At 35.8% G+C, this 288,358-nt stretch overlaps 6 protein-coding genes and 1 pseudogene across 8 annotated transcripts; 6 read left to right on the top strand and 1 right to left on the bottom strand.

Moving 5' to 3' along the window:
- The first annotated feature begins 29,422 nt into the window (after positions 1-29,422).
- Positions 29,423-31,633, top strand: LOC128863331 (neprilysin-4). Its single transcript, XM_054102450.1, has one exon. The coding sequence runs from the start codon at positions 29,423-29,425 to the stop codon at positions 31,487-31,489; it is 2,067 nt and encodes a 688-aa protein (XP_053958425.1). The 3' UTR covers positions 31,490-31,633.
- A 54,249-nt stretch (positions 31,634-85,882) lies between these two features.
- Positions 85,883-104,812, top strand: LOC128864004 (AF4/FMR2 family member lilli). 3 transcript variants are annotated; one of them, XM_054103462.1, is made up of 12 exons: positions 85,883-85,945; positions 95,035-95,725; positions 95,789-96,276; positions 96,344-96,397; positions 96,649-97,255; positions 97,320-100,850; positions 100,917-101,212; positions 101,285-101,479; positions 101,601-101,687; positions 101,750-101,915; positions 101,997-102,147; positions 102,226-104,812. In XM_054103462.1, exons 1-12 carry the CDS (start codon positions 85,914-85,916, stop codon positions 102,504-102,506), a joined length of 6,579 nt encoding a protein of 2,192 aa, XP_053959437.1. In that variant the 5' UTR covers positions 85,883-85,913; the 3' UTR covers positions 102,507-104,812. The 3 variants fall into 3 exon arrangements, with proteins under 3 accessions (XP_053959437.1, XP_053959436.1, XP_053959439.1); XM_054103461.1 differs by having other exon boundaries at positions 100,914-101,212; XM_054103464.1 differs by lacking the exon at positions 85,883-85,945 and adding an exon at positions 94,740-94,816 and having other exon boundaries at positions 100,914-101,212.
- Positions 104,813-119,423: 14,611 nt separating this feature from the next.
- On the top strand, positions 119,424-127,084 carry LOC128863819 (ELAV-like protein 2). Its single transcript, XM_054103183.1, has 8 exons — positions 119,424-119,712; positions 123,882-124,148; positions 124,321-124,956; positions 125,036-125,139; positions 125,213-125,366; positions 126,314-126,587; positions 126,663-126,840; positions 126,923-127,084. Exons 3-8 carry the CDS (start codon positions 124,638-124,640, stop codon positions 127,082-127,084), a joined length of 1,191 nt encoding a protein of 396 aa, XP_053959158.1. The 5' UTR covers positions 119,424-119,712; positions 123,882-124,148; positions 124,321-124,637.
- Positions 127,085-127,108: 24 nt separating this feature from the next.
- LOC128863820 (homeobox protein 5-like) lies at positions 127,109-130,724 on the top strand. The gene has a single exon (XM_054103184.1). The coding sequence runs from the start codon at positions 127,109-127,111 to the stop codon at positions 128,000-128,002; it is 894 nt and encodes a 297-aa protein (XP_053959159.1). The 3' UTR covers positions 128,003-130,724.
- A 20,801-nt stretch (positions 130,725-151,525) lies between these two features.
- Positions 151,526-154,777, top strand: LOC128863817 (odorant receptor 49a-like). The gene is made up of 4 exons (XM_054103182.1): positions 151,526-152,347; positions 152,747-152,948; positions 154,117-154,272; positions 154,362-154,777. Exons 1-4 carry the CDS (start codon positions 151,566-151,568, stop codon positions 154,413-154,415), a joined length of 1,194 nt encoding a protein of 397 aa, XP_053959157.1. The 5' UTR covers positions 151,526-151,565; the 3' UTR covers positions 154,416-154,777.
- A 12,209-nt stretch (positions 154,778-166,986) lies between these two features.
- Positions 166,987-288,128, top strand: LOC128863816 (guanine nucleotide-binding protein subunit gamma-e). Its single transcript, XM_054103181.1, has 3 exons — positions 166,987-167,668; positions 209,312-209,453; positions 279,443-288,128. Exons 2-3 carry the CDS (start codon positions 209,341-209,343, stop codon positions 279,546-279,548), a joined length of 219 nt encoding a protein of 72 aa, XP_053959156.1. The 5' UTR covers positions 166,987-167,668; positions 209,312-209,340; the 3' UTR covers positions 279,549-288,128.
- Positions 196,173-196,334, bottom strand: LOC128865490 (U2 spliceosomal RNA; annotated as a pseudogene).
- Positions 288,129-288,358: the final 230 nt, after the last annotated feature.

Genomic DNA, 288,358 nt, shown 5'->3' with positions numbered 1-288,358 from the left:
GGCCATGCTTCAACATCGACGTCGGCGCAGAATATTCATGGCCTGAAGGTTATGCTGTGTATCTGGTGGGACCAGCTGGGTGTTGTGTATTATGAGCTACTGAAACCGAACGAAACGATTACGGGGGATGTCTACCGACGACAATTGATGCGTTTGAGCCGAGCACTGCGAGAAAAACGGCCGCAATACGCCGATAGACACGACAAAGTTATTTTGCAACATGACAATGCTCGGCCACATGTTGCACAAGTGGTCAAAACATACTTAGAAACGCTCAAATGGGATGTCCTACCCCACCCGCCGTATAGTCCAGACCTTGCGCCATCCGATTACTATCTCTTCCGATCGATGCAACATGGCCTGGCTGACCAGCACTTCCGTAATTACGATGAAGTCAAAAAATCGATCGATTCGTGGATTGCGGCAAAACCGACCGAATTTTTCACAAAGGGAATCCGTGAATTGCCAGAAAGATGGGAAAAAGTAGTAGTAAGCGATGGACAATATTTTGAATATTAAATTTGTAACCATTTTACGTCAATAAAGTTTCAAATTTCGAAAAAAAACCGCACGAACTATATTCATTATTAGTATAGATTTCTCGTTTATTAAAGTTAATTGTTCGATATTTGTATACAGGTATCCCTTGTATAACGCGGTCTTATACAACGCGGTCTTATACAACGCGGTTTCGATATAACGCGATTTGGAAAAATTAGGGTTCAGTACAACGGGAAATTTAGGCTTATATAATGCGAAGGGGAAAATACGTAATTATAAAATCTGGTAACACTAATTTGCGTACCACATATTTATAATATGTAATGTATTTTTAATGTAAACCGGGAATTACCCTTTTTTGCCTTAGATAGATAGAATAGATATTAATCTAGCACCTTATTACGAAATTGAAAAGGAGCTTAAAAAAACCACCCACCAAAAACTGATAACAGATTTTGCAATTATAAAACCAGTAGAAGAACCACAAGGTCCCAGAACGAGTTCCTTATCCAATAGCGAAAACTATGTTGAAGAAATATCTTCTGATGAAGCTATTGCTCCCCCAAAACGCCCACGTGCAAATATCTTTGAAGACAGTGAAACAGATTAATTACCATATGAAGTTTGAAGAATAACAATAAAGTTTTTAATAAACCTTTAATTTGTTTTAGTTTGTTTTCAAATTTTTTGTTTTGTGTTTTTAATTGTATTATAAAGTCTGAACTTTAGTATTGAGTTGAAATATATGTGCATCTGTTATTTTGTATGTATTTTATTTAAAAAAAAACCTATTGGAACATAACCCCCAAATTTATATGAAAACTATGTTTTAGATAACGCGGAATTACATAACGCGCAATTCTTCTGGAACGTAACTATCGCGTTATACGAGGGATACCTGTATTTTATGGTTTGCTTCTCTATCTTGCTAAAGGCGGAGTGACAACTTCGTGTAGATTTGCGTAATCTTTCATCTGTGATATGGCAGGGTATGAGGGTGTTGCTACCGGGCCTAAAAGTCTCCAAATTGAGGGTCAGCTCTTTTAGCGGATGAAGTCCAACCAAGTTGTCCCTCTAATCAGGCTCCAAAATGCAAATACGGTTAAGTGTGTGCATTTGGTTTGCGTTGTTAGTGCATTAGGCACTAACACTGGTAGGACATTTTCATAGCGCGAAGGGAGTGTACAGATGGGTACAGCTTTTACTGCATATTTGAGTTTTTCGTTTAAAATCACAAATCCGCTCCAACTGTAAAATGGTAACCTCCAACGTCGCAATGTACAGGGTCCAGCACTCGCGAAGTGTAACCAATTAAAAAGACCATAGATTTAGTTTGGAAAATTACTTTTTTTCAATTCAAAGTAAAAAATGTGTGAAAATAATACAAAATTATAATATGACCGCCTTGTCTATGGCCTTGAGACGGTTCAGAAAGTAATCGCAAGCTGCCCGAATGTGACTTGCCGGTATTTTGGCTCACTCGCGGACAATGGCTTTTTTCAGCGCCTCGAGACTGGTGAATCGTTTAGTTCGGACCTCGCTCTCCAAAATGGCTCAAAGAGAATAATCCATCGGATTCGCGTTTGGTGAATTTGAGAGCTGTTGTGTGGACGTTATGAAGTTCGGAACGTTGTTTCTTAGACATTCTTGGTTCACTCGAGCTTTGTGAAACGGTTTCGAGTACTGTTGAAAAGTCCATGGTCTTGCCACCGAAATGTTTGTCTGCCTATGGCACTACGTATCATTTATCTTGACACCAGGCTCGATGTAAGCAATTGGAGAGCGCCCATCTGCAGTTAAAGCGGTCCAAACCATTACCTGTGGCGGGTGCTGCCTCCTGGTAGCCAATCGATGACTCAAATTATGGTATGAACAGTCGGTCAAATAAACCCTATCGTTTTGAAAATTTACGAATTGCTCAATTTGAAAATTTTTCTCGTCAGAAAACACAATGTTCGAAAATTGCCAACTTTCGCCCAACCGAAACAATTCCTTCGCTCTCTCAAGTCTGACTTGTTCCTGCTTTGGTGTGAGATCATGCGCCTTTTGGATCTTGTGAGGCTTGACTTTGAAATAATTTTTCAGTATGCGGCGGATGCTACGGTCAGATATTTTCAGTTCGTTTGTTATTTGATTGGCACTTCCTCGAGGATTTCGCTCAAGTCGCTTCTTCACTTTTCGAACCATTTTACGTGACGTTGCAAACTTTATTTACTTTAAGGTGCTCGAGCTCACGAACAATCGCTGGTTGTGATTTTCCAGCCAAATATATTGCAATCACACTATTGCGTTTGAAATCCATTACTGATTTTCTTTTTTCGCAAAATGCTTCCGCGCGCTTGTAAACAATACTCTGGACTGTCATTTAGCCAACTAACAGACAGCTGAGCACGGGCATCACTTCGAATGCCGGACCCTGTATGCCCACTTCAACTGTTGCAAAACAAAAACTAAAATGAAATATGGCGTGCAATATCAAAACAAATAGAGCGCGAAAGTATAAACAGCAGCACCGAGTAGAAAAATAAACGATTCGAGCACAAAAAGTTAAAAGGAGGAAAAGAAAACGCTGAAGTTGCAATCAAGTAGCCGCGAAATTTACTGAACCGCAAAGCAAAAATGTCTAGCAGAGATTTTGTATTTTTTCCGCGTTTACCTTCTATACGTATTTCATATTCAATCTTTCTCTGTGCCGTTAAATTTCATACGCAAATATGAAGAGAAAATAAAGAAAAAAATAATAATTTGCACTCTGGCACATGTTTGCTGAACCCTGTTCGCCTTTTGCTTTCATTCGGTTTATGTTTGTTTACTTGTAGGCTATGGGTTGGTATGACAGGCGGAGCCTCTTTAGTGCAAACATCTGACAGTAGCAGTAAGGCTCATCCCAAAAGTAACTGGCACTTGTCTACACAATCGGCCGCTGACTGGCTCACGGCAGTTCAGAATGTCTTTCCAACGACTCTTTGGCTTGTGCCTGCTTTAGCAAGGCTGATAGGCTTCCGCAATTTTTTTGTCGTTTAAGCTTTTGGCTGCTTGTATGTCTAAGTGACCACAAAGTCTTTCCATTTAGTACCTTCCCCCTTCTTTACAATCTTTCCGCTTCATTCTATTTTTTCATCGTTGCCGCCTTGGCATCGGAAAATTTCAAAGTAATCGAAAACTGCCTCCTCACTAGGTGCATTGAAAAATCTGAACTTAGTTGTTTTTTGTAATACATCTCGTTTACAAACTTACTTACCATCATATTTCCTCGTATTTATGTCTGTCCCCGCCTCGATGTTGATGGAGGATCTTTCAAATTCCAGTTTTTTCGGCAATGTTTCGTTTTGATAGTTTAAAATTGAAATAGTTTAAATTTATAATTTACTGAAATAAGTTCAATTTTGTTCGAGTACCGTTTAAAAGTAATTAAAATCCACTACGAAAATGGTGGATTTGTGAAAGCTTTATATGGCAAAATTGTGGATATTGTCGGACCAATTCTTCAGAGGATATTTATGATATGTTCCTTCAGCAATCCCGTACGACATGCTTCATGCAATTTATTCATGATATTCTGCAGCATTTGTCCGGTTCGAAGCTTTTGGGATATTTTCTTGCTCTCTTTATTTTCCATAAACTTTTGATCCTCTACTACATTTGTCAATAAATACATGTTTCCTATTGAAAGTAGATAATTTTTACGTTCCCTTAACTTTAATGTTAAAAATATGCTTGAGCTTGAAATGCCCTATTTTACAGAGCACTTCCACGAATGTTTCTTTGTTATTGTTTTAGCTTCCCAAAACATGTTTATTTTGACATAACTCGAGGGCATACAAGCTTTGATTGCTTATTTTCGCCCTTCTTATTCGCAATTTCGTAAACTGAAATTTGCTACGTTGGTTGGAAATGTGTCCATGTCCTTGCAGATCAACAAGAATTCAAATTATTCACTTTTACACAAAAAACTCGGTCGTTTGGCTTAAAGTGCAATGTAACGGTAACACGTTGAAAATAATTCTCGATTATTAATTTCGTTCTGATAATCGCAGTCAAAATATGAAAGTTTCCGTTTTGAAATTGAGTACCGAAAAGTCGAAAAGATATTTCTCTTGGTTGCTTACTCGTATAAAGATAATTCTTTTGACAGCAAAAGGAGCTGGCAAAACTATTTACTACCTTAAGGGGTTATATACCTTGTGTTTTTCAAAAAAATCAAAATAAATTTTATTTCTTTATCGTAAAGTACAATCCCTTGAGAACATTTTCCAAAAATTTCATAGAGATCTGAGCAATAGATCGAAAGTTACAGCGTTTTAAATTGTGCGTCGTCACGTCCTGAGCGTACGGCCTCATGCGGCGCTTGAAACTTTAAACGCGATTATCTCAAAAACGTGTTTTTCCAAAAATGCTTTTGCGGTGGACGCGATTGCAAAAAAAGTATTCAACCGATTTTTATAATTTTTTTTTTAAATTGTTCGTAATTGATGTCGCCTCTTAGTGAACGATCAACTTTTTATGTATAAATTTTTATTTTGCAGATATGAATTTTTTAATGCCAATTTTAGGACTGTAGAAGTGGAGTTTTTTAAAAACATGTTCCTATTTTCACAAAAATCAAAATATTTAATATATTGATCGTTCACTAAGAAGATATAACCCTATACTAATGAAATCTTTTCGATTTTTTGATTTCAGTTGACTTGGTGGACTTGAATCGCGTCCACCGCAAGCCTCTTCCAAAAAAAGGGTCTTGGGGGAAAACGCCATAACTCCGCCATTTTTAAATATTTTTACACAAACAAAGCCTTTTTTTTTCTTTAAACATTGTAATATCCAATAATAAAAACTTTTATACAATAAAATTATTGCTACATATCTTTAAAAAAAACCCAACTTTCGCTAATTTCACCGGACCACAAGGTATATAACCCCTTAACTGACCGCACATTAACTGGCTAACTGGTGAACACTGACGATTTATCTGTTTACTTGTACTTCTGATATTCTGGTTGAGTTGACATCAATGACTTTAAAATTTAGTACTATCTTTACAATAGGCCACTTCTCTGCTTGCTATGCGCTCTGCTCGCTTGACGAAAAATATGCCTGTGAGAGCAACAACAAAGTTAGCGAACAAGGTCGAGAAGTCTCGCTGATATAATTCACTGTTTTCAATGCGTTGGACCGCGATCATACTGACAGACCTTTGTTGCTTAACTTTTGCGATTTCTCTTTTCTTGTTGGTTTTAGCTTACAGCGATCAGCAACCTTAAGAAGAATCGCTCGGTGACATGTATAAAAGTACTTTGTATAAATATACATTTTTTTTTATTTATTTGGAAGTTTCTTCCTTAGGTGTGACGTGCATCCCTCTATGAAGGTCACACACACACCAACGCCGTATCGCCGTGGACTCAATAAATCTTTGATTACCCTTTGACTCTGTTATTGCATTGCTTTGACAGAAGCGAGTTAAATACATAGTTAAATATGCATACTCGCATAACCAGTGTAGTGAAATCCATTCACATAAACGAATAGGCATACGCAAAGGGCCAACGATGGAGAATCCAGTGCACACTCACTCAGAATCAACTGCAGATAGGTAGTCTAAGCACAAGTTCACCGTTGCAACATTGCGCATAATAGATGTAGGTGTCTACGTTTGAGCTTACCTACGTAGTTGCAGTAAACTTCTGACTCCACCCACCCACACATAAGCTGGCTCCCGAAGTGCTACAAACACCACTGTGGCGTGCATAAAAGTGATCCTCTTCAGCAAAAGTATCCAGATAGTTGTCGAGTGTGTACTTAACGACTGGGTGCGAAGTAGAGCGGCTCCTTCGTTGTCTGGGTAGGTACAGCGGTTTAGCCTGGCGACTTGACAACGCCTCGTTGGCGAGAGAATAGTAACAGCACAATTGTAAACATATTGAGATACGCAGGCATACGGCGCAGCACGAGACCGGACGAAGTGAGGCAACTTGCCACAGCGGAACTTACATGCATCACAGCTCGTGGCTCGAATGGCTCATGTGTGGAAATATATTTAGTCATATGGGTACTACATTTATGTGCTATTAAATATAGATATTTTTGCATGCGCAGTGGCATATCCACCCACTTGTTTTAGTTACTTTACTTGCGCCGCATCACCGAGACGCAGCTGCCAGCCACTCAGTTTGGGTTGCTGAGCCGTGCGGTAAACTTCCAACACAACCGGCTTTTGGCTGGATGACATGCAGAATCTGTGACGCGTATTCACTGTTTGCTGCCGGTTGACTGTTTGTGACGTCCGTCTGCTTGTGTCTGACTGTCGCGATAAGCGCACAATGACAGTAATGATTATTATATATACGAGTACACGCACATATAAATACGAGTAGTGAATGTCATAGTGATTTTTGTATTTACAATATGTATGTCAGCACGTATGTAGGTATAGAAGCAGCTGCCGGTCGTGCTTTTTTCCAATAGATGTAAAAAATGAGAAAAATATGCAGAGATGATAAGAATAATAATGATGAAGATGAAGTGCGCTGACGCAGTTTGTTGACGATGGGCAGCTCAATACTGAACTTATTTCTCTTACTCGGCACTCTTGGCGTTTCCACCTTCCACTGATGCCTCCATTGTTTCTGTAGCTTTGTGTACTTTGCTGTGCTTCAATGGATGTCCCGCACGTTTCTATGCTGAGTCTCCAGGTTCACGTTATATAGATAAGTTTTGCCACTTTTTAGCTCTATGCATTTTATTAATTTTCTGTTCATAAGCCAGATGCGTCCTGGTGCGGCTATTCTTCCACAGCTGCCCTAGATATTCACTGTGTTGTGTTTATATCAGTTCGCTAATGATTTTCTACTCCACCTTTCAATATTTTAATGAAAATTATAGGCATGTGCCAGTAAATTTGTTTGGATGATGAGACCTACCAGGGATTTGTTACTTTCGCGGGCTGGAAGATCAGCTATAGAATCCATACTTGGCCGCAAGTTAATAAAGGATTCAGTTATAAAATATATGCGTATGTACATCCTGTCAAAAAAATATTGGGAATTGTTCATTTAAAAAGCGCGCGTTACATATAGTCTACATTTTTTTGCTCTCTATAGTGTCGCAGAGTTTGAGCGTGAGCGTTAGCTTGTTTTTGGCATTTAATTATATCAGTCAAACGCAGGTGTGCTCTACGATTGTCACTATGCGTAGAAATATCGAACAAAGAATTTGTTTTAAATTTTGTGTTTTGAAAAAGTGGTTTTGAGATAATTGAGTTTAAAGTTTTGGGAGTGGATAGAGTGCGTCCATTAATGCCGCCGCGTGACGATACAGGCTCTAACTGCTAAAACGGCTGTAGAATCGAAAATACTGAGAATATTCTTCCAAATTCTAACAGTATATTCTTAAGGGGGGAGCCTGGTTTATAAGGTCAAAAAAATCAATTTTTTTTTCGTTTTAAGCGATTCCTAATATATTTCAGAATATTCACACAAAGTTACAGAGCCTAATTCTCAATATTTCCGTAGATACAAAGCCAAAGGTAGGCGAGCGTTAGGTAGTTACGCTGTGACCGGACAGCTATAGTACAAACTTTATCTTTTCTCGACTTTTCATTTTTATGATTTCTTTGAATTGGCGTACATGAATGAAAAAAAAAACTAATGAGCCTTTTGAAATGAATCATAGCTTGTTCCCTTCAGTATTAAATTCTCTTCTATTTGAACTAACAAAATAGATAAAAAAAAAATTTTTCAAGATTTTTATACCAAGTTGAAGTGCATTTGTTTTTTTTTATAGAAAGGCATTTTTTTCTTTAAAACCTCCAAAAAGTTGAAATTTTGGAATTTCTCTCAATTTTCTTAGTTCATCTAGAATAAAAAATCATGATAATTAGAAATCCATTTGAATTTTTTGCTTTAGATAATAATTACGAGATGTATCTTGTACGCCAGTTGGAAACTCCAGCGTTGCAGCAGTCTACTAATTTCTATGTTAAACATTTTTTTCAACTTATTTTAACCAGTACAAAAATTTTTTATACTTTTTAAATGTTCATTAAAAGATAGAAAAAACTTTGCAGTGCTACATTAATTTTTTCCTTAAAAAAAAACAAAAAATCGCAAAGAGATGCAATTTTTAGACCTCATAAACCAGGCTCTCCCCTTAAAAGCCTATACTTTCGAGATATCTTGGTTGGAAGTAACCGGACCTAATGCGTATTAATATATGAAAATTGATTTTTAAATGATCAACACTTTTGCTGTTTTGCTTTATTTAAGGTGCCAGATATAAACAGATGCGGCTCAAAACTGTGGCAAACTATACCGCAACGAGCGCAATTGACCGTTCGCTATGAGTGACTTTTCATTGTAGAATTGCATCCCCTTACTAAAAATGTTATGATTCGTCATCTGAGCTTGAGAACTCTCTCACATCTGTTTGACGGCACACTTAAAAGTCTACTGCTTTGCAAATATTGTGGCATTATTAAATGCATACTAGGTTGTTCAATAAGTTTTGCGGTTCGATAAGGGAGGGCGCTGCTAGAAAAAATGCAGGGTGTCGTACTCGAAAATCTTCAAGTGACTGAAAGAGATTTAGTGGAAACTCTAGGCGTCTCATTGGGAAGTGAGAGCAATATTTTGACCTAGGTATTGGGTTTCAGAAAGCTGTGTGCACAATGGGTGCCGCTTTCGTTAACAATGGAACAAAAACCCATTCGCAGGCGACTTTCTCAGCAACATTAAGATTATTTTCGAAAGGATAAAGTGGGTTCTGTGCGTCGATTCATCCCTATGGATCAATAACATGCTCCTGAATCAAAGCAATAAGCTAAAGAGGGGTGGAGAACCTGGTTCTTCGGTTCCGAAACGAGTTCGTGTCCAGAAATCGGCCAAGGTGTTAGCTCCAGTTGTTTGGGATGGGAAAAGAATTTTGTTTGTGGATTACTTGAAAACTGTTACAACGATAAATTTTGAATATTATTGTAAACTTTTAGACCAGCTGAAGGAAAAAATTCGTGAGGATGATGCACCGTGTCACAGGAGAATTTTGACAATGGCTAAAATCCACGAATTGAACTTCGAATTGTTGGAGCAGCCACTGTATTAACGCGTGGAAAGCTTTTCTCAACAAATGATGAGGTCAAACAGCTGTGAAGCGTTTTTTGCAGCCCTTCCAAGTTCTCACGTCTGGGATGGAATTCATAAATTGTTGGAACAAGTGTATTAATGTTCAGGGAGCTTATACTGGACAATAGAGTGAATTGCAAACCATTAAATTGTGTTTTTCTTATCGAACCGTAAACTTATTGAACAACCTAGTAAGTGGATGGCATGAGAATTCTCTTTTCGGCAAAACGGCAGTTAACTGTGCAATGATTTGAGAAAAGAACTGAGCATATTTTCGTATATTAGCCGTGCGTGAACAAACGGGAACTCAACAGCAACTTTGCCGAACAAAATGCTTTAAAACAACACGTAAAGGTTTTAGTTAAAATTCCACATAGTTTGTCTGAGTGGAGCTAACGTTGAAACCAAATGTTTTCGCTTTATACTCGTAATACTTCGTTGTACTTGGACTTTGAATTGCATTGAGTTCTACTGGCACTACGCTTTGCATTCGCAGCACATAGCCTGGTTGGGGTAATACTAAAGGTTCCCTCTGCCACTCCTGCTTGTCGCGTTAGCTTTCAATCTCACTCGTTCGTTCTTTAGTTCGATAGAATTGCTGGCTGCTGCCAGTTGTTGAAATCAGTTACCGATGACTGCAAAAATAAAATCGCTCAGCAGCAGTTACATATATGTAACAAGAGCAACAACTATTTTCGTTTATTCGCACAAACATTCACCAATATCCATTCACAGCCATACGCATGCATGGGCATATGCTGGCATACATATCTGCTCGCAGTACCAGTATTGGTGTCTTTATTCGTATTGTATGATTTTGTAGGATCCTGGCGGCTGGCACGTGATGTGAATTGCGGCGTTTCGCTACAGCCAGCTGCTGCGTTTTTTGCCTGCTGCTATTGTTGTCACTGGAACTTGCAAAATTCTTCAACTTTTTGCACATTTTAATTTCGATTTTATCCCATTTTTACTTTGTATTTTATATGTTTCCTCTTTGTTTACTACTCTTTTCTTTTGTTTATTTTTTTCATTTATTTTACTGTTGCTGCCTTTTAAAGTCCTTGTTCTGGCTCCCTCGCTTTGTCCCCAGACCCCTTTCGATTTTGCGCTGTTAGCTGTCTATGCGCACAGCTTTTAGCGCAGTTACTTCTCTGCCCGTTCGTTCATCTGCCTATCATCTTGCGTATATATGTATGTAAGTATGAAAACGCATGTGTGTGTACGTGTGCATTTGAGCTTTTGTTGTCGACTGTCGGCATCCGTTGCCACTTTTTATTGCGCGCTGCGTACTTACGTGCATATTTAAATTTTTTTGTATGTCACTCATGTCGGTATGTGTACATATTTTTGTAGTTGTTTGACTGGATTCAGTGTACTATATTTGATCTGGCGGAGTGAATAGGTGATGCAGAGTATACTGCGGACAGGCAAATAGAGTTGCGCTGTGACTGTTTAAATGCCCGACTAAATGACTGGCCCGCTAACAGGCTGACTGACTACTTCTCTGTTACTAAATACATATGTATATATTTATATACACAGTGAATTTGAATGCATTACACTTACACTGCTATGTTTCTCCGTATTCTAATCGATTCCTGGGGTGAAAAAACAAATGTAAATTAATTCGAAATAAAAATCTGTTCATATGTGTGTTTAAACGAGTGGTTTCTAATATTCTACTTGTATGTAAGTATGCAGGAGGTTGCGCTTTTTGTTTGTCATTTCATTCGCTTAGCAAATTTCTCCACACCTCAGGTGGCTTATAAAATGGTAAATTGAAAGCGTACACTGCGCGCGTGATCGTTCTATAGCCATTCTGTTTGTATCCGCCCCTCCTCTTAAAAGAGCGACTCCTTACGTGATGCCGCCGTGCAGGCCAGGCTCAATACATTTGAAAAGTGGTATAGCTGCCGAATCGACATCTATTAACAGGCCTCCTGAGCTACAAAGCTCAAATAAATAAATCGATATCCAACATATCCTGTATTGGCGAAAAGAAACAGACTGTGCTGACCATGGCTGCTGATTCGCTACAAAAATCACGTCTGTTCCAAATATAGTTCGCAAGCAGCTTTCTCTGGCATATATAAGAAGGGACAATACTCGTTTGGTCAGAAGTTGGCTTAAAAACACAAGGGTCACCCCTGCTGGAAAATGTTACTGCAATGATTTGCAACTGATTGTATCCTGTAGCCATTCCATTTTAAAGTGAAATCAGCCTTATTTATGGTTTTCAGTAAGATCATTTCTAACCAATTTTGTCCAACTGCATCTTCAGCGCGCTTGGAAGTCTCAAGTTTCGAATGTGCCTATAAACCGAGAAAATTACTAGGAAATTTGTAGAATTATCAAGAAAAGTATGAAATTAAAGACATATTATTTTATTGCATGAGAAATACTTTTTATTGGCAATAAAAAAGCTTGAAATTTGATCGATGAGAAAACAATTGGAACCGTAGAAAGGCACACTACTTGCCCAATAATTTCACGGTATTTTACATTTTTTTATATTTTGTTTTTCAACTTCACTGTCAATGTTGCTTCAAGCGTGCCGTCATCACTTGTCCTTGTTATTCATTGCACGCCGAGTATCGATTACTACGTAGAAGCATAGTAAAAAGGTATTTGGTTAGAGCTCTTTTGTCTGTGACTGCATTATGTATACATATGTAGTAGTTGTTGTCGTGTGGCGCATTTTTGTGGTAGCAGTTGGTTTTGATTGCCTTCGATGTAGTATTTGTTGTTGCCGCTTCTGCTTTGTCTACGCCATTTACTCACTGCAAATACAAACGCTCGCTTTGTGCCAAATGAAGTTGGCGAACGATTTCATTAGGCAATTGCATTTTCTATTTATTATTTCTGTTGTTACAGTAGGAGGAGTATCACATCGATTGACACTGCCGCTCACATGCTCTCTTTCTCTTCAGACATCAATTTACAGTTGGCTGCCATATAGCCCACGGAGCCTTCAACAAAAAAGCAATACAACAATGCCTTAAGGGGGAAGTCTACTGTGAATTTTTCAAAAAATCGATTTTTTTTTTTATTAGCTTAAAAAATACTTTGAACCCTCTTAAATAAGGTACAATATGTGTTACAGCTGGCTAAATTTTTCTTCGTTGAAATTTCGACCTTTTCCCGAAGCGCTCCAAAGCGCGTACCTGCTATACTGAAACTTTAAACGCATTTTTCTCGAAACTAAGTTTTTGTATACGGTGTACACGATATCTCGAGTTCTGATAAATGAATCAGCTTAAAAATTTAATTATATATTCTCTGTAATAGTAGTGTCTCTCGTCTGACATAGGATTTTTTTGATATCGTTATTTGTTAAATTGTTATAAACAATAGTAACATCAATTTTAGGCAAAAAAAAGAAACAAATTTCAAGAATTTTTTTTTCAACGCCAAAATTTTTTATCGACATAATCCTACGTCAGACGAGAGTCAATACTATGTATATGATAACAATATTTTGTTTTTTTTTGTTTTAGATCACCGAAACGTAAGATTTCATGTACACCGTTTAGGCACCTAAGAAAAGCGGACCTGCGCTTGCAGAAGTGCCACAGCGGCCATTTTGAATATTTTGACTTAAAATTTTTTTTTCAAAAACTTAAGTATATAATAAAGATAAGAGTTTAAATAGATTTTATGTACGAGCAATATTTTGTTAGAAATAAAATCCGGAAAATAAGCCTGTTTTTTCCCTTGTCACAGTAGACTTCCCCCTTAAGCGAACCAACATCACTTGCCGTTTCTCAATTCTTTGATGGCTGCCATTTACTTGGTACTCATACGAGCGCATTGAGTGCTCCATTTTCTATTGAGCACTTCAAACGGCCGACGTTTAACGTGCTCTCGACAAGTGAAAAAGAGCGAAAACAAAAACTCTGGTAATTAAAAACACTAATTGCCAATGCCAACAAAAACTAGCAATTAACAACAACTTAGTTTGTGTTCGTTGAGTTACCCGATTTGTGCGTGTTTTTGTTTCTATTCTAGAATCGATTGCACGTCCAACTCTGGCTGTTTGCGCTTCGAACGCTCAACAAACAAACATTACCATTTAGTGGCACCAATCAAAAGTTGGAGGCGCTACTCAACCTCATAGTTAGCAGTCAAATCAATCAGGAATCTGGTCGTCGCAGCCTTTGATGACAGCGGCAGGCGACAAATTTCACTGCCGTGACACTGTTGACTGCATGCCATTTTTCACCAAGTTTTTTGAAGCAGCTTGCGAAACACTTTTGTTTGTTGCATCCATACTGAGTTTGCTTTTATTAGTACACCTGATCATTCACCGTTTCTAAGTTGTTCTGCTTGTACCTATTAGAAGGCATTATATTAGCTTCTATCTGTTTGCCACTAAAAACATAACTACTTACCAAGTTTATTTAAATTTTCTGTGTACAGGGTTACCGGGAAAGCCGTTCTAGGTACTGTAAATACGTTACCATGTTCACAAGCAGATACCAAATTCCTGCTCACTACCCAAGCCACACCTTCAGTTCACACGCAGTTCAAATACCCAAACCAAGTCATGTTTTTACAAATATTTTCCGTAAGCAGCCTAAAGAAAATAGGAACGATTAAATACAGTGAGGCATGCACACATAGACCCTCTAATAATAATCTTTAAACTAACGTAAAATATCGTTTTTTTTTAATTGAAGTAGGAGCAGTTAGTTAAACAGCGTAAGTTCAAAATGTTATCAACAGACCATTTTTCACTGTCAGGAGTTGATTAAAATTTTATTTATGATTTTTATTACTTCACATATCCTAAAACTAAAAATAGAAAAAAAATCGGACCAGAAACTAACATTTAAAACGAGACATTCATTACAATTTTTTTTAAATAAGCCTCAATATATCTAAAACTGTAAAGTTTTGACATCATGTTTTTTAACCAGTTTAATCAGAAATGACCTAAGTACGAACGACGACTTTTTTTGTTAATTTTTCTTTGCAACAAGCGGATTGTTTTACGCGCAAGTTGCTAAGTGTTTGGCCGAACCGACAGCAGCTGGTATTTAGTGGCCATTATTTGTAATGAAGGAATCAGCCAGACAAAATTTCAATACTCAAGCATTCTGCGAAAAACCTGGGGCAGTATTTATTATATTTCCGTTTAAAGAAATGATAAATGGTTCTCAGTATAGCGACTCATTGCCAATTTCCGTGGTATTATGACGGTTTTTACGAAACAACACTTCTTTTATGAAATTTCTAAACATATTGCCAAAATAAAGCCAAGAAATTGGTAAGGGGCAGAATTCGTTGCAGATTTAAGGAATTTTATACCGATTTTTTGCAAGCGCTAAGTTAATTTCTGTTTGAGTCTGTTTCTTTATTTTGATTGGTTCGCAAAAAAATTGGGTATGAGTAGCAAAAAATCCTTATTGCAGCGATGTCTTGAAACATGACAGATTCATTTTTATTACTCGTTTTTATGTTTATATTTAAGAAGGCAACAAGAGTCCGCTACTTCCAATTATTCCAAACCGAATACTATGCGCGCTTGTTTCTGGCTCATTGACTTTCACAGGTTAATATTAATAAATTCATTTTTACTTCGAGTTCACCCGCAAATCAATCATTACATTCGGATTTATGAGTCATGGCTTATGGACGAGTATGCAAGCATTGAAATATAATATTTCCCCCCAATTACATTTATTGAATCCTTAGTGCCACTTGTACACGTTCAATAGATGGATCGCACGATAGGCTGAGACCGACACACGACAGGCGGCTAGCCTCTACTGCTTGTACACTGGGCCACTCTACATATGTCAACATATTAGCTCATTCATGTTTGCAGCTGTGATAGCAACAGAACAGCAACAACTGCCTGTGAATTTTCCATCAATGCATTTTGCAAATATTTCATTTCAGCCGTTCGCTCGCTTGCTTTGCAGTGCCGGACTGTCTCTGCCTCTGCCGAATTATAGTATTTTCACTCAAGGGCTAGTGGAATTTTCAATATTTTGGCATGTGTTGCATGCCACACACCATTATGTGCTGCATGTGGTTTGTGTGCCAAATTTTGATGCATATCTTGTCTGAATGCACATACGATTGGATTTACATACATACATAGTAAGTGTGCAAATGGCAGCAGCACTCATTTATTTGTTAGTGTGTTGGCGCATTTCGAAAAGTGCCTTTATGCACTCGACCAAGGATTGATCTAATCACACACAAACTTCCGCATATGCTTATATTCACACAGATAAATAAGCATAAATGTACATACATACAAACGTATATGATTGGATCCTCCCCACCATTTGTCGACACTGCTTTTGAATCTAATTTTCTCTCGTCGCCGTTAATTCATTTGTTTCTTTTTGCGTTATGATTTAATAAATTTTGTTGAATTGGTAGCAAAATTGAATTAAAATTAATGACCGCTAATTAGCAATGCAAAACTAATTTCGAAAATTTGAAGCTAATTCATTACATATGAAAGCGCGCACACTAAGCGTAAGTGTACCCGTTGGCTTAAATGCATAAATGTGTGGTGTTGGTGTAAATGTGTAAAGTACGTTTAATGATTTCAAAAATACTTTTTCGAAATATGTGTTTAAATACACATAATTATTTGTCTAAACATATATACGAAAGCCGAGTTGCCCATTGCTTAGAAGAAAATTTTTCATTCATTGGGCCGGTACTTTCTTAAATAACTTTAAAAAAATGCTAATCATTTACATCAGTTCATTTCTCCATTTGTGAAAAAAACTTAGTTTTGAAAATACTTGTTCGAATCGACGATCATTAGCACCAACGTACGTAAAATACGGTTAGCAGTTTAAGGTTAAAATTCTAATTTTTTAGTGAAATGCTGGGTGACGAAGTCGATAGCGCTATTGAACAAATTTTATTTTTAAAATCGACTAAAATGTGCGCAATGGGGTTCAAAGCTAGATACAGGTGAGACCATTCGAGCATTTAACCCCTATTTTAGGATTACTATCCCGCATTAATATGTCTCCATGCCCACGTTCGTGTCCGAATATGCCCCGGAGTGTGCGGTATGAGTTCTACAGGATGGCCATATAATCTGTGGCATGCATGACACCGTACCATGCCATCTATTCTTTCTGTAGAACGAAAAACGACAATTAAAAGTCGATATGCCGGAAGCAATTCTTATCGCGTAATACAATTTGACATATTCGAGGGTAGAGTTCTACGATTTCTTGAAAACAAATCCGGAACCTTCCACTCATTACTCCAAAGGATTAATAATATTTCACCAAAAATCATATAAACGTTGAAGAATGTGACGATAAAGTCGACGAAAATAGAACCAGATTAGTTTACAGTTAATTTGTTGAGGTGAAAAAATTTATCACCTAAAAAGAGCCTCAAATTAATGTACCATTGTAATTCGTAAATTGTTAAAGAATAATTGCCAGATGATAGTGTGCAACCCCTAATAATGTTTTAACCCTTAAATACGTGTTGTTGCTCATACACAACGAACTGAAAACTTGCTCTTATAACCACTTGGTTTAGTTTTCTTTTGTGTGAACATACGAGTATTGAAAGTTTGAAGCATGAGGAACATATTGACAGTTGAAAATACTTTTAATTTCTTCTGGTGTTATCGCAAAGTGAAATTATATTGACAATAAAAAGTGAATAAATGTAAACCTCGATTTTCGCAAATCGTGGAAAAATAGTTTGTATTGCAAAAATAAACTAACCGTTGCGGTATTTTTCATTGTGGTCTTAATAATAGCCTAAAAGTGGTCCAATGACTTGTATTATTATTAGTATAGTACTAAATAGGTTCTATTTTTTATAACGAAAAAAAAATAAGAAATCGCACATTTAAGAGTTAACCACTTACTGCAGAAATCTTTTGGTTGACCTTTGTTATGTGGGTGAAATAATATGCAGATGCAAAATTGCATATATTCGTGAAAAGTTCTGTCCCTTACTGTAATTTACCGGCTTTAAAAATGTTGTTCCAGATGGGAAAATGGATGTATGTAAATAATTGCAAAATTTACTTCGTTGTTGTTTTTTTTGCCTCCCCATACCTTTTTCACTTTCATCCGGTTTCACTCAGACCAATCATCGTTAGTGAATTAACCCTTTTCTTGTTCTTTGATATTGTTTGAATGAAATCCAGCCCCAGCAGTTAAGCAGAAAGTGATGGCAGTATAACCGGCGTAAAGAAGCGAAAGAAATGCAGATTGCCATGAATGGAGCAAAATAAAATACAAAAAGAAACACAAGTCTGTGGTAAAATCAAAGTACTGTAATTGAATGGCAATAAGAATTAAAATGGAAAAGTCCAAAAAGATTATGTAAAACCGAAACCCCCACGAAAAACGGGCTTGGGATGTAAGAGGAGGCAAGAATTAGAAAAGAAAACGCAAAACTTGGGATATGCAATCATTTTTCGTTGCCACCTGAAAGTTGAAGAGATGTGAGGTTTCCTTTCAAACAAATGTAATAGAAAAAGAAAAACGAAAAATTAATTTTAGTTCATTTTGATTCCTTTTCCTCTATTCTATTTTCTTGTCTACAATTCGTGCCGTTGCACAATTTTTTCCGCCACTTAAGAAAAGAAAAAATTAAAATGAGTACAGGACATTGCTGCAAAAATGTAGGGTTGCATTTTGCTTTTAGCTCCAATTTGCAACAAGAAACAAAAATTTGCAATTTATCCGGAGCATACAGTTACACAAACTTTAGCTACATTAAATGTGTATGGGACTCCTGGTTGAGACTATTTGCGCACAAGTATAAAATGTATATATGTATGTAGGTATATGACTGTATGCGAATAAACTCATGTGTATGTATATGTATGTATGTGTGCATTCAAAGCCGCCTGTATATGCAACTTTGAATATTCCTGCAACTTTGTTTAAATACCTTATACTTGTAGATGCTCTTTATTATGCCAAAAACACAACTCCCTAGAGTTGACCCTCTGTATCAGCACACATATGCATATGTAAATATATCTATTCGTTACTGAAAATCGCAATAGTAAATATCATCAGTCCTTTTCATAATTCCACCACCTTGGCTTTGCAGAAACGTGCCATATACTCGCATAGCAAATGAGGGAAGTCACAGCGTAAGATAGGAGGAAGTGCGGTTCGAGCAACTGGGGGAGCAGAGTACGTACATGTGCACGTCAACAAACTAGTAAAACTCAAATATGCAAATTTGTTTGCAGAAATATGAACTTCTTGTTTACTCACATTCTCTTTTAATATTCGAGTGCTTTATTGTTTCCCTTCCTTTAAACAGGGGATTTCTATTAAATTTCTGCATTAAAGTATAAGGCAATAAACTAAATGGAGAAAATGACAAATGCATCAGTTGATGAATCCCCTTACGCATTCCTTGTTATTGATTTACACTTATAAAATGGACAAACCTGAAAGCGTACTGTTTTTTCGAAGTGTCCTTTGTCTTGCATCGAACAGAAATTAGCAAACAAATTGAATATTTCAATTAATGTCCCGGAAGTGCAAGTTGGAAGTTTCTAAAAAATCCTAAAATTAATAAGTTATAAAATTGAGTGCCAAAGTTTGAAATTGCTTAAATTTTTTTGTTTTCTGCAGAGTTTGAGATTTTGTTATATAATGAGCTATGTATATTTTCATAAAAAAGTAATGAACACGGAACAAAAACTTTTAAAATTTGGTCAAAATGTTGAGGTACGCCAATTGCTGTCTTTTCTAAACATTTTTTGTATAATCGTTTAAAAAAAATTACCAATGAAGAAATAAAGACTAGATTTTCTCAAAACAATGCTAATCAATGCTGTCATTAAAAAGTTTTTATTATTGGGAGGTTGAATTAGTTTTGAAGGTTTTTTTCGAAGATTTGGGGCTTTATTGTGAAAAAACGGTACAAAATATTTTATTTGAAGTATTGGCCATCGCTAGCTACAACTTTCGCCCATCTTTCGGGCAATTTCCGGATGCCGTTTTTCCAAAATTCTGGCCGCTGCTTGGCTATCCATGACTCAACCCATATTTTGGTAGCCTCGTACGAGGAGAACCGCTGGTCCGCCAAATCGAGACTCATATGCCGGAACAAATGATAATCGGAGGGAGCTATGTCTGGACTATACGGCGGGTGGGGTAACACTTCCCAGCCAAGCGTTCCAAGGTATTTTTTGACGGGTTGAGCAACATGCGGCCGAGCGTTGTCATGTTGCAAAATAACCTTGTCGTGCCTTTTTACCGTTTCCGGCCGTTTTTCTTTCAATGTCCGGCTTAAACGCATCAATTGCAGTCGGTAACGATCCCCCGTGATTGTTTCGCCCGGTTGGAGCAGCTCAAAATTTACGACGCCGACCTGATCCCACCAAATGCAGAGCATGATTTTCTTGCCGTGAATATTCTGCTTGGCCGTCGACGTTGATGCGTGGCCGGGCAAACCCCATGATTTTTTGCGTTTTGGGTTATCGTAGTGGATCCAGTTTTCGTCGCCAGTCACCACCCGATGCAAAAAACCCTTCCGATTTTGTCGCTCGCTCAGCAATTCGCACGTAAAAAATCGCCGTTCGACGTCGCGCAGCTTCAACTCGTACGGGACCCAATGTCCTTGCTTTTGGATCATTCCCATCGGTTTTAGATGCTTGCAAACGGTTGATTTATCAACGCCCAATGATTCAGCAAGCTCTTCTTGGGTTTGGCACGAGTCCTCGTTTACCAATTCCCCCAATTCCGCGTCCTCGAACTTTTTGGGCTGGCCAAGACGCTCCTTGTCTTCGGTGTGAAAATCACCACTTTTGAATCGTCGAAACCAGTACTCACATGTTGAAATCGACGGAGTATGGTCTGGGTAGGCCTCCTGCAGCAATTCACGGGCTTGGGCTGTATTTTTTTTCAAATTGAAGCAGAAAAGCAAAGCTTCCCGCAAATTGCGTTTCGACGGCACGAAAGTTGACATACTCGGGGCACGAAAACACTGCGTTGTTTATACTTCAGCGAAATGACAGATACTGATAAACAAAGCTTAGGGATGAGGCTTTGTCATGAATATATATTCAGTATTGCCAACGCGATAAAATGATAAATAGCGCCATCTGTGTGTCACCTTTAAAACTAATTCAACCTCCCAATATTTTTTTGAAAAATTCTATTATTTAACTGAACACATATATAAATCAATTCTATAACGAAAAACCAATCTTTTTATATACAAAAGATAGAAATTCAGGGTTAGCATTAAAAAAGCAAGTTTGTAAAAAAATTAAAGAAAAACTGCATTGATACAAAGCTGTAATTAATACTTAGTTGAACTCCCCAAATTTTTTATTACGGCAGTACAACAGCGGATTGGATTCTTCAGCCACGGATCTTTAACAATTTCCCAAAGTTGTTGATTGTTATTCGGTTTGGCATTGTGTACAGCCCTTTTTAAGTTCCGCTACAGATTTTCATAGGATTGAGGTCGGTGACTGAGCTGGCCATTTCATAACCTCAATTTTATTTGCACGTACCCAATCCTTGTCCTTCCGAATTGTGTGTTTAGGGACATTATCCTGCTTTTGGACCCGTTTTATTGGCCTTTTCTCTCTACCATACGGCAACATAACATTCTGCATTATTTCCACATAAATATTGGTGGCCATTAAATCCATTTTGCTTATGAGGTCTGCTACATAATATGAGAAACATCCCCTCGTCATTATTTTTGAGCTTCCTTGTTTAATGGTTGTTAGAGTGTGTTGTGGCTTATTTTCGGTGCCAGGTGAATGCCTAACATATTCCCGTGAACCCAATGCTATGTTAGACTCGTCAGCCCACAAAATATTACGCCACATGTCAGCTGTCCAGCTAGCATGATTTCTTGCAAATTCGAAACGTTTCGCCTTATATTTGGGTGTCAAGAGTGACGCCAATAAAGAGTCGTCATATGCGTAGTTGACAGATTCATTCAAATAAACTTTACACATCTGAAATCCCTTAACCTTTCGTAGATATTTCGTATTGAAATTTTCTTTTGTATGGTTTATAGGAAAAGTAAATGACTTCAAAATAATTATTTAATTCTGATCCCAGGGACTCTCAATTAAACTTAACATTTAATTATTTCGTCAGAATATAATCATTTCATTATTTGTAGGCCATTTTGATGGACAAATATATTTTAGTTGGACCTTAGCATAATTCTCCAAGTCTTTTTACTTGAGACCAAAAATTTTACATTGGCAATTTTGAATCAAATTGACTACTGCCAATGATATTCAGCATATTCAGCCAATGAGATGGGAAGATATACAAGTCACTTCATATGTAGCGTCAGGCATTTGCGAAAGAAAGTAATATGAAAAACATGCATACATACATACAAACATTTAAAAACTGAAATTTGTAAGTGTCGTGTGGCGGCAGGGGGTCTACCACTTGTTTCGAGACGAATATGCAAATGAAGAACAAAGCAGCACTGAACAGCCCAAAGGGTTAAATCGATACCCGGAATGCTGTGGACAATAAAGGAAGCCTAGAGTTTGTTGAATGTTTAGAATAAGAAGCAAAAAGGAACTTGAAAGTAGAGAGAGCAAAATGTGCGCACTTCGATACGGCCAGGCAACATCGGAACTGGTAGCAACAATGCCAACAACACCACAATTGATGTAATTTCATAAAAAAAAAACAACAAACAAAAAAGCAGAAGGGTTGATTACATGGCTATGGAACGAGCGATTTAATAGTTCATTGCTTCTTGTTTGGGTTGTTTTTGTGGCTAACTGTAAAACTTCTACAGAGCATTTTTTTATTTTTTCATTGCTTGAAAAGTAAAGTGTGAATTAAAAACTTCGGTGTTCAATTAAAATATTCATGGATACATAGGGCGATCCTCAGCCACAACGGCGCCATTGCTACTTCTACCATGGGTATAGATGAAAAAAAAAAGAATTAAAAAAAAAAAATCCTTTTATGCAAATTAAACACTCGAAAATATATTATTGCGCAGCCCTTGCCTCAGAAGAAGTGTCGCCGCCGCCGCCGCAACAATTTCGATTATGAAAACGTGCGCTCATGCACAGCGCATAAAATGGATGAAAAGGATTGAATGTATGAACGTGAGCGTAAGAGGGAATATACCCAGTAGTAAAAGGTGATTACTAGGAAATAACTCGCTTATGGCAGTAGTGAGGAACTAAGTTGTTGTCCAAAGAAATTCATAAATTGCCACTTCGCATACTATCAGTTGTGTGGATTACCGATTCATATATGAATATACCCAGTAGTAAAAGGTGATTACTAGGAAATAACTCGCTTATGGCAGTAGTGAGGAACTAAGTTGTTGTCCAAAGAAATTCATAAATTGCCACTTCGCATACTATCAGTTGTGTGGATTACCGATTCATATATGTATAGGGTTTTTTAATAGGTGCGCTTCAACTTTTTTCCGATAGGGAGGGCGAACGACGCAATATTTTTTATTGTTCGCTTGTCATTTGTAAACTTCATTAGTATACATTTCATCATGGAACGCTACACACTTGAGCAACGATTGGAAATCGTGCAAATTTTTTATGAAAATAATCGTTCTGTTGCTGCTACTTTAAGAGCATTTTACGGTCCATTTAACAAGCCGTCCCGTTTTGGGGTTATGTGAAGTCATGGTCGGCCGATTTATGCAAAAGAGTGGTCGAAAATTGGGATCAACGATTGGACTTCGTAAAACGTGCATGCGGTGGTCATGCAAAAGAAATCGAATTTCATACTTAAATGTATATGTTCAAACTCGATAATAAAAAAAATTAGTTAAAAAAGTCAAACCGTTTGTGTTTTATTCAAAAAAGTTCAAAAGTTGAAGCGCTCTTACTGAAAAACCCTATACATTGTCGCTTATTTACTTCGATAGTGTCATAACAACAACAAAAAACCAAAACTATTTTTTAGATAAGTATGCATAAATGACCACAAGTTCTTCTCGATTTCTGTGTAAAATTCATCCAGGTGGAAATATGTCCGTACTTTTACTTATAGTAAATTGAAAACTTTGAATCCGTGTTTCTCGAAATTTTGAGTTTTTTGAGTTATGACACTGCCGCAGTAAATGAGCGGTATGTACCCAGAAATATAAGTTCATGTAAAGGGTAATCAGATTGGAGGTACATTTTCCAATAGACGGCGCTACTTGCCATATAAGCCGTGAAAGAATGGATTTACTGCGTCGTCGTTTCGGTGAGCAATTTATGTCTTGTCTCGGACCAATGGATTGGCCACCAAGATTGTGCGATATCATACCTTTGTGGATAAACCAGCTTCGATTAAGGCATTTGAAGCCAAAATGACTAAAGTTTTTCACGAGATACCGACCGAAGTTCTCCAGCGAGTCATTCAAAATTGGTCTCCACGGATGGCAAAGGGATTATCTTTATGGTTCTACAGAGAAATAATAAAGATGTTTTATTTCATTTTAAAATCCGATATCTCTAAATTGATCACCCTTTATAAAAAATGCAATGGCTTTTTGTGTAATTTCTTTTGTTAGATCTTGATCTTTTGTTCTATTTGCTGAGAATTTGTAATTTTGCAATAGGAATACTATGATGTTTTTAGAATATAATAAATCAACAGTTATTGGCACAACTCATAACGAAATTTCCTCGTTTGCTTTTTTCAGCGGTGAATCTTTTTACTGGTGGGTAATTACAACAATAATGAAAAATCACATGTGAAAGAAAGAATACGTTTTATGGGAAAACGTTTTTTGGGGTGCTTTCTTGATTTGTGTTTCATGAGAAATTCACCGTCTGAGGAAGGTGGTGGAAGAATTGGTGCTTGAGTGTGCGTGCAAGTAATTTATACTGCACTTATGAAAAAGAGTTCTATTTCGGATTTTTAAAATATTCAAAGCTTCAATGCGCTGCTTTTTTTGGAGAGTTCAGTAGTATTTTTATGCACAATCTTGTAATTTGTCATAATCAATCGTGTAAAATAACTTCAATATGTTTGGCGGCCGCCGTAGCCGAATGGGTTGGAGCGTGATTATCATTCGGAATTCACAGAGAGATCGTTGGTTCGAATCTCGGTGAAAGCAAAATTAATAAAAACATTTGCATAAAAACAACATAAAAACGGTTGCCCCTCGGCAGGCAATGGCAAACCTCCGAGTGTATTTCTGCCATGAAAAAGCTCCTCATAAAAATATCTGCCGTTCGGAGTCGGCTTAAAACTGTAGGTCCCTCCATTTGTGGAACAACATCAACACGCACACCACAAATAGGAGGAAGAGCTCGGCCAAGCACGTAACAGAAGCGTACGCGCCAATTATTTATTTATTTTTATGTTTAGGTTATAAAAGGGCGAACTTCTATTTGCAATTATTTTATTGCAATCTGAGCAACAACTTATATCCTTTTCTTATTCTCGATTACAATATTGCTTTTGTTCTGCCTGATGCATTACAAATCTAAATTGAAATTAAAAATCAATTTTAGTGGTTTTCCTTGAATTTCCTTAGTTGTTGTGTTCGATTTCGTACCTGATATTTATGCAAGTGAAAAATTGACAAACTCTTACGACATTTTTTCATTTCGACCTCCATGAAGATACTCTTCCACTACTTGCTGTTGACAAATCGTTGTATACAAATGATTTCTATAGATTCTTATGTATCTAACATGCGTACATAGGTATGTAGGCGTGTTTAAATGTATTCGTTTGTTAAGGTTGACTAGGACAATTTTGCCTTGAGCGCTGTCATCCACTCTTTCGATTACTTAACTTCAATCTGTATCTTTTTCTACTTCGTAATAATTTTTCCGTCGTGTTCTACTTTTTTCTCTGTGCACAATCTTAGAAACAGGAGAAATTGAAAACAGGCCTTTCTCTTTATTGTAGAAATTTTATGCATTTTGATAGTTCGCAGTTGAAATCTATAAAGACATTGCATAGGCTTCGATTGTGCTTTATTATTTGCATGAATTGAAGATGGCCGTGAGATGAGAACTACATAGTGACCTACTTACTACTCGTATTACAACATTATGCTTACCCCAATTTAGAATACGAATTGTGTAAGGGTTGGGGAAAGCAGTTTCTTTGTAGATTTGTTGTGTTTAAATAGTGGAATCTGTAAAAGTGCTTTCGTGCTTTTAAGTCAATATTTAATAATATTATAAAAGAAATTTTATTTTACATTTTAAATAATCTTGACATGCCTAGTTTTAATCTCTATCATTAAATCGGTACTTTCGTGGCTCTCTGAAGGGAGGAAAAAATCAATAGAGACCTGCAAAGTGCACTTGCACCAACTTTTCGACTTGATCAAAATGGCACATATAATATGAAATTGATTAAGAACAATACAATTTCGGTTATTTACTCAAGTTTATAACCGAACTTTTTATCTTATCAATTTCTTGCTAAGTTATGAAATTTAACTACCTGATCGGTAACAGTATACAGTATTTGTTATGCAATCTGGGTTTCACTCGTATTTAGCTTAATCTTATCTTATTCTCTGAAACTTATTTTTAATCGAATTTCAATGTCCACACGAATTTTTTCATTAATTTTGCACTCAACATGCTCCTTATACTTACAGAATTCCAAGTAACTCAAACGTGCCCGTTTTCTGTGAAGGGAAGTGTTCGATGGAGCTGTTCTAGTTTTAATGCCGCCTCTGAAATATTGGGACGATTTTTCATCGTCTAATCAGAGGCAATTTAGAAACGTTTTCCTTCAATTTCTTTCTCATTCGTAGCTGATAGTATTACTCACTCCACTACTAAACCAGTTCAGCGACTTAGTCGTAAGATTTATAACTTCTTGTTGTACTTTCTCAATCAGATCTTAAATATTTTAAATAAAACTACAAATATTTGTTAGATCGTTGGAAACTGCCCGCTGCTTATTTTGTGCAAATTATGCAAAAGTGCATTGTCTTCTTCGGAAGTAAGAGCTCTCATATTTTCTCAAGTCTCTAGGGTTATATACGGACAAAAGTGAGACTTTAAATAGAATTGTTCACCTCAGTAGTATGCAGTAGTATTCAATCTTTCCCTTGTACATACACACGTACATACATGTGTACGTAAAATAGTACGTTTTGTTAAAGTTTTATTAAAAGAGTTTGATTAAAAAGTTGCCTGCGTTCGTAATCAGTTTTGCTGCATTAACATAGCAGCTCGCACAAATATGTGAAGCCAAAATCAAAACGAAAGGAAAGGAAACGAAAAATATATCCAGAAGAATATTGTGTTGAAGAGAAAGAGCATTGAAAACCAAGTCCTGCCAGTTTCCGTTCCTTTAATAAGCATTTTTCTCCAACCTGATTTGATTCAAGCTTACTGCTTTTTAATGTGGTAAAATGTGCTTGTTTGTAGCCACAAAGCAATAAATCAGCAAACTGAATTCTTTGGAAAATTTTGCCCTAATCTCGTAATACTTAAAGCAAAACACAATCAGAAGATTAGAAATGCAAAAGCAATATCGCGTAGAATTGTCAAACGCAAAAAACGAAAAAGCAGAAAGCATCTTTGCTTTGCCTGCTTATTCTCGCTGAACTCAGCTCGGCATATCTGGCACACAGCGAACATACACACAAACTGCTTTTTTGCGGAAAAGTATCACATTTGTTTAAACATTTTGGTTATGCTAGAAAATTTTATTGATGTAGAACGAAAGTAAACATTTCAAAGATTAACTACAAAGAAGAATTATTTCATTCGATTGATTCGTTTTCGATGTGACTTTTAGTGGCTTTTTACCACATTTTTGTATATTGCCACGCTGCTATTCTGAAAAGAAGAGTAGGAGTAAGCGAAAGCAAGCGAAAAGCAGCGAAAAAAACTGCATTTTGAAGCTTATTATCATCCATGCTTTCACAATTTAAAACGCGGCACTTCATGTTTAGTGTTTTGTTTAATTTAAAAATCAAATTATTCACTGAGTGCTTCGCAAACAAGTAACTTTGCACACAAAGGTTTGTTTATTTCTTGTGCTGAGGCCACTCAAAGCGGCTGATTCTGTCAAATTCGCCGGGTACAACGTAGCAGTTGCAGGTTGGCGGATGTCGCCACCTTTGTGTTCCTTACCTCATGGCGTGCATTTTGTTGTTGATTGAACTCTCTAGAATGTCAAACTCGAATTGTCAAATTTGTCAGTTAAAGTGTGCATTTTGTTGTTGCGCGAATGTTCTAGGTAAGGTAAACAAAGTTTGGCAGTTTAGACAACACATAAAATTAAAAACAAAACAAAATCAGAAAACGGTTTCTGATTTGGGGCAAGTTAAAAATTATTGTTATCGATTTTTTAATACATTTTGGCTTATAGAAAGGCCCTTTTTCTAAGTTTAAGCACATTGCACAAAAAACAACTTCCCGGAATTTCAAATTCAAAAAAGAAAAAGAAAATCTGCAAATCGGCGCATTATTTGCGTTGTTATCCGCATGCGTACATATTTGCAAATTCATTTAAAAGATGTAAAGCGACTTTATAAATTGTATACTATACAGGTACATATTGCGATTAAAAAATTTATACGAAAACATCAAAAGTCAATTCAGGATGCCAAACTTAAAAATCAGTGACAAAAGCAATATTTTAAATGAAACAAAACGCGATACCACAAACAAATATCAACACAATTTACACACATATGCACATAAATCAAGACAAATATCAACACACTCACATGAACTTCCTATATTTGCAGCGCACAGAAATGTAAACACACATCCATATATGTGCACATGTATGTGTACACGCACGTATATGGGTATGCATGTATTATTTATTATGCAAATAAAGAATAAATGCCATACTGTAGAGCAAATTAAACGAAAAACAAAAACGTTGGCACTGGCTTACAATGACACGAATGGTATAAAAAACGGTATAAATAAATGCGGCTGTTTGTGAGTATGCGTATTGGTCTGCGCCATCCTGAAGTTTGGTTGTCAAAACAATAACACAACAGCAACAACCTTGCTTCGTCATAACGTGAATAATTCGCGTGCATCGAGAGCAGCAAGTGCGCGTTCCCGGATGGTTTCGTTCGCATTGTCAAACACCAAGACGGGTAACTGCGATTGGAAATGTGTGATCTGTGATTGCGAAGAAAGTCCAACATAAATTGATTGCTTTCATGTCATTATGTTAACTGTGTCTATCAACATTTCTTTTGTATAAAAATAAAATTTTACATGACTTGCACTGGAATGGTTCAGAAAGATACATTTTCAGAAAGATACACTTAGTCTTAATCATAATTTTATCGAAAATATAAAAGCTATAAAGAGCAAGTATGATATTTGGGTGTACTATAATGCGCTAAGGAACAAATTTTTAGCAAAATCTTTGCATTTTCGTGTTTTTCACCACTTTTTGTATGGAGCCGCAGCACGGTGCGACGGGCTAATTAAAATTATTCATAATTTGCAAAAACAATAACTCGCTATGATCAGGCCAGAAATATAGAAACAAGTTTTTAATATTGATATGACAACGCTCTTCCCGCACGACTAAAATCTCTTGTATTGCATTTGATTGCCTTTCTGAGTGGCTATTTCGATAAGCAGTATTTCTTCTACACAGAGAATATTTAAAAATAAAAATAAATTCTAGCGCTCATAATCTAGCTCCAAAAACCCACCGATGTCAGTAAACATGTGATTCTTAAAAAACAAAATTGGTGAAAAGCTGGATTGCTCGTTTTAGATTAGCTCTGCGCGAGCACATCAGTTGAGTGAGGACGTGCATGCGGTACAACAAGATCGGTGCTTATCAGCAGCTTGGCAATACATTGCAAATGTCATCGTAGGTATTTGCGCAATTTCGCAAATGTGTACCTTCAACTTGTTCAAAACCTTCGCAATTCTCACGCTCATCAGTCGATCCGAATGCGACCACGTGGCGTTGGTAAGTTGCGCGGAGGATGCGGACTGTCTATCGCGACTGGATGCTTCTATCGTGGATGTAATACGCGCGAATTTGCACAACGCAACCGACCCTTGCGAGAACTTTTGGGACTATGCTTGCGGCGAGTGGACTGCCGCGCCTTACTACAATCACGTGGATAATTTTGGGGCTGTGGGCAATTACTATGCACAAAAATTGCAAAAGTATCTACAGGACGCTAGCTTTAAAGGGCACGCAGACACGGAAATTATGTTTCTGCTCCGAAAGGTTGAACGCTACTACACAACTTGTACAGGAGTAAATACTTATTATCTAAAACTGGATAATTACTTTAAAGAGCTGATGAACAGAGAACCTCGTCTAAGATGGCTGGACGATCTGAGGATTTCTTTGAATGGCGATAAGTGGTCTACGGAGGATTTTGATTGGCTCTCCGCGATCGCTGATTTGCGTCGCTTTGGTTTCAATGGTGTTTTTCTGCATGAAACTGTAAACTGGGCCTACAATGATTCTGCGCGCTATGTGATTGAGTTGCGGTTGCCTTATGAAGGGGAATCCTTCAAAAATAAACAAGAAATACTAGGCGCTATCGTTGAACTTTGTCCAGATTGTGAACAAGAGGTAAAGAAATATGAGCAACTAGCTACGGTGGTCTATGCGTTTGAGACAGAAATACAGGCCTTGAGGAAAAAATATGAAAACCAGGTGGTACTAAGACGGAATTTAATGGGTGATGGTGTGACACAGTGTGAAGATGAGGCCATACTTACGCTAGGGGCATTACATGCAGTTATGCCGCACTTTGGCTGGTTTCAGTATTTCAGCAATCTCTTGAAACGTACACCGCTTCCAACACTCCCCATTCAGTTAGTTGGTTTATCCTACATGCACAACCTAGAAAAATTGCTATCGAAAACAGACGCAGAAACCATCGCCTGGTATATTTTGTTTCGTCTCACCCACCTGCTCCAACAAATGGCTCCTCAAATTACGCCGAAAAATTGCTTTGACCATATAGCCGCGCTTATGCCCCTAGGCGTGGACTACCTCTTCGATCGTTATCTCTACGAAACGCGTGTCGCCGATGAAATGACACTTGGGCGCATATTCACCAGATTAAAAGCGAGATTTTCGCGATACTTGGTAGCTAATAAATTTCCATTGTCTCCCTTGGAGCGCTCATATCTTCAAGACAAACTTTCAACCATGAACTTGCGGCTTGGAAATCTGCCAGCGCGCATGTCAGCCGCTCACTATAATGCGTACTATGCGGACGCCAACCTCAGCGCTACTAATTTTTATCACAACCACCTCGAAATGCTTCGTTTTCGCACACAACAACAACATGCCAATCTACTTATCGGTGATGGGCGGCTCTGTCCCGATACCTTCTACGTTTACGACGATATACAGACTGCTCGCAATGCGCCCTACTTTGTGCATCAACGCAACTTGCTTATCGTGCCAATGATTTTCCTTCATCTGCCCTTCTATGAGCATCGCTCACATCCGTTGTTACAATACAGCCTCGGCGGCTGGATACTCGCACATGAACTCAGTCACGCTTTCGATACATCGGGTATTACTTTCGATAGCTTGGGCAATGAAAATTCCGCTGGTGAGATGATTCTTGCGAATATTGGTGTTCAGCGTAGTCTTCGATGTTTCATGCGTACGCCCACCGCAGCACTCATCGAACGCATAGCAGATGTTAGCGGAATGCAGTTGGCATATGATGTATATTTTGGTGGGGAGGACGGAGTTGCGGAAAGAGCCAGACTTGCGCCGGAATTCAACTCGCAGCAGTTGTTCTTTTTAAATTTTGCTCAGTTCTTTTGTGGCTCACTGCCACATCCTATTGCGCATGATCGAGATGATGTGCGAGTCATAGAAACGATGGCGAATATGCCAGAGTTTGCGACGGCTTTTCGATGCGCTCCTGATACCAGAGAGCATCCGTTTCCGCAGTGTGCATTTTGGAGAGTGTGAGAAAGAAGGCCTGGCTTGACTAATAGAGAATATAAAAGGGACTACAAAAAAATGTTGGTATCCACATAATTCAAGACGTCCCCAATAAAAGATGGAAGGCGCGTGCAGGATTTTTTTATGAATAAGCTCAGTTGAGGAAGCGATTCTAGGAATTAATAATGATATGAATGCCTACATATAAGATCAGAAATATACATAATTTATTAAACTATAAAAGAAAAAGATTCGTGTTCTAAATCGTTCCGTTTCTACTTCAAAAATCACTGGTTCTTTGGCTAAAGGCAATTCAGTTATAAAAATTGTTAAAAGTTTGTTTCACGTAACACTCAAACTAGTCATTAAACTGATTTGCACCCGAAAGTGTCATTCCGAGAGCAGTGTGTACTTGGACGACGGTTGCGTGCCGCCCGGCACACAACACGTCATCCAGTCGTCAGATGATGTTATCAATCGGTGTTTCAAAAATTGAACACTTGTTGGAAATTTCAATCCATAAATGGCTGCAGGTGGCTGCCTGATTCCTCATTGTGATAAGAATTATCTTTAAGAAGGATTTGTAGCCTTGGACCAGTTCGACAAGGAACAGATTTCTGTTTTCGAATATCTGTCTGTCTGGAAGGTGACACGTGTTGCTGCGCGCATGTGTCTTTTGTTCTGTTTGCGCTTCGGTGTTTTTCCAACGCTCGCTATTTACCTCGTAATTATTTGCGAAGAATTATGGAATTTCCCACTCGCATTTTTCAGCAGTGCGTTTGTTAGCCTCATCTGTCTCTTCACATCTAGAGCTTGTGAAATGTATGGTCGTTTTTATGTACCTACATACATGCAAGTAGGTATAATTTTTCTAATCACAGTGGTAAAGTGTATGCCCCTTCGTCGCTTTCCGCCATTCGCGGTAGTTCCTATTGCCATTTGTGTGGCACCAATAAAATGTGTCATTCAACTACTCTACTTGCGCTCGGATGTGTGTGCATGCCTATGTATACATACATACATATGTTCCGCACACTGATTGCGTTTGCCCGTCGCATAATGCATTTTGCTCCTCAGCTGCTAGTTGTGTGTTTTTTAACAACAACTTACAAATGCCTGTGTCTGCTTGCGTTTTACCGATCTCGCTCCTCATTCAGTTCAAGCGATGAAATAAGCTAGAGTGCCGTAAAAGCTTTGCCCAACGACAAAAAATGCCTCATTTGTTCTTGCTTTCGGAAGTGGAAATATCTCGTATGGCATTCAGCAACTAACACCAACGTTGGCTTCGCAATCGAGAACCACACGGACCATAATAAAAATCGGGGTAATGGACGGAAAATGCGCGTATAGCAGGATTAGTGGCGAGATTTCTCTCTACAATTGCATTAAAAATGAAAATTGCAGACACAGCGTAAAATGCCGGCGAATTTGGGGAGAAAAAGTGTGCTGTAATAAACGAAAAAGAAATGGGAAAATACAACAGTCGCAGTTTTGCCCTGAAGCAAATTGAAAAATCGCTTTGGAATTGGAAAACGTGTAGATAAATGACGTATGTATGTATGTATGTACGTAGCGTAACCTAAGTGGGTATGTATTCGCATACAAACATATGTGTGTATGTATATGCTGTATGTTCCGTTTAACTTTCTGATAAAAGCCAGGCTATCGGTAGATGTGTGGATATTACGAACAAAGTAAACTTATTCGAACTTCACTATTTCGTTTACCGCAGTTTTTAATAAAAATATCTGTGAGAATTATAAAACTGAGATGAAAATAGCGTCATTCTGTAGCCTAAGCCAGAGGCTTGCTAATGATCCATCGCAGTGATTGGGTCAAATATGCGCATCGCAAAGAACGCACAAATATGTTAGTCTTTACAACAATCACAATGTTTTATTGAGGCCTGAAGTTCAGTGCAGCTACTAATACATACCTCGAATATCCAACCCACTGTACTGCAACTCCGAAGATTGTTTTTACCGTTTGCTATGTCGCCCCGGCTGCAATTCAAAATGCAGGTAACGAATCAATCTAGGGAAAGATATGAGAGCGGCTATTTAAAAATGTAAAGCCCGCAAATTGGGCTGCTATATTTTCTAATAATAATAAAAGTCGTATCGTTTTTAGCGCTGTTTACTGTGGAAAATCGAAAAATCCTTACGCTGTTTTTAATAACACTTCCTTTTTGTAAAAATCGATATATAAAAACACCTTAAGCAAATTAAAATAAATGAAATAAGCTCATCCAAAGCACAACGCAACTACTTCTGCAAAAAGAGCCGTGCCTATGACACGAAATAAATGTATCTTTCTTCGCAATGCTGGCGGGCGCTTTGTCCTTCTTGCCAAAAGAGTAGTCTTCCGACAAGAGTTTTATCTATTGTGATCCATATAATCAATATTAAATTTTCAACGCTTATTGATAATTGGATTTTTTATTTCTGTAGATTATTTTCAGAAATTTCGATAAAGTCTAAATCCAGAGCTTTATAAACATCCCAACAAAAGTTTATATTATTTCTATTCTATTAAAAAAATTCCAAACACATTTACATTTTCCCATTTTTTATATAATATTTACCGTAGGTTATGAATAATTTATGACTTTGGAAAAGGCTGCAAATAAATGTTTCATGTAATTATGAGCATAGATGTGCTTTCATTACACAAATTTACGCCACTGACCCAGTCGAAACGGAACAATCATTCCATTGCCCTTCCAAACTGCCATGGGCTTACTTGCTCGAGGCAGCAGTAGCAAATGTTCATTAATTCAATGCTACACATTTTTGTTAGCTATTGAATTTATTTGCAATAAATCAGAAAGGCAAGTCTAGCCAAATGTGGCCAGTGGAGGCACCCTGAATCTGTTGGCTGGTCTGTTAACTTCAGTATCAGACGCCAGAAAGCGGCGTATAAATTGCAACAATTCTTCAAATAAGTGCAGAAGCACAGAAGTGTGAGCGAGGTTGTACGCCTACCCACAGTTACCTCTGAAGTAGCTGGACATTTGCGGCGGACGTGATGTCTACCTGAATATGTGTACTATTTTCAACATGCGCAAATACAACGGTTGGACGGTCAAGAGGCATGCAAATAAATAATTAATTAGGGAAGAAAAACATAATGAACGTTTAAAATGTTCTTTATTTCTTTTGTTAACACGTTTCGTTTGTATTTTTGTTCACTCATTTCAAATCAAAGTGCTTTAAAGCTAAACATCAAGTAATAGGAAAATGTCGAAAAAATTTCAAAATAGTCAACAAGGCTGCTTTCTGGTTGATTCAAGGCTTCAGCGCTTCCAGGAGGGGAGGAACGTTTCACCGCCTCATAGACTAAAACGCCAACACTAAAACCAAAGGAACATAAAATTATCGGAATTGACACGCCGCACCACAAACGCCGCTTGCTATCGACTTCGCCAACAAGCACTCTCCTTCGGTGTTGTTGAAGCGTGCGGTGCACATACCTATGCATATACAATGTGCGGCTGAAAGTAGTGCACCCAGCCAGCCAGGAGTAGTGTAATAAATTGCAAACACATAAAACTAGATGGAGCTTGAGTTTGAGCGGCGCGGCGCGGCGAACGATGGGGCAAATGAAGACGAAAGATGCGTGTGCGCATATCTGTTCTGCTAGATGCTTTTTCTAGCATACATACATTTGCGTTCGCATTTATTTTATTGTTGTACGCGCGCCATGGTGAGTATTCCAAGTAATCGCGAAAATATCAAAATGACGCTGGTTCGGCGAAGTACATAGTTTCGTGTTTCCTTCCACCTTGATATTTAACACCGTTTTGTTGTTTTAGTTTTTGTTCTTTGTTGTTTTTTGTATTGTGGGGCATAGCAAGTGCACCATAAATTTAATCACAACGACTGATTTGAGGAATAAAGCAAAGCAAGAAAAAAATAAATTAACTAAGCAATCGAATCGTATAGCAAACCAAATAAAAGTGGGAGGAAGAGGAGGGCAAACGTTAGACTCTGCAAATATAGCTGCTCGAGCCGACCGAAGGTGAGGAGCAGATAACGAATTATTAAGCTGTTGGTTTTGCCTGCTTATTCGCTGCATAGCTCGACACTCTTTTCGCTTGTCGTCTCTACCGGCTGTCACTCAGTCCGCGTGTTGTGCACGTGCCATACCTTATCTCTTTTTGCCTTTTTTCGTTCTCTTCACAAATTTAATTTAAATTTTTCTCTTAAGTTTTTCCTGCGCGGTTCGCGTTATGTTTTCCCCTTCATATTTATTAAGAATTTATTTTTCCTTGCACTGGTTTTATTTATTTGCTAGAAACTTAAAACATTGGTTTGAATTTTATGTCCTCCGTTTCAACGATATAATATTTCTTGTGGGCTGGTGATGCTAGTTAAGTTGAAAATAAAGTAATTGGAAATTCGCGGGCTTAGTTTGTTTTAAAATTCTACTTATCTTAGTTTGTCTCAAATGTAATTAAAAAATGAGATTGCCGCTTGCTGCCCTATTGTTAACTAAACTTCGATTTTTGTTTTCTAAATATAGTTTGGTTAAAGAATTATGAAATCTACTTTTTTGCTTACAATGTTTGTACTAAACCATTAGAAATGAATTTACAGAAAAGCAGCACCTCCTTTCAAGATTTTCAAGTCACTCCAATTTACTTTTTCCCCCCTTTATACTGTAGTTTATGTCCTTTAATCATCCTATTCGTAATTTTCGCATGCGCAATTCGAAATTGAATAAATGAAAAATATCGTCAATATTGGGTGCTTGCTAAAATTATATTTGTTAATTATAATATGTTTAATATTATTAACATTTCCTCTCTTCATCATATATTAGTTTTTTTAAAAATGGATTTACTGAACTCACTTAGACTTTCCGCAATCTCATTAGGATTAGGAAAGGAAGGATGTTTACAATGAAAATGTTTTGGATTTTATTATTTATTATTTCAATTTATGTTACTATATCTACATAATTGGACTATTTTACTGATCAGTAATTTTTCTTTCTTTTTCAGGTAAGAAAATTATGATAGTATTTTCAACTTATCCTGTTCAATTTAAGGTAAATATGTGCGTATGTCGATGCATCGCTTTATTGTGTTCAGTACAATTAATTTCTCGTGTACACAACCATTTTTCTTTTGATGCTGTTTTTTCCGCATTAAGCAGTAGATGTATGCAGATATGCAAAAGGGTAAAATTAGACGCCCTGAACACAACTGACGTATGCTATTGGGAGGGTTGTGTAATGGCTGAATATTTTTGGGGATATTTTATTGCTCCAGCAACTCAAGTAATATAATATTGTATAATAATTCGTAACAATACTAATCACCAGTTCGTCGTTAATTGCTACACCAACTTTATATCTTACAGGTTGCAATTTTGTAGAAATTTTAATTGATAATTTTTATTTATCATCAACACCTCGGCCGCCATATGACTATCTGATGGGCCACAAATCAATCACAAAAAATCAAAGCGTTTTATGAGAAATTACTAGTAATGCGATACAAAAATAATTTTAGGACTTTATTGAGTACGAATATTTACTTAAAAAAGTGTCCAAATACAGGGCCAGTGGCGGTCCATTTTTTCGTTATTCGCACGAGTTTTTCTAAAGCGGTATACAATCGTGTGGTAAAGGAAGATATTAATTTTTCGCAAACAGGCAGCTTAGTCCGAAAAGCGAAAGTAAATTTTCACGAAAAAGAAAAATAAACTTTGATTTATTTTTAAAAAAAACTGGAGTTTCTTAGCCGATCATAAAAATCGTGTGCAGCGCTTTCTATAAGTTACCTAAAACCGTTGGTTTTAAAATTCATTCTTTACTTGCAATAATATTTGTTTACTTATTTCAGTGAAAACAAGAAGATGCTCTGCTAAGATTCTAATTCTCTCATAGTGGTGTTTGTTTCAAATTGATATATCAACAACGATAACTTTTTAATCGCTGATGATGTTTTTTTTTCAAATTTATCATATTAACAAACGCATTCACTTATTTAAATACTTTATAAAATGTTTCCTTAAATACCTTTCCGCTATCACTTTGTTGCTTGTATCGTTTCCACTTATCTGCGATTGAGATAACCACAATAATTTTAAAATGCATGTATGCATGTGTTTATGTATATTTGTTTTCATTGAAAAACTGACAGCTGCGTCATTTCATTGTTGTCGGAACAAATATAAATAAATTCACTATTATTTTATTTATTTATCTATTTGTTTTGTTTTCATGTACCTGTTTTACGCAATTAGGCAATTTTTCATAGCATCGTTTGAGCGCCACGCATTTGTTGCATGCCGACTTTTATTAGCTCAAAATACTTCCTCAGTGGAGTGTTTATCTTCCTTTAGCTGCCTCTTTTATTGCTAACTGCTTCCTGCCATTGCTTTATTACGCTTCTTTTCGCGTCCTTCCATCCAGTTCGTTTCTTCCATACTGATTACACTGTTGTATTTACAAAAGTTATTGAAACTCTTACTTTTCTACATATCGATTTTAACAGAGTTTTCTTCCTGTACTTTTTGTGTTTTTCTGTCAAAATTGATAATCCTCGACTTATCTACTCTCAACCTATTGCCAACCTCAATCCCTTTCACGTATTTCTTTGCATGCAAGTGTTGGCCTCTGTGGTTTCACTCTTTGTATCGACTAGGCGTATACGTTCCATCTGAGCGGATGTGCTACTTATACGCCAGAGAGGCGTTTGCTCTCGCATTTCTTTTCATACAGAGTAAAATATTTATTACCTTTCTGTGTGACCGCTTTAAAGTATTATTACTGGAAATTTCAACTAACGTTGCGTAATTTTTTTTTTATATATGTATATGAGTTGACCTTTGTGCTTTGAAAACAAACATAACTACATATCGTATACAGCTATGGGCAGGGAAATAGGGCACAAATAACATTTAACGAGGATTATTTTTACTGGACCTAGTAAAACAGTTGTATTATTCGTTACTATTCTATAATTTAAAATTATTAAAAAAAACGCTTAATAAATAGCTCTCAATACCCACGTTTATAAGGAGCTCGAAAAATCGGAATTTATCACGCTGAAATAGCGCACTTTTATCGATCTGCAAGAGAAATCGGAGTTAGTTATTCCAAATTGGTTAAATTTGTTCATGAATTTCTTACCTGATTAGTAGTTTGTTGAGTATTCATATTTTTTAAAACTTCTTCACACCTACGAGGTGAACTTTCCATTAACTTTTGGCCTCTCTCCAAAGGAATAGAGTTCAACGCTTCCTGCACTCCTTGCCATAGTTCATTGGCATTTTTTAATTGTTTTGCTCAAACTCAATCGTAATATCGTTCCACAGATTTCCGATGTGGTTAAAGTCAGGGTTTTGTGCTGGCCAATCCAGAACTTGCAGCTTTTTCTTTAGAAAGCCAATTTTTACCTTTCTTGCTGAACGCGTGGGGTCATTATCATGCATGAATAACCAGTTTAGGTTATGGACTTGAAGGAATATGACTCCATTGCATTTTTGAGAAAAAGCAAATTTATCCATATTGTCATTTATTCTCACTATTGGTGTAACTCCACTCCAAAAAAATTATCCCCGAAACTTTCAAATTACCCCCACCGCGTTTTACAGTCTTTGTTGTGTAGCCTTGAACTCAACCAGTCATGTTAATTTGTTTTTTGCCCGTAAAAAGGATAATTTTTCAAATTTGTACGTCTTTGCTTCAATGGACAATTGCGAAAGGCAAATGAGCGTTTATATAGTATTTTTTTTCTATACCCCTCATTTCTATTTATTTCCAGCGTTATCGCTCGAGAGGTCTTAATAGGGCCACGCTCACTTTTCTTTACAATGGCCTTGTCCTGCTGAATTGTAGTCTTTCGCGAAGGCATCTTTCGAACCGTATTTCTTTTAAGCATATTTTTGCCTGTACTAATACATTTGATGACATTGTTTACCACTTCACGAGAACAACTCATTATTTTTGAAATTTTAGTTTGTTTGTCCTTTTTTCGTAAAGGTCCGAAATAATGTTTTTCTTTTCAAGTGAGCAGCGAGGGTTACACATGGCAAAAATATTAGAGAGAAGCGATTCACAGCATAAGTATAAAATTGGCATAAAAATTTGTACGAATATCAGTTAATCTTCTAAGAAATGACAATTCATGTAGAGGACACTGTAGCGCACTTATACTATTTCTCTGGCCATAGCTGTAAATGTACATTTTCATTGTATAGAAAAACGTTTTTGCGCTTCGTATTTTTGTACCGTGTGGTTTTAGTTTCTTTGTCTTCTTTTGTTTGGTCTATTTTTGCAGATATATTTATAACCATTAGTTGGGCATTGCATTTATAATCTGCACGCTCAATCTGTTGCGGGAGCTCGGGTTCACCTGGCGTGCAAACTCGGTATTGTTGGCCATAAATAAATTTAATCTTCTACACGATTTTGATTTGTGTTGTTGCTATTTTTGACATTATTTTTGAAATTAGCAACAACTAGAAAAAGAAATATATTTAGAAAATAATCACAACACAAATTCGAACATTAATAAATGTGTGAATAAAATTGTTACAAAACAACGAAGCATTTATTTAGAAGTGCACAAGGACGCTTCACCTGCATAGTGCTTTGGTGCCACGTCTGGTGCTTGTCGCTCAATTACCGCCTTTCGAATTAATTGGCAAAAAATTTTGTTTGCATGAGTCGTTTTACTACAAATAGTTTAGAAAACGATTATTTTTAAAAACATACACTTTGCAAGTAGATTTATGGTTTTACTTTAGGTTACATTTTACAATGAGTCAGTAAACAACCACTTACACTCATTATACTGGGTATGTGTGTGTGGTATATGCACACTAATGTCGCATCTATTTCGATACTATTAAAAAATAAAATAATACGATAATCATTATTATTATTATTTATAGGGGATATATACAATGTAACCCAAACTTAATTAGCACACTGGAATTTAGTTTTGATCTAAGCTTTTACTGGAATAAATATTCTACTTTTGTGCTATTTTGTCAGAATGCTTTATTTATTTTCAGTTTAAGATTCCAGTTGGAATATAGACTTTACATGACTTATTTTTAATTTTCATATTAAATTGGTTAAATCAGTTTTGAAAATTCTAAGTTGTAACTTTTCAAGAAACGAAATTTGCAAGAGCGTTAAGGAAGAGCAACTAAATTATCAAATACTCAGTAGGTAGCAATATTTTACATGGTATTTACAGAATGGTAGTCATGCACCAAGCCATTCAGCTACGGCGGCCGCCTTCAGTAATTATTTACTATTATATATATTGGATAGATCCCCTCTGTGAGCCTAAAGGCAGCAAACGGTTTTCTTTTTTAGCTTTTTGATTTGATGTACTTCTGTTGTTCAACACTTCAGATTGTGTTTCGTCTAAATGTTCGCTACTGATACTTTGTAATTAAATTTAAATATTATGCGACTATACTGAAATAAACTAAACTCAGAATTTTTGCACAAAGTTTGTTACACTTTTTGCAACCATCTGATTTCATAGTATCCATTAAATTGTTTATGCGCTCACCTCTTCTTCCTATTTATCTATTACTTGGGGAGTGCTCGCGTAGTATATAAGTTGATGAAGGCATTGCTCACGAAATATTTCTTTCCCAAAACCACCTGCACAAATACTTTGCTGCACTTTAGCGCATGATGTGTAATGTACGCATGTGTGTGTATTAGCTCTAGCACGTGTATTTTTGAACACACATTTTTTTATAGCGGCCTTGACTCTGATTTTAAATAAGCAACTAGCTTTGCTCAGACGAGTGGAGAGATAAGAGAATGATTATTATTTCTAAAATACGTTTAATCAAAATTTGTGGACAAGAAATATTTTTTGCTAGTTATTTCATAAATTGCTGTTTTTTATTTGCTTTTCTAATTTATTTTTCTTTGTTTTGGTTTTCGCATGCCATGCTAATTTGATTTTTTATTTTTTTGCTCGTGCTCAACTCTGTATGGATGTGTTTCCTCTGAATTGTGGCCGCCAGCGTACGAGTCAGTGCAAAACTCGCGATTGCTGCCAACTTTGTATGTTCGCTCTTTCACTTTTATTTTGTTTTTGTTTGTGTTCATTTGCATGTTTGTGTTTTCGTAGCAGTTAGTCTGACGACCAGAGCTGCTGTCTCTTTTTGTTATGATTGCTATTTGTTCCTTTTTGTTATTCAATGTTTCTGCCAGTCCCCGCTGTTGCTACTATTCAAATTCTCATTTTCTCTGATTACTCACTGAAAATACGAAGCGACGCGACCGACCTCAATTTTAAAGTGTGGCAAAGTCATATAAAAAAATGTTTTTTTCGCTGTATGATGAAGCGAGGAAGTGAACAGAGTAAAACAACTAAAATAGAGATAAAAATTAAAGAATAAAAACGGTATAAACTGTTGCGTTGCTCTTGCTTTATCAGCCATGTAGCCATATACCGTAGCTTACCCTCCGCTTTGACAAACCCCGCCCTATCTCGCCTCAGCTTAGTTTTGCCCGCGTCGGAGCGGCTGCTCAACGTCAACTCACTTGTGTGGAGTATTGTTTATATGTACGAGTACTATGCCCATTAGGCGCTCCGAAGGTACTCACCTCGTTGCTGTGTCTGTTCGCTATGGCCAGCCACTCCATCCAGCCGAAGCAAATCAATTTCAGCTGTCATTCAGTTGGGCTATTCATGCTGCAATTCCTCTACCCAGTTGCCTGCTCCTTTGGATAAAGTTACTAAAGTTACTACAAACATATATGTACATACGTATACATATGTATGATTGTATATATTTTTGTCAGTACGCTACTCGTCTATTATGTTTTCATTCTTTTTTAATTTTCCATTTATTCATTTGCACAACCATTCCAGCAAGCTCTAGCTGTTTGTCAGTCAATTTATCCATCTGCTTGATGTACTTTTATGTGTATGTATGTATATGAAATGTATGTGTGTGTGTGTAGGCAAATTTGCAATTATTGTACAAGTAAGCGTCAGTGTAACGGTGTTTCAGACAGTCCACCATTCAGATCGCCAACCAGTCAGTCAGCCTGTGTGTTCGTCAAATAAGTTGATGAAATAATTACTAGCTCCATTGCTGCTTTTAGACATCGCCGCACCTATGCAACCTTCGACAGTCCATCTGTCTATGCCGTAGTCGGTGTGCATATACAAAAATACATCGACAGCCCAAATATATGTAAACAGCTATTCCTCTAACCGCTTTTCGAGAAAGAGCTAAAGTTCTTTGTATTGTGTATCCATGTTTGCAAACACCTCATAGCCCGCTGTTACTAATGCCTCGTGCCAGCATCGAAATTATGGCCATCTATACCTATCTGCGAACCGTATTTCACCCTCCTGCTCTCCTCTTTTCCCACCTAATTTTATCTCACATTTCAGTCCAGTCCAGCGGTAATAATCGTTGCTTGCTCACTGTTAGTAAATTTGATGTTCTTATTGTATTTAATTTTGGGTCTCGCGTTGCATAATATTTTTTCTTCTCCAAACCCTATCCACCTTCCACCTCTTGCCGTCACAACTGCTTTTGTTCTCGAGTTATATTTGCATTTCAAATACACATGCGGGCTTATATAAATTCACTCATTTACTCAATTATGTTCGGAAGAGGTGTGCCTGCCTATTGGCTGTAGGCAGCTAGAGTCTCTTGGCTGCGTCTCTGTCTTTTAGCTCTCATTTAGCTTAATATGCCAGTAATTGATTATTCTATTTGTGAACAAGCGTGGAAAAAGAGAAGTGAAATAACAACTAAATATTGCTCATTGCTGCAAAATTACAGGTTTTCGCTGGAGTTGAGGGTTTGCAATTATCGCCGTCACTGACGGTCACTATTTCCAAGTTTTCCCTTTTTTTTAATTTTCGTTTTGGATAAATATTTAAAGTAGTAGTTACCAATTAACTTGCGGGCTTATTTGAATACCGAAATGCGATGATTTTAAAATTAATTGAAATTAGATAGCCATTTGGCAGAAGCCGCCGCAAGCGAATATGCATTTGTGTATACCAAACCTGGAAATTGGGCTTAGGTTCGGTTCCCACTAGGCAAGAAATATCAAAATTATAGGAAATTATCCAAAAATTAGTAATTACTAAATTTTAAATACATAGATGAATTAATGAAAAGTTAATCAGTTAAATTGAATTATTGGTAAGAAAGTCTGACGGCCGCAGAAGCCGAATGGGTTTTTGCGTGACTACCACCCTTCGTTATGGGAATGGATTCGGGTGGGCATGAAACACTACAATTTTAGTAGTATTTTTCGGGAAAATAAACTTGTATACTTGTTTTAAATCCTTTATGATTAAAATTCTTAAAGCTTCACTATCTTATAGAAAAACAGGTTGATATGTTCTAAAAAAAAATTTAGTATAGAAAATATTTGCCGGTATGAAAGGAACTAAAAAATATAGAACATTTGTAAAGTCTGTGTAAAACCATGGAATGGACCAGTGTAGCCGGTTTCGAAAAAACCTGCCCACCAACTTAAAAAATATCCTGAGTGAATGAATTATTACCACTTTTTAGCCTAGCTTTAATATTCTGATAAAGGAGCGGCTTTAATTTCTTTTTTTTCAACAATTTTTCTGATGCAAATTTCTGCAAATAGTGCCTTTGTCACATTGAAGAAACTGTGAAAGAAGGAGAGTGCTATTATCAGCAAAGCTCGCGCACTGTCAGCTTTACGTGACTGCCATTTTTCGCCGCATTGCTTGCAATGGCGATACCCAACTGTATTGGCACAAATAAATTAAAAGAATTTGAACTAACATTGATTACTTCCGTATCGTACACTATTTGCATGCTCAAAAAGTGGAAAAAAAGTTGAAATCTCACCCGCTTTTTTCAGTTACAAAGTAATTAGAAATGTTGAACTGAGTGCTGAATTGCGCTGGGAGTTGTTGAAATAAAGTTCCTTTGCTGTTTGGCATTCGACATCCGGCTGGGCTTGAGTACATTGCATGTTTCACTGACTTTTGAAGAATATATGTATGTGTATGTTTGTAACTATAAATATAAAAAACCTTAAACACAAATGCATACCATTATATGAGTAAATAAAGCTGGATACGCAAGAGGGTGCCTGAATGGGTATTCTGATAATAAGAAACTAACGAGCAAAAGGTTAAATTACTAATTAGATTTTAAATAAATTGTTGTTTTGACGACTAAATTATAAATTTTGTGATTTTTATCTCTTGAGGATGAAGTGATTAATGGCATTAGTTGCGCCATAACATTAGAGGTTATAGGTAGGGGCGTTACAGGGATAGGACATTACCAATTGCCTAAGAAATTTTGAGTTCAAGGCATCAAAAAAGCGTTAAGACCATCGGAAAGCTTAATTATTTAGTTACAATTGTGTTACACATTGTTTTTGCTCTTTTGCTAAGAGTTATGTTGACTCTACCCTAATCCCTTTTCGAACATATAAGAGAAGGTGGGACAGAACCACTTGCTGTATACCGTTTCTGTAGCCATTCTCGATTGAATTTTGAATTTGACGTATGAATTACGTCACTCTCACACACCTGTTGTGTTTCTGTAAAAAAAGTAAGTCGAATTGATCGACAATCCACCCTGGTAGTCACCTGACGTTCATTCCATCCCAATCTGAATAACCGACTAAAAGTGTGTTGAAATGAAATGATATAATGGATTATTCGTCTCATTCGACCTTGAAGGGGTGATAACACACTAGTATATGGGTAAGGCTTTCTCAAGTGGGCATCAAAATTACCAAAGTGAATATTTTGCGATGAAATTCGGCCAGGACTGAGTTCTAGCATCCAGAAGCACACTCAGAAAATTTTGTTGTAAAATTCTAAATAGTTTTTTTTTTATTAACTATCGAAGTTTTTTGCAGCGCTTGAATAATTATCACATTTCTCGTAAAGTAAGTATCCGATTACAACGATTTTTCAACTGCAGACTGATAAAGGATGATATTTTCCAAAAACATTATTTTTGTTCCAAAACTTGATGTTTTGTTTTTGTAAATAATTTTTTTTAATAAACAATTAAAAATTTAACTGATTTCTGCGCCTCTGGGATGAACATTTTTTAAGGATATTAACGTAATAAACATCTGTGCATTTATGTATGGAAAAAAATGCGTGCAATTCGAAAAGGATTAATTACAATTAATTTTTTTGTGCCAGAATGCGCGCTTCGACTTACGCGGACGCGCACGAACACACAAACGGCGGCTCGCGGGCGGCTTGCGAAAAACCGTGTTTCGGACACATCTCAACGCGATATGCTTCCGTAAGATCAGTTTTGCCGACATTGTCATTAGTTGTGTCTAGTCTCCTTCCGACTTCTGTGGTGATGTGTTTCGGTGATAATAAAAACTGTGATATTATGTAAATCGCGTACGTAAATGTGTACAAAACTATATTAAGTATAAACTAATATAATGCCACATGCAAATCGTTGTTGTAACCCTTTCGGAAAATAAAACCATAGTCGTGTTTACACAAATCTAGTCCGAATAAGGGACCAAAATGCGAAAATTCTGTGCAATCAGAATACTGGAACACAACGCAGGCAACAATACATCCTTACGTTGTGCATTGCAAAGAAAACGGCGTAGAACAGCATAAGAATTTTGTGATAATTTCTGAAGCATTGGAACATGACAGTTCCGCAGTCAATTTGTTCAATTCTAAATTGATTCAATATTTGATTAAACAGTTTGGGAAACGAAATGTGAAGAAAATCTATTATTTTTCCGACGGGGCGGCCTCACAGTACAAAAACAAGTACAATTTTATAAATTTACTATTTCACAAAAAGGATTTTGGCATCGATGCCGAGTGGCACTTTTTTGCCTCTGCACATGGGAAAGGTGCCTGCGATGGTATTGGTGGTGCTATAAAGAGAGATGCGTACCATGCAAGCTTGCGAGATAAAATCCCGGTGAAAATTACGGGACCGAAACAGTTGTGTGATTGGGCAAAAGTCAATTCTAAAAAATTAATTTTGATTACTGTAATAAACAAGAACATGAAAATCACTCTAGTAAGTTGAAAAAGCGCTATTCCATAGCGCAAACTTTGAAAAATACGAGGCAGCTCCATTCTTTTATTCCAAAAGATAAAAATTCCATCGAGTGCAAAATATTTACAGCCCACGATCAATCTAAAATTATACCCATTATGTAAAATCAAACTACATGAAAAGTGTAAAAAGCGTGAATGATTTTCATTTTTTCTCGAAATAACAAATGAATATGCGTTATCTGTATAACTTTCTATATCTGTTTCACTTTTTGTGTCCGTCCGTGAATTGTTGTTGTTTTTCAGCCAGAAATTTTAAGGGCATTTACTGACTGAACTTACAATGTATGGATCTGATGTGTAAACATAAACGTTAGTAATAAAGAAGTATATATGAAACCTTGCATGACAGCTTATACATTCCTTTGAATACATTTGATTTAATTATCATTACGCATTTCCGCGACAGTCAAAGCGCAAATTCTGTTATACGTAAATTATTTATATGGCCAATTTTTAAAAACAAGTAAACACCAGTAATGGAAAAGTCGGCAAAACTGAACTTACGGAAGCATATCGCGTTGAGATGTGTCCGAAACACGGTTTTTCGCAAGCCGCCCGCGAGCCGCCGTTTGTGTGTTCGTGCGCGTCCGCGTAAGTCGAAGCGCGCATTCTGGCACAAAAAAATTAATTGTAATTAATCCTTTTCGAATTGCACGCATTTTTTTCCATACATAAATGCACAGATGTTTATTACGTTAATATCCTTAAAAAATTTTCATCCCAGAGGCGCAGAAATTAGTTAAATTTTTAATTGTTTATTAAAAAAAATTATTTACAAAAACAAAACATCAAGTTTTGGAACAAAAATAATGTTTTTGGAAAATATCATCCTTTATCAGTCTGCAGTTGAAAAATCGTTGTAATTGGATACTTACTTTACGAGAAATGTGATAATTATTCAAGCGCTGCAAAAACTTCGATAGTTACAATAATAAAAAAAAAAACTATTTAGAATTTTACAACAAAATTTTCTGAGTGTGCTTCTGGATGATAGAACTCAGTCCTGGCTGAATTTCATCGCAAATTATTCACTTTGGTAATTTTGATGCCCACTTGAGAAAGCCTTACCCATATACATAGTATATATCGAGCCCTAAAGCTGGAACTCCATACCAGTCTTTTCAGGTTTTCGAAGTTGCTCAGGCTTTACAAGCATTAGAAGTTGGCAGTAAATGAAAATTTTCAGACGTGACATTTCCGTTTATGTTAACATTTTGCTATGAAGATTTGTATATGTTGTCAGCACAATAGCTAACAATTTTTAGATATCCGAATGTTTGCCACTTTTTAATTATAATAAATAATAAATATGGATCAAGAATTGGAAGAACCAAAGGAATTCAATGATTTTATTAATTTCATTATGATAACTTTGTGTGCAAATCAGATTATTCCAGTCACTTAATGCAGGGGAAGAGAAGTTTTTGATACTCGAATTGTTTAAGCATCACTATTCCCAAGCATTACCTATACATAAATAAAATCATATCAAATCACCAGTAATACATCAGACAAAATTTAATTCGCAAACAAAGACACAAAATAATATCACTTAATTAAACTTTTGCAAAAGCAGTAGAAATAATGAAGCAATGATTTTTTCACGTACTACAATTTTTATTACATTCTGTAACGCATATTTATTGCCTCACTGTTTTTGCTTTAATCCTCACATAAAGATGATTTAGAATCGCTTTCTCATCGTCGATATCCTCAGCAGGCAACTTTGAAAATAAATCTACAGCAGTTCCAAAAAACCGTTTTTGCTCACTGTTCCGCAATGTGAGTTCTATTTTCTAGGAATTGCGAAAATTCGTCACAATGGGTCTTTCCACGTCTTTTCTGTCCTCCATTCATCACAGCAAAGAGTTGGACTCTGGAAAAGCAAATAGTTTCATTGAAACATGCGTACATACATATGTATATACATACCACAAATTATGCCTATGTTTAGCCATTTGTGTCAAGGATAGAACTGATGTTCACGACTGTGTACAGTTGTGCTCATATAATTAGGCCACTCGTATGACCAAACCAACGTGACATGGTAATTCATTGAAACAAGGCAAATAAAAACAACAATTACCATTTTAAGAAAGGAAATTAGTTTTATTTATTTGTTTTAACTTACAAATATGCAACCAAGTACGCATTAAAAAAATAAAATAAAAATATCTTCATGATGATGAAATTTCAGTGCTCATGTAATAATTAATTAAGCCACCTGTGAGAAAGTTGTTGTAGTTAAAGGAAATTCGATATTAACGTGTCAAAAACTAACCAAAGCTAGATTAGTATTTTGTTGGGAAACCCTTTTTCAAAATAACTTCCCTACAGCGACTGCTCATTGTTCGGACTAGTGTCTTGCATTGGTCCGGTGTAATTTTACCCCATTCCTCGTGTATCATTGCCCACAATGTTGCTTTATTACACGGTTCTCTAGCAGAAACTGACCTTTTAATAATGCTTCATAAATTTTCAATGGGGTTCAAGTCGGGGCTTTGAGCCGAACACTCCAAACAATTTATTTTCTTTGCCACAAACCAGTCCTTAACAACCCTGGAGCAGTGCTTGGGGTCGTTATCTTGCTGAAAAATCCAAGCTAATGGCAGATCATCAGCATAGTCGCCATCCAAATGTTCCGCAAGGATATCTTTGTACATAATACCTGTAATTTTTCCATCTATTTTAACAATTGGGCCTACGCCAGATGCGTTGAAACATCCCCACACCATTACAGAAGACCCCCCGTGTTTCTCAGTCTTCTTAGTATACCTTGGACTTAACTCAGTTAATGGGGGTCGCCTTACATAGGGTCTGCCATCGTTTCCAAATACATTGAATTTGGATTCATTGCTCCATATCACTAGATCCCAGAATTTTGCGTCTTTCTGTTGATGCTGCTTCTCAAAGCTAAGTCTTCTGGCAATGTTTTTTTTGGGCACGTTAGGTTTCCTTCGTGCGATTCGCCCATTTAAGGAATTTTCTTGTAAACGCCGCCGGATGGTTTGAGCTGAAACTTTTACGTTATGGTACTCCTCCATTCGAGTCCTTATTTCAGTAGAAGTCAAAAAAGAATCCACCTTACTCATGTGAAAAATTTTTCTGTCGTCGTAACACGTGGTCTTTTTTGGCTTTTTACGCGGAAAATTCTCAAAACTCTTCTTTGTTTTGAAATGTTTGAGTGCATTCTTAACTCTTCCTCTCGAAAAAGTCAGAAGCTCTGCTACTTTTGTAACGTTTTTATGCTTTTGAAAGCATTCCCATATAATTTTTCTTTCCTGAGGAGTTGAACTCTTATTTTTCCCCATACTGACGAAAAAATTATTTAAATTATCCGAAAACCAGTTCAAAATAACTTAAAAGTAACTACTTTGTGCTTTACTTTTATAACTTTTATAATAAATTATTATCTTCATTACTTAACCTGCACTGGCTTAATTCTGTGAGCACATGTGGCTTTACGTATTTTGATACTATTCTGAAATTTACCCAAATGCATTGTTAACTTTTGTTTTTGTTTGTCTCCTTATTTTCGTTCTTAATTTTATTACCGTTATGCAAAAGCTTGGTTTATATATGTTGTGTTTTTGTTAAACCCACATGCTCTATGTAGTGGCCTAATTGTATGAGCACAAGTGTATATGCGTGCTCCTTGGTGTAGCGTTTCCGAAGATTCTTCCATTGTCAGCTTGTGCGTATGGCAAGTCCAGAATCCCGCCGGGTCTTGCGCCGTGGACTTCTTTTTGTTTCGTAATTTCTTTTTAATTATTGTTTTGAAAATGCTTTGAAGGGAAGTCAAAAGAATATGTTTCCAAATTAAAAATTGAATACTTCCAAAGCGCATTCATTAAAGGTGGTGGCACTAGACCAACAACACTGTTCTGTACGTTTGATTGTCAAAGCAAAATATTCAGAAACTAGAAAACAAATAATGAATTCGCCTTTTGCATTCTGAGCTGACAGCCACATGGACACGGCGAAAGAAGAAAAACAACTCAGTTGATTTACCAACACCACCTTTAATAGATTCGCCTTGAATACTTCATGATCGATTTTAAAATTAAGATCATGCCTTACTTTCCGTTTTGCATATTTCTGTAAATTTACATCGAATAGATGATTTAGGGTAAGACTTGCAATAAGCGCTTAGTGGTGCTCACAAGCAGCCAAACTTTGGCCTGAATAGCTGAGCGAAATTGCGCCAAATTGAACCCAGGTGATTTGGCATGTACATCCAGCTTCGTTTATTGTCCACAATGATGATTCCAATAACAATTATGATTGTCTAACCTACTAAACATTGCGAGCTTCGCTCAAGGGTATGTGAAAATTCTGAGTTTTTTCTGCTTGTAGTCAACTGCCAGCGTTTTGCAATGTATTCACGTAAATTTATATACTCACATATCTATATTCTACCCAGTACTATAATAAGTCCATTTACGATTGTAACTACAACATAACAATGTATGCATGTATGTATTTATGTTCTTCAATCTATAGGTGAACGACCACACCACAGGGATTACATTGTATGAATGCGCTTAGATTTGGTCTACACAATTTCATTGCCTACTTTTGCAGTGTTTTCATAAGCGTGACATAGGTTTTTTTTATTGTTGATGTTGGTGTTGCTTATTTTTGTATACATTTCACTGCTCTTTGTTTGTCTCGGCAGTTTGTCCTGTAGAGCCAATTGGCTAGGTGCTATGTCATGATGTCCTAAAATCTTAAAAACAAATACATTCTATGTTTATACAGACCTCTTATGTCTCTATAGGAAATGGCTAAAATACTGGCAATTAAAGTTTGTACCAAAGTTATTTGGTTTTTTAAAAAATCTATAGTAGTAGCAAATAGATCTTTTATTAGCAAATAGGACTTGTATTAAATTGAGAATATTTGTTTAAAATTGTGGTGTCGAATATTTAAATTAAACTTCCTATATGTTTCCAACCTCACCTCTATTAAGGCCAAATGTGCATGTAAAAACTAGGCTAGACCTATGCATAGATATTCATGCCCACCTCTGATTGCTACCTGTAAATATTCGACACTGTTTTGCCACTGAATAGGTCTACGATGTTACTGATGTTGGTGACTGGCTGTATTCAAAGAGTTGGAATGCTTGCTTTACTTGTCGTTAGTGCCCCTTCTGTTTGTAAATGTGTTGGTAGTGCCACTGCCAGCTACGCATTGCAATAATCACTGACCCTGCCCAAGTCCTTTCCATGATTTTCATTTGTCTCTGCCGTCACTACAACATCGTAGCTGCTCATCAACACTATCCCAGAGTGCTCTTCTAAAACATTATCACTGTTTGGCTTCATTTTGTACGTATGTTTGCGTCAATGTTTCCCTGCCTGCCCACTTCCTATTTCATGTCATGTTCTTTGACCTCTTTTCATGTTGTCCAGCGTTTGCTTGTCATCGCCAATGCCAAAGCTCGTCCAAATAATCGGTTTGCCTTCTCTTTTACTGCCACTTCACTCGAAATAGCAGTAATCATGAGTAAATTATTTACTCATGTCGTCATTGTTGTTGCTAGTAATTTTAACACAAATGCATCGAAATGACTTTAAAATTGCTGTCGAAAATTGCAACTGGAATTTTGTAGAATTTCATTGAATGTCTGCTGGCATGCAAGATTAAACTGTCGAACGAGGACCTCGTTAAGAGCGGCAAAAGGCCGTTGATATGAAAGGAATGACATGCTCGCTCGTTCAGTTGGCAAAATTTGATTGCAAATTGCAGAGAAACTTATTTCTAACGCATTTGCATCGTGTGCCAGCATTTATGTGCTTCGGTTGATGAGAATGTTTGCAATCTATTATTTATTAATTTAGCATATCTGCCTTCATTCTTTCCACTCATTAGGTATTGATATATGTCAGGATTGTTTTCTCTACAATGGTAATTATTAAAATTAGTTAAGATATGAGTTTTGATATTTCAATTAGCATTGAACTCGGATTATTGCTTTAGTGTTTAAATATTAAATATAAAATAAATAAATGAAATAAAATAAAAATGTAGTAAGAGTTGTCTTAGATAACACGAGCAACTAGATTAGATACGCCAGTTGAAATTCTCGAACCACATCTCAGTTTACTAGTTTATTCTGCAAAACTGTTGCAAACGACAGCGTAGCTAAGGCCCAGAAGCGATCAAGGAATATATTGACAAATGACCTTAGAAAAAGATTCACAGCTAAAAGCATGATTTAAATCAGAAATTGGCTGGCACTGAAGTTTGTCTATGTTATCGATCGCTTGTATGTACACATTCGATAGTGTTGCCATATGTACCCTCTAGGTGGCCTTTTCTGAGATTTGGCGTGATGTGAATATTTGGTCGATTATTGACTTACGAGGTCTAGCAGAACACTGACAATGTCCAATCACTTCATTGACGGTGGGCATTAGTCTCGATAGAGCTATCCATGCGATATTAAGAAGACTGATCGCTCGTCCGCAGGATAACCCTTTTTGTGTATATATGTATGTGGGTGCTAAAGTTGTTTCTACTCAAACCACAACGGAATGCGGCTAATTACAGTTTACTTTAATCTCGATGTTGCCTTACTTATCTATGTATGTATGCGAGTGCACAAATTAGTGCTTAATTAGTTTTTGTTTTTAGTTCATATTTATAATAAAATAATAGAATAGAAATAAGCATTAATAGTTTGGAGCCGTGAAATACGAACATACATACAGACGAGTAGATTCGTTATAAGAACATAGCGAATTGGGACGCATTTGCCGAAATTTCACCGTACACTTGTGTAGTGGTTTTGGTTTCATATGCAAGGGAAATTTCGGCTGGACGTATGTATGTGTAGATTCGTATATACGAATTCATGCTTGAAACCATTTATCTTCTTGCAGCTTAACATTGTATGCGCTGCTCATTCCCATCACCGCGTTGTCCTCTTTTTCCACTTCTGTTGCTGCTTCACACCCCAGAAATGCCAATAAATTGTGTTTCTGGTGGCCTCGCACCCTTAGCAAATTGTGCTACACTCACACACACACACCAACAAAAGCTCGTGATGGAATGTGCCATGCAAAAGTAAAACAAACAAATACGAAACACGTGAGACCTACACAACAGGCATGCCAGTGCTCACAAAAACATCCATCTACACACGTACGTCAGTATGTATTTATCTAAGAGTATATCTCCTAACCTGCCCCGCAAAACCTTTAGCAACTACTAAGTCTGTGAGTGTAAAGGGATGGCGATAGGCAATACGGAAATACCACCATTTATCCTACACGCAACATGTACATTTTTTCCGGCCGCTTCTGTTATGCTCCTAAAAAATTGTGTTTTCAGATTTTCACTTTTTTGCTTCATGTGCCGCCGACATATTCGTTACACTTTTGGCGGAGCTTTTAAAGTTTTCTCTACACTTCTGCTGTGTCTGTTTTCATTTTTAATAATTTCGCTTTTTATATTGTTTTGTTCAATTTCCTGTGTGCCAGAATTTTTCGAATATAATATTTGTATGTATTTGTATTTTCTCCCCACCGCTCGAAACATTTTCTGCTTTTATTGCCCACTTCCCTCTGCCACGCTGTCGTATTACTCGTATGTGTACAATGAATAGTGCAGACTTCGTTGCTGGTTATATTGTTTAGGAAAAATCGTAAAAGCTTTACAATTCCTCAAACCATAAACCAGTTTACATTTCGTCCATTGCGATTTGCAGTTTGACAGCAATACCAGCCAAGGCTTATAAATTTAAGTACATACATACATACATCATATCTGTATACTTGAAAACAGCCGAAATGAAAGGCAAAACAATAAATTTATATGGAAACAAAGCTTTGCGAGTTTTTATTGTGCTTCTTATCCTATTCCTCATTTTCAATAATTGTGTTGTAAATTAATTTTCAGTAATACTTTACTACTTATAGTAGACACGTATGTATGTAAATTGAAATTTGAAAAAGGCGAACCAAAACGCATCGAGAGAATGGTAACTCCTAAGACACTCAGGCTAAAAAGCCATTGTTTTCGAAGTTCTGGAAAGTAAAAGGGTAGATAGTCAAGGAGGAAAGGAGAGAAGTGACAGATAGAAAGAGATAGGATAGAATAGAGACAGAGACAGACACAGAGAGAGATAGGTTAGAATAGAGACAGTGACGGGGAGAAAGGGATAGGATAGAATAGAGACAGAGAGAGCGAGTGAAAATTTTCCAGATTCTTTGGCATATCTAAAAATATTCTCCCGTTAGAGAAAACGAATTTTGCTCATTCTCATGACATCGGAACCCAAAATTCGTAGACTTGCTGTACCAAAGGCAGGACCCTCGCAGAGAAAATGCTTAGCGCTATCCGCCTGCTCTAAGCAAGATAGACAAATGGGGTCCTTAATAATTCCAATGGTGATCATGGTGCCCTGTAATAATACCGACTATCAACTGAACGTCTTTTCTTCCAAGTTTTAGAAGAAAGTTCGAGAGGTTTCTGTTCGTGAATGTCACAAAGCACTTTGCAGTTTTTCAGTGTTCTAGACTGAACCATCGCTCTGTGTGTAAATTGTATTCATAATCGCTGGTCCAATTCATGATTTCTGTAGAACTGATTCCGATTTCGAGTATGTATGTATATAGTATGTTTGCTTTATGGTCATCAATCCAAAAGAATACAGATTTTTTTGACTAATGGAGTGCATTCTATTGACACCGAGACAGTTATATGCCCTTATGGCAACGACTCAACACTTAGAAAGTGTAATATGGTAAAATTACTCCCGACTCTGCCCAAGTGCATGTGTACTTTTATCACCACTAATATTGTAGTTTTGCTGCCGAAACAACTGAAGATACTAATTTTCCGCCATATTTTTATAATTATGTCTGCTATTTTACTACTTTTATGGCTTTCATGATGCACCGCGAATAACTTAATTACACGCAAATTTAGCATAACGAGCAAAGCGAAGAATAAGTTTGCCACTGCATACTTGTGCGCCAGCTAGCAATTAGCGCCTTCTAGCTGCTGGTTGCCAATAACTGTATTTGAGGATCTTTCGGATATTTGCTTAAGAAGCTGACCAATCCATTTGTAATCTTAGAAGGACTAGTGAAATTTGTGATATATTTTATTGTCTTGTGCAGATGAATTAAACGAAGTTACTAAGACTATTGGGCACCACCTTTTTCGTTTCGTGTTATAGTTAAAGAAAAATGTTCGTGACCTTTGCTCAAAATGCTGTAGTTTAACCGGGAAAATTTCTAATTTTCAACCCTGTACCAAAAATGAGGGTGGGCGTTGACAAACGGATTTTAATTTATCTGGGTTTCTCTTCAAAATTGTTGTGCGAAAAGTTCAATTGTTACAAAAAATTAGAAATAAATCACTGAGTTTCATTTAACAGCATTTTTTCGTACTTAGAAATTTACACACATACATACATATGTATGTATATGTAGAAGAGAAAACAATTATCGGACAATTTAAAATTATGGCCATTCAAATGTAGATTCACCTGAATGAAATCCTCTGGCTTATCATTTAATCTAGAAGTTTTGTTTAGGACATTTTATCGATTACATTTTCGATGAGCTAAAAGCAACTTCAGCTCAGGCGCAGACACAAAACAAGCAATGAATTCGCAAAAATAAAAATGAGTTACAAAAAAGGATACATCAACCGCAATACATTAGAGATTTATGCCCACTGTCTGCAATGTTGCTGGCAACAGTTGCTTCACACTGGTTCACCACTGTGGTTGATGCCGTTATAATACAGCTGTGTTGTCAACGTCTGTTCTAAATGTCTAGTCGTTAGTAGTCAGTCGTCGTTGTTTGGTCGGCCATTTAGCTGCCATTTTCGGTTTTTCTCTCCGGCTTTGAGCTTTGTACATGTATTACCTACTTACATACAAATGTAAACAGTTCATATAGTATCCATGATACATTTTGAGTATATAACTTTGATATGCTACTGTTTGTGTTTGCCACAAATGTTGCTGGGGTTTGTTTTTAAATAGTTACTGTCTGCTTTGCTGTTTGAAAACTCACATGAATATTCGTGTTTATACTACGGTGTACGGTGTTGTTTTATGGTTACTTGGGGCTTTCCTAGCAAGAGGTCATTCTAAGGGAAAGCAGTCTAAAAACACAGTATAACAAAATAAGGTTTTTCGATTAGAATATTCAATCGACGATGTAGTCCTGAAAGTACATTCGAGTAGGTCATATTTGTAGAACAAAGTACTAGACCAGGGAAGCTAATATTTTTTACAGTGGATAAAACTTTCCAAATTTTGATCATAGAAATCTTTATATTTATTTATTTATTGGTTTTCTTATTGCTTATTCAATTTCTTTACTTCACTTTTGTAGAGTTTCAGCATAAATTCTGTATAACTGTTTAATGGCCCCTCTTGGAGTCAACATACTTGCCTTATTAATGGCAAGTCCAGCCAAAAAGAAAGCGTAAAATATCCAACTTTTCTCGAAAGAAAATAATAATAATTAAAAAAAAAAATAGCTCAAAGTTTTTATTGACAAGTTCAGTAGATCCAAACAAACCACAGAAAAATATTCATGTTTTGCTATTCATAAAGCTCTAAAAAGTATCAGTTCGGAAATTGACAACATATCAGAGCTAAGAGATGGGAATTTACTAAACACAATAGTTTAGTAAAGAACAACAATATAGTAAACACATTTGTATCGACCGAGTAACTTACTGATCTCAAGTTTAACTTTCACGATAACCTTAACTCACTGAAAGGCACAATTTACAGTCCATACCTTAACAACGTAAGTGACGAAGAAGACGTTAATAACCTCAAAAAACAAGGAGTGAGACCAGTATATAAGTTTTTGAAGTCCTTGATGGAAAGCAGGTAGCATGCGGTGGTTACTACTAATGCTTCTCCACACATGGCGAATAAAAGTAAATATAAAGTAAATGAAAACGTACAAAATATGAGCAATGGCATAACTATGATTGGCAGCTGATAACTCATCTTACTCACCTTATTTATCCCACTCAAATGACTTAGTCAATTATCCACCACACAAATTCACCTCTCCTACGTTAACAACTCTAATCGATAATTCACCTAAATCTACATTTAGCGGAGCCGTAGTCATAACGCCATAGCAGCAACATTACAGCATTTGTCGATTAGTCATGCCGTAACCATACACAGCTGATATTGAAGTAAAATTAAAGACAACATTTGCATTTTGTCATAGAAACATGGATAATTTTTCACTAAGTCAATTAATTCTTTGTCGTTCATTTCTAATATTGAAATAAAATTTAACAGCTCCTTACGGTTACGGGCAAAAACCAAAACTCAACAGATGCATACGGCTACGGTTATGGTTACGGCGTTATGGTACACAACAGCAGCTAACTACAGAAGCAGCCGCCATCAAACGATTTATTTCATACAGCTGCTCATTTGTCTATTCCACAATGTTGGCCCAGTAAGTTTTCTACCAAACTCACTTACTGAACCAACCAACTTTCTATGCTTAGAAGAAACCAGCAGAGCGCATAGGCAAAGTTAAAAAGTGAAACCAAGCAATCTGGATTTGTTTACAAAATCAGACTCCTTATTTAGATGAGAGCCCAAGTTTACAAAGGAAAAAGCATTTTAAGATCTTACATCCAAATTAGTAAAATTAATTTTCCATGTTTTTAGATACTCTTATGGAGAAAAAACGGAATGAAAGTACATGAAAGTATTTAGCAAAAAGTATAGCAATAGTTATAAGAGGAAGGAAAATTAATTTCCATATATAGGGCAAAGTACGGTTAAGAAAAGTCAAAAAATTAATTTGACTTAGAAGATAAAAGTAAGAAATAACATAGAAGTAGTAAAAAACGGTTACACAATTTAACTGTTTGATTATTTCCCGTTAAATTTACTGAATTCGCCTTTAATTTCTTTTACTTCTTTAAACTTTTTAAACCTCTAAAATCTATTAGTGCATTTAAAAAAGGCAGCGCGTTTCAAATTATGCACATTTTAAATTTACTTTTGTTCTTCCCATAACCTTCAAGCACATCCGGTCGACCCACCTTCGATTAATTTTCAACCACGTATTATCATTACAAAATGTTGCTTGCTCACCCGTGGCTTTTGCGGTATCATTTCAATTATCAACATGTGGTGCGCTCGTCTGACCTCCTATTTTTAACCCGTTTTGTGGTGGCAACGCAAATAGGACACGTACAAATTTACAGAACATAATCATGACATTGTTATTGTAATGTCTAATGCTCTTTCACACACTCAAGCAATCACAATGCTCGTGTATCATTCCCGTAGGAATAAGGTAAGTTGGCCCTCTAATAAAGTACTTAGGCGAGCAAACTTACAAAAGATTTTCCAAATTGTTTAAAAATGTAGAGATACACCATTTTGTACCTGGAGCGAGCTCGAATTTTGCATCACACCCAGCTACGGAAATATTAGTCTGATATTTATTGATTCATGCAATATTAAGAGTTTAAATAAATCTCCGCAGGATTTATTCAAAGAATAAAATCTGTCTTCTTGCCGTTACCACTTCTTTGTTTGCTTAACAGTCGATTGTCCAACTATCCGATTATTCAAACAGTCGAGCAGCAATTTTTGCATCGATCGAAAATTAAATAGCCAGTATTCCACCGTTCGATACGTGAAAGTTGTTTGAATTAAATTTTTTATCACGTCAAGCAACTAGGATTTTACTTGTATTCATTTAAAATTAGTTTTCGTAAGCAAAGCTGGGTGTATAATTTATTTTTCAATCAAAGAAGTCGAGTGATTATAGGTGGAAAATATATGGTCTGCAATAATTCCACTCCGTCTTTAGCAGCCCATTTGAAGAGCATTCATAATAGAGACAAAGAGCAGGAGCCAGAAAAGTAAGTGCATTTTAGAGAAGTTATACCTTTGCATAGTCTATTTTCTCCCAGGACGTCGTGGTAGCCAATAATGAATGTGTCGAACCAAGCCCAGAAGAAATTGTCAAGTATAGAGAGGAAAACGAAGATAGTGACACTATTTCAAACAAATATGTTACAAAATTCTCTTAATTGTTATAATGAGAAGAAGTTACCCTAACCCCTAAGCCTTTAAGGCGATTAGTGCCAAGTGTTATAAATAGTCAAGTTTGTCAATTAACCGAACAGTTATTTGAATCTATCTACTAGACAAATGTAAAAACAATTCGATTATTTAAGGTTAGCCCAGCATTAATCTACTCTTCCCCTCTGTTACTCCGTATTGCATGTTATATTTTTCGTTTGCCACGTGCGTTGAAATTAATTATTTCAATATTGCACTCTTACACTTTTCTAGTCTTAGTGTTGCTCGCCCCACTTCCGTTTTTGAAGTGGCCTGAACTGACTAAGCAACTTGCCTTAGTTCGGAATGGAAATGCGTCAAGCAGCTGATCAACATCCTCACATTTTTGTTTTACGTTTCACGGTATTCTTGCCTCATTAACATGCGGTGACCTCTAAAGTAGTAAATTAGTAATATATGTATACGAGTTTTTGTATGGAAAATATTAAAAACCGAAACAAGCAGTCTTCTCTTCGCATTTGGATCAGTACTAAATTTCTAAGGCAGTACTAAAATGTCTCAATCCAGTTTTAGACGCATATATTCTTTTATATAGCTAATCAAAGATGGATGAAAAAGAGAAAAAGATGTGTATTTTTCTAAACACCTTGTAATTAGCATTTTCTGTACGTCAATCAAAGAAGAGATTCTTTAAATTTTTGAAGAGGTTCATGCCAATTTATTTGTTTGTGTTAATTACAGGTTTCGTATATGTAGTTAAGTCCAAAAACATTAATTAATTTTCGTCTGGCTAAACGAAAAGCAAAAACAATTTCTGGGAAATTAATTTGCTATTGCTTTGTGAGTCTCTTGAATGCTCTTTTTAATAACAATATACTTCTATTTTTATTGGCTAATTTTATTTTTGTAACTAACTGTAATTCTCCTCATTAATTTCTTTTATACACATAAAATTGTCTTCATTTTTATTTTGTTCACTTTTTATTTAATTTTATGCTTGAAACTCATTTGGCCCATTTCGTTAATCACTGTTGTTATGCCTTATATTGTTTTGTTTTGGGCGTTTTTCTTAATTTTTTTTGTATTTCTTACATTACTATTACTATTCAACACACCTTTTATATACTCATTTGCTTTTTTCTCGCCATCATCTTCGCATATTCAGCTTGAAGGCCATTCAACGTGTTGCTGTTTTCAACCCAAGCTATGCATAAACGAAAACGTCAAACGTAAATACCTACTTACGAACTTATAAGTATCCATATACAAAGTTGTTATGCCACTCCGACATTTCTCGCATTAGGCTTGTCGTCACATCTGTATCGCCTAAGCCATTACACGTTTTTCTCTTGTTCTTTAATGAGGTCATGAAAATGTTCAACCACCTTCGTCGAGCACAAATACAAACGACAAAATGCATAACTATGCAAATGTATTTATAAGTTTGCATATAAAGTACTGTTCTGGATAGTTTAATGAAACGAAATATGCTATGAATCTATCGTATCCATAAATACATATTTCGATGTTTATTATTATTATATGAATGTGTGATTATTATACCTACGTATGCAATGTAATGTGTATGTGTAATGATGGAGTGATTAAACACAGCGGTTGATCAATTATTCGATGTGTTGAAATTTTGAGTGCTTGAGCTCAGTAGACGTAACCATTGAGTTAATCATATTAATTGCAGTTATTACTAATAAACAAAGAACCTGCTAATACTTATTTTTTCTTGTCATTGCAGGTGAGTTGAAGATTTGAACAACTGTCACTCTAATTCAGCCCAAAATGGTTGAACATTATCGGTAAATATGATTTGAAAACATACACAATCTTGCAATTTGAATTCTATGCTGGCGCTGCTGAGTTAGAAATCCATTAAAACCTGGGAGATAAAGTTACTTTTAATTTATGCAGTTTTATCTTGCCTCCGAACGGCAGATGGGGCGATCTCTACTAGAGTGGGTAAATCGACTGAGTCTATGCTATTAGAACGGAATTTTTTGTATTTCACCGAGTTGAGAAACCCTTTGTAGTACTGTGAGCTAATTGAAAGATGACGGTAGTATAAAAAATAATTTTCGTTTGTCATTTCTCCTCCTGGGTTTTTAAACAACTAATAAGCCAGTCACCCCAATACGGGAATGTTATTGGCTTCAAAACCATTCTTCTGTTTGCCTCGCCGTGAGTCATTGTCATGTCTATTGTGATATTCGACCGATACCATTCACTCTAATCTAATCCGATCAGCATTCGGATCACTTTTCTAGTTGTGTACTATTTCATCTACTTATAGGAATCTGCCAAAAATTGGTTCAATTGCGTTTCATTTAAATCATAATGAAACGGAAAGTAACACAGTAAAATCTTCCATAGGGCCTCATTTACTCACCTAGTAAAGAAAATTTCTCACGATTAGTAATTTTCGTAAAAAAAGCAATATAAAGCCGCAACCCGCTTTTATCGCTACTGCGTTTCGATTGCGGTTATTGGAATGCAGGTTATCTGCGAACTGTTTTATCCACTTCTAATACCAGAACAGACATGAGAATTCTGAAGAATTTCAACATAGTATGTTGCCATGATAGTGCGATGTAGTGGCTGGTGTCCCAACAATAATTTACGAAAATATTAAGTTGCCATTACCGGGATGGTATTTGTATTATACACTCCGCGAAATTCAATTTAGTTAAGCCAACTTTGTCGGAGCCACACAAACGCGCCAGACTAGAAATTGACAACAGCCATATAGACCGAAGAGTGAAAAAATGTGATCTCTACAGACGAAAAATATTCTATTTCGATGGTTCTGATTGTTTTAATTACTACTGGTAACTGTTTTTCTATCAAGCGAAATTATGGATGTTGTTCCTTGATGGTTTGGATTGGTTTATGTTACCATAGCAGAACTTTAGGTGCAAAATTTTCGGCCGTATAAACTCAGATGGCTACATAAACATCTTGAAAAAAGTCTTGAACAACTTTATGAAGGAGCTAAGGACATATTTCAGCCACACTTGCGTCACGTCCCACCCGAAGTTGACTTCAGAAGGAGAAGATTCAAGTATAAGAATGGCCATCACGATCCTCGAAAACATGTGGGGAAATCTTTCTCGTCGAATAGACGCTTGAAGACGTGATTTCCAGAAGAGCTACGCAAAGTCATTAAGAAAAAAATATGTTTTTTGGTTGTTTAACCAGGAGTGCCTTTGATCGAATTTCGCATTTAAGTTTGATTTTTTTGAATAAATATAGTACTGCAAATCTGTGTTACAACCCATAACAAAACACGTCTCATCTCTATCCTTTAATCATTATACATCATTGACGAAAAACATCCTTCATTTTGTACACATTTTCACAATCAATTAGACCTACAAATTACAAAGTTCACACTTTTTATGGGCAACATCCAGACAGTTTTTCTAAATTTTTCTATTATGAACTATTTGTTGTTTTAAAACATGCCCGGTATACAATTTGCAGCACGCCCAGCTCACGTGACTTGTTGATTTCATGGCTTCTACGTATAAGCTCATAACTCATGGCAATTACACATTAATACATACTAATGCACACATATTTACATTTTTATTTTGACATTTGCATTTTTCGAGAGACGTAGAGAAGAGAAATTAAGTGGTTTGTGTGTTCTAACCTCGTGCCCGCTGTTTATTACTCGAATTATTATATTCGAAGTAGTCGTATTTGTTTCTACACAGCGACGCCATTTGCTGTTTGCAAAAAAAAAAAGAAAAAACTTAAAACGAATATTCATTTGCTCGAGCGAAGTGCTTAACACAAAGCAGTGAAGTAAAAAATCATGAAATATTTATAAAGAGGCCGGGCATTGCCGTAGTTTGCTTGTCGTACTTACATACAGCTTCCACATAAATCTGTTTTGCTTTTTGCTTTTGTATTATGATCAGTCACTTAGCACTTCCACTTGAAATTTTTTGTGTCTTTTGTCTTTCTGTGATTTTCCCCTCTCTGCGAAATCCCACACTGAATCGACAAGTAACATTTGAAAAATTGCGCGCTATTATACGCTACGCTGACACAAATTATAGTGACAACTGAGACAGAGAATAATTGAGTGCGTGCTCGTGCAACTGCTGTAATATTTCTTCAAATTAAAAACAATGTACGGGTTAAAAAATCTTAAATTAACATCATAATATTATTAAATGGGTAAACAAAGAGAAGTTTTACAAATAAGAATTGTAACTGAATCCTTTATAACGACTCGACTAATCGAATAGCCACCATTGAATCTTCTCAGTGGCAAGACAATAAAAATAATATCAGAAATTCAAATTTTGTCCTGAAATGAAAAAACCTTCCTCAAGACGGGTTTTGAACTTTACTCTCAACTCTGGCTCTATGTGCATACTTGGATTTGTAATTTGAACAGTTTTTGTTCTCAATATGTAATTTTTAAATTCGGTGGACAAACAGACTACTCAAACGGCTTTCTAGAATATTTGATCTCAAATGTATTTCCATATTTCATGTACCAGCCCCCATCTCATAGCCCGCTAAATGGAATCGCCCCTATAATAGGCTATACATGCATATGGATGTTTGTCTCTGATCATTTACACTTAAACAAAGCCGAAGATAACAGCCGCATCATCATCATTAGATATTATCAGATATTTTGCAAATGGAATGATTAGAGCAAGCAACTGTCCGAATACAAAACACGACGCACAAAACGTGCGCGTACTCATTCGCCCCATTAGATGGGGGACTGACTGTTTGGCTGACGCTCTTTCCGCACTCATTCATGTATACGTGCTTTTCTCATCTGCTCCACAATTTCAGCCATTGCCGTGGATGCTCACGTATGTATTGTCGTTTGCTGCATTTGACCGGTTTTCTCTCTTTGTTTTCCTCAGTTGCTTCTGGTTTTGTTTTGTTTTCGTCATTATATCTCCCTCCATTTTGTGTGATGTATGTATGTATGTACTTATCCGGGGACATACAATTTTAGTGGGTTGAATTGTCGTCTATGCATCTCTCCGTAACTTACCGTGGTTACGGTACCTTTAGCCTTAATACAGTAGTTTTTCGATTTTATGAACGACTATTTTGCAATACTGATTTTTTTTAATATTTAGCATTATTTGTGTCTTTATTACAATTACTTTAGATTCCATCATCCTGATTAATACAAATAACTTCGTGCTCATTTGATTTTTGGTACAAAAATGCATCGAGAACTAAAGTCATTATACGGCGAGCAAACCTACAAAGTATAGGGTTTTTCAATAAGGGCGGGTAGACGTTGAAATGAAATAAAATGGAAGGGCTACCACGTCTCCCAAAAAATGGGCGCAATGCGTGCAACGTTTGCGTTAATGAACACTCATGTTGATAATAAAGTTTTATCATTTGAACGTGCTGTTCAATCGTGTAACTTGCCATGATGATTTGGCATAAACAACTGAATAATAAACAAAAGATTTGACAGATGTCACCAAAACAAAATGGCGGCCACAGGGCGTCAAAATCGACCCGCGCCAATTGAAAAACCCTATACTACGAGTATTATACAACTCCAATATGGTATTGTATACAGTTTTGTGGCACTAGTCGTATCCCCTACTACTGCTCTCTCACACACAATCAACAGAAGCGAGCGGGCTTAAAAGCACTTAAATTAGATTAAGATTTAAATCCTTACTGTTAGGCTTCACTTTACTTCTAAGAGATACAGTACGTAAAACGTAAAAGAATACGTCTTATTTCAGAAAACATTAATTTTGTATAGAGCTCTTGAAACTGTGAACAGCCAAAGTTTCTTTAGTCGTTATTTAAGGTATTCAACGAATGCTATTCATTGGTTCATTATTTGCAATTTTCGTTGAGCCAAATATTCGTAAAATCGGAGAATTACTGTGCATCGTCTGTAAATACTTCGTGCAGTAAATGGGCTAACATTCATCAACTCTCTTCCTATCCTGCCCTAGTCAATGAGTTACGCTCTTTTATTTACCATATTTTATTGCTTAGCGTTTATATGCTGTTCGCTCAGTATACTTAAGATCAAGAGTTAGTGTATAAGTGGATTTGTATAAATGTATTAATTTATTAATTATTTTGCTCTTTCCACTAAAAGCCATAAAATACAAATTAACTTAATTACTTTGAGCTACAAGCGAGCGGCAGCAAAGGAACGCTGTGGTTTCCGGAACAAGCAATAATAAAAACAATCGTTAAAAAAAATAAAAACAGTAAAAATGGATCTCACGACACTGACGTAGAACTTTTGCAATAGATTAATGGGTCCATACTCGCAACAGAGTGCCTTGCTTAGAAAACCTGCACGAGCGAACGAATTCCGAGCTGAGAATTTGTACGATTAGTCAAAGTTACCAAAGCGACGTTCTGTAATGGAAGGTAATAGAGTTAATTAAAAAATAAATAAATAATTGGCGCGTACACTTCTGTTAGGTGTTTGGCCGAGCTCCTCCTCCTATTTGTGGTGTGCGTCTTGATGTTGTTCCACAAATGGAGGGGCCTACAGTTTCAAGCCAACTCCGAACGGCAGATATTTTTATGAGGAGCTTTTTCATGGCAGAAATACACTCAGAGGTTTGCCATTGCCTGCCGAGGGGCGACCGCTATTAGAAAAATGTTTTTTATTAATTTTGCTTTCACCGAGATTCGAACTAACGACCTCTCTGTGAATTCCGAATGGTAATCAGGGACCAACCCATTCGGCTACGGCGGCCGTTAGGATTTAGTTAATTAGGATATAATAAAGACGCGTTATTGTGTCGCATTTAAATTATAGAAACATTTCAATGGTGGTATTTATATATTCAACGTAAGATCCGTAAGACGTATGCAACTGCTATACGACAGGGCCAGCAGCATTTTACGAGTAGCATTAAAATTTCCTACTATACGCCCTACTCAGCAGTTGATTATACGAAATTTGAAGAAAAGAAACAGTTGTGTAATAGTACACTTCCCTACAGAGCTCCTCCACTCCTTTACATTAGACATATTTCATGCGGCAAAAATTTCGATCAAAACGAAGGATCAGGATCAGGTATTCACAATTTGCCTTACATTCCCATGGGAATGGATTTCTTTGGAATTTTCGGGGAAAAGTGTATCATGTGCATGTCCTTATGGGTACAATTACCGGAACCGATCACAGCCTACATCGAAAATGAACTATAACAGATGCATCTGACGGCAAAATGTTGTTAATAAAAAACGATTTTCGGCTTTACCTATATGGTATTACAAATCAGAGTCGTAGTATGAAAGTTTTGAGTAATTATCCAGTGCCTCTGTGATTAACAAACCACTTAATGTAGGTGCAGAACACGGTGAGCACTTAAAATGAAATATTGGACGTCTTTCCGAGTTCACTAATTTCTTTTCTGTGTGTGACGTTAGTTACTTATTATTTTATTTCATTGCTCATTCGTCTGGCCATCCGCCGCTGCGGCCTCTGGAACACCACATTTAATAGTAGTCAAATAGTCGACCGCAACAAGCGACGACTAGCCGCTAAAACAAATAACAGCCAAGCTCTCGAACCATTCAGACATTGGACCGAACGGCAGACCGTTCAGCTGGCCGCCTGAACGCCATAAATCCAGCCAACCGGTTAGCCAGTGTGTTGTTGACCTGCTGTTGCTTGCGTTTTTGCTAATGTCGCTGCCAATGAATTTTTTCTCCGCCCAGCATTCACCCGCTTATTTGTTTGGTTGCTTGGTGGCTCATTTGCTGTTGTTGGTGTCTATTATATTTTTGTTATTATTGTTGGATTTTATTGCTGTAATATTCAGCAAAATAGTAATAATAATAATGAATCAACAAGAATGCTGGTATAGCTTTGGGAGACAGAGCTGAAAGAGAGGGTGGAATTACAGGGTGTTTTTAACCTCCGTCTGTGTTTGCTATTCGTTGTTGCTTGGTTGGTTGCTTTTGTTTTGTTTTTGCCATTGTCATGAGTTGTTAACAAGGCTTGAACGCGTGTGTCAACATGCCAGTCAGCTCGCAAAGCGCATACCAAAAAACCGTGAAAGGGCAAAATCTGTGTGTGGCAGGCAATATTAAATGATGGGCGAACGATAATAAAAATTATAAAAGAGAAGAGAAGAACAGTAACTATTTGCAACTAAAATTGTTGGTAGATTTTTGTTTTGCTTCTATCTTTTCGCATCGTCACTATGATATCTAAACAACAAAAAAGCTATATATGCACGTTAATATTCAGTTTTTCTGAGTTTTTGCTCTAAAAAACGATCAACTATAGCGGCACCAATAATAAAAACAACCATTGTATGAAATTTAAACAAAACAGTTCTCACTACCTATTGTTACGGCGCCAACCATATCGTCGCTGATGTGTCTACTACTGCGGCCATCAACTACAGAATAGGAATATGCAGCCTAAACGTTTTGTTGTTGCTATCATAGCTAGAGTGCTGATACCAGCGGCAGCAAGAAATTTGCTGTGCGGAGGGAGTGAAGGTCTGCTGGTGGCGTTGATAAGCAGAAAGTAAACACTGCCAAGCGTACACAATAATCAGGGCTTAAGAGAGGGGCAATATGTGAAAAATAAAGGCAAAGAGACAAGAGACTGCGCATGTGAGTAACTGCCAGCAGCGTATGTGGCATGAAAAGAGTGAAAGGCCGTTGGTTATTCGGTTGAGTAACAACACTCGGAAAAATGTTTTTGATACTGCTGTCGCGAGCATAGTATGTATGTAGCTGGCAATAGTGGAAATAAAATTGTGAATAAATAAATTACACAAAGCTCAGATTTGTTGCTCTAGTGGTAAAATCATTCATTACATCCTATAGCCGCATTAAATCAATTTGGTTTCAGATATTTATGGCCACAAAATGATTACACTCAAACACCTCTTGAAATTTTATAAGCCATTATAAATGGCATGTTTTGACTTTCTTCTTATTAATATTTTATTTTAATTTAAATTAAAAACCCATGGAAATCAAAGTTTCAAGATTTATAAAAACTCGACAACGACTCGACTTTCATAAAAGTGTCTAATTCTAATCCTCTTTGGTTGCCCATTAAATTTCAGTATAACAAAGTTTGTCGAATTGGGCTGTGAAGTTTCGGGAATTTTCCTAATTTTTGTATAGAATTTGAAATTTTTGTTCATATGGTTTTTGTTCGACAAGGAGTTATACATTGGGTTGGTACGTGACTACCATTCGGAAGTGCACCGGTTCGAAAGCCCGTGCCCGAAACACCAAATGATAGAAGATTTTTCTGATAGCGATCTTTCCTCGGGCAGGCAGTGTACTTTGTCCGATTTCTTTATTGAATCATGCAAGCATGCGAAATTAATAGAATTTGTTTCTGTTCATTGGCATGCATTCAATCTTAATTTTTGTGTAATTTATTTCCCTTATTCTTAATTTATTCGAATATAATTTTTAAAGTTAAATTTTTTCGTATTTATTACACTGACTTAGGAAATAAAATATTTAAGTCTCACTCTAGAGTGACCTCGAGGTCGGTTGCTGCCGTTGGCGAAGTGATCCACCTTGACGCTTAGCAATTTTCATCATCATTAACACTTCATAGTCAGTTTGACATTACGCCAGTCAAATTTATATGCTCTTGTTGTTTCTTACGCCATTCACTTGCAAATTAAAGTTGTTAATTATTCTTGCAGTAATTTAGTTCGCTGAAGTTTTGGAATTCTTTGAAGTTGCAGTGTTTTATTCGTATTGTTAAGACATTATTGCACATTCGCTTTTTTCTAATAAATGTTAAATTTAATTTTTTATAAAAATAAAATTCATTTTAAAAATAAACAAAAACATAAGAATGCTGAAAAATTTTTTATATGCCCGCCAGAAAAAAAACAAAGCCATTTTGCAGCCACTTCAAACTTGCGCTGTATTATTATACATATGCATATATGTATATATAATTGGCGCGTACACCCTTTCTGGGTGTTTGGCCGAGCTCCTCCTCCTATTTGTGGTGTGCGCCTTGATGATGTTCGACAAATGGAGGGTTCTACAGTTTCAAGCCTACTCCGAACGGCAGATATTTTTAATGGTAGAAATACTCTCGAAGGTTTGCCATTACCTGTCGAGAGGCGACCGCTATGGCTGTATTATACCAAAATTAAATGGGCGATAAAACTGTATCCCAGTGCACGACATTTCTCTAAAGATTCTGATACATAAGTTTGAATGAGAATTTGATTAATTCTTTAAAATTTTGTACACAGCCTGTCGCGCTGCTATTGCTGTGAACACAGGTGCACGCAAGTTCCGTCTTAACAACTTAAAAACTTTCCTTTGGTGATGACGCTGTAAGATGATAAGCGATTCCGGACGTGCTGCAGGATTGGAGGCAATGACATGCGAAGTAAGGTGTCAAAGGGCAAATATATGAAAGAAGGGGAATTAGTCACGGCTGTTTGTTGTAGTCTAAACACTAAATTATTTGTTATTACAATGAAAAGTCCCCGCAAACGAACTCGGTTTCTTCAAATGCTCAGCTTGTTTGCAAATTGTTGTTAAACTTACTTTCAGGTTGCATAGCAAAGTCAAACGAAGAAACGAGAACGCCGCAAACGAAATTAGCTTCTGCGATAAAGACAAAAAATTGCAGCACATACAACCAAAATAAAAAGAATTACTTGCATTGCAGCTTTTGGCGTTTATCAATATCTTCATCAACATCCGACACGCACAAAGTAAATGGATTTTCAACGATTCTGCATTCAGAAATTGCGGTCCTGACGATGTCAACCAGAAGAGTCAACTTAAGTCTTTACTCTCGCGTTTGCATTTTCCAACTCACTCATCCGTTTTTGTTGGAAATTTCATTCAAAGACCATATTATCACTTTAATCAAATAATTGTTCCAACCCCATGAACGAGCCGTGAAGCAGAATGGCGATTGATGGCAAAGGTAAGCCTACAAAAGGCTACAAGGAAACAAGACAGTGAGCCAAAGCGGATGTAGTCGGGCAGGTGTGCACTCTCTCACCTACTCATTGTTGATTCGCCAATCAGGAATGGAATTATTGAAGGACAATCCTTAATGTGGTGCGAACATTTTTGAAAGAAATTTTGATGGAAGGAATTTTTTAAATTTGCACCCAAATGCCCTCCATAACTTTTAAATTTTTTAAATTTCTAAGCGCAACCTCTACATCTTCCTTAATTTATTTTTATTTGTAATGTATTTAAGTATATGCTTGGAATATATTGAAATGACAAACCAGAACGAAGATCAATAAACAGAATGGAACACAGAACGCGGAGATGCGCCAGTGACGAACTCCTTGTGGGCATCCTCCATTCCAGGCTTAAAACTCAGCGAAGCATTAAAAGCGACAACGCCAACATTTTTGCTGAGGCGCCAATGGAATCGGACAAGGAATGCTAGCGCTGCGAATATGGCAAGGCGTGAAGCAAAAACAGCACTTTGCAACTTCAGTAGCATCAGCATTAACACCAACAAATTGCATTTTCAACGCAGGCAAGAAAAACGTACGCCAGAAAATGTAATGAAGTGTATCAGGAGACGGGCTCAAAGAATCCTGAAAAAATAAGAAAACGAGTAAACTTTACGTCGGAAAAAGGATTTCTTGCACGAGATACAGTGAATGAATAAGTGACAGCCTTTGGTATTACGTTGCGGTCAAAAAGTTGCAGCTGTGCAACTTGCCATGCGCCAGCAGGATGGCTGAGAAATTGAGAGAAAAGGCCAGGCAACAAAATTTAAAATTGATGGTAAATCGCGTAATACGCGGAATGCGTATGAGAGCAAATCTTGCACACACAGGCCATAAATTTATTTGCTTACATTTTTTTTGTAGAGGTTTATGAATTTAATTTAAGTGATAGAAGAAAAGTAGCGAGCTCTATGTTAGTTAAGCAGAACATTAAAATATTTTCCTCATAAAATTCCTTCTCATCACGAATGTTTTTAATTAAAGTTTTGGGTTTTAAGGAGTTATCAGTAATGTTACGCATTGCCGGACCGTTTTCTTTAGCACTTTTGTCTCAACAAATGAGGTAAATATCGTTCTAGACTCTGTTCTCAGCTTGGGCATAAGAAAAAAAGGGCATTCAGGTTCGCCAATGCTCGAACCAACCGGCAACATCGCTTTATTCCTTCGATGTGTATTCTTTTTACTCTCTCTTTTTTCTCGAAAGTAATCGCCATCACTTAATGAGCTTTACGACGTAGGCATAGTGATTAGAAACGAAAGTATTCGATACGATACCAGCTGGTGGTAGCAGAGGAAGAAGAAGACCTCCTCTGCGTTGGAAAGATCGTATTGGGTGGAGAAGGACTTGGTGTTTCATTTGGTCTTTCCAACTGGCGCCGGTTAGCACGAGAAAGCAAAGGCTGACTCGCTTTGTTAAACTCGGCCAAAATCGCGTCAAGAAAAAGGAGAATCGCAATCACTATCCCTTTCAAAGTGGCAGGTATAGGGTCTTTTAAGACCAAGATCCCTCTTTGAATTCAAATGAAACGCAAAGGAATGCATCGAATGAGAATTAAGTATTTGTGATTTGTAGTGCAGGGCATAAAATTGTTGAATGGTAATGGTGTAGATGTAGATTCGTTTGTATAATCTCTCGGTGTTATGGAGGCTTAAATTTTGTGATTTCCCCCCTGCGGGTTAGGGGTTTAGAATATACCCGCAGTAAGGCATGCTTGTCGTAAAAGGCGACTAAAATCCAAGCATCCACTCGCTTTACTCAAGAAGACCAAGGGCTTGGTTGTGGAATTCTTAGCCAGTCTCTGCCATCCTCTTTTGTGGAAGTCAGTGGAGGCAATACGCATCCTATCGCTACAGGTAGGGATGACCTGTTTTAGAGTTGCATGTCTGTTGGATGAAGCTTCTACTATTGCTGGCAACCGTTTTAGCCGAAGCGGACAACATTCATCTAATACTCTTTCAACTCGTCTATGCCAAGGACTTAAACCTAGCTCAAAGCAGTGATGACATGTTTTAGAGTTGCACGTCTGTTGGTTGAAGTTTCTACTATTGCTGACGACAGTTATAGTCGAGACGGACATCAGTCGTCCAATGATATTCTAACTCGTCGCTGCTAAGGGCGCTAAATAAGCTCTAAGCAGAGCTGCAATTTGGGAGTTGTGTGTCTGTTAGTCGAAGCCTCTAATATTGCTGGAATCAGTTTTGGCAGAGGCGGGCAGCAGTCGTTCAATGACCTCTAGGTAGTCTATGGCAATAGCTAGAACGTAGCTTAAGGCCAAGCTAAACGTGTTTTAGAGTTGCATGGCCGTTGGATGAAGCTTCCACTATTGCTGGCAACAGTTTTAGCCGAAGCGGACAACAGTCATCGAATATTCTTAACTCGTCTAAGCCAAGGACTTAAACCTAGCTCAAAGCAGTGATGACATGTTTTAGAGTTGCACGTCTGTTGGTTGAAGTTTCTACTATTGCTGACGACAGTTATAGTCGAGACGGACATCAGTCGTCCAATGATATTCTAACTCGTCGCTGCTAAGGGCGATAAATAAGTTCTAAGCAGAGCTGCAATTTGGGAGTTGTGCGTCTGTTAGTCGAATCCTCTAATATTGCTGGAATCAGTTTTGGCAGAGGCCGGCAGCAGTCGTTCAATGACCTCTAGGTAGTCTATGGCAATAGCTAGAACGTAGCTTAAGGCCAAGCTAAACGTGTTTTAGAGTTGCATGTCCGTTGGATGAAGCTTCTACTATTGCTGGCAACAGTTTTAGCCGAAGCAGACAACAGTCATCGAATGCTCTTAACTCGTCTATGCCAAGGACTTAAACCTAGCTCAAAGCAGTGATGACATGTTTTAGAGTTGCACGTCTGTTGGTTGAAGTTTCTACTATTGCTGACGACAGTTATAGTGGAGACTGACAACAGTCGTTCAATGATAATTCTAACTCGTCCGTGCCAAAGGCAAGTACTTGACTCTAGCAGAACTGAGAGTTGTGTGTCTGTAGGTTCAATCCTATTATTGCTGTTAATAGCTTTAGCCGAAGCGGTCAGCAGTTGTCCAATGCTCTTCTAACTCATCAATGCCGAGAGCTAGAGCGAGTGAATAGCTCAAGGCGAGATGACATGGTTCAGCATTGGGTTTATGCTGATTGAAGCCTCGAATATTGCAGGGAACAGTTTTAGTGGATATAACCAACAGTTGTTTCATACTCGTTTATGCTGAGAGTTACTACCATAGTCTTTATTACGGACGCAAAGGTGGGCTCGGGGTGTGGCACTTTTTAACAGACATTTACCATTCGCGAAATTTGTATTTGGCTTTTGAAGAGATTTCCATGGTCAAGCCAAGAAAGCCTCAATCTTGCTTATTTCAATATTTTGTGGGTAGATTTTTTGTTAATTAAGTTGCCCTCTTTCGGCCTATGCATGTACAGGCTGTATAGCCAGTAACTATAAGGGGCAACTGTAATTTTCCCGGCTTCTCGGATTCTAGTGCCACTAATTATTTAGTGAACTTAGTTGTTGAACTCTTTGGTTAGCGGCTTGAGTCCGTCCTTTGCTGGTGCTCCGAATGTTCTCGAGGTTCCTGGACTACGAGATCGTTTTAATTTTTTTATGTTGACGCAAACCAAACTTCGCCGCTTTTATATCCCGACATGATAGAATTGAGAGGAAGACATAAGTAAATGTGCTTTGTTGGCTCTTAACATTCTTAAATCGGTTGGAATATAAACGGTTTATAAGAGATAATAATTTTAAAGATATGCTTTTTATCTCAGAAATTGAAAACAAAAATATTCGCAATATATGTTTGTATGTATCTACGTGCAGATGTGTATTGTGAATTTGCATTCAATGCATAGAATAAAAAGGAAATGTGTTGTAAGCGCAAAAGACAAATTGTGTCTGCGGGCTTATACACACCTTCCAACAAAACCAACAAAAAAATATTCTTTACGTTTGTAATTTAACAAATATTGCATTAATAAAATATGTGATTTAATACAAATTTGGACGATTAAAAAATTTGATTACATGTTTTCTTGTAGTACTAATAAATATGTTAGTAAAAAATCCAAGCAAGTGAATTTAACTACTTTAATTAGTCTTAGTCTTTTAATATAAGACCTCACGTTCAAATAAATAATTCAACTACTGCTCAAATTCGTTAGCAATATTGAACATCAGACGCGTGAGCAAGTTGACCTTTAGCAAAGCGACGTTTAGCCAAATAGAAGTATGTGATTGTGTAAGTTTTGGCCAGCACTGTTTTATCTAAATCACCCTGTTATCGATGTTTTTTATTGTTCTCTTTTTCGCTATTTTATTACTTAAGCTAAATTAAATTGGACCAGTACCGCCCGCAATCGAAAATTCGACCACTAACAATTCCCATTGCAATTAGTCGTTTGTAATCTATTCCAGTTTTATCATTATGTTTGTCTCTATTCTCTGTCTATCGCTTACTTTGTCTCTTTTTCTATCCTGCTCTTTATCTTTACCTTTTTTATCTCTATCTCTATCTTTATTATTATTACATTTATTATCTACTTATTAATATACACCTTTGCCCTTATATGAAGTGAATAAATTTACCTTTGTTTTTATGTTTATGTATCTTTATTTTGATTTTTATCGTTGCCTTCATCATTTTCTTCATCTGCATATCTATTTTTACCTTTATCATTGTTCGTTTTCATATTAATCTAAATCTGATCCTTAATAGGTGTCTCAGAATCAATATTAAGCATAAATTGAGGTATATAAACACATTTTCTTTTGCATTTGGTTTAGTGTCTTTTTTATCTTTATGTTCAACTGATTTGAAATTGGACCAATTGTTTCCCTTAGGCAGGGGATTGATATATAATTATTTAATCCTTAGGTATTAGCCGTAAAAGGATGTAAATAAAACATGTTTCCCTATTTAATAATGGAAACGTGACTCCCATAACTTAAAAACTGTTTGTCCAATACGATTCTAACAAACTGCATTGTATGGGCTTATAATATTTACTATACGCAATATATTCAAAAAAATTTATAGTCACTACCAATAGATAATCGCTTCACATCTTCGAGTTATGCTTTGCCCTAAACATGAACCTTAACTGGATGCTTAACAGTTCGTTGAAGTTGTCGATTATCAGCAGTACACCAGAACTGAAGTATGCAACTATTCGCAAAAAAGGAAGATTAACCCGTGAAAATTATATTATCCATTATTATCCCGGTAGATGGCTGTAGTCATCGATATCTCGTAAAGTATTGATCGAACAATTTAAAGTTGATGCTCGTTTTCAAGGTGATATTTCACGCTAAAAAATTCGTAGCATTTTTAAACCATTTACGCAAAAATACTAGATTTCTTTTTCCGCATTAATATAATTTGTGAAAGCGTATCATTTTTCTTGTTCTTTTCTCATATGAAACATGCAATATTTTCCCGAGGCATATGACGATATTTTCGTAATGTTGCCTTGTAATGTGATAACACTTTTCTTCGAGAAAAGGAAACACCATCAGTAAACCCACATCCAAAAATAATTTCGTTGTCCGATTATTTGTTTGGTGCGGAAAATCGAATCTTTGTGATTACTGGTTGAACGAATTGTGATGAATATAAATTTCGTATATCTAATAAAATAACAAAAATTACCAATAAATTCAGAATAAATTTAATGCGATATCAATCAGGCGTAGTTTTGGAGGAATAGCAATTTGGAAAGCAGTGCTTTTGTCCGATTATGCGATTGGGGCACTGTACATATTTATGTTGGCACGTGTTTGTTGATATATGTATATTTATATTTACTGTTTGTATATCAGTTTTTTAAACACAAATATTGCAATCCCCATCTTAAAAAAACACCACTGGACTACACCGTCACCTTAATTTCTTCAATTCTCACCTCTCCAAATTTCCTAGTCCTTCACCTTTAGTATATCTACTTTTGCTTTATTTTTTCCCTTCTATAAGCGGATATTATAATTCTACAACCTTCAAACCCATTCCCGCATTTACATCTTTTCCACCGCGTTTCGCATTTTGCATAGGTTTGCTAGTGTTTATTCTTCCATTCATTTCAGCTTCTCTTCTCTTTCTTAATATCCTTTACTTTTCAAATTGGCCACTCAACCTCTTTATAACTGTTCACGTACGCTTGAGTGCATTTTATAGAAGAAATTATAACAAATACGTAGCTAAAATTGTACACTTAAGTTTGTTTGATACCTTCGCTAGTTTTTTCCATATGGTTGAAAACTTTCATTTGACGAGTTCGCAAAATAAGCTTCGAGTCAATGTAGGTATTGAAATGTCCTTGAAATAATTAGTTCTATCCATCCAGACTAAGCTGCTCCGCTTAACATTTCTATAGTTTTTCCCTTATCCAGTTTTCCCTAAGAATCAATGACTTTTTACTCACAGAAAGCCACACATAGTGGCACCTAAATGACTTTCAACACTGCATAAATTAAAGAAATGTGACTTTCCCAGCAGCAAATGGGCCATGCACTACACACACACACATACACACGACATTTGTTCGAAAAAGTTGCTCCAAATATCGCTGGCTATGTGCAGATGCACTTGCGATTCTCGATTGTTTTTTGTTTTGTTGTGTGTGTGGATCTGTGTTTTTAGCCAAAAAACAAATACGTTACAAAAAAGATTCCTTTATTTCGTGAATAAAGCTCTTAACTACATATGTATGTACGTCTCCTCATTAAACGCTTTTACGCTCCTACCAATTTTCATTCTTTACTCACATTTCAAGCTGGAGCTCTCTTATCGAATTGGTGTAAATCTAAATAAGTATGTATGAAAACTTTCCTTCGCTGTATTTGTGCATGGTACATATGTATGTATATATGTCCTTCGGGTCATTGCTGCCGCCGTCATTCTCAAAGCGATGCTTAATTTTCGTTTTATGTAATGTGCAACACATTTTAATTTATTTGCATGCAGCGGCCGGCAGCGGTAAGTTTTATGTGACTGTGTGTAACATGCTAAATTACTTTTATGGTCACTTGTTGTGCTACCACAATGCTTTCACGCCTGTGCAAAGGCAGAATGGCATGCCCAAGCACATACTGATCCAGTAATAAATTCGGTTTACTTGTAGACCTTTTCCTGCAGGGTGCATATGAATATGTCTATACTTCTCTCTGTATACTCATACATACATACGTAAGTGTTTCCCAACATAACACACATTTTTTGAACTATTTTCTTCTTATTTTTCCTTTTATTTTCCTTTACTGTCGCCGCTACATTGTTTAAGCCATTACGAGTGCTACCACCTCCCAGTAGACTCCTTCACTATTTTCTCACTGTTTGGGGGTTTTACTTAATTTCCATCCCTTTCTGCAAAACAAAGTCAACACTTGAGTTTTGCAGTTTTCGCTTTGCAATGTGTATAATAGCTTAAACGTTTCCAAATACGCATGCATTTCTCTGAATGTGTGTATGTATGTACAAATGTGTGTGCCCGGTCTGGTCTGCTTACCATTTTTGGTTTATTTTTCGGTTTCGTTTGGCAGTTTATTTTCTCGCAGCTTAGCTGAATTTTGTGTATTTGTATGCGTCTACGCATTTCCGGCGCCATTTAATTAAATTTGAACTGGTATTAAACTGTGGTGAACACACACATATACATATAGGAATCGAAGAAAGAAAGCAGTAAAATAAAATGGGAAAACGATCGCTACAAGGTGACACCCAAAGGACAGATTGCTTGAGTTGACTGTTGCTTCAGTGCGCCTTACGGGATAACCAGAATCAAATCGCTGAGCGGGCTTCGCCGGGCAAAACTTCGCTGTCGAAATTAAAAGAAACTGCACAACCGAAGCGATGGCGTTTTATTTATTTAGGCTTATTTTATTTGCGGGGGGTAGCGGCAAAATGAGCTCTCAGTGAAAAATGTAGAAAAATCTTCTCCGCAGACGTTTCCGTACTTGCAGAAATGCCTCTTGTACATTGTAAACAAGACATTTAAAACTTGACCATTTGAATTAATTGAAAGGAATTGGGGATTCTTCTTTTCACTTTTGATGCTAATTTCATTTTGCTCTATTTAACTGTTGTGATTAATATCACAGACGGCATCGCTCCGGCCGACGAAGTTCGCTTAGCGATTTGATTGTTAATTCATCGCATATATTTCAATGATCTCATAAAGTAGCATACATACATACATATGCAAATAAATATTTCCAACATGTATTTATCGCAGCGAATAATCACGAAAAGCATTAAATTATTTAAAGTAAAAGTCATCTGTATCCACACAATATGACATAGAGCAAAATTTAATCATTTCATCATATCAATAGCTCTGAACCAAATCTGTTTGATTTATAGTTTTTTCTTTCTCGAAATGTCACCTCATTATATGCTAACATTACGAGAGTATTGTTATTCTCCTTGTGAAAATGTTGGGTGCCATATTTCATTGAGAAAAGAACACGAAAAATTCAAGACTTCGCTTAAAATTTGTATGAAGCAATAAACGCACAGTTTGTTATGTAATTTTTATCGGCGTTTTGCAATCTGTTTTATTGACCGTAAATAATGAACGAAACATCAACGGAGAAGACGTACCTCGATATCGTTCAACACACTTTCAAAGTTCTGAAAAAATCAAGAAACACATTTTCACGACTTACATTTTTCAGTTCGTAATTTATTTATTTATTTATTTCAGTCTGCCGAGATGTCTTACAGACTAATACAATTAGTTAAATTTTACAAAAATGTTCGAGTTCGAAATCTTAGACAATTATCATTGAAATAAAATTAAAAGGAAATTAAATTGTTAAAATTGCGCGCTATATTTAATACAAACATATTTTTTTATAATTCTTCTACTGGCCGAATATTGTGGCCTTGTTTTAGTAAACTGCATATTCGGTTGTTTTTTCTAACAGCTTGAGAACTGGAAATGATACTAGAAAACAGAAATATTGATGAAATGAATTTTTTTTATTATAATCTGGTACATAATTTCATGTGACTTATATGTGCCGGATGATAGATGACTAGGTTTGGCCAATAACTATGGTGAAAAACAAAATTGTGAGGGGAAATTCCGCTGCCACGGCACGGGAGTGATTCGCCAGTCGAATTCTGCACTATAATTTCACACATAATCGCACACTCGTCCAATCAGTAGTTGTTCAGAGGGCAACGAAGTGACATTGTGTTAATTTAATTTCTTTATTGTATATCACGTAGAGCCGGCTAACGGTCTGATATTAGCCACACCATAAAAATCTTTTCACGATGTACCGTTAGTATTCATAGGAGTTTATATACACTTAATGGTTATACAATTGGACAAATGTTTTTTCTTCTACACCTTTGTCGCAATGTTTGATACCGCCAGGTGAATATAACTCATATGCGCAAGTTCAAGCATCCACATTTTTTATCATTACAAGTGAAGCCAATGCCGGAACATCGTTCTATCGGCTAATATTCGACGCCGCCAACGCGCAATGGTGAGTAAATCTGCTGTGGAATATTTTCTCTAACATTCCAAAAGTCGCCTTATTTGATGTTATCATAGTCCGTGATTTCGCGACATACAATAGGACCAAATAGGAAGAGGAACGTGGCCAAACACCCATTATATATATGTATTCATTTACATGGTCCCACTATTAAATTTCACTTTTTTTGCTTTTATGAACTCCACAAATTACTATTCTTCTCTTCATCAGAACTTTAAGTATAAACTTGCTTTACTTGCAAATACCCCATATGCCTTTGGTATTTGCATATTTGCAGGCCAAGAGTATGCACATATATTTTTCTTTCCTTACAGTCCAAAAACTACCAAAAAACTTAAAACATCTTGTGAAAGTAATTGAAAGTTTTGTGTATATCACTAGTACACTTGTGGTGCTCTTAAATGAGAACCTTTTCTGCTGCTGCGCCAAAAATTATGCTATTATTTATTTGCCGCTTGCACAACAACTACAACGTCATAATCATTCAGTTTCTCAATTAACCCTTTTGCAAGACTTTTTATACCAAAATGTTTATGTAAATGCGCGTATATATTTTCCTGCCATTTCTCGTTGTTTCATTTTCCTTACGGAATGCTTTATTATGTGTTTTGTTTTGTGTGGGTTGCGGAAGGGATGGAAGCAAAGTTATGCGGGTTCACCTTACCACAACAACAAAACACTTAACCCATATTTATGGAAAGTAATAGTAGTGGAAAAGCTATTGTTGAGTTTTTCTGCTGCGGCCACCGCCCTTTGGTTGATTTTATTGTTCGCAATGCGATTTCTGCTGCGCGCGTGTATTGTCTGTTTGTGACGATATCCTGCTATTTCTTGCTTTGACAAATCGGAAGATTTTCTTTTTAACTAGAATTTTGTTTTTTTTCTAATTCAATTATTTCTATTCCCATTTTTGCGTTGGGTGAAGCAAACGCCTAGATATATACAATTTATTCATCTGAAACCCCCTTTGGTTACTTGTAACTAACTTCTTTGTTTTCGTTATGTTTCATTTCCCTTGAATTGTGCTGTACGGTGATTTTGAACGAACACGTTATTAGAAACCTAATTATTATAAGAATATTTGGTAATTTTGTGCACTTTTTATTTAAATGTATTCGTTGAACTTGACTCATTTGCATTTTCTGTCACATAAGAAAAATAAGTGACTTACATATATTTATACTTATTAAAATTTAGCTTAAGGCCACAGTAGCCATAGCTATAAGCTTTTTTTTGTATTTTATAGTTAACTATAAATACAATTGTCAATAAAAAAAAAAAACGAAAAAAAAATTTATTTACATTCATATTTTCTTTCCTATTCCATTGGCTAATGTAGCAAGTACGTTGATAAAACGCCTGCAAGTATGCAACATTGTATATTCTTCGCTCACACCCCTATTTTTTTACTATAATTCTCAGTAGTTCGGTCGCACAACTGTAGCTCAAATTATCATGCTTACCGTAGTTTAGCGCTAAGTGGTTGTACCTCCTTGCCGCGTCGTTATTTTTTAATTCGCAACTATCTTGCCTTATTGCATCTGCTTAGTTTTGATATTGTCTTTGCTCGTAAAATGATTTTTTGGTTTGCTCTTTTCTTCATTGTTTTGAGACTTGCTTTCTACTTTTCATTCTCCTTCTCCTTGCTCCGCTAAATTTTACAACTTCCGACTATTTTTCGCAATCCTTTCTGGCTATGTACACAGGGCCCTGCCCCTCTCTATTCCTCCCCTTGCCCCTTAAAAAGTAAACCATAAAAATGTAAGTAAACGTAGTTGAATTTGAAAATTGCGCGCCGCCGCTCCAACTACAAGTTGTTGAAGAACAGTACGGACAAAAGCAAATGAAGAAAAAAAATAATAATTCGTCGCACACTATTTTCTACTCTCATTTTTGCCCGGCTGCAGCATTTCACTGCGCTTCCAACCCCTCGTCTACTTTTCACTTCCTTTACAATTTTCTTTTCTTTTGTGAAGTAAAATAAAAAGTTCTACAAATTAAAAACTTTTACTCAAGTTATTCGCTTTTGGCTTTAGCTTCAGCTAGCGAGCGCTTCCTTTTCCTGCCATTGCATTTTCTCTGGCGCTTCTTCTTTTGTGCTGCTGTTTTTGCTCTTTTTATCACGAAACTTTATTTTAGTTAGCAGCTTACTTTTATGCGCTCACTTGAAGTTTTTAACTCGGTAAAGTTTTTGACCGATTTCGCGCGCCTTCCCCCTCTCGATCTGTTGCTGCAGAAAAATTGTTCAGGTTAGGGTAATTTCTATCTACCTTTAACTAAAATTTATCCGATCTTTTCCTTTTTTAGTTTGGAATCTGCTTTCTTCAAGCCTATTTTTTTCGAATGGGATTTAGTAAAGCTTTTTGTAATATTGCTTGTATAAATATATTCGACAAAATTTTTTTCCAAAAAGTGCATTTTAAATAAAATAAAACGATGCCCCTTGTAAAAGGTAAAATATAGTAAATTTAATTAAATACAATAATTGAAAAGATGAAACTGATATTTTGTGTATCTGTCTTGTTTTTTAAAGTTTTATCTCAGATAAAAAACTCACCAGAATGGTTTCGAGAGAATATTGCTTTTTATACTTTGCAAGATTTTATCTAAGTATTTACTAGTTTTGAGGTAAAAGTATGCTAAAAAGCTTTATAAAAATCAGTCTGTGGAACAATTTCAGGTTAGCAAAAATTAGGTCCATTCTGAGAGTGGCGGGTGAAAATAGAGGCGAAATTAGAAGACCCGTATCGCGCCGTTTTTTTATGTTAGTTCGAATTTTTTTTTAATCGGCCTTCGAAGTTTGCAGTCAAATGCCGATTTTCAGTATATTGTTTCACTAGCAAGCCCGGCCCCCTTCGCTGGGCACACTAAAATAGAATAGATATGGTTTAGAACAGAAAATATATGATTTTCATATTATTTATTTCTTTATTCTTTATTCAAGCGCTTTGGCATAAACAATATTTTTTGTTTTTCTATTTGTTTTTGAGTAAATATAAAATATAAATTGAAAATCAGGAAAAAAGAAGATTGTTTTTAAATTTCAAATCAACGCATATGAATAAACAATCGTCTTTTTCCCTGATCATCAATAAATTTTTCGTTTCAATTTATATGTTTTATTAAGCATTGGAGCTTTTTTAACCATTATCCATTTATATTTTTCAAAAAAAAAAACGAAAAAAGTTTTTTTTTCACGAACACATAATTTCATTCGGATTTCACATTAAATTCTCAAATTTCGTAAGAAATTATTCACTGTTCCAAAATCCACTCCAAAAAAATTCACAAACAATTTTTACATGTTGCACTTACGTTTCTTCCTTATGGCATCCAAATCAGAAAGAAATATTGACACATTGTAACTCACACTGTCAATTTGACAGTTCAGTTCCGCCCCAAGCGTTAAAAAAGTAAGCGACATTATGGCTGGTTCAAATGAACGCTGTACCCGTTGCCAGTGCTCCGAATTACAACCAAACTTTACGAAACCCATTTTCAATACTTACTTAACAATGTGCGTAAGTTTGGTTTAATTCGGTGCAAAGACACGGCGGGTCCACGTTTTGGCATATATTTCGAGACCCTAGTCATCAATAGGTATGAAAATTACCCCGTATTAATGCACTTATCAACAGCTTTCATTTGATACCCATATTGTACACACACAACCAAAGGTTACCCGGGTCCACGTTTTGACCCCAGTCACGGAGCGGCATGAAAAATACTCTGTACTAAAGCATTCGCCAACAGCTTCAATTTGATATCCATATTGTACAAACACATTCTAGGGTCCACGTTTTGGTCTCTATCTCGAGACCCTAGTCACGGAGCGGATGGAAATACTCTGAACTAAAGCATTCACCAACAGCTTTCATTTGATACCCATATTGTACATACACATCCGAAAGTTACCCGGGTCCACGTTTTGACCTATGTCTCGAGACCCTATCTACCAATAGGTATCCAAACTATACGGAAACCATCTTCAATACCTCCTTAACAATGTGTGTAAGTTTGGTTTAATTCGGTGCAAAGACACGGCGGGTCCACGTTTTGGCATATATTTCGAGACCCTAGTCAACAATAGGTATGAAAATTACCCCGTATTGAAGCACTTATCAACAGCTTTCATTTGATACCCATATTGTACACACACAACCAAAGGTTACCCGGGTCCACGTTTTGACCCCAGTCACGGAGCGGCATGAAAAATACTCTGTACTAAAGCATTCGCCAACAGCTTCAATTTGATACCCATATTGTACAAACACATTCTAGGCTCCACGTTTTGGTCTCTATCTCGAGACCCTAGTCACGGAGTGGCATGAAAAATACTCTGAACTAAAGCATTCACCAACAGCTTCCATTTGATACCCATATTGCACATACACGTCCGAAGGTCACCCGGGTCCACGTTTTGACCTATATCTCGAGACCCTATCTACCAATAGGTATCCAAACTATACGGAAACCATCTTCAATACCTCCTTAACAATGTGTGTAAGTTTGGTTTAATTCGGTGCAAAGACACGGCGGGTCCACGTTTTGGCATGTATTTCCAGACCCGAGTCATCAATAGGTATGAAAATTACCCCGTATTAAAGCACTTATCAACAGCTTTCATTTGATACCAATACTGTACATACACAACCAAAGGTTACCCGGGTCCACGTTTTGACCTATATCTCGAGACCCCAGTCACGGAGCGGCATGAAAAATACTCTGTACTAAAGCATTCACCAACAGCTTCAATTTGATACCCATATTGTACATACACATCCGAAGGTTATCGGGTCCACGTTTTGATCTATATCTCGAGCCCTATCCACCAATAGGTATCCAAACTATACGGAAACCATCTTCAATACCTTCTTAACAATGTGTGTAAGTTTGGTTTAATTCGGTGCAGACACGGCCGGTTAGCGAACACACACAAAAAGTTGACTTTATTTTATATATAAGATTTTTTTGAGTTTGTGTCCGAAAAATCCAAATATCTTACGGAACCCTATTTTTTTCCAAAATAAAATGTAATCCATGTTACTCGTGGATGATGTAGCTTTCGAATGGTGAAAGAATTTTTAAAATCGGTCCAGTAGTTTTTGAGCCTATTCGTTACAAACAAACAAACAAACAAACAAACAAACAAAGTTTTCCTCTTTATAATATTAGTATATATAAACAAACAAACAAAGTTTTCCTCTTTATAATATTAGTATAGATAAGTACCACAAAAATTTTCGAAATCAATTTTTTCAAAAATTGTAATTGTTGCACAGGTCTCTAGCAATAATTTGGCTTTTACAGATTGAAAAAATATCAATTAGTCGACGAGTTATAGCCAAAAAACCATATAAACAATTTTGCTCCGATTTCGAACTTCGAAGGCCGATTAAAAAAAAATTCGAACTAACATAAAAAAACGGCGCGATACGGGTCTTCTAATTTCGCCTCTATTTTCACCCGCCACTCTCAGAATGGACCTAATTTTTGCTAACCTGAATTTGTTCCACAGTGTAATACGCGCGCTATTCTCATGCCCGAAATAAATACAAAGTTCGCCTTATAATCGAGAACTGGTTGAAAGAAATGTAAAGAATAGAGAAAAATTGGAAGGTACATTACACAAGTATGCTTTCATAGTTTCTCACAAAAAACTACCGATAAAATATGGTATATAAAGCAGGTGTCACATAAACATCAGCCCTAAATATTTTAAGGGAGCTTGAATAAGAAAACTTCATCTACATCTACATCTACTTTAATTTTTCCTTTTCTTGATTGCAGGTAAGCACAGCTCAAGTCTTCTAAAGCATGTTTCTTGGTAATCGAAATCTAAAACCACGGTAAATACATATATAAATGCTAATAAACTTGTATACATACAAAGTTAAATACTTGTCCAACGTCTAATTAAAACAAATTACCGTAAAGCTGTGCATCGAATTCTCTTCTTGTAATTGACTTGAAAGACTTTGAATCGTCTCACTAATTTCGATAAATTTTGCTGGCATCCTTCAACATTTGCTGTTAAATTTTAATTGTAAAAATCTCGGAACTTCAGTCTGGTAACAATATTTTCGATTTCACATGGGTTTAGCGATGCCAATTCCTTCGCCTTCGCAGCTAACTATAAAAGCACATGCGTGGGAGTTGCGGATGACGTTCTCTTCTACGATTTGTTTTGCCGCGTCTTTCACAGTGAATTGTCCGTTCACAGAGAATTAGTACAATATAGGCTGCAAAATTTGCTGTAAGAAATGAAATATATGACGTTTGAATGGTGGGAAACGCTCTTAAGGCGAATATAGAACAAGCCATTCATGAGTTAGAGCAAATTTCGTCACCAAGGTTATCTAAAACTGGGTTAACAAGAGGCGAAGTATGATTTTTATTCCTCAATATTCAAGGTGTTTGAAAGGCGAAAATTCTATACTTTACATTGTGAATAAACGAATCTAGGAATGGTATATGCAATGATGCTGATAATGAGCTTCAATTCCTGCTTAGAAGAAGAAGACGTGATTTTGTGATTGTGGACGAAAGCCAATTAGCGCAAAATATTTATAATGTGCGCTAAGAAAAAATAGCGAAAAAAAATTCAGGTATGTTGCTCTTCTACTTCGCGGCTAGTGACTTAAAGCACAGCGCGTGGCAATTCAACCCAAAACCAAAAAAAAAGAAGAGAATGGTGGAATGAGAGATAAAGAGAAAAACGAAAAGAAAGTTTGGCACTAAAGTCTAACGTTTCGTTTTTTTTTGTTTTTTTCTAAAACGCATTCGTTACAAACAACCATTAACAATAACTATGGCCAGGTAACATTTGGACAACTTATAATCAAACAATTACTGTGATGGTGAGAAAGCGTCAAGCGTCAAGCGCCAAGGAAAATGAAAAGAAAAGCTAATTTTTTCGAATTTAACCACAAAAGACACCAAAACAAGCCATTAAACCTTGTACAAGACAGTGGAATAACAACTACTGTCACACCATCAACTACAGAAATTACTCAACAAAAACAACAGCAGTGCAATCAGCGATACCAGAGGCATTACGAAGTTGTAGATGTTGCAATGCATGAAGAACACGTACATTATTACAACTAAAGCAAAAAACTATGGCTAAAAAATATTACAAAACAGGATTAAAACACTGAGCAGTGAATGTAAGAGTCCAGGCTGGCAATTATCATCTGCTGTCACGGTTGGCACATCTTAAAAAGTAACCAACCAGAATCCATAAAAAACCAATAAAAAACAATTTTTAAACCGTCTTATTTAAACTCTAATTGACCGCTATAGATATGCCCGGATTTCAATGTCCGCTACTGTATATACATATGCATGTTTAATAAAATCAATCATAATTTGGAAATGTATACTTATTTATGTGTTTACCACATGATGGTAATACAGTCCAGTGCGGCATAATGGCATAATTAAAATTTTATTCTAGGTAATTTCTAATAAAAAACAAAAACAAAATTCAAAAAAAAAAACGTCGATTGGAGACAGCTACTTAGTCTTGCAATAAATTCTATGACAAATTATTCAATGCATACGGCGAGAACAAATTCGCTGAAAAAAGTTGCGTTATTTTTTCTTTTATTCGTATGCATTGTCTCTCATAAAGTACTCAGTTTCGTGGCAAATTTCGCTTGCTAACAATGGAGTAGGGAACTAAGAAAGATCGCATTGCAGTGATTCCATTACTTAAACGTCGTAAGAGCGCTATCGAGATTTACGACCGTCTGAAGTGGCAGACAGAAACCAATGCAGCCTTAAAAGCCGTTCGAGAAAGAATTTGCAGAAATCCCCTTAGAAAGCATAAAATCATATTCAGGAGAATGAATGTATCGACCAGATCCATGTCAAGAGTAATTAAGCAAAACGACAAAATCTTTGTTAAAACCCCTCAAGAGCCAAAAAATGTTGTTCCAAGGGTTCAGCGTGGCCACCATCCAGCCTCCGTAATGGTTTGGTAAATACGTTACATCTCTTCATTTCTACGAAAAAGAGGTTAAGACCGGGCAAAAGTGTACCAGGAGGATGTTTTAGAATGCGTGATGAAGCAGTTCAGCAGTACTCTCTTTAATGGAGAGCGTTGGATCTTCCAAGCAACAGTGGCTAAAAATCAATATTCTTGGGTTCATAGGCGCAGAAGATTATCCGTCTGGAAGCCCAGATCTAAATCCATTGAACTATAGTTTGTGGTCAGATTTCTGTGTCGAAGACCTCACAGAAATTTGTTGAGTCTAAAATAATCTTTGGTTCGACCAGCAACTTCAACTAATAAAACTTATGGCAGAACTAAGTAATGTTGCGCTTCCACTGCAGCTTACTTTTTAGTTTGCTGCCGCTAGCCTGTTTAAGCGCAAACATCAGCCAAAACTCTTGCGAAATCCCACACAAATACATCCATCTTTCACAGCCTGTTTGTGTTGGATTTACACGCGTTTTAATATTACATGGTACCAAAGTGTTCAGAGAAAACCAAAAGAGAAAACTCTTTTGTTATTGTATTATTGCATTATAACCGAAACATGTTTGCAGGTTTTCAGCTCGTCAATATCGGGCTGGCTGCCTGGGTCTAAAGTTTAGATATACATACTCAAGAATGAGACAAACGAATTACAGTTTACACATAATTTCCAGCAAACACGCAGGGGAAACAGTTGACGATTCTCCCAAACCCGAAATCTACAAACTTTGGGCTTATCTTTGGGGTAACCTATCATATTATAACAGAAACAGTCTCTCATTATTCTCTGTATGCATTCTCAGTGTTGGAATTTAATTAAGTATTGGCTAACAAAGCTCCCAGATTCCTAAGTTATGTATTTTACGTAAATTGGGAGCCGTGAGAGAATCCTGCTGCCATATATTTTTTTTACAAATGGAAGCGTGTCAAAGCGAACATTAGCGATGCATAATATCGTTGGGGCAATCGTGATGACATGCTGTAAACCCAGGCTGAACTATGTCGGTACACATAATACCCTGATGCTAACATGGGTCCCAGGACGCGTGGGTATCGTGGGTAACGAGACCTCTGACTCCTTAGTTAAGATGGGCTCTGAGGCCAACTTCCTTGGCTCAGAGCCACGGTTAGCAAATGGGTAACTACAACCCACAAGCGAGCTTGACAGGCTGAGACAGGCTGCAGATGGACTGAACTGATGTTACCTGTCATATCTGATCGGCTGTCGCAAACCGCTGGTAGGACTGATGATGGGCCACTTTCTGTTAGCGAAGCACATGGAAAGGTTGATGAGGATGCGACGCGGACCACTTCTTGTGCGTCTGCCCCGCCTTCGCTCGAATCAGGTTAGAGGTCTTTGGCACTGATGTGTTAAGAAGTGACCATCTTGGCTCCTTGGCATCACAGGATCTACTTTAAATTTCTTCGGAGATCGTGTAGATTTAAAGAAAATTAAAAGGGAATGCAAGTGTAGTACAATGGACTTAATTATTGTCTGTGTGCTGCACTGGCTAGTTGTCCCGACAAAAAAAAACAGCCCCAACATTTACAATTTCTCTAAATCAATAACAAATACATGCAAAACTCTTTCTCTTGAAACCCCTGGCAAAATGTTTAGTTTTTATTACTTTAGCTTCTGATGCAACACCGATGGATTGCGCTATCGAGAGATTATTAACGATTTTTTATGGCCGGAATTGGATGGTATTGATCTGGACAACGTTTATTTTCAACCAGGCTGTGCTACGTGCCACACAAGCAACGAAACCATTGATATTTTACGGGAAAAGTTTCCGGACCGTGTTATCTTTCGAATTGGCCACCGAGATCTTGTGATTTAACACCTTGTGACTTTTTTCTTTGGGGCCACGTGAAAGAGAAGGTGTTTACCAATAGTGCAGGGTCGATTCAAGACCTCAAAGATGGAATTCGTGAGGCTCTCGAGGACATACGAAAACCATAATTATAGAGATATATAAAAATATTGCAATTTTTAAATATAACATCAATAGTGAATAACAAAATTGTAAAACAATAAACAAAATAAATCAAAACTATAATATTGAATAAGCAAAGATAACTTTACATGTTTCATAACTAAGACAAGAAAAAGAAAAAATAGAGTATTTAGGAGTCTCAAATTAAAGAGATCTAACTTCAATTTCAATTTACTTAGGAAGTCGAAAATTCTTTGTCTCCTGACGCCTGCTCGAACCCATTTATACTTTACTTTTGACATTTTCTACCTGAGAAAGCAGTATTTATTACAATCTAATTTATTATATCTATTGTAGCTTAAAATACAACCTTGAGTTAACTTTAATATTTGCCTTCTTCACTTTATTCCCGCCTCTTATTTGAATATAAATTCCTTCAAAATATGTAAGTCGCGACATTAACGCAAAAACGGTCTGTTTTCGTCAGTTATTTGAGGCGTCGCGAAGGGGCTATTTTTTCCAATGCGTGAACAATACGAGTGTAAACTTTAATTTAAAACCAAAGTTTAGAATTCCCGTTCGCTAATTTATAACAAAACCGGTTTATGCTCTTTTCTGCCTTAAAGCAGCCAGTTCATCCATTTCATGTTCACATCTACTTAAAACATTTACTATTTCTTATTACTTTTTATATTGGTTTAGTTTAAACTAATTAATATCAAATTTTTAAATAAAGTCGCTTTGAAAATCACCCTTCGCATATGCAAATTAATTGGAGGAGTTGAGCTGTCAAACTCGAAATATGTAGGCACGAAGAATAAGAGATAAATGAAAGCTAGCAAAATCCCAGTAAGCTTTATTGATATTAAACAGCGGCATTATTCGTTTATTTATATGTGTGGAATTTCTTATAACAAAATATATGTATTTATGCTATATCAAATGAAGGGTGCTAAAATGATCTTCTATTTAGCCATCGCGGAACAATTTAAATTTCACATTTAGATTGTAATAACTATAAATTTTGGAAAGTTTATCCGACAAATCAAGTAAAGTATATGCGAGTACATGAAATGGTTTTTGTTCGTTGGGTTTTTTGGTAACTTCACATTTTCTATGCCAAAATTCCATTTTCAAACGGCTTTCCAAGGGTCTGGAGATGCGTTAGTATGGAGAAGCTGTGAAAAGATATTGCGAATTGGAATAGTAAAAATATACAAGATAAAACATGAAAGTACAGGCAGACAACATAAATCTAAATTTATACTGTTATGGTTGCCCCCTTCGATAATTCAGTGGTTTTGAACCTTTTTCCATTTTTATGCAACTGCTACTCTAATTACCTCTATTTGTAAGCATTTCTTTAGGTTTTCCCAGTGTCGATAGCCTGTATTTTCAAGAGTTTCAATCCTTTGTTGTTTTAGCATTATCACTCGCCTACCTTTCAAATTTCATGCACTTGAATAATTTCGCAGGTAGCGCTTCGGCCGAGATTCGTTGTTGTTGTTGATGTAGCAGCATAAACATTCCCTTACATATACGGGGAATGCTGCTGAAGTAGCAGTCCTTGGCCGGATATAAATCCAGGTCGTTCCGGTTACGTAGAACCAAAGCGAAGAAGTAACGTCTATCTTCGTCTTCGGCTTCGCTTCCACTCTGAAACATAAAATTCACAAATGAAATTAAATAAAAGACAGGAGTGTTCAATTCTTCATATCAAAAGCGCAGCAAATATGTACAAGAAATTATACGCACACGCACACACTTTCTTGCCCCTGCGTCTTGCGCATAAAAGCATATATTTATCGATACTTTTACAATTTAACACGCGTCACTTCGTTTTCATTAGTTTGTGTAGTTTAAAACTCACAAATCACAACACTACTACTAAGCCTTTCACTGAATTTTCATAAACATGTAATTTCTTCTCCTCTTATTTGTTTTGTCCCTTTGCTTTGTATGGGTAAGGGACCCTACGTGAGGCTCGTCAAAATCGCCAAAAATAAAGTAACTGTGTAGTGTAGACGCCACCTTCCTTACTCAATTCGCCTTGGTAATTTCTGGTAGCTCTTTTCCAGCACTACCAACATATGTTTATACCAGTTGCTTCACCTATTTGCCACTTGTTAATGCTTGGAGAATCGAAGAGGCCTCAGGTAACTATAGCAAATCCAACAATGGGCTTGAAAATTTTCGCGATAAGCTCAGCTGTTGTGATTGATCGCGAGTAGACTACCTGCATCGTTTTCCTTATTTTTGAGTGGCGACATGGGCATTGTTGGAAAGTGGTGGCACTTGGGCAACAACAACAGTCAAGTCTTAATGTAAACATTTTCATGAGAATGTAAGCAAGACAACAAAGCAACAATCGCCAAATCAGCTGCTCTATTGCCATTACCTTGAATGAACTTCCAAATCGAAGCAGAATTACCGCCGAACACATACCAAAGGTTTAACAGCGAATGACGTACATATATATAGAGTGAGCCATCTAAGGCTAATTTTTTTGTCTTTTGTCTTTTGCTGGTCTTTGTCTTCCACTAACTAACTAACTTAGAAAGCAATTATCTAAATCGTGAAATATTAAGAAATAATATGTTTTGGGAATAGCTCTTTCGATAATTTAACGTAAAAATCTTTGACGCCCCTCAAGGTCAGGTAATTGTTGACGAGTCTGATTAGGGCGAATTACTACAAAGTGATATGAATTCTAAAACAACAATTAGGGGGCTATTGCCAAATTTCAGCTGAAGGTTGACGAGGGATGTAAGATACATATCAAGGCGAAATGCTCTGCTTCTTTGTTGTAGCCTCATTTGTTTGTGTATATCCTCATTTTGACATTCGAACGAATTACAAAAAACAATACTCGTATACATGGAAATGTTGTTGCCCTAGCAAACTCACCTTCCTTGAATTCAACTTGATATAAATACATATTCGTTGGCTGAACCTTTCGTACGATTTTGTTCAGTGAGCGAGACCCTGGACACGCCCTCCAGTACAAACATGTGTTCCTTTAAAGTTAATTTTTTCCTTTCAGGCTGGTTCTTTTGTAATATTTTTCTTCACCTTTCGGCTGTGAACTAATAATCCGATTTAATCACTTTTTAGGTAAATTGTTATGTCCCGCTTCATCAATTTAGAAAGCAATTATCTAAATCGTGAGCTTTTTTTTGCACATCAAGATTACTTGATATATTTTGGGAATAGCTCTTTCGATCATTTAAGGTAAAAATTTTTTGGCGAGCTATTTTTAGGCTAAAGCGAATCTATAGCACACCACCTTGTATTCGCCTTGTTCTTATTGAGATATACAGCCATGGACGGAGAAATAGCGCACTTCCCCACATTGATTTTTTTACTGGATGACCTAGTAAAACAGTTATTTTTGCACAAATTTATTCTTTTATTTAGTGTTAGCAAAAAAAAAAAAACAAAACCAAAGTAAATAACAATATATACAATTACCTATAAGGCGTTCGAAATTGGAATTTATCGCATTTTGACCTGGGCACTGAAATAACGTAACTTTTATCGATCAGCGAGAAAAATATTGTACAAATTATATTAGTTATTTCAAGCTGGTTAAGTTTGTTTATGAATTTCTTACCTGATTTGTTGAGTATTCATTATTTTTTTAAACTTCTTCACACCTACGAGGGGAACTTTCTATTAACTTTTGGCCTCTCTCCAAAGGAATAGAGTTCAACGCTTCCTGCACTCCTTGCCATAGTTCATTGGCATTCTTTAATTGTTTTACTCAAACTCAATCGTAATATCGTTCCACAGATTTCCGATGTGGTTAAGGTCAGGGTTTTGTTCTGGCCAATGCAGAACTTGAAATTTTTTCTTTGAAAATAGCAAGATAAACAAATTTATCCATATTGCCTTTTATTCTCACTATTGGTGCAACTCCATTCCAAGGAAAGGATCCCCCAACTTTTAAGTTACCCCCACGGCGATTTACGGTCTTGGTTGTGTATCGGGGATTGAACTCTTGATTATTTTCACGATGAACAAAAGTCGCCCGTAACAAGTGATATTTTTCAGATTTGTACGTCTTCGCTTCTATCGCTTTTGCGAAATGCAAACGAGCCTTTATAAAGTTTTTTTTTCGACAGTAACGGTTTTTGTTTTGCTAACACGCCCATATTTTTATTTTCACAAAGATGTATTCGCACAAGTCTGCTTGATTCATTCTATACCCCTCATTCCTATTCAGGCTATATTCCTCATTTTTTGCCAGCGCTGTCGCTCGAGAGGACTTAAAAGGGTCACGTTCACTTTTCTTAACGATGACCTTGTCCTGCTAAATTCTACTCTTTCTAACAAATCCGTTTATTTTAAAGCAACATCCACAGCTATGGCTTAAGAATACACCTTAAAATTAACTATTTTTACGAGACACACCTGAAAGTGGGGGAAGAGCTCGGCCGAATGCCCAACAACAAATTTACGCAAGATTACTGTATTTGTTTCGAGAATAGCTTGTCCGATCACTGAAGGTGAAAGTTTTTGTCGCCACTCAAGGTCAGTTAATTGTATACTAAGGCAGGTCTATAGCACACCACTTTGCGTGAAAGAGAAGGAATGAACATGCCAATACTCTTCCTTTGAAAAGCAGGCACCAATCACCACCTTGTATAAATGTTTGACGGCGAATTCATAAATTCGCCTTGGTATATATTCTGAGCCAAGGCTAATTTACCTTCAGTAGTTCCGTGGAGTGCTTACTATACATTACGTATGTTATAATACTTGTCAAAGTGTGTGTTGTGTTCTAAAATGATGTTTATGTACGTATTTTATTGGGTTTTTTATATCACGCAATTTAGTTAGCACATTTTTATGAAATCAACACGAGTATTTTTGTAAATATATGAAGAATTAAAATAATGCGATTTAATTTGATAAGTGCCAAGAAAACAGCCTAAATACTTATATTCCTCTGTAATTTATTTGTATTCTTTGTTTGGTTCTATTTCCGGGTTACTTCATCATTCACTACATACAGTATGGAAGATTTCGAACGCCGACAACAGAGGGAACGTGAGAAACATAAGCGTCAGCAAGTGCAAAGTGTCGGTCGTGAGTATGCCCTCTTCCCCGAACCGCGTCGTGTGAATCCCTCTGAGGTTGACGACGATATCAGCGCCAAACTGGGCGATCACTCCAAAGCCATTGAGTTTATGAATACGGACGCTGTCGGTGTACAGCCGTCCTCCAACAATGCCTTGCTCTCCAGTCATATACAAACAAGTGCCTCCTCTTTAGCTGGCGGCAATGGTGTCAACAGCGCCTCTATGCCTGCCAACGCGTCGTCTTCGTCTCAGCGATTATTGGCCGGCCCACCTGGTTCTCAACCGCCCCAGCAGTCATCGCAACAAACACATCACTACCAACAGCAATTGCGCCAACTCCCGTATCTAAAGCAGGCTGACAATAAGCCACCGTACAATGGACGCGGGGGCTATCCTGGCCAACCGGTAAAAAATGATTTTCGTTCCAGTAGTGGTATGGCGCCACCGAAGGGCCCACCACCAACTTCGACAATAACAACTGCCGTCGGCAGCGGAAATAACAATTGTAGCAGCAGTAGCTCAGGTGCAACGACGTCCTTGCCACCACCGCCTCCGAATGGGTACTTGGGTCCGCCCAAATCGACAGCACCATTACACAATGGCTGCTTCTCTAAACCTTTACCGGTGAGTTTGTGCTTTATTTGATTAGAAAGTAAAATCTCACTAATTGATGTTTTTTCCTTGAAGCCTTCTATAAACGATATCTTCACCAAAGTGGATCAGCAGTTTCGCGCTCCTGAACAAATTACAAAAATTGCCGCCACACCACGCACTACCATTGGTGAATATAATTTGAATGGGCCGAATCGGCATAAATACTCTGTTGGGCCGATACAGCCTATTTTGGGCTCTCCACCATCTGGAGCAGAATTGTTGCAGAGCGCGGTACCGCCACCCATAACACCAATCTCAGCTCTGCCTGCAACGCCCAATCCACAGGCTATTTCAAGCGCCATGGCTATAACGCCCATTGATAATGGCGGCACGTCTACAGCGTTGCCTACTGCTATGAAAACGACGGTAGCGGCAGTAACGACGGCGGTACCAACACTCAGCGCGTTAAATGCACCGCCGGTTACGTCAGCTGTCAGACCAGTATTGTCAATGCCTAAGGAGCCTTTGAAACCGCTACTGGCGGAAAAAATTGGGCCTACTTTGGAGAAGCAGAACTCCACGTAAGTGAAAGAAGTGGAATGTGATTGAATGGGAAATAAAAATAATAAAATATTGATGTTTTCTTAGTTTGGAAAATGACTTGGAGCTTTCAGAATCAGATGACGATCGCAAGAAGCAAAGGTAAGTTCATATAAAGCCAGAAGGCCGAAAAAATGAAAATAATTATAAAATCGTGTTGCATAACTATCTAAATGATAATAAAAACATACCCACAGTATTTGAATAGAAATTCTATGGAAATTTAAAAACACTCAATACTGCTTTCGATATTTTACTAAACATAGTTATGCACGGCGGTGAAATGAATTGTACTTGATGTTTTTGTTATTGTGTGTCATTAAACTGTAACATTTTTTCGTACTTGTTCACAGTGGCTCGTTACATAATTCAAGTGATAGCTCACCCTCAGATTCCAGTGAGTCTGGCAGCGAGGAGTCGTCAAAAAGTGAACAACAACCTACACAAATGTTGCATCAGCAACAATCTGCAGCACAACAGCAAAACTTGCACGCACATCACTCATTCCAAAATCAGCAACATGGGCAGCAGCAGCAACAGCTACTGCCACAACCAACACAATCCGTCGTACGTTCAGGAGTGAGTAAATCCGTTAATGATAAATCAAAGGTGATGGAACCACTTGTCAGCAGTCGCTCAAGCATTTATCTCAGCAGCAATGTTCTGGGCTCAGCAGGCTCTTCCAGTTCGGGCCCCAGCTCCACCTCATCCTCCTCCAATAAGACGCCATCACCTTCTGATTCGAGTAAATGGCACTTAAGCCGGTACTTCAATAAAAAGCCCACACAAACACAGAACGAAACCCCATCACTGCTGAATTCGCTAGTCGTAAATTCGATTAATGTGAGCATGGATGAACCTACTTTGCTACCTGGTGGTGCACAAATAATACCAGAAGCCACGCAGCCGCAACCTAATCCAGCGATCGTAAAGCATGAAACATCCAACTATGGAACAACGGTGATTTAAGTAGTAATTTTTAGCTAATACTCTATATATAACGGTTTTCTGTTTCCCTTTTTAGCAAAAAAAATTTTTAGTACGAAGTGATGACGACGATGAGGAGATTGGTGGTGTGCGAAGAAGTTGCGATGCGCGTACCGTTTCAACAAATGCTAATACCGCGAAATCGAGTGTATGTGGTGGCGTGCCAGCGTTGTTAAATGAAATCAAAAAGGAATCCGATGTGCTTTATCCTAGCTCCTTATTGAAGGCTAGCTCCGCAGTCAGCGCGCAGACTCATGCACATGCCGCATCTCAACAACAGCAATCACAGGTGCCGTTACTTAACGCTGCCGAGTTCGTTGCAATACCAACGAGTCAAATAAAACACGAAGCACCCGGCTTGTCGACAGCATCAACGACAACAACAACTGTTGCGCCAATGTCCCTTGCCGGTGGTACTACTACAGTCACACCTTACAACACGTCATGTGCTAATGCTAGTGGGAGTGGGAATGGGCGAAGGCGTACGCCCTCTGTCTCACCGCATGTGCGCAATAGTGTTACAACCGGCACAAAGGCTGGAGAATTTGGGCGTGTTACTCAATTGTCGGCGCCTTCCAGCGATGGGCCAAGCAGTGGAGACGAAGACGACATAACATCTGTAAGGCCAACCGTGCCAACGCTAGGCCCAGGTGGCACATTGAAGATACCTGGTGTACCCGCCGCCATCACCGCTTTACCGCCTTCGCCACCGCAACCATTGGTGCCAGCGCCTACACTTCGAAACTCAATAACAGTGGTGCCAATTGATCCACTCCCGACGACAGCGCCAACACGCAGACGAAAAAAGCCCCGAAACTTAGTACCCATAGTTACGACGCATCTAGATACGAGTGACGAAGAAGACATGGCACCGGCGAAGGCTGCCTTTAAAAGTGGTGGTGTTACAGTTAGTCCGGCAGCGCTGCGAGCAGCAGCTGGTCCAGGCGGAAAATTGTATGCAGAATCAACACCGCCAGTCGCGGCAAAAAAAGGTCCAGGCCGGCCACGTAAAACGGCAAGTAGCGGAACAGCCAGTAATACAACTACAACTGTCACCGTTGCAAAAGGACCGACACTGACGGCGAAGAAGGATGTGGCGAATAGTGGTGCTGTTGCAGCCAAGAAGCCGACTGCAAGGAGGAAAGGTTCAAAGCAGAATTTGAATTCGGCTGCGACGACATCGACGACGAAAATAGCAACACAATCGCAACAACCAGTCGTTTCAGCACTAACACGCGCTCCAAGCATTGATTCCTCCTCTGGCTCTTCTACGACCTATTCGACGTCCAGTTCTTCATCTTCTGATACAGAAGGCTCGTCATCCGATGATGAGGATGAAGAAGCGGTTGCGAGCGCTACATCGACCAAACGCAATCCAACGGCGCGCCCCACAGCGGCAGCAGCAGTAACTGCGGCAACGGCAGCGGCGCCTGTCGGCACTAGTCGAATTATAGTGCAATTGAATAAACGTAAATCCTCCCGTGACGATGCGCTACCTACAACAGCTACGACAGCAACAGCCAGTGGTGTATCAAAATCGTCAAACAATGGAAAGCGAAGACGAACAACACCACAGTTTGAAGATGCCGACAGCGATGATGACTCGTCGGAATCCGGCTCTGGTTCGGATGAAAGCTCTGTCAGCAACTTTATCACAGCGAACGCCAATACAAATGTGGTTGCACCGATAGGAGCTGGCAGTGCCAGTGGCGGCAGTTCACATCGATCACAGAATTTGCAATCACCATACAAAGTGCCGATTTCAACGGCGCCTGTGTCTAGTTCTTCGTCAAGCTCGAGCAACGGTTCATCTACGTCCTCGAGCAGCAGCAGCGGGGGTGAACACTCTGATAGAGAACGTAGCGCAGCATCCAACAACCGTGTTAAGGGCAAAAATGTGAAAACGGGCGCTAAGGGCGCAACTTGCCCCAGCACCGTTACTAGCAGTGCACGACTACGTCGTGATAAGCCAAAGGCGAGTGACAAAAACAAAAATGTAACTCTCACGCGCATTTTCAATCCGAAGGAAGGTGGTGCGAAGAAGCAGGGTCAGGTGTTGGTCATCGACCAGTCGAGTGGTGAGCTGAGTGGTGAGCAGCAACAACAAAAATTAATATCTCCTAATGCGGCCGGATATAGAACGACGGCGGCTGCAGTATCAGCATCATCAGCCACCCAAGAGAATCTCTCGGCAGTGGCCGCTACATCGCAATCACCACGACTCACACCGGGTCACATGAAATCGCCACGAGCTTTGCCACATCTAGCGGCGGCACATCGTACACCTGACCGTAGTAGTCGTAGCAGTGCTGAACGTAAAGTCCAACAACAGCGTATCAAGACGCCATCGTGTACACCAACACGCACTCCTCCTTCAACGCGAACGCCTACACCGACACCGTCACCAGCAGGTCTACTGTCGGCACCCACTGCCTCTCCAATGCGTACTGCAGCAACCATGGCGTCGAATATTCCATCCCTTATCTGTAAAGTGGATTTATCCCGATTGTATCGCATTTTGCCAGAATGGCGTGCAAATACTTATCGACTTTCTAACGCAGGCGCTAGCACGTCTGCTATGCCTCGTTGCGCGCAACACGAGGCAATATTGAACGCTGATCTGCAAGCAACAACTGTCCGCCTTGCAGCTGGTGGCAACGGCAGTGCCACACCACACACTATCGATATCCGAACCCCAACAACACCCCACGCACCACCCGATCGAGAGCTGTATCGTTCAAGGGAAAGTCTGGCTGGAGTTGGTGTTGGCGGGGGCGGGAGCGGAGGCAAACAGAGACTGAACACAGTGCATTCAAATGGGCGATTGAGCAGTCGCGGTGGCGGTAGCGGCGACACAACTCCCAAAGAGCATCCCCAACTCACACCAAATGGTTACACATCAGCGACGGCTACATCAGCAGTACTTACAGGCAATAACTCACCGCCAACTAAGCAATTGCTAAAACATGAGCAATTGATCAAGCATGAACCAGACGCCGAGCTTGAGAGTGCATCTATGGTACCTCTCAACAAAGCTGACCCTTACTGCAGCGAAACTAAGTTTAAAACAACCGGCTCAGTTAAGCAAGAAGTACTGCTGCTTAAACAGGACTTCAAGCCTGGACTGCCCCCGCCAAAAGACTATGTGGTTGGCGAGAAACAAGATCACCATGAAGAGGGGCGCAGTGCTTCGCCTACATCACACAATCTGCGAGTAAGCGGCATGACAGAGACAAAGTCCCAACGGCGCAAGCGTAGCGCCAGTTCCAGTCCGTATAAAGAGAAGAAGCGGAAAAAAGAGAGAACAGACAAATATGCCAAAGATAGTAAAGGGGTAAAAGAGGGAAAAGAGGGGAAAGAAAGTAGCGTGTTCACAACTTCAGACACAATGGCAGCATCGGGGAATGAGAAGGAAAAGGACGTTGACAAACTATTAACCGCTGTTGGTACTATAGAACGTGATATTGAAAATGGCGCCATCAACTGTCTTGGGGGTGCTAACGATACAAGTAATCGCGCGGCTGCTTTAATTTCTCCACAAGACATCACCAACAATGGACAAATGGAGGTATATGTGCCTAAACGTCTAACTGTTATATGTGTATTAAAGAGTATTTTTGTTTGAATTTAGAAGGACCATCAGCTCATAGAGAATCGGCAATTGCCTCACACGAATCACGACCGATTACTCGTGGAACGTCAAATGGGCCAGCAGCAACAGCTTGCCAGTGCCACCGCACCGAACTCCTCACACAGCCCTGCGCATTTACCAACAACTGGCAATCATTTAATTGCGCCGCCGATCGCGGAGACGATATCCGTCAACGCGCTGCCTTCGGGAAGTGGAGCTGCGCCCTCGGCACCGCCGCCGCAACTCATATATCGCTCATTCTTTGAACGAGACGATAACAGAATCCGTGATAACATTAGGTGAACTATTTTAACATAAGAATATTTCGAACTGTTATAAGGACTAATTGTTCTTTATTTTTTGTACCTTAGCGAAAACTCTAAATTTCTGCAGGAAGCCGTCCAACGCAAACATGCAGCAGATAAGGAGCAAAATCTATTCAACCAGGTGTCACTGTATTTGGAAGCGGTTATATATTTTCTCCTCTCCAGTGCTGGGTTGGAGGAGCATCGCAACTCCGAAGAATCCAGCTGGGTGATGTACAAGGATACGCTAAACTTAATTAAGTGAGTAAAGTGTGCGATTTCTAAGCAGCTCATACGTAAATAAATATTGCGATATTAAAAAAAGATTTTATTTCTTAAACTCTTTCCTCGTATAATAAAATGTATCTAATTTATATTTCAGATTTATCTCGTCAAAGATAAAGCATTTGCAAGTGGCCTCATCTAATAATGAAGTGCCCGAACCTCACAATAAAGTCGCGATCTTGAGGTGAGTGGTTAAAATTATAATAATCCGTAGCTTTTTATATTTTAGTTTATTTTCCTTTTTAGCCTACGTTGTCAGTCGTTAATCTCGCTTAAACTCTACAAAATGAAACGCCAGTATTGTCGCAGCATAATAAATCATTGCATTGAATTATTAAAGAGTAGTCGCTTGGAAATACTCAATGGGAATACACCTTCATCAAACTCGCCATCGAACTCAGTCTGCTCACAGGTAGGGCATAAAAAACATAAATTAAATGGAGATGTGTGAATGTGATGTATGGAATACATTTCTATCTTAATTGGTTTTTAGGGCTCTGACTCAAATACACCTCCTGGACGTATTGGGCGCCTAGATGTGCATACAACGCTCAGCCACCAAAATTTATATTTCAACTTTTTAGCCAATTGCCATGATTTGTGGGATCAGGCGGACCGCCTTGTTCGGCAGGGAAATCACACAGGTACGTTGTAAATATTCTTGGCTTTCGATCAAGGATTCCCACATTTTTAACACAACGCATTTTTAATTAATTTCGCAGATTTCTTCATTGCATTGGATCACGAGAATGGTCCTCTGACGCTGCACAGTTCTATGTATGACTTGTTTCGATATGTTCAGTCTGGCCTTAAGAAGCTGAAAAGCGCCAATACGATCGCCACCACGACAGCAACAGATACACCATGTGGCAGTAGCGGTAGCGGACCTGCTCCGGGCACTGCCCCTGTTTCTGCTGCTACCAGCACAGCCACATTGGCCAATAGCAACATCACCAATACTAATAACAAATGCAATTCGAACATGTCAAAATTGCACCAGTAGTGTAACAATTTTCGGCGGTTTTGCGTTTATGGACCTACACTTTGTTGGTGTTCAAGTGTTGCTCTTTTTGTTACACTGACTGCCCTGACAAATCCGCCAACGTCGCAGCGGGCTGCATTCGCTGTTGCATTTCTTCAATCGTTATAGCTTAGAAAGTAAAGAGAATTTCATTCAAAAAACAAAAAAACTATACATTGTATATATATATATATATGTATATATATATACAAAAACAAGCCCATAATCCAGTGCAAGTGTGTGTGCTTGAGATTGTTAGTAGGCGGCACATTTACTATTTTTTATAACTTCTACTAGCATGAGAGTTACTATTTGAAAAATCGTTGGACGAGAATGTATCAAGCAATTGTTTGCTTGTTGTTATAGAAAAACAAGTGTTACAGTTTATATTAATATTAATATTACCATTATTTCTATTACGTTTTTACTAATAATGTTTAATTGAAATTTATATACGTAACACATAAATTTAACAACTGAAAATATACTTTATAAACAAAAATTGCGAGAATTACGCAAACTTGTGAAATAAGTGAATTAGAAGACGCGAATGTATTTGTTTTTTAATTAGTTGCAAAGGAGAAGGATAAAATGTTTATTTGTTTTATTTTATTTTTTATTTTTCACGATTTTTCGCTTCTAAAAGCACAAAACTTTGTAAAAGAATAGGAAAAAAGAAGAGCAAATTCCTTGTTTTCAGAAGCATAAATTTTGTATATAATTTGCATATAAAATGCAGCAAGAAATATTTTAATGCTTTTTTATTATTAAATAATATTATTTAAATTTATTTATATAAAATCAATCATTGGGGTAAAAATAATAAAAGCGGGCGCGCTGATATAAAAAATTATTGCTAAAATGTAAATATCGATAAAATTATTATTTCGCTTCCGCAGGCACACACATGAACCACTACGAAGCATACACTAAACTTAGCCAGTTACTATGAGGAGTACTCGATTTTAGTTGAATTCTAGTACATTATTATTGAGTTCAAGTCGACTTTGTCGGAAAAGGAACTTAGCTAGTGAACTTTGTCTAACCCCTCGTGTTCCACCAAGAGATGTAAGAAAATGTTGAAAACTTAATTTACTGTTACTGTTCCAAAGCTGAAGTATCACATCGCAATTTTATTCAAATATAGCGTCGTTAAGTTTTAGAAAAAAAGAAGGAAGCAAATTCTTAGTAATTTTTGAAATTTTCTTGAAATAATCCAAATACTCGTAATAAATATATAATTTTTGGGTTTCGTATCCACTGCTTTTACTTTGTATTAATGTTTAAAGGCATTTTAGCTGTTTTGTTGGCACTCACTACTACATATTGTATATATATATATGTATATGTGCATGTAAGAACATTATATTTATCATATGATTATTATTTTTCCTATAATTTATAGGCAACTTAGTTAATTGTTTAAGGACCTTTGAACTAAATTATTTTTTTAGATACAATTATATTAGTTTTCTGCTTGTATTCAGTGCTACTTCGTCACAACTTCACTTGGTGCAAATTGACTGCTCTGTAAAAAGGCAAGGCCAACTTTAAAAGGTTTCAAAATTTACAATTCTTTGCTAGTACACATTTCCACTTAGAGAATAAGGGGGTCACCGTAGTCAAGTGCGGTTGTGCGAGACTACCATTCGGGCTGGTCCGCGTTCGATACCAACTGTGAAACATTTTCTTTTTTGATAACAGTCGCCCTCAACATGCAATATAAAACGTCTAAATGTATTTCTAGCTCGTAAAGATTCATATTAAAACCCTATCCATACGGAGCCGGCATACAACCACAGCGCCGTTTGTCTGTAGAACAAGATGATCGCGTGCTCAACACGTTTCAGTAGAAGACCGACCATAACCCCAACAAGCACCATACCTCATATATATTATAGATATAATTAAATATTCCTTTTGACGCTTTATTTTTACTAAACTGATATTTGGTCCCAGTATAAAAGCTGATGTTACCGGAGTCCTTTTCGCATTTTGTAATTTTTTTTATATTTAGATTTTTGTTTCTTGCGTTTCTCTTGTTCTTTTTGTAAAATACTTCCAAATAGTAAAGGGGTACAATTAACTTACAATTAATATAGTTTAAAATAAGAACGACATAAAAAATGTTAAATTATTTGTATACATAAGAAGTGTGAGCATATTAGAAGCGTGCGAAGCCGCCACAGCAATAATTAATGTGTATTTTCATTAAAAAATAACCTAACCTAGGGGCAGCAACTACAATGCATGAAATAAAAATACCAAAACAATTTTACATATTTTAATTTCATTTTGTGTTTTATTTTAATTTTTTTAATTCTGTATGGATGGTTTGCGGCACTTCAGATGTCTGGAGAGAAAGTCAGGAGATACCATATATCAGGGTTGATGTTAGCAAGTCGTTTTACTAATCGATTTATCCAAAATTTTCTATCGTTATTTATTATTTAAGTTGTTCTTATAAATTTAGGTTGAGTACGTAAATTCTGTACTTTATGCAGTCTTTCCACATTTCAAAATATTTCGTAACGAATAGTTTATAAACCTGGCTACCTTCACACTATGATTTTTTATTATACCTATCGGGTAATTGGTAAGGGGAATTCATATAAGGTGAAAGCAGTAGAAAAGTTGGTGCTGTCAAAAATTCGCCCCCTGTTGTGCGCAAAGTCCTTTAAACCGGCATCATACAAATTTTGCTTCGTTCTTTTCTTTGTCAATAGTAAATTACCGTCAATATCGAAACTGCAAAGAAAATATTTATGGAGAACACCATTTAACTTTATTTAAATATTCACCTTCCCCCTCTATGCAATGTAAGTGATGAATAACAGAAAAGAATCAACTTATCATTTGCAGCAGGGTGGATCAGGGTGGTCTGCAATACTGCCGCTTTTATTACGTGCCACGAAGTTCAAAGTTATCTGTTTTTTGTGTGTTTGTTTTCATTCTGATTGAAATTTTGGCATTCAAACCACCAAATTGTAAAAACAAAATGAATGCCAATATGAATACATGACTTGTAACAGGGTTTTGGATGCAAGGCTGAGGGAGAACTAAAATAAAAAGACTTGAAGGAAAGCGATTTTGCGAAATGAGGCAATAAGCGGATTCTGAAGTTCTTTTTTCTCTTAAAAATAATGAGTTAAAGAAAAATCAGAAAGATGTAAACTAATTTTTTCACAAAAGTTTTAATTTCTATTTGATTTCCCGCTATTATATGTATATTAGAAAAACAAAAGGAAAGCCAAATCATCAAGAAATGAAGAAATGAAAAAATCTTTGCGAGCATCAAAACAAGTAAGAAGTACCTCAAGGGCAGAAGAAATATAATGACAAAAACGTAAATTAAATAAAATCAGGATGAGTTTTGAAGAATTTTGCACAGCTACATGGCATGAAGTAAATAATAGGCCAAAGGAAGTACTGAGAATAAAGTAAATATAATGAACAAAAAATAAGAAATGCAACCAAATGAATTTAAAGAAAAATATAAAATATATTTTTAATATGCATATGTATGTATTGGACATAATATGATAATAAAAAGGCAAGTTTGGTTTGTGCCGTAAAATAATTCATTACATTTATAATAGATCAAAAACGGACAGCAAAAACTTGGGTAAACTTGCGGAAAGAATATTATCTCAACTTGATTAGCGAAAGGTATTCTTCTGTAAAAAAAATATATTTTTCGTAATATTGTTTGTGGATGAAGTCGAAAATTCATGACAATTTTACAATTGAAATAGAAAAAGCAAACGAAAATTCATGCGAGTAGGAAATAGTCGTGAAACGGAATCCAAAGCAAAGCAAAGTGAAAGTAAGTAACAACGTTTAATTAGCAAAACTTTACTTTAAACTTAGCGAATAATTCAATAGAATAAGCAATTATGTAAGTTACAACAACAACAACTCAAAAATATTCTTATGCAGCGTAGAAAATAGTGAAAGAAACACGAGCAAATTTTAATCAAATAAATTCTGCTCAACAAAGTAGAAAAACAAACAAACATGAATAATTGTATTTCTTTTTCCCACTGATTTGGCTACTGGCGAACGACTTCGACAGAATTTGGAGGACCAGGTTTTGAAGTTCAGAAGTAAAAGAAGAAAAAAGTCATATTTTCCGTCTCAGTTTGACGTTTTGATTATGCGAAATCATTTTAACACATGCTTTCGATATAGATAATTGGGCGGAATTGGGGATTCAGGGTCTGTCTATCGAAAATGATAAAGTGTGCAAATCAAGAGAAGAATAGTGCGAATTCCTGCATATGGGTATGCAGATACTCTTATGAGAAAATGTGAGTTTTCCTTTCCGTGATAGAACAAAAATTCAAATAAAACAAATTTAAATTTGAAAGTCATTTAAAACTCTTCTTCAAATATCTGAAATAATGTAATTATTATTTGAACGCCCCTTTTTACGCCATACCACTCAGTTAATACCCCACTGTAAATTGTCCGCCGTAGCCGAATGGGTTGGTGCGTGATTACCATTCGGAATTCACAGAGAGGTCGTTGGTTCGAATCTCGGTGAAAGCAAAATTTATAAAAACATTTTTCTAATAGCGGTCGCCCCTCGGCAGGCAATGGCAAACCTCCGAGAGTATTTCTACCATTAAAAATATCTGCCGTTCGGAGTCGGCTTGAAACTGTAGGTCCCTCCATTTGTGGAACAACATCAAAACGCACACCACAAATAGGAGGAGGAGCTCGGCCAAACACCTAACAGAAGTGAACGCGCCAATTATTTATATTTATTTTTTAAATTGTATATAAAAGATATGACTAGTTTTTTGCTCGTACCATATAACTAACATTATATTTTATGAAACGAAATAAGTGAAGTACCAACTATTTATTTATATCTTTTTGAAACGCAGTGTTGCCAGATAAGTATTATACAATTAAAACCACTTTTAATTGTTGTCTGCGCATGAGATAGACGCCGGGTTAATCATAAAAGAGGATCAGAGACAAACTGGCGAATAAAAATATGAACATGAACAGGAAACCCATTAGTCGTATTTAAAGCATTAAGCAAATCATTCTAAACCAATCTTTAACAAGCAACAGAAACAACAACAAGCAAAAGTAGTTTTATATATAAAAATATTTAAGAATATTCTAAAGTGCATACATACATACATTTAAATGGCAAGTCTTAAGGGAATAGATTTAGAGTAAAATCGAAATTAGTAAATAAAGAACCAAAACAGCGGCATTTGCAAGTACATATGTAAAGCATCAACAAAATGAGTATTTATTAAGTCACCCCGTTGAAATTTTGCAAACATCATACCAAACAAGTCAAAAAATGAAAGCGAAGCGATTCCTTGGAACAATTACTTCACTGTATCATAAGCAAATTAATATAAATATACTATATACTTAACATAGCGTTAGTGATGAATAACAAACTATATTTTTTGATAAACAAACAAATATCCATTGAGATGTAACATACAAAAAATATTCAATTATTAAATAATATTTTTTCAGTGCTGAATGTGACGATATAATTTTCTTTGAGTAGTACATTAGTTTATAAGTTGAGCGTTAAAAACATATGCATATTAATGCGTCAAAATTGTGGCTGAAAAGCTTCCTAGGATAGTTGTATACTAATTAAATGAAATATTTTTTATTATCACGTTGCATTTGTAAAGTTTTGTTTTAACTGAATTAACTTATTAAATATAATTAGAAACCGAAATTGCAATTGTCAAAACTAACATTTAATGATAATTATAAAATGCATTATAAAGTACATATTGCAATAATTAAATAATTATACATATGAATGATTAGTATCAAAATTGTTCGTAAGTAAATCGTATATTTTGTACAAATATAAAATCAACCAACCATGCAAACAGCGGAAACAAAATCAACAAACTACTCATGCAGTTATACATACTATTATATACAAAATATTGAAAATAATTATTATTGTATTGTATATTATTACTATTATTATTAAATAAATACTATTACCTATTATTATTTAAGTTTGTAAAATCTTTGAATTGTAAGAAAAATTGGATATGTTGGAATAATGAAAACAAACATTAAATTAGCATGCAACAACATCAATATGAGCATTCGTTCAATGCAGCTGTAGTTGATAAATCAAAAAATGGCAACTAATTAATACAAAATATTGAAATATTGAATAGAGTAAACAAAACACGAAGGGAAGCAAGGAAGCAAACTTCAACTCTCATAAATTTCAATAAAAAATTGAAAAGTTATTTAAAAACAGCAATTTTTTTCAATTAACTGGCTTAAATATTTTCTCACAGTCTGTTGAATCTGTTTTCTCTATTTGTTGTAATATAGTCATATCCTAAATTATGCAAAGGATACAATCATAAAAGCCCCTAACTCTTCGTACCTGAATTTTGCAATAATAATCCTTTACTTACGTGAAAACTATGCCCAACATTAAACACTGAATTCACTCGTGCAAGTAGATGATCGCATTATCATAGAAAAATTCGAAGATGGCATGCAAATGCTTGCTGTAAATGCAAGTTCACGTCAAAAATATTTGGAACCTGAACGTGTGAAATTTACTTACTTCATATGCCGAAGCAGTGTGAAAATATGAGTTCATGGTAAAGAATTGCAAATGTATCGAACACTTTGGACCTTCCCTTCCCTTGCCGTGTGGCTTGGGAGTAGTGAGTAAATATTTCTAAGTTCATAAAGTTTTATTCTGAAGTGCCCTGTTTCGAACGCAAGAAAGATGTGGTTGGCAACGCAATTCGCTGTCACGAAATATACAGTGTAAGTTGGCAGCACATGGTGAAAAATACGTTATACGGTCATAAAATCACCCACACAATTAATCAATTTCTGTTGAATTATTATATAACTTAGGCGCGAAAAGTCCTAAATAATTTGCTGACATTTCTAAAATTCAATAAAAGTTAAAGTATAGTGTCTGCAAGCAAAGGTAGTCCGTAGCTATGCACTGAAAGGCAGTAAGTAGATATGTAAGTAAAATAATTTTAAGTTTTTCTAAAATTTTCAAATTCGTATGAATATTTTTTTCTTTTACAGATAATTGTTGCGGTTTCGAGAAATATGAATGCAAAATGTGCTATCTTTGAACAACTAAACTATACCTTACAACCTATAGGGCATGTATTTCATCGCTGCCAGCAGTGACTAATTTTTGGAAAATTCAGAGTCAACAGCGTTTGCCAACTGTGCATTTTACGGATGCAGCAACAGTCGACCAACAGTGAAATTCATTGTAAAAACCTTTTATGTTGCAATCACCACTTTAACTTTAAACAAACGCAGCACCGTTGCATCAATACCCTTGATATAATAACAATATAAATTTCAGCAATCCCTTCGTACATCCGTTAAATTTGCTATTATCTGAAATACGACTCCATCCAGTGCCATTTGTTTTTTTCCTTGATTTTTAATACATACACTGTGCTATGGTCACATGTTCAACTGGACAATTGCATTTGTACGTAATTTCATGTGATTTTGTCGATGCAGGATATCCCCACTCCTTTGCAAAACTATATCCTGTGTTGAGCAAATTTCCAACAAATCTATAAAATATTTAATGCGTTTAAATATTTTGCTTGGATTGGCAGAATTATCAAACGACAATATTAATCCCAACGGTACATTTCCCAGTGACGTAGAGCTTAAAGTTTTGCTTATCATTTCCGGGTATGTAGCAGTACCTTCAGCATATCCGCTTGCAACCTCTTCACATCAATCAGTATATTTGGTAGGATTAAATTTGCTTGCATCTCGAGCATCGTTTTTCAAGACTTATATAATACTGGGACCAAGCGCTGTAGAGAACGCGAACAATCGAAATAAGTAACATTGCTCAATGCGTAATTTTAGTGCAGCTCATGTGTTGTCAGCAAGAGAAATGGAGAACAGCTATGGATGGAGCCCGTGGTGAGGTGAGTTAAACTAAGTGCATAAATGAAAATAATATGAACAATATTTTTATTTTTTGGGAGAAAAAATTCAGAATAATTTTAAGGTTAGCAAAATATCGAACAAATTTATTATATTTTTATAATTTTATTGGATTCTTGCTTAGAAAGGCTAAATTTATAAAAAATAATTTATTTAAGGGGTAACACTACTGTAGCAGTCTAATAAAGTTTTTTCTTTGACAATTTTTGCGGGTAGTAGGAAAGGTAAAATGTAATAGTACTTGGGATATTTATTGACCATATACGTACATATTTAACTACATATAAAAGTTTGTTAGAAAAGTTTACAAAATGGCAACACTGTAACAAGTGCATTAAATTACCTAATCGAAAATCCCCTTCGTGGTTCACTTTGGAACGTTATTTCAAAGTTGTGGTTAAATTTTCTACTAAAAAGATTGATATTATAGGAGGTTCGTTGTACGAGTCGTTTTAAAAAATGATATTCGAGAAAAGCAGATTTAAAATTTTGAAAAGTCTTATAGACGCAAAGAAGGCGCTAGGGTAGAAACTCTTAAGTATTTCCGTAAACAGATGTCAGAAACTAAACTTTTGGCGTCGTATTTTAAAAGCTTGAAAGCATATTTTAAGCCAAGAAAAAAAATTGATGGTTTGGAAAAACTACAATGGAAAATTGAAAAATCAAACCAAAAACCAAAACGAACGAAACTGTGATTCTCTGAAGATGCAATGGCTTCTCGACGAACACGTGCAAGTTTTACGATCTCCAGATGTAGCAATTTTCCTTGTTGACAAAGCTGCCGAGATGAAAATGGCTTTGGTCAGAAAATATGATTTTGACTACTTTTCAATGAACGCATTTATTGGGCTACACAACATTGGCTTTTAAAATAAGTTTTCAATACGCCCCAACGTTGTTCAAGCATAAACCAATTATTTTCGTTCCCGGGCGATACGATACTGGCTTGCTGCCACGATTTCCAGCGGGGAAGAGCTGCCACTGTCAAAATATCCAATGATAAAAAACACTATATGAACCACCCTGTATATGTACACGATACATATATATTATGTGTTCATACTTTATAGATTTATGTACGTATGTAGTCACTTGTTGTTGCTTGTGCCGCTTGTTTCTGTAGCTGCTGCTGTCGGTGTTTAGGAAAATGTGGGCGACGACTACAACACCAACGACAGAGTTCAATGGTCTTTTGACACAAATGATGTCAAGTTGAGTCAGGACCAAATGAATAAACAACCCACGAATCAACCAACGAATAAAAACGAAGCAAGACGCTAGTATTAGTACTCGCACCAACCAACCAGCATCGTCAGTTAACCAGACCTTCGTCTATTCCATCGACCGACCGACCGACTAAGTAAAACATGCGTTAGATTTCACATAAAATGTGCTTACTTACAAATATACATACGTACGTACATGTGTACGTACATGAATACAAAGCGAACCTCCGAATCGCCAAACTACATAGTGGCGGCAACAACAGCATTGTTGATTTTAGTTTTTAATGTTGGTGTCAATTTGCGCTCTCACAAAATCCGCCATACATCCTTACCACCCATAAATGTATATAAATATGTAAATATGTACAAATTGTGCGCACCACCACTAGCTCTCGCGAAACGCTTTCGTGTGTATAGATGCACCTACAAAACATTTGTTATTGCACAAAATATTCTCTGCTTCGTGCGGCTATGAACCTACCACAACAAAATTGCTCCTGCGCCTGCACCAGTAAGCAAGGAGCGACAATTGCATTTCTTTATTGTGCACGTTGTGTGTATGTGTGTATGTGTTGAATCCGTGCTGGAATTGGTGGTCTAGTCCCAATGTTGTTATCAACATACATCATTTGTGGTAGTTGTGAATGTAGAGCAATTTAAGGGTTGCATGGACATATGTACATACACACATATCTGCAAGTTGCACTGCTTTTGTTTTTCACTCTGCTTTGCAAACCGTGGGTATTATCATCTTAAAATTGGAAAAAGCCTGCAACTGCATGCCCGACTTCCAAAGGTATTAATAAACTTTACTTTCGACTGTCTGTTGATTGGGTGATTAAAAAAATTACAGATGCATAATAACCCAGCATTTTTCGTCCTACATGTGAATTGTATTTTAACTAACTTTACATAGATGAATGCCAAATGCATATGATTTGTTGCAAATTTTGCCGTTATATGTTTCAATAATTGTAACTAATTGTAATAGATTTCCATATGTCTCTGCATCAATGAGCAAATTTAAAGGGTATACACTACTCCGCAGAGATGATAACTAGAATCATATATTTGAAGAGAGGTTGAATTGAAGTGGGCATTAAAGCTAGCTGGAGTACCGCTGTTCTTGAAAGGGAACTTTAAGGTGTACCCTGCACGAGTAGATGACTGCATCTAAGGGCATAAGAAAACTGCTTTTATAGGGCAAATATTCATGGCGTCTCTCTTTTTGCAAAAATCTTATTAGCTACTCCGTGATGTAAGCATCAAAAAGCAAGATGTACAAATTCTACTTTCGGTTTTACAACTCTAGGGCAGGTAAGAGCCATGAAATCTTAGAATTCTTTGTTTATGTGATATTTTATTTAAGTCCACTATTTTCTTAATATTTTTGTATTTATTTTTGTCTCTTCATTCCACTGTCTGTATCTCAGAGTTGCAGTGCTTTGGTGATACAGCTTGTTTTTTTTATTTCCCTGTACTTTACCCGCCGACTCGTGTTTATGTGTCCTGCTGCTTCGTTGAGTTTCTTCCTCACCGCCCGCGTCTTTGTGTCGATGTTGGATCTATGTTCGGTACATGCAATTTTATCCTGCCAGCGGTAAACGTTCGCCTTTAATCATTTAGTTCTTGCACTCTCCAACAGCAAGTTGCGTTTTTCTGTGTACGCGATTTTGGTTCTATCAAACAAATATATGTGTATATGTGCATGTGAAAAATTTAAACTATACCTATAGCTTAAAGTGAATAATTGTCTTAAGGCGAAAAATTGATGTGCTTAAATAGTTTTCAACCAAAAACTAAGAAAAACTAGCGCCGAATGTGGAAGCATTTCATAAAAAAGTGAAAAATACATTAAAATAATTGTGTTTGGATTACAAATTTGTTAAATTTTTCACAACGAAAAGAGTAATTGATTCCAAATACCGATTGAGCAAAGCTTGTCGTTAAGTGAATTTAATTTTTAAAAATAGTTGACTATTATTTGTTAAAATAAATGGATATAATGCATTATCAGGGCGTTTTCACTTGGTTGAAAATCGGCGGTCGGAAGAGCAATTGATTTTCCGCAAAAATTTGAATTTTCCTGATTGCAAAATGCACACACCCAAACTGTGATATATATGCATTGGTGCATACATATGTATGTATGTATCTGAGAATGTATAGAGATGGATTTTACTCTGTTTTTTGCATTTGTGAATTCGTGAATTGGTTTCGTGAGCTGCTGCGTCTATTTCTGCCTTCCCGCAAGAATGTTCCTTGTGCTTATGATTTGCAGGGGGTGTTAATGTTGTTGATGTTGCTTCCCGTCCGTTGCACTGCCTCATTGCACTGTATGCGCTTCTATGTATACACATGTTTTACGAATAGAGTCGTCGGCGAGCTCGTTGTAAACTGGGTGGTGTAATGGTGCTTCCCATTATACCCATAATTCGTAACTTCAGGGAAAACACTAACACCTTTACGTACACATATACTCATTGAAGTGATGCTGCACGCAGCTGCATTCATCTGATGAGCATCTTTTATATTTTTTATTTTTCTTTGGACTTAATTTTGTAAAACGGCAGAGTTTCAGATTCAGTCACCAGTAATGAAATAAAAGTTTCATAAATTAGAAACTCCTGAAACCCGCTTTTGGCTATGTGGAAAATTACATTTCAATACACATTGCAGCGACGTTTAACGTCGCGTTGCCGCACAATGCTCCAAACAGTTTCATAAAACCTCATATTATTGTAGTATACATAAACCTGTATTTTCCTGAGCTTTTTACGTATACAAATAGTACATGCATAGTTATAGGCGTTGCAGCAGCCATGCCAGTAGCAGAGACAAGCCGAGCATTCGCACGAACAGCAAGAGCTACTAGTTTTACAGTTGGTTTTTATTTCGTTGTAATTTGAACGTTGCCGCACCCTAAAACTATTTTTGTAATCATCAGCGTAACAAAACATATTTACTTTTATTTGGGCAACGATGCTCTGCCCACTAATTGATGCGTCTCCCGTAGTCAATGTGCGAGTTTTTTTTATGAATTTGCAGTTGGTATACACTTTGATTGCATACACAACTCTTTGGTAATAGAATTTATGAATGAGTTGTAGTTGCACTAGTAAAAAAATATGTTTGTAAAGGAAATTAATTTAATTTAAAATTTTGAGCTTTTGGTAAGCTTGCATACTAATTTTTTTCAATGATATAAACCATGTTTTTTGGACTTTTACAATTTTTTGCAAATAACACAAGAAAATCTATAAAGTAGCGAATATTTTGGTTTAGTAGCTTGAAAAATTGTATATATTTACCTCAAATGCGGCTTAGGAAGACCATAAAAGACCATGAAAGTCACTCCAATTATTGGATTTCAAGTGATAAATTGATAGCTGACTTATCATAATAGACAAGGCTTGACGTAGCGCTAGGAATGAAATCACATGAGTGATTGGTGGTGGTCTGGGGCTAACTTTCAAACATGGGAGGTTTCCAATGGATCAAAAAATCAATCCTGTTCGTATTATTCCCCTATGCGCATTGATGAGTGAACTGTGGGAGCGTTCCGTTTCAAATACAACTATTTTTCTTCGGTCTTCGAATGAGATACATATTGGTAATTTTATTATCTCCTGATATTTTAGCCTATGTAAAATGCATGTATTATATATACATATGTATATATAATTGGCGCTAGCCCCTTTTTTAAGTGTTAGGCCGACCTCCTCCTCCCATGGGTTGCGTACGTCTTGTTGTTCTCCCACAACCTACAGTTTTAAGCCGACTCCGAACGGCATATATTTTTATTAGGAACTTTTTCATAGCAGAAAACTCGGAGGTTTTCCATTGCCTGTCGAAAGGCGACCGCTATAAGAAAATACTTCTCACTTCATTTTGGTGTTTCGCGGAAATTCGAACCTAAGTCTTCCGAAAGGGTAGTCACGCACCGACCCATTCGGCTAGGGCGGCCGCCCACGCATGTATTACTTATATATAATTTTTTTTCGCAATTCTATTCGAGATAAATTTTTTGTTTGTGAACCAGTGTTACTTTGGAGAATTTTGCTTTGATTCCAACAAAGAAGAATGAAGAATTTTCTCTATATGTACATTCATATTATATATCGAATCTCTGATTTTGGTTTTCTGTAAATATGTGTTGGCATCTCTGCTATGTAGCTCCAAACTCACATGTATGAACTTATAGTACTCATATATCAAAGTAAAGTAAATTGTAAAAGTAATTTAGACAAAATAGTAAAATTTTATACTTAAATACAAAATTAATAGTTGCTATGGCCTTTGACTCATATTGTAAAATAAACTCTCATTCATATGTACCATCTGAAGTCTGACAAATGCAATATTTTTACCTTTTAGCGACGTGTTAAATTGTTCGGTTCAAACGTTAGAGACGACTAATTGTTACTTCGAAAAGATATCCTAATGTGGATTTGAAAGCCCTAATCCAACACCTAGGAGTTTTTAACAACAGCAAACGTTATTTTGTATTTTTAGGAGCGGGCTGTTGTCCTCACCTCCTCGTCACACACTCTATTCTTAAGCTATACTCATTCTGTCTTTTCTCCCTCCGACTACTCTACGATGCCGGCTAGTACTCATTCAATGTGCTCTTGCTGCTCTGCTCAGTGATGTTTTGTTTACTTTTCGTACTTACAGAGCTCTGATGTTTTGTGTTGTTTACTTCTACTACCTATATTCATACTAGTAGGATAGGCATACCTATGTAAAGCGTAGGGTATGCACTCGTGCCGTACACATACATATGTATGTATGTACATACTCGTACATATGTTACGACTTATTACATATTTTCTCTTAACTTTTCCATATGATATGCATATGTATGTATGTTATCATCATATTAGTATCGATTATTACGATAATTTTTCAGGCAAAAGTCGCTGGCTTTTATGCATAAAACAGTACTGATTATTAAAGAGTGTACTTATAAGCATAATTATTATGAACGTTTTCTCTAGTTTACTCTACTGTTTCAAATATATTCCTTTGGTGAGAATTGCCCCCAGCTATTTGAAATATTTGTTATATTTGACAACGAAGAGACTTCGAGGCAACAGAGAACGTTCTCAGAAAAAGCATCTTCTGTTCGGTGGGTACCTCAATTATCCGACAGTATTCAGTCATGAATAAGAAATTAGGGGGAAGATCGGCCTCTTGACTGCTGATGCATATAACTACTGACATTTATTCCTGATTTTGTAATTATAAAGAGTATATTAATGGCCGCCGTAGCCGAATGGTTTTTGCATACCATTAAATGACAATGAAATATCAAATGATAAAAAACAGAGTTTTCTTATAGACACATTGGTAAACCTCTGATTGTATTTCTGCTATGAAAAAATCATCTCGTAAAAAACTATCCGCTGTGGCGGAATCATATCACAAATCGGAGGATAAACTCGAAGTAACTCATTCTTGTTTGTTCCCACAAGTAGATAAGTATTATAATAATATGAACTGAACTTCTTTTGGAATAAAAAGTCTACATTGAGTTTTTTTAAATTTATTTTCAAGTTAAGATTTAAGTTAACAGTTTACAGTTTGTTGCAGTATAGGGTTTCCATGGCTTATTTTTTCTAATATTAAATGTGACAGAGTAGCTTTGAAATATTAAGGCATACTTTTTTTCAGAAGCAGGTGTGACTGCCTTGGCTTTTATAACAGTCATTTTTAGGTTTCTAAATAGGAAATTAATAACAAAACACATGCAGTAAAATACGTCCAATACTTACAATTGTTATACTTATACTCCTGTGTATATCCTTGGAAGGAAGGGTAGGAAGGCAATGCTACTCCATGCCAGCTGTTTATTGTTATTTCTTTTAAGTTCGTACGCTTACATATTTTCATATAGAAATTTCTTTCTATTATACAAGTCTTAAAGAATCCCCCTTAAATAGTCCTTTACATATCGGATTCTCCAATCAATACAATGTGTACGAAAAAAGAGTCGAAATTAGGAATTTGTATGTTGAGAGCAAAAAAAAAAAAAAATCTATATGTTTGAGTCACTACAAAGATTAAAGTTAAATATTAAATTTCTCATTATGCATACACACTTCTCACATAATTCAGTCTCTTTTCAATATTTCGGGCATTTTTTTATATTTAATTTTCTTCTTTCAATTTGGATAAAAGTACAATTCATTGTATGACAAAAGCCTGCAAATCAAAGTTCATATAAAGCATAAAAATTGGTAACAACCAATGCAATTTTTGAACGACTTGAGTCATACACTAAAATTGAAAGGGCCATAAAACTGCATACCCCAGTCATATACTCGATTGAATAAATATTAAGAAAATAAAATGGAAACAAGTGGCTGCATGTGCTTTCATAATTAAGTAAAACTAAAATTATATTTTAGGACGTCCCTAACCTTAGTAACCAAAAACAGCTCTATAAGTATATTATTTATTTCAGAGATTTGAAATTATTTATTATTTATAATATAATTTTGTTTACGCATCATACTCTGAATATAGAATCAGTTATATGTATGCACTTATATGCAAATTATCAAAGCGTTACTACGAAACTCACCATTCCTTACGTCTTTGAAACTGTTTTGTAAATTCTAAAGGTATGAAAAGCGCAGAAAAAGGTTGCATATGTCTATTCAAATATACTTGAGAAGCCATGGAGAGGTGTATTTTCTCATTGATATTTAACATTAAGGAGTCCCGGTGGTCTAGAGCTCGAAAATTTAGGGTATTTTCAAGAATTTGTTTTTACAATAAAAAATCTGAAAAACGATTTTCAAAATTTTTAGGCTTTTTATTTAACTTCTTTTACATTCAAAAATGAAAAATTGGACCTTTGACGGTGTTGTCTATTTTGGCTCTTCTATTTATCTGAAACACAAAATTCAAAAAAATTATTCAGTATGACTGTAGCTATGTCCCGTACTGGAATGAGAAAAAATCTGACAAAATGGCGCGGTTTTGAATTTGACACTCTAAAAATCGGTTTTTTCTGCGGTAGCCATTGATGTTGTGAACAACATATTAAAATTTCAGACGATTCGGTTGCATAGTTTTTTTTTTTGACAACACCTGGCCGAAAAAAGTAGTTTTGATATAATTGAGCTTAAAGTTTTGAGAGTGGTCGCGTGACGAATTTGACTCTACCTGCTAAAACGGCTGTAGAATCGAAAATACTGGGAATATTCTTCCAAAAACTTTACAGTATATTCCTAAAAGCCTATTCTTTCGAAATATCAAAAACAAAAACCAATTTTTTGAAAATTCTTGACCACCGGGACCCCTTAAAGATAAAAGTTTTCATTTTGGATAGGATAACGTTTTGAAATCGCATGTGAAAATTAGATACACAACTCTTCATTTTGGCTTTAATTCTCCGTAAATTGTTAAACACTCCACAAGATGGCTCTCCCGATGCAGTTTCTTGCTTATCTCTTACTTCTCTTGATTTTTCACATTTCCTTTGAGCCTGCGCAGTAACAATAAATATATTTTCAGTAGTTCAATGACTCTCAGTCCACATTGATATTCGTTACATTTGTATATGAACGTCTAAAATGCCTCTCAAACTATTTTACTACAGCAAATGTGTTGAATTTCTCTGCAATATCCCCCATGTCAATACATAATTCTGTTTCAAAGTTTTCACTAGGGGCTTTTAGTTTATTTCCGTTCAGTTGAGTTGAAGGAAGGAACGCGTTCTTTTCTACTTTCAGTTGATTTTTTCCTTAATTTCATTTGGGTTTGCGTTCTGCATTTTAGTTTTGTTCGGTTTTTATCATATATACAAGAAAAACAAACCAGAAAAAAATTATAAATCAAAAAAAACTCTAAAAAAAATTCTAAAATTAATTTGTGTTCAGTTCTGATCCGGTTTTTTGTGTTCGCTTTTCAACAAAACCAACAAAAACATCAGCAAATACGGCGAATACGCATATACAGGAATAAAGTAAAAAGTAATTCTCTTCATTAAATACTTAATATCACAAATAGACACTGTGAACTCAACTGTTTCAATTAAAATAATATAGAGTAGATTGCGTCAGTCCAAAAACACTTTGGTATTCTATGTCCACCTCAAATGTGTTTCGTAACCGAAAAAAAATTTGCCGAATTCATCTTTTGAAAGTGGAAAATTGCGAAAATATTTTCTGCTATGCACCTTTGCTTAATTTGTCTGTTTTCCACCTACATAGATACATATGTATATGTATGTAGGTACTTATTTCAGATTTGTGCTCGTATGTGCGAAGAACTGCTTAAATTGGATTAAAAAAAAAATTAATGAGAGAAAATAAAAGATGTAGTAACCAGGCAATATATTATATCTACCTACATATTGGAAATTAAATTTTTGTTTATTTAATTATTGCAAGCAGACGTTGATACAAACCGAGAGGACGCAAAGCCAACAAAAGCCTCGGCCGAAGAGCGACATATATCAAATAAAAACCGAAAGCTATTTTGCGGCATAAATTCTTATACAATAAAAGTCCAAATAGTGCAAAAGTGCAATGCATGACACTGCATTTACGTGTGCAAGAGCCAAAAATCATATCGAAAAAATTCTCTGCGGCAACAACAAATCCATTTGTGTCGAAAACTTAAGGAAGTCATCTAAAAATATGCGCTTGTAGTCTATCCATAAATACACACCAGTCAGTCTATATTTTAACATATGTTCGGCAAGTCATGATATCTCCCGGTTGGGGGGAATGGTTTTACTAGCTGAGCAGCGCCGGTCGAGTCAAATGCTCTTGACGCTCACTTATCATAAGAAACACTATTGCCAACATCATTTAGCCTCCACTGCACCACCACATGCGCATCTATTTCCTTTATTTTTTATTTTTGCCAACGAGTTTTTTCTTTAGAAAATTTATTCTTGAAACATATAATTGAAAATAAACTAAATCAGCTGTTGTGTACTTTTTCTTGTGTTTTTTGAGTTTCCAACTTTGTTTCCGATCTTTCAATTCCTACCACATTAGCAAGGGGATGAATATTTATGTATGCTTGTACATATGTTGGGTGCGCTGGTATACCACGCGTGTTCTAAAAATACTTACTATATTTTTGTTATGTTTGGTGTGTTTATTATCGATGAATTGTGCTTAGGTTGCAGCCACTGTTTTTTATGTCATTTTCGACACTATAGACACTAAAATAGTTCTCTACTTTATATTTTTTCGCGGGTTTACTAGTATCATTCGATTAGTTGTTAGAGAAATATGCGTACATATATGTATATTAAACATCCATATGGACGGACGACAATGAAAAATTCCAAAGCGTAACCGAAATATTACTAAAATCAGTTGATAAACTAGAGAAGAAAATCTAGGTGAATAATACTTGGCAAAATTAACGAAACACTCAATTTCTTTGTTTACATAATTTTTTTAAGCTGCTGCAACTCTTGACCAGTTTTTTAAATTTTCTATTCGCAATCACTCCTGTTATTGAATAAAAATTGATGTACATATATACGAACCGAGATTTAATCTTTTTTGGCGGATTTGATTATTACCCCTTTGGTGTCTTAACGTCATTTCAAATCTGAAGCGAACATTATTTCCGCACTTACCCATTTTAAATTTATGTGCACGAGCTGGCGTGAATATTTAAGAATTTTATCATCCTCCGCAGATCATTGTTTTAAATTCTTTTAAAGTAAGCCGTCGAATATTTTGCTCACCTTGCGGTAGATCGCCACATGACCTACGATTAGTATTTTACGTAAAACGCAAAACAAAAAAAAAATTGTTTTAGTTTTTAAACACTTTATTTGTAAGGGGCAATGCAACAAGCGAAATCATGGCGATGTTATATATCCTTCCAATAATTTATGATAACTACAGAGACGCTCTCTCATCAAAACGTGGGAGTAGTCACTGTTACGATAGCTCCATCAGATTCATAGTCATATCAACATTTATGACGTCATTCGAACGAAATCTACAAGAACTAAAAATTGTGTAAAGTTATTCCTAAGTTGTTTAGGAGGGGGTTATATAAGCGTAGGGTTTGCTCGAGGCACGTAATAAAAGCGCCAGTAGTCCATCACTTTCACCCTGTTGCAAATACTAAACTGATACTTTTCTGAAGCGGCGGCCGCCGTAGCCGAATGGGTTGGTGCGTGACTATCATTCGGAATTCAGAGAGAACGTAGGTAGGTTCGGAAACACCAAAATTAAGAAACACATTTTTCTAATAGCGGTCGCCCCTCGGCAGGCAATGGCTAACCTCCGTCTGTCAAGAAAAAGCTCCTCATAAAAAATATCATATCTTGGCCAAACACCCCAAAAAGGGTTTAAGTACCAATTATATAGGTGAAGGTGAATACTTCTATAAATATTATATTTTCGTATATTATTTCGATATTGACGGTAATTTACTATTGAGAATGACAACGACAAGAATGAAGCAATCGTGCAAATAAAATTTTTATGTTGCTGATTTAGAAGACTTTAGAGCAGCAACGGGCGAATTGTTGACAGTTATAACGCTATACTTTTACCAAACCAGCCAGAATAGGCCAGTAAGAAATTGCTGAAGATCAGCAAAATATCTGCTATGAACGAGACGCTTTAAGCTTTAATAATATTTCGAAATATTGAAAACATGCTTCCAAACAGTTTATTTACTGAAAGAAGTGTCGGATATGATATATTTTCATCAAGCAGGCTATGTAAACAAACAAAATTGCTGTATTTTGTGATCGGGGAAAGTTGCACGTGATTGTCAAGAAGAATGCATCCGTAGAGTCCCAGTCTGATGACGATTTCGGAATGGTGGAATAATTACCTCTTTTTCGGAAATGCTTCTGTCAACGCCATTTCTATTACTGACACACAATTACCCATTTTTGGAGATGGAGTTTGCGTACGATGTTATAGATCTCTTCCATCAATCGTCCAATTGCTAAAATTGACTGCCTCGATACAGCGATTGGACTCTGCTGGCTGGACTCGTAAAGATTGATCTTCTGGGGATAATCCAAAACGACAAACTATTCATAAAATAGCCATTCATGAGATAGGACCCGAAACCGTTAACGTAGTCTTGCAAGTTTGGGATGAGTTATTGCAGGACCACTAGATTCAGTTGCATATATTCTACAATTAATGGAAAATATTAATTTTTATTATAAAGCAAAATTCAGAGATAATTGAACATGGTTTTTTTCAATAGGTTTGCAATTTGTTTGAAGGTATGTGGTGCAGTGAGGCAGAGATTTTTGTCAATGATCTTCGACATTTATACTTGTATAAACAATTGGCCGCCGTAGCCGAATGGGTTGGTGCGTGACTACCATTCGGAATTCACTGAGAAAACGTAGGTTCGAATCTCGGTGAAAACAGCAAACCTCCGATTGTATTTCTGCCATGAAAAAGCTCCTCATAAAAATATCTGCTGTTCGGAGTCGGCTTGAAACTGTAGGTCTCTCCTTTTGTGGAACAACATCAAGACGCACATCACAAATAGGAGGAGGAGCTCGGCCAAACACTCAAAAAGGGTGTACGCGCCAATTATATCTATATACAATATATATATATATAAATAATTGGTGTGGAATCCTTCGGTAGGTTTTGACCGGCCCACTATCTAATTTGTGATGTGCGCCTTTGTGCTGTTCTACAAATCGAAAGATCTACAGTTTCATTGCCAACACGGGGCAACCGAATATTAGTCACGTAAACCACTCGGCCAGGGAAGTTTTTAGTATTGAATTGAGTTTTGGGCTCGATGCATGTCTGTTCCATGACATATTGATACAGTTTTCTGGTAATGCTTTGTACTAATCTTGAGTTTCATGTCATTAGCAAAATCAAAAATGTTCTTATTTTAATAATTTTTTTTCAATTTTTCTATTGTAAGCTTCCACTCTTTGTCGGATTAAACATTTTCCAAAATTTATTTAAATTCTGAAGCTTTTCATAAATTCAACATTTAGCTACATTCAGCGATCGAATTCATTTCCTTAATATCTCAAATGTATTTGATGATTGAAAGAAGCACATTGCAGTCGCATCAACGTAAAATTTGATTTTATAAATTATTTTAAAGATGTTTAAGGTACTCATTTTTCAAACTTAATCCATATTTTACTTCTTACTTTCAGTTAAATCAACAAATGAACTGGTAGTGTATGACGTTGAAGATTTCGCGTGTGAAACAATAACTGCATGTAGGGATATTTGCATAAAAAAAGTAAAAAAAGAAGCCACGTATACTTAAGTAATATATAGTAATAACCAAATACTATTTACAAAGCAAAAGGGAAATACAACTTTTTTGTAAATTTAAAGTCTTGCTATACCCACCTTTGCAAATTTATAAAAAAAAAGTAGAAGTGTGAAGCAATGACTGTTTTTCGTGATTAAAACAGGTAAATAGCCCAAAAAGATTACACGAAATTGGTGTAACTAAAAGCAGTGTGAATGAATTGGTATTCGCTGAAACACATTTTAATGAAACTTTTGCGCTCTCTGTCTGTTTTTGGTTATGCGAATGCCCTATTATTGTTTTAACAATTCATCATAATTTTAATTTATTTTCAGCGCTGCACTTTTGCGTCTACAATCAATGTCAACTTATAAATCGTGAAAGGAATTAAGAAACTAACAAACAGTATTATACTCGAGCCAGTGAAAACAAACAAAACTAGAACATTTACTTTTTCAAAGACAATCATAGTTAAAAACTTAAATTTTAATATCACATATTTTTGACTTAAACGTTTTTGCTAGAAATATTCTCACGGAATTTTAATCCAACATAATTTGTTCAAATATCTTTTCTTCATTTCTGTGCTATCTTTTTGTATTCTGTTCGGAACGAAAACCACAATTTTCAAATAACTATTTTGTGTATCTAAATGATGACTACCAGCGCTAACAGTAATAACATGGTCGAAGGACAGCAGCAGCAAAACGGCAGCGGTGGCTCGGGAACTAGTGCTGGTAGTGGTAGCGCAACAGCTGCAGCAACAGCAGCTAATACAAATGTTAGCAGCAATAACAACAATAATAACAATACAAGTACTAACAACAATAACAACAATATGGAAAGTGACCCAAAAACAAACTTAATTGTTAATTACCTGCCACAAACTATGTCGCAAGAAGAGATACGCTCATTATTTGTTAGCTTCGGTGAAGTCGAGAGCTGCAAATTGATACGAGATAAGGTGACAGGTGCGCAAGGGCTAAAGCCAAATATCCATATGACTAGTATATGCTCAATAAATTTTGCATAATGAATTCCTTTGCTCAGGTCAAAGTCTCGGGTATGGATTCGTTAATTACGTAAAACAGGAAGATGCCGAGAAGGCAATCAGCTCGCTCAATGGTTTGCGTTTGCAAAATAAAACAATTAAAGCAAGTTGTCCAACATATATTTTTGTAAATCTTATACACCCATTTATTTTAAATATTATTTCAATATATGCAGGTCTCAATAGCCCGTCCTAGCTCAGAATCCATTAAGGGAGCAAACTTATATGTATCTGGTCTTCCCAAAAATATGACGCAACCCGATCTCGAAGTTCTATTCAGTCCATATGGCAAAATAATTACCTCAAGAATTTTATGCGACAATATCACAGGTGAGTGATTTTAATCATAATATAGCAATGCAAATGGCCGATTAAAAAAGAAAGAAGTGTAAGTAAAATATTTAGAACAATTTATTAGCTCGCGTGTTTTTTTCGTGTTTAGCCAAGCTCCTCCTCCTATTTGTGGCGTGCGTCTTGTTGTTCCACAAATGGAGGGACCTAGAGTTTCAAGCCGACTCCGAACGGCAGATATTTTTTATGAGGAGCTTTTTCATGGCGGAACAACACTCGGAGGTGTGCCATTGCCTGTTGTGGGACGAACGCTATTAGAAAGACTTTCTTCATTTTGGTGTTTCATGCACGGAGATTCGAACCTGTGCCCTTCCGATTGGTAGTCACGCACCAATCTATTCGGCTACGACGACCGCCATAAGTATAATGTTTAGTTTTATGCCATCTGGTTGATCACGAAGCGACCAACTAATATAAATCGACGAGTTTAATCCCTGGGCAATAGTTTTATTAAGCGAATAATGTGTCATTACTAGATTTTACTTAAATCGCAACTTGACATTCAAATCGATTACTTTTTTTTACAATTTTATGCGAATTGCGGGATAACTGATAGGTCCAATTAGAATCGAACTGTGACCGCATACCGTTAAGAAACCATTTCAAAGAGCTAAGTCAAAGCCAAGCCAAGTCTTAAATACATAAAAATCCGTATTTTTTTATTGAAAAATAAACCTGGATATTTATTAAAAGCTACCTACTAAACTTACTAAACATACGCTTAAGTAACTGTATACTAGTGTGTAATACTCATACACTTTTTCCCACATCATGTTTCTTTATCGCTACGCATAATAGAGTGCATAATAATTAAAGACAATGAATTGAGTAAAATTTTTCCTTGAACTGAATATTTCAACTGCAGCATGAAAAACGATATAAAATAATATAACTATTTGACCTTCGGCTATTTGTCTACTTCTCAGGTCTCTCGAAGGGTGTTGGTTTTATACGTTTCGATCAACGCCATGAAGCTGATCGCGCCATCAAGGAATTAAATGGAACGATACCGAAAAATGCCACCGATCCCATCATTGTGAAATTTGCCAATAACCCTAGTAATAACAAGTCATTGCAGCCCCTTGCCGCTTATTTAACACCACAAAATGCTCGGGCACGGGGCTTTCCAGCTGCTGCTGCGGCTGTTGGTGCAGCTGCCGCCGCTGCAGCCATACATCCTTCGGCAGCGAGTCGTTACAGGTAAGTGGTAGATGGATGACGTTTAAAATAAGCTGGACCCGCTAGCATTGTGTGTAAAAATTTTGTGTTCGACAGTTCAGTGATTTCGCGCTACTCGCCATTAGCTGGTGATCTTTTGGCCAACACTATGCTACCCGGTAATCCCATCAATGGCTCTGGCTGGTGCATTTTTGTTTACAATTTGGCGCCCGAAACTGAGGAAAATGTGTTATGGCAGCTTTTTGGCCCATTCGGTGCTGTACAGTCGGTAAAGGTGAGTTACAGTTCCATTGATTAGTTTCTATGCGGGTGTTTATAGAGTTGATTTGTTTTAATTGGTGCTTCCGGTACGGCAGGTAATACGCGATCTGCAGACAAATAAATGCAAAGGTTTCGGTTTTGTCACCATGACCAACTATGAGGAGGCTGTAGTCGCTATACAATCGCTCAATGGCTATACGCTGGGCAACCGTGTGCTTCAAGTCAGCTTTAAGACGAATAAAACAAAGCAAACGTAATTATTAACGAAACTAACTGCTGTTATGAATGCCACCGCCACCAATACAATAAACCTTACAACAACACCGACACCACCCTCCCTGTTCAATTCCAACACCACCAACAAGAACAAGAACACCACAACCACCACAACCACAACCACCACCAGTTTCAGTTTCAACTCCCATAACAGCACTGAATTGATGTTGATGCATTTGAATGGCGGTGGTAGTGGTAGCCGTAAACCGAACGACAACAACACTAACAATAACAACAAACATAACACCAACAGCAACAACAGCAGTCAGCGCAATAACGGTAACCGGCAACAGCAACAGCAGCAGCATCAGCAACAGGTCAATCGTAAAACACAGCTAGTACCAACAGCGACTGCAGCAGCTCGAGCAACCGACTTGCAATCCTTACTGAACTTACCACCACCTCAGACACAGCAACAGGCAGCGGCTGCCGCCGTTGCAGCAGCAACTTTAGCAAATGCAGCTGCTGCTGCATCACTTGGCGCATTCGGTAGCAGCGGCGGAAGTCAGCAAGCAGGTACTGCATCAGCGTCAGGTCGTAGCCCACTACCTACACAACCGCAAACACAGGCGCTGATCAAAACGGCCAGCAAATTTATTTACAACAAGCCGCGCAATCACTTCGAACTTCTGCAGCAGCGTTTGCAGATGCAACAGGAATTTGCACAATTGCTGACGAGCGTTGCGGCGAGCAGCGCAGCAGCTGCCGCAGTACAACAGCAAGCGCAGCAGCAACAACAACATCAGCGGGGACGCGGCGGTGGAGCAGGTAGTAGCAATTTTGGGAGTACGGCCAGCAGCAACACCCGCGCAGCCCAAGCAGCTGCGGCAGCAGCAGCAGCGGCAGCGGCAAAAAATTCATTATCTTCTCTCTTACCCTATTCGAATTGGTTCTTCTAAGTTATACTTCATTTGCTTTTTCAAGGTTTCTTTAATAGTTTTAAGTGCAAAATGCTAATCGATTATTAACAAAATTAAGTTTCTGAATTTTAAACATTTATGTTAATGTTTCTTTAATGATAAGTTATATTTATTGCGTGCAAGCAATATTTAGCGAGATAATAGAATTGCTTTGCTGAATTTGGGAATTAACGCTTAGATAAATTATTTCATTTAGATATCATCCGCAGCTCGCTCTTTTCAAGAGTACGTTCTATTTGGATGCCACGGGGCTATATTTACTGTTATACAATATTTATTGTTGAATGCCTAATTTACAGTTCTTATTACAAAAAGAAAGAATGTTTAATTGCCAGCATTATTACCCTTACGTAGTCTTAAGCTCCTCAAACGCGTTTGTTTGATATCTCTCACAACAGCTAAAATAATTTTCAGTTATTCGAAAAAAATTTTGTTACGTTTTTTGGTTGATGGTTAGTTTAAATTTAATTTGGAATGGCACTTTGGAATGCTGAAATTTTTTTTAATTGAACGTTAAACAGTCGGAATATGAATTTGATAAACACATTTTTTTAAGTATTTGCAGCTTTCAAGTTTTTTGAAAATTTTCATAATACTATCTTTTAAAAATTCAATATCAAACTCCATAATATTTTTTAGAAATATTCTGGAAGAAATAATGTACTTGTGCAAATTTTGTGGAGACAAAGCGCTAGCATAAGGGTCACTATCACAAAAGGTATATTAAAATTTAATATGCGTATAACTTTTTTATAAAATTCGGTGAAGCTCAAAACCGTTTTAAATAATTTCCAATATGCAGTTTTAAACAAAAGTTTTTAGCAAGTTTCTCGAGGGCTGTAAATTGGCAACGTTTTTTTTTTTTTAAAGATAATTACAAATGAATACGAATTCCGATACTGGGAAGTAAAGCGAAATCCAATAATAAACATTTTTAATTTTCAGCTGAGTTGTAGAATAGATATTAAGTTGAGCTAGGCAAGATTGTACATTTTTAATGTGAAATGCTTATTTCTCACAGAACCTAAAATAATGTTTAATGATAACGATTTCAGTGTTTCTTAGGTTTGGCAAGTTTCGAGAAACGTCTCGAAATTAAGGAAAAAGGACAGTATATTCCATTTTAACGATCGGAAGAGACAGAAAATAAGCGACTTCAAAATTTAATATTATTTTTAAAGTCGACTTCAATTAACTAATGACTCAGAAATGTTGTTTTGAGCTTTAAACAAATGCCCTACGTTATTTACGAGCTTTTGACCCGATATAGAAATACGCAGCAGATTTAAATGTGTCTTATTTCATATTCCTCATGCGTTTATATTAATTTTCGGCTATATCGAAAAAGTTTTATTTACTTTTTGCTGCATTCGTAAAGTTTCAATTATAAATTTTGGATATTGAGAATTCAGTTATGCCATTTAATATGTAATATTAAATTCAACAAATTGTATAATTTCACCTGATTTTCAAAGTGACATAAAGCGTATGAATAATATCAAGTGTTTCACATAAACAAATCTTTAGTAAAGTCTACAGGCCAGTTTTAAAATCGTGAGTATGTGAGCATTATTTATGAAACATACAACTTGGTTTTTTTTTCAATTGCTTTTTAACTCCCACGTAGCACTAAATAACTATGTATGAACGTCACTTTCAAAAATGTGCGCCATTGTACTTACGTAATAAGAAAAAGTATAGCTTAAAAATATTTAGCTTAATTTGCATATTTCGATGATCAAGTTGTGAACGAACAGCACTTTATATTTACATATATAGATATACTAATCAATCAATCAATCTTTCTCTAAACAGTTGAAGCTATTCGCAAACTTGACGTTCTTCGTTTTTATATAAGTATTTACACGTAATCTTAAATTGAAACAAGGATAATATAAAAACCAACATGTGTGTGTACGTAAGCTAAATAACTAATAAAGTAAAATTAAATTTTATACGCAACTAAATGTGAGACATAGGTATGTGTTTGAAAAGCAAAAGTAAAAACAGAAGCGAATTATGTGTGTGTACTCTTTGCAATGGGGTTTCCCTCATTTCTAAAATAAAAACAATAATTAAAGAAAATATGTGAATCTTACTTGAATTTTGATTTGAACTTTCTAATCATTGTTGCTAAGTAATTTATTTATTTCGAGAGGCTAACAAAAAGGGTACATCTACACATTTTTTGAAGATATCAATTGCAAAACTAAAACTCGATTCGTTAAAGTATATAAAAAGCTCCGTTAAGCAACTGGATTGTAAAAATTTTTCATGCAGAAAAATGAATTTCTGACCGAGAGCAGTCTTTACATGCCTCAATTTTGTATTTGTTATTGTTTTGAAAAACTCAACAAGAAAAAAAGTATATACAAACATATAAATGAGTATAAAATGCTTAGTACTTTAAATTACTACACAATTTTCGAATTTTTCACTAATTTCCTTATTTATATTTATGTTATAGTTTTTCTTGCTTTTCAAGTGCTCTGTTGGAAAATACAAAAAAAACAAAAGGAATGAATTTAAAAAAATGAATTATGTAGTAGCAAATGAGGAATAAATATACAATTAAATATACAAATCAGCGAGAATATGTAAACTACGTATATATAAAATAATAACGTATATATATTGTATAAAATTTACCCAGTTATATAATACATGTTTATAAAAATTTACAAACAGAAATTGCTATGTTTTAATTGATTAAATTTGAATTAAACTTAAATACTTTTTTGGTGTCAAAAGTAGCTAAGAGTAAAATTAGACTACGTTACAGTTACAATGCAAACGAACTTGGGTGCCGAATTATAGCATGTTTTAGAACTAGTTTATTCAAAGTAGCTGCATACTGGGGCGTGCTTGCATGCGCCCTATAGAAACGAGAAATGAAAAAAATTATACGGCGGTCCAAGTGGTTACACATTGTTTCTAACGTAGTGCCGATCATCACAAATACGCCTTTATTTAATACTTTACTTTTAATGGTTTAACAATCATCTTTTCACCATCTTGTTTATTTACTCTTCGTTGTCTTTTTAATAATTTTTCTTGATTTTATTTTCTTGTAGAACTAACATCTGTGCTCTTAAAAATTATTTTGTATTTCTCGTTCCGATTGTTATTTGTTGTTTCAATTGGTTTCTTGTATGCCGTTATTCATTTGGGTTCTTTTTTCTTCTTTTACAAAAAATAGCAAAATCTCTTTTCGTTTTTCCAATCGGTAGATTAGCTTTTTCATTACTTACGATTAGGAATTCCGAAAAAGAGAGCAGGCGTCTTTAACAGATATTGAAAAGCGATCACATAGCGTTAGGACTTTAGTAGTCATGCACATTGATAAATTCAAAATCACACAATACATAACAATCGATTGGAGCAAAGCACTGTAAGTACTTAAATATTCATAGTGTGTAATGGTTACTATTTGATAGTTTTTTTATTAAGAGCTATGGCTTAACGTGAGTTTAAATTTTTTTCGTACTGAATTTCGAAAATTATTTTTCAATTGAGCGCCCGTTTCTTTAATACTATATACTACAAATTGTAAATTCTCCTTCAATAATTTATATCAGATATGAATACTGGTAATAAAAATGGGGTGATTTAATCTGGCCCTATAGAGTTGAAAGTTAAGTGAGCAAAGAATGTTGTGCCGATATTTGTTTAGTTTTAATTTTAGTATTAATTTTTTTATTCATTTTTCGTCTATAAAAGCTATAACTGATGAAGAAATTAATTATTTTAGACACTATATTTAAATTGTTTATTTGTTTCGAAATGTTGTAGTTTCAAAAGTATTTTCCTAAGGTCATACACACCTTCAACACTGCATATTTACATAACTTACTTCAATATTTGAACTACTCACATTAATATATAAATCCAATAAATTCGGAAGCGATTAACGCTTGCGTCAAATAATTTTCGAATACAACGAATAAAATTGTAAGATTAAATCAGTCGTAATTGAGCAACTATCTAACTGACAGATTCCCCCAAGGCACCGAAATGTATTTAATAAACAAAAACACAATTTGAATGAGAAGAATCAGTTAAATTAAGAAATTTGCCAAAAAAAGTACACATCCATATATAAATATAGATAAAATAATACAAAGTCGTATATTAAAAAGTTTGTTACAAAGCGAAGTAATTTGGAAAACGTCAAAGAGCTCAAACTTGTTCTGGAGATTGTCCATCACAGATGAAGAAAATGATGGTGAGAATTGAGAGCTTCTGCACGCAGAAAAAGCGGTAGAAAATTTGACGCACAAATTGACTCATTGAAGAAGGAACTGCTGAAATGTTACAGGAAGTGCATCCAGTGCTTACAAAGTCTTCATCAGCACAGGTTGAACATAAATATGAACAATGAACTACCTTCTTAGCATAAAAAGATAAAAAACGGAAACTAGAATAACAACCAAGACCAAACTTTAATATTTAATCACACTAAATAGCTTATTTTAGAGAGGATAATAGTAACTTACAAATGAAGAAGTATTTTTTAAATGCAAATAAAAAAGATATTCAGTAAATTTGGCTAAATTTTTTCCACAAACAAGTGAATCTGGTGCTTCAATAAAAATATACGGAAAAAACTTCAATTGTCAAAATACAAAAGATAGATTAGACACGTGAATATAATTGAATCATGGATTAGACAGATCAAATGATTGAACTCGTAAATTAGCATACGCCTCAAGAATTATGCCTCATTAGCCACGAATTAGAGGAGAATACAAAAGGCCCCGTTATGTATCCCGCATGTGTATGCGTTGTACTTTCTTTAGTTAGATGTTCTTCCGATTATGTTGGGATTTTGAATAGAAAACAAGTTAACTTTAGTTCTATACTGGCATCTTTACTGGCTAGCAATACTGATTCACGCCTTAATCAATGTTATTTATTCACGCGTTCGACTGTGGTTGCGTATATATACATAAATAATACAATTTGCCGTGGGGGTAGAATCGTTGATTACGTTTTTATTTTATTTAAATTTCTTAAGGCATTTTAAATTACATAGCTGCCAAAGAAATATTGTATAGAGCAAACATGTTAAATTCCAATTAGAATTAGCAATTGATGCAATTGGTTTATATTCTCTAATTCATCAAACAATTAGAATGAGTTCAACTAATTCCCATTAGATAATTGAAATTTTTATTCCAATGGTAAAACTAATTGCAATTAGTTGCCATTAGCAAAAAAAATTGGTTTACCTTTACAATTAGAAATCTAATTGACTTCTGATAATGCAATTAGATATTTAATTAGCTCGAATTAGAATTAATTATTTTGAGAAAAATAAATTTTTTGCAAAGAATTATTAAAGTGTAACTTAGCAAGCTGAACCTTCCTACAACAAACGAAAATCATAAATGTGAGGGTTGGTATACTGAATCGACCTTTTATGATTTCAGTGATGGTGGTAAGTTCTGCATAAGTAAATCATATACATACGAGTATATGGTGTTTTTAGTAAATCTGATTACATTTTTGCAGAAGGAAGTACTGCTTCATTGTCAAAATTGACAGAGGAGGGTGAAAGCATGCATTTTATTTCGAATATGATGCATCAATATTTGAATGATGATAAAACTTGCAATATATGGTCCAAATATCCCAAATTAAAGGACATAGCACTGTTTTGCAACACGCCGCTTACGTCTTCAGGCCCTGTGGAGCGACTATTTTCCTTTGCGGGCATTATTAATAGTCCAAGGCGGAGTCGCTTGAATGAATTTTCTTTTGAAAAGCTCGTATTGCTGAAAGCGAATATACCCGGTCATTCTAGTTAATAAACAGTTAGTACATACGTTAAATAGATGTTCATGTATGTAATATACGTACTACATATTATGTACATAAGTAATATAATATATATATGTGTGAAATTCATATTATGAACATTTAATTTTTTTTTTGTTTTTCAAAATATCAAAATAATTGATTCTAATTCGACCTAATTGAATATCTAATTGCATTAGCAGAAGTCAATTAGATTTCTAATTGTAAAGATAAACCAATTTTTTTTGCTAATGGCAACTAATTGCAATTAGTTTTACCATTGGAATAAAAATTTCAATTATCTAATGGGAATTAGTTGAACTAATTCTAATTGTTTAATGAATTAGAGAATTTCACAGAAGAAGGTTAATTAGCAATCATTAGCATTATCTAATCATTATTTAACATCTCTGGTATAGAGTAAGTAAAATGATTTAAAAGTTTCGAAAACAAAAACGCACGAATTTCAACATGTCAAAGAGTTGCTATACAATTTCTTTTTGTCAGCTTTGCAGAACCGTTAAATTTGACGGCTGCTGTCAGTAAGTTAATAGTACGCAAGGCAATCAAAAATATATTTTAAAAACTCATTTTAAGCGCTTGAAATATTCCTAAATTCTAGAATAAATGCTCCGGAAATACTTGTAAAGTCCCTATGAGCCGCAAGTTATGAAGTTTATGCTCCTTCGAAAACCACACAAATCAAGCATCAAACTATTGAGATGAAAATAATGAAAATGCACGTCCATATAGTTTTAATGTTTATTCAAGCATAAGACAAATTTTCCAATGTATGTGGAAAATGTGTAATAGTGCTTCTTTTTTCGGTTTATTTGTGTTGTAAGGATTAGGCCAAATCCTATACGAACACTTTCAACACAAACTTTGCAAATTACAAAAAAAAAATGGAAATTTTCTTCAAAATTTCAAACTTTTTAATCAGAATATTTAGAAAAGTTCCGGGTAGGCAGGGTGGCAGCCTATTGAATTTTGGTATAATAAAGTGCAAGCTTGAAGTGGTTCAAAAATCGCATTGAATTTTCTTGCGCAGAATATGCCTGATAGGAATAAATTCGGAACAGTCTTACCAAATACCTGTAGTTATAATTTCAGAATTTTGTATTATTGTGTCGTAACCGTAGCAACGAAATATCCGTTTGTTGCAAGGTATGCTAAAAAATGATTTAAGAAATATAGATACAATTTTATATATTTTTGTAAAGCTTGTCACATTTCATCAGCTCGTTGCTGGCATGCGTGACAAAAGACTAACTGGAACATATTTTGGGTTGCCCAGGGAATTATCTAACAGGGGTAAGACGCTTGGCTCATACGAGTATAAGTTAGATGCAAGTTTTCAAATGAATTTTCTTGGTGGACTTTGTAAAAAGACTCTTGACATTTTGAAATTAGTGTATGTTTTGTTTTCGAAATTTATAAATAGTTCTTGCCATATCTGACTTTGTTTAGCCAAAAAAGTATGTATATAAGTTTAAAGTAAAATATGAATTTTTATTAAACTAACAATTTTTTACAAAAGAAAACGTAACAAACGACTTTTTTCTCTTGTAAGAAAACCGTGGGGTCTTAGAATGAGTTCTTGCACCGAATAAAGACTAAACTTTACATTCCTATATACGAATTTGCGCTCACATAAGTAAGTTTTTTTTCAGTATCCGCAATATTTGTCATGCTGAAATTGTTTTCGTTAATTTTTATAAAAATATATATGTATAGAAAGTTTCACACTTTGCACGAAATTGAACAAATTCAGAAATTCGTTATGAAAAGTTACAACTTTTTAATCAGAATCTTTAAAAAACTTTTGGGTAAGCAGTTTGGCAGCCCATTCAATTTTAGTATAATAAAGTGTGAGTTTGAAGTCGCTCCAAAATCGCGTTAATTTTTGAAATTTTTGCTTTTGCAAATTCTGATTAAATGTTGAAAAATTTGATGAGAAATTTCAGAAATTTTAGAAAAATTTTGTAAAGTACAAACCTCAGAACTTTGATTTATTAGATGATTTTTGCTTTTGCAAATTCTGATTAAATGTTGAAAAATTTGATGAGAAATTTCAGAAATTTTAGAAAAATTTTGTAAAGTACAAACCTCAGAACTTTGATTTATTAGATGTTTAGTATGCAGTGAACCATATTTTTATAAAAAATTAACGAAAGATTTACCATGAAAAAATTTGCGAATATTGTAAAAAGAAAAAGTGAATTATGTGAGCACATGCAACGTTTAAAAACCTAATTATTTAGCGTGAACGTGAACAATTATTTTATATGTGTGTTATCATGAGTTAATTAAATTTCGTTATCTTACGAAATTTTCAAATAAGAATTCATGATTCATTGCGCACGAGAGTATATGCCTTTCCCTTTTTGCCTTTTATCTGTTTGTTTACCTATTCGCAATCACACTCGTTTAAATTTCCTAAAATTGGTATTAAATTAAAAATAAAATCATTTTTTAAGCAGAACCAAATCCGTCTATTTTGAAATTAAAAACACAATAAAACTAGTCAAAACCGGATCGCATACCTGTTATTTTGACCATGGGTGTATATCTTAAAGCGTGCATGTTTTTTCCTGCTAGGTATTTGCTAACTCTAAAGGAAGCTAGATCTTCCCAACAGACAAATGTTTATGAATCTTTTCATAAGCATTTCCCAAAATGTCCATACAAATTAGCTGCACATGCTCACATCCAACTTGAAGCATTGAACAATTTTTCCACGTTTTTCAAAAGATTAATTTTTAGCCTATACTGCAATAAAAAAATATTTGACTTTAAAAAATTAAAGATAATTAAAAAAAATCTTAACGTAATAATTAAAATTTCTGCAAAAACTTAAGTAGTAAATTTTAGTGAAAGGGAAATTTGAACAAACAAATTAAAACAAAAGTGTCAACTACTGGAGTCTTTTTTGCTAGATCTCAGAATAGTCTAACCAATAGTTTACTCTTTCGTTTTACAACTTAAAGAATTTTACACTTACTCTCAATGTCTATAAGTAAATAAACGTAAATATTAATGGAAAATTTAGCTTGCACAGCAAATATGTATAAATAATATTTATAGAGTTTTTTTAAAAGTGACTTATTTAAATACTTACAAGCAATTTCCATCCTTCCACTCCACCAACCAAGCACAAAACGAGCAAAAATTAACACTACAAATACATTAAAAATACTAAAACCACATACGGCTTGACTGAATACATATTTTTTCTCTTAGTGGCAAGGAAGAGAAACGATAACGATTTTGAAAAGATTGAAGAGGAACACCAAAAATCAATTAATGGAACAATAGCAAAAAACTCTAATGTCTGCCCAAAGATAAAAATATGGAATAAAAAACTGAATCAGTAAACACAATCCACATTTTTAAATCACGCAAATAAGGACACAAAAATCTAACTAAAAACATTTTATGTGCATACACACGAGTACATTCTGTGTAAATCAGCACAAACTACTTTTAAAACCCAAATGTAAGGCGTAAATTATATAATAAAATTAATGAAGCAAAGAGTAACAAGAGTAACAACAAATCGCACAATAATCTACAATACGTAAGTATTGATTTTTCGACTTTGGTTTGCCAGTATTTTGTAGTGAATATAAAAAAGTTAAGCTACTAATATGAAAGAAGTAATCTGACATATATAAAAGGAGTATAATTTACATGAAATAGCTTAAATAAGACAAATATTTATGAATAGAGAAAAGCAACGTTAACATTGCAAAAAAGCGCATATCTTGAATTAATAAATAATGAATGGTCGATGCACTCGATCAGTGAGAAGTACTAATTTTAATAAAAAAGAAAAAATTAATGACATATTAAAGGCAGTGTGAACGATAAGAAATAAACCTAGTTTTACAAATGATAAAATAAAATACTAAGGTGATTAAGGTAAATTAATTAAAAACAATGTGACAGTTTGTTAATATGAATGTTCACTTTTGTACTTTTACACCGCATACAAAATCCGCAATTACAAAACAAGAATTAAATATTGAAACAAAATACTTCACTACATGCAACAACAAAAACACAATTAAAACTGATAACTTTATACAAAGTCAAGTAATAACGGGCTAATTCAAATTGAAATATTTGTAGCATTAAATGAGTTAATAAAGTATTAGTGTCTATTTATAAATAAATATATCGATATTATATTGTATTCCCTTTATAAATATGCAGCTGTGGATTTAAGTATGTCGTTCCAGTGTATCCTTACATAAGAAAACTTTATAATGCCAATCGCGCAGGCTGTTTCTCAATGGTTCGTTAATATGTATTTCCATTAACCGGCAGTAACTTAACCGAATGATGGCTTGAGATGGCAATTCTAGTTTCCCCAAGATCTGCTGAGCTGACATCGGGTTAGTTCGATCGTTGTGGATATTTAAGAAAATAAATCAGAAAACTCATTGTGAATCTACGAAAACTGCACATCAGTTTAAAGCCCAGTTAGTCTTAATACTTAGACTTAATTTTATTTAAATCAACTTAAGAAATTGGCTATGATTACTCAGCACGTCCACTTAATTCTTGGTACTTAATTTTTTTTGGTATTCCTCTTTGAATATCCTTGTTGACATTTTACCATTTTTGCGTGCTTGCACGTATTTGAAGTGATTTTGGTTAATTAACAAAAATTTCACTATATTTGGTCTCTAAATTGCAACATTTTTGTTAAAGCACTCTGAATGTGATACCATCATTGGCCAAACGCTCTGCCGACGCACAACTTCCTGATGGAGCATTGAGTTGTCGCATCTCTCTGGCATATCTTTGTCCCAATGCCAACCATCTTCGGGAACATTGTTGTTCTACAAGAGCGGAAAGCCTATAGCCGCACAACAACACATTTTGAGTCGATTCTGCTTATTTTTGCCGTTCATCTCCAACGCTAGAAGCCTCCATATATTAGCCTTTTGTTCCACCCAGTTATACTTATACCTACTGAACGGGAATAATCATAAGGCCCATTCAGGGTGCATAATTTAAGTTTCGAAATATTTGGTTTTATATCCTCTATTGCAGCTATTTGACAGTACGCTTCCTATGTGCTCTTAAGTTTCCTAAGTTACACTTAGAATAATTACATAATAATTACGTCGGCTGCGGTAGCCGAATGGTTTGTGCGTGACTACCATTCGGATTTCACAGAGAGAACGTTGGTTCGAATCTCGGTGAAACACCAGAATGATGAAAAACATTTTTCTAATAGCGGTCGCCCCTCGGCAGCCAATGGCAAACCTCCGAGTGTACTTCTGCCATGGAAAAGCTCCTCATAAAAATATTTGCCGCTCGGAGTCGGCTTGAAACTGTAGGTCCCTCCATTTCTGGAACAACATCAAGACGCACGCCACAAATAGGAGGAGGAGCTTGGCCAAACACCTAAAAAGGATGTACGCGCCATTTATATATATATATATATATAATTACGTCGAGAATAATTACACACAGCTCACAAAAAGCACTATTAAGTTAAATTGAGTTGTGTAAATCCAGTTACTTATGGACTAACTGAGCTTTTAGATTTGCTTATAATTACTGTATGCGTTGCATGCAGATTTGCGTGCTTATCTTTATCATCGAAGGTTAAGTTACTGGAGTAGCTGATTTATCTTTTTTTCTTGCGATTAGGTGATATGAGTGTCGAAGTGATATCTTTGTCTTCGTTATGTTTACAGTTTTGTTTTGTTTAAAACTTTGGCATTTATAAAACCAAATTGAAAAAACAAAACTCGTGCAAGTACCATTTACGAATTATCTTGCACGGATACGCTGTGTTAATTAATGTTAAATAATAAAAGAAGATATTAACAAAAGAATCGGTTATGAATTTTGTTGTTAAATGATAATACGAGTATTATTGATAGCAATGGATGATCGCTACGCCAATGCTATTAAAAATAAGAGTACGGACGCGGTTTCTCGAGAGGAAAAGCGAGAGGGCATTTTAATAAACTCTACAAGCGTTAATTTTTCAGTGCAAATCTAACACTGCTTTCCAGTTTAAATGCTCAATCTTGCAGGGTTAAACTCAGTTTAAAAATTCACTACCCCACAGAAAAACCGGCCCTAATAAGTCTTAGTTATTCACACTTATTCCACAGAAATTAGATATAACACTCAACAAATCCTTTGCTCTATATTTAATAAAAAATCTATGTAAACATGCGAATTAGATAGCAAAACAAAATTAGATGTATTAATTTTTTTACGACTATCAGCTGCTAGATTTTGTTTTGGTTAGCAGCTAACCGGCAGCTCATCTACTGAAAAATTTGATCGGAATTTAACCGCGAGGTATTATATTTGTTAAGCAGACAATGGGAAAACATTTTTTGTCCATCTACTTATTATGGACTTAAGTGCTTAATCAGACATTGATATAGGGGCCCTTAATCTAATCTATTTGAATTTGCAAATTCTTTGCTTAATTTAAAATTATTTTGGAATCATCGCATGATGGCTTAAAACATTTATGCATCCAGCTTATGACAAAATATCAACTGCATATTTGCTCTCATATATCTGCAACGAGATTACTTTAATTATTGTATGAGAAAAAAATTATCTGAAAAAAATCTAAATTCGAAAAAGGTTGTATATTTACAAAACAAAATGAAGCGTTGATAAATAAAAGTGAGTTTCATCATCTTTGAAATAATCAAATATAATATATCATTGGAAATGGTTATGTATAACACCGTGTCTGAAAACCTGGAACAATTTCATATGCACGTGAAACTACAGATTTTATGTAGTAATGCTACGTACTCAGTATTTCCTTTTCTCATAGATTAAATTTTTTGAAGAACTTTAAAATTTCATTAAGGAGGAAAATTCAACTATTAAAACAGCAACAGCTTCAAAGACATTTAGGGGAAAGTTTTTCAAAAGACTTTATGTGCCGTTCGTTTGATATCCTCGTTCGTTTGAAACTGAAACGTGCATATGAAATTTTTCTTTCAAAACTTTTACTGTCGCACGGTGTAATCTATTACGAAGTGGTGCTAAATCATGTACTTTATATTTCGACAAAAATATGTGCAAAGGAAAACGATAGCGTAATAATGAGATAAGTACTGACAAGTCCACTGGGAAAGCTATATTGAAAGAAGCAGCACTCAAAGTGTAAAATAGCCATTGGAAAAATGAGGGGAAGTCGAACTATTTATTAATTAGTTATTTGAAATTGCATCAAAGAACTATTATTTGCTGTATAAATATGGTAGACACCATATTTGTCGTTCATGTCTCAGATCAGTAAATTCTGAAACATTGGCGACTGCATCACTTTGGCACTTTGTGTTATTATCCCATTTCCAATAACTAAAAATCAATGAATTTAGTTATAAGAAAATAATTTATGTTTAGTATGACAAGATAAAAAACCTTAACACTAAATTCAATTTATATGTACGTGAACTACATGTTTTCATATGTTTAAAGATTTATAATATAATGGGTGTTTATATAAATATTTAATTGATATCCCATACAAATACGCGCATTTAAAATAAGCAAAAATATGTAGTTATATTTAATATCTACATATATTACTTGCAAGATATTACCATATTCCGGAATACTCTCTTAGTATGGATACGGAACACAAACATACATATATTTGGTATCTTATGGCTAAAAAAATTTAATTAATAATACGAGTAGCATTAGAAAAAATCGAAATAATTGCAAATTGTATTTGAGGCTAAATCAATTATTTGCAAATAGTATTCCGCTGCTATTTTATATATAGGAAAGTATTACTTCAATTCAACTAATTCAATTACTTCAATTCAATAAATTAAAAAAAATCTCAATATTAAAAAACCCTTTAGGTGAGCAAAAATATGCATAATATTAGTTTAATCTTCATCGACATGCCATTCAAGTAAGACCCACGCCATATTTGGGGGATGTTTGGTAGCTAGACGAATGTATTCGGTTTTTCTTGGGTAAAATGGAAAAGTTTATGTGTAAATGAAACGCAGTTTCAGTTACAATAAAATTCCTCAATAAATTTTTGTTATTTAGGAAATAAATAACTCTTGCGGTTAATAGGAATTCAATGGGCCTATTCGCATTGGCATATCAGCGGCGGAGTAACTAAACCAGTGCCTCTTTACGCTGGCAGAACTACGCTGGATGGTATTTCTTTAGCAGCGTTACTGTGAAATGTAATGTATAAAAATTAATGTTTGCTTGTCTGTTTGTCCGTTATAATTTCCTACACCTATATTTTGTTATTTATATCCTATAAAATTTGGTGTTTTGGATAAAATTTTTGTGTTTTGCTGCAGGTATGCCAGGGACGGCTTATAAGTTTGTTTGGTCTTGTTAGGTGGCTCGTTTTTATGGTAATGCATGCTATAAAAGCTGTTGCCCAACATTATTGAAGCCACAATTCTCAATGATAAATTCCCACCAAAATGCCATCTGAATTCAAGCGTTCAAAGTTTCCTATACGTTTTGCGTACTCCATAAGAGGAAACAAAGAGCAGGACAATCACTACAGTCACACAAATGCATATATGGACTAAAAGTAGAGAATTCGTACTTTAAGTATCTATACATTGTTGCGCGCTCTAGTGTATGGAATAAAATATTTTGTCTTAGAGAAAAGATTTTGCTTTCAGGTGATCATAAATGCATACATATTTATTTATAATAGGAGCGACATTCTTTTGTTGAGTGCTTGGCATCATAAGATGCAGGGACTTATAGATTTATATAAGAAGCTTCTCCATGGAAGAAACGCACCCGGATGGCGACCGTTTTTAGAAAATATCTTTTCTATTATTGGATGTTTTGTGCCCATAGGGGATTTCCAAACCGTACCCTAGTCATAAACCACTCGGCGGACTGTCAAAGTTATTTGAATTTACAGCTATGACGTAGGCTGCTTACAACTTGATAGGCAATTTTATTTTCTAGATGTCATTGAACTTCATGGCTTTTGTATGGCCACCTTCTACTTTGAATTGCAATAATTCACTATTTTTATGAATTTAATCCACTGTTTAATTGTGTTAAAATCTTTGCAAGGCGAAACACGAAATTCATTACAAGAATTGTGATCAGTAGCTTAACTTGACTGTCACGGTTATATTCAATTTTAGAAAAGAAATTGAAACGCAAATTTAATAAAACTTAGGCAAAAGCAGTGGTTAATATATTCTGCAGTATCTTTATAACACCAGCTGTACAGCAGGGGTGAAAAGGGTTGCGGAAACTAACGCCCTCCACTACCGTTTTGCGTGTAAGTTGCGTCAAAGTTGCCAATGTGAACAATCCCAATGGATTCACTAAAAATTATTTGTGAAATATTCTGCGTTTCGACTTTGCGTGGCTTTAAATAAATTCGTCATTAACAGTCCGAACTGAAACAAATCAATATGGGACTATAAATTTCTTAAGCCAGTTAATGATACAGGGATTATTTATTGTAGTAGATGGTAGCTATCAATCTATGAAGACATAATTATTTTATTTCAGTCAACATTTTTGTGTATCGAAATCGAAGCACTCGAATATATTAAGCATAATTATAAAAACGATTTATTGAAAAAGTTAAGTAAACACTCATAAATACATACAAAAATGTATATGACGGCTCAAACGCTCAATCGTATATGCCCACTGCTCAACTTTAAAAAAGAATTTCGGAATTGTAAATAAATTAATTTTCGAAAAAGGCATATTTCAAGATTTTTATACTGGGACATAAAAGAAATCAAAGAATTTATGTCCAAATGAATAGTCGCGGTCTATTCCCGCATTTAAATGTCTTGGAATCGATTCTACCAAATTTAACATATGTCTGTCTTCATTTTATTAAGTTCTACGGCTGGTACAAAGGGTGTTTTTTTTAACTTCGTTTAAAATAATGCGTTCTGAACGATCATGAAAATGACTAGGCGTCTTTTATTTGAAATATAGGAGTCACTTTTGTGTTCTCTAATTATGCACTGTGCTATAGAACGAGTCCTGCTCATTAATTTGCCAATTTCTCTAAAAGTTGTTCCTTCTTCATGCAATTTAACAATCAGCCGGCGTTTTTCTTCAGCTGCCAATTTTCATGATGGAGCCACTGTGGAAGAACTATGTTTATCACATCAAAACTTGTAGCAGACTAAAAACTGTAGCACTTTTTATGAAATTTGATGCCTATATCGATCGCGCGCATCCTTTTCAGTATGAAAATGTTGAATTGAAATAAAAGTTTTTATATTTGATTAAACTGAGAAGACTATAAATAAATGAAAAACGTGTTGTTTTCGAAGTAAAATTAATTTATCGTTTCGAAAATCTGTTTTAATGTTGAACGCTGAGTTGTACGATTAAGCGTTTGAGCCACAGTATAACTCGAAAAATCATATTTGAATACCTTGAATTCTTCATTTAAATACAATTCCATTCCATATTAGTGCAAGTGCTTTCGTATACCAATTAGATGAATTAGTAGTATATTATAATGGAATTAAGAAAATTAATGTAAATGTAATATCTAACTTCTTATGCGCAAGCAAGAAAAAAGGGTATTTTCAGATCAAACAAAAGTCAAGCTATCTATTAAACTATCTGTCACTCACTATCACTTGTGTTGTGTATAATATTTATTGATGCATAGAAAAATTATTAGAAATAGCGAAAAACTAACCCTTCTATTCACGAAAGCTGAAATACATTTTGAATACTCTATAAAACGAAAGTTCCATAACAACTTTCGATTTATAAACGATATTAAAAACAATTTCAGTTTTTATGAATGACGGTGTACATATTTATAAAACTACATAAAAATCACTAAAGAACCACTATACTTAAATTAGTTGAAGTTTCAACTGTACTGAAAATAAATTCAAAGTATCGCATTTATATATTATATATAATTAGAGAAAACGGACAAAAACGAATGTTTGATGTAGAGACGACGAAAGAGGCTCCTAAGAATAAGAATTAAGTCGTTGTGTATTTTTTCTTATCAGGGAGCTATATGATTTACGCATTTGAATTCGATATTCGCGAAAATTTATGAAAAGTAGAAAACCGCAAGTATTACCGAGTGAATTTGATTACTTACGTAAATATATTAAATATTATGCATTATTATACCAATTAGAAAATTCATTGAAAGTACTGACTAAAAAAAAATTCCAATGTCAACCTACAGACCACTAATACCAAAATTCCCATCCATAAATCAATGCAATTACTACAGAGAAATACATATACGATACCTAACTGCATAAATGGGCAGAGATTTTTAAGAGAAAGCTGCAAAAATATAAAATTTAGAAGTGGTTAAGTCGAGGAAGTACTTATGTAGGTATATAATATATTCATATATACTATATATACGAACCATGAATTATGTATGAGTATCCTGACAATTTAACAATTTATTCTATTGCTGAGAACACTGAAAACTCAATAAATAAAACCTAAAGTGTTTGAAGAAAAAATGAAGGATGTATTTTAATATATGTAGTGAATTGTGAAAATTAGTTCTGGCTAAAGGTTACTTCAACGAAATTTTAGTAGAGTATCTTGACAGAAAGACTTATCTGATCGAGAAGACGCCTTTTGAAGCTATTTTATTTAACCCTTTCGCTACATCTTTTTATTGCGCCATCCAAAAAATCCAAATTTTTGTCTGAGTATTTTTTTAGGACCAATAACAATACAAATAATTTTTTTTTATTTTTTTGGTAAGTGCTTTTTTTTAATGTTGCCATATGGCAACAAATGTTTTGTATTGGTTTCAATCGCCAATAAACTTCTTCTGCTATCTAATGCAAGTTAACACCTTACGAGAAATTTGTTGCCATGTGGCAACAAGCTTAGTTTTAAAAATTACCACAGCTTTTAAAGCGGCGAGCGAAAAAATATTTATATACCAAATGACAGATTGAACATATTTCTCTATATTTTATTCAAAAATTGTTGAAAACAATTGCCCAAAATGCCTCAAAAATCTAAAAATGCAAAATACAAATTTCAGAGTGAAGTGCTATATGCCTTTAAAAATGTTGTATTAACGATATATAATTGGCGGTTATTATTTATTTAATTTCTGTTTAACCATTAAACTTCAATTTTTGAAAATATGTAACAAAAAAGTTGATATTTTTTACAAGAGAGTGTTGACGGCCTTTTAAAGTTTACTGTTGCCATATGGCAACAATATCGCGAAAGGGTTAATCTTTTATCTAATACTTTACCAGCGGTTTCTTCAAGGTAATGAAGTGGCACCTTTCTCAGCAGTGTGACAAAATTTCTTTTTTAAAATTTGAAAAAAAGTTTTCGCTTAAACTTCTACTAAGAAATTATATAAAGTAACCGTACACCAGGTAAGTTTTAAATTCTCTGATGGAACCTCTGAATGAAAACTCACAGTCTATTAAGAAGAAAAACACTAATTTTGGTAGAAAAAGATCAAAACCAACAAGAGAAGAGAACAAAAAATTGTTAATGGAAAGAAAAAGCCGCAAACTGACTGTTAATTTTATTAAATACTACGGTTAAGCGGACATATTTTCGTTTTAAGTTTGCTCGGTTCGAGTCCAGTCAGATGGGAAATCTTATTTCTTAAATGGCTTTTTAATTTTTCAGTATTACAAGAATTTTAGTATCAATGGATGTCAGGGCACAATGAATCGTTTATGGTGATATGTTACTGCAACTGCGACAAACGAAGAAATACAAATTGAAAAAATTATTGTTATTTGCGCATATATTTAAGTTCTTCAGAGTTTTGATTATTTTTTTTGCGGCCGAAAGGGTTGGTGCGTAACGGAAGTGCACAGGTTCGAATAGCCGGGCATGAAACACCAATGACTGATTTTGCGGCTGCCCTCCATGCACACAGTGCGATAGCAACACTATGAGGGTTTATTTCCTCATGTTGATGATCATACGTTAGCCATTTGATGGAGAAGGGTCTTCTAAGAATATTTGAGTAAATTGCAACTCTACAACTCTGCATGAAGTATATTCGCGTAAGGTGGTAATAGTCCGTGGGATCGGGTTATACCTTTATCACCAGTTTTTATTTGGCTGGAGTTTGCGCTTAAACATCCCTTAATACAGGGATGTATTTATTCGAAATAAAAAGTAGTAGTACCCAGACATAAATTATTAATGCTAGTACTGCACGCCAAGTCTATCAACAAAGCGGAGTTAATATGAGAGACAGGTGAGTCTGATGGCGGAGCGAGCAGATACTGTGCGTTCTTGACATATTTTTCTTTACTAATATATGATACTTTAAGGGCGGCCGCCGTAGCCAAATGTGTTGGTGCGTGACTACCATTCGGAAGTCAGAGAGAGCACGTAGGTTCGAATCTCGGTGAACGACCAACATGAAGAAAAAAGTTTTTTCTTATAGCGGTCGCCCCTCGGCAGGCAATGACAAATCTCCGAATGTACTTCTGCCATGAAAAAGCTCTTCATAAAAAAAAAAAATATCTGGCGTTCGGAGTCGGCTTAGAAACTGTAGGCTCCTCCATCTGTGAAACAGCATCAAGACGCACGCCTCAAATAGGAGGAGGAGCTCGGCCAAACACCCAAAAAGGCAGTACGCGCCAATTATATATATACAGGTATCCCTGGTATAACGCGATAGTTACCGAAACCGCGTTGTATAAGACCGCGTTATACAAGGGATACCTGTATATAATGTACTTTAAGATGCAAAAAAACGAAATAAATGTAGATTATTATTATTTAATATTGTTTTCAGAGTAGAGGTGTTATGTGTAATAGTAGGAGATGTGAAGATTCTGTTAATGAGAGGACAGCGCGGTAGGGCTTTGAAAAATTAACGGGGGGTAATGTAATTTGCGTACGATTGATATCTCTTGCCGCCATTATGGAGTATTTATATTTTGCTGCATTCATTGTGGAGGTGAAGAATGTTGCTCTGACAGTTTGCACGCATAATACGAATGCAGTCGTTTAGTTAGTCAGTGGAAATAGTGAAAACCCAATACATATTGGCTGGTTCTTGTACCATTTTGTGGTGAGATAGTGGAATTTGGCATGGCATGGAGTTAGAGATTTACTCATTTATCTTTACGTAACGCAACAATTTGTAGGAATCAAAAATAGTATAATAACACCACTGGGAGTTAGCCTACCATTGACCATTTTATTAAATTTATATATATAAATAAATCTGTATAAATCATTTAAAAACAACGCCTTTAGCTAATCAAAAAGGAGAAAAGGATAACGGAATAGCTCTCACTGAATAGCACGACGATAGCGCACCTAAGGCGACCAAACACCTTGAATGCTAGACGCTGACTGTAATTCCGTTTCAAATGTCAATCAGTACATTTATGCCGGAAAACTATCACTGATGTCTGAATTGCATGGCGTGGTTACGTTCACACTAAAAAATATGCAGTCTCATGCTCCTATTATATGTACATACATACATAGCTTTATCTAGGCCCAGACCATATTTTCTGTACGCAAATGGACATACTACTACGAGTATATTAGTATTCAAAGAGTTGCTGGTAAGTTGATCACGTCAGTGCTTTTGTTGAAAGTGATTGCCACATCTGGAAAGGCACGTGAAAAGGAAACGGAAATTTCAATACCTTTCAATTTCAATTTATTTCAATAAATGCTTCCATGTACAGGGAGGTATAACAAAACATACTCTACACTTTTGTGGGGAAAATACATCCCGTTCACAAATTTATCAATATTTATGTGTATAAATATAAGTATGTGCATATAAGGCGTTTTTCAATAGGTGCGCTTCAACTTTTTTCCGATAGGGAGGGCGAACGACGCAATATTTTTTATTTTTCGCTTGTCATTTGTAAACTTCATTAGTATACATTTCATCATGGAACGCTACACACTTGAGCAACGATTGCAAATCGTGCAAATTTTCTATGAAAATAATCGTTCTGTTGCTGCTACTTTAAGAGCATGATTTTCCAAAAAATCATCTTCAGTGATGAAGCTCACTTTTGGCTCAATGGCTTTGTCAACAAGCAAAATATGCGTTACTGGGCAGAGAGCAATCCACACGTGATTCATGAGGCACCGTTGCATCCCGAAAAAATCACTGTTTGGTGCGGTTTACATGCCGGCGGCGTAATTGGCCCATATTTTTTCGTTGACGAGAACGATCGCCACGTTACTGTGAATGGAAATCGATACCGCGACATGATAAACGATTATTTTTGGCCGCAATTGAATGGTATGGACTTAGACGACATGTGGTTTCAACAGGACGGAGCCACAAGCCACACAGCACACGCTACAATTGATTTGTTGAAGAGTAAGTTCGATGAGCGCATTATTTCCAGAAATGGAGCGGTCGAATGGCCGCCGCGCTCGTGTGATTTGACGCCTCTAGACTATTTTCTTTGGGGTTATGTGAAGTCATTGATCTACAGTAACAAGCTGGCGACGATTTGTGAGCTCAGAGCCAATATTGAACGCGAAATTGCTGGAATTTCAGCCGATTTATGCAAAGGAGTGGTCGAAAATTGGGTTCAACGATTGGACTTCGTAAAACGTGCACGCGGTGGTCATGCAAAAGAAATCGAATTTTATACTTAAATGTATATGTTCAAACTCGATAATAAAAAAAACATTAGTTAAAAAAGTCAAACCGTTTGTGTTTTATTCAAAAAAGTTCAAAAGTTGAAGCGCTCTTACTGAAAAATGCTTTATATATAGTTTGATAGCACTAAAAATAGTAATCCTGAGGCCGTTAATATTAAATTTTATGTTTAAGACAATCATATTTCCGAAAAATATATGCACCTAACAATATTATTTAGAGCTAAATTTAATTTGGTTTGCTTCTCGAAAGGCTGATGAGTAGACCAGCGTAGTAATCTCCCTATAAATCAAAGAAACGGTAGGTTTCCCTTCGGCTACCTGCGGCCTACTCTCTGGAAGGTTTGTTTGTAGGCTATTCTAGGAAATTAAGTGATGAATTACTTAGGTTAAAAGATATCTGTTGAATAAATAAAGGACATGTGTTTTGGCCAGATTTCTATATTTTTTAGGTAATCATTCAATTTGAGGCATTTTGGTAAGAGTGCACAATGCCATTCATGAAAAAAGTCAACATTATATATTAGTTCCCAGGTATACCAAAAGAGATGGCGTTATCAAAATATTTTTATTCTAAGTTATTCGTTAAATACCCTATGATCAGAAAGTACAGGGAATGTTTAAATAAAACAAAACAGAGTTAAATTTCAGGCAAATTTATTTAATCTCCTTCAAAATATGACCCGTCTGAAGCAACACACATGTGCCAACGTTTAATCCAGTCCTCCATGCACCCCTGGTAGGCCGACGAAGGGATGACCTTTAGCTTCTTCGTCGCATTCTCTTTGATCTCCTCTATCGACGAAGTGGTAACTTCAACTTGGGAAACAAAAAGAAGTCGCACGGGGCCATATCAGGTGAATACGCTGCTTACACGGTGGTATTTACTTGATCAAATAATTCAGCACAATTTGGGCCCGGTGCGTTGGCCGTTTTCTTCATGCAAAATCCAAATCCTATAATTGTTTGCCCATATTTCCGGCCGTATGCGACATACAACAGCTCTCAAACGCTTCAAAACGGATAAATAATATTCTCTATTGACAGTCTGACCCGATGGAAGGTACTCATGGTGCACTACGCCTTGGCAATCGAAGAAAACAGTCAACATCACCTTCCCGGTACTTTTTGATCCTAGGCTACATTCTGTTTTTAACAACATTCCGTATAAACGCGAATAAAAATGTATGTATTTTCAACTAGATTTCGACCAAAGTTCAATAGCTCAATGCAATGGGTGTGCTGTGAACCTGTTTGTATCTGCTTTAGCGAGATTTAATTCACATCTATTGAATTTGCAACTTTAGTTTAGTTAAGCCGAGGTTTCGAAAAATGGGCTTGAGAGATTACCAGGGTGAAAATGATGCGTACCACAGTACCCGGGATTACCCGATATTTAGCCTCCCTCACGTCAAAGTCACAGTGAGGTAACCCTGTTCCTTATAGAACACTGCGGATCTAGACCCGGATTGTGTCGAATAGGACACAAGGTGCAGGGGAACATGAAATAAAGTTACATACATATATACTCACGAAAAATTTCAATTGAATTAAAAAAAAATCTTTATCAAATAAAAGTCGTAACTACTGCCGTACCTGCTATTGTCTTTCTTTCACATCAAAATATCCTTAGCGCGTTTATGGTAAAATATGACAAACTTTCTAACGCAATAATCAGATGACGCACAACCAGAAATATAAATAGCACCCCTCGTATTACCGATACGGATATATGTAAATAATATATATTCTGTAAATATTTGTTCGTTTTTTTCAATAGAATCATAGATAAAATCTTAGCGTTACAGTTATCGAAAATAAATATAAATGCGAGCCAAGTTTTTGTTCTTTATGCTAAAAATAGTTAACAAATGTTTCAAGGTCCTTCTGTGGTTACTATAAATGCCAAATATTGATTTAAAATTCTCTTTCTTCAGCATTTGTTATTTCACAAACCACAAAGGCAGTAACCGCAATGTCTTTATAAAACTTAATACGCTTCGATCTGGTCTTCATATACTTGTAAATGGGTATAAAAGTCGATTTTGTTCGGATACTACGAATTAATTTTTGGAATGCAAAAGAGCTACTTACTATCAGTATTTTAATAATGGGCATTAAAGAGTTTGTGCAAGTTTTCTGGGGCCCTAATACTTTATACCAACTTGTCGGTTACGATTTCCAACTATTGCCCCGCCCTTATTGGCGACAGGTACTAATGAACGCGTTCCTGATATTCACTACCATCAGCGGTATATGCACTCGCATCTACATGCTGATGCAACTGCGCGAGCTGATTATAAGTGGCGACATTCTGAATACTTTTCGTTTGGGAGTGTACATTTCATATGCCATCGATTCAAATGTGAAGTTTTTGGTGTTTCTTCTGAATGCACACAGTTTGCGTAAAATTTACGAATCTCTGGCTGCTGAGTATCCGCAAACATACAGCGACCGGAAGTTATACAAAGTTAATAAATATAGTTTTAGGCGTATGCGTCTAATGATTTGCGCCTATCTGTTGGTGTCTAATTCTATACTCCTCGGGCCGATGCTGCAGTCAATTTCCATGTATATTATTGATCTTTTTCGTTATGGCTACGCTAATGCAACATTTCCATATCTGCATCCAACTCCAATGCCTTACAATTTCGACTACTGTACTCCGCGTTATTACATTCCGATATATCTTTCGGAGTATTTAAACGGCCATTTCTGCACTACAACCAATTTAGGTACGGATTTATATGTAAGCACTTTTGCGGGACAATTTTGTATGCAACTGGAATATTTGGGTTACTCACTGGAAACTTACGAACCAAGTGTGGAGAACTCAAAAGCAGATTGTGAGTTTCTAATGAAGTGGATTAGAAAACATCAGCTAATGCTGAGGTAAGTGTGATTAATTTAATAGTAATTTTGTATTATATATATTTAAGTTGTTGAGTGAAAGGAAATGTTAAACGTTGAATTGGATCGAATAAGAATAGTTGGCCATATTTGGCTTTTTATTAGAAAAAACTTCACTGGATGTATTAAAGCTGCAAATTCGGATGTAAACTATATTAACCTGTAACCTACAAGTTGTATTAAAGTAAGAATCTTCGGTGGAGTATAACTTATAAATAAATCTCAAAAAGTACTAAAGGATAAGATTTAATATAATATAAGATTTCTTTCATTTTTGAAACCAGACTATATAAAGTTCGATTTCTATCAACGTAAGAACTAAATGAAATTGTTTTAAATGTATTTTTAAATCGCAATATATTTTTTTTAATTTCTTTTCAGTCTCTGTGCTGATCTAAATGAAGTCTTTGGCACAACTCTGCTGTTCAAACTAGTATCAAATTGTACTGTCTTTTGCATAATTGTCGTTCAGCTCAAGCTAGAAGGGTTTGGTTGGGGTTTCCTAAATTTCCTAAGCTTCTTTTTCGTTACTGTTGCACAATTCTTTATGGTATGCCAATACGGACAAAAACTGATTACCATCGTAAGTATCACAGCCCCTTTAAATCAACATTAAGTGCTTGGTTTTACTAAGTTTTTTTGAAAGATCGAGCCAAGAAGCACCAAGACATTTGGTAGCTCTTAAAACACTCATGCTTAAAAAGCCCATTGTTTTTAAAGCTCTGGAAAGGGAAAGGGTGAAAGTCAAGGAGGAAAGAAGAGAAGTGACAGAAGGAAAAAGACAAATCTGAACATCCTCCAGTTTAAGAGAACGAATTTCACTTGTTCTCATGACATCGGCACCTAAAATTCGTAGTCTTGCTCTAGCAAATGCGGGACACTCACAGAGAAAATACACAGTGCCATCCGCCTCCTCTAGGCAAGACGGGCAAATCGAGTCCTCATTTGAGGCCCTCATTGAGGTTGATTCAAAGTGTGTAGAATTAAGCATGCTAAATAATGATGGCATCCTTATTATGTCAAGACTGCAATGTTAAAAGCTGTTATTTACACAGAATTTTTGATGTAGTTTACATAATATTCTCGTTTGGGTCTACCGGACGTATGAGTAACTATTTTTAAGTGGATGCATTGCCTAACACATTGAAAGTCCTTCGCTTTTAACAGTTTCACCTTCTAAAAACGAACTGGCCCTTTTCTCTGAAGATTCGATAGCCCAAAAATATATATTGAGCCCACTAATCATTTCATATTAGTCACTTACGTCGCTCCAGAATTCTTCCACAAATTTGCGACTTTTCCTAGAGTAGGAAGATTTCTTGACATACCAACACAAACCCCTGACTGAGTTGTAGCTCTTAAGCACAGCTTTTTCAAAACTAAATGCTTTTCTACAAATTATGCCTCCCCACTTTTACTCAACATTTCTAGAGTTAGCAACCCAGTGTCTTGCTATGAGGGCCGAATTGTCAAGAGGAAACGAGAAAGCTACTTACTGCGTAAACCTTTTATTATTGAATCATGATTCGAATTCTTGAGTTGCCAGTTATTAGGGTACTTGTTTGAATACACTCATGACATCGAAATTAATCAACAATAAATTTTACATTAGGCTAAGCAAAAAAAAACGGCATATTTAAAGACTTTAAATATTTGTGTTTCCGCTTTCGTTTCGTTGAAAGGAAATACTTGTACGCAGTATAGAGGTATTCCGAAGTGGATAACAATACGTTTCTTTTTTTTAATTTTAGAGCGAAAATCTGGCCCTAAGCGTTTACAAAAACCGCTGGTATAATGGCTCGAAAGAGTACAAAAAATTGCTTTTTACTATATTTACGCGTGCGCAAAAACCCGCCAAGCTGACCGCGAGGGGATTTCAACCTATATCGCTAGTGACCTTTCAAATTGTGAGACGAACAAATGTTTTTACTTTAGAAAATATATTTTTAAGAAGTATTTTTAACTCGATTATCTTCCTTCCCCCCCCCCAATATAGGTGATGACTATGACCTACCGCGTATTCGCTGTGTTGCAGCGGGCTTTAGATTAATCTTCTGCGAACGATTACAATGAGTGTAAGACGTAGATGTAACATTTAACATTTAACTTAGCGAAATGAATTTACTTTTTAGTGCAAAACCATCTAAGCTGAAAGCCGAACACAAAACGCTACCTTTCTAGTACGCATATTTGCTTACATACACATACGCACTAAATCAGATGCGGTACAATGAAAACCTACAAAAATTTAGCAGCACAGAGCGCACTCTAAAGAAACTTACTTTACTATGAGGGAAATGTGAGTGTTTTAAAAGCAAATGCCGCTTTGGACAGTTTATATTTTCCAAAGTACTGCTTTTTGTTTTAATACGCTTGAGTGTTGCTTGCTTCGTTCCAGATGCAGTCGTATGCAGCATAAAAATTCATGTATAAGTAAAATCAAAAATTAAAAAAAACCGCCGCAGGGAAGGGAATAAAAAGCGAGTAAAAAAGAAGAACTTAAAACAGACGGAATAAAAAAAAGGCCAGTTGTGGTTGCAACAAACGCTAAAAAGCAAACGAACACGTTTATAGAAACAACAAGAAACAGTGAAATTAAAAAGCCTAAATGCACAGCGGAAATATTAAAAAATAAAAGTAATCTGCCGCTAGCGGATATATCAGACACTGTAGTAGGCTAAAAAATAAACAGAAAATGTAACTAGAATCAACACAATTGTGTTGCAAATATGCATAACTACATATATATGTGTACTATAAATATATATGCATACGTAAACATATACCCAGCGTCGAAATTCACTCATCCTTTGCCTACACTAACTAGCCAATTAACACAAGAAAGGGATAAATTTAGCACGGCGACAAATCGATAAATTTTCAATTGCTGTTCGTTCTGCAAGCATTTAACATTCATTGCCGGGAACTCACATACACATGTACACAACCAGGGCATAGACTTAAGTTGCTTTCTACTACTCCGCTAGTTTCTATTCAAGTTAAGTTCACAGGTTTCATAGCATTTATGATATTCAATAATTCATTTATATACACATTTCCACGTACTTGCTGGCATATAAAAATGTGCTTATTGTAATTAGGTATGCACAATTAACAAACGATCTTTATACTCGAAAAATTATTGTTAGTTACAGTTGATAACTCGCAGGTCAGTGGAAATTTCTCGATATAAGAAGTTCGGTCGGACTAAATTAGGCACCTGCTATTTTTACGATGACTTTATATTCACACTTGCGAATCGCGAACGGCCTGTTGTAAAGTTTCGCAAGCAGCTAATTTCATAATTAGCTAATATTTCTTTATTTTTTCAATGTTTATCTGCTTGCTAAATAAACTTTCGGAAAACTTACTTTCCATCGCGGTGTTGTTACAAAAAAATTCTGTGTTCAAAAGCTTATCGTGGCTTTATGTATAGGATCAATTTATTTAAAGTAGTTACAGTTGGTTCTAATACTCAATGTTGCATAATTACTATTGTCTATATTCGAAATATATACCAGTGCACACAAGTAAACACTAATTTACTGTTTTGTTAAAAATAAAAAATCGAGAATCCTGCTAAAAGGATGGGAGCTATTCAAAGTATCAAAGTATTCAAAGCCATCGACACATTTTTTTCATCTCTCTGGCAATAAGCGAATACTGCAATGACAGAACGACGCATCTTTCGAGGCAAAGTATTCAGGAGCTCATTCTTCGAAATTGGACAAGTGTTGCGCAGTCAAGTTATGCGCCCAAGTGGTAATCGGAAGGCGCTAAGCTTGGCGAGTACGATGGTCGTGGTAGCTGAGAAGTTCTGGGTTTTTGATGATGCTTTGAACAATGGGAGAATGATTCCTTGCAGTGCAATTGAATAAAAATATTATTGAATTAATTAATTGCTGTTTGCTGTGTATTGTAAGAGCATAAACATGCCCGCTTAAGGTTTGGGGAATGCTGCTGTAGTGACAGTCGTTGGTCGGATATAAATCCGGGTCGTTCTGATATCGTAGAATCGACAGTCGAAGGATCGAATTGTTATTTGTAGCATTGACCGTTAAGAGTTTCGAAGCTGTGGCAACTCATGGTACAGGATTTCTTTAAGGTCCCCGAAGCATCATAGATCCATTTTCAGCTATTTTTTTTTTTCAAAAGCTAATAATGAAGCACCTGGGGGCACCCCAGGATTTAATTAAATATTTAGTTATTATACAATACCCAAAATACATGACATTTCTTTAGTCCAGGACAATAACTAATTTTAAGTAAACACTAAACAATTTGGACTTAATTTTTTAGATATTTATTTAAACACATAAGCACACACATCACCCCATTGGTATATTAAGTTCCTGGTGGTGCTTAACGAAATTTCACCTAGAATTTGATTTCTGTCGACTCAATTTGCTTTGGAGAATTCGTGTAAATATCTGTTGAATAAATATTAGCATAAATTCTGTGAGCTTTATTTCGAGAGTACCTGTGAAAAACTATGTAAGTAATAAACTAAATTTAATTCAATAAGTCAATTGTAGTACATTTGCAGAGAAGATTCATAGATATGCATACCTATAAATTATTATAGGTAACACAAGCGTACATAATGGAATTTATAAACCAGAAACAAGTTTGTATAATATTGGCTCATATTTGCCTTTCTGAAGTTTCGGTTGTGCATAAGCACCTACATACATACATATTTAAGCACGTGCAATGCACAAGCTCACAAATTCTTTGGGGTGTAGGTGGTTGTTTACTTCCTGCTTAAATAGCCAAAGTAGCAATGAAAACAACACCAATTGCAAAAATACAAATATAAATACTTTTAACACTGAAAGCTATTAGTTGCAGCCGAAAGTTTGAGCAGAGAACGTCCAAATGACCAGCATCAAAAGCACTACTCCGCAGACTCAACTAGCAGGAACAGGAAATTTCTAAGCTGCTAAAAGGAAATTCAACATTGTGCTTCGAAGAAAGTGCGCTTCTCACATACATATGTTTATGTGCGTGTTTACAATTCGCTACAAAGTTTGTACGGCAAAAGCAGTTTGTGTTGCACTCGGCCATATAGCAAACTTTGAAAGGAAATGACGAATGTACTAAGTAGCTTAAAATTGGGTGTTGCACGCCTAAGAGTGAGTGAAATTTCCAAAGTATTTGTAAAAAATGTGTTTAATATATCCATATTGCATAGAATAAAATTAGAAAAGTATGCCTGGTGAAAATAAGTTACGCCATTCCTGCTTCTACTATACATTAAACTTTTGCATAACTAAATCGACAGCTGCTAGGTTCTGGCCCGGAATGGCAGTTATCAAAGAGGTTATACGTAATTGTATTTTTTTTAAGTTCATTTCTTAAGCATACGAGTATATTCAGCTGAAGTTGTGAAAGACAAACAGAATTCCCCATTTTGTGTAAGAGTATGAGTATGGCGGGCCAAAGCGGTTTGGTAGACAATCGTTGGACTTCGAGTGCGTTTCTAATATTAGGAATCTTCCTATTTACATTTCGGAAACTGCATAAAGTTATACAAATTGAAAAGAGGTTTCGTCTATGGTTGTCAGTATTCTACACAATATAAATATTATCAACAGCGAAAACTCTGGATTTTCGTTCTATAATGAATTTATTTAGTAAGACGAATTTATTTATTATTTTTCTGAGATGCCGAGAAATCCAATTGCGGTGAATAAACTGTAAATAAACAAAAAACAAATTAATGGGCATAATGGAGCATAGCGTCGAATAACCACTAGTCGTTAAATTTGCAATATATTCTGTAGCTCTAATGATGTTGGGAGTATGATACAGCGTTGCGCGAAGTGATTTTGGAAAATTTTGTTACTTGATGTGGTATACGGCTTATAATGGCCTTACTTATAGAGCAGACAATGGCCAAGTCTCTAGGGACGATGCTGTGGCATAGTAGTGGAGTGCTACGCAGAGCTTAATAACGTTTGGAATGAACGTATTTCTTCTCATTGCTGTATTCATAAAAGGCCCCATTTCCACAAGTTCCCGCGCTGCTCTACTCAAGTGAAATAATTCAGTGCTTCTGCAGTGCGCTGGATTGCATACAATTTCTCTCAATTCTCCACATTTTTTCAATTAGTGCTGACAGAAATACGTTTTCTCGACCAATCGAGCAATTTGGATCGAAACGATGTGTCGGCCTTATCATTGACAATTTTAATGATTTTTTACATAAGCGGACTCTCTGTAAAATATGTAAGCAAATTTTCTTCGCAAACGTTACCCCACTTGCAGAAATGCCTTTCATATCAAAAACATGACATTTAAAATTTTGGTACAGATATCCAGCCGATAACGAAAATATTCACATTCAGAAATATACTCGTCTCCAAGATATACTGGCTCCTGACTCATCAACACCTAATGGAAAATACCGATTCTTCTCCTTGCTTTCTTTGCCGCAATCAATCGATAACAATCAACCATCTCATCGAAAACTGCATCACATCCAGTAGACACAGCAACAATAACCTAAATAACTTATTAACGGCAGTCAGCAGCACGGATTTGAATTTTCTTATTTTAAGCCTAAGCATCTTGCTTAAGATTTTTTAAACAGAACGTTACAGAACGAAGCGTCTTGAATGTTTAGTATCTTCATATGTACGTACAGTTTCTCAAGAAAGTATTTTAGCTAGGCGGGGAAATTACTTTCTATATTTTTCTTTGTTGATGCTGGGTAAAGGGTTGGCTTCTTGAAATTAGTCTTTATTTTCAGGCAATAATCTAAAAATTAAAAGAAATTTGTTTTTATACCTTGTATCGTTGTTTTTGGCGCTGATATATATATCCTTGTAAATATAATTGGCGCTAACACCCTTGTTGGGTGTTTGCCCGAGATCCTCTCCCAATTTATGGTGTGCGTCTGATGCTGATACTCTTTGCTAAATGTGTGTCTTGACGTTGTTCTACGAATGGAAGGACGTACAATTTTTTCATTAGCCTTCCGAAAGAGTGGCACCACACTCGAGGACACTTTCTTCGATCTCATGATTGTTGTACAACAACTAGGCTCCGTCAAATAAAGTTCTGTTTGGCATGCGTATTAAGTTTTCAGGTACCCGACTATATATATCTATATATAAAAGTGCATTCTCAACATATCACCGGAATCTACAATGTCCATTGGCAGTAAAGTAATAGAAGTAATTCGACTAACACATAAGCTGAAATGGCATTATAGGAGTTGCAAGTTCGGCCAAAGGAAATTATAAAATCATTTTTTTTTTGCACGTAGAAAATAAGCAACTCTAAACACTAAAAGTAACTATGTATAATAAATTTGAAAAGGTAATAATTTGAATATATGTGGATTGTAGAAAGACATTATTTACAAACTGTACAATTTGTCCTACTGCATACGTACTTATACAGGCACACAAAACCTGTTCGTCCTAAGCTCTTCGAAAACTGTTACTAAGTGGGCTAAATGTTATTGAAAGCTGCATGGCGAAGCCAACATCTCATGTGGTTGCGCGGACAAACTTGCCGGAAGTACAAGACAAGTGTGTGCATTAGTGTGCGAAAAGACTACACGCAATGTTCGTGAAGCTGGCGTTGTGAAAGTTAGACTAAGATGACGGTTTAACGGCAGTCGTGCAGTTTGGCTTCAAAGACGGCGATTGAGGTGGCTGGAGTGAGATATACATGGCAAAAACATGCCGCACTAGCGTGCAAAAGTTGTTGTACTCGTACATGTAGGAGGTATCTTGCGTTCTATTATACGAGGAAAATTGCAGCAAAGAACGAAAAGCAGGGAAGTGAAGATAATTGCGGCTATCCAACTGGCGTTGTAATGAGCCACTCTTTACTTCAATACAATAATGTGGTAATATGTAATATGTTCAACCGGAAGCCCATGATGCAAGCACTGCGTTCTTCAGTTTGCATAATAATTGTGAACTTTAATGAAATAAACAAATTATACAGATATTGATATACATGTACATGTTGGTTAAACTAGTTGAAATAAAAAATAAAGAATGCGAGTTTATATGAAATTAGTATTTTTTATTCAATATAATCTGCGTGAGAAGAAAAACGCTTTCTATGAAGAAATGGATTCACATTCACCTCACATTCGAGTTGAAAATCCTTTGATCTGGTGGTTTGCTGCTTCAAGTACCACATGGGTTTAAGCATAGCGAATCATGATCTGACTTTCGTTATTCTTTATACAATTTGTAATCATTTATATCCAGCTCTATACTATGTATGATGCGGCAACCGGCCAAAAGCCTTCTCAAAGTCAACAAAGACAAAGTAGAGAGTTTCCTGCATTTCGACAATTTGTTTCGCAATGATCCTTAGGGTGGCAATTTCCTCCACACACGATTTTTGAGTGTTACGCATAATAGCATGATCCCCTTCCAATTACTTCATTCGTGGGATTTTCACCAATAATATCCTGCAGCCAGTCTAGCGGTAGGGTTTCACTTGCTGAAGCTTTTCATGGTTTTATCCACACAACTGGATTTTCCAAATTTCATACTACGAATAGCAATCTCGATTTCAGCCACAGTTGGGTGCTGTGAATACACACTTGCGATTCTTTGCGAGCGTCGCCCGGGAGTTGCCGTCATTGCCGAACGCTGATGAATTTGGTATTGGCAAAATCCACGTTAAGGCAAATTTAGATTTTCACAAGCAATATCATAATTTCCTCAATGATTTCTGGTCTTGTTGCTCGTTTTGGACGTCCACTGCGTGGTTTACCTTCAACGGCTAACCTTGTTTAAACTTTAGAACATATAGATATATTCTTTCCTCTCCATAGCGAAACTTGGGCCACAAAAACACATCGATACGCAGTTGGAAATTTTGGAGCAGATTTCAGGCTTTCACAATTTCTTTTGAATTTCGGTTGCTGATAAACCTGACCGTCAACTTCAATGGCTTCAACTGAAAGATAAAAACTAGGTATACATTTTAATTCCTCTACTGGTCAATAGGTGTCGATTCAGTATAACTCAACTGCATATATATGTTTTTGGTTGCAGACATATCGTCTATAGAATGGGCAGAAAGCGAAAGGCCTGTATTGTTTAGCAGTTTCTACATACAATTGTATAATTTTACGAGTGGTTTATTTAGCAAAGTAGCTTGAACAGAAAGAGTTATATAAATATTCTGCAAAATTTTTCTAGGTACAATGAAAAAAATTAACGCCTTCTTATTTAATATTGAACACCAAAGAGTTGATGGTAAAATTTTATTACATTCAATCTAATTGAATACTTTTGAAAACTTTTTCATTTATTGAAATGCATTTAAATTTAGATTCCTTACTTTAATTCTTCCTTTTCAATTTCGAATTTGAATATTACAGATCTGCTGTAAAAGTAATTCCGGCAGAACCATTTACATGACAAAGGTGAAATTTAAACTCTGCCGTTCATTTATTAAGAATGGAATAAATAACATTCACTTCTGAAAGGTCAATCTATGTGATGACTTCCAACATAACATAGTCAACATGTCAACATACATAAGTACATAAATATTTGAGATATTACAATGTGTCTCGCCGTAGTGGATATGGGTGTGTCGACATCAACAACTCGCTATTGTACAAGTTCTTGTTGACAACAACCACAATAAAAAATCATTTGCGGGAAGAATGTCATATGTCAAAATAAACCAAAGTATTAAGAAAGTTGGCTTTAAAGATTCAAGTTTACTATGCTTTTCTATGTAAAATAAGTAAACAATTTCCGTTAATGATTTACTGGTAATAGAGACACCTATAAGTTTTCTTCACAGCATTAAACAAAAGCTGGCAAAAATTCATGCATACTTTTTTAAATAAATTTTGTTTTGGATTATGGTTCTCTTTGGGTAAACGAGCGATTATATGACAGCCACCAATACGCATGTATCGGATGTTTTGTTAAGAGATTCAGAATTAAAAATGTTAATGCAGAACTTAAATATTGTTGGACAGCATTTTTTATTATAATCTGGTAAATTAACTACATTGACATTTACTTTTCCAATAAATATAAATAATAATCTAATTGAGCCCAATCAGCAAGAATGCGACGCAAATGATAGTTATTTGGCTTAAATTCTTGCAATTTTATGTTATAGGCACGTAAGCCACGACTCTTATGTAAACTTTTCTACGTAGTCGAAGGATAAAGCCCAACAAGTTGAGATCGACGACGATTCGACATTTCGGCGTCTTCTTCAACACTTCGCAATATGAATTTCTCTAATTTTCGCAACTCTGACGCGCTGTTCTGGCGTTGCCAAACTTTACTCAAGAAGACCCGGTGGACTTTGGTTTTTTTGTATTTTCGATATTTCGAAAGTATAGTATTTTAAGAATATACTGTGAAATTTTTATACGGGAATTCTCAATATTATAGTTTCTACAGCCCATTAACTAGGCAGAGAGCGGTCCGCGCGCTCCTGTACCTCAAACTTTAACTCATTTATCTCGAAACGACTTTTTTCGTCCTGGTGTAGTAAAACAAAAAACAACTATTCAACCGAAACGTCTAAAATTTTAATATGTTGTTCACAACATCAATGGCTATCCCCTGTACTAGAATCACATTATTATTTGAATTATTTCGTATTTTTTTTATTAAAAAACTGGAAAACCCGATTTTTAGAGTGTCAAATTCAAAACCGCGCAATTTTGCCAATTTATGATTATTTTTTATTCTAGTACGGGACATAGCTACAGTCATACTGATGAGTAATTTTTTTGGGTTTTTGTGTTTCAGATGCATAGAAGAAAGATAAAAATAATTTTAATTTTTTATGTAAAAGAAGTTAAATAAAAAGCCTAAAAAATTTAAATATCATTTTTCATTTTTTATTGTAAAAAACATCCTGAAAATACCATATATTTTTGAGCTCTACACCACCGGGATCCTTTAACAGAAATGTCAACACAGTTTGCTATTTGCCATTCTCAGCTGTCGAACCATAGTTATGGATATCGATAATTCTCATGCAGCTAAAAATACACCTTTTTTAAGTGTGTGCATAGTGTGTGGTGAAAATGAACTATTGCTATTAGATAGTCTGTCGATTATTGCTTTATTTCTCATTTTCTTTTACCCGACTCTTGTGAAATGTTGGTAAAACACTAAACTGGCCTCTCCCTGTAAATAAATTTTCCGGGGTAAACATTGAATCGTAGCGCTTTGTGATTGACAAAATTGTGTGGTGAGTGTTTTCAAGTAAGAAAATATTAAATTGAATAATAAAATAAAAAATAGTTTAAAAAAACTAAAAAACACGCTTTTATTGCTAATCGAACTAAAAGTAGAAAATAAATTTTAATGACAAAGGGACCTATAATGAAGTAATAGCAAATTGAACGATCAGTCATAGTCAACTACCTCAGAACAGAATTATAACAAAAATTAAGATGCAAATAAAAAAATTCAAATTAGAGTTAAAAGCGTGGGATGCTTGATATAGTAAATATTACAATCATTCTATTGGCAACTACCTATGTACAGAGGGTTATGAAAGTGAAGCAAAATGCATCCCATCTCTCTTTGTCATTAAAATTTATTTTATACTTTTTAGTTCGATTGGCAATAAAAGCGTGTGTTTTAGTTTTTTTAAACTATTTTTTATTTTCTACTTTTTAGATCGACTAGCAGAAAAGTGTGTTTTTTAGTTTTTTTTTTTTAACTATTTTTTATTATGAATGAAAATTATTATTATCATTGCTATTATTGCTGTTATATTTAATTCCTTTCTTATCGACTGTGAGTCTACAGCTATGCAGTTATCGGCCGTGATAAAGAAGTAATCGGGATGAAGAACTTATTTCGTGGAGGGAGCATGAGAAACTGATTTACAAGAATAAAAAAAGATTTTTCATTTTACAACCAAATTCACCTTACTTTTTGTCCACAGGTAAAAAAAGAAAATATTAATCCTGGCAATCCTAATAAGGATAATGGAAAACTTTTATCAAATTATTGCATTGTCATCGGTCCTTGATAGGTGTGCAAAATTTCAAGTCGATCAGATTTTTAGAAGCCAGTGAAAATTAAGCTCAAAGATTCCGTTACATGCATACATACATACATACATACATACATACATACATACATACATACATACAACCCGACCTAATAAAAGTGTGTTAAAAAGAAAAGGATTTATGTTTTAGTGTTATGGGAATCAATATGCTAATATATTATTAATAAAAATAGTAGCTAAATCGGATGCATTCATCGAAAAATATAAATATTTTCTTTGTTACGAAGTACAAATTTGGCTGTGGCAGGCCAGCGTGAAAATGCCTATTGTTTATTATAGCATGAGAGGATTAGTCTTCTTATTTCTTTGAAAATATTTGGCAATTCTTCAAAGTCCGATAGCTTATCTCTATAAATGCTGGCGTTTTTTATTATTGCTAGGTAATTATCACTATTATCAGTTACCGCTTAGAATGAACTCACCTACTATGAGTTCTCACTTATCACTTATCCCTAACACTCTACATTTATCACTTAGAATTGGTCCTTTTTACATGTTTTCTGTAACTACAATTACAACTATGCTATATAAAGTGTGTAAGTTCGTTGCATGAAAACGCTCACTTTATAACTGAAATAAATGGGTCTACTCGGTATTAAGTTGTCAAAGGACATTTAGTGTTTGTCTCTTGTAAGCTTTTGTTGACGCTGAGCAGAGTATCTAGGTATATCCAATATTAGCAAACAACATGCGTAGCAGCTAAATTTGTGTTAATGGCATTTTATAGTACCCATTGCAATCATGCAACTGCCGTACAATGCTAACAATAATAAGAGCAACTACAAGTATCTGCAACAGTACGCCAGATAAGGTAATTCAATGTTAAGCACTGTTGTTGGGTGAAAAGTATGTAATTGGTTGGGTATGCAGAAGCTCCAAATACCCACAGGGGTTATTCCTGCGATAACACCTAAACAGAAATTTCTGGCTGAGATTTTACCTGAGCTCCTTGACCGGGAGCTTGGAAACCCTATTGAGAAGGTGTTGCAGAAGAAATATCAGGAATCACCTATTAAGAGTTTCTGAGCCAACGTCCATTAATGAAGACCTCATAACTTTAGTGTTCGGATGATATGAGACGTTAATAATTGTGAAGTTAAATTATACTTAGTAAAATAAGTAGCGAATAATGACAATGTAAAGAATTAGAGTGCCAGTAGTTAAATGTGTTTAATTGGTACTTAATTACAAAAAGGTGAAGGATAAAAAATGTATGAAGCCAAATAAGTCAATTGCAAATGTTATTAGGCTGATGGCCAGTTATCTGTGGTCGGATACAAATATTAGAAGCAGGCAGAAGAAACAAAACAAACAGATTTGTGTAAAAAGATAACTAATCAGATACGGAAGAGTGACTGTGAACTGTCAATACACTTGGAGTAAAATTGTTCAGTTGTCTTAAATCGCTGTTCCCGTTTTTTAAGAACCAAGGTTCAAAAAATAGCAGTGAATGAGCCAAAGCAAAAACAATGTAACGTACAAAAGAGTGAGTGACGCGAAAGGAAAACAAGCATTTCCCATGTTACAATAGCTACTGTTGTAGATGACATTGCAATGAATTGCAGGTGGAAGCGACAAAAGTACAGAAAAAGGTCTATGCAAAAGCAACCACCCAAACCACTATGAACACAAAAATGCAGTTAAGTGGTGGCATTAAAGCGCTGTAAAAACAGCAGAAAATAGCAAGAGTAACGGAAATCCACGGCACAAGCGCCGCCGCTAAATCGAAGTCAAGGAAGAGGGCAGGAAGAATGAAGAGCTAAAAGGAAATGCCATGCGTGTTTGCACACTTTAACTGGCGCGTATAGCCAACAATTGTACAGGCGGCAGTTAGAACTCCAACAACAAATACTTACTAAATACGTTGAAGAAACACTTGCGCACTTACCACGACTATTTGAGGTCCATTTATGGCTTCACTAACATCGGCGGAGAACTGAACCGCCAAAAGATTTCTGGTAAATGTGGCGTGTGTGCACAATCGCACACTTACCCGAGTATGTTTATGTACCTTCATACAGGAGTGTCTATGTATATTTTTCTAGTGTGCACAATGAGGCGTAAGTGGTGAGAACACAACAATAAAAATTATGAAAAAGTGCTTTAAAAGTACCCACTGTGCTGAGCTTTGATTTGTTGTCGGTAGCAAACAAATACAGTTCGTCAATTCATACCTACGCTTATCAACCGTACACATACCTTCACATAAAACAACCTGCTTTTTCTTACTCGTTGCTCACTTTCAGGCGCCCACCACTACCACAATACCCCGACAATGTTTACTTTGTTAGTTGCTATTCCATTCTATGTCATCCCGTTTTTATAGTCAACGTTCCGCAACCGCCCTCTGATACAGCATTGCCATTTCGTTCCATCCGCGCTTGTTCCTGTCTCTTACATGCATTCTCCACTGATTAAACGAAAGGAACACGAACAAATATCTGGCCTAGCCGGAGCAGCAGGTATCGTTTGCCCGCAGCAAACAACGCAACCACTGCAACTATGTATATCAGGAGTGTGCTGCCGCCGATAGCACTTAGTTGCATTCATCGTGGCAGCAACATTGGCCATTAACAGTGGTACAGCAGTAATAGTTGTGGTGTTGTTGATAACACTGTGCAAGTGTTGGTGCGCAACAGTCGTCGCCAGTTAGCCATCTGGTAATCCAGCAACGGTCTGTGCTAGTGACACTTCTGCAGCAGCAGCACCAGCGTTAGAAGCAGCATCAGTGCAAGTGGCAGCAATGCAATTCTTCGTTTAAAACAGAAGCAGCAGCAATTCGTAATTCCGTTATTTACGACATTCGCCGTCGTCATCAGTACCGTCGTAGTTGGTGAAATGACAGTTTTCGTGGCTCGTCTTAATTTGTGTGTAATCAGTCGTTCGGTTATTCGGTTGTTCGGTCGGTATTAGTTGTGAGCCGCCAAGTGATGAGCTCGTGTTGCTAATTTAATTTTCATTTCGCTAAGCGTACTAAATTACATTTTTCCACATACTAATATGTTTTTATTAAATTAACTGTACATACCGCATCGACTCGTGTGTCATTTCGTGTGATTGGAAACAGTTTTCGGTTGGCCATATTACTGTTTGCTTAACGGTGTTTAACTGCTGCAAGATAACGGTGTTATTACATTCGGATTTCGGACAACAGCTGCTAGATCTCATATTTTTAGTATAGTAAGCAGAGAACGATTTTGGCGCGCTTTCTTTGTGGAAAGAACCACATAATATTTTAATTTGGATTGGTTGGTAAGTGACGAGTTGATATACATATACAGATGAATATACATACGGGTATATTTCTAGAATTATATATATATTTCATCATTGTTACAGATTGGTTGTAGTATCTACATATATGTACATATGTATATGTAAAATGTCAACATAAAATCATAATTAGAAAATATTTTTTAGTGCTCGAACATTTTCTTAATGCTTTTTATTCAAAAATCTTCAAAGCCAAATAAATATTCCAATAGAATAAAGTATTGTATATATGTTTAAATGAAGAATTAGCATTTAAATAATAAAATATTTTGGATTTTGATTCGTGTTTTAAATGCATATTAAATAGAAGGGAATATGTTATCACAAAATTGGGTCGATATAGGCATCCTGAAAAATTGCAGATTTACTTTTGCGCATAAGCTTATGCGTTTTCCAATAAAAAGTGTTATTCTCGTAAAAGATCAGTGGTTTCGTTGCCTGTGTGGCACGTAGCGCCGTCTTGTTGAAAATAAACGGTGTCCAGATCAATACCATCCAATTCCGGCCATAAAAAATTGTTAATCATCTCTCGATAGTGTAATCCATTCACCGTAACTGTTGCTTCAGCTTCATTTTCGAAAAAGTAAGGTCCAAAGACTCCGCCGGACCATAAACCACACCAAACAGTCACAGGTTGAGGATAGAGAGGCTTTTCAACAATAACTCTTGGATTTTTTGAGCCACATATCCGACAATTTTGCTTCTTGAAGAAGCCACCGACGTGGAAATGGGCCTCAATATGATTTTTCGATGCAATTCCGGATCATTTTCATGCATTTCAACGGCCCAATAATCAGCAAAGACACGACGTTGTTCTTGTGTTAACTGGACTGTATTAGCCTTAAGACCGAAATCTTTATGCAAAATACGGTGTAATGACGTTTGTGGAATGCCTAATTCCAAAGAACGACGAGGAATGGACAAATCTGGGTTTTCTTCAACACTTTCGGCTACAACAGCTTCAGCCGTTCTTGAGCGACGTGCACGGGTTTTATTCTTCACATCACTAACTTGTCCCAACACCTCGAATTTTTTCACCAATTTCTGTATTGTGGTCCGACAAGGTGCTTTACAATGACCCAAAAATGTTCGAGTTTTACGAACCGTCTCTGCAAAATTTTCACCATTTTTATAGTGAATTTTAATAATTTCAGTGCGTTGTTTAAGCGTGTATTGTTCCATTTTTATTAATGGCGTAGTTTCTACTTGTCAAATATCAAAAAATGGCAACTTCGAAAGTGACACCTGCCGAAATAGCGGGCTATTCAAAATACCACCTGTTATTGGAAAACCCTTTAGTTAACTTACTTAAGGAAAATTAAAACAAAATCTACTGGTAGTTTTTGGCAGAAAGTTATTGAATTGACGAAGCCAACACACATGTGGGAATTACTGGAACAGTCCCGCGAGGCACTATTAACAAAAATATAAAGAAAAAAGCACAAATAAAAGAGCAAATTATTCTTGTCACGGGAAGTATTTCACTTAATTACTGTTTCTATATACTGGTAATTTTTATAACTGATAAGAAGATATTGACTATTCAAAAATATATTTATTTTTAGGTTTTATTTCTAAAATTATAAAAATCCTCAAACCTATTATTCATGATACAAAATTATTTAAATTCAATATACAAGTAATATATTAAAGCAAAAATTTCAGTTCAAGTTTTTATTCATTTTGAACTTATGAATAAAAACTCATTTCATTTGTAAGGAACAGGAATTGTCATAAGTAGAAAACGATTGAAACTTGATTTCGGTTCGGATTTGGTTCGGCTTCGGAAAAAAAGGAAAGCAATTTTTTTTTTAGTTTTTTCTTCAAAAATTGCATAAACGTTTAGTCCCTTTAGTTGAAAAAAAAAATCCTTTGATAGGAATTTTGATTGTTTTGGTGTGATTCGTACAAGAACGGTAATTTCTTGCAAAAATTTGGTGGTGAAACGTGTTATTTCAAAATAGTGTAAAAAAAGTCCGTTTAAATAAGAATTGAGTGTATGAATATGTATGAACTGAATTTAATGAAATTGAATGTTTTGTAGGTTTTTGCTCTTTTCTTATAAAACTACTAAATTTTAAAAAAATCATTGCTTGTTTACTACTTGAGCCTTTGAAAATCTTCGGTTCGGCCGAAATTAGCCTTAAAAATCGATGTACGGCAGTTCCCTAATCTTAAGTAAGATATTGCATTGTTAATAAAAAGCAAATATCTCAGTCATTTAAATTTAGTCGATTGTAGTACACGCAGTATTTTAAAGAGATTTGTATTTGAAGAATAGAAAAATATGTTCAAATACAGAATCGAAATACTGTTAATAATGAAACGTCTGTATAATAAACACTTTTGGTTCATTTATTGGAAATTTAATTTAATTAGTTTCTTAAACCCAGTATTGTGCGCAATTCATATTTTTTAACAATGGTAAAGCTCCGAATGCATTACTGCATAAAGAAATCTCCTCATAACAAACCATCTGTCTTTCAGATAGCAGTCACAGATAACTTTCGTATTGCAAAATCGCAGCTGTGAATGAATGACGAATATCTATGCCTGTCCATACAAGTTGAAGGACCTATTGTCTTCACACTGAAAACAAAATTAAGGGCCAACTTGCCCAGAAATAGCAAGTGCAACTTAACAATGAATTTATTATTCAAACTAAACAGAATAAGGTTAACTTTCTATTAATCAGCTCTCCTTACCGAACTTGACAAACTGGTTCTTAGTCGCGCTGGCTATTTATAAGTTATTCCCCAGCAGCGGCGCAGTTCTTGATGATGAGATTAAAATATGATGGCACTGCAGAACGCATGGCGGCCAACCGTGGGTGAATGTTAACTTCCATATCTTCTTCTTAATTGGCGCGATAACCGCTTACGCGATTTTGGCCGAGATTAACAAAGCGCGCCAGTCGTTTCTCTCTCGTGCTAACCGGCGCCAATTGGACACACCAAGTGAAGCCAAGTCCTTCTCCACCTGATCTTTCCAACGCAGAGGAGGCCTTCCTCTTCCTCTGCTACCACCAGCTGGTACCGCATCGAATACTTTCAAAGCCGGAGCGTTTGTATCCATTCGGACGACATGACCCAGCCAACGAAGCCGCTGGATCTTTATTCGCTGCGCTATGTCTATGTCGTCGTAAAGCTCATACAGCTCATCGTTCCATCGTCTACGATATTCGCCATTGCCAACGTGCAAAGGTCCAAAAATCTTACGCAGAATCTTTCTCTCGAACACTCCAAGCGTCGCTTCATCGGATGTTGTCATCGTCCAAGCTTCTGCGCCATACGTTAGGACGGGCATGATGAGAGTCTTGTAGAGTGTTAGTTTTGTTCGTCGAGAGAGGACTTTACTGCTCAATTGCCTACTTAGTCCAAAGTAGCACTTGTTGGCAAGAGAGATTCTACGTTGGATTTCAAGGCTGACATTGTTATCGGTGTTAATGCTGGTTCCTAAATACACGAAGTCTTTTACAACCTCAAAATTATAACTGTCAACAGTGACGTGGGTGCCGATACGCGAGTGCGCCGACTGTTTGTTTGAAGACAGGAGGTACTTCGTTTTGTCCTCGTTCACCACCAAACCCATTCGCTTTGCCTCTTTATCCAGTTTGGAGAAGGCAGAACTAACAGCGCGGTTGTTAAGGCCGATGATGTCAATATCATCGGCATACGCCAGCAATTGTACGCTCTTATAAAAAATTGTGCCTGAGCGATTAAGTTCTGCGGCTCGTACGATGCTCTCCAACATCAGGTTAAAGAAGTCACACGACAGCGAGTCACCCTGTCTGAAACCTCGTTTGGTATCAAACGGCTCGGAGAGGTCCTTCCCAATTCTGACGGCGCTGCTGGTGTTGAGCAACGTCATCTTACATAGCCGTATTAGTTTTGCGGGGATACCAAATTCAGACATCGCGGCATACAGGTAACTCCTTTCCGTACTATCGAATGCAGCTTTGAAGTCGACGAAAAGGTGGTGTGTGTCGATTCTCCTTTCATGGGTCTTTTCCAAGATTTGGCGTATTGAGAATATTTGGTCAATGGTGGACTTTCCAGGTCTGAAGCCACACTGATAAGGTCCAATCAGTTGGTTGACGGTGGGCTTCAGCCTTTCACACAATACGCTCGCTAGAACCTTATAGGCGATATTTAGAAGACTAATCCCGCGGTAATTGGCACAAATTGCAGGATCGCCCTTCTTATGGATTGGGCAGAGCACACTTAAATTCCAATCGGCAGGCATGCTTTCATCCGACCATATTTTGCATAGGAGCTGATGCATGCACCTTACCAGCTCCTCGCCGCCATGTTTGAATAGCTCAGCCGGCAGTCCGTCGGCGCCCGCGGCTTTGTTGTTTTTTAGCCGTGATATTGCTATTCTCACCTCGTCATGGTCGGGTAACCGAACGACAATTCCGTCGTCAACGATTGGGGTATCGGGATCTTCACATTCTCTATGACATGCGCAGCTGTCACCGTTTAACAGGTTCGAGAAGTGTTCCCTCCATAATTTAAGATTGCTCTGTACGTCAGTCACCAGATCGCCGTCTTTGTTCTTACAGGAAAACGCCCCGGTCTTGAAACCTTCTGTAAGCCGCCGAACTTTCTGGTAAAATTTTCGGGCGTTGTTCCTATTGGCCAGCATCTCAAGCTCCTCGCACTCACGTATTTCGGCCTCTCGTTTCTTCTGTCGGATAATACGTCTCTCTTCCTTTTTCAGCTCTCTGTAGCGATCCCACATGGCTCGCGTTGCGCCCGATCGCAGCGTGGCTCTATAGGCGGCATCTTTTCTTTCTGCGGCAGCATGACATTCCTCGTCGTACCAATTGTTTTTTCGGGCTCGCCGGAATCCGATTTCTTCTTCGGCGGCGGTACGTAGTGAACGAGAAATGTTGCTCCATTGCTCGCGCATGCCGGTTTGTTGGGCAGTGCTCTCCGAGAGCAGGAGTGAGAGTCGAGTGGCGAATCTTCTGGCTGTCTGTTGTGATTGCAGCTTTTCGATGTCGAACATTCTTTGCGTAGGTAGATGTACGTTTTTTGCTGCACAGAGGCGGGTGCGCAGCTTGGCTGCAACAAGGTAATGATCCGAGTCGATGTTGGGCCCTCGGATCGTACGTACATCTAATACACTAGAAGCGTGTCTTCCATCTATCACAACATGATCGATCTGGTTTCGCGTTTTTCGATCAGGAGACAGCCAGGTAGCTTGGTGTATCTTTTTATGCTGGAATCTGGTGCTGCAGACTACCATGTTTCGGGCCCCGGCGAAGTCGATCAGCCTCTGTCCGTTACCGGATGTTTCGTTGTGCAGGCTGAATTTTCCGACTGTGGGACCAAAAATTCCCTCGTTGCCCACCCTGGCGTTGAAGTCGCCAAGCACGATTTTTATGTCGTGGCGGGGGCAGCGCTCATAGGAACGTTCCAAGCGCTCATAGAAGGAATCTTTGGTCGCATCGTCCTTCTCTTCCGTCGGGGCGTGGGCGCAAATTAGCGAGATGTTAAAAAATCGCGCTTTGATGCGGATTATTGCGAGACGCTCGTCCACCGGAGTGAACGACAGTACTTGGCGACGAAGTCTCTCTCCCACAACAAATCCGACACCGAATTTGCGCTCCTTTACATGGCAGCTGTAGTAGACGTCGCAAGGTCCTATGGTTTTCTTACCTTGCCCCGTCCATCGCATCTCTTGGATGGCAGTGATGTCAGCCTTTACTCTCACGAGGACCTCAACCAGCCGGGCAGAGGCACCTTCCCCATTAAGGGACCGGACATTCCAGGTGCATGCCCTCAAATCATATTCCTTATTTCGTTTGCAGGGGTCGTCATCAGTAAAGGCAGTTCTCATCCGAGGCTTTGTAATTATTTTCATTGGGGGGGATTTTTAAGTGGCGGGTCCCAAACCCAGCGCACAACCAGCTATCCTGGAATGCTTCGCCTTCTCACGTTAGCTCACTCCCGAACGGGTGTTCGGGAGCTACCCAGAGGATACGTGGGCTAATCCCGGCCGTTGTGAGCTGCTTGAACCATATGTAGAAGAATCGTCCTGGCCACTCCCAAGTGAATGGCGATCAGTAACTTTCCCCACTTGCGTGGACTTCTACACATGGAACCATCCTCCACCGTTGTTAACTTCCATATATAAATAGAAATATTTGATATGCTGGCTGACAGCACTTACCACAGGAACTATTTTCGCTCAACAATTATTATGACTCGCATTATTCTATTAAGAAAATATCTACTGGTTAATCATATTTACCTTTTTAAATTTTTAACATTTCATAATTTAAATTTTCACCATCTCGAATGCTTGCGCGAGCACTTGGACGAATTATATTCGCCTTTCTTGTGTTTTATGAGCTCGTACTCGTAAGTAGCTGATATTTCTTTGTTGGTGTTTTCTGCACAATCCAGAGTGTGTTTACGCAACCACACAATCAACAGGCGCATACGAGTATATATATATACATCCCAAAGTAAAGAAATATCAATTGGATTCAATTTCAATAGCCCTTGGATAAAAGAAGAAGCATAATTAAAAGCATTTTTAAATATGCTCTGCGAGGGACTGAAGGAAAAGAGTATTGTACTTGTTGCGCCGAATATAGGCAAAGAATTTACTTTCAGGGGGACCAAAAATTTCTTTGTACATATATATTATATAATATAATAATACCCGTTTTGTAAATCTGCGATATGCGAATAATAAAATATAACAAATAAGATTTTCTCTTGAAAACCATATCATTCCATCGCATTATACGAGTGACGCCTGATAAGATTGCTGTGTAAAGTATGATTTTATATTTTTTTTAGTTTTTAATCTAACTCCATACTTCACATCATGAGTATATTGCCTTTACGCCATTGGGAAAATATTCTTTAGATTTCTATTCAATGTGGCTTTCTACCACCGCCTCGCTGTCGTCCAAAAATTTTCGTTCCCGAGGGTGAGTTGTCAATTTCTGTGAATCTCCTAGTTATTAAATCATCGCTCCCAACACGACCGTTTCAAGCAACTAATAGTAACATCAAATATATACTATGGTTCTCTGGCAAATGCCGCCTGGTTGGTGTTTCCGTGTACAAATAATAATCCATAAAACTAAAGAAAACTTCTGGCTGTCCCTGAAATGGAAATTCTTACCACTTCAAATTCCAGACAAGTATCGTTAGTTCTTTGCTGAAAGGCCAGCAATCGGACTTACTCCGATAAATTCTACCAAAGGACTTTCGAGGGGCTTCTTTCACCAATATGGATGACAACTTGCGGTCACTTAACATGAAGAAAGCTACCTCTTTCAGTTTTTAGTGCCTGATTGCTAGAGAGCAGTAATGTAAGTTAGATTTGAGGCCTGCTGTAGGTGTATAAAACAACCTGTACTGTTTCTGTTATCTAATGAAATAATATTAAAGAGACGAAATGGAGCTGCGATTTGACGTCGATCTTTAAAATCTGTAAATAACTGATCTTTTAAATCGGTCGTGGTGTGACCATTCGGGGTACCTAACAAGCACTAGTTCTTCTGGAAAAATCTATCTTATCAGTCTTTGATGATTTGCAAATCCTTTCTTATCTGTGAAAATTTAAATCTTTGGTTGGTCAGTACTAATTTTTCGACTTTTTGGGGGTTTTCTTCGGTTACTTCCATTATGGGGGGACCCGGGTGGGGGTCGACTTCACAGAAAGATGTCCAAAATCCTCAAGTAGTGACGCCATTTATTTTTAATTTGAATTTTATTTTGTAACAATGAAAGAAATCACAGTGGGGTGGTCAAAATTGTGAGAACTCCCCGTTTTAGTTGGCAATGTCAACTTAACGTCGTGTTGTTGCTTGTTCCAGGGATAACATTTAATGAGGTAAATAGCATTTAACAGGGGCTGTTCGTAAACTAACAAAGAGTCACTTAAGGGGATCCTGTGGTCGGGAAATTTCGAAAAATCAATTGTTTGTTGTTTCAATATATAGAAAGTATAATATCTTAAGAATATACTGTAAAATTTTCATGCGGAAATTCTCAATATTATAGTTTCTTCAGCCCATTAAGTGAGTAGAGAGCGGTCCGCGCGCTCCCGTGAATCAAACTTTAATCTCATTTATCTCGAAACGACTTTTTTCGTCCTGGAATCGTCTGAAATTTTAATATGTTGTTCACAACATCAATGGCTATCCTCCGTACTAGAATCACATTATTATTTGAATTATTTCGTATTTTTTATTAAAAAAATGGAAAACCGATTTTTAGAGTGTCAAATTCAAAACCGCGCAATTTTGCCAATTTATGATTATTTTTTATTCTAGTACGGGACATAGCTACAGTCATACTGATAAATAATTTTTTTGGGTTTTTGTGTATCAGATAAATAGAAGAGCCAAAATGGACAACACCGTCCAAGTCCAATTTTTCGGGAGGGTCAACTTTAGCGCCATTTTTAAAATTATTAAAATTAAAAAAAAAATTCTTTTACATAAAAAATTAAAAACTTTTTTTAAATTTAATTTAATTTAACAACTTTTAGGCTGGGGTAAGAATTTGGTAAAAATGTTTGCATTTAAAAATGTGTTGAAATTTTTGTTCACCTGATGGAAAGAGAATAGAAAACTGGGCATTGTAAATTCTGCGAACAAAAATGAGAGTTCACAAATTTTGCGGTTTGTTTTATGCAGCATCAGTAAGCTAGCAGGTAGTATACCCAAGGATTTTTAGATGTACATATGAATGTACGTAGCATTTAACAAAGGTCGATTCTAGTGGTTTTTCGAAGCGTGTTAAATTGGTGACTGCGGTACTATGATAAATAGATTAATATTTGTACAATGAACTTTGGTGGTATTGGCGGTTTCACATTTATTTATAGTTAATACTCAAAGCTTTAGTTGGTTAATGTTTTATTCGCGGTTCGGATGCTGTGGCTAACTGCTGTCCCAGCCATACAACAATAAAATCACGCAACAATGGCTATGCAAACTTAAAATTTTGTTGAAATAAAATACTCGTATAACTGCATTTAATTTTTTGCCTTTACACGTATCACTTCTTGGGGTACTCCTTATGATATGCGTAGTTTACATTCACAAGCTGTGGATAACTACAATGGTAAGAAATTTGAATGCCTAAATATGTAAGTGTGCATCTACGATTTTGGCAAGTTTTTTGGGTGGAGCTTCTCTTGCGCTTTGTATGGTGGCCTATATATTTTCCTGCAAATAGTTAAAGGCGTCTCCAAACAAGCATTAAATATTTTTCAAAGCCATTTGAGGCTATCGACGGGTTGTTTCTGTAAATGGTGTGTGGATCGCTTTACGCTTGAACAGCAGAGCAAAATATTGAAAATTAAGTTCCAAAATGAATGTTGTACTGCCGAAAGGGTGCGAATTTTAAAAAGAAATTGTGGCATGTTGTAAAGAAAAATGTATGTATTTGGGGCTCAGTCTGTGTATACCTGGAATAGTTCATGTATACCGTGAGAGTGTTTTTTATTTTATTTTTTTCTTGAGTTCTTAAAATATATTCCTTCTTACGTAAATAATAAGAGAACCGAATATGAACGTATGATTTTGTGCCAAATTTGGGCCAAAACCAATTGATAAACTTTCGTGCTCACAACAACTTACTAAAATTTCATCATCAACTGACACAAATTCAGGCTTTGGTTTTACAAAAACACAAAGGTTTATATCTTCAGAAAATCAAATATTATTATGTCAGTTTCCAAGCACAATTGTGAAATCCTTATTTTAATAATTTGTTGATGTTGCTTCGTACATTTCAACAGATTTCTCTTTATCTCTGATTCCTTACCGCTCAATATACATTTAACAAAATGAAGTGACTTTACCTTCTTCTTAAAAAACTACGGCCCGACATCTAGGGCTGTCTGGTGTACCCTTGAACATAGATGTATTTCATTTTACCTCGCTGAGTGCCAATAGCATTCTTAGCCATCGCTCTGAGGTAGGTGCAACTGTGTGACAACATACACATCCTTTGCATACCTTAAGGCGTCCAACCCTGTGCTAGTAAAATAAATTGTTTGTTAATTGATTTGTCTGAATGCTCTGCTGCCATCAATTGCAGAGGTATCGCACACTAATTGCGCAATCAGCGGACATTCCCTTTGGGGAGTGAAATAATCTGTGTAACTTAATTACAGCAGAATTAAAATGCTGAGTACAGACATTTTAATGAATAAGTATTTAGTTTTGAATTTGTGTTTGAAAAGCAAAAGGAGTACACGTTTGCTTAACTAAAGCTTCTTAGTTTAATTGCTGGAAACTGAAAGTCTGGTAAAAATTACTAAATATATTTTGTGTTGGAAGTGACAAGCCCAAACATGTACAGTATGCCATTCATGTATCCGCGTCAATTTGTTTAATCAAAAGCTCAATTTAAAAGCTCATGAAAAATTTATTTAGTGACACCTTTGGGTTCAGACAAGGTCAAATATCTTTCTTCTGCATTATCGTTTTAATCAGTAAGAATTTGTGTAGTTTATTGACTTTTCTATAAAACAAACAAACCCTACGCCTAGTACTAAGCATCGGTCCAATTTACGATGTTCAAGAGCATCATAAAAGGGATGCTGTATTCGCGCAGCCGCCATGACGACATCCTTTTTCATCTTTAGAATAGAGTACTGATCGCCACCATCCACCGCTATTGTTGACTAATTCTACAACCCAATGAACTAAGTCTATTATTTTTTCGATCATCTTAAGTAAGAATGTTGTGGTACTTATGGGCCAAAAATTCTGGGCAACTGATTACTCAGCTTTCCCCGTTTGGTGACCAATAAAGAGGTACAGGGTGTGCGATGGCAGTATAAGGTTTTAAATTTAAAGTTTCTCAAGTGAAGATTTGACTGGTTCATGGGTGTGAAGATTCCGCGCAACAAATGCGGTGGCCGAAAGTCCACGGCCGGTACACAGCCGCAATACAAATAAAAATATAGAACTCGTTACTTGCACAATAGTGCTTGGTCCCACATCGCACACGCCCAGAGAGACCATGGCGATATTGCGTGACTTTTTGATAACATACTGATAAGTCATTTCGGTGACATATCACGACCACTCAGTTCGCCCGACCTTATCCCTATGGACTTATTTCTGTGGGGGCACGTCAAAAGTAAAGTAATGAAACGAACCCAGCGACCATCGCAGCACTAAAAGAAAATATATATAATATCATTCGCGAGGCCATCAGCATCTCGACAGATTTCAAGAGCTGACGAGCAAATAAATAAAGAAATGTTCACTTGTCTGCTTTTAATAGTTACTGAAACAAGCTTTTATTAGTAGTAATTGTAAGCTTTAAATTTCTAATTCTGCAACCGCACATACTGGATGTGTCTCTGGGTGAAACTTTTACCAGATACTCTTCAGGAACCTAGTGCAGACTTTAAGGAATACGATTATATTCACCTTTCATCTATCGAATTTGTGTTTCTTTACATAGCAGCTACTGTAAACTTCGGACCCAGCCTGTCACTTCGATTGGATGGGGGTTATGTTAGGCTAGAAGTACGAGTATAAAAGTAATAAATTCAATTTTCTGGTACATACAGCACTTGAAAAAGAGTATCTGTGCGTATGCTTCCCATTGGCCTCAAAACTTTGAGAAATCAATTTAAGTAAAGCCTTGTGAGAATATTATAAATTTGCTGCAACGGAATGTTTTTACGTGGCGCTGCATACGGAAATAACATGCATTCATTTTTATATTGTATGTAGATGCTTAACAAATAATATTTAAAATGCATTGGGGACACAAAAAAATCTGAATAAAAATAAGATTTTTGCTACAATTTTGATGTTTTTAACCTCTGCCCGACTATTTTCGAGAAAAATGAATTGCAACCAACTAACTTTTCAAACAGTTTAGTCAAGTGCAATGAACAGTTGGTATTGGTATTGGAATTTCCGTTGAACCTGAATAGAGAAAATGTGCGAAGTGGTGTAAGGTAGTGTTTCTACAGCGATAAGAAATTTAAAACCCTTCCGCCTGCATTTGCATCTGCCTGTCTGCCTTCGTTTGCATGCCATTTTTGAAAAGTTTTCGTTTTGAGTAATTGTCATGTATAGAGGAGTTTGGCAAATACCAATAAAGAAACATTTCTGCAAAGCCAATCAAGTGTAAATTGTGAGCCACTCAAGTGTGACTTATGTGATGCACATTTATAGACTATTCATCAGTCTCTGAATAAACGTTGGAGTTTTGATGATGTAGTTAATTCTGTCCAAATATAGAGAGAGAAAGCGCAAGGGAGAGGGAGAAAAATTTGATAAGTAATTTTTAATAGTTTCGTTAAGGTTATTTATAAGAATTTTTAATCATTTTAATTACAAATGAATTTCATGTAAAAACATCATAAAAAAATATCATCGAAGCCATCGGATTCACCCAAGCTGGTTCGTGTGAAACTACTACTCTGGCGCGCCAGTTTGAGAATGCTGAAGCCATAAAACAAATATTCAATGTTATCGTTGAAGGCGGAGCAGGGAACATTTCAGATAATTGAAAAAAACTTTGGCAAATGTGTAGTGCAACTGGGAATGGGATCTGAAGGCAAAGATAAATTTTAATGATTAATTGAAAATTATTTTATAATTTTTGGATTCAAGCAAACTCATAGACAAAGAAAGTTAGAGCCTGGAACCTCAGATGGGCGGAGGAAAACTTAGTCTCAACATATAAAAAAGTGGGCGTGCTTTTATCCGATCTCAATAATATTTATGGATGTTGGTTCTAAAGTTTTATTAAAAATTTTATTAAAAATTATTATTAATTTTTATTACCCCAAAATGGGCATGGTCTGGCGCATTTTTCAAAATTTTACTTATTGCTTTCTTCAAATTTACTGATAGATGGCAGGTGACGGATTCTCTACATTTTCCACACCAAACCACCTTGGATAAAGAATTATATAATATGTGTACCAAGTTTCAGTGAATTATATTTATTTCTGCTCGAGCAGATGATGACTAATTAGTAACATAATGACAGAATCCATATTATAACATAATAACTATAACTGATTAAAAACTCACTTTATGTTAACAGAATTTTTAATTTAAAGAATTTGGTAGAATTTTAGCTTAAAACAATATTTTTTTATATTTCTAATTGCGTAATTTGTTGAGCTTTGCGTAATTTGCTAAGCGATTTGAATAAGTGCATTTAGACCTTTTAACTACTAATCTCTCTTATTCACAAAATTTCAAATCTCCTATCTCAGAAATTCAATATGAAAGTTTTAGAAGTATGAACGATATTTCGTATTCTGCTCTTATTGTTGAAAAGTTAGCGAGTATAGTCCAAAACATTTAATTTCGTTTAAGCTGCACAGTTGTGTTGCTCCGATTCCAGTCAAAGCTTATCCGCCATGCCTACACATCCGTGACGCGTACTGATGCGAGCTGTTATCCTTTACCCGCAAATTGTTCTGTGCAGTTTATAAATTCTGACAAACAAAAAGTGGGAAAAAGTGCGGCAAAAAATAAAAAAAATGTCAAACTTTTGAGTGGCACAGGAAGGTGATAACAAACGATGGAAAATTTTTGAGCTGACAGATAAACACACTCCACACACTTACACTCGCTTAGGTCCCCTACAAGAATTGCATGATGGAAAATAATACTCGTACATACAAAAATTGTTTTTACTAATTCTTATGCAACTACTTTCACTGCCTCTTTTTACTTAAAAATGTATATGAAAGAGTGAACAAATAATGCCAGGGAAAACCCCTCTCATGAGGGAACAACTGAAAATTTTTTTATGCAGTTTAAAAGCGCGCACGTATCTTCCCCATTGAAATTTGATATAAGTATATGACACCCTTATGATTGTTCACTCTCTAGAAAGTTATTAAAAACTAAATTTTTCAGATCGCTGATGAGTCAGAAATAACGAAGCAGAACAATTAATACAAGGTGGCTCTTCGAAAAGTGGAGAGCTCAGCTTGTTGGATGACAGATAAAATTCGAGTTAGCACCCAAGATATCGCAATGCAAGAGTTTGAAAAGTAGTAAAAATATAAGATAACTTTTTATAAAATGTTAAGAAAGTAAACAGAAGAAAATGATTGTTCGATTTTCATTTACTTGTAATTGATATTTACATAAAATTTGATTGGTCAAACTGTCAAAACATTAGATCAATTGTGGTTTCTCATATGCCATGAGTATTACTTTATTGTTGACTACAAAGAAACATTAGAGTGAACGGTGCAGGTATATGTTTAATTTGTCGACAAAATCCATAACCAACTTTCAGACTTGTGACTAAGAATGCGGTAGAAACTTTGTTATGAGCATTTTTTAAAGTTTCCATCAGCGGTGACTATCACATGATCGGTAAAATGACTGCCTCTGTTCTTGCAGGGTAGCTGCTTGCAGTTGCGAGATATGGCACATCTGCGACACGTTTCACGCCTAGAACTGCGAGTTGAAAGTTTTTGGATGCACACATGCACAGACTTACCAAGTACGGAATGCTTAACACGATATGAACCGAACTTTATATACCCATGCACATTTTAGTAAAATTCGATTTGGGCTGTTAATTTGTGGATCAAACAAATTCATAGACAATGGGAGTTGTAGCTTGTAACACAATACGGACGGACGGAAATGTAGTCCTAACTAACTTATAAATAATGAGCCTGCTGGATCTAAATTAGGTGGAAAACAATACAGGGACTCAATTTAGGTGGGTTTTCTGAGTGGACGGTTTCCCAGAAGTGGACGTGGCGCTGCACATTTTTCAAAACTTTACTTCCGTCATATTTTTTTCTTGGGTTCATAATTTTTACCAAATTGGAGTAGTCCTGCTTCATTTATAACAGAGATATCACATAAAGGGGCTTCGTTATTGACCTATTTTACCCATTTACAATGCCAAACTACCCTGCATAAAAAGTGATATGTATACCAAGTTTCATTAAAACACATTAATTTTTGCGCGAGCTATTGTGCACATCGACGGACGGACAGACATGGTTAAATCGACTCCTATCTTCATTCTAAGCATCTTGGAGTATGTAAGTATGTGTACGTCTGTATCTAACTCGATTATTTTACGCTGTTACATACAGACGTTATGTGAAGAAATTTATAATACCTTTGGGCGCAAGTGCGTGGGTATAAAAATATACGAGGGTATGCATGTATGTATGTACGTACATAAGTACGAATATGTAGAACTGCATTTATGTACTTATGCAAGTGGGCCCTTGTTGTATCTGTTGTTTGCGGCGGCTGTGATGCAACGATGTACATAAATTAAAACAAATGCAGAAAGTTTCGCTAACCACCAATCAATGGTGACAATAACTACATACTTCCACAGAATTGAAAAAAGAAAACACATATGAGCATAATCATATTGTTAACAATAAAATAAAGTACGTAGAAGTATGCTAAGCTCGAGAATTGTATGCCAACAAACTACAACATTCGATGTGGATTCCAAGTGAGAGTCCCAATTGATAGTATTTTTAATCTTTTTATAATTTACTTATAGTACATTTTATTTGTATTTTCACTTTACGATATTTTTTTTTTCAGTATGATAAGAAAAAGCTCTGCGAACTCCTATGTAAACATATTTACTTGCACATAGCCATTTTGGCTGAAATTACATGTGTAGCAAATTAAGACCGAAAAAGTTTGTTGAAAACTGTGAAAGTTTGCTGCGCTTCTTGAGATTCTCCCAAACAAATTTGTTTGACAAAAATGCAAGGAAGTGCATCTATGCATGAAAACCTTCTACATATATTTATTGGTGGAGAAAAATGAATAGAAAATGTTGTTATTGTTATAATGTTGGTTATTTCGCATTTCGTAGCCATACCGTTAAATTAAGCTTGTTGCAGTCAATTTATTTTGTAGCCATGTGAGTAACATACGAAATGTGTGCACACGCAAGCGTATGTGTATACCTGTGCGTGGGCGGCAAAAGGCAGAGCACTTGTTCGCTTGCTCACTCCTTTCATAAGCTCGTTAGCTACATACTAACGAGCAAAATGTCGTGGCGGCAATGACGCGTGCACTGCCGTCAATATTCACAGGTTGCGGAGCGTGATTTTGGCTGCAATACGGTGGGCTGTGAAGTTTTTTTAATGCTGTTCACTGCTTTCATATGCCTTTGCTGTATGGCAGTTGAACTTTATTTAATTCTAAAGAAAAATGTTATCGGGATAGTTGGGAAGGAAATGATTTAAAAGCATTTTCTTTGTTAAATTCAAAACTTTTGGAATTAACTCAGCGCAAACCGTCTCACTAACTCATTGTATCCCAACATTAAACACTATTAATAGGTCAACTATATAAGTATGTATGCATGTATATAATGTTTAATTGTGGATATGAAACTCCGCTCAACTAGTAAACTTGCATTTAGAGCTACATTCAGCCAAAGTTATGAAAGTGCTAAAAATCTAGCAGATATAAATTAATAAAATATTTATTTTTTATGATTTTTCTAATAAGATACATATTTCCTAGAGCCAATCATTTAAAAAATTATATCGAAATATTTCTATTTAAAAAATTAAAGCAGCATATAATAAATCTTAATATTTATTTTTATTCCCGTAACTGTAGGTAGAAGTAAGTATCATTACTTATTTGGTAATCACGTCTACTGCGCACCTTTTTTTAGTTCTTCAAAAAAATAATAAAAGAAAAATCAAAACATATTTTTACAAATGCTTGTTTTCCAACGAAACACCCATTTCATGCTTGAAATATTGTTACCTTGAATGCCTTCCTTCCCGCAAACCTTTCCTCTACGCATTTGCCGCCGTATGTATTCATGTGTCCTGCTCATTTTTCCTCTTTCAATTGATTTCAATTTCGTATGTGACGCTCCACATAAAAACGTATATTTTATTTCTATGCATACACCATGTCGATAAAATATTGAGATCAACTATTGAATTGCAACCAATGAATTGCAAGTAGCCACATTCTTAAAAGTTTAGTTGAAAACAAAAAAATCATGCACAAAACGAAGAAAAAACAAAGAAGGAAGGAAAAATTACCGTTACATACCGGTTTCGTCCAATATCAATACCAAAACACCTTGAACAAAGAGTAATATGTGTCCTGTCTCGATTTACTAAAATATATTAAGTTTTGCTCAAGTTAAGTCAATATATGGTCTTATCTATCTCGATTTCTTTATGCTGTTATATACCACCTTAAAGTGAACAAAATTATAATACTCTTGGGAGCAAGAGCGCGAGCATATTAATACATTTTAAATAAGATTTGATAAGAATTGATTTTTATTTTTAAAAATAATTTTAATAATTTTGGCGGCCGCCATAGCCGAGTTTTTCTAATGGCGGTCGCTCCTTGACAGCCAATGGCAAACCTCTGAGTGTTGTCCTGCCATGAAAAAGCTCCTCATAAAAAACCATCCGACTGTTTGGAGGCGGCTAGAACTGCAAATTGCTTTGATAAATAAAACAAAATTCCATTTATTTTAAATTATCATTTTTAAACTGTCCATCACAACCCTTTTAATAAATTGCTTTTGCTAATTTTCAATGTTTTCCTTTTGTACTGGTATTAATAACTTTGAACCAATAAAGTCCCTTTGTGCATATGGAATGCAATCGTGAGTTTTTCCATATTGCGTAAAATTACAGGTAAAAATACTGAGCTCTTCAATTTCCTGTTTCACAATTTAATCCAATAATAGTTACAGTTTAGTTGTTCACAGTTGCGTTTCGGCAGCATGCAAATATAAAATTGCAGTAAATTCAAATTAAATAATTAATACATTAATCGCTCGATTGCAGAGCCTGTGTTACAATTTTTTACACGAAGCTATGTTAGGTTAATCCGTTACAAAATCAAACTGCGTTGGGAATTTTATTTATCTGTTCGTTAGCGCAGAGGCGTTAGGGTATAAAGTTTTGCGGGCTCGAGTTTAAATGCCCAACCTAGTGTTTCCTAATGCTAGTGCATGCAAATGTACACACATATGTGCTTGAAAACGTAAATATGTAAATACGTAAATATTTATATGTATGAATATGAAATTGGACTTCATGGTTTTCAAAACGTACATATGTACATACATTTCTATTCAAGCTCTATACTCGGTTGCGTACATTTCTTTATATGTTAAATGACATGGCCGTGCGAATAGGATACATCTAATTCAATTAAGTTGTTTTAGGTTACGCTTCATCTATCTAACATATTTTTTCTGTAGTTTCTGTTTTCTATGCATCATTCGCTTTGTTGTTCTTTTGACTACCCTTCACGTTGTGTGTTAACTTGTGTGTATTTCTGCACTTTGCATGTGCATGAGAATGGGCCTTTGTGTGTATGGATTGTCAAGCATTTCACCTCTCATTGATCGTTCGTTAGTTGGTATTTCGTTTGCTCGTTGCTTGCGCTTCTGAATAGTTATTCCACCGGCTATGCATAGTCTACTGGGTTGGCCTCATTCGTCAGAAGTTTTTTTTAACCGACATTCTGTGGAAATGGTACACATCACAGCCTAAAAGTATTGGTGATGTTGTTTTCCACCTTATTTTAGTTTGGGTCATTTGCCTTTTGTGGCTTCCTCTGTGATATACATATCTACATTCTACACTGTTTTTTAGTTAACTGCATATGCAGAGATATAACGGTATGTGCATGTATTCATTGGTGATGTTGAACAACAATTGGTGGGAGTAAGAGTTTTCAAATATTGGAGGAAATAAATATTTAACTTTTTTTAGCTTCCGTATTTTGAGATATCGTTTTTAAATTATTTTACGAATGTCTTGTGAGCCTAATTTTTTTAATTGATTTGTAATTTGTTGACATACACTTAGTCATAAAAAATATATTTAATATAATATATTTTCTAAGAAAGCTCAATTGGGCAGTTAAAACAAAAATTTCAAAATTGATCATCCAAATGATGTACCGAAACCTTCACAAATATTTGGACGTTCACGGTCAAAGCATCGCGTTTTTGTGCAGGTAAAAAAATAAGATAGATCTGAGAAAATACTATAAAATAAGAATACCCGGCAAAAGGATAGGCAGACCAGATTCATATCAGATGATAGTGGTCACCATATTTATACTGACGGCGCAAAGATGGGCAATGGCACTGGATCGCGAGTGTACTCGGAACAATTATCTTTAACTTGCTTCTTTAGACTTCCAAACCGGTGTAGCGTCTTTCAAGCTGAGATCTACGCTATAGCAAAAGCAGCAACAACGATAAAACTAATGTACTCACCGGGATCTTCGGGAAACCTTGCCATTTTTGTTGATAGTTGAGTTAAAGAATGTAGGAGGCCCCTCTCGCTTATCCAACAACACAACACCACACTTTGTTAGGTCCGCGGCTACTCTGGAGTGGAGGGAAATGAAAGAGTGGGTGAATGTGCAAGGAAAGGTTCGGCGCTTAACCTTGAACGAGTGGTAGAGAAAATAAACATTCCTCTAAATGAACTGTATACTGTGATTGACCTGAGCGTAATCGAGGAACCCAATAGAAGGTGGTCTCTGGCTACTAACTGTAGGGTATTCAAAGCGCACTGGCCAAAACTGAATATTAAAAGTACAAAATGTCTGCTCGGATTCAACAGATCAACCACCAGCATTCTCACAGGTGTTATAACGGGTCACTGCACTATTGGCACCTTAGCCAGTAGGATGCGTGTACCTTACAATGGCTTCTGCAAAAGTTGTGGAGATAAAGAAGAAATTGAGTCGGTACAACACCTCCTCTGTGAATACCCCTCACTTCAAAGAAGCCGTGCCAAATATTATTATTTGATTACTTTTTCGAAGGCCTGGGAAATTTGAAAAAACGTCTTACTGGATCCCTCCAGTTACCTTCTCAAGAAGGTCTAAGTGATTTAAGCAACTTAGTTAGGGGATGGAAATCAAATGCAAGTATGACAATAGGCCTTAGGGGCCCCGAATGTCTTTCTTGTCCACCTGGCTAACCTAACCTAACCTAAAGCGGGTGTTAAATTGAGATGATAATATACGAACCATTTTATTTGAGACTGACTGGTACATATTGGCGGCCGCCGTAGCCGAATGGATTGGTGCGTGACTACCATTCGCAATTCACAGAGAGAACGTCGGTTCGAATCTCGGTGAAACACCAAAATTAAGAAAAACATTTTTCTAATAGCGGTTGCCCCTCGGCAGGCAATGGCAAACCTCCGAGCGTACTTCTGCCATGAAAAAGCTCCTCATAAAAATATCTGCCGTTCGGAGTTGGCTTGAAACTGTAGGTCCCTCCATTTGTGGAACAACATCAAGACGCACACCACAAATAAGAGAAGGAGCTCGGCCAAACACCCAAAAAGGGTGTACGCGCCAACTTATAATGAATGAGTCCTGGAAAATATTACACTATCAATGCAAAATACTGCATATTAATATACTTGAGTGTATGCATGCATGCATAGAAGCTAACGTTTATTGCTATTAAATTGGTATTAAATTTCTCGTTCAATTAACCTTGCCATGTCAACTTTGCCTAGTCGTTCGAATTCACGTGCAGATTTATACACATTTCTACATTCTCATGTTTGGCATGCAAACATGTAACTTTTTGTATCTACGAAGGTATGTGTTTATATGTATGTATTTGCTTTTCTACTCAAGCCTCACACAAATCCCCACTTTAATGATGTACTAATAGGTCTATTTATAAGTTCGTGCGGTTTTACAACAGATGGCGTAACTTGATTATTATTCCATCGATCCACATTTCCAAACATTCATTGGAGAGCTACTGTCGTAAGGCACAAACGTCAGTATAAGTTTTTTATTTGAAGCGTAAACAACAATATTTTTACCACACTTGAAAATGTCGAATTTCGTGCCAAATAATGTGTTTTTGCGGGGAATTCTTCTTCATTATTTTAATATGAAGAAAAAAGCAGCCGAAAGTCATCGTATCTTGGTGGAAGTTTATGGTGAGCATGCTCTATCTGAGCGAACGTGCCAGAAGTGGTTTGCACGCTTTAAAAGTGGTGATTTTGGCTTGGAAGACGAAGAACGCGAGGGTGCGCCGCCAAAGTTCATGGATACCGAATTGGAGGAATTGCTCGATCAAGATCCGGCTCAAACGCAAGAAGAGGTTGCAAAAACTTTGGGAGTTGATCAATCAACCATTTCCAAACGTTTAAAAGCCATGGGAATGATCCGAAAGGTAGGCCATTGGGTGCCGTATGAATTGAAGCCAAGAGACGTTGAACGCCGTTTTATGGCATGCGAACAACTGCTTCAACGGCACAAAAGAAAGGGTTTTTTGCATCGAATTGTGACTGGCGATGAAAAGTGGGTCCATTACGACAATCCAAAACGTCGGGCAACGTATGGATACCCTGGCCATGCTTCAACATCGACGTCGGCGCAGAATATTCATGGCCTGAAGGTTATGCTGTGTATCTGGTGGGACCAGCTGGGTGTTGTGTATTATGAGCTACCGAAACCGAATGAAACGATTACGGGGGATGTCTACCGACGACAATTGATGCGTTTGAGCCGAGCACTGCGAGAAAAACGGCCGCAATACGCCGATAGACACGACAAAGTTATTTTGCAACATGACAATGCTCGGCCACATGTTGCACAAGTGGTCAAAACATACTTAGAAACGCTCAAATGGGATGTCCTACCCCACCCGCCGTATAGTCCAGACCTTGCGCCATCCGATTACTATCTCTTCCGATCGATGCAACATGGCCTGGCTGACCAGCACTTCCGTAATTACGATGAAGTCAAAAAATGGATCGATTCGTGGATTGCGGCAAAACCGACCGAATTTTTCACAAAGGGAATCCGTGAATTGCCAGAAAGATGGGAAAAAGTAGTAGTAAGCGATGGACAATATTTTGAATATTAAATTTGTAACCATTTTACGTCAATAAAGTTTCAAATTTCGAAAAAAAACCGCACGAACTTATTCATAGTCCTATTAATTACCTGTTGCTTAATAAGTCAGCAAAGTTGCTGCAATGCGGGAGTAGTAATAAAAAATATATTTCTGTGATGCAATTTAGATGTGACTTTGTTAATGAGCTTTACAATCATTATTTATTCTGAATAATCTTCTTCTTCCAAGGAAATGACGCATAATACCAATAATTCTTGTTCATAATTTGGGCAGGCGAAAGGTGTTCAAAGTGAATCGTACCACAAATTTTGTATCTATTCATCATACAATAGTTGAAGCTTTTGATCCATTGAACACCACTTTGCTACTTATATTTCTGGGCTGACAATGGAAAAATGAACATTAGTGGTAGTGGTTTAATTGTTATTATCATCATCATCGATATTTTATGGCACAACAACTGATTTTGGATGACCTTCCCGGTTAATTGTAAATGTGTCCATTGTGATACCACACAGGGGGAGGGGAAGGGAACAGGAGAGGGGGAGGAACCAGACAGAATCAAAGGCTTGGATTAGAGGATTTGATGATGACGTCTAACAGTGGCGATTTAAGTATGTGTTAACCGCTTCAAGCTGCTGATGAATTTCACCAGATGTGTGATATGTGCGAAAAAGTGAAAAACCTACCTAATTTGATAGCTGTGGCTTTGTTAGCCTTAGAAATTCTCTCGAGCGCCCCCGATCTACCCGCGACCAGAAGGATCTCGCGACTTTGCATGTTCGCGCAATATCGCAGCGTTCGCTGAGTTGACGCGAAGACCATCTTTCCAGGAGCAGACCACAGGTTCCTAAGGGAACTCCAATCCTCTCATATTGCGATGAAGCCGTCTCAAGGGTCTCCTGCGTAGCCCCCTCATCGGCCCAGCAGTTTCCCTCTATGCCGCTGTGACCGGGAATCCAAATGAGCCTAATATTGAAGCCTTCCTTCCCGGAATTCACGAGAAAATTAATTGTACCTATTTTTTTCGGTGCTAAATGATGATGGTTGTATGGTCAGCGATACATTTTTGTTAATAACCGTCGAAAATTGTGAAAAACAGTCACACTAAAATATTCACAGTTTTATTCCATTTCTTGCTGAGATGAATTTTTAAAACCTACGTAAACAACATTAATATCGCTCATATATCAAAATGTGCTGAGTGCATTTATGGTAAAATATGTCTAATGGAACATAAATACCATAAGTGCCCAAGGTCAGCAATGTATGTATATAACAACCCTCGTATTATTACAATAATAATTGCAGCTTCTTCCCAATAGGATGGATTGCTTTTCTATAATATTTGTTTATAATACCAAACAGACAACATAAACTACGCTGAATTGGATATTTTACTTAATCTTTATATTCGTTCTCGAAACCTTCGGAATAATCAACTATTTGAAAGTACAGTACTAATTATCGGGGATTGAAACTACTTTCTAGTTTTTACTTGCTACTTGCGAAATTATTCATGTGTTCATCAGCTAGCGCTACTTTTCTCACTTCTGTTGCGCTACAGCTGGTGCCCACACTCACCAACGTTCCCGTAATCCCTGTCTGTTGCCCGTGAGATACACAAAATTGAGCCCGTATAAAACAGCTGTTTTCGTTTGGTTATATATGTATTTACAAAATACATCGGTTTGTGTGGGTTTGTGTTTGGTTGTATCGACACAATTTTACCACTCATATTTTTGCTTACATCCGCGTTATCAGTTCCAATTTTCATTGTTTAATAGACCAAAGCCAAAAACAAACAAATGGAAAGAGTTCATTCTTTTATAATTAACATTATTAAATAGTGTTTTAAAATATTTTCATAAAAATTTAAATTTGTCTAAGGTTGTTTTGTTAATGATTTCAAAATGTACTGTTCCGCAAAACTGTGAGAGCAATCAGCTGACACGTTTTTCAACATTTTTCATTTACCCACTTACACGGTACGGTAATGATGCGATGGTGAGTTTCAATTTACATGACTCTCTCATAAATTTGATCGTGCCAGCTGACATGGAACGTACGTTTACGTTGGTGCATGTGACCACCATGAGCACCATACTACTCCCTTTGCTGTTACTTGAGCAGTGCTCGTTTTTATTTTATTAGATGAAAATATAACCGACAAATTAGGTACATATGTAGGTATATCCGTGAATGAATATGGCGCTATATCACATTCTATGCCCAATCATATGTCATGTATGTATGTATGTACATATATATGCAAACTAACAAAAGAATGTTTGTACTTCAGAATTTTATTTGAACATTTTTGTATTTAAATATTAAGGAAGCAGCAACAGTGTAGATGCAAACAATTTGGATATTTCAAGGAATACTATACCATACATTAAGTGATTAATATTTACTTCAAACAATGTTTCTTTTTGGGCGGCCGCCGTAGCCGAATGGGTTGGTGTGTGAATACCATTAGGAATCCAGAGAGAACGTAAGTTCGAGTCTCGGTGAAACGCCAAAGGGAAGAAAAAGTTTTTTCTAATAGCGGTCGCCCCTTGGCAGGCAATGACAAATTTCAGAGTGTATTTCTGCCATGAAAAAGCTCCTCATAAAAAAAATATCTGCCGTTCGGAGTCGGCTTGAAACTGTAAACTTAAGTTTAGTAACATTTCATTTGTATTTATGCACAACAAAATGCATATAAGACATATGTACATAGCTTCAATTTTGTACAAAATTTTTCAGAATTACATCAAAACTTTTTAACCAGAATTTTTAAAAGTTTCAAGTAATTCGGACCAGAGTGTGGCTTTGGATTTATTTTGTTAGACTATTGATTTGTAACTTGCCACTTATGACTTATCATTTTTCACTTACGACTACACATCTAAGCCGTGTGTCTTGCGCGTGTGATTAATGCGTTTTTGAACTTAAATTTTGCGGTAAAGGACATTCATCTCTTCATTACTATAGATGTACCTGTTACTTAATATTTGTATACGCGAGTATGCCTTCATGTAAAATCTTGTACAATTTTAAGCTTCATAGAGCAGTAAATTGTGTTGGGAAATATATTTATATTACATGGCTGAATGCAGAAAATTATTTTGCTCCTATAATTTGCTTCTTGCACCCTGAGTGAAGGCACAAAAATAAGCAAACATAAACGCACATGCAAGGGTGCTTCAACTGCAAGTATTTTTTTAATAATCCATTTCTTTTGGTACATTACGGTTATAATACAAAAAAAAATTCCAATTCTTTCTCGAAGATGTGCCATGTCGCTGCCTCGAGAAAGTTCACCAATTTTGTTGAATTTTGTATATCTGATTTTTTAGTCGAGATGATTTAGAACTTTGGCATATGCTTCAAAAATATTACAACATTTGGACCACCCTCTGCAGATATGTTGGCATATGGAAGTAAAATTACATTCTCTCTTGCCATACTGAGCGCGAGACACCTTTCATATCATGTGCACAAGGTTTTTTGAACGCAATAAAGTAAAATCGTGAAGCATTTCCAACTGCCGTTGTTGCAGCTACCTCTACAATATTAGATTTAGTTATGTCTAAAAATGTGAAAAATGAAATATCGCCAAACTGCAGAATATTTATCGTTCGTTCGCAATCGAAGGTTACAGCAACAACAAGAACATGCACTTACTATGTATGGATGTGTATAAAAAATGTAATTTTCAAATTTATATTTACAATCAAAGAAGCCTTTGCTTATGGGAGCAGCATACACAAATAAATAAAAATAACATTTGCAAGTGAATTTGAATTTTCTGGAATTTAATATGAGCCCAACTTTACTAACAGAGCTTCGATGATAGGATACAAATTGCAAATACAAGTTAATTGCTGGCTTACAAAACTCATAGAATTGTATGTATGTACGCTGTAAATAATATCTGTGCAATCCTAATCTGTGTTGGAATTTGTTTCAACTGCATCTGAGTTTTCGGCATTGGTTTCGTTCATGGTGTACATCACAATGGGCAATTAATTACTTGGATTTGCATAGTGACGTTGTTTCTAGAGTATTTGTGTGTTCATTTCTGGTTCAAATGCCTGAATAATGTAGACAAACTCCATTTCAAGCAGATTTAGCAGAAACCAATTGGTTTTTATCTTACTAAAATATACTCGCTTGGCTTTTGCTTCCCACTCCTTGAATACCCAGCGCCTGCACGACAAGCTAATTTTTCTGGAAGGCTTTAAATAAGAATCTAGTAATTGCCATTTCCCTTTGATCATTTATTTAGTTAAACCAATTTCCTTACACTACAAATAGCAGAAGCAAGAAAAATATTAAGATGTTCCACTGTTAAGCCCTCGGATGGGTATCGAGCCATACTAACTTTTTTAAAGGGATAGAGTCATAAATTAAATAATATTTAATAATTTCTCCGTTTTTCGAAGTTTGCTTCTAAAATCAAGACGTAGCAATTGTACCATTGGTAAAAAGTTTTTTATAATTATTGTATAACTGAAAAAAGTAAAAATATGGCCGTGATCCTCCTTTTCCTCTTATTTAAATGATATATAACTTTTTATGTAAATTCATATTACTGGTCAGGCTCATCAAAAGTCATGTCATGCATAAATCAAAAACGTTTATTTATAAAAGGTAATTATGAAACATTAGCATGCTGCCCATAACCGTTAATACTAAGTGTTCATAATACCTATTTTGTATTTGTAATATTATTCAGGTGACAAAATTCGCAAAACGATTTACGGAATGTAAATATATTAAATTTAAAGCGATTTAATGGTTATTACCACTCTGCTAAATATTTGGATAGGCTGCCGGTATAGCATAAATACAGTTAGGTGATGCACACTCGTACATTTTTACTTTTGTAGTGGTTTAAATCAAATAATAGGTGTGTGAGATTCCTGCCATCCAAAAGTGGTAAAAAAAAGAGGTTGTCTGTAAAGTCGGTTTACTGACGATAGTTTAACGTGACAACGTCATAAGAAAATACTGATGTAAGGGTTGCAATTTTCAAAACAAAATTTTAATTTTATTTGTTTGATAGATATTTTGTATGGATATAGAGAAGGAGGTAAATGGAATTGCAATGGAATAGGTCAAGTCACATTTGCACACACGTGAAAAATGACGAAACAATTATCAAATTCATGAAAGATATGTTCAATTTCGATTGTGCATCAGACGTTAATAAGTCAACAACACTAAGAGGCACCATCATCGATTTGCCTTTTTCAAGACACTTTACACTCGAAACACTCCCTTTCATTTCCTACTTTTTCTATCATCGTCCTATTCTCAACAGAGAAATGGTTCATTACCATGCACACAGGAAGAAGGCATATGCAAATACAAGTATGTGAATTTATATACAAATGCGCATATACATACATATACATACATATACATACATATATATGCTCACTCAAGTAGGACAGAGCCAGATGTCGAACGTTGCCGAACGCAGGGGCCGATTGTGCTCTTTGTCGTTCGTTCCGCGCTCTCGCTTGCAGTTCAAGCACATTAGCTTACATTTGCTTGCGTACGGAATACATTCGTATATTTGATATGTGCATATGACTTGCATGCATCTTTACATATAGATTTGTTCTTTTTGAAAATTGCGCGAAATTGTATATGTATATGCTTGTTTATATACATATATTAGTATACAACATATCTTATAAGGTATGTGGTAAATATTACCATACATTTTTTCCTTCATATATAATAAAAAAATACCAGTCTAACGGTTAGACGCGATAGAAGTGAAACCTTCCGTAAAACAAACTGAGAGAGAATAAGACGAAAGCAGCATTAGGAGCGGGATAATTATAGGTTCATTATAATATTGCTCTAAAGTTCATATTTTATTTTCTTCATTTTATTATTATTCATCCTCAATGTTTTCAATTTCAACAAATGATACGAGTGGCTTATGATAGCTAAAATATGATACAAATGCTTTGGTTTCGATGTTGTCAACATATCTTTGAAATACCGCGTCAATTGTTGTTCTTGATCGTGTTGTCGATTCAGTTCGATTGTTACACATTTTTAAATTGTATGTTGTATTGAGAAAATCAATTAAAGGAACCGCTGTGCCCAATGCAAAATTTACGTTAAAATCGCCACTTAAAATCATTGGAACTTTATCGTAATCTTTTCTAAGTATCCGCGATACTTCTGGTGTATACTTTATTAAATTTTCGTGAATGAATTCCGTGATGCTATTTATTGATTGATTCGGTGAAATATAAATTGCCACAATTAAAACTGTTTTTCCATTGCTCAATCTGGTTTCGCATGCACATATTTCTCCCACTTTAGAGAGCTGAACAGACAGTGATTCTAGTTGCTGTGCATTCAGATCTATCTGTGGAGTTACAATACGAGCACCGTCATTTTGATTGTGGTATATTGCAACACCGCCTGCTCTCGTTTGTGGTCTTTTAAATTGAACTACAATATCAAAATTGGGAATGTCGAAAATGTTTTCATTATCCAACCAAGTCTCGGAAAGAATTAGAAAATTTGACGATGTTGCTACTTTGTCTAACTGCATATCGTGTACATGAGCGCGCAAACTTTGGCAATTAAATGTAAATAATGACAGCCCTTCCCTAGCTGTTATAAAATTTAAACTGACTTTCAGTATCCAAACCAAAAACTATTATGAGCGTCGTAACGCGTATAATACACACAGATACCACACTTTGATCTTAGCCATAAGGCCGAGAAGCGATAACCATACACAACCAACAAACTACCTTGTCAATACATTTTCTAATAAACCTTTTGAGAATTACACACTCACAAAAATTAATGTACGAAATATTTATACCGATTCACTTAAACTGACTTTCAGTATCTAAACCAAAAACTATTATGAGCGTCGTAACGCGTATAATACGCACAGATACCACACTTTGATCTTAGGCATAAGGCCGAGAAGCGATAACCATACACAACCAACAAACTACCTTGCCAATACATTTTATAATAAACCTTTTGAGAATTACACGCTCACAAAAATTAATGTACGAAATATTTATACCGACTCACTTAAACTGACTTTCAGTATCTAAACTAAAAATAGAAAAGCCAAAAAACTGTTTTCAATAAATAATCAGAAATGTCCTACAATGCAAATTTAAAAAAAAAAAAATTTTTTTTCTTGTGATTCGAACCAAGAATTTTGGATCGGAAGCTCACATTGCTAGCCGCTTGGCTATCGCGCCATACTGTCGGCGCTGGCCGAAAAGTTATTTAGTTCGTCGCTACGTTTATATGTAATATTCGTAGCCAAGAGGGTCGCTTTTTTCGTTTCACTTTTTCTCAAATCACTCCCAACGATTCTAAAGAAGTTTTCACTTCAAAAATTAATAATAATAACATTTAAACAACAGGTATTATTAACAAACTTGGTTTTGTTTTAAATTCTTCAAGTAAATCAAATTAATAATAATCAATAAGAAGGCATATGCAAATACAAATACTTGAATTTATATATGTACATATGCGTATATACATACATATATACGCTCACTTAAGTAGGAGGGAGCAAGATGTCGAACGTTGCCGTTCGTTTGCTTTGTTTGCTTTGTCGTTCGTTCCGCGCTTTCGCTTGCAGTTCATTCAAGGTAACGACAATGAGCAAGGTAACGACGAATGAGCAAGGTAACGACACATTTTTTCGTGCGTGCAGCCGGTTAAATCGAATTATAAGACGTTATCACGTCAAAAAACTAGATAAAAAGTGAGTTTCAGTAATTTCAAAGGTGGAGTAAAAGCATAGTACCCAGATGGATAAACCCTGAACAATCCATTTCAAAAGCCTTGGTGCAAGCCCCGGGAAGAGCATATAATTCCCTTTTTTATTAAATAATGCATAATAATATAATGATGCAGCTCAATTCTGATTTAAAATCGCAGATGGTTGTTTTGCGTGAAACTTTTGCAAGGCAGAAGACATTTTCATCAGCTTTTATAAAATAATTTGCCTATCATTTAATGTTTCATACTTGCTGTGGGTTCGGAACCCGTGACAACCGAATAGTAGTATAGCACACGCACCTTCTGCCTGCATACTGACTGTTTCTGATACTTCAAACATCAAATTGGTTGCCTCTTATCCATCTATCACCAAATGAAAACAAATCAACTTGTTTGACTACTTACTTATTGTAAAATGAGTACTCATTTGCTTGACTATTTCCGTGAAATATTTGCGGAGGCGTGTTAGTAAGCCGTATTTGCTTTTGTATTGCTCTTTAGAGAAAAAGTGTGAGAGTGTTTGGAATTTTGAGGGGAAGTGCTTAGTCATGGCTGGCAGGCATAGTCACTCAGTTGATAATCCGATTACCGCAAATGACGCATTCGGACTAATATTCATGACTAAATGTGTTTGCGTTGCAGTTTAACTATTGGCAATTGATTGCTGATACTATTTTAAATTATACGTACATACGTTTCACTAATTTTATTTTTGGCAGTTTATCGCTTAAAGCTTTCTCTAGGAAAGCGTTCATTTAAGAATGATAGAATAGAATATTGTAAGAATATACCTATACCTATATCTAAATCCACATGGGATTGAATAGAAAGGTGCAAGCTTGAAGTTTATTAAATTATTTTATTTACATTAGGGTTTATTCAAAGAAATCAACATTTTTGAGTTTATTTCATGGGGTGCTTTGGTCAATTTCTTAATTAAATAAATATATGTATATAGTCCATTGTGATGCCGCGTGGGGAATTTGTCCTTATGTCTCCTACAACCAGTGTGTACTTTTAAAAATTCTCTACTTAAAATGGTAAATTTACCTTTGGATAGAGCAGGACAATGGCAGAGGAGGTGCGAAATCATCTCTTCTCATCTCGACAGCTTCTGGAGAACCTAATACTAATTATTATATGATATTTCAATTGAAACAAATGTACTCGTATAAGTGCATATATGTATAACCCTACTTAGCTGTAAATATAAACATATGCACATATGTATGTCACTTGTTAGCAAGTACAATTTCAAAACTTAAAAAAATATTTTGCAAAGTGTTTAGCTTGCTTTTAAAAACAGGCAAATCTTGATTCGCACTTTTATTTCTCAGCTTAGAGTAACTTTAGAAACAAATATCTCAGAGACTATAGAAGATACAAAAAAATAAGATCAGATTCAAAAACTTGGAAATCACGAAAATTACAAATGGAAACTGCACAGTCTACACTAGGTCTATCATACACATAAATAATTGTACCGACATAGGTATACATGTACATATGTATGTACACAATTAAGGTTAAATGGGTTCCTTCTCAGTACCTAAGTATTTATATATTATATTTGAGATTTCTTTACCTACCACGGATATTTGCTATGGATATCAAAAAGGTAAATACATATGAATATGTGCTTTTGTTTATTAATTTTATATGTGTATGTATGCGTATATATACATATACAGACTTTTATATTATATATGGACAAATGCACTATGCAATGCTACTTTCCTAGCATTGTCACTGAAAATCTAGAATTTAATTAGAATTTCATGAAATTTGCTCATAAATCAAAATTAATCGGCCAACATGTTGAATGATTTATGCGAATTTCGCGGTAATTGTGTTGCTTTCTGCGACTGTAGATAAGGTAAACAGCTTTGTATCGTATTGGCATGGAAGCAAATAATTATTGGTGGATAATTATTATTGCAATTTGAAAGATCTATTATGCCTCCTTCAAGGATTCAGAGTAGTCCTCTGAGCCTAACTTCCTCAAGAAATTTTAGTATTTGCTCTATTTTTTTGGTTTTACTTCCTCCTCTGGTAAAATATGTTTACCCAGGTGCTGGTGCCGCTTTTACATCAGGGCTGGGCCAGATGCCAGCATATGTTGTCGGCTTGATCTTTCTTCTTACGGAAGCTGCAAGTTCTATCAGATTATATTCCCAGGTTAGTAAGATGATAATTCAATCTTCAATGTGGTGATTCTAAAAACTATTCTTGTTGTAGGAGCTCCCCATTTTCGAGTCTAGTATGGCAAATATTGCTTCTAGCATATTTGAGTGTAAGCTCAACGGATATACTTTTCGGAACTACGTACATTTTTCCATGGTAAGCCGTTCAAGCTTTGTGCACTTTTGCGAATGAAAGTCAAGGTTTTCGATGCTTTACTGACAAGAACGTCTTATATTATATGTATGTTGAGCATTCGTAAATACTGCTGCAGCTTTTCTTTTCTCCCACTATGCGATATTTCTCTTGGAAAATTTTGCGCAGTTAGCAAGAGCCATTCTGAAATAGTCCTCCATCACTGTAAGTGGAATTCGAATGTTGCTGCTTCAAATAACTATAAATATTTTAGGTTTATGAGAGGGAATCGTCATAAATTAACGCTTACAATTTTTTCCAAGCGACGCACAAAACAATGATAACCTTATTTTGGTTCACCATAGCTACGGCTGCAGCATGAGGCAATTCAATTCCATTTTGAGTGTTGCTGTTCGAAATTCAGCTTAATAGGCCAGCCACAATGGGTCCGTTGCGGCAACGCAATTTAACTGACAGCAAAATAGATTATGTGTATTTGAGTCGAAGGTGTCACATACATATGTATGTGTCGTACGCTATGCCGGAATGCACAAAAACTGGCAACTTTCGATTTTTCATAGACTAATACTTTATTAAATTTCCGGATAAATTGCAACGTTTTGCAGCTGGTCTCTCGCTATTCTGTTTGAAAATACATATGGACATGCACATCAAAAATAATTTTAATAACCGGCTTCCGCGGTTTTGTTATTCTTAAGCAGCACTATTTTTAATCACACTTCATAATGGAACGACAGTGCCGTTGTCAACCACTGTGGGATTGGGGTCTTCACTTGCTCTGTAGCATCTACTGTCGTCGCCATTTAGCAGGTGGGAGATGTGTTATCTGCATAATTTCAGTCACCATGTCAACGGATTTGTTCTTAGAGGAACGTGCCGGTCTTGAAACCTTCAGTAAACCGCCGAACTTTTTCGTAAAATGTTTGTTATGGGCCGCATCCCAAGTGCTTCAAACTCACGTATTTCCGCTTCCATCTACTTTTTAGAGAAATCGCTCTGTGACATCGGCATCGAATTTGTGCTACATTACAGGGCTGCTGTAGGAGACATCGCAACGTTGAATGGTCTTTTTGCCACACTTTGTCATCGCGTGCCTTGATTAGCAGTCATGTCAGCCTTGGACATTAATCAGCTGGACAGAGTCACCTAAAGTGACTATCTCATTCGGGTCTTTGTTTAATTTTTCTTTGGGTAGAATGGCATTTGACGTGGAATTTTAATTTCATCGGGATCGAGTGTAGTCGTGCAGATGAAACTGTATACCCAGAAGCTCCATTATTCCCCATTGCATATGATATATACATACATACATACATACAATACAAAAAATTATGGAATGGACAATTCTATTCGTTTGCTGATTTCAGAAGAATAATTTTATTTAAAACACTCGAATATATGCACATCTGTATGTAATGTTTTAAATTTAAGTTACAATTAAATTTGCTTATTATATATTAATTTTAATCTTATTTCACAATTGTTACCGTCAGCAATTCTTCCCCATACACTTTACTGTATTTCCCATGAAGATAAAGACATACAGTTATTTTTATTTCTTTCCTTTCGTATTGTTATGGCATTATTAATAATACGGTATTGTGTCTGAATGTCGACATTATCGACAAATTTAAATGCCAAACATTTTTATTTCACATTAACAGCGACATCTCATGCAGACAGTGAGCAGTAAACGGCGAAGAGCAGAAGCAACTCAATAGGAACGCTGAGCTGCAAAAATCACACATGCACGTTCACATGTACATATTTTTAAATATGTGCTAGCACATACATGCATGTATGCATACCGAATGCTTTAGGTGCATATATGTGAATGTTTATCGCCGAGCACACACTCAATTTGAAATGGTGTTTTACAATGGAAATACATACATACATATGTAACAGAAATGTGGCCAAGAAGTCCAACGGAATAATCATATTTACTTGGAATTGTAAATAAATACGAGAAAACAGAGGAGGAAGTACTAAACATATTTTTTTCATGCGAAATGTAAACGAAAATTTTACAATATTTTGAAAATTACAACAAAGAAATTCGAAAATTTTATTTCTAGTTCAAAAATACTCACGAGGGGTGGTAGCAAGTATGCAATACTGTGGGATATGACCTGCGACCTGGACCTATCGACGATGGGCTGGAGTAAGGGTTAACTCAATTTGGACGTAAAATACCAGGTAGATACCTATGAAATGAGACTTTCAGCTATTAGTCCATAGATGTCGCTAGGAGTATTTTTAAACCTTCCCAAATGTCTTGTTTTTTTCGGCTGTCAGCAATATTCAGTTCATTGTTTGTTACGTTTCATACAATAATGTATTTTTGTCGCTCTTAAAAATGTCGAATTTCGTGTCTTCAAACTACGATTTGCGGACATCGTTGATTTTCTGTTATCAATTGAATAAAAACGTTTCTCAAGCTTATCAAATGCTTATAGAAGCTTATGGTGCACATGCTCTAAGTAGAGCATAGTGCTTCAAGTTGTTTGAAAAATTCCGAAGTGGTGATTTTAGCGTTGAGAACGAGAACCATGGCCGAGAAACCGAAAAACCACTTGTGAAATGCTGCTCTCCCGGTTCAAAAGGAAGTATTTTTTGTATCGAATCGTTACGGGTGATGAAAAATGGGTGTATTTCTACAATCGCACGCGTAAACGATCGTATAGTCCGCCCGGCCACAAACCAAAAACAACGGTCAAACCAAATCGCATCGGCCGCAAGGAATGTTGTGTGTTTTCTGGGATCAGCGTGGTATGATTTGGTACGAGCTATTAAAACCAGGTGAAACAGTTGACGGTGCGCACTACCAACGACAATTGGCCGATTTGAACAGCGCTATACGAAAACGCCCAGAATATGCCGTTCGGCGTCACAAAGTAATTTTTCTTGATGACAATGCACCGCCGCCACATCGAACAAGAGCGACCCGGGAATTGGTGGAGAGGTACGATTGGGAACCGCTGGTGCATGCTGCTTACTCACCAGACTTGGCGCCTTCCGATTAAGACGTCCAATTTTTTTGGCGTGGCATCCACAAATTGCCTGAGAGATGGGGAAAATGTGTCGTTAGCGATGGCTATTATTTTGAGGATTAAATTTGTAACCATTTTTTGTTAATAAACGTTTGAAATTGAAAAAAAGTCTCATTACATAGGTATCTACCTGGTAGCTAAGAGAAGCAATTAACATTTTACATTTGTCAACGTACTTTCGGATGGTTGCTATATAAATAAAATTCAGTACTTTTGAGTTTTCCTGAAAAATTTAATAATTCATGAACTGTTAAAATTAATGGAAGTTTACTAGCCAGTCCTCTACACTGCATTCAAAATTTTTTATTGAACCCAAACATATGTATGTAAAAGTGGATGTAACAATTCTAAAGAGTTGTTTTTTGCGAAAACTTTTTTCAGATAAGATATTTTAATAATAAGATAAAAGAAATGAAATTGGATATGTCTTTAAAAAAAAAAAAGTTTGTGATGTTTTAGTTTGAAACTCTGATTCGGCTAAAGTGGACACCAATGTTTCGCTAAATTTTTTTGGATGACGTAGCAAACAAGGAAGCATATATTGATTGTCATGATAAACTTGAATTCTAGGCATTTTGGGTTGAGCTTAGTGTATTTCCACGTGAGCAGTTTTAGGCAAAATATATTAATTTATTTACTGGAAATGTTAGCAAGAAATTTGCGATGCACTCTTGAGGCTTTGTCATCAATAGATCGCCTACGGCGATTTTTTACCAAAAACGATATTGAAATTGACCTTCTTCAAGAAATGGAGGAAACGATTTTAACCATTGTTATAACGATATGTTTACGAAGTAAAATAACAGTATATTTTAAACAGTTATGTTTGTTTATATAGAATTTAAAAAATACGTACGTAGCACCGTTTATTGTACACTTATGCACTTTGTCTTGTTGTACCTGCAGGTAATTTTCTTAATTTTTATATTCGAATTTACATGTACTTATTTACAAGAAGAATTTCATTAACATTAAAAAAAAATCTGCATTATTGATGCTTCAAACTTCCTTAACACTAAAAGCGTGTTCAAGCTAAACTAAAATGACTACCATGTATTCTAACCTGTGTCTAATAGACAACTCAGATGATTGATATTTGTCTCATATATAAATTTAATATACTTGTATCTCTGGAACCACCTCGATTTTACTGCGCGATATTGGCATGTTTGGGAAAGTTTGTTAGTTGGTAAAAACTCTTTGAAACTAAAATGTGGGTTTTTTAATATTTTACTTATATCATGAGTGCTTAGAAAATACGTCTGGTGGGTCTCTAACATTTATTTAGATACGTTCAAAAATCCAATTTGCAATATCGAACATAAAACGATATTTTTGTTTTATTTTCGAATACATTTTCTTCAACAAAAATACCCATCCACGGTCATCCCAATGAAGGAGTTTATAGTTTGTTGTTCGCTGTTTTACCGTCGAGTTTAATCGTGAATGGCTACAGAAGTAGTTAACAGTCACTTTGTGATAATCTAAAAAATAGTCAGACGAATAAATATGTAGTTTGCAAAGGATAAGCCTACGAAAGGATTGCACCAGAATGCTAGGTTAGAGAATAAGGGTAATCCAAAATGAATGAACAAAAATTAACGGTCAATTGAATGTGCTGAGTTTTCAGATATTCCAACAATAAACTCTTCTTCCGCCCGCACCTATTTGCAAGCAACCAATTTGTTTCACGGCAAAGAAATGAAATGGGCAAAAAACAATGAGCCAATGCATCACAAATAGCGCCAAAAAAGTTATAAGAGAAAGGTAAAGGGAAGAGACAAATCAAAGGGAAATATTAGCATGTTCTTGTCAATATTATTCTACATACATACATATAGCTCCTTTTAGTTGCATTTGTGTGAGTGTTCCCATGTTTTTACTTCTATTTTGATTTTATTTTGCTGGTGAAGGGAATGAGAGCCGCTGAGCGATTTTATCGCATGCGAGAGAGTTATTGTTCAGCGTAAAAGGTATATGCCCTGACTGAGCGACAGTGGTTTGCATTCAAAACACAAGTCATTATATTATTACCATTGGCTCAGTACATGTAATTGTGTGAGGGGAATGAAGGTTGTTTTATTTAATATATGATTTCTTTTTGCATTGAAAGTAATCGTGTTAAGCATTAAATATACAGATTTTAAAATGTATGACACCTTGCTAAGTTCAGAAATAGCACTTACTTAATTCTAATTCTCCCAGTTTTGCTTCACTGCTCAGTCTTTAATCTAGGTCATTATTATATTCTGGTAGCATGAGAGAATTTTTGTAGTTCATGCAATAGGAAAATAAAGTTGTATGCTCGCCAAAAATTTCAATTGAATTACAAAAACAAGTTTTGAGCAGATACAACCCAGCAGTTGTAACTGCTGCTCTAGATGCTATTGTTTTGCCTCTGTGTTACAAGAGGTGTCGTTTTATAATTCTCGAGCGGAATGGAATGTGCCAAAAAGTGGACCGTCCGAAGTGCCAAAGTAAAAATGTTGGGCAAAGTATATAAGACCAATTTTATTTTTATTTTTTGTATATTATGTATACATAAGTATAAGTATGTACAACTCTATGTGCAGATACATCTCTGCAAAAATGTTTGTGTGACTATACTCTAAAACGAGTTACCCGAGATTAGTCTCAATAGGGCACAATTTACAATGTCGAATCACTCCTTGACTCCTGAATGGCTGAGAAGAAAACGTAAATAACCACTTTACGCGCACGTGACCTCTACGGCATAATAAGGAAACTGCAGCTTGAGACTCTGAAGGAGCTGATTCAAGGTTTTCATGGATTTTTCAAATTAAATAAATATAAAACTAGCTTTCAATATTGAATTCAAAGAAACTTGAATATTAAAATTTGCAAAGCATTTAGAACGGACAAAATAATAAATACTAGTGTTGGGCTAATAAAACAATTTTTTTTCTGTGCTACGATTTGAACTCCGGACGTCCTGCTTATGCGTCTAAGTTCTAATTATCGGCAATTGTGTTGAATTTCGAATTTTCACAAAAGGGTTCAATTAGTCTCGTCAGAGAACATGCTCAAACACGAGCGAGTAGTGCATCCCATAAAAAGCGTTCAAAAGGGCCAGTAGTAACATATTAATTCGCGACTAGGGATATGTGACATTTTGCAGGGATATGTGAGTATATTGCTGGGGGCATTGAAAACGAAAGTAAACATTTAATGCCAACGAAGAAATTTCCCAGAAGTAATTCAAGCATACAAACAAATGAAGTCATCAAATACATACATATGTACATAGAGCAAATGAATCCGGATTCAGCTGCAACTGGGACGACATAACTTTCTTTATCCCCATTTATCGGCTTGTCATTGCGTTTGCCGATGTATGTAAATGAGGAGTACCCAATAAGCCAACAAATAAGACACAGTTTAATTACTTAAAAACAAAGAATAAAGAACAAATTCATTATGATTATTATTTTAAGGATTTAAGACTACAATCTTAGGCGATAACATTTATGTTTGTCATCGCGTGTTATTATTTGTGTTTCATTTTTTACTACAACAAATTTGACACTCATTTTTGTTTTTTGATTTCGACGCCCTGATTATGTTTGTGTGAGAGTACATACTTGTGGTATTTGTATTTGTATTTGTGCTGGAAACATTTTGCATTTACTGCTGAATACGATTTCCATTCGTGCTCTAAAAGATTCCTCTTCTCTGATTTGCGGCTTGTACTCTCTCTCTATTTTTTGAACTCAATATTTCTCACCATCGCTCTCATCGGAAGTTTTATAGGCAAATTTTTTGGCAAATACATACACACGTCTAATTTATTTTCACTATGGATTGCTCTTCACATTGACGCGCATGCGTTTACTTGTTTATACCCCATCACTTAAATATGTTTAGATGGATGTGTAGTGTACATGAAGATTCTTGTACACTTTGTTATTTAAATTCAGCAGGCTGAGTGCATTCGGAGCGCCCATAAGACGGACATGTGCTAAATTCTACCTGTGTGGACTATTTGATTGGGAGCACCAAACTCGTAGGCTTCTCAAGCATCCACGATTAAGGTTAGATTTTACGGCCTGAAAAGCAAAGCAGTTACACCACTGGAATGTGCGGAAAAGCTAAACAGCGTCCTTAGCGACCACAATTCGCCAGGCAGTGGTGCTTGAGGTGCTTTGAAATAAGTTCGTAAAAACCCCTAAATATAAAAATGAACTCTCTCGTTGTCAGTGCTGCTAATTTTAAATTGCCAAAGAAAAATATGAAAAAAGTAGATATGAGTGTATGTATGTATGTATATGCATAATCTTTAATCTTTAAGCTATAAACCTTCAGTAAGGTAGTCAGTAAAATATATTATATAGTTTGCATACATATGTACATATTTCATTACCATTCATTACTATAGATGCTTTCGTACATTGCTAATTACGCACATACAATGGTTTCTTGCGATCGCCAAATTACTTAGCGACTTGCGAATAAAACACCAATGTGTTGGTCGCATATGGATTTAGCAGCTCTGAACTACTCTGTTTTTTGTTGGTAAAGAAAATAGGTCTGAAGAGATCGAAAGAGAAAATGTAAAGACTGTTCACAGAAATTCAAATTCGTGCAATATCCTTACAGACTGCATACGAAAGAAGCGGGTGTGAACAAATTTCCTTGACGCCGGTTCTGCTCGCTAAATTTGTTGTTGCTTTCATGTACAAACTTTTACTAAGCAAGCACAGAAGTGACAGCCAATAGACATATATATGTACATACCTACATACATACATAGAATTTACCATGTAAAGTAGTGAATTCAAATATGGACACACTGAAATCCTTCGAGCACGGGAACGCTGGACCGTTAAAATGCGTGCAAGCTGCCTATTCAAAAAGTAATTGCCGGAAGTTATCAAGCACCAACTCTTTGCCATTCCCTGAGGCGCTCAATAGCCGGTCTTCAAGTATAAACGTATGTAAGGCCAGCCATAATTGTACTCGTTACACTTAAACATAAAGAAAACAAAGTGCGGCTAAAAACTACGAGGCTGTTTACGAGTATACATACATACATACATACATTCATAGATACATATGCACAGACAAGTAAAAATAAGCAACTAATGTCGCTTGGCGACCATCATAGCCAAGTGCTTTTGTGTATGACTACCATTCGTTGGGCGTGAATTCGTGGCTCACCGCAGACATGAAACGTAAATTTACAGAATACGGGCAATTCAGCTCCGAAAAACCATCTGCCATTCGGCGGAGGATTAAAATGTTGTTCCCTTCATTTCCAGAGTCACATCAGGATGCGAGCTGCAGGAGAAGAAGTTCGGCCAATAACCTTATAAACTATTTATGCCCTTAACAACATTTTTATATACAAATTTATAGAATATGTACATATGTATGTATGCATATAAAAATATGGGCGTATGAGGTGGGAGAACTTTCTTGCACGTGCAACGATAATAAGAATTAAACGAATAGGTATGTATGTAGGTGTAAAAGGAAATTGCGCTTTGGGTTGGCCAAATGCCGTAATGTGAGTTCTACTGTACGCGGATAGTCGGATTGTGGAGCTCGTTTGTTTTGCGCGCCTGTACTCGTATTTCGGGCGGGCATGTATGAGTGCTAAGCGCTAGCATGACTGCATTGTTTGAATGGGCAGTGTTGAAATGTCTGAACTGTTTGCCGGTTTTGGTCCAGGTCATATCGCGCGTTGCCCAGAAGAGAGCTTAGGGTTGCGCCCAAATAATAACGAAAATACAAAACTCGAGCATACTCGTATACTTTAGTGTATTATAAAATGCATGATAGCATGAGAGATTGGTGGAGAGAAAATATTGGAGAGAAACCATATGCAGTATGAGAAATTTCCAACATTCCAATAAATTTGGGACAATGCGAGCGTCCGGGTTAAACCTATATTTTAAAACCTTCTAGCGGCAAAAGTGGGCGTTGTACTGAGAAAGTACAGCTCTGCAGAATATTTATACCATTACAGACAATGCATTATTTATAGAATTATGCTTTTCCATATAAGGTGAGAACGAAGGCTGATTGAAAAGTTGATCAATTTGTAGAAAAGTTTATTCGTTTTTAAACATTTTTTTATTATTTGAATTGTTTACCGTTTTCAAGTATATATTTATGTACATATATATGTGCACTACATTCCAAACTATGGGCTTCTTGAAATAAATACGAGTACATGTATACAAATTTATAAAATTTTAACATTTATTTCATATTGGAAGTAATGTTAGAAAGGTAATAAAAGCCAGCAAATAGTCAAATGGTTTGGACCGAATCCGAGTGGCCTTACACGTTGTGCGGTGAGCCTTAGGCAAAAGAAACTGGCAAAATATGAGTGAAATAGCAAGTGTGGCGAGAGCATCACAATAATAGGACGAGCAATTGATTGCGCGCGCCTTGGAATTCACATTTTACTCTCTATCCTGCATGAAAGAGCTTACAAAACTTCAGATATTCATTTTACTTTACTCTATGTACAATATGTATTTTCTGAGCTCACTTCACACTCTCATCTTTCGTGTCCGTACAATTTCCAGGGGTGGTATGTGGATAGATTTTAGCCGCCATGGATCCCAGTGCTCTACAAAACATGGATCGGGACGCATTAAAGAAGCAAATCGAGAACATGAAATATCAGGCATCGATGGAGCGATGGCCGTTATCTAAAAGTATTGCAGAGTGAGTATTTAGCTCCCTATATATTTTAAAATGATTAAAGTTTATAAAAATAGTATTAACAACCTGTTTTGTGCTTCGATAAAAGCTCAGAATATAATTATGTGAAATTAGCAAATTGGCTCTGTGCAAATGTTTATGAAAAAGTGCAAAAATGTGTCAAGCTCAACAAGAAATATACGTCTTAATAGTTACATAGTTACAACTCCTAAATTTATGTTTCTAAAAACAAAATCGAGTTATGGTATATGTGTCTGAGTGTCGCCGTCAACCGTGTGATAAATATGTTTATAAATATATGCGCTTCCGTGTGCTTTTTTCTGTTCATATTTTCCGCAGACGAAATGTCTGCGGCGCCTTGACGAATAACAAAGCAAAAGCACTACGTAGAAAAACAAAAATAAAACATAATAAGTACTCCCTTAAGAAATACCTGCAAAATTAGGTGTAATGAAAGAGTGAAAAAAAAAAATCACTAGAACCTACACAAAGTGCTTGAAAGGCTGGCTATACAACATTTAAAACTAAAATCCGACTGTAACTTGACGACGGCGAATTATGACATGGGCTTTTTTAGGACATTTGGTAGGACTCTTTAGTGAACCATCAAATTATACGTTCGGAGGAACGGACATTAAAAATTTAATAGGTATCGGAGAAATCCACCAAAAATAGCTGGCTGAAGAAATAGGCAAAGAAAAACGGGCAAAAATACGCAAAGTACTGGGGGACTGACTGATACGGAAAGGTCAATAAAAAACAAAACCAAATAGCAAATAAAAAATAAATCCTAGCTCAGACAAACCCGAAAAAATTAGACGAAACTAAAAATTTACTGTTCGGATACATTTGTACTCGTAGTAGCCCATTTGCGCCATGAAAGCACCCAAGCGCAGCAACATCAAAGAGCAACTCAGAATTGACAACAACTCGAAAAGAAGATACGAAATAAAAAAAAAGTTTGAAAAAATATTGATTAGTTTTTGTTATAGCCGATTCAAAAAGCAAATTTTACATGCCTCACCCTATAGTATAATAATATTAATAGGACTATCAATAAGTTCGTGCGGTTTTTTTTCGAAATTTGAAACTTTATTGACGTAAAATGGTTACAAATTTAATATTCAAAATATTGTTCATCGCTTACTACTACTTTTTCCTATCTTTCTGGCAATTCACGGATTCCCTTTGTGAAAAATTCGGTCGGTTTTGCCGCAATCCACGAATCGATCCATTTTTTGACTTCATCGTAATTACGGAAGTGCTGGTCAGCCAGGCCATGTTGCATCGATCGGAAGAGATAGTAATCGGATGGCGCAAGGTCTGGACTATACGGCGGGTGGGGTAGGACATCCCATTTGAGCGTTTCTAAGTATGTTTTGACCACTTGTGCAACATGTGGCCGAGCATTGTCATGTTGCAAAATAACTTTGTCGTGTCTATCGGCGTATTGCGGCCGTTTTTCTCGCAGAGCTCGGCTCAAACGCATCAATTGTCGTCGGTAGACATCCCCCGTAATCGTTTCATTCGGTTTCAGTAGCTCATAATACACAACACCCAGCTGGTCCCACCAGATACACAGCATAACCTTCAGGCCATGAATATTCTGCGCCGACGTCGATGTTGAAGCATGGCCAGGGTATCCATACGTTGCCCGACGTTTTGGATTGTCGTAATGGACCCACTTTTCATCGCCAGTCACAATTCGATGCAAAAAACCCTTTCTTTTGTGCCGCTGAAGCAGTTGTTCGCATGCCATAAAACGGCGTTCAACGTCTCTTGGCTTCAATTCATACGGCACCCAATGGCCTACCTTTCGGATCATTCCCATGGCTTTTAAAAGTTTGGAAATTGTTGATTGATCAACTCCCAAAGTTTTTGCAACCTCTTCTTGCGTTTGAGCCGGATCTTGATCGAGCAATTCCTCCAATTCGGTATCCATGAACTTTGGCGGCGCACCCTCGCGTTCTTCGTCTTCCAAGCCAAAATCACCACTTTTAAAGCGTGCAAACCACTTCTGGCACGTTCGCTCAGATAGAGCATGCTCACCATAAACTTCCACCAAGATACGATGACTTTCGGCTGCTTTTTTCTTCATATTAAAATAATGAAGAAGAATTCCCCGCAAAAACACATTATTTGGCACGAAATTCGACATTTTCAAGTGTGGTAAAAATATTGTTGTTTACGCTTCAAATAAAAAACTTATACTGACGTTTGTGCCTTACGACAGTAGCTCTCCAATGAATGTTTGGAAATGTGGATCGATGGAATAATAATCAAGTTACGCCATCTGTTGTAACACCGCACGAACTTATTGATAGTCCTATTACAATAATATGTATAATAAGAACAATGCGAATTACGACAATGGAACCAAACAGTCTTAAAAACGATTTAAAGTTGTAAAAATTCACTGTATTTAAAAAGGATTAGACGTTACCTCAGTTTAGATAAGATATTTGTTTATATGAGAACTACTCTCTGTTACTTTACAATTGATCTTTTGTATCACAATATTACACCTTCATCCATTCATCTTCGTGATGAAGGCCCACAGAAATAGATTCATCCTAAATTTTTTTGAAGAACAGCAATATGTCTAGCCATGGCCGAGCATATACATAAAATATGCGGATATGTTTCGGTCTTAGTGGATATACCCATCCCACAAACATAGTCAAGTAAGACAAGTGAGGTAACTTTAAGTCGGGCTTACCCACCCGAGTTATGCCAATCCTACGAAACTGACATCTAAACAGCTTTGTTTTTATGAGAGCCCCCAATGCACCACACTCCTTACCGCACTCCTTTAACAGATTTCTAGACGCTTCACATCTGATGTTAATTTAGCCTGATTAGTTTAGTCAATGAATCCAAAGCGCCAGTCCACCAATTAAATTTTTTTGTTTTTGAAAAATATTGTGGACAGTTAAAGTCAAAATTCCACCTAAATATTGGCTACAATTTTTATCTTCGTACATAGAAAAAACTAACGTGAACAATAAATTTAATATTACTCGTTCTACTTATAACGAAAAAACTCGATTTTGCTGCAAAACAGTTGAAAAATATTGGAAAGTATATTTGAAAATTTGTAAGATGTCGTTTAACTACCATTGACATAAATGCGAGCCATATAAACTAGTGCCAGTCTAAATTCAACTAGAGTAAAATAGTTGTGTGAGTATAGAACAAATTTGGACGGAAACCCATATTATTATTTTATTTGAACTGGTATTAAAAAAGAACTACAACTCACAGCAGTTCCTACCGAAATTATAGCTATCGTCAGATTTGTTTCTTTCTATCCGCGGCAACATTAATCATTCCGGCTGATGTTGTTAAGTAAATCGGTGTATTCTATTATATTCGATATATGTATGTATAAGTACGCGTATGCACACATATAATTAACCATATTAAATATATAATTTGTGAAAGTGTTGAATTTTTCTTGTTCTATCCTCACATGAAATACGCAACGTACTTACAGGGCGGCCGCCGTAGCCGAATGGGTTGCTGCGTGACTCTCATTTGGTAGGGCCCCAGTTCGATACATCGTCATAAAACAATAAATGATGGGAGAGGGTTTCCTCTCATAGCGATAGGCTCTCGTCAGGCAATGGCAAACCTCCGAGTGAATTTCTGCCATGCAAAAAGCTCCTCGTAACCATCTGCCATTCAAAGGTGGCATAAAACTGTAGCCCTCTCAAGTTTGTGGACGAACAGTGAGATTCCCACCATAAATTGGAGGAGGAGCTCGGCCGAGCATCTAATTTGGTATAAATTCAAGTAAAGTGTGTGACTTTTGACATAATTTCGAGTTAGTCTACCTGATATGTTTTCAAAAAAATAAATACATATGTGAACCTATTTTCTAGTTTTCCCGTTAAGTGATTTCACTTAAACTTACAAAGTTAGGTTATTTTTCCAAATTTAATCCAAGGTACTGGCATACATAGCACGCGAGGTAAATTTATCGAATTCCTCTTTTTCGTACTACCTTCAATTTGAAACGGAAAGCGAATATATTCTAATTTATGTGCTTGTGTATGTAATCATAATCACAATCTATAAGTAAAGCGGCAGATGTGTATGCCAATATGTCGTTACACTTGCCGTCACGCAAGTGTGAATATCCTATCTTCTGATCTCCTTAGTGTTAAAATGAATGCACATGGGCAATACAGTATTTACATATGTACATACTCGTGTGTACATGTGTACATTTTAGTCCTAAATAAATAAAAAGCCCCAGATGTTGTCAACGTTTAGTTGCTTTAGGCTAGGCAAACTTATGGCAAGCGGTTAAATTAAGCAAAGAAAGTGTAATTTTATTTTTCCTTTTGTACTTAGTAAGCGTGAGTGGCTAAGTTCATAAATATTATATTTATTCTCCTGCTTTTATTAACTAACTAAGAAGTGGTCCCTCTTGGGGTGACATTTGATAGTGGAGCTCGTGTACAAGTAACTATACCCATAGCTTGTACTTAGGTTTGTGCTTTAATTTTTAAAATGACATAATATTTTGATCCACGTGAGATTTTGACTTCTGAGCTTTCTCACATGCTCACCTTCAACGCTTGCACTCATTCTTTCGGTTGTTTTCAACATATTCTTAAATGTACTTATGGAATCAGTATAATTTACAAAGGTCAAGACATCAGGTGATTTATTTGGGGGAAATGCCTTATTTTATGTTTTTACTTCAAAATTATTGAGTTTGTCTATTGCATTATTTTCAAAGAAAGTACAAATTTACATGCCTCAGATTGAAAAACGTTCTCACAAAGAAATACAATACTAAAAATAATATTAGAAGGCATACATATATATGATCTCAGGGTGGAGAGTAAATCCCTCCACATGCTCAATTTAACTCAAAATAGTTATAATAATATGTTTTTTTAATTAAAAATGCTCCCCTTTCTATGTACAATTAAGTTTTAGCAATTTAAATTTCAACTAAAAATGGTAATGCCATTAGCAACATTTGGGCCACTTCATGGATTTAATTTTGCCCTTTATGGAGAATGTGACAGACTGCGTTCATAAGCACGAGTATACTTACGCATGTGCGTCGTGCGCTGATTGTAGATGATTCCCCGAAAACACATTACTTCTTGCTTTATCATTATTTGCACCGTTGCCATAAGTGATCCGATTTCCATTACCAGCTACCATCCGCCAGAAGTGCTATTCAACAGTTATTTTTAAATGGAAATCCGGCCCAGGCGGCTTTTTTACGCTAACTCTTAGACAATCGAAATGGTGCTAACTTAACGGTTATTTTATCAATATTTTCCATAATCAGAATAATCAGCCGATCTGTTACATTATCAGGAGAATAGGCACTCTGATATAAGTTGTTGCTTTTATCGAAGAATAAATGTAGAATAAGGCGTAATTTCTCTTTGATTGTACCCAAACTATACGTGCACTCAAACAGTATAGAGTCAAGCAATCACAAAACTGTTCCTGGCGTTTTTCTATTACGAAATCTCATCTTTCTAATCCCAACTAACTTAATCCCATAGCCCTTACATATATAGCGGAAACACAAACATACGAGTATTGTTCAAGCCATCTGTTGAAAACGTAATGGATTTTTTTCCCTGCACTATTGATGTAATAGTTTTAGAACGGTTCGCCGAGAACCCACGCACTTTGGTCGTAGCTCAAGTAAAAGTTTATTTTCAAAAGGAGAATAGGATGAACAAAAATAATTTAACCTCATTAAAATTAGTAAATGTTTACATAAATTATTTATAGAATACGATTTCATTCATGTGCGGCTGGATCGACGGGCTTCGTAGTAGCTCAATATTCCCCAAGGTTCTTCAAGCGTGAAGCAAATCATTTTCTTCCGCGGAAGTTTTGCACTGACTGGCAGTCAATATTTCGATTACTAAAGAACTATCACGGTGAAAGGGTTCCGAATTATCTCAACTGAAAAATCAAAAATATAAAATCAACTATGCACATTGGCGGACTTCAGAATTCGACTACATTTAGAAGTAAAACTATATGACCTTTTGTTTTGAAAGTAGTTAATAAAGTGTTTGCTTGATTTATTCAGCAAAGGTTGTATAATTTATATAAGAAGAACGACCGTATGAGCCCCTATGTCCCACCGACGCACCACGGGAAAATTTTATGTACATATGTATATATGTAGCCGTCCCAACATGTTTTCATTAGATACTTTTTTGTTTATTTTGTTTACTTAAAAGTTTTTATATCATATGCGCATTACTGTCAGTTATTGTAGACTCTTATTTGCAAGCTCTGCTTATGTTAAGCAATTTGTTTCGATTAACCACTTAAAATCCCATACATATCGATTAAATTGTCAATACTTGCGCGAAATGGCAAACATTTCCTCGTTGCGGAAGGTCTGCTGATGTTTAAGTCAATGCGAAAGCAAATACAAATCTTTCTTGGTATCACCGTGTGCTCGTACTTACACTGACTATCAAATTATACCTGTTCTTATCTGCTTTTGAATCGATGCACTTATTTTAATAAATATGATATATTTATATAAACATATATTAATAAATATAATATACAAATAAATAGGACGAAGAAAACTTATGTGCAAACATATGGTTTATGACATTTAACCACCTGTCCTCTATGCCTGCAACGCTTTGCCACACACTTTAGAATCTAACCATAATTCCTGTTTATATAATATTTATCCAACTTTGATGTCATTCCACCCAGAAGATTTTTTTTTAAAACCATATTTTAAAAGTAAATTGAATAAGTTTTATTTGGATAATAAACACAAAATGTAATTAATTTCAAATTAAGTATAAATATCCCCTTTATAATATTTAAATACTTCATATCGATAGGTGGCTGCATTCTTTTAATACTAACCCACACAAGTGTAATTTATGAGCATCATTGTAGCTTTCGTTCTAACGCCGGCCTTCTGTGTTTCTCGTTTGCTTATTGGCGCAGTATTCAATTAGGTGCCGAATAGACAAGTTAGCGCTGCTGGGCGCAACCCAACCTTTTTGAGAAGGTTCCCCTAGCGGGTATAAGCCAGTTCGAAATTTTAGTTGGAACTTAGGTATGTGCACCACAATATATATTATTTGTATTTCAATTCAAGAAATAACCTTGCTATAAAATAAGAAAGAAAACCACAAAAAAAAAAAAAAAGCAATTAGATGTGAAGAAAAGCGGTGAATTGAACTTGTAAATTAAAAGTATATTGAAACTATTACTTTTTTTTCAAAACTTTTCTATGCAGTGAATATATTTCTATAAGTGAATCGTTTGAGGACACTTCTATGTATTAAACCACGTGCTCCAGAGTAGATTTCAGCTTTAACTTGCACCTACTGGTGAATAAACGTTCTGTAGTCTTGTTTGAGCTTTAAGCTGTTTTTGGGGTTTGAGGTTCGCAGTTTTTTTAATTAAGGATGTCACTTTTCATCATAGCTCGACAAAAAAATATACAATCATTGGCCAAAAATAATATTATATATACATATGTATACAACCCATATGCAACACCACAACAACAAAGAAAAAGTTTATTAGAATGGTAGTGACGCACCAACCCGCTCGTATACGGCGGGTGCCGAAATCAAAATTAGTTGAGAGAAAATTATTAAATTTAGAAAATAATTTGAAGAAAATATAATATTAATAATAAAGATAATATTTATTGGCGCGTACACTTCTCCGAGCTCCTCCTGCTATTTGTGGTGTGCGTCTTGATGTTGTTCCATAAATGCCGAACGACAGATATTTTTATGAGGAGCTTTTATCATGGCAGAAATACACTCGGAGGTTTGCCATTGCCTGCCTGCCGAGGGGCGACCGCTATTAGAAAAATGTTTTTATTAATAATGCTTTCACTGAGATTCGATACAACGACCTCTCTGTGAATTCCGCACCAACCCATTCGGCTACGGCGACCGCGTGTCCCATGTGAAGGTGAGTAAAATTCATTGGTTTCAACGTTCAAAGAAACCAACGGTATATTTCAGATTAAAGCAAGCGCTTGAATTTATGCTTCCTGATGTCAAAAATATCTACACAGCATTAAAAAGTGCTAGTGATGTTTAATTTTGCGGTTGCTGGTTGCTGTCGGACTTAATAGTGAGAAAAACTATTTGTTCAAAAAATTAAATTATTAAAGTGGTTAAAACAATAAAGCTAAGCAAGAAATACGAGCGGAAATCATTAACAAATTCAAGAACGGTATTTCGGCTTCAGATTTGGCAAAATCTTACCAAACTTCACGAAAACCGTTTACAAAGAAGGAAACCTATGGAAATTTAGCAAATAAAGCAAGGACTGCGCGCAAGCCAATTACTAACTATAGAGAGACCAGAATACTGATGAGGGCTATCAAGGAGAATCCCTCGATAAGTCCTGTTGTCCTCCCAGAATTGATTGGAAAAGCAGTAAGTGGAGCAACAGTACGGCGCAGATTAAAAATTACAAAAATCAAAATTTTTGTGTACGTACGGTGAACAACATAAGTTGAGCGAAAAAATCCAAGTGCCTCGCCTTTGCTAAGGAGTACATAAAAAAGTTAATTTCATTCTGGCATAAGGTGTTTTCATTTCAGATTCAGGGTGTATTTGGAAGAACATTCATGTATTTGCCACAAAACTTACGTGGTAGAGCAATGCAGCCTCTTAACAGTTCGAAGACAGTTCAGTTATGCATTGGCGGTGCGTATCCTTCTACGAGTATGGAGAGCTCGTGCCCGTTGACGGTACTCTAATCCCAGCCGGATACATTGGCATTCTTAATAATCATGCATTCACATCAGCCAACAACCTTTTCTCAACCAACGATAGGATTTTACAACACGATAACGCACCATGTCACAAGGGTTGGCTACCTACAAAATTTTTGAGTGGAGTAAATCAAACTGTTCTGCCTCAAAGTCCAGATCTAAACATTATTGGAAATGTTTGGGTTTTTATCAAAAAACAACGACCAATCAATAATAATAGGAAAAGACATGGCACAATCGAAGAAATTAAGAAAATTTGGGATAAGCTGACAATTCCATTTCTACACAAATTGATTGACTCCATTCCTTCCAGGCTGTAGGCAGTAATCGATGCCAAAGTCAATGAAACGGAGTCTTAACCAATTACTCTGGACGCCAGGAGGCATAAATTCAAGCGCTTCTTTTATTGTGAAATATACCGTTGTTTTCTTTGAATTTGCACCATTTATCTTCGCATACTTCGCAGATTTCAACAACAGAAACATTTTTCAATACAGTTGTCTAACAAGAAATAAAACATCTCTAATAAATAGGGTGACAAATTCAACTTTGTGTAAATACTTTTGACTTTGGCATTGTAGATTGATTTCGTTCTATAAATGGGCGGACCCACAGTCTAGTAGCGCCTCTGAACGGCAACTGGTTGTGTATGAGAACCTGGCAGATATGCATTCGGAGGTTTGTCATTGCCTGCCGAGTGGACACGTTAAGTAAAAGTGTACTTATTTTTGTGCAAGTTTAATAGAGTGCAAACAAATTTTATATATTCAATGAATGCAAAACTCTGTATTCATATCCCAATTGCCCCTTCCGTAGTACTCATATAGTTAGACACATTTTTATATTAGATGTTAGATTATACTCGCATTACATCCAACTAAGGACACACAGAATGGACATTTACTGGATAAATTCGTAAATGAAATTGATTACTTAGGACTTTGGGGTAATTACTTTCTATGTTTTGCAAAGTAAGTATACATTTTAAGATTATTTGTTGGAGGTACTTTAAGTAACATAGAGATTGTAAATTTTATTGTTACTTCCAAATGCTTCTGGGTTAGTCCTTTTCAAGGTGATAGCCAAACAGTAAAGAATCAATTCATGAATTCTTAAAAAAAAAATCGAAAAAAATACAAATAATGATTTTTTCAAACCAATTGTAGACATTCGCGCACAAAAGCATGCTGGCAGTCAGTATCTACTACCGTCGAGAGTAAGTTTGTATTTACAAACTCTGCGGCAAAATATTTTAAGTATCTTATTTACATATTTGACTGTGCACTTGCATTCCAATGCAGTGACTGCTTTCTGTTTCTACATGCTTTATTAGCTTTCTATTAAACTTTTTTCTTTTTTGCTTTCGGTCTCCTCTTAGACCCAAATTGAATCAAATCAGTAAAAAGAAATACGTATTTACAAAAGTTGACTTTTTATTTACTATACATGCTATCCATATCTATGTAAACAGTTTTTCTTTTGCCAATGTGTCAATTAGGATTTGTGTTATCATTTATGTATTTCCCATTCAAGAACAAAAATGTTAAGTTTACTGAACTGTAGGTTTGGCGAAGCGAAATGTTTTTTAAGTGGTTTAAAATTTTTTTTCCAAAAATCTGACTCAACTTTCGCGAAACTTATTTTCAGATAGTTAATATGTATATGTCTTGGATAGGAATCGACTTTGAAGGAACATACGGCTTTTCCGTGTCTGTATTTTAAAAATGTTTTGTAACATGCAAAGGGTCTTTTAAAAGATGTTGTTTTAAAATAAAATATGCCAACATTTAGGTTCTTTTAGCTTTCACTATTTTTATTCAGAATACGGCTTTTAGCAATTCCATGTGAAAAATAAGATCATTTAAATGTACACCATGAGCAATTATACAGGTAAAATCCGACAAACAGTCGACTCATGACTGCCTATTTGTTGAGAATGTTGAGAAATATTAGCGCTGGTAATATTAGCGCTTTGTTCTAGCGTGCAAAATTGTACATCTGTCTGCTTGCCAAATGTCAAAGATGATATAAAAAAGGTATCGTTTAGGAATTATTCACTACTGACATCTAGGCGTCACTTTCGAAAGGTCCCATGAATCGTTGTTTTTTAGCTGCATGAGAACTATCGATATCGATAACTATGGTTTGAAGGTTGGGAATGGCAAACTGTGATGACATTTCTGTTCAGTAAGGCTTGATAATTCATCATGAATCGTTTAACACCAGAGAAACAAGGCGAATTAAAAAACAGTTGCTTTATTTTTCACGGTTTTGATAAGTTTGACGTCAGCTCCCTTCGCAATACAAAACAAACGAACAAAACAAACAAAATTCAGTGAATTGTTTGGTAGTATTGTGATTTGTGAGATTTAAACTAATCAAACTAATGAAGACGAAGTGCTGTGTATTAAAATGTGAAAGCAAAAATGCAAATTGTTTGCGTTTTTATACGGTAGACGCCGTAGCAAGAAAGTATGTGTGTGTGCATATCAATTATTGCCTTTGGTTGTTGCCATTGCTTTCGTATACTCTTCTACTTCACAGAAAAGTAATTCCCTTTCCTTTTCCTTGTTTATTCATGGGCTCTTACGACACTTCTACAATCCAAATTATGGAAACCTACTTAAAAAAATAGTAATAAATATGTTCGCCGAGTTCAAAATACATTGGCCGTATCATCGTTACGGTTGATGGCGAGTACTATCGAGCCATGCTGATAGAATTTTGTTTCCAAAAATTTATCAACTAAACATCGACGATATTTGGTTCTTAAAAGGCCCACCAAAAAGGTCTGGCTTGCCACACAGCGCACTTAACAATCGATTTATTACAATATTCATGCTACCATTGAGGCCATACGGCCAGAATTTTTTGAAAAAGTAGTCAAAAATTGGACTGATCGAATGGACCGTGCACTCGTGGCCGCGGTGGACATATACAGGATATCATATCCAAAAAATAAATGCCATGAAATTACCTTCCAGATTATAATAAAAAAAATCATTCCTACGATATTTCTGATTTGTATTATCATTTTATGTTCTCAAGCTCTTAAAAACACTCCACATACGCATATGACAGTATGAACCAAATAGAACGGTAAGTGAGGTATATTGATCTTAGCGCCTCCTAACGGGGCCATACCCATTGATCTCGATTCTATTTAGAATAGTATACTTTATTTTTGCTGATAGTGATAATAGTCTGCCGTATCTTTCGTTCTTCTAATGTAAATTTTTTAAAAAAGAGTTAAATTCATGTACCTGCATATATATGAGTGCATATGCATTTATAAAGGGTCCGTCATATAACTTTACGGAATTAAAAATGCTATAAAAAAGAAACTACTCAATATTTTTCCAAACTGTTTTTTTTATTTTGAAGTACAATCTTTCCGGTTAATGATGGAACACAACTTCATTCACTTTTGACTTTGTACGGCGTCATACCAAGGTCTTTACGCAAAATTCGTCTCAATGATGTCTCCGAAATGTCCAATTGTTGAGAACGACGGTGAACTGATGTTCCTGGTGATTCACGAACACTCTCGGCCACAGCAGCAATATTGTCAATAAGCAACCCAGTTTCTCTTACTTTTTTCGCAAAGTAACGCACATACGCTTCATTCGGTGGTTTTCTTCTTCCCATTGCCGTACGTAATTTTCGTACACATTCTGCAACAATACCATGATTTTTAAAGTAATGTCGCAATATTTCCCAGCGTTCTTTGAGCGTATACACAACCATTTTCGTTCAGCGGAAGAATAAAACTAATTTTCTGTCAAATCAGATGACAGCTAAGTGTTACCATTCTTCAAATAATACCTAGTTCAAATCCGTAACGATAGATCGCGGCCCTATATAAAGATTTGTCTAGTACGCGTCGGCTTTTTAGGTCAACCCGCGCAATAACTTTATCTCTCATTATTATCAGCAGCAGCACTAACATTATCCTGTCCCAATCGACTTCCCTGGTGCTCGTACCATTCAAGTGTCAAATGCCATTACCGCAGTGACTAACATTTTGAAATGCGCACATCTGTAAACATTACTCAGTTTGCACACACACATATTAACAATTTATTTTTATTACTGTAAAAGCGAATGTTGCAATTGGAGCAACGATAGTAAATCAACTATGTGACACAACATTGGACTAACCATCAAACATTTACATACGATGTTGGGATTTATTACGAACAACAACAGCAACCAATTCCTCTTCTTCCTTTGATACCGCTGCCTAGCGTAAATTTATCAACATATTATTGGCACATTGATGGTGGTTTAATCCCCTGTACAATTTCATGAGAAATGTGAGTGTGCGTTTGCTTTTCACACTTCCCCTGTGGCTGAGGCGAATATTCGGAGAGTTTTCATTGTGATTGATGGCAGGATGGACACACTATCTACAGACGAATTTTCATCTGTCTGAATGCTTCAGCTGTCTGTTATGCGCTCTGTTTTACAGTTGTACCTACTCGTATGTCACTCAGTCTGCATGCCCAGTTTATATTATCAGTTGGCAGTCCAGCAGAGCAAAAACAGATGGACATCCTATTGGGGGGAATTAGCATATTAGAATTCTCTTTGCGTTCATTTCATTCGCTTCACTTGGTGCTCAGCTTTATCTGTCAACTACCATTAAACTGGTGTTGGAATGATTTTCTACGCTTTTTTCGAGGATACAATATTTCAAAAACTTCTTGACAGGGAAACAATTAAGTAGATTTTCTCACTCAGCGCCCGTATATGGATGTAAATTAGTCTTACCTGAAGAGTAGTATTACGGATAACAACCAGGTTGCAAGAGAGTTACGAGTATTACAAAATATTTGTTAATTATACCGAGTAGGAAGTGAAACTTGAACTTTATCATCTGTCACTACGCAGTTTTCTGCAGATCTGCGAAACACTTGCCGTGAGAAAGTACACTAAAATACTTTGATTTATTTATAAAAATACGAACTTTAGCGCAAGCGTAAGCAAAATTCTTACAAAATCATTGTGCTGTCCTTTGTCAAAGTTTCCGTTCTTGAACTTAATAATTTAGTGCATGCACACTGAATTTTAACATCCCTCACTTACTCACTCACTTATTTATTATACGAGATACTTTCTTCCTTTCTTTAGTCCTTGCAAATTTTATTACGGAATCAAAATGCACTCGCAATGATATGCACGACATTTCCGGTAAAGAAAAAGTAAGAAAATGTTGCTGAATCTGATGTTCCTTTACATTTATCATTACATATGTTGCAAACATATACACACATATAGCCAACATATTTATATACATATATACCATAAGTAAAGCCTCTGAGTTAGTCACCGGTGAATTGGATATAAAAGTAAAACTTATAAAGCGCTGGTTATAATGAAAGAAAAGGGACAAAGTACAGCAGAGCAAAACGGAAAAATTAAGCTAACACGTTCGCTTTCGCTATTGACATTTTTAGTAGTTTTCAAAATCTCTGTTTGTTTACCATTTGTAGCCAGAATTCAAGTAAAAAAAAATATTTGCCGAAATCACATCTCTATTTGAAGGAATATGTACCGAAGAAGATCCCATTCCAAGGTGCATCTATTAAAGGTGGTGTTGGTAAATCAGCTGATTTGTTTTTTTTTCTTTCGCTGTGTCCATGTGGCTGTCAGCACAGAATAAAACAAGGCGAACTAGTTTTTTGTTTTCTACTTTTCGAATACTGTGCCGTGACAATCAACATACAAAGCATTGTTGTTGGGCTATTGCCACCACCTTTAATAAATGCGCCTTGCCCCATTGTATCCCCAACGACTCACTTCAGGCGTCTCAGATTTGTCAACATACAACTGTCAAATTAGCGTAGGATGTCGGAATAATCTATAATGAACAAATCTTTATGATTCACACCATTAGGGCCATGTTCATTATAACCACTCACCTTCCGTTGCCTTCCGCTCCCTCACTTGCGTTATGATCAACCACTAAAATAGGTTCTTATATGACCAAATAAATCAGCAGATTTGCTTTCTCATCGTGACGGTATTTGTTTTTGTTTTGCCCCTCTGGTTTTGCAGAATTCGAGCTGTTTACTGAGGTAAATTTTTAACAATTGGAAGGTATTATTCGAAAAATAGGGGAACAGCTGGAAAGAGTTGATATAAAAGTCTGCATACCACAGTTTTTGCAGTGGATAAGCGGGAAAATCAGATTAGTAGCACTCAATGATATAGTGCAAAAGTTTTAGCTGCATTCATTCGGTGATTGTTCAAGGACTACATATTTGCTTTTTCACCAGTTTGTTTTTACGTTTTTTTATAACTTCCATCTTTGTCTTAACCTTTCGTTAAGGGGTGACACCACTGTAGAAATTTCAAAAAAAATTTTTTTTTTTATAAGCTTAAAAAATTCTTTGAACCTTTGAAAAAACAGAACAAAAAGTTTTATACGTTACCGAAGTTTATTTCATAAATATTTTAAGCTTTTAACCAAGCGTTAGTGACTGCTACCTAACGACTTCTTCAAATTTCCATATTTCAAATGCGTTTTTCTCAAAACACGTTTTCTGAAATTGGCACGCAGTATAACTCAAACAATTTTTGATATTTTTAATCAGGTTTTTCACTAAGTCTGTATAATAACCTTCTTAAGAGAAGAGCGTAGGGGTTTTTCGATAGATTAATTTAAACGACTGTTATAATTATTTAAATGCCGTTTTTTTAGTCCAAAATAGAGTTTTTTCCTTCAAATGCTTGCTAATTCCACAAAAATAAATATTTTTTAAATCCCCTACGTGTTTCTCTAGCTATTTTTATCTAGATTAAGAAAAAAAATGTTTCTTTGTTCCAGATTAAAATTTGCACCCTCTGTGCTGCGTGCCGCGGAGCTCCTTCAAGAGAAACCACATTACAAAAATGTCTCCAATGCCGCCATTTTGTAAAATTTTTCGATCAAACTTTTGTATTTTAGTATATAAGTAATAACTTCCCAAATCAGAGTGATTCCTTTCCCTTTCCTTCTGTACAAAAAAATTCTTTAAAAATCGTGTTTATTTTACGCGTGTACAGTGGTGTTACCCCTTAAGCGCAGAGTGGTTTGCAACAAAAATTGACGCGTGGATCAACAAATTAATAGTATTATTGTTTAAAAATGAAATTAGTATTTTATACTCTAAATGAAACACTATTAAACTCAAAATCTATTCGAAAAATCTTCGGAAAATATGTAAATGTCAAACAAGACATAAGGATTGACACATCATTACACTAAAAAAAGTGTCGTTTGCGTCAATTAGATCAGCTGTGCCTAACGGATGGTTAAATCCCCCAAGACTTTTTCCGTATTATGTATTGTTTGCCATTCGCACACCTTCTTGCACCCTGCGGCCATAGTTTTTTAATACACTTTAATACCATGGCCGGGTGATTTGTGTGACTATCATTCCGTTCCCTCTGGTTCGAAACTCACTGTGAGTAGGAAGCATCAAATGCAAAGATTTTTCTAATGTTATTTGCCCTTCAACATGCAGTGGCAAACCTCTGAGTGTATTTCTGCTTGGAACTTACACCTCTTAAAAACCCTCGGCCGCTCGGAGGAGTCAACATAACAGTGTAGGTTTTTCCACTCGTAGGACAACATCAAAGCGCTCACCACAAATTGGGCAAAAAGCACGGCCAAACGCCCAACGAAGGATGTACGATACGCACGAGTTATACGAGTATATGTATATGTATATGTGTGTATATGTATGCATACATATGTTTGTATACCCCTCTGCCTGCATGCAACATTTTTGCAAGCGCAATGCATCCGCATTATGACTGAAAGCCCCAAAAGAGCAGATCTGTTGGAAAATAAATTAAAAAGAAATTAAAAACCATGAGTACAATAAAAAGAAAAAATAGAACACAACCGTGAATTTGTCTGCTGTTTGCCTGAAGTTAAAAAAAGTGTAAACGGAAAAATGAGTTTCGCACAAAATCGAAGAATAAAGCAGCAAACAAAAGTTTATTTTCTGTTTGCTTTTTCTTTTTGCTCTTTGGATGGTCGCCTGGAGCACTTCACAATCCCATAGCAGCATGAGAATACTGAGACACTGTGGCTGCTGGACCCATTTCGCGCCGAGTGGAACGAAACATTTTCACAACTTTTCCACAGCCAAAATTAATGAAAATTGTTTTTCTACTTACACCATTCTCCCACTTGTTCAATCCTTCAAACTCTTATCCTGCTGCATTCCTTTTCCCTCACTCATACTTCTCATTCAAGCAGTATTTGCGAGTCCAAACATTTCAGGACACTCAGCATTCAGTCATAAAATTAATTATGAAATTCGACGACTAGCAAGTTGTGTAATTTTTTAACTAAGAAAAGGGAACAATTACATAATTTCCGACTGAATTTGACGCCCCTACTTTTTCGCTTGTAGTTGAAGTTTCTGAAACTTTTTAACTTTATTTAAGTCTTACTTGCATGCGAGGATTTGTCTTCATTAATGGAAATAGAAAGAAAAATTACTTTAGATAGTAATATTCAAAACTAAATTTTAATTTGGACGAAAGGTCAAGAAAGCTTTATTACATCATCAATGAAATATTTTTTATTTATTGCAAATACTGCCTTAGTAATATATTTAGGATTCTGGCTAATGTATTGTTAACGAATTTATCAGTGCTTACAAATACTAATCGGAATGTACGTGTGTGTCCTATAAGTCCTAAAAAACGCTTCCTACTGGAGTTTTTATATATATGAACACTTCTACTAGAAGACCCACTGCACAGAAAATATTAAAGGCTAATAAATAATATTTTTATGGGGAAACAATCAAATTTAATGTATATATCGAGATATTCCGGATACTCGTCATATTTAAATTTATTGCGTTTATTAGTGTTTATTATTTTTACAACTACTCAATATTGGTGTTGTTGTTGTTATTATTATGTGAAAATAAATACATTGAATACTTCTGAGTATTCAAAAATATTTTTACTAAACATGTCTAGATATATTTCCGTAAAAATCAAGAAAAATAACATTAACAATTTAGTTTAAAAAACGTTAAAATAATTTTTGGGTAAAATCAAAACCATTTTTAAGACGCACCAATGCACAACTTTTAAAAGTTAGTCACATTGAAATAACGGCTCAGGGTTCGCTGATATCGACGTTTAAATTGTTGGCCGCGAAAACCAGTCCCTTTTGTCCTGTGCGACTGTCTTAGTTTTTTCAGCTATCTTTCCAATTAACTTGCACCAATTATTGGACTAATTAAAAACTATAAGTTAAACCTATTGTCAAAATAAAAAAAGTGTTAGATGAGGTTTTTTCAGTTTGAATGAGCACGGTGATAACGTTCGACGTGATGGAAATACCCATCGGGGCTTGTATGAAAACCAAAATATGGGGCATTTGCTGGGCATTGCTTTATCAGAATTCATCTGAACCTTTTTCTTATTAGAAGAGGTGCTTGCACTTTCTATACTTTTCCTATTATTATATTAGGCTCTTTGCTCTTGCTTTGAAAGTTTCAAAGTAAACTGAAGTTGCAAATAAACAATTGCGGATGGGGTTGAGACTTCACATGAGTACACACAATCACGCTTTCCATACTATACTTGTACGAATACGTTTAGGATATTAGGATGCTTAGTAGTTTGTATACACAATTCTGTTTTATTGTATAATAAAATTCAGCTTGTTAATCTTTCTCCTTTTGTCTCCCGTGCCGAAAAGTGTACATGAAGAAAATCAGATTATGAAACTTTTATTGCTAGTTCGCAGAAAAGGAATGGCTTGTTGGTATAACATCGGCCCTTCACGGTATCACATAAAAAATGTCTAACGTGGTCAAGTAATATCGTCGACACGGCTATTAACATATATTTGCAATATGACCTAATGTTGTTCAAGCGTAAAGCGATTCATTTCTTTCGGCGGAGATATGATACAGGCTTTCTGTCAAGACTTCCAGCGGGATAGAGCTACTAACCTGTACGTATATAAATACTTTTACCGAATAGCTCACTTCTTGTCCATAAAGTAAATATCCGTAATTTTTGCTTGTATGATTTGTGTTCCTCACAACTATGAATGCGTTTATGCCAACATAGTTGCCCTTTTCACACGAAGTCAAAGCAACCGCAATAATCTCCCAAGTGGCATAAAAAACAAGTTGTTTTGGTACGGTGACTGAGTTCTAAACTTGTTGTAGACAACATTGCCCTCCTGCCACCCCTTTTCTTACGGTGTGTGCTAGTTCTCTTGCTCATTATCTATTTATTTTGTTGTTATGTGCTTATGTAGAGCTAACAAGCAAGTTGAATATTTCCTTTATTAGCTTTGTTTTTGTTGATATAGTAAAGGGATTGTCCTCTGCTATTGCCATCCGACCAGCCTAAGTAATAGACAATTACTGGCTCTAGTAAGCCATTCAATTCCAACACACAGAGACTGAAGGCGCCGCGTTTGCTTCTGAATTCCAATTAATTGTGGCACGTGGCTTGAATTTATCGAATGACATCCCTCTGCAAACCACAAAAAAGTGAAACTGCGAACAGTTAGAAAAAAAAGAAAGAAAAAAAATACCAATTAGGAAGAGTTTTCCCATTAGCCTAAGTTACGCGAGATGTAAAAGTTTAAGCAATAAATATTTTTCCGTGTGGATGATTGGGTAATGATTTACTGACTACGGATTCTTCCGAGGTAGTCAACAGATTTGTCGGGAAAAGCTGTTTAGTTGTTCTCTAAAGGCTTGCGCGGATTCTAAAATACAGATAATTTTTATGACAGTTTTTACATAGCAGAAATGCAGTTGGAGGTTTTCCATTTCATACCAAAGGGTGACCCTTAGAAGGAAAAATTGTTTCTATCATTTGGACTCAACGTCATATTTTTTTGGTCAAGACTTAAAAATTATTTTTTGGCTATTACTTTGTAATTTTTGTTTGTTTTGTTTTTCATAACTGGATTCAACTTTCTGCTTAATCTTAACAAAATGGCTTTTAATTAGTTGTCTGTGGCTTGGCGTAGTACCGGGTCTAAAGCTTCAACAATAACTAAATAAATAAATAAATATATATTTGTATATATGTAAACTTGAATAGTCTTTATTGTTGCAAAATAGTAATTAAATATTAAGAAAATGTATTACAAAGTTAATTTGAAAATGAAGGTAAAAAATGACTACTGTTACTGCTGAGGTTACACTGACGACTGACTCTTTTCTTCTTCGTACAGGGGTGTTAAATACGATTTAGGGCTGCCATCTTACACTCGGTCATCCTGATTGTCATACGCCTCAGATGACTCTTCTTCGTGATCGTCTTCATTGTGCTCATAATACCGCCATAGCTTCATATTATCTGCGCTAGTTGATGTTTGACTTGGGCCTCGAAAGTCCCCAACTTTTTTCACATCGTATCTGCCATGTCTTTTAACTTTGCTTACTTGGTATGGGCCGATGTATTTACTGGCCAGTTTTTTACCTGTTACGAACTGTGTGACTTTGATGGCTACTAAATCGGATATTTGATATCCATGCTCTCCTTTTCGTTTTCGATCATAGTTGGATTTGTACACTTCTTGCGCTTTAAGTATTTGTTTTCTGGCTTCCTGACGGATTTGGTTTCGCTCATTTTGTGCGACTACCAGCAGTTCTTCTTGGAGTACTTTTAGCAGCTCTATATCGACTTCGTTTCGCATCTTTACACCGAACATCACTTCAAACGGTGTAAACTTTGTAGAAGAGTGAACGTGAGAATTGATTGCGCGTTGCACTTGTGACGTATATTTGTACCATTTATCCGGCTCTTTTGCTGACATCTTTGCTAGAATCGAAATAATTACGCGGTTCACTCTCTCAATCTGACCGTTTCCCCTTGGGACGCCGGTTGTTACCTCAACATGGTCGGTTTTATTTTTTTCGCAAAATTCTTTAAACAGTTTCGACGTGTACGCTGTGCCTTGGTCGCTTATTATACGCAGCGGACTGCCGAATATTGTCACCCATGACTCCAGGTGCCTTACAACTTCCTGTGCATCTGTGCTCTTGGTAGGGTATATCCACGTATACTTGGAGAATCCATCGACGATAGCGAAAATATACTTGTAACACTTTGATGTTGTATCCAGAGTACCCAAATGGTCGACATGGAGGGTAGAAAGGGGACTGTCCCCTTTGTCAATACAATGCAGATAATCTTCTTTCTTACCCAGCTTATGATTGTGCATAATGCATTCGACACAATTTTGAATTACCTGCTGAACTTTTGTTCAAGATGTGGAATATAGTAACTCTGTCGTATAGCATGCATTGTCTTTTGGCCACCCATGTGCCCAAATCTATGCGTCTCTTTCATTATTTCATTCTCCATGCTCTTTGGTATAGCCAATACATCCTGCCCATCGACTTGCTTATAAACTAATTGATTTTTCAATTTAAAGTTTTCATATGGTTTTTCTTTAAGAATCTCTGCTACACCCGTCAAATGTGAGTCCTGCTTCTGAGCTCTTGCGATCTGGGCTTGAACTTCTGAGGTCACTGTCATCACGGGAAATCGACTTAAGCTATCCACATGCTTCATTCTGTTGTCAGATCGGTGCTCTATATTGTATGCAAAATCTTGCAGGTACATGAACCATTGAACCACTTCACGTGGTATATCTCTTTTCGCATTTGTCTGCTTTTTTTCGACGTTGAATTAATAGCTTATGTACCTCTGCGCTACTTAGTGGTTTGTCAAATTCCTCTATCAACGCTTCACACAACGAGTTATAGTTGGAGACAGTAATTGTTTCCAACAACAAAGCTGCAGTGCCCTTCATTTTATTTCGCGCATTGACATACTTCTGTTTTGCTGTCAACTCATAAGCCTCAGCATTCTCGTCAAAATTAGATATCCATTGCCGAATTGGAATAGATACCCCGTCAAAATTAGGTACGACTTTTGCGAATGCATCAATAGTGACATTACCTTTACTGGCATCGTTTTGGTTCATTTTCTCGATAAATGTTTTAAAGAAAATTTCCATTTTATCATCCATTTTGGGTAACACGTGACTTTTCTCGCTGATCTGCTGCTGTTCGTGTGTAGTAACTGGGCTGTTCGTTGCTTCGCCTTCTCTGCCTGCTTCGACTGCGTTTCGTTCAGCTGGATGTTCTGCCTTTACGTTTTCTTTTGTGTTTGTTTCAATGTCGGTCTGCTTGATTCTTTCGCCCTCACTGTCGCCCGTTGTACCACTTCCACTGACTACTGTTTTTACTCTGCTGACGTTTGTGTTTGTTTCTGCTGCTTATTGGAAGTGTTTGCTATGTTCTGCGTTTCTCTGCTGCTTGACGGATTTCTGATTTCTTTGCCCGAGCGCAGCATTCTGATTTGGAATGCAAAAAATGTTATGCGATCGGTTGAGCCCCCATGTAAACTTGAATAGTCTTTATTATTGCAAAATAGTAATTAAATATTAAGAAAATGTATTACAAAGTTAATTTGAAAATGAAGGTAAAAAATGACTACTGTTACTGCTGAGGTTACGCTGACGACTGACTCTTTTCTTCTTCGTACAGGGGTGTTAAATACGATTCAGGGATGCCATCTTACATATATATTATTGAAGATTTTATAAATATGCGTTAATAACTTTGAAAGTCCTCGAAATCATGAATTTCTTGTTACGATATAATTAAAGGTTTACCTTTGCGTGAATGAAAAGTATTTTACTGGGGTTAAATATGTGTTTCTGATTTTTATGGTTTTGAATGATGACTAGCTCTTATTACGTACACTACGTATACTAGAATACAGAAGTAGCATGTGGTGATGTATGTATGCCGAAAATAATACTCCCGTATTTGAAAGCCATAACGTTCTTTCAATTAAAAATTTTCAGCTTCAAAATCACTACTGCCAAGCTTCAAATTCAGTTGATATGTTTCAGAACAAATGCAATGCCCCTTAATAAAATATTTACCACATTATTATAATACACAAATCCGTAAAAACAAACCATCGAAAATAAACCCCAGAACTTGCGAATTGGTGTCAGTTAATAATTGCCTATGTAGTGGTGCACGAAATAAAAAAATTAACTTACACTAAAGGAACAAATTGAAGAAATTGTGAATAAAGTTCACACAGCACTGATGCATCAATTTTGCGTGTGCCAATGTGTGTGTGAATGCTCTACTCTGACGTGTCGAAAAAGCTGTAGAGGTACAACCGACACAAGCACAATTGCTACTCACAATAGGTTCATTTTGCTGATTTTTTGTTGGCTTCCCGTTTCGTTTTCTTAACTTGTATTATTGCATAGTATTTTCTTTGAAGAGTCCAAAAGTCAACTATGGCCTTATACGAGTATTTCAAAACTCGCAAATTGGCCATTAGGCGTTTCCAGTTGCATAAATTCTACATTAATTTCAGCTGTGTACACATAAGCGCCATAATGAATACATAAAATTTGGTTAAATAAACTGCCGTACGATACGGTCCGCATCTTGAAAATAGGCGAGCATAAATGATGATTTAATGTGTGGCTTTTGCTTCGGTGCTTGTAGCTTGAATTTTACTTTTATTTGCTGTTTTGGGATTTCCTTTTGTAATTTTAGAATTTTATCAGGATTCTAGTATTTTCACGTACTTCCACATTCCGATACATGAGCATTTCGCATTTTAAAATCTCAAAAGGTTTTTTCATCGCACAATTTCGTGCATCCCGTTGATAAAAGGTTGTACTCACAATCAAACCGAAAGCTTTATCTTCGCTTCTCCTCTGATGGAAGGATTAAGGCTGCAATGATGGTTTAAGTTATCTTAAATCTTAAATTAATAGCATAGACTCTTGAATGTACATATATGTATCTACTTAAAACCAACAACTGAACCATTTCCGAAAATTTATATTTGGCGAGGACTCGATGCAGTCGCAGTACATGTCTATTTTCACACGGTTAATCAAAAGAAAAATGAGCTATTCAAACTTATAAATACTTTAAGTAAATAATAGGTATATGGTTTATTCTTTACGGCCGTCCAAAATAATACTTACACATTTGAAAACCAATTTTCAGTTTCAATTTCAGTACGTTTAATCAAACAACTTAAAAATCTTTATTGCCAAAATTTTTAACTTAGTTGATTCGTTTCTAAACAACATAAAAATACGAATTATCATAGTAAAAAATAAAACCTAATTTTTGTTCAATATTTAAAGTTTTTCATGTCCATGCCTTGCGAATTTTGCCATATACATAACTCAAGTAAAACCAATAATTGGATAACGGACGTAAAGTGTGAAGGAAAAGCAGATGGGACAGGAAACAATGCAGACGTTTTGACAGATTTATGATGGCCATTTCTGGCACGTTTTCGTGCTGTCTTTGCGATATCTTTGTTTCCCTTGGGAAACATTCCTTTACTCATTTGCCCACTATTATCAAATATCAGAAATGTGGACTATCAACGTTACCTCCTGCATTTTAAATATTTTATTGGTGTTTAATTTTCAATGAAGCTCATTGAGATTTGGTTCGTGTTGGTTATTGTTGTGCTGTTTTAAGTCTTTAACTTATAGTATTGGCTTTTAGTATTGGCGTTAATAGTTTAGGAGATTTTGTATGGTTTGATACCTTAAACCAAAACTAAGCGAAAGCGAAGATAATTTGACAATTAGAGGCAAGTTAAAAATATATTATATAATAATGAATTAAATATGTAAGTTAAATGCAGTATTATAACAAGGGTAAAGTAATTAAAGCTATTTTAGTCCAGACATATACTTAAATTGGTTTGTCAACTCAACTAGGCTTGAGAGAAACACTCTCGTGGTGTTGTAAAAACCGTAGACTAAGTAGTGGGCACTGAGCCTAAGAGCAATTTGGAAACAAACACCTGGCGGTGTAGCCTTAATTCTTTTTTTTTTTGATTACTCGGTAACCGCAACATTTTGTTGGATGAAGTAATAGCCATCATGAAGGCTTGAAACAGTTTCTAACCGAACTACTTGGAAGGGATATTTTCATATTTAGTGATTTTGTTTCAAACTTTAATTTTAGGAAATTTTTTTGTGGTATTGCCAGTTTTAATGAAATGTTTTGTTAATTTCGATAAAACACAATCGCGAATTTAATTCCAAACGGAAAGCTATTTGAACAAACCTTAAGCGGAATAATATCTTTTTCGAATACAAATGTGGAGCTTAAGAAAATAAATAAAATAACATAACTTGAGGGCATCCAATATGCGTTTATTATGATTTCTGCAAATTCGAAATTATAAGGGAGGAGTGTGCATCCTTTAGGCGAATAGCTTTACAGCCATGTATTATCACATTGCGAAAGATAAACCAGCCAAAGATTTGCTGTAGCCTAGGGTCAATAAAAAAATAAAGAAGAAATAATCTTAATAGGATCACTTTAAGAGAATGCAAACCCCAATCCGAGTGGCGCCACACAAAAATGTTGACCATAAGCATGGTGAAGCTACAAACATATGCTTTTTCGTTATTTTCTATTTAATCAGACTTAGCCAAAACAGTATCAAATATCTAACCAGATTTTATCTCTTCCTCGCCTGTAAATTCATATGTATATTTGTGCTCATATTCAACTTCAGCCGAGTTCATTTTCAGTTTAGTTATTTTCATGGCGCAAATTCGCTTGTCAGAAACTTGTTAGAATATTTATTTGATTGCTGTGCTCTCCGTTGGGAAAAGCATCGACTAGTATGCAAAGCATGCTGAATAATAAATCTATCGACAAAAGAGCAAATGTGTTAAAATCATGCTGAAAAATGTGGGTTGGTAATATTTTTTAAGTATAATATATTCACTCCCCATCTACTTCCCTCTCTTAACAGATTAGAAAAACTTTGAGTATTAAAGACTGAATTCGCAAGTATAAAACATATGTAAGTCTGACTTAACGCTTGATGCTTTTGCTAAATTTACAGTGGTGGGTGCGAGGATATGTGATGCATTAAAGCCATGCGAGCACCACCAAGTGCAAAAACAAAGATAAATGCTGAGATCGGCACTGCGGGTTATTGGTAAGAAGAAAGCAAGAGCATTAAGAGGTGGGGTAAGCGTGGAAAGGAATGGGGTAAATGTGGGGAATTCACTAATATGTGAGAGGTATGTATCATATATGTTCAAGCGATGGGTGATGGGCAACACACCGCCAAAAAGCATGAAAAACGTGGATAAGTTCGCCATCCAACGTTAACGCCGTCATTTAAGAGAAGTAGGACAAGTGCTGCTCTCGCGTTGAATTTTCTTCACATTGTTGTTGCATTTTCTTTCTCTTTTTGTTGATTTGAATAAACTGCAACATTAACGCGCGCGCATACTTTGTTATTCGCAGTTTTGTTCTTCACTTCATTCAGCCTCGTTTCCACACACACACACATCTTAACAAATAGACCTCCATATGGCATTTCTTAAAGCACAAACGTTAAAGCGGGGTCATGGCAGAGCGACTTGTTCGTCATTTTATATGACATTGTTGTCGTCTTATACTTATGCATTGTCTCCATTGAAAACATGTTTTTAACCGTAAAATTCAAAGTAACCTTTTAGTGTGGAAAAATGGTGAAGCTCGCCAACCTACTCAACCCACCTTCTACTTGGCCAAAGCAAAAATATATCTATATTTGTACGAACAAAAGCCTTAATAAACTAGGCGACTACGTGCCCGTGTGCCTAAAAGCGGGCGGTGCAGGCAGGCACTTCTTTTAAACAAAATGTTGTAACATCCACTTGTTTGGATTATATATACTTAAAGGTGGCACATATAAGTAGTTTACTGCATAGGCGGTAGAGCAAACAAGCCACAGCAAAGTAAAATCGCATTCAATAATTCGTTTACGCAAAAACTTAATCCACATAATACTCGTAGTTACTAAATTTTACTTAAATATGGTCAATGCAAAGTAGGCACCCGGTCAAAAATCCACTTTTGCGGCCCCCTTAGCCGAACGCGTTGGAGTATGACTACCATTTCGAAAAGTTTCCAAATAGTGGTCGCTCCTCGCCAGACAATGGACGCCTCTGAGTGTATTTCTGCCATGCAAAAGTTCCTCATAAAGAAACTATCAATATTCGATTAATAATATTTGCGTTGAATGAAATTCAAAAAGTATATCCAGTTAAACGAACTTTACTACATCATGGCGCCAAATAGCGAAACAGTACACATTGAAAAAGGCTAGAATGCACGCTTTGAGATTTCATTTCTAAAACCACGTATGCTTAGCTTACTAAAGAAGAAAAATGTAAAAAGGTCTGTATTGATATAAGGCCTGGATTTGGATCTGGTTGTCCCAGCAATCATTTTTCCGTGCTTTAGTTCTTTTTGGCAAAAAAGTAGCTATGAATTTACTATATAATTAAAGATGTGTCGGTAAAATATGTTACAACCCGATTCAATACTAATTTGTTTCGCTTTTACGGAAATAGAACTGCTTATGAGCTACATACTACATACGTACATATACCTATTTATTATTTTCACCTGCTAAGATTTTTTACTGCTGGGAAGTGGCACATAAATAAATCATGATGAATGACCGCGTTCGAAATCTAATTCGATTAAGTGTAACCCATAAATACCGCTCGTTGAATAGAGCACCTCACCCCTGCTAAGGGTATTGATTGGTCGGTTGCATGGCTGTGAGCTGGCAATGTTGTTTGTTTTTGTTCTTTGACACGCCATATCGTTTCTGTACGTTTGGTGTTTTTGTTGCGAAATGCTTAGATTAAAATGCTCGCCTGTCCATCAAATTGTTTATATTCCCAAGTGTATACTTGTAGCCATACTAGATAAGTGACCTTCAACTTTTCTAAATAACAAGGATATTTTTATTTAAATTTTTTTGGCATTATGAATGTATATAGAACTTTGTACAGCATTTTCAAGGAAATAAATTATGCGAAACATTCGGTCGGAATGAAATTTTTATTATGTGAAAAGCCCATTTACATTCACACATATGTATGCCATTATATGGTACGTGGAATGTGATATTGTTCAACGTTCACGGCATGGATCAGAGAGTTCTCCTCCGCGAGAAAAAACCATACGCTCAAACCAAGAAACAACAGATTTGAAAGATGTCGCCAACACAACATGACCCCAAAGTCAGTCAAGGCCGACCGGTCGCTATGTGTATATAAATAATATAATAATATTTCGGAAATATATTTTACAAGCATTCAACGATATTTATTCAAATATTTAAACAAACTGCCACTTTTAAAATTAGTCAAAGGGCAACATACACCTACACACTTAGTAATTCATTTATTAAAATTAATGTATTCTAGAAGACTTTTGATGGTTAAAACAAATAAATGTTGCCACTTTGGCAATAGGGAACCGCGAATTTCGGTATACGTGTACATCATTTCCAGCCACCTGCGCCCAGAGTTCGACGCAAGGAAACGGTAGTTAACTGTGTCGGCACGAAGAAAAGGAAACAACTTCGGTTGTGATTTGAGAATCAAAAATACAAACAATTAATTATTTTTATTAGTTATATTATAGTTTTTTAATAATTGAGCAATTATTGTAAGTAGTTATAACGTGAAATATGTTACATCCATTATGTCCCGTCGCCGTGTTGCTTCGTCGTTGGCTTTAGCTCAATTGCCGAACAGTTACTACTTATATAAGTTGAACATTTTCGACTTCGTGGCATTTTCCCGCTAGTGGATATAACCAGAGCTTTTTCAACTAACCAATTTATACCCAATACCTGTTCTGCTCATTCAAACGCTTGGTAAATCTCATTCTCACACTTCATTTCATCTGCAAATCCACATAGGAATTTCAGCTATTCTTAGCCGAAAGACAGTTGTGCAGCATCCAAAGACGATATTTTCTATTTCCCCAATGTATGTACTTAGAAATGCAGCAGAAAGAGAGTAGTAAGTGGCTAGTAAAGTACACACAAACAACATTCATTCAATGCTTGCGACATAAAAGAATAAATAATGTATGGTGAGAAGTGATGCAAACGGAGCAAATTTTCTATTTACGAGGAAATATTAATATGCAATATTTTACAATATATATAACGAATTTATAAATAAATGCATTGTAAAAAAAGTTTTAGAGAGCGGACGACTTTTAATTTTTGATAAAAGTATCTGGTATTAGGCTAAAAGAAATAATAGATTAAACTTATTTTATAGACCATAGAAATCGAAAATACAGCAGATTGTACAAACCGGCTGTTGGCAGATAAAATAAACTGCCAAAGTGGTAGTTGAGAAAGTTCAGCAGTTTTTATTTTAAGGTTATTTTGAAAATTGATTTTTGTTCATTTTTTGCATTTTTTAAAAGGAATCAGTGAAATTATTGCCGCAGTTGAAGCCAAACGAGCATGCAAAAGTATACGACGTACAAGCAATTAGGAAAATAATTGATACAATGAGCGGAAATGAATAGAATCAACTTGATCACAAAATTCTACTCTCCGATCATAATCATCTTGACTGAGGTCAGGGACTAATCTTGGAATGTAACTCTTTCAATGTTCGATTTTTAGATACTAACGGGCTTCTTCCCTGGCAATTCTTTTTAAACTTTCCAGTATTTATTTTTCTCATGCGGACCTATTGATGTCAGAGGCCTCCGAGAATATTGTTTGTGAACACCTTGAGCAGTTCCACCTGTTTCAAACTGAAGTAATGGACTCACCATTGAGAAATCGTAGTAGATCTCTCTGAGACTCCTTTGCATTTCAACTAGGTTCTCACGCTATCTAGTCCAATATTGCTGGCATTATTTTAAATAGCTTGCAGCCTGAGACACAGCAATCGTTTCGAATGCATTAACCGAGCATAATCTATAATTTCGAAAAAAAAATCCATTTTAGTTTACTTTGTGAACGCTAACGTAAATCTAAGTGCGAACTGAAAGCTGTGTAATTGCCCAAAAGAGGTTGAATACTGTGGATGTATGTATGCGAGCTCGCGGCCACTTTTATCACACACTTACAAAAAGTTTCCTTCACTACCGCTGTTATTTGTATTCCATACGTGTGTCCAAGCCCACTTTTGTAGTGCCCGCCTACATGGCCTTCGTGTAAACTGCCATTTCATACATTTTGCTTTTGCTTTCATCCTTTTTGCAATATTGAGCCGTCAATAAAAGGTTGCCTGGTGCCAATTTGCACAGGTCTGCTTGCGTAGCGCGTAGTTCAGCCACGTTTATCATCAACATGCCTCTCGATCGAAAGCCTTGTTGGGTTTTAGAAAAAACTAAAAAATGAAATATTTTGTGAGGGTTAACCTTCACCTCTTGGTGGACGGACGCTTATGAATGTACATATTTATGCTGCCTGCTATTGCCAATTTTCTCTCTAACCCCATAATTGGCCATGCTGAAATCACGTTTATAGCTGCGTCAAGTTAGGTTACTCGAAGCGTGGAATACTTGCGGCTAACGCAATGAGAACCAATCCTGGCATTAACATTTTGCACGTGCTTAGATGAGTTGTTTCTGAAAAATGTATGGAGTGTGATGAAGTGATGTATTTACTGCAAAGAAAACACAACATTATTATTTTTAAAAATTACTAAGCTCTTCAATTTTAAATTTAGTACACAAAGTTTACTAAACCCTTCCATTTTGCAAAAAAAAAATGCAAATAAAACAAACAAAATATTTCATGTTTAGCGATGTTTTCTGCTTTTAAAGTACTCAGTAGACTGTAGAACATCGTCTGACGAGAGGATACTGACGTTGTTAATCTAACCTTATAATTGTAATACTTAGGTTGTACTTTTAACTTTATTTTCATAACAGAGAGCTAAACGAAATTTAAGACGTTGTTGTTTAATAAACCCTAAACTTAATTTGTTTTTTAGATGCATACTTCTGAAAGAAAGACCTGCAGCATTATTATTTAAAGTTTACTTGACGCCTCCTTCCTCGATGGTAAATTTTTCCTTGATTTATTTCCTTTTAACACTTCCTCCGATTCAACTCAAAAGGCCCCACTACTGAGACAGCGGTCCAGTCAATAAAATCTGGCTACATTACATTCAAGTATTTACACTCTAGTTTTAGGTACCTAAGTGCGGTTTTTCCCACTTCTTCATATGTGTCACTTTTCGTGGCATTTTGGCAGTGCAATTAATTATCGTTGTCAGTACCGCGCTTGTCATCTTGACAATTCGATATGATTACTCGTACATGTATACATGAATATAGTTTTTCGCTGGGGTGCTGAATAATTTGTAAATGTTTTTATGTTCTCAAGGCTGACAAATCCAGTAATTCGAAAATCTAATTATTAAATTTTAAATTTAATCATTTCTGTTCATTTCCTCAAAACGCGTTTGACGTTCACAAAACAATTAATTTTGTTCATTTGCACAGCTGAAATGTACACACATTCGTATGTAAATTTTATTTTGTGTGTGCAAATACAGTTGGATTACGGTTGATTCGGCAGGAGAAAGTGAATCGACGGGAGTGGGAGGAAATAACATTTACAACATAAGGGACAGTTAATGCCACGATTTAAAAGCGCTGTCAATTGAAGCAAAATGTGTATAACGATATGCAAATACAAATACAAATATAAAGACATACATAGACTCGAATGTTCACTGAAGCAAATATGCTAGTTATTTTCAGCCAGAAACAAAGCTGAGTATTTATGCTGTGGGGTTGGTCCCCCGCTTAGTGCCACTGCTCAATGCAATTAAAAGTAGTATTAACTCATTAGGTGCCAATGAGTAGAAAAATACCATTGGAAATTTATGATTTCAACAAATTTCAAACAATTTTCAGTAAAAGGTATGGAAATATTTTTTAATAGATTTTTTTTAATTTAAGAATGGAGTAATCTAAACGAAGTAGTGCCCAAATATAAGATCATTATTTATGTATGTACATGGGTTTGCGAAATGAAATTTTACAAAATAATATGTAATTTTGTGGGAAAGATTTTTATTAAAGTATGGGTATCAAAACCGTAAACGCTTATTATTTTCATTTAAGTGTATAAATTTCACCAAAGTCGTGTGGCTTTAACTGCTACTGGTCTTTAATGGGTTAAGTGGGTTTTTCGCGTACTTAAGTCTCACACTTAAATCGCACACATATACACGCACTCCAACATATGCACTGGCAGCAACACACGTCATTATTACAATTATTCATTAAAGAGTGCGTCTATATTTGTATATAGGCGTAAGTGGAGGTTGGGAAGATTTGCTATTAAATGTGCGAGTATGCGGTAGGTATACATGCGTGTGAATTCGTCCGCATGTACTTATGCACTAACCGTAATTTGCAAATATATAAGTATGTATATGTATGCATGCACGTACACTATTAAATATTTGATCGCCTCGCTACTTTTGGTTTCTATTTGACTTGAATGAATCCACTGGTTCCGTATATGTAATATGGCCTCATTGAAATAGTCAATGAATTTAGGTACCTTGCAGTTGTACTGAGCGCACAGAAAGATGCAACTGTCATAAGACCTACACTCACATACAGGTGCAAAGTCTGAGTGCAGAAATCCAATGAAAATGAGTTAAATTGTTTTGAAAGAAAGATTCTAAGAAAAATATATGGACCTGTACGACTTGAAGACGGTACTTACCGCATTCGGTACAATGACAAGTTAGACGCACTTATCAGGGGTGCATCGAAGCGCAAAGGATTCGATCGTACGGTCACAATCTAAGAATGAGAAGCGATAGAGTTGTAAAAACGATCTTCGAAACAAATACACAAGGCGACAGAAGAAGAGAAAACGATGAAAGATTATATTGAAGGCGACTTTGGAGCTATGGGCATATCTGATATCAAACGAAATGCTGATTGCCTAGCGACGTGTAGGAGAATTGTAACGGAAGCAATGGTTCACCCTGATCTGTGATGCTATGATGACGATGATGATGATGATGATGAATATGGTCTCATTATTAATAAACCATTTTATGAGTGAACATTTGTGAATGTTATCACAACCAATTTACTCATCACAATACTGAATGTGGTTAAACTTGAGATCGTCATTCAATAGGTCTGTTTGGAGAAAACTCCGTGTTACAGTTCGTTAGTTGCCCTCCTTCTTTCATAACTGTAAAAATAACCAAGGAACAGCCTTCAAACTAGGCTCGAAAATCGTTATCGGGTGGAGCTTGGTGCAAAGACAAAGAATTGTTGAGACGCAGTGAATACATCTACCTGTCAGAACATCGCAGCCAGGTTTTTCGTCTTTTGTTCCCAGATTATTTATAGAGTAGTGATAGCGCACATAGATGCCGTTTAGAAATCTGACAAAGGCCAGTAAGAAGTCTTCATAGAGTATCAGCGATAGGCAGCAGAACTTGTTGCCCAGAGTAAACCGCTTGTTTTTGGGGCCCAACATAGCAAATACAAAACTTGAGTGCAGGATACAAAGTAATTATGAGTGGCCATATATAAAAAGTATTTTGTACATAGCTCGTATGCAGATCAGTGGCTCAAGTGTTGACTGCTCGCCTAAGGGTGGAATATAACAGGAAGAGCTGTAAAGCGCCATTTGCTCCTACTAAAGTCTCTTATTAATACTTCTTTTTCTTGAATTTTCCGTTCTTGTTTTCGTTTTACTGGCATGCTTGTGAATTTGTGTTGCCTGCTTTACGGCGCTGCTGTGGTTGGCGTTGTCGATAATTTCACAAAATGTGTTGTGTTGCAGTTTTTATTTTTCACTGGTGGTCGCGCAAGTGTGAAAATATTATGTGGTTAATAAAAATGTTCTACTTCAAAGGGCAATTTCGCCTTGGAAGTTTATCGGCATTAGATCTACTGACTTATAAGTATAACTTTAGAGTAAGCATTGAAGGGTGAGTCTTAAGCGCAATAGGTAGGTATGTATGTACGAGCTTTTGTTCTTGTTTAATTTTGGGCTGGATATTATTTCCTGAAAGCTCAGTTTTATAAAGTTCAAAATGGCTTTAAAAATTCATACACATTTTTTGGTTTACAGTTAAAATTAAAAAAAGTTTTTACACTTGCGCTTGGAGCTTTTTTGTTGTATTGGGTAGGGGAATAAGTTTCGGTCCTGAGCCAAGTTACAAATTATTTAAACAATTAAATATTACATGATATTATGTGAAGTATTTGCCATTGGAAGCTACAACTTTACTCCATCTTTTAGGCAGCAGACTGATTCCTCCGAGGAAAAATTCGAGTTCTTTTGACTTGATCTATTCATTGAGCCAGTTTGCGATGCTCTCTTAAGAATTGAACCGCTCTCCAAAAAGGGCTAACTGCATTGATAGGAACTGATGGTAATCCGAAGGCGCATTGTCTGGGGAATACAGCGGGTGGAGCAAGATTTCCCAATTCATTCCCTCCAAATAGTTCTGGGCCGATTTAGCAACGTGTGGCCTGGCGTTGTCATGCGGCAAAATCAGTTTGTCATGCCTACCGTCCCATTCCGGCCACTTTTCTTTGATAACTCAATTCAAACTACGATAATTAGCTGTAGTCGGTAACGATCGCCAGTGATGGTTTCAGATGGTTTAAGGAGTTCATAATAGATGACACCATTCTGATCGCACCAGATGCACAACATAACCTTTGAGGCATGAATATTTTTTTTCGCTGCCGATGGACCAGGTTCACCTGGCAGGCTCCAACATTTTCGACGCTTACGTCACGTAACGTCTCTCGTATTCAATTGATGTGGCATCCAGTTACCTGCTTTCTGGACCATTTCCATCGCGTGCAAACGATTACCGACCGTTGATCTGTCAACATTCAATTCTTTAGACATCAAGAGTTCGACAAGCGTCTTCACCCAATAATTGTTGTAGTTGAGTATCTTCGAATATTTTCGGTGCCACTTCGCGATCTTTATCGCTTACGTCGAAATTGCCACTTTGGAAGCGTCAAAACCACTTTACAACTTTACAAGTTGTAATCGATGGAGCGTGATTACCGTAAATATTGATCAATATACGACACGTTTCAGCTGCACTTTTGTTTAGAACGTAATAATGAAGCATGACTTTCTGCAAATACTGTTTTTTTTAGACATTTTTGACGTCAAATAAAAAGAATCTTTACACTTCAAACGAATGTTAACTACTGCGATCGATACCTCACAATTACACCTTCAAATCACCAGTATATTACTAGAGCGAACGCAAAAATAGAATCAGCAACAACACCCTTTTACGAGAGCGGAACCTTATTCCCATACCCAATACATCAGTTTCTCAAAAAAGTGAACTACATTTAAAAAGCGCAGAAGCCAAACCAAGCAACGAAATAAATAATATGCATAACCCAAACGAATGACTGTATTCCATAACTTAACACATTTATAGCAATATTAATAATTCGCCACCAGGGCATCAATCCACAATTTCTGGCGGAAAATTTCATAAAATGAAAATATGTATGGAGGGGCATAATAAAATAAACGGAAGCAATGCTGATAGCGCTATAAAGATGTGTAATAAAATAGTAATAAAAATGGAAGGTGAAAACAAAGAGGGAACGCGGAAAAATGCTTAGCTGCAGCTGCAATATGGCCGATATAAAGGCAGGTGAAAATGTGAGTAATTCCAACCTTTACTTTCCACTTTAAGTGTGTCTGCGCGTCATAATATCAGCAGGACACTATTGCGTGTCATCTGAGGCCAATTGAGAGCGAATGGAAGGCAATTGTTGGAAGTTTGAGAAATAGTTTCAGTAAATGAACCTATTTGTTTATACAATCACTATTTTAAGTTCGAAATAGAAAATTGATACGGTCGTGTTATGGATGTTGAGAGTATGGTGAACAAATTCGCCAAATAGTTCCCGAAAGCATAAGATGTTAAATTATTTATCTAAAAATATGGTCAAATTTTTTTCTCGCCTTTCAGGTAAATCAATATTTGCAAACTGTGAGCGGTATACTAACAAAGCTGTATATGTGTTTTTCAAATATAAGACGTTTTAAAGCAGACTAAAACTTATTTTATAATTCCTCTTAGAAAATATAGATTAATAGCATAAGAGGTTGCGTTTTTAGTGAATTTATAATTCAGTTTTTTTATCTTCTCTGCTGGGTGGCGTAGAGGTCGTGATATTACATGATAAAAATATACATCTTTAAAAAATTTGGAAGAAAATACCGAAAATATATTTCGTTATTAAAAACCTGACTTAAGTTTGGTTTTGTCATAATTTTTTTTTATTCGTTTCTACATCTTATACATTTATTTACTCCAAACAAGGCATAAGAAACGAATTGACTAAAACAGTGTTTCACTAAAGTGTTTGTTTGACGCGTAATCTTAAAGAAACAATCGTTTCTTCCGTAACGCCGAGGGCTCTATTCAAAACAACTGGTCGTTGCTAAGCTTCTGTACTTCTTTAAACATGTTTTCTTTCTTTTTACATAATGTTTTAGCGACAATTCTCAAGTAGTTACAACGCATAAAAGCACAATTTCATTGCATTTTGTACAACCCAGTTGCATGCAACATGAGACGAGGGAAAGAGGAATGCTTTAATGCACTCTTAAGGGCGTTTGTTTTTTAATGAAACGTTTGTTATGCTTGGTTGCGAGTGAATATGTGGGAGTTTTTCGTTTTCGCTGTTTGCAACTCTTATTGCCGTGCAGGAACAAGTGCATTGCATGAAAAGTGTCCAGAGCTTAATAAAACACGCTCGCTTGCATATTCTTACTTGCGCTTGTATTAGTAACTACTTGTGGCCAGTTAAACTGTTCAAATATGTATGTATTAGAAAGGGTATACGTGTGTGTTTAGTTCAGTAAGGGAAAGAGAGAGCTTTCATAGCAATTTCTTATTGATTTTCCTCGCCGTTCTTTGTACATTTATTTTTTTTAATTCTTTATTTATTTCAAACGGCATTCCCTTTTTAATATTTTCCTGATCCGCCAACTTTGTTTATTTAAAATTTATTGTTGCCAAAGTACAATTAATGTAACCTCCAAGCTTCCGCTTGGCCGGAAGCAATTGTCTGCATTGCTAGCTGTGCATATGGAGGAATAAAAGAATAAAAAACTGGAAACAAGAAACTGAAAATAAAAGCAAATGTAAATGTAAGGCACTGATGAATTGTGGCACTGTGTGGCATGCATGGATACGGCGTTACTATTGACAGTATAAGGACTCGGTATGGCATTGAATAGTTGAAGCAAATTTATTAACAGACAGCTAGCGGCACATTGTGAGGCTGGGAATGCAGAATCTTATAGACAGAGACTAGTAAGACTCGCCTATTTATAATGAAAATACATTTGGGGCAAATTGACTATACTCGTCGTCGAATTGTTCAATGCTGGCAGCGCATCTGATTACGCGTGAAGTTTTGGGGTAATACCCTACCCCTATCCTTGGCAGGATTCGTAAGAACGAGACCGAAGGTAAAGCTCATCCCAAAGATGAGGCTGACAAGGCAAGGTGTCAAAAGGCGGTGGACGAATACCTAGCATTCCAAACCGCCCGAAAGACAGAGGCCAAAAAACGAAACCGTTCGCAAGACGAAAACAAGAGGGCAACAAAGAAGCACAAGATCTCAGATCAGGGTGCGGTTGTCCCCAAACTTACCAAACAATTTAGTGAGGTGGCACGGGACCATCTTCAAATGGCACTGGTGGACGAAACTTCCAACCGCGGCAAACCTGTGCTTGACAAATGGTCGGAGATTGAGGCACGGTTGTCTCGCATAATCGTCGACCATGTCATGGCGAACGCGGAGGGTCAATCCCCAGGTTTCGACTCGGTGGAAGTGGTTCGCGGTTGCCGGGTAATCAAATGTGATGACCAATACTCATTGCATTTCCTTACAAACGCGATTGGCGAAATTCAGAACAGCTGGGATGGCTTGAGGCTCGAGCTCATTCCAGCTAGCGAGATACCACGAAGGCCGAGGGCTCGCATCTGGATACCAAACATGGAGTTTGAAGCCAATCAGTTAATTCCCTATCTCCAGGCTCACAACCGCTCAGTGCCGATGGCCGATTGGTCGATCATCAAAGCGGAGGCTCCGCAAAAGCACAGCGTGTCGTTCCTCCTTCAAATCACGGAAGAGAGCCTTGAACCACTGCAAAAAGTGGAAAATAAACATCGGTTTGGCATACGGAAGGCCCAGCTGAAGATATTCCGTTCTGCGAATCCGGAGGAGGAGCAGGATGAGGTCGACGGCACCAGCGAACTGCTGATTGGCATGCAGTTAAATGATGCCGAACCTGCGGAAGCAAACCAATAAAAAATGGCTTTAAAGGTTGTCCAAATTAACCTGCAGCACTCACAAACTGCAACGGACAACCAAACCGTTCTCCTAGGGGAGGAGAACGTTGACATAGCCTTAATCCAGGAACCCTGGGTGCGGAGCAACGAGGTGAAGGGGTTCCCGGGAAGAAACTACAATCTGTACTATAAGCGTACTCAAGGTAATCCTAGATCATGTATTGTAGCCAAAAAACACTTAAACATATTTTTAATCCCATCATACAGTTCACAGGATGTGACGGCCGTTGAGGTGGAAGCTGCTGACGGTGTCAGCATCACACTTGCATCCATCTATATGGCACAGGATCGGCCAGCACCGCCCGAGGAGGCTTGTGGGCTTGTGCTTGAAGGAGCCAGGAACAAAACCCTGCTACTCGGATGCGACGCCAACGCGAGGCATGCGTTGTGGGGAAGCTCTGAGACAAACGACCGAGGTGAGTCTTTATATAATTTTATTATTAATACTAACTTATCGGTATGTAACAGGGGTAACACTCCCACTTTCACCTTTCCTAGTACGGAGTACTTCAGAGGATGGGAGGAAGTGATTGATGTTACTCTACTGTCTAAAAATAGCTCAGTAAGGGTAGATAATTGGAGGGTATCCAATAAAAGGTCCTTTTCTGATCATAGTTGGATCCTCTACGATTTAGATCTTAAGGTAGATCCACCCCTACCGTATCGAAATCCTTTAAGAACCAACTGGAAGAGGTTCACAAATGCAGTAAACAAGAGGATAGGAGAGATTCCTGGAAAGGCACTGGAAAAGGCATTTAGTAAGGCCTACAAAACGTCCTGCCCCATAAAATTTAGCAAAAAAACTCACCCTCCTTGGTGGAGCAGTGAGCTCTTAAAACTAAGGGAAAAATCCAGATCAACGTTTAACCTCAGCTACTCGACGGGAAATTGGGAATTGTACAGAGAAAGTCGGAGACAGTACAAGAAGGCAATCACGGCCGCCAAAAAAGAGAGCTGGAGAGAATTTTGTTCGTCAATCGAATCCACCAGGGATTCTGCTAGGCTCAGCCGTGTTCTTTCCAAAGACCACTCAATGGCTTCTTGGGTCAAGAAACCTGATGGAACTTGGACTACTACAGCAGAAGAATCGCTAGAGCTTCTGCTAAACACGCATTTTCCGGGATGCAGCGCTTACGAAAGTGAGAGGGGAAACATTAGGCGGAGCCAATATAACCCACAGCATCTTGCAAATGAAATTATTACCAAAGAAAAAGTTGCATGGGCAATCAAATCTTTCTCACCCTTTAAATCTCCGGAGCCAGATGGGATCATTCCAAAGATGTTACAGGAAACCTTGGACTGTACCCTACCATGGCTAGAAGAAATTTTTAAAGCGTGTTTAAACTTAGGTCATATTCCAGACAGCTGGAAACTAGTCAAGGTCGTCTTCATACCAAAAGCAGGTAGAAGAGGACATGAATCAGCGAAGGACTTCAGGCCAATCAGTCTTTCGTCTTTCCTGTTAAAAACTTTTGAAAGACTTTTGGATATGCACCTCAGAAGCTCTTTGGAGAGCTCTGGTATATCAACTGCACAACACGCATACCTTAAAGGCAAATCTACGGAGACAGCGCTTCACGAGGTAATCCGAACTATAGAGGGCTCTCTAGAGAGCAAACATTATACCATGGCGGCATTCCTGGATATCGAAGGCGCCCTTAACAATTTTAGCACAGATGCCATCCAACGGGCGTTGATAGACCTGGAGGTGGACAGTTGCGTTAGTAACTGGGTCATCTCCATGCTAGAAACCAGGATCATCAAAGCTAATATGGGTAATATCAACATAACCAAGAAGGTCCACGGGGGCACTCCACAAGGGGGAGTATTATCTCAACTTCTTTGGCTATGTGTGATCAGCAAAATCTTAACAAAACTTGACGGAGGTGGGGTAAAAGTGGTGGCGTACGCTGATGATGTGGTGTTAATGGTGTCAGGACTGTGTCCAAATACGATCAGTGGGATCATCCAAAGGGCGTTAGGCGAGCTTAACTCTTGGGCCACAGGATGTGGGCTTAATTTAAGCCCGCGTAAAACAGAACTTATGCTTTTTACCACCAGATACAAGGTACCAACTTTCACCCTACTAAATATCAACGGACAAACTCTGTCACTATCAACCAGTGCAAAATACTTAGGAGTAATTCTGGACTGCAAACTTAGCTGGAAGTTAAACGTCGAAGAACGGGTAATGAAAGCAGAAATTGCTTTATATGCCTGCAAACGTATGCTTGGAAGAAGATGGGGTCTTCAACCTAGGCATACATTATGGCTGTATAAGGCGGTTATACGACCCATTCTATCGTATGGTTCGGTAGTTTGGTGGAAAGCTCTAGGGAGAGAGTACAATACCAAATTACTCGGCAGAATACAAAGATCAGCCTGTGCAATAACGGTCGGTGCAATCAGATCATGTCCTAGAGAGGCTCTCAATGCTCTGACACACGTTATTCCAATAGACCTACATATAAAGAAGACGGCAACCATGAGTGCATTTAGGTTAAATGAAGCGGGTCGCTGGAAAGAAAAAACTTATGGTCACGATAGTCTATTATTGTGACAAACTCAGTTAACCTCGGTGAGGACTGACTACATCGTCCCGATGGTAACGTTCAATAGGAATTTTGCCACACTCTTTCCATCTAAAAAAGAATGGAATAAGGGATTCTCTCTAAACAACTTCGATACCACAGTCTATACAGATGGCAGTAAAATGGATTGTGGTGTTGGAGCTGGTATATATTCTCATAGACTTGGAATTGAAAAATCTGTGCTCCCTAATACCAGCAGCGTCTTCCAAGCGGAAGTACTAGCAATTGGGGAAGCCTGTAGGTTACTGATCGCAGATTTCTCTTTCAAGGGCAATATCGCTATTCTTTCGGATAGCCAAGCTGCAATCCAGGCGCTGGACGCGACTATAACAACCTCTAAAGTGGTGGAGCAAAGTAGGAGTAGCCTCACCAACTTGAGTGAAAACCACAGAGTAACCTTAATTTGGGTCCCGGGACACCGGAACATAGAAGGTAACGAAAAAGCTGATGAGCTGGCAAGAGGGGGATCTGCCATGAATAGCGCTCTTGCAGTACCAGTATTCACTCCACTAGGTGCGGTCAAGAATGCAATTTCCCTAAAATACCTTCGAATTGCAGATTGTAGATGGAGAGACCAGACGAAATGCAAAATCAGCAGAACGTTATGGCCCTGCTACAACCTCAAGCAATCGTCGACATTAATAAACATGAAACGACGGGACACCTGTAGACTCACGGCAGTCTTAACTGGCTTCTGGTCTATCGGAGAACAAGCCGCCAAAATGGGCATCCTTCATAACACATACTGTCATAGTTGTAAACAACCGGGGGAAAAAGAAACAATCTTCCATTTCCTCTGTGAATGCCCTGCCCTATGGAAGGACAGAATGTTAACCCTGGACAAACCGCTGTTCGAGAGTCTCGAGCAGCTGTCTGGCTTAGAAGTCAACAACCTAATAAGGCTCCTAAACCGCACAGACTGTATGTAGTCCTGCTGTAAATAACTGTTAAACAATTTGGTAACGAGGATGTTGCAACAAAATGGTGCGGAAGCGCTAGTTGGATTCTGGATGAATCACCACTCTAACCAACCAACCAACCCTACCACGTTTCACATTTGCAGTTCTGCATCTTGCCAGGTATGATTTACTTCTTCTTGCATCTGTTAAGTTATAGTTGTTGCACCCGGAGCGGCTTGCATTAAATTTGTGTGCAAGTATTGTATTGTATTGTTAATTACTTCTGTCGTTTAAATATTGCAACATCAGTTTTTGGTTGCGCAAAATTTAATTTTTCGCAAAATCAATTTGCTGAAGCTTATACATCAAAGTGGCGAAGGCTTTCTCTTAACCGTTTTCGAAAATATTTTCATTTGTTAAATGCTCATCACGTACACATTGCCCACTTTTTAGGTATTTCGACTTTTCGATGTTTACATGTTTGATATTTGCCTTAAACACATAGGTTTTCGTATCGATTTGATCGACCGGCACGTGGTACACATATGAAGAAACATAACAATAAGTTTAATACACACTTGAATGTGCCTAAATACATTTACATATTTACATACATGGCCATGCCATTGATAAGATGAACTTTTATACACAAACATGTGCTTACAGAATTCGAATAATATGCGTAAAAAACTGCCAAAATAATAGCAGAACAATAACTTTGACGAAGGGTCATGCCAAAAATATAAACTCGCCTACCCACATAACAACGAAGTTGGCTATTTTGCTTTTATGACCATGAAAACAAGCCGGTAAAACTATTTTCCTTCTGTTTTTATGTGTGCAATTTATTTGCAATTGAGTGCTTGTCTTGAAGTGGGTTCTATTGAGTTGATATGTATCTTACGCCTGTTTTCTTAACGCCTTTGAAATTTACTTCAATAGTAAACCCAGTCAGCTTCTATTTTATGCCTTTTGTGGTGCCCTACGTTGAATTTGCTCACAACTATTTAAAGATATTGTATTAAAGTCCCGTGTGGAATTTCGCTTATAGATAACAACCCTAATACTTTTGTGAGGTGCTCTGATATTTAGTTTTTAGACGCAAACAATGATATTTAAAATTAAATTTACACAATCCGACCGTGGCCGATTGATCAAAAAGAAAGGTGGAATTGAAAGCTCCAGAGAACTGTAGAGAAGTTGGACCAGGAGTAAATGCGGTAACCCGAATTGGTGTTTTATCACAAAAAATCGATGCGAGTAGATCGGCACACCGTTGCTGGTTTACTTCAATTAGAAATAAAAATCGAGACACGAGAATGTTCACGATATAATACCATTTTTAACATATTTCAAGCACCTAATTACGATACATAAAGCACTCGTGTGACAAAACTTTCTGAGGATGAGTATTAAGTATTATACTCAAAGAGTTTATTTCTAATTTTTGACTGTTAATTTTTGGAATCAATACACAATAAGACACGATCAGATAGTATTTAAGTCAAATCTAAATAATACGGGCAACGGAGCAATATTTATACCAAGTTTGGGCTACTTTTATTAAGTTAACGTTAGAACCAGCCAATTACAGAAAAAAAACAATTCAGCCATTCTAACGCTATCACCTTGGAAGTGCCTTGGTTTTATGTGGGTATCCAGCAGTTTGACATTTAGTTGGAATTTTTTAAGGACTTCCCTGAAGCTCATTTACAATGGCGCTTTTTTCACTCTACAACACTATTAATCAGGTCGCTTTTAGCTATGTGTTTTCAACTTAAACCGTTGTTGTTCTTTTCCACATCATTCGCTAGATTTGCTCGTGCTCTTTTTCAGGTCGGATACAAACTGAATGTAGCTACCTTATAAAAATCAAGAGACCCGCAATAAAAAACTAACTACTGCACAAGAAAACTTTCCTTTCCTGCCGAAGAGAAGCGTTCTCTTACAGCAACCAGCTACGTTTCTGATGAAATTGAGTTCACACAGTGCAAGCTGAAATTATTTTTGCAGCATCAAAAAGCGCTGTGTACAGTGCGCATAACAATGGCTATGCTAACAACATTGTCAATGGTAGCCATGTACTCGTAGTAGGAGATAAAAAAATGAGAAAAGTCGTCGATTGTCGAACCGTCAATGATTGTTGCTGCTGACAGCTTCCACTCACATATTATAGAGGTGCTTATGTGCCATCGACGGGACGACGATGAAGATGACACAAAAGCTTTGCTATTGAATGGCCAGTATTGTTGTTTGTAGTTGTGGCTTTACTATGTTTGCACATTGGCGATGGTGTCGCTGCTATTGGCTCGAGCTAATGATGTCAATCTTAACTACCAGCTACTATTCTATTATTTCGTGCCCTTTTCCCGTCGTTTATGTGTGAGCGCTTATAGACACGAAAGCATCCACACAATTTGCATGGTCTGCCTTTTGGTGTGTACGTGTGTTTCGGCTGGTATCGTGGTATTGGCGAGTGAAAGGCTGACAAATAGCTTTTATATTAGCTTCCTATTTTCTCCCACCCTTCCTGGGTAGTTACGCAATCGGTTATACTGGTATATAATGAAGGTGTGCTTAGCACATTAAGGTATTGCAGCTGTCAAAGAAAAGCAAATAAAATGCACTCTAAAAAATTGTAGAATGCGACGAAAGATCTTTGTAACTTAATTTTTAAAAATAAATTGCATGGAAAACTACGGAATTTTATTTATTTATAAAAAATTATATTTAAAAAAAATTATTTTTATTTACAAAAAAATATTTATAAAAAAAAATAAGTATTAATTTCTGTTCTTCAAAAATATGTACTCGTATGTACATAAGTGTATAAACTATTGAACAGAAATAAATAAAATAAATATTTCACTACCCATTTAAGACATTTGACCTTATGCTTAAAAGTGAGCTTTTAGATAAACACATGAATGAAAATGGATGAAGACAGAATTTTCCAACGAGATAGCGCGCCATTCACGTTTCCAAAGATTCGTTGAAATGGTTTGAAGAGCACAAAATACCGCTTATGAAATGGCCTGCGTGCAGTCCCGATTCGAATGCGGTGGAGAATCTCTGGGGGTGCATGTCGCGCAAAATTTACGGACAAAAAGCACAAGGAAACCAGTATACGACTGCACTGGAGCTCAAATTACTCAATAAAGAAGTTTGGAAAGAGTTTGGCAGACCAATTACGAACTTTTGTAAACAGCGAGATTCACACTCTTGCACTTTTTTTACTCTTGCATAATTTTGGTTAGTTATTATTGGATTATTTAATTGTTAATTGAAATATTTTTTTAGTTGTTTATTAGGAAACTTTTTTCTTTTGAAATTTTTAGTTTATAGGTCTATTGTTTCTTTTTTATAATTGTATTTAATTGTAAGATCGAATTAAAAAACACGCCCGTGCGCCTCAAGACCTTTGAAATTATATTGCATACGGGGACTGTTGAAAACATGATAATGTTGCAACACAAATAGCTCGTAAGCATCCTATAGAGAAATTATATAGTATTGAACTGATTTGCTTGCAATGAATTTAACACCTCGATTAGATCTGGGCTCTCATTTTACATATAAGTAAATGACGCATCCTACACGGCGCTGTTCTACGAAGTCTCAGTGATCACCACTTCAACCTCTTTAATAGTTCGAACTAGAGTATAATTCGGCGAGTTACCTGATTCTGGGATTTAAGCATCTTAGCTCAATGATGCACCGAAACATTTTTCAAAATCCAAAATTTAGACCCTCTTGGGTATGAAAGCATAATATACCCTGTGTATGTGCGTTCGCAGAGTTCACATTTTCCTTTGTGCAGCCTGATTATAAACTACTAATGCAACTCTCGTTTCAGTCTCATACTTCTCTATTCCATTTTCGCGTTGCTAATCACTGCGCTTGCCTAAACTTTGGGTTGTCCCCAAAATGCAATGAACATAGACGCGTCCTGCATTTTTAAGCAGACAATCACAATTTGCAAGTTTTCCTCCAATGGGTTGTTTTCTCAATTTTGTTACAATATACTCGTATTTCTTGTTATTTCTTATTTTTCTGCTGCAGTTGTTCGCATTTGAGTTTTTGCTACATCGGAAAGCTAACTATTTTGCTGTTACTCGTTTAACTTTTCAGAAATTTTAATTACGAGTAGAATATTAAATTGCTGCATAATAAGTGAATACATACATTCAAGGCCAGAATATATTCATTTATATAGGAAAAATTTAAAACAATATAAAGCAAGCAGTAAAAGTACAAAGCGGCAAAAATTTAAGATTTTATTATGAAAATTACCACATCTCATAATGCTTTGCCCATCTTAGACTGAATGTACTAGGGTCGTTTAGTAAAGCCCCCAAAGATCTTTGCATTTCCATGTGAAAATTTTATAATAGCCTACGTAATTTATAAATTATGTAATATATATACCTTCGCAATTTTTCGAAAGTGTAAAAAATACCTATTCTTGTTGAATGTTCTTGTTTCCCTTTTGGGAAGTTTAAAAAACAATGCATTTGTAAGGTCGCTAGAAGAAAATTTTACAAGGGATCTTCACAGACAAAATCTGCATAAATCAACGTAGAAGTCCACAGAAGTTAAAATGGCAAATAGGTGCGCAATTTGTTATTATTAAAATATTTATTCCAATTTCTGAAGAATGAAGATTTCCACTCATTTCTGAAGATTGTTGTTGCGATTTATTTCACCTTCTCGTGAACTCTTTGTTTTATCAAGTATATAGATGTATACTTAAACACATGTAGTGGAATCTGATGAGAATTCGCTCCAATTCCAATGCACTAACAACTTTAGACCGATTTTTAAATGTCGGTTCTACTCGAACTTAGATGTGCCTCTACATGTTTCAATTTGAGTTATGAGAATTGAATAAATCCACAGCTGATTTATCCCCACCCTTCCTTCTTGTATTCGTACATATGTGCCTACACATATATATGTACATAAGTATGTTAGTCTGCTCATACTATTTGTTTGATGCCATAAAGTTTCAAATCTTATTGAAATGGGCTTGATATTCATTTTGTGGCACAGCTTGGTTAGTAAGCAAGGATTATGGACATCCGGATTTCATGCTTTCATCAAAAATCATCAAAATAAATAAATAAAATAAAAAGCTTACTCAAAATACCCAAAAGTTTCCTTTCGATTTTCTCAAATAAATTTCGCATTTATAATAATATTCTCTTTAGTGGAATACCAATTCGCAAAGTTTCAAAGTTACTCCTTGTACGATAATGCAAACAAGTGCTGTTTTTGCATAAATTACCATTGCCACTATCAGATGAGTGTTACAGGAATTAGCATACCATATTTTACATACATATGTATGTACGTTCGTATGTCTTATTACGAGCATTAAAGTATATGTCGATATGCACAAATATAAAATTTGCATGTGTAAATTAACATGGCGGAACATTAAAGCCAAGTAGTTAGAATAATTTGAGTGGATTTGTGCTCGCTATATGGCGAGCTCAGTCATTCTCCGAAATGACCTCCAATGCCATATGTTTGTATGTACATTAAGATGGAGCCATGGTATATGGATTTAATTTTTTTTGTTTTTGCAGTACCATAGTAAAGATTAGTTGGCTTCATAAGAATTAATAAAATCACAAACTATTAGGTCTTCTTAAGATAGCGGTTTGAGGTGCCCCAGTAGAATTTCGCAAATTAAACGAAATTTTACACATATGTATATTAATGATCTTCCAGCTTGTAAGTTTTATGTTTGTAACTCATTTCTATATGGAGCTAAGTATCATAATAAAAATTTAAATAATAAAAGTTGACACAACTTATTACCCACAATGCAAGCTTGTCACTGAAAATCATTCGATGTCGGCAAATACGTCTGTAATACTAAATGGATTACAAAATTAATCATCCCATTTTGGTTTTCAATAACTTTTTTATTAAACACTAGCAAACCCGGCCCCCTTCGCTGGGCACACTAAAATAGAATAGATATGGTTTAGAACAGAAAATATATGGTTTTCATATTATTTATTTCTTTATTCTTTATTCAAACGCTTTGGCATAAACAATATTTTTTGTTTTTCTATTTGTTTTTGAGTAAATATAAAATATAAATTGAAAATCAGGAAAAAAGAAGATTGTTTTTAAATTTCAAATCAACGCTTATGAATAAACAATCGTCTTTTTTCCTGATCATCCATGAATTTTTCGTTTCAATTTATATGTTTTATTAAGCATTGGAGCTTTTTTAACCATTATCCATTTATATTTTTCAAAAAAAAAAAAAAACGAAAAAAATTGTTTTTTCCACGAACACATAATTTCATTCGGATTTCACATTAAATTTTCAAATTTCGTAAGAAATTATTCACTGTTCCAAAATCCACTCCAAAAAAATTCACAAACAATTTTTACATGTTGCACTTACGTTTTTTCCTTATGGCATCCAAATCAGAAAGAAATATTGACACATTGTAACTCACACTGTCAATTTGACAGTTCAGTTCCGCCCCAAGCGTTAAAAAAGTAAGCGACATTATGGCTGGCTCAAAAGAACGCTGTACCCGTTGCCACTGCTCCGAATTACAACCAAACTTTACGAAACCCATTTTCAAGACTTACTTAACAATGTGTATAAGTTTGGTTTAATTCGGTGCAAAGACACGGCGGGTCCACGTTTTGGCATATATTTCGAGACCCTAGTCATCAATAGGTATGAAAATTACCCCGTATTAAAGCACTTATCAACAGCTTTCATTTGATACCCATATTGTACATACACAACCAAAGGTTACCCGGGTCCACGTTTTAACCTATATCTCGAGACCCCAGTCACGGAGCGGCATGAAAAATACTCTGTACTAAAGCATTCACCAACAGCTTCAATTTGATATCCATATTGTACAAACACATTCTAGGGTCCACGTTTTGGTCTCTATCTCGAGACCCTAGTCACGGAGCGGCATGAAAAATACTCTGAACTAAAGCATTCACCAACAGCTTCCATTTGATACCCATATTGTACATACACATCCGAAGGTTACCCGGGTCCACGTTTTGACCTATATCTCGAGCCCTATCCACCAATAGGTATCCAAACTATACGGAAACCATCTTCAATACCTTCTTAACAATGTGTGTAAGTTTGGTTTAATTCGGTGCAGACACGGCCGGTTAGCGAACACACACAAAAAGTTGACTTTATTTTATATATAAGATTTTTTTCAGTTTGTGTCCGAAAAATCCAAATATCTTACGGAACCCTATTTTTTTCCAAAATAAAATGTAATCCATGTTACTCTTGGATAATGTAATTTTCGAATGGTGAAAGAATTTTTAAAATCGGTCCAGTAGTTTTTGAGCCTATTCGTTACAAACAAACAAACAAAGTTTTCCTCTTTATAATATATATATGTATAGATAAAAATAAAAAAAAATTTAGTGATGGAAATATTTACTTTGACCTTTACACGCTCCATTGCTTTTGTGTTTGCATACTGCAGCTGTCTAGTTCACAAGTGTCAGATATGAGTAACGTACGGCGCTATTTGCAAAAATTATATATCCGATATTGTGATTAATTTTGCGCCACCTTGCAATTACGTTAGAAGGCCCCGAAAACTCTTCGAAGTGCATCGTGGCAACTTTACAAGTGCGTGTGTAAGTGTATACATACATGTACCTACATAGGTGTGCGAAGTGGAAATGAATAAAGTTTAATTTAATGTTTTTTCAAAGACTAATTGTGTCGGGGCACCTCGAGGTCACCACATAAGTTTTAACAATTAAGTTTTATTACTTACTCAATTATTAAACTTAAGAAATATTTTTTATTTCCTGTTTTTATCTTACTGTAGAATTGATATTCCGAATAATTTGTTCAATATTTTTCTAAATGGTTGCTTTTAGTTTATGGAGTGTAGAAACGTGTTTCGGGTGTTAGTATTGTATTACTTTTTTTTAGTGATTCCCTGTTAGTAACTTGACTTCAGCCATTAGAAAATATATCCAAAATGTTAGCCATTAGCCAAGTTCGCAAAAATTCTGTCTTTCACCTATGTGCATATATTGCATTTGAACTAAGCAGAATTGTTACGATCCTCTGGAAGACATTCAAAAAACCGCAAAAGATACTCCCCAAATACAGCAGCCAAGCGGAAAAACACCACTGAACATTAACGGAGACAGCGGGTAAGATTGCAAAAATGGTTAACTAGTCATGAATAGCAGTAAATACTAATAATTTCAGTCCTAATGCCTTGTGCCTTGAGTTATTAGAAAGGTATATATGTTCAAAGCAAATACCAAATGTAATAAAGAACCTATGGCCGGTTCTGGCGGGCCTATGAGAAAGCGGAGAAAAATGTCCATCTTCTTCATTTAAGTAAGCTGTACTCCTATATTTTCGTCGCATATTTATATTTAAATAATAACAAGTAGCATATTTTTTACTTAAATTTTGATAGTGTAAAATAACTTTTTATTCACACGGCACTTCACTGCGAATATTTTCCTTGCCAAAAATTAGGGGTTTCATATAGAATTTTAATAAAAGTGAATGTGTCTATTTTGTAAAATTTCTCATTCAAAAAGGTTTGTCATAGTCCTTAGATATTTAGACTAGTTTTAAAATATATTATAAGGCAGAAAATGTCAAAATATGAAAGGAAAGCTGCTTGCTTATCTCTGGCAAGCACATCCAATGAAAATATGAAATATGAAAAAAGGGCATACGTTAAAAAATCAAATGCTTCGGTGTTGAAATGCGAAATTCGTAAATAAGTATTTTTACTGTGGTAATCTTAAAAATGCATGTACCTACATATTTATAAGCTACACATCTCGTATCTATTAAACAAAATTATTACATACTTCCACTGTGCCGATACCTGAAAGCCCATTAATTGCATTACTTATACAAACATTCAGCACGAACAATACGAGACGAATTGAGAAGGTCGTAGCAGTAACGCAGAAACAAATCTTACGTGTATTTAGCTTTTTGCAATTTGTTTTGGATGCCAAATCAGCTTATTACTTCTCACAAATTCCACATTCCGCAAAACAGACCTCTTTGAGATAAAGTATCACCATTTTTGAAGAATTCGTCAATAAAAATATTCCAAATTAGCAGGCTTGTTCTATAAACTCGAACAACACTAAAACAGTTTAAAAGCTGTTTCATTATATTTTATACGTGACTTCAATTACGGCTACACTTTCTAGTTAAGTGATGACGTCAATCACATCGATATTACTGATAAATAGATATTCCATCATGTGTAACACGCCTATCAGCTTTTTATGTTCTCCACTTAACTTAATCAGCCACTTATATTAATAGATTAACCTACTTAAAGGCGCATACAAACAGCGAACAAGAAAACTGATGTAATTTCCAAGAAATGCTCGAAGACAATAGCATGACGACAAATGAACGTGTAAAGCTTAGTGCAAGATGCTTTAAGGAATCTGGCTTCACCTTTAGGAGGAAAGTGAAGCCAAACACACGTGCGATGGACAAAGGATAGGATGTATGTATGCATCTATGTATTTTTGCAGCCAAACGATAGCAACTTAAAGCCTTCTTTAATTTGCTATTTTGCTTCAATTGAATGGCGCAGTAAATTTCTTAAAAAGCTATTTGCCATGTTTGTGAACACCGTAAATAATAACCACAAATGTATGTATCGACTAATGTGGTATACAACATCATTACAAGCATATACAACGCTTTTTGTAGAATCTCTGGCAAAATCAAAAACAAATATCAAGAAGCCAGCATCCCACTTAATTACTGAAAAATACCAACAATAAGCTAGCCGCAAAAAATTTAGTGTTTGACTAGCACTCAATAGCATTATTTAGCAGTGTACTTGCGGTCGTCGTTTTCCTATTTCAACTCTGTTTCCTTCCTTTCGTAAATTTTTTCCGGTGGCAACAATTTTACGGATAGCTCGACTAGTTGTTTACTCACTTGTACGCCGCTACGAGCATTTCCATCTACACTTTGGTATCATTCTACTTTACGCTCTATTATTTTTCCGCTAACAATTTCCACTAATTGATCTGCGCAATTCAGAAGTTTTTAATCCTTTTGCGGTTGTGTACTATTTTTCAGTTAAGTTTAAAACTTTTGCACTTGTTAAAGCTGCTACAATATGGCCTTTGCTTCTATTTTCCATTCTTAAATGTGCCTTTCATGTGGTTTTTTGCTCACTCAATCAATCGGTTTTCCACATGCTCTAATTCGAATAAAAGTATAACTTAAAATATAAAAAAATGGCTCATTTCGATTTTATTTTTGTAATAGACTTCTGTGCCTTAAAAAATTATAAAAAAAACTGATTTTATCAAAAATTCCAAGAAATATAAAATTTCTTAGTAATTAATACAAGTAGTTGAAAGTCACTCTATCGCAATTTTTTTGCGAAGTACTACAGTTTTTGATAAAAGGGTAATGCATTACGTATTGTACTATGTAAATATATAATTATAAATGGTTAAAATCCATTACTGACATTTCCAATCTGGTGCGCATTTGGGTGCATTACCCATATGTATGATGTGTGAATTTGCTATCACTGGGATTTGGATATACGGCAGCAATCATACATTATGTATACACAGAACTTTAATTAATTTGATCTAATTACGCCTTTATAAATTTCTTAATACTGACATGTAAAATATTTATTATTACAAACAAGTTTTACGATCACTTCTGAAAAATATTTACATAAAGGAAAACTTCCAATAGAATTACATTTGAACCGATTGAACTACATTTTCTTTCATCCTAGCTTTGTAAGCATTTGTTAAAAGCAAAACATTGTTTACACAGTAAAACTGATCGAGCTTGTCAATGTAGACATATTGGAACGAAATTAAAGATAATTAATGATATTTGACGAGAAAAGGTAAGAATATAAAAGAATTGTATTTATTTTTGAGTATACTGAGCAAACGCAACTCTTAACGTAGGCTAAGATGGCTAAGATGTTGTATTTTATTTTCTACGCAGCAGCAAACTTAAAGATTTCCATATGTATGCCATTAATTATGAAAACATTTAAATGGTTGTACTAATACGCTCATCAAAACTGCCATACTGAGGCGCCCCTAAAGGGACTTGCAATATATGTACTTATACTTATACATGCACGAAGAACGACGCCGACAGAAGCCAAAATACTTGCGGTTGACACTTGCGTATGCGTAACTAAATATTTGCCATAATTATCCTTAGCTTAACTAGCATGAATTCATATACGAGTACACTAAGTACTCATATATACGAGAACGGATACAAACACAACTTGGCGCATGAATATTCAAATGGGCATGGGGGCGTTTTTGTCATTAAAAATTTATGAAGCAAAACAGGTTGAAGTGTTTGGACCGAAAACAACACTGTGATAGCGTATATGTACTTATGCATATGTTAACAACAACAATTGTGTCTGCAGCATGTTGGTGATAATCCCAATAATCTCTCCCGTATGTATAGTACACTCGAATGTATCTACATATATACTATCGCATATACTTATATATACATTTATGACAAAACTCTACAATTAAAACCTGCATTAAAAACTGCAAAAATTCTGAATAATGAAGGCCAACTCTAGTTGTGCGGAAAAAGAATCAAGCACTTGTATTGTTGTGATACAATTAGACATTTTTTTTCACACAAACTTTTCATATCTAATACCTCAACTATTATTATCGACGCACACCAACGTTCAAATGGATTGTGTTTATCATTTTGCAATTTTTGCGAAATATCGTTTGAATGGAAATTGCTAAAACGGATTCCAAATATATGTATGTATGTATGAAGGCAAGTCGTTTCATTATGGTATTAATAATAATTAATAATACAATAAGATAATGAGCAGAACTTTTGTAGTAGAACAAATATTATAAGTAAAATAATAGAAGTAAATGCAGACAAATGTCCGTTAATAAGCGAAAAGAAAAACAAGATAATGTGATTGTGTACTAGGCCAGGATATATGTAGATGGCAATACTCATAGTGAAATATTATGTGTGGATGAGTTAGCGCAAGAATGAATACAGAACATTCATTAAGTTGCTGTGAATTGAGGTTGGAACTGAGTTGCAGATGTTGGATAACACTGTGGAACAAATTCAGGTTAGCAAAAATTAGGTCCATTCTGAGAGTGGCGGGTGAAAATAGAGGCGAAATTAAAAGACCCGTATCGCGCCGTTTGTTTATGTTAGTTCGAATTTTTTTTTAATCGGCCTTCGAAGTTTGCAGTCAAATGCCGATTTTCAGTATATTGTTTATATGGTTTTTTGGCTATAACTCGTCGACTAATTGATATTTTTTCAATCTGTAAAAGCCAAATTATTGTTAGAGACCTGTGCAACAATTACAATTTTTGAAAAAATTGATTTCGAAAGTTTTTGTGGTACTTATGAAGCAAAATGTTGGAAAAATTATTTTTTTTTTATGTTTTTTGAAAATATTTTCAACAAAACTAAGTCTTTTTTGCATTTTGTGTGGTCTATAATATGCTTCTCAGTTTCTTAAATAAATGTAGTTTTAAAAGAAAATTACGGGATTAAATACTTTGGCAGCTACTTAGACGAAAGTCACAAAATGTTCGAAAAATTAACGTTTTCCTTATTATTTCTTAATATCTGGCAAGCAACTCATTGTTTTTCGCTTTTTTTCTTATCTAAAATATAGTTTTCAATCCATCACATAAATATCATGGAAAAAAATATAGTATCAGTCGAAAATTTGTGCGATATACACACATTCATTACATAAAACTAATGTAAAAAAACCCAAAATTCCTGGTAAACACATAGTAATTAAAAATCCCCAAAACCATTAAATAAATATCGATTTCGGTAGAAGTAATTAAAAAGGGAAGTTTCAAGAATTAGGAACATTCCAAAAACAATTAATAGGACTATGAATAAGTTCGTGCGGTTTTTTTCGAAATTTGAAACTTTATTGACGTAAAATGGTTACAAATTTAATATTCAAAATATTGTCCATCGCTTACTACTACTTTTTCCCATCTTTCTGGCAATTCACGGATTCCCTTTGTGAAAAATTCGGTCGGTTTTGCCGCAATCCACGAATCGATCCATTTTTTGACTTCATCGTAATTACGGAAGTGCTGGTCAGCCAGGCCATGTTGCATCGATCGGAAGAGATAGTAATCGGATGGCGCAAGGTCTGGACTATACGGCGGGTGGGGTAGGACATCCCATTTGAGCGTTTCTAAGTATGTTTTGACCACTTGTGCAACATGTGGCCGAGCATTGTCATGTTGCAAAATAACTTTGTCGTGTCTATCGGCGTATTGCGGCCGTTTTTCTCGCAGTGCTCGGCTCAAACGCATCAATTGTCGTCGGTAGACATCCCCCGTAATCGTTTCATTCGGTTTCAGTAGCTCATAATACACAACACCCAGCTGGTCCCACCAGATACACAGCATAACCTTCAGGCCATGAATATTCTGCGCCGACGTCGATGTTGAAGCATGGCCAGGGTATCCATACGTTGCCCGACGTTTTGGATTGTCGTAATGGACCCACTTTTCATCGCCAGTCACAATTCGATGCAAAAAACCCTTTCTTTTGTGCCGTTGAAGCAGTTGTTCGCATGCCATAAAACGGCGTTCAACGTCTCTTGGCTTCAATTCATACGGCACCCAATGGCCTACCTTTCGGATCATTCCCATGGCTTTTAAACGTTTGGAAATGGTTGATTGATCAACTCCCAAAGTTTTTGCAACCTCTTCTTGCGTTTGAGCCGGATCTTGATCGAGCAATTCCTCCAATTCGGTATCCATGAACTTTGGCGGCGCACCCTCGCGTTCTTCGTCTTCCAAGCCAAAATCACCACTTTTAAAGCGTGCAAACCACTTCTGGCACGTTCGCTCAGATAGAGCATGCTCACCATAAACTTCCACCAAGATACGATGACTTTCGGCTGCTTTTTTCTTCATATTAAAATAATGAAGAAGAATTCCCCGCAAAAACACATTATTTGGCACGAAATTCGACATTTTCAAGTGTGGTAAAAATATTGTTGTTTACGCTTCAAATAAAAAACTTATACTGACGTTTGTGCCTTACGACAGTAGCTCTCCAATGAATGTTTGGAAATGTGGATCGATGGAATAATAATCAAGTTACGCCATCTGTTGTAAAACCGCACGAACTTATTCATAGTCCTATTAAAGAAAAGGAAATGCTAAGTATGGATTAAAAAAGGGATTTTCCGAGAAGAAAGCATGTTCCAAAAATAATTAACGAAAAGGAAATTCCCAGAATACAATCAAGAAAGGGAATTTCCAGGAACAATCAAATCAAGGGGAAGACACAGATGAAAATCCAGAATATCTGTTGGACGAAATAATCGATCTCTCTGATGATGGTGACGATGACCAAGACATTAGAGAGAGCTGTGATGTTGATCCACAGCCGTCTGCTAAACGGCAGCTGGCCAAATTATTAATTTAATTTATTTTATTTTTCTACTTAAAACTTTTCATTATTAACATTTCAAAATTATATTTTTTTCCATATTTTTATATTTTCTTTTTCTATGTTTCTTCAAAACCAACACTGAACAAAATAGGTAAATAAAAAATGAGAAATAAATTAATATTAAGCTCAAAAAACGCAAGTTTTGTATTATGACTGTATGCCTAAAGCGCAAATTATCGACTAAGACAATTGTTTTTCAAATGAAATTCAATAAAGAAACTGAGAAGCATATTATAGACCACAAAAAAAGTAAAAAACACTTAGTTTTGTGGAAAATATTTTCAAAAAAAAAAGAATTTTTCCAACATTTTGCCTCGTAAGTACCATAAAAATTTTCGAAATCAATTTTTTCAAAAATTGTAATTGTTGCACAGGTCTCTAGCAATAATTTGGCTTTTACAGATTGAAAAAATATCAATTAGTCGACGAGTTACAGCCGAAAACCCATATAAACAATATACTGAAAATCGGCATTTGACTGCAAACTTCGAAGGCCGATTAAAAAAAAATTCGAACTAACATAAACAAACGTCGCGATACGGGTCCTTTAATTTCGCCTCTATTTTCACTCGCCTTTCTCAGAATGGACCTAATTTTTGCTAACCTGAATTTGTTCCACAGTGTAATTGTACTTGGGTGCAATCAGATCATTCCGGCGCGCCAATTTTGTGAAGTATAATTTCTTATAAAAAATAGTTAGGCACCTTATTAAACAAAAGTCGGAATAGAAATATAGAGTTCATCACTTTGCTGTATTCAGATGTTTCCAGTATCCCCGTAGCCGCGATCTGCACCTAGAAATACTCCCATATTTCATTAGCCCACACACACAGCTTTTAACATGATTAAGTCCTTGTTGGGTATTGCGCTTTCCGTACTCTTTTTAATATAGGCATAATCGTACATGCATAATGGAATTGTTACTGAATATAATTGAATTTTTTTTACCGATTTACTGTATGTACATATGTACATATATTATATATTGTTTATATGCTTAAATGTATGCACTGTTAGCATATTACACTTTATAACTGTTTTCTCACTCATTGCTTTTTTCCGTAAATTCTTTTGCTTCCCAAAATTAGTCATCGTGTATCACTTTTATTTGCTGTACTGGAACTAAAAATACTTATTTAACATTTTTTGAGCAGATTAAGAATCCAATCGACTGCAGTTAGAGATAGTAGATTATTGGCAACATGAGTGGTATGGCAAGTTTTCACCGGATATCAATTGGTGTATACGTTGCAGACGTTCTCAATTTTCTTAAAATATTATAGAATTTGTGTATGACGAAATTTTCATGGTCGACACTAGAAAATCCTGGCTTTGTTACTATCGTAACAAATTTAAAGGGCTTATCACTACATAAAGGATGGAATAGATGTAGAATTAACATATTTTTAACACACTTTTATTAGGTCGGGTTGTATGTATGTATGTGTGTATGTATGTATGTATGTAACGGAATTTTGAGCTTAATTTTCACTGGCTTCTAAAAATCTGATCGACTTGAAATTTTGCATACCTATCAAGGACCGATGAGAATGCAATAATTTGATAAAAGTTTTCCATTTTCCTTATTAGGATTGCCAGGATTAATATTTTCTTTTTTTTAAGGTGAATTTGGTTGTAAAATGAAAAATCTTTATTTATTCTTGTAAATCAGTTTCTCAGGCTCCCTCCACGAAATAAGTTCTTCATCCCGATTACTTCTTTATCACGGCCCATAACTGCATAGCTTTAGACTCACAGTCGATAAGAAAGGAATTAAATATAACACGAATATATCGAATCATTTATTCACTGACTGCAATGATAACAATAATTTTCATTTATAAAAAAAAAAATAGTTTAAAGAAACTAAAAAACACGCTTTTTTGCTAATCGAACTAAAAAGTAGAAAATAAAAAATAGTTTAAAAAAACTAAAAAACACGCTTTTATTGCTAATCGAACTAAAAAGTATAAAATAAATTTTAATGACAAAGAGAGATAGGATGCATTTTGCTTCACTTTCATAACCCTCTGTACATAGGTAGTTGCCAATAGAATGATTGTAATATTTACTATATCAAGCATCCCACGCTTTTAACTCTAATTTGAATTACTCTATTTGTATCTTAATTTTTGTTATAATTCTGTTCTGAGGTAGTTGACTATGACTGATCGTTCGATTTGCTATTACTTCATTATAGGTCTCTTTGTCATTAAAATTTATTTTCTACTTTTTAGTTCGATTAGCAATAAAAGCGTGTTTTTTAGTTTTTTTTAACTATTTTTTATTTACACTTAGGTAACAAATAAGTTCTTAAGTTCAAACACAATAAAGCCACTTTTGGTTGGGGGTTGATAAAACAAATATATGTATAAAAACTTGCTTATAAATAAGACTTGCTTAAAAGTTGAGCCATATACTATTTTTTGAAACCCATTTTCATCATTTACATTTTCTTTTCGATAATTTAAAATTTGTATCTTCATAGCGATAAATTCTTAAAGCACTTGAGCGTAAATGGGCCCCTAATTGGAACTCCAATTAAACAAGTGGTGGTAAATTTGATACGAATGTACTAATATACTCATATCGAGCTACCCGAAGTTGTATAATACTTTTTTTGTGGAAAGACTCAGTGATAAACTTATATGCCTTAAAGTTGTGCTCTTTTATGGTTTCAGATTACAGTCTGTTAACCCTTAAAAGCATGACATGTGAAAATTGTCAGGACTGAAACAAATCGAAAATGCAAGGAGAAAAAATTATTTTATTCAATTTAAGTTGTTCAAAAAACATGTAAATGATATATTAATTTATATGAAAAAGTTTAAAATAATTATTTTTGTTGTTAAAACACAGAGCAATGCCACATTTTTCACATTTAACGCGACTGAAGCCCTTACATTCAGGATATTTGCAGCGCATTTTAGTTTCCGTTTGCTCGGGCCAGTGTCCAGTTTCATCTCTGCGAATATCCTTGGGAGGAACATGTTGAGCAGGACCTCTTTTCTTCTTCATTTGAATTGCTGGTTCTATGCTACTTGGTCTGCCACGTTTTGTTCCCACTCTCACTTGGCTGAGACAACGACCTACTTCAAGACGAAAATCAGCTTGGTTTAAAAGATCAGATTCCGTTTTGTTCTTCTGCTTCAGTACGCGTTTGTAGGTCAACCATGCATTGACCATTGTCATGTCAATCAAGTGATAAAATATTCGCAAGTACCACTTTCTACTTTTAATTGCAATTTTATGCCGATCCATTAAACTATCTAAGAGGTCCACGCCTCCCATATGACGATTGTATTCCTGAATAATATTGGGGCATTCTACATCAACTACTTTGCCAGCTTTCCGATCAAATCTTTTTACTAATATATTATAATATTTCAGGAGATGTTTCTGCAAAAGAACATATTAGGTTAAAATATTTATTATCCTTCCAAACAACTGAAGTTATATCGACTCCATCTATAGTCGTCATATATTCATGGCTTTTTCCGCGTTCTTCTTTTTTCATTGCGGCTTCTGTTGGTAATTTACAATTTGGAATTCTGTTTCTACGAACAGTTCCAAGCGAGAAAATACCTTTTTTGGTATAAAAATTATCATGATATATGCGATAATTTTGTTGTCTTGGAATAATACGAGACAAACGCAAAACAATGTTTGATGTTGCCCCAAGATCTGGTTCGTCATGCGGTCTGGGCATATTGTTTTCAGCACCAGTGTATAGGTATTTCAAAATTGTAGGCAAATCCAGAAATTCCTGCCAAAACAAACAATTTGAAACCCCATTTATGGGGTTTCATTGGCATACATATATTGCTTTCACTTTTGTTGAGCACATTTGTTCGTCGATGGCCAGTTGCTTTTCCAATGGTACGCTTCTAAATTTGGAAAGAAGATGATTGATTAGGGGCCTTATTTTGTATAACCGATCATGCCCTTCTTGACCACATGGTATAAAAGAAGAATCATCATTGAAGTGTACATTCTGCCGCAATTTTTTCAAAGGCGTTGACTGGCATTATGTCTTTTACAAAAGAAATGCCCAGCGCATGTATAATAGACATGTACACTACAATGGCGATGTACTTTTTTATATCGGACGGAGCATATTTGTTATGTTTCTCTGGATTCTTTTGTACACTGTACAAATTTGTCTGCTCCACAATCAAAATTATTTCTATATATACAACTGCTGCAAATGCAAATACATACCTTTTTAACACACTTTTATTAGCTCGGGTTGTATGTATGTATGTATGTATGTATGTATGTAACGGAATCTTTGAGCTTAATTTTCACTGGCTTCTAAAAATCTGATCGACTTGAAATTTTGCACACCTATCAAGGACCGATGACAATGCAATAATTTGTTAAAAGTTTTCCATTATCCTTATTAGGATTGCCAGGATTAATATTTTCTTTTTTTTAAGGTGAATTTGGTTGTAAAATGAAAAATCTTTATTTATTCTTGTAAATCAGTCTCTCAGGCTCCCTCCACGAAATAAGTTCTTCATCCCGATTACTTCTTTATCACGGCCGATAACTGCATAGCTTTAGACTCACAGTCGATAAGAAAGGAATTAAATATAACAGCAATAATAGCAATGATAATAATAATTTTCATTCATAATAAAAAATAGTTAAAAAAAAAAAAACTAAAAAACACACTTTTCTGCTAGTCGAACTAAAAAGTAGAAAATAAAAAATAGTTTAAAAAAACTAAAACACACGCTTTTATTGCCAATCGAACTAAAAAGTATAAAATAAATTTTAATGACAAAGAGAGATGGGATGCATTTTGCTTCACTTTCATAACCCTCTGTACATAGGTAGTTGCCAATAGAATGATTGTAATATTTACTATATCAAGCATCCCACGCTTTTAACTCTAATTTGAATTTTTTTATTTGCATCTTAATTTTTGTTATAATTCTGTTCTGAGGTAGTTGACTATGACTGATCGTTCAATTTGCTATTACTTCATTATAGGTCCCTTTGTCATTAAAATTTATTTTATACTTTTTAGTTCGATTGGCAATAAAAGCGTGTTTTTTAGTTTTTTTAAACTATTTTTTATTATGTATAAACAATATTTTTAAATAACAATTGATGCTTTATTTATTATTTTACAACGCTTTTCAAAGTTCACACTTCACTACTTATGGACAATGTGTATACTCATGTCAAAAAATTGCGCCAAAAAAAGCACGATCAATGAAAACACACGAGTCAACTTACGATTTCGTTTGAACAGTATGTAGCCAAAAGTCTACATCACGAATTAAACCGTTATCTGTAGTATATGCGAAATTATAGAACTTTTAATGCTATGTTGCCAAACGGCAACGCAATGCATTTAAGGGTTAGGTTTTGTAGTATTCGAGCGGTATAACTTAATGATACTGATACCAATAAAACCTAACTTGAGAGGAATTGGCCCTCTTAAATATATACTCCTAAACTAAATGTTACACTTCAGTTAAGCTTAAATGATAACTTAAATCAAATTATTATCAATTATTATTAATCAAACTATCCATCTTAAATGGATTTTAGTTCACATTCCCGTGAAAGTGTGCTTCTAGTGTTTGATTTAAACTATAATTTTACTTACAGTCGGTACTAGCTAAGGCATACTTATCAAAGCATTTTCAAATATATTCTTTTCTCATATACATATTTATCTCATACATATTTATATTTATACCTATGCTTTTTTCCATGACCTGTGCTGTTATTCTGCCAACTGGTGCAGTTTAGTTTATTCAACGAGTTTATGTTTTTGCTATTTCCTTTATGGAATTTGCGATTACGTTATTATTATTGTTCAGAGAAACATTTTGTGAAAAGTTGCTTTTATGAAATTTTAAATTTATACTCATAATTAGAATGGCGGGGCCGGCATTGGCGGCAGTTTGACTTTGAAGGTTAAAAGGCTTTCTCGCCGCGTTTATCGTAGAATATACCACTCCCTAACAATTAAATGAATTTTCAGTGGAAAATATGGGGGAGAGAGCTCAAATAAAATGAGAGTGAAATTTGGTATTAAAAAACTTTCTTACCTTAAATGCTTCCCATGTTTTATTTATTTATTATTTTTTTACTTAAATTTGGTTCAATTTAACCAGAGATTTTAAGAAACTAAAATATATTATATTATGTTAAGATTTTCGCGCATTATTTGACTGTCAATATCTTTTAGACCCCATATCCAGCCATTGTTGCCTATTTATCGGGTACGCCTACAACTACGCGGCACTATTTGCATTTTTACTAAAAAATGATCCACTCCCCTTGCGCTCGTTTTTACATGTACAAGTCTCCAAAAGCTGTAACAAACTTAGAAAGAAATGTTGTGGTTAATTGTTAAGGTAATAATGCGCAATAACAGGAAACACGGAAGTAACGAAGCTTACTGCCTGTACATGTTCTTAAATCACAATAAAGGTAATAAATAAAAAGTTCCAAAAGTATGAATACAACAATTTTACAGCGAAACATCGTTGGTTTCTATTTGCGACTTTCTCTGCTTTTAATTCAGAGCACAGGAACTCCATTTACACACCCCCTAAATTCCAAAATATAATATGTGCGAATTCCATTCCCAAATTCTCGCTGATTTGACTGGTCAACGAATCAATAAACAAACTAATTTTAGTTATTCTGGCTTTTAGAAACGAATGGATTATTTTGCCTGACTTCAAAGCACGAAACTATCAGACAGATAGTCCTGTCACGTATTTTCATGAAATCAGATTGTACGGTGGATGATACAACAGTTCGAAGTTTTGAATGCTCAAAACATTTTGAACAATCTTCCCTAAATTCGTTCTGTAGCAAAGTGTGACTACGGTAGAATTCGGATATCCAAAGAAATGCGGTGACTCGAGATGGCGTCTCTTAACCAAAAATATAATTAGTTGACTCGTGTATATTTGAACCTCGTCGAAAATCATCGCACAAAAGTGTTCACAACTTCCATTTTTTGCCATTTTTGATGGATGTATAGGGTTTTTCAATAAGGGTGGGTAGATGTTGAAATGGAATAAAATGGCGTTTACTGTGTCGCACGTAGCGCCGTCCTGCTGGAACCACATGTCGTCTAGGTCAATATGGTTCAATATGGGCCATAAGAAATTGAAAGGGCCACCACGTCTACCGAGAAATGGGCGCAATGCGCGCAACGTTTGCGTTAATGAACACTCATTTTTATAATAAAGTTTTATCATTTGAACATGCTGTTCAATCGTGTAACTTGGCATGATGATTTGGCATAAACAACTGAATAATAAACAAAAGATTTGACAGATGTCACCAAAACAAAATGACTCCCACAGGGCGCCAAAATCGACCCGCGCCTATTGAAAAACCCTTTATATCTGCCATCAACACAAATAGCACTGGTATCACTAAATGTCCAAAGTACGAGCATTATTAAAATTGTCAGACTTTACGATAGCAATCCCAGACTTGACACTCGCACTGGGTTTACGATCTCTCAAAATAAGTCAAGTTTCGTAGCAACCCTCGTAAACATGCTCATGTGCATATACGTGTGTATATATGTTTTCGTAAGCTAGCACTGCATGTTCGAAGTGCTTTCTGCCGCTGAATTTCATATTTCCAGTGTAAGCTGTATGTATCTTTGCATTAGTGTTTAAATATATTATGTGCTTGCGCTTGGCTTTAAATTTGCATCTCATTAGCGAGCCACATTCAATTTATTCACACTCCAACGCCCCAGTGCCAACACGTCCTTGGCGGTGGCGTGGCGCCCGACTATATGATGGACTGCTCATAGTACAAATGTATGTGCGTGCAAACTTAAGCATAGAAGTATTTATGTATGTATCTTGGTCTCGTTATATCTGCAATTTTTTATTTGGTCAAAAAGTTGTGGTTATACGATCTTGATCAAGTATACACCTCCTCGTTTGATAATTTTTGTGTTTTAATAATTCCGCATTGAACAAGTCCTCGTTTCTTAGCAAATAGTTCTACACAGTTTTCTGGCTAATCTTCAGTTCATGGACAATAAAAAGGTGCTCACGGCTTCTATGAAGATTCGTTTTGAAATAAATGTTACAATTTTAAAGTATGTGTTTACACTTCAAAGATTCGCTCCGGTTTGGTCCCAAACTTCGCACGGTCACAGAAATCGTATTTAATTTTTCAAGGATTTTCACGCATCTTTGTGTAATCCTTTACATATTTATTAACATTAAATTTCACAATTTTCTGTTCGACAACATTTAATTTAATATTTTCTGTCCCTGTAAACCGCGTCTGTTTCAGCCATTTGGTTTTTGTTTTTTCGTTGCACATTTTTACACTTCGCCATTCGTTTTACATTTTCTGATATCAGATTAAGTGCTACGCTAAGGTGTTAAGTTGTTGCTTGGCATGCCAGCTCCATCGCAGCAGTAAATCTTGTATACAATTAAACAATGCAGAGAACGGTTGCACTTTTTAAAAATTCGAGCAAAAGGAAAGTTATTTCGAAATGGCACTGGCCAACTATTAATTAAAATTTAATATATTTATAGTCAAGTGCCAAGTGCCAAGTGTTTTCAATTTGAGTTCGAAAAAGTATGAAGAAAAACGTTGTGTGTTGAAATATATATTAATTAAAAAGTACTATTGTTGTGTGTGCACACATAGAGTGTGCACAATAGAGTAAGGATATAAGGAACAGAAGGGCAAATTAATCGCTTTTAATCAGATGAGAATACGTTTATAAACAAAATTAATATCTGTATATATTTTTTGTAACAACTTGCGCATTCCAGATTTGTGTACTTTAGTACGCACTTTATCTAATAAGAAAGTGTATTTGTTTGTAGTTGATACGTTCCTATATAAGTCAATTTCGGTTTCAATGACATTTTTCATTCGCTCTCAATGTAACCTTCATGTGTTTGGTTGGATCCGCTGGGTGGCAATGTGAGTCAAATTTATTTTCAATGAGCACATGAGCTCAATATACATTGTGTTGAGTATTTATTTCAAAATAGTGAATCAGTGATAATGAATCAGGTTTTAACGCAGCGATATTTCCAAAAGCTTAATTTTCACACCTTTAAAAAACTTTTTTAGCAATTTTAGTGTAGTGTTAATGTTTTTATTTAGGAAATTGAGATAACACATCTTTACAGACACACATATATTTATAAAACGTATACCCAATCATTGTTATGAACTTTTATATACTTACTTTTACAATTTAAAATGCAATACACTTACATATTTCGCCGCGTTGCATTTACATCTACATTTACGCTTACATTACCGCATAAGCCCCCATACGGAGCACTTGGAGATTATTGACGTCAATTACTTACTTAAAGGCTGATTGAATAGACTGTAACCCGCAAAAAAGCAGAGCACAGAATTAACAAACAACAAATTGCATACTCGTGCTTGTCTATTATTCGGAAACTATGCAAATACACTTGTATGTATATACAGGGTCCGCCATATAACTTTACGGAATTAAAAAAAGAAACTACTCAATATTTTTCCAAACTGTTTTTTTTTATTTTGAAGTACAATCCTTCCGGGTAATTATGGAACACAACTTCATTCATATGGCTGCCTCGGCTAGCCATGCACCATCCCATACGATCTTTACGCAAGGTCTGTACGCAAAATTCGTCTCAATGATGTCTCCGAAATGTCCAATTGTTGAGAACGACGGTGAACTGATGTTCCTGGTGATTCACGAACACTCTCGGCCACAGCAGGAATATTTTCGGGTGTACGCACGGTTTTTGGTCGGTCACGCGTTGGTTTATCAATAAGCTTCTCTTACTTTTTTCGCAAAGTAACGCACATACGCTTCATTCGGTGGTTTTCTTCTTCCCATTGCCGTACGTAATTTTCGTACACATTCTGCAACAATACCATGATTTTCAAAGTAATGTCGCAATATTTCCCAGCGTTCTTTGAGCGTATACACAACCATTTTCGTTCAGCGGAAGAATAAAACTAATTTTCTGTCAAATCAGATGACAGCTAAGTGTTACCATTCTTCAAATAATACCTAGTTCAAATCCGTAACGATAGATGGCGGGCCCTTTATATGCAAGAGTACTAATGTCACAATTCCTTTGCCGCATGTGCTGTTGTGTCATATGTGGGAATCCAGACACCCGTACGCCCATTCACTTGTCGGTTAGCCGCTGTAGTAGTGGCTACTGTAAAGCAAACGTTGGCAAAACGTGACCAACAGCCAATAAATGCAGTCAAGTGAACTTAGGTTGGCAAGTTGGATGCTTGATAAATGAGGAGACATAGAAAGTAAATACATGTCACTAATACTCGTGCTATGTGTAGAACTGCACGTGAGTATGTGACATGCACAAGTATGCTGAAATGTAATGGCGTGAAAGGTTTTTATGCCTGATAAGGATGCTGACTAGATTTATGAAGCTCATTTTGCAGGCTAGCATTTTGTAGTTAATCAATGTAATCTGCCCAACACATTAAGAGTTTATTTTGTCATAATCTTATACTCCTATGAATTTTATTGTCTACTTGAAGAAGAATGTGCCTGAACGCCTCTTTACGTACATACTCGTATGTGCATACGTTTGTCCACTTCCGCTGATCGCCTATTGAAGTATTGGGTTGATGTGGCAGAATGAAGACCAAATTGTCTTTAAACGACAACTGGTTTAAATTGGTGAATTAGCGAAACAAACTTTTTTAAATACTGGTTTTCTCTGTGCTTTTAATCCCGCCTGCGGCTAAAGTAGATGGGAAAAAACTATCTAACATTTCCGCAAGCAGTAGAAATTTCTGCTTCAGTTTCAATACGAACTCAATACACGCGCGATTACCTCCTGTTTGAAATTTGTATTGGAGGTATCTCTTATCTCACTTATAATCGCCTAAAATATGCAAACATATAGATAATATAGAAATTATTTTAAATCTCCATACAACCGGTTTCATGTACCACAAACAGTCTGCCAAAAAGTTTCTATGGCAGCTATGGCTTCTCTAAGAGAGTACGTATTCGGCAACCCATCTCTCCTACAAATCTTCATACAGATTTATGTTAATATTCAATGTTACTGCTGTAATCGTGAAGGATATAGGTATATGCATAGGTATGTACTTTACTCATAAATTTATGTACATGCATTTGTGGCATTAGTTACTGCAAATATTGTAACCATTTGATATTTTGACACAAGAATGCTTGAAATTTAACTAGTTGACATGCGAATTTGTATACCAACGGTTTACATACGGTTTTCCTTGTATTTACATAATATCCAAAAGGTTAAGTGTAAGTGATTGCAAGCAGAGGACTAATAAATTTTTAATTGTAGTAAACTAATTTTAAAGACAAGGGTGAGAGAAAATATGGGATGGATATTGAAAAATTGATTTGTTTTCCTTTAATCTCAATTCAGCTTAAATGCATTTTTAGCCATGTGCCAAGGCACGAATTTCATAAATTGAGCTTAGAAATCGCGGTGTTCATCTTGGGTTGTCCTTACTACAATAGAAATCATATTGACTTCTCCAAAGCTCCATGGGACACTATGAAACTCATAATACGTACATACTCGTATGTGTGTGTCCAAAATATTAATGAAGACTTTAGTAAAAACCGTTCTCCGAACAGAACCTATCTACTTAAAATCACTATAAGGCATGCATTAACATTTTCCATATCCATTTTCCCTTACGGGTTCGCTCATTTGCTACATTGAAACATTTATTCCCATGCATGAAAAGTCGCCAAGGTAGATATGTAATTAAAACAGCTATCATCATCGACACCGGTACCGTGACGCGTATTTGAGTATGAAATAATCAAATCCATCTCTAGGCATATACATACATATGTACATATTGGGCAACTTCATTTCTCTTATAGCTCTTAAATATTTTCTTGAACTTATTTTACATTGACACATGATTAGGTACTTCATTTTATTTTTATTGCACTTTTTCTGTTTCAGGGCTCCTTCGATTGCTTTTGCTTCTTCTTCTTTAACATATCCTAAGGTCTCCTTTAAATGCGCAAGCCCTTTTTGTTGATATCCTTCATTTCTATTCCGATTCAAGTACATCTTGAGCAGCACTCCTGATTGTTGCTTTGTCTGTACTTTCTCCTATATGCCCTCTCTGTATTCTTAAAGTCTGATAAATCCTTTGAGTGAGCTGTTTCTGTTCATTTTCATCAACTTTTTTATTTTTATGCGTGCCAGTCTATTTCTCGAGTGTGTATTATATTCAAGGGTGTAGAAAAATTTATGAAAACAAATATCCTCCTTTTATGAGCATGAGCGCTGAGATGTGAACTATGAATTAAAAACTACTTGCTAATTTAGCTGAATGAAAGTACTTACACGAGTATACTCGCATCTGCTATTTTGTATGTGTTAAACCACTTGTCAGGGGAAGGAATACTCGTACACATATATACATACATACATACATAACGTGTTGATTTAAGTTCTAGCTAACCATACTTCAGTTCTAATGGATCAAGTGAAACTTATTTATATCGTATTGTTTTTTTATTATTACCACATAAAGGCAAATAAAACCTTTATAACCCATACTAAGCCAGAGAAGCAACTCCCCATATGTATACAATTCAACTATCTTATAGCTGAAATAGTCGAATATTTACAAGTGCATACCATACGTACATATGTACATATGTATGCATAAATAAACCACAAATGAGTATGCGAATTATTCGTACTCCACGCTTACCTAAAAGTGCACATTTCAGAACAGCGCACGTACACACATATGTACATGTGGAGATACATGCATGGTGCATGCAAAGTGTTCTCTATGAATGTATGTATGTATGTGCAGATATTCGTAATCTATGTTTGGCTTTGGATTATTTGTTGCAGCTAACTGTAATATAAATTTGCATTGCGGAGACCTAAACAGCTCTTCGCAGATGTGTAATTATCTAAACAGCTTCTCGGGCATTCGCACATACATACTTATGTAAATATGTATGTGAGTAACATCTAATTATTTGTCTATCCTAGCATGTGGGTTATCTGGCTTTTTGACTGCATTGCCTCGGTTGTCTTAGTTAACACAACTGCATATTTATCAGGTGCAATTGAACGAGACACCATATACATATGTATGAATGTAACAATTAAACTTCCAGAGAATGGTTGTGTAGTTAAGTACATTACAAAAGCCAGACCGAAAGTTATATTAATCGGCAATAAAAGCTTCCCTGTTTGCGTATATACATACATACATACATACATATGTACATAGCAGTTGTAATTTTTTGTAGCTTCTCGTATTTGACCTACCAAAATCATGAATTTAGCTTAATGTAACCTTATGTGTATATTGCGTTTAAGCTCTTTATAAAATCTAGGTCGAAATCCCTTCATAGTTTCAGGAAGTAAACATAAAACCCAAACGTTCTCTACTTATAATTTCACAGAAAAAAAAATTGACTTACACTTCTAAAGTTAAAGTTCAATTACAAAAAAAAAATTATCAGTTAGCTCAAAAAATGTAGTTTTCTTAGAGCTCGTCACTTTGAGATTTTTCTCGGCAATAATTCTTCAATATTTTATTACTGAGACCCTAGTAAACCGTTTAGACCCCAAAAAGTCTAGTGTCATAACTCCTTAACTTGTGTGTATAGTATGATATTTGCGAAACATCCTTATTATATGTGAGATACGAATGGGATGGGACACAAACGCGCAACAAATCATAACAATCGGTTGCAGGACAAGATTAAGACAAATATCCCAAGTGAATGGGAGCGCAACATGAACCATTCAAAATAATGAAATAAAAATAATAATTTGTTGTAAATATTTAATACTAGTGTTTCTTCATACCTTTATTAAAGATCTTATTTGTTTTTATTTTCTTCTATTTTTAGAATGCGGTCTTTTATCGAAGAGAATGAGAAGAACGACCCCCTAATAAATGCCCCGGATAAAAAGAATAATCCGTGGGCTGAAAAGGGAAAATGCGTTCTTATGTAATATTATCGTAAACCACAACAGTACCATACCAACATTCATAAGTATCCCATTTATTACTACAATAACCACAGTAATATCAATAACCAAACTAATAACACTACTTATATTAAAAACAATAGAAGCAAAACAAATGTTAATAAGAAGAAAGCTAAACCACAACAACCGCTAGAACAACCACCAAACGCAAGGAATAACAATAGCAATAGCAGCAAAAAGATGCCAAAACAGCAACAGCCAAACAGTTGCAACATCAGAAACTCTTATGACTCGAGAAAAGAAGAACAAGCTGATTGTAGCAATTCCCTAGATCCACAAAATCTGTATATACATCAGCACGAAAATCAAGTAACATTAGAAGAAGATGTGGAAACTGAAGACGGTAGTGACGGCGAGGAAAGTGAAGCCGGTGAACATATGGCAAACGCGGATAATGTAACGTTGTGTTACAATAATAATTACTATAACAACAACAATAATTACTACTACCACTATTGCAACTTGAATTATAACCAACACCTAAACGAACAGTCCCAGTCCAAAACACATTTGCTGATACGTCAGCTAAAACGACGCACTGTACAAGAAATTCTGCAGCGTCCATTCCTTATCCAAATAGTCGCTCTTTTCATGTGGTTCCACGGCAAATTCTGGCAATTCTACTACGAAACATTGACACGAAGATTGCAGTAAAGGCAGAAAATTGAATTACATATTGGAAGAATAACAATGCAAAATTAAAAAAACGTATGTAAGTATATGCGTAGCACGGACATTTGTTGATATCTGAAATCGACACCATTTACTGCTGCAACAAAACTCTAAACTTTAATATAGAGGAATCTATTTCAACTCTTAAAAGGAGTCTAGCAAAAGGAAAGAACCTAAGCATTTCTTCTTGATAACATAATATTGGACGTTCTTGTGGATGTTAGCAATCTGTAATAGCTCAGAGGCAGATTCGGATGGACACCATAATTATATTTAGTTTTAAAGCGTTTTCCCATACTACTGTATTTACCAACAAAACTTAACTTAATGCGCGTACTTCAAAAGTCACAATTTAAAAAACAGGAGTAGTAAATGCATATGCCAAACGATAATAAGAACAAATCGTTTGAAACTAAGAACTAAGAGTAAAATACAATATATTAAATTTACTTATTTGCATTCCATTCATACTTACAATACTTATATTGAACACAATAAAATGAGTAAAGAATTGCTGCGTGCAATCTGATATACAAAAAGTAGTGTAAAAATTATAAAATAAGAACTAACACAGTAATAACTGCTAAATATTAGATACTCTCTAGTGACTTCATTGGTAGGATTTTTCCAAAAAGTCATTGCCATTAACATTATTAGCATTTGGTAGTTGTTGATTTGAACTATTACTTTTTGGTATGTAACTATTTAAGTTGTAAAAGCTTTCAAACCATATTTCTTAGTGCTTTGTTGTGCTTTCGAAGAATTCATTTTCACATTCTGGTTTTTGTAACTTTAATTTCAATTGTATGTACGCAAGCATTTTTTTATTACACGCTCTCTTTATTTTGCATCACCATCACCCGCCATATTCTCTTCTAACTAAATAAAAACTTTGCGACACTTTTGATTTCCCAATACTCGTCAAGTGTCATTATTTTGGTCAAAATATACCCCTAACTTAACAATAACAAACCACCATTAATTCAACCTAGTCGACTACAAAATTACATTTTGTAGTAAAAACATAAATGGGTACGTGTAATGTTGTAGCTACTAAAGATACTTTACAGAAACTTATATTCAAAATAATGCGATTACTATTGTAAAGCTGTTTATAGCAAAACACAAAAGAGACAACCCAGATCCCACCCTATCTATCTAGCAAAATTAATAAAATAAAATAAAATAAAGTACATACATATATTGTTATAAGTAGTAAATGCAGCGGGAATCAAGAAAACACTTTTTGATATAAACATCGACCTTTAAAGGTACAAAAAGCATCACAAAATACTCTAAACTTATCCACTGTAATTATTTTTTTCATTAATGCAAACCTCGTATAAGCGAAAAACTAAGTTGTTTAACTAAACGAAGCGTTCAAAGTGTGAAGTACATACAAATGTATGTATATCAGAACTGTTACTTTGAGGATATAAAACTTTTGTTAGTACTATTACGAAGTTTTACCCGATCACAGCAGGTTCTAAAACGAACCAAACTAACAAATATCAACAAAAAGCAAATAATACGTGTTCACTATAAGCAAACACAAAGGCAAAAACTAATCAATACCTGGCCCCGTAAAAATCATTAGCCAAATTAAGTCCAAAAGTGTTGAAATATTTATAGAAGAATGCTACGAATTTTAAAATTCAAAATTTTATATGAATGCAAAACTGCGATAACTGCGATATAATCTACTAAATTAATGCAAGAAAAAGAAACTATATGCATTTTAATTTACTTTTTATGTGCCTATCAACAAACCGAAAAGTAGAAATTACACACAAAGAAGTGTTAATTACTCAAATATTTTATAAGCAGTTCAGCGAACAAGGTGTATAATATTGTATTATTCGTTAGACTACTTTATTATGTTAAAATTAGTCATTTAGTGACAGAGACCCAGTCTCACTCAGACTCAGTGATAGGAGAACTCAACCCTTTCGTCCAGTCAATCTAGTTTTTCAATTGGGACATGCCTGCGTATGTCTCTGCCCAATTCTAATTTTTCTCGTTTTTCATTGCTTCAATAGTTCATAACTAAGGATTTAAATTTGCGAAGAAAAGTTCTTTCTAGGACTATTTCACAAATACTGTTCGTATTGCTTCATTCACAAGATTCACAAATTAACTAAAATAACCACGTAGTGTCTATTCAATTAATTAGTATTTTTTTTAAATGCTGATAATATGTAACTTATTTCAGACTTTATACAAATTGTCATTTTTGGGACAATTCTTTCTTAAGTCAAATCATAAGGCCAAGTACAAAACCAAATATATGTAGCCAATTATGTGGCTGCTTAAGCAAGCAGAGCTATTCAAACATTTGATGGCGCATATTACCAAAACGTATTTCGTACAGATACAGATCTACTTCAGCGTGGCGCTTTTTCCATTGCGATTTTGCATTTATACTGCAAAAAACGCAAATTAGTCCTGCATTTTAATGACATTTATGCGTTACAAAAGAAACTATTGAGTTAAGTTTACAATATCACTACAAAAAGTACTAATCAGTAGCTGAACTCATATTAAATTATCGAGACAACTAGAAATTAATTATATACAAAATCCACTGAAACCAAAAGGTATACATGTTTAAGGTTTATCGAACTGGACCGAAGGAAGTATTAACAAAGAAATGCTAGAAACTATAGAAAATAATTATTTAAACTTGTAGAGAATTATGTATATTATACGAGCATGTATCATTATATATTAATACATATTTATATTATTACTAATTATTACGATGAGTATGATTAGATACCACAGCAGTTATTGAAAACAGCATTATTTCAAAAGTAGACTAATTAAATTATTTGAATTATTGAAAAAGTAGTAAACTATTAGATCAGCTTATTTAATATTTAGATTTTTTCGTTTAAACATAAAAAATTATAAAAAAGCTAAATCAACATGAACGGAAGCGTACGCGCGATAGAGAGAATAACAGAAAAAAGCTGATTTTCTAAAATAACAAAAGAAAAATTAACTAAGTTGAAAAACCAACCAACAAATGAGTAAATAATATACATACATATATACAAAATATAAAAGGAGTTGTCCTTCTGGTATATAAATACACACTAAGAGATATTTTAATAATTTTAAAAATATCAATTTAGAGTAAATGCCTACCACCACTTATTAGTTTGCATGCTAAACAAAATATTAAGTTAACTCAGATAAATACAAACAAACCAGATTAGATCAAAAAGTGAACACCACCAGAGAGAAAAAATTTTTAATGTGCACAGAAATTAATAAACTATTTTACTTTTAACTAGTTCGAGAAAACAGTTGCGGCTAATGCGAAAAATACCTAATTCAAACTAAAATATTCAAACACTTTCCAAAAACACTCCCAAACGAAACACTCATTCAAACGAGTAAAAAAGCTAGAACATATTAAATGTTTTCAGCTCTCATCAGCATTTTACCATTTCATAAATTTAAAATTGAACATAAAATGCTGAAAGATTTTTAAGCTTAAGTTCCAAATGAAGTTATATGAAAATAAGTTGGTATGTTAAGAGTAAACGCAAATGTGGTAGGAAAAATAAACAAATACAACTGCAATTAAAAACTCAAATAATACCTAGCGTAGCTAAAACAAAGATGTTACAATGTCCTAATACAATTTCACAACAACAACACAAGAAAAGAGTCGTCATAATCTTAAGTCTATAAAAAAAAACAAATACAAAATAACCATTAGATTCACAAGAGCAGTAAGATAATATAAAATAAACATAACAAAAACGTATTATAAATGGACTTGAGTTCGTAACTATAACGGTACATAAAATATATGTAACAAATGCACTCATGCCAAAATATAACTGAATATTTAATTAGAAAATCTAGTAACATTTTTGAGACAACCCAATAGAGGTACCGCAACATGAGGATGAAAAGGAACACAAACTGATGGAGAATTTATTATTGGGCGTTACACACCAGCCATTGGAAACCATCATCAACAGATTTTATGAAACTGTCAATACTTGCGCTTAAGGTGATGAAAGAACCCAACAGTATGGAAGAGCAGACTGGAAGCGGTTGAAGCTGCCGCAGTTTGGAATGTGTTAGGATCATTTCAAATACATTATGATAAAATGGCTGATTTAAAGATTTAGTGAACAATTTTGAATGCGTTAAAAATGACTTTTGAATCGAGTTATTTTCTTGAAGTATGTCATTTTATATTGGATAATCTGTATATGAAAAAATACATAAACACAAAACATTTAATTTTATTTAGGAGCAAAATCCCACAAAACATCGCCAAAGTTAAAGCAAACAACCACAATTTCAATAAATATTAATGGAAATTTAGTTATAAGTAGTAAAAAACTATGTTGATTAAGTATTTACATTAATATTTAAGATTTACACATAAAAATGTTATAAAAGACCAAATCATGTGGATAATACTGGCAAGAACAATAGTAAAATCTAAAATTGATCTAGGGATATGAGAGAAAAAAAATTCGCATCGATAATTTAACGGTAAGTAAAAAACATTGCAAATTTCAGCCAACAATTAACTGAAAAATCAGAAGCTGATAGACCTTTCGCTGCGTAGCTTTTAAGCACAAGAAACAACGGCTCTTAAGCTGAAAAAATAAAAATGCAGACCATATAAAACGAGTCTGGTAATGAAGGTGGTCTAGATAATAGTAGCCAATAAAAAGCGGGAGATAGGGTGAACAAATCAAAATCAATGCTCAGTTAAAGAAGTTAAGTAAGGGATAGTGTGAAATTCAAGTTCAACTGTGTAGAGAAAGAAATCATTGAAGTTACGATAGTTTGAAATGTTACTGAAAAGAAATAAATGTAGTTAAATATTAAGCAAGCACAATTATAATATAAAAAATAAGAATAAAAAAGCAAAGTGCTTTAAATTAATGCAGGAGGAGAGAGCTGAGAGTATAAAGAAAGCTTTTGCGAACAAAAAACTGCCAAAGCACCAATTTAAACTAAAAAAGTAAAGTTTTCAATAGAAAAAAAGAGTCAATGAAAATTAATTAAAAATTATTGTCTTGAATAGTAAAAAGATTACACTTGATAAGAATGTAGTACATCGTACTTCTTAGAGCTATACACTCTGAGCTTTTAAAGTAAGTTAAAAAGCATTTAGTACTTTCAAAGCTTCCCGCGGCTTTAAAGCATTTGATGTAATTGTAACTCAACTTTTGAAGCAAAGACAGTGTGTCAGTTTAAGTCGTTTGTCGAGGTATGCTGGCTAGGTTATAAAGTTTTCAATTCTTACAAGATACCGAAATATTAAAATTAAGTTAAAATTAAACATTTCAATGTTAATTAATGAATAAGCTGCATACTTCAGCTATTCAAAAAAATATTTCACTGCAATCAAAACATATTAGTATAATAAAGTAAGAAAATTAGTAAAGAAACGTACATTTTAATCTTATATAAGCACTTTGCTGTTTTATAGACATGAAAAAAACAAATAACCGAAATATTAAAATTGAATGGTATTATTTAAATTTCACGTAAGTTTTAAAATAAAGCTTAATTACAACACAACAGCTTCAGAAAAATGCTTTACAAAAGACATAATGCCGAAGCATCAAAACCGCTATCGTTTTCACAAAGCTTTAAAGTCCATAGATGCCTGCTGAAACCTTGATAAAACCGTAAAAGTAATATTAGTAGTGCTGTCAATCGAATAAAGGACACTGTTCGGCAAAATTCATATGCGCGCTCTGTCACTGAGCCAGAATTAAAAAGGCGCATTGATGCGGCGTCAGTGGCTTTCGAATAATCGCAGCACGAACGTGTGAAAGTTGCGGCACTTATATTGAGTGAGTAAGTGGGCCAAACAAGGTCTACCATTTACAAGAATTTCACAGAAGCTTCTAAGAGTATATACTCGCATATTTCTACATAGCCTTAAAGATTTAGTTAAAAAATCGAAAACAACTTTACATTGACAAGAGTTACACAATCGCATATGAGAAATGGAATCTATAGTTTTTAAAAAATATTTAACCCCTAAACTTTTTGTTAACGAAGGCATGAAAAGAATTACACAATCGCATTTGAGAAATGGTTTAACATCTACAGTTCTTCAAATATATTTAACCCCTAAACTTTTTGTGAACAAAACTAAAAAATTAAAGTAAAGGTAAAAAGTAATTTAAATAATAACACTGTTAAAGATTTTCAGAAATTATAAAACTTTCTAGGCGTTATTATCAAAATATTACATTAAAAACAAATGCCCATAAAATTTTGAGTCATATGAGGTTTGCAATAACAACAACAGCGAATTAAAAGAATTCATGCGAAACTCATCTCAAAATTTAACCCAGATTAGCTGTATTTCAGCTTCAAATATCAAATATATTAAATGCCCTTTCGAAGCATGGCAAAACCTAGTAATTTAATACGGGCTCATCATTTGCAAAGCACATAAGTGTAGAGACATTCATTCAAACACGTAGTGGAAAAATTATACAATACTTGTCAAAGTGAAGCCCATCAAACATTTAATGTTTGGTCAAATAAAAATTATATACCGATTAGTCAGCGTTCCAAAAATTAAAAGAAAATATATACAAAATACATAAATCTAATTAAAGTTATATCTAATAAGAAGAAACATAATAAAATATTCAGCATACACATTTGGAAAAGAATGGACCACTGAATGTGGCCTCTTATCTTGGCAAAGTGTTTGACGGCCGATGAGCAAAAACTTGCGAAACCACGGCAGGTAGTGCAGGACAGTGATTGTAGTCGCCGAATCGTAAAGCCAATTGTTAGACAGTCAACAACATGAAAAAGTCGAAGGCCAGTATGTACACTTAAAAATAGTTAAGAAATTAATAATTAGTCACGTAAGTTGATGTTGCATTCACAAATTATAATACACAATATTATTAACAGAAAATTATAAAATTTACTAACTGCATTGTGTAACTATTAACAAAAAGGAAAATGTAAACTTTTTAAAATATTATATTCTCATATTTAGACACAAAATATAAATTTATGATAGCATGTAAACCCATACAATTTGAGTGTCGAAACGCGAAATATGTATAAGCAAATGGCATACACTTGCTCGCATTCGCATTAGTAGTTGCTTGTACTTTAAGTATAATTAAGGAAATGATTGATATTGAAAGTTGCCCAATTTACCAAAATAAACTCGGAAGAGTTGCCTGCAGTCAACAACAGCTCGACTGCAAAACACAACATTTTGTTTTATTTGATTTTTAATTTAAGATTTTTTATTTAGAATAATTAATTAAAAGCAAACAATCTATAAAATATTTAGTTAAATAAGTGAAATTTAAATTTTAACAATAAAAACAAAAATTACTAAACGAAAAGGAATATTAGAGAGTACTTCAAGCCATACAAATTATAAATCGTGATTAAAATTAGAAACGAAAATATGAACAAAAATATTGAGATAAGAAAATTTATAAAGTATTAGGAAGAAAGCCAATTTCTTTCTATGTTAAAAGCGTGCTAAAAAGTAATACTCAAGAATTCCCACAGGCCAGTCAGTCTATAAAAAATTGAAGTAAGTACGAGAGATTAAAATCAGAAGTGAAAGGAAAATGGGTAATTCTATAAAATAGAGGCTACTAAAGCCAATTAAAAAACAAACAATTACTACAAGAAAAACATAATATAGAACTCTGTAACAAAAAAGGTAGAATCTAATGATGAATAGTAAAAAAATTTTAACAAAGCAAAAATGAAGGATATTAAAAGGTAAACGAAGTAAAACTTTGCAAACTCCTTAGCGAAGAATACCCTATAAAAACTAAAGAACAAAAAAAAAAAAACCAAAAAAAAAACACTTAAAAACAAAAAGTAAGAAAAACAAAAAACCGAAACCGAACAACTAAAAATATGCTTGTGTTTTATTTTTTCTCCGTTATCATAAAGTAATTGTTATAAACTAATTAAAGTTCAACAACAGAAACATCCTGGAAATGTCCTTCAACTGTCCCAGCCCAAATCCTAAAATACGCCATTACTTATTATTTTGTGCACGTAAAATTTTAATTTTTTTTTTCATTTTGTATAAAAAATGCTATATT

The sequence above is a fragment of the Anastrepha ludens genome, chromosome 5, assembly GCF_028408465.1.
Source record: "Anastrepha ludens isolate Willacy chromosome 5, idAnaLude1.1, whole genome shotgun sequence".
Taxonomy (NCBI): Eukaryota; Metazoa; Arthropoda; class Insecta; order Diptera; family Tephritidae; genus Anastrepha; species Anastrepha ludens.
The sequence above is the reverse complement of the archived record's forward strand: the minus strand, read 5'-3'. Positions and strand labels throughout refer to the sequence as shown.

Coding starts and splice junctions, on each gene's coding strand:
- LOC128863816 (XM_054103181.1), top strand. CDS start 209,341: ATGGATCCCAGTGCTCTACAAAACATGGATCGGGACGCATTAAAGAAG. Junction 209,454..279,442: donor TTATCTAAAAGTATTGCAGA/GTGAGTATTTAG, acceptor TTCTATTTTTAG/AATGCGGTCTTTTATCGAAG.
- LOC128863819 (XM_054103183.1), top strand. CDS start 124,638: ATGATGACTACCAGCGCTAACAGTAATAACATGGTCGAAGGACAGCAG. Junction 124,957..125,035: donor GATACGAGATAAGGTGACAG/GTGCGCAAGGGC, acceptor TCCTTTGCTCAG/GTCAAAGTCTCGGGTATGGA. Junction 125,140..125,212: donor TGCAAAATAAAACAATTAAA/GCAAGTTGTCCA, acceptor CAATATATGCAG/GTCTCAATAGCCCGTCCTAG.
- LOC128863820 (XM_054103184.1), top strand. CDS start 127,109: ATGAATGCCACCGCCACCAATACAATAAACCTTACAACAACACCGACA.
- LOC128863817 (XM_054103182.1), top strand. CDS start 151,566: ATGGGCATTAAAGAGTTTGTGCAAGTTTTCTGGGGCCCTAATACTTTA. Junction 152,348..152,746: donor AAACATCAGCTAATGCTGAG/GTAAGTGTGATT, acceptor ATTTCTTTTCAG/TCTCTGTGCTGATCTAAATG. Junction 152,949..154,116: donor GACAAAAACTGATTACCATC/GTAAGTATCACA, acceptor TTTTAATTTTAG/AGCGAAAATCTGGCCCTAAG.
- LOC128863331 (XM_054102450.1), top strand. CDS start 29,423: ATGTGTACCTTCAACTTGTTCAAAACCTTCGCAATTCTCACGCTCATC.
- LOC128864004 (XM_054103461.1), top strand. CDS start 85,914: ATGTTTCTTGGTAATCGAAATCTAAAACCACG. Junction 100,851..100,913: donor CCAACAATGGACAAATGGAG/GTATATGTGCCT, acceptor GTTTGAATTTAG/AAGGACCATCAGCTCATAGA. Junction 101,916..101,996: donor CGAACTCAGTCTGCTCACAG/GTAGGGCATAAA, acceptor ATTGGTTTTTAG/GGCTCTGACTCAAATACACC.